The following is a 286,350-nucleotide window of genomic DNA, read 5'->3' on the forward strand; positions in this document are numbered from 1 at the left end:
TTGAATGTTGTAATAATGTCAAGTCACAAGGCAGACCCAGAAGAATCAACACGACCCCCAAGGATCTAGAAAAGAGCTCCTTCTCTAGAAAGTCAAGTTTGGCTTAGGGGAGTGGTGGTGGAAAAAAAAATTTTTTTTTTTTTTTTGGCCAGTCCTGGGCCTTGGACTCAGGGCCTGAGCACTGTCCCTGGCTTCTTCCCGCTCAAGGCTAGCACTCTACCACCTGAGCCACAGCGCCCCTTCTGGCCGTTTTTCATATATGTGGTGCTGGGGAATCGAACCGAGAGCTTCATGTGTAGGAGGCAAGCGCTCTTGCCACTAGGCCATATTCCCAGCCCCTGGAAAAATATTTTAAAGAATTTGTTTTGCATTCAACTTTAACAGATGGAGTGATAAGAAGGGCTGTGGGTGAGAAAAATAAAAGGGCCAAGGACAAATACCAGATGTCTCAACCTGATAAACTGAAGGGTCAATGATCCTATTTGTCAAATTATGGGAAAATAGAAATTCTTTCACTGAAATTAGCTAAATAGTTCACTTTTTAAAATATATAATTTTATTGTTGTGGGCTGGGGATATGGCCTAGTGGGAAGAGCACTTGCCTCATATACATGAAGCCTTCGGTTCGATTCCCCAGCACCACATATACAAAAAATAGCCAGAAGTGGCACTGTGGCTCAAGTGGCAGAGTGCTAGCCTTGAGCAAAAAGAAGCCAGGGACAGTGCTCAGGCCCTGAGTCCAAGGCCCAGGACTGGCAAAAAAAAAATAAAAATAAAAATAATAATAATTTTATTGTTGTTATTTAGGTGTTGTACAGAGGGGTTAGAGACTGTGCACATTTTTATTATTTATTTATTTATTTATTTTTGTCAGTCATAGGGCTTGAACTCAGGGTCTGTGTGCTATCCTTGAGCTCTTTTGTTCAATGTGGCTAATTGGAGATAAGAGTCTCACTGACTTTCCTGCCTGGGCTGGCTTTGAACCAGGATCCTCAGATCTCAACCTCCTGAGTAGCTAGGGTTATAGGCGTGAGCCACCAGTGCCCTGCGACTGTACACATTTTAAAAAAGGGTCATGTACCATTCCCTTTGTTAGAAGTGAGCAGAAGGCAGAAAAACTGGTTCAATGCAGGGTAATTTCAATGTTTTCCCAGAAGGCAGGTGAAGGCCAAGATGGCTTGAAGGAGTCCTGTCCAACCCTAGGGGTTCAGGACCCCCTGGGCCATCCTCCCATTAAACTTGACTAGGGATAGGTGCCAGTGGCTCATGCCTGTAATCCTAGCTACTCAGGGGGCTGAGTTCTGAGGATCATGGTTCAAAGCCAGCCCGGGCAGCAAAGTCCATGAGAAAGAGCTCAGGGACAGAACCAGGCCCTTAGTTGAAGCCCCATGACCAAAACAAACAACAACAAAAACCCCAAACCAAAACCACACAGTGACGAGGGATCTCCACTCTAGCTTCATGTAAACTAAGCAAGGTTTGGTTAAATTCCCAAGACCCCTACTTGCATATCTTAGATAGCCACGCCAGGGAGAGAAAAGGAAATGAGAGAAGAAGGAGTGGAAGAGGGAGGGAGAGAAGAAGGAGGGGAAGGAAGAGGAGAAGGAGGGGAGGGAGAAGAGGAGAGACCATCATGGTGGGCAGGGGAGGAGGCTATGCACTGAGTGCCAAGTGTTCTAGACTGGGTAGGTAGCGCAGCGGCTGTGCAGGCAGCCGGCAGAGCAGAGCCATGAGCTCAGCCCTGGGCAGGAGACAGATCTGGCTCCTGTCATACCTGCACTAATGAGCTGGAAGCAGGCGGAAATGGCCCAGCATGTGAAGGTCCCCATGCCAGCTGGACAGGAGAACGCTGAGCAGGGTGGAAGCAGAGCCTGTCCCCTCCCCCCACCTTGTGTTCTCAAGCAAGAGACTGGAACTCCTAGGAGAGGGGCTTGCTTGCATGAAGCTGAAACAGACCTCCTACGGGGAAAGGGATTAGGAGGATGCCATGGGGTCCTGGCATGGGAGGGGAGAGCCCATGGGCTGCAGAGGCACCCTGCCAGCCCTGTGGCTGCAAGAGGCCCCAGGGGAGCTGTCAGCTACAGTCACAGGCAGGCCATGCTGAGAGAAGCTGAGCAGAGGCAAAGGCTGGACTCAATAAAACAGAAGGGATGGGTCCCCCAGTCCTGCCAGGGAGGCAGAAATGGCCACAAGTATTTGCAGACTGTAAACACAAAGGACAGGGCTTGTCTGGGTCTGCAAAGATCTGAGTGAAGCCTGGCAGAGGAGGGCTCTGGGTGGGAAGGAGGCCGGAGCCTGTCCTCCTTTATAGTGATTGTCTGAGTCCTGGAGGAAGAGTCAGGGACAACCCAGAAAGCCTCACAGAGCCGGGAATGGGGCCCAGACCCAGATGGAGATCTGAGACTGTCCTTAGAGTTTGCAGGGGGCAGTTACCCTAGCCGGTGTTTTCTTTTTCAAGCTTAGGATCCAGGCACTCAAGAGTTTGGTGCTAGACATGTAGGGATGTTCACTTGGCTTCCTAGCACCAGGGCAAGGCCATGGCAATTGGATAAATAATTATGGAGCATCCCTGTGAACCTTTCACATACAAGGTGCCTCTCCCAGTGGCTTCCATATGGACCTTCATCCCCATTCCATTCTTTGGAAAATTCCTACCAGAAACAGAGCCTGAGCCGTGCACGAATGGCTCACATCTGTCATCCTAGCTACTCAAGAGGCTGAGCTCTGAGAATCCCACTTCAAAGCCAGCCTGCGGGAGGCGGGGAAGCCCATGAGACTCTTTTGTTGTTGTTGTTTTTGTTGGTTGTGGGGCTTGAACTCTGGGCCTGGGCACTGTCCCTGAGCTCTTCAGCTCGAGGCTAGCACTCTACCACTTGAGCCACAGTGCCACTTCTGGTTTTCTGGTGGTTAACTGGAGATAAGAGTCTCACAGCACCACTTCCTCCATGAGACTCTTAATCTCCAAATAAACACCAAAAATCCAGAAGGGGAGCGGTGGCTCAAGTAGTAGAGCAGAGCACAGCCTTGAGCTAAAAAGCTGAGAGAGAGAGCCCCCTGTGCTGGGGGAAGGAGGAGAGAATCCTGTAGGTGGGATCTGACCTTGGGCTCAACAAGCAAGCTTCCAGTTGCAACCATACTGTGACCAGAGACACACACCCTAAGCTCACAACAATCCTCCTGCCTCAGTGCTGGGATTATAGGCATATTCCACCACACCTGGCTGATCTCCAGACCTCTTGATACCCACTTATTCAGTTCCGATTTCCACTTGTTCCTAAAATCCTCTAGATAGTCATATTCTTCTTTTTTAAGGTATAAATCACATTCTTTCTTGTTGCTTTAAATACAGAGCAAAAGAGACAGACCCTAATTTAAATACAAAGCTAGAAGACTGCGGCCTTCTTTCTTTTGTGGTGTAAGGGCAATTAATTTGTTCAGATATTCAACAGCACTCAGCTCATGCAAGAGGCATTGTAATCTGCTCAGTTGCACTGAATCAAGCTCTTATAGCTAGTGCCAGGTAACTCTCCTAGAGACAAAATGTAGTGAATATCAGAGTATAGCAGTTGGAGTTCAGACATAAAACATCTTCTAAGCAATTTCTACTGCATGAAAGTGGCTGATGAGCACAGGGAGAAGTGATGATTTGCTTAAGCATGTTTGAGGGAAGTCCTGCTCGGTGCCTCGGAATATCTCTTCCATTTCTTCATGAATATGATCCTCATGACATAAAGAGTTCTTTGGACACTGGTTGCTCAAGCCTAGCCCAGGCCCTAAATTCAAGTCCCAGGACTCACACCAAAAAAAAAAAAAAAAAGAAAAGAAAAAAAGTAGGCTAAGATCTGAGGGTCTTACCTTAAAGCCAGCCCAGGCAGGAAAATCATGAAGATTCTTATCTCCAATTAACCAGGCAAACGAAGTGTCAGTGGTAGAGCAAAATATCTAAGGGAGAGCTCCCTGGCCCTGAGTTTGAGTGTGCACGCGCACGTGTGCTTGCGCGACACACACACACACGAAAGGTAAAGACAACATTTTCATTTACTCTGAGAAAGGAAGGATGTAGAATATTTCCAGAGAACAGTACTTGAGAGGGAAAAAAAAGTGTAGGGAGCAGGAAGGTCTTCAGAGTATAAAAAATGAAATTTTGGATTTGCAGGTAGAGGAAGAAATAGAAAAGCTAAAAGAGGGGGCTGGGATACAAATGAACAAGAACTGCATCGGTGTTGGCTGTAAGTTGTCGAGCTGACTCTGGACAGCTAAGTGAAAAAAAAGATTTTTTTTTTTTTTTGGTGCCAGTAGTGTGACTTGAACTCAGGCCTGGGCTCTGTCTCTTAGACTTTTTGCTCAAGGCTGGTGCTCTATCACTTGAGCCACACTTCCACTTCTGGTTTTTGTTGGTTGATTGGAGATAAGAGTCTCATGGACTTTTATGCTTAGGCTGGCTTTGAATCATGACCTTCAGATCTCAGCCTCCTGAGTAGCTAACATTATAGGCATGAGCTGGTGCCTGACTTGAAGAGAGCAAATTGGTTGGAAAGACATAGGGGATTCAAGGTCTCTGGGAAAGCCAGAGAGCAGCATCTTGAAGGCTCTGGTGGCAGGAATTTATAGCCATTTGGCATTGGATGATTCTGATCCTCCATTGTAGGTAGTGACTGACTCCTAGGCAGATTCAAAGCCCCCAGGAGAGAGTCTGATGGGCCGTGAGACCAGTACCCACCCTTTGGGAGTGGAGGGACAGGAACGATCTATGGCTGGCAGCCACACTAGGAATGTGTGGAATTGGGGAGGTGCAGCTCCCCAAAGGAAAATTGAGTTTCTGTTCCCCAAAGAGGGGGAAGGAGTCCTGGGCATATGCACACAGCAGATGTTCGCTACACATGGGATGTCAATTGAGAAGAGGGAGATGAGAAGGGTGGGGTATGGGAATTTCCAGGACACTCCAGAATCTGCTACAGGGCCAAGGCTCTTGCTCCCACCCTGGATTGCTTCTTACTCTCTCCTTCTATAAAAGCAAGCTTAGGGGGAAAAAAAAGAACACTGTTTTTGTTCTTGACAGCTTGATAGAATTGTCTCCTTAGCTTCCAGTCACGCTCAGCTCCTGCTAGAATAATTACCACCCACCTGTTCTCCATGCAAGAATTCACAGCCAGTGGACACACATCTGGCCTGTAAAAGACATGCTTGGAAGTCTCCCAGGATGCTTGGAACACGCTGGGGACAACACAGGGTCAGCCATGATTGGAAAGCAAGGCAGCAGCTGGCTTGGGAACCAAGGTCACTGTGGCCTGAGCAGCTGCCCACCCCTTGCCTGCCAGGCAGCTCAATGGATGGGGAACAGGTGTGCCCTGAGACCAGCAAAACCCCTGGGACTCAGAGGAGAGCCAAAGAGTGGGTCCTGCCCCTCTCCCCAGCACTTGGCTGTCTGCCTGCCTCACCTACTTCTTCAACAGTGAAGGGGCTACTGGCCAGTCTTTCTAGGGATACCCTTGATTGTTTTCCTCATTATGACCACATAAGTATCTTGGGAGTTAAGAAAAGGCCACATAAAGCTATAATGGGGAAGGCAAGAACTTTGTTGGTGGTAGAAGACTCAAATCTTTGTTTTGTTTTGTTTTGTTGGTGTTAGGACTTGAACTCAAGGCACGCTATACCTTAGAAGGTTTTCACTCACTACTAGCACTCTATCACTTGAGCCATAGTTCCACTTCTGGGTTTTTGGTGGTTAATTGGAGATAAGAGTCTTATGAACTTCATTTCCTGGATTAGATTTGGACCTCAAAGTAGCTAGTATGATAGGTGTGAACCACTGGTATCCAGCTTGAAAGACACACACACACACACACACACACACACACACACACACGCATATATATATATATACACACACTTTTATTGTTATTATTAAGGTATTGTACTGATGGGTTTCCATTCATACGCTGAGTACTTTTCTTTTTTCCTTTGCTTTCTCCTAGTTTCCCCCTCCCATCCTGCCCACAAGTTGCATAGTTCACTTTCCATGAACTATGCATGGCTGTGTTTGTTCACCCTTTCTGCACCCGTTCTTTTAGAGGATCTAAGTTTTAAGGGTGTGAGAGCAGAGATAGCAGGAGCTCCAAAGCTTCTCAGTCAATGGTTTCCAACCTTCACACTTGAATAGCAAAAATCCTTTCTGTATTCAGCACACATATGTTGAATGCCAACTGCAGGCCAGGTATTAGTGCTAGAGGATATAGCAGCGTGGAATCTTGACCTGCTCCCTGCTCCCCCTGAGCTCAGTCTAATAAGGAGACAGATGAGGAAGATAACTCAGTAATGGGTTTCAGTGGAAATAGGGATGAAAAGAGATGTATGGGGCTAGGTGGCCCACTATAGACTTGAGTGGCATCTCCAAAAGATGGCACGTCTTACCTGAGATCTGAGAGTGACTAGAAAATTGTGGGGGCGGGGGGGGGAAGATATAAGGAGGAAGATGAGCCAGGCAGGAAGCAGTAGGAGGGAAGTCCAGAGATGGGATGGAAAAGGGCTTGTTCGGGAGGCTATCACATCAGGGGGTTGTGAGGCAAGCAGGTGGTGTGGGATCAAGACAAGAGGGACAGGGACCAGACCACCAGAGCCTCCCATCACAGATCAAAGGTATAAATGAGAAACTGGGGTGGGGGGGTGTGCTGAAATGGCTAAAAAAGGACCCATCCTTGATCTCTCTCTCTCACTACCTTCCTTTCTTTGTGGTACCTGGGGTATCTTGGTGGAAACACAGAATTATCTACTATTCAAAGCTGGGTGTACTGGTGCATGCCTATAATCCCAGAACTCTGGATACAGAAGCGGGCTTGTGAATTCTAGGCCACTGAGACTCTGTTTCAAAACACAAAGAAGGGCTGGCCTAGTGGCAAGAGTGTTTGCCTCGTAAACATGAAGCCCTGGGTTCGATTCCCCAGCACCACGTATACAGAAAACGGCCAGAAGTGGCGCTGTAGCTCAAGTGGCAGAGTGCTAGCCTTGAGCAAAAAGAAGCCAGGGACAGTGCTCAGGCCCTGAGTTCAAGCCCCAGCACTGGCCAAAAAAAAAAAAAAAAAAAAAAAAACACAAAGAAAACAAATGACATAGCAAAACAACAATGAAAACCATAATTCCAGCCTTCCTTGTCATTTTTAGGTGAGAAGCCTGGGATTTTGGCCTCCCTGGAGAAAGGGTGATGTGGGGATACTGCCCACCCTAACAGTTCACTTCACAGAAGGAGACATGTCTCAAGAGCTGCCCCAGGGCTGTGACACTGGGGACAGACACTAGGATGCAACGCTGTAACTTGCTTGTCTGACTTTCCCCTCGGGCTGAGTCACTGAGTCCCTTGGCCTATCCCATCATTCACTCTGAGGCACAGACAGGCTGCCCGCCAGTACAGCAGACCCCACTCAAGCTCCAGCCTCCACATTCCTCTCCACCCAGGGGTCAGGGTCAGGGTCAAGCACAGGGTATTTTCCCAAGCCCTGGGGAATGGCGGTGCCTCCTGATGTCTACAGCTACTATCCGGCTAAGAGGGCAGCAACCAGGACAGACAGGCTGGAGATCAGAGCCAATCAAAGCCAGAGGGGTAAGAGGTCTGGGGAAGAGGACCTGGAACATATCAACAACTTCAGCCCCAGGAAGAAGAAATAGAAAGCCGTGATGGGAAAGGGGCTGGCAAGGCGAGTGTGTGCCTGAGGCTCTGTCGGCTTCAATAAACGGCTAGAATCTTCCTGTTCCAGTGCAGCTGGTCCTCATCTAACTCACCCTCAGGTCTGGCCTCTTTGAACACCCCTACATACACGGATCTGTCTGTAGCTCCTGGGGCAGAAGCCAAAGGCAACGCCCAACTTGGCCACAGCAGGTGTAGGCATTGCAAACCCTTTTGCAGCCTGCGAGGGGTCAAAAGTCAGGCAGGACAGGCTGGTGGAAAAGTTCCAAAGATCTTGACGGATGCTGATGCAACGGCCAAATCAGGAGGAGCTGCAGCGTGAGGGGTCTCTTGGGTTCTAGAAGGTTGTTACATCAGCCAAGGTTGGCCTGAGGCATGGTTGTGTAACTATGGTACCAGGGTACATTTGTGCAATGTTTCATCATTCAATACACACCGTGTGTGTGAGTGTGTGTGTGTGTGTGTGTATGTGTGTGTGTACTAGGGCTTGAACTCAGGAAGGATCTAGGTGCTTTCTCTTAGTGTTTTTTGCTCAAGGCTGTTGCTCTACTACTTGAACCATTTCCAGCTTTTTGCTGGTTAATTGGAAATAAGAATCCCGTGGATTTTCCTGCCCAGGCTGGCTTTGAACTGTGATCCTCAGATTTCAGTTTCCTGAGTAGCATGGGCCACATTTGGGGCAACCCAAATTTATTGAATGCCAACTACAAGCCAAATACTGTGCTAGAAGATCATAGCAGTATGTGGTCCTGACCTGCCCTCCTGAGCTCACAGTCTAGAAAGGGAGGCAGGCGGGGAGCGAGTTGTCAGGTACATCACTCAGCAATCAGTTTCAGTAGAAGTAAAGACGGAAAGAGACATGTGCCTTCCCTCACTAAGCCACCTGCTCCAATTTCCTCCCACATACCAAATGTGTAAGCAATGCAAAAGTGCACCCCAGCTTTCTTCCCATTTTTCTCTTCTGCCTTCATCTGCCACACAGCTCTGTGAGCACAAGTTACCTCCATCCTCCCCAGGGAAAGGAAATAGAGAAACACAAAGGGGAAGGTGGCAGAAGGCTCGAATTAAGCCTAATCTGCTCCCTTATCCAGCTGTGACATCTTCAGCAAAGTGCTCAACCTCTGTAAGATGGCTTCCCCTTCTGTTAAGTGATACAGAGAAGAGCTACCATGGGCCCTTAGAACTCAAGGGCTTCATCCTATAATTCAACCAATCACGGATTGGAAATTGAATCGGTACTGAGCACGTATAAGACCTTTCCCCTGGTCATTATTTCTTAAGCAATACACTGGGACAATCTTGCACATGGCAGCTACATTGTATCGGGCATTGTAAGTAATCAGGAGATGATTTAAAGAACAAGGATGATTTCAGAGGTTGTAAGCCACATCATCAGATATAAGGGACATGAGTGTTTCTGGGTTTTGGTGTCTATGTGGGATCCTAGAAGTGATCCCTGGCAGAATCAGAGGGCAGCTACACTGCCTAGGAGTGCAAAAGCAATGGGGTAGGAAAAGGAAGATAGAGAACCTTGAACTCCTGCTCAGTTGCCATGGATACTCCTAATAGGATAAGAGGGAAACATGGGGACATATGAATGCTCAAAACTGGCATGTTTGGGCTGGGAATATGGCCTAGTGGCAAAGAGTGCTTGCCTCCTGTACATGAAACCCTCGGTTTGATTCCCCAGCACCAGATATATAGAAAATGGCCAGAAGGGGCGCTGTGGCTCAAGTGGCAGAGTGCTAGCCTTGAACAAAAATAAGCCAGGGACAGGGCTTAGGCCCTGAGTTCAAGGCCCAGGACTGGCAAAAACAAACAAACAAATAAACAAAACTGGGATGTTTGATGGGTGGGGGAAACTTCCAAAAGTTTCTATCCTATTTCTGAGTTGGAAGGTGGGCTAGATAATGGGTGATGAGGGTCCGTGGTGGAGAAACTCATCCTCTATCAGAGAAAAAGGGAGCCTGGTGTTGGTGGCTCAGGACTGTAATCCTAGCTACTCAGGAGGCTGAGATCTGAGGATCACAGTTCAGAAAGTCTGTGAAACTCTTATGTCCAAGTAACCATCAATCAGGGCTAGGGATATGGCCTAGTGGCAAGAGAGCTTGCCTTGTATACATGAGGCCCTGGGTTCGATTCCCCAGCACCACATATACAGAAAACGGCCAGAAGTGGCGCTGTGGCTCAAGTGGCAGAGTGCTAGCCTTGAGCAAAAGGAAGCCAGGGACAGTGCTCAGGCCCTGAGTCCAAGGCCCAGGACTGGCAAAAAAAAAAAAAAACCACAAAACACAAAACAAAACCAAGTAACCATCAAAAAGCTGAAAGTTAAAAAAAAAAAAAAAAAAACCAAAAAAACAAAGTGGAACTGTGGCTCAAGTGGTAGAATGCCAGCCTTGAGAAAAATGGCTAAGAGAAAGTTCTTAAGCCCTGAGTTCAAGCTTCAGTTCCAGCACAATAAATGTAAGTAAATAAATAAATAGAAGAAATAATAATACAGAAGGAGTGATCAAAGTACATGATATGCATGTATGTATCACAGTGGATCCCCTTTGTACAATTAATTTATTTAATAAGAAAAACGGAGAGAGGACATTGGGTTTCACAAGGTATTTCAGCCAAGGACCAGGCAGACAGCTTCTCCTTCAGAGGGTGGCTGGTGTTCTCAGGCTCTTTAGCCCTCTGGCAGCTGTTTAGCTGCTGTTTTCCTCATCAGGCAGGGCTCTATCTTGTTCCTCCGTGCTGTTGGTAAGGGCCAGGAATAATTCAGAGTCCCCAGTCAACAGCATTGAGATACTATGAGAGAAACTGCTGCACCAAAGCCTGGCTTGAGAGGCGATGCCACAGGCACACTGAGTGGGACTCAGGATATATCACTTTTGTGGCATGTGGCTTATGTTACTAGGGAAGTGTTATCTTAGACCAGCATTTTTGTAAAGTGCCTTTCTGGATTGCCTGGCTGTATGTCCATTCAGATCTTTGTCGATCCCAGAAAGCAATGGTGGATCTCTAAGGAGTGACTGTCACCATATCACTGCTGGGCTGGGAGCTGCTCCCAGAGGGAAAGCAGGGCTGGAACTGGCTGGCTGAGGTCTGAAAGGGAACATGTGTACTTCCAGGCCCAGACGTCCTGCTTTGCTCTCAGCTCTCTGTCCACAGTGCACTGACTTTCACTGTGGCATGATTTGCAATCCTACCAGACACCAGGCCGTCGTTATTCACAGTGTGGCTTGTGGGCCACAAGAGCAGTCCCTGGGTACTTGCTAGAATGCAGAATCTCAGGTCCTGGGATGTGAACTGAGAATGAAGCCAGATCACTAAGAGTGAAGGGAAGAGTCTTGACAACTTTGTTCAAGCCCCTGAACCAGGAAGAAGCTTGAAGTCCATCCTAGGCTGGGATTCCTAGTTATGCAGACAATAAATTCCCTTTTACTAAAAGAGTTCTGAGCTTACTTCAACTTCTCAGAAAAATGACATCTGATCAGGACTCCTAAGCCCTGTCACGATTCTTAGCACATCTTGGTGTCATGCTGTGTCTGCAAGTGTACACTAGGAACACACACAAACACCTTGGGCTTCCCTCCATCCTGTTCACCTTGCTCCTCCTCTTCTGCCCACCCACTCCTCCCACTAGTCTTGCAGATTGCTAGCCTTCAGCTTGGCCTTTCATGGCTCTATCTCCTCCTCTCCAGATGATTGGGGAGAGTGGATACCTGGTCTTATCCATTAGGATAAATACTGCCCCTAAATTCAGGAGTCACATCAATACTCTCACCCTGTAAGAGTCTCGCTTATTACAAATCTCCTATCTCTGGTGTTTCCTATAACCCTAGGCCTAGAGCCTAGATGTCTCCTACAATATCTGGACTCAAGGATTTTGCTACCATCCAAACTCCATGTCTAGTTAGACAAACCATACCCTAAAGGCAGGGCCAGACAAGCCAAACTCCCATTTGCTTTGGGGAGATCCATAGCAGCTTTCTCTAGGGAAGTCCATGTCTAAACCACTCAGGCACATTGACTTACATTCCTTGTGCTGTTCTTAACTCCTCTCATGATAAAACTGGTCCCTTCAGACCAGAAGCCCAGCACAATGTCCAATAAACATGGAATGAAGAAACGAGTGGCTGAATAAATGACTTGGTGAATGTATGGTGAAATGAGTGAGTGAATACATGAACAGATTAAAGAGGAAAGGTAATAGGAGGACTGAAAAGGGGCAGAAGGGTCAAAAAGCCCAAGAAGGGGCGGAGTTAGAAGACAAGCAACAGAATGAGGCAGCTACTATGGCAGACAATAGAAGGGAGACAGATGTCCCAGATCTCCCTCTCTCTCCCTCTCTCTCTCTCTCTCTCTCTCTCTCTCTCTCTCTCTCTCTCTCTCTCTCTCTCTCTCTCTTTGCCAGTCCTGGAACTTGAACTCAGGGCCTGAGCACTGCCCCTGGCTTCTTTCTGCTCAAGGCTAGCACTCTATCACTTGAGCCACAGCGCCACAGCTCCACTTCCAGCTTTTCTGTATATGTAGTGCGGAGGAATAGAACCTAGGGCTTCATGTATATGAGGCAAGCACTTTACCACTAGGCCACATTCCCAGCCCCGAGATCTCTTAACATTGTATTTTTATTTTAAAAAATTAACTTGACCTTGGGCTCATTTATAGATCTTTTTAACTCCCCTTCTTAACTCAAATGCTATCTGTCAAAAACATTCTGCATATTGCTTTGACATGGCAGGTCTTGGCAGCTGAAGGCAACCAGCAGGCGTGGCCTCTAGGGCAGGACCTGAGAGATGTAGTGAACTTAGAGTGCCTACCAAAGCCCTCATCAAGGACTCTAAGTTTTCTACAGGTCAAGGCCACAGGACCTCTGTCTTCGCCCCTCCCCCACAAAACTCCCCTTCTCTCTGTCACTGACTCCCTTGGTTCCACATTGGCACTGCTGGGAGCCCTGTGGGGGCCTCAAGCAAGCAAGAGAGCTGTGGATGACTGCATGGATTTGCAGCTACAAATGAAAAGCCACGTTTTTGTTTTTGAATGGATTGTGCTCTGGCAGGAAGGCCTGGGGATGCAAATCCACCAAGAGGAGATGCAGATGGAAAGCAGATGTGGGGATGTTGCAAGGCCCTGCTCCACTGCCCAAGGCCCACCTTGGAGAACACAGGCCTTGTGCTGCTAAGAGCTGATGGGAGGCTGTGCCGGACACCATGGGACCTGCAGCCAAGAGCTTGGGCCCAGCTGTTGCTCTCCCCTTCTTGTCTTTCTTCTCATTCCTTCTTGCCTTTCTTCTCATTCCTTCTTGCATTCTTAGAGGACATGTCTGTACTCTCTCTCTCTCTCTCTCTCTCTCTCTCTCTCTCTCTCTCTCTCATTGTCCTCATGTCACTTGACTGTCTTATTCTGCTTCTTACTCTCAGACATCCTCTTATTCCATGTCTTTCCTCAGTCTCTACCTCTCCTTCCCTTCCTTCCTCTCTCTGGCAACTTCCCCATGCCAATGCCCCTACCTTCCATGCTTGGATAGGTCTGCCAATCAGCTTGAACCCCTGGAGTGGAGAACAGGAAGAATAGGCCAAGGGCAGACAGCAGCCCTGATTCCATGAAGAAAGGCATTTCAAGCCAGAGAGGCCAAGGCGGGGTGGAGGCCAAGAATTTCTCACTTACCCACAGGGCTGGATATTTAGTCTGAGCTGGGGAGGGCAGGTGGCAACGAGCCTGCTGCTCCCAAGCCGGCTGGGCCTGTCTCCTCAGCTTCAGACCCATTCAGTGTGACATTGTTCTGTCTTCCTGGCTTGGGCCCAGTCCTCATCAATACCGGGGAAAGGCACATGGGGCACCATGGTCCCTATTTCCCTCAAGGACACAGACTCCAGGTGAAAGCAGACAGGACAGGAAAGAACACATTTTGTATCCTCCATTGCTCTCCAAAGAGCTGAGCACTCCTTCCCTTTCCACCCCAGCAGTGTCTCAGCCAGCCTCCAGAGGCAATCGTTTTGTCTTTGGCTTGTATTCAGTCTAAATATTTTATCCAATTGGTGTGGGCTCCATACCCAGTTGTCTTCTTTATCTTTATGGTCTGTCAGCCCTCTGTGCTCTCAGGCAAGACCTCAGGACAGCTTCGGGGGAGGGGAGCACATTCCAGAGGCCACTAGCCATCCTACAAATTGATTGTGAATGCTATGCAACTTGGGAGAACTTGAGAGACACACTGAGAACCATCCCAAAATAGGATGCTGCCATTCCCAAGAGACTGGAGTCCTGCAGAGGGCCATTTCCCAAAGGCCTCTGGGGATGCGAATGAGGATGCTGTCAGGAGACAGCTGTGGCTAGTCTCCTGGCACTCTCCAAAGTACTCAGGGACAGTGCCCTTCCAGCAGGCATTCATTTGAGGATCCACGAGCACCTTTTGGGCTGTCACTCTGCGCCACTATAAGGAACATCTCTGTGGAGTCCCATCATAACGTGTAGTACTAAGAGGCTTGGCATTTGGCATGGCATCTAAGCTCTCAGAATCCTTCCTACATTGAACACACCCATTGCACCTGTGCTAGGCTGTGGTTGTGAGTGGTGCAGAGACCTGGAATAACAAGGAGACTGCGGAGAGTTGCCCACAATCGAGGGCCATCTCAGGCATGTTCTCACGCGTGCAGTCTGAGTTTCAGTGGGATTGTGACTACAGGGCAGTTAGTAGTGATCATAAACCACCAACGGGCACAGAATGTGGTTTATTGGTCAAGTGCTTGCCTAGCACGTACGAGACCCTGGGTTTGATTCCTCTGTACCACATAAACAGAAAAAGCTTGAAGTGGCACTGTGGTTCAACTGGTAGTATTAGCCTTGAGTAAAAGAAGCTCAGGGATAGTGCCGAGGCCCTGAGTTCAAGCCCCAGGACTGGCAAAAAAAAAAAAAACAACCAAACCCCAAAGTGGTGAGCAATGGAGAGGGTACAGAAGTGGTAGATTGTCAAGCGCTCTGCCCAGGAGTCCTTGGATGCCCATGCCATTACAGTACATAAGATTGTCTTCCATCAGCCAGCACCTGCATCTCTTTGTCGGTGGGCTGTCATACGCTTTTGGAACCTGTGTGGCCACCTGCATAGAAGGCACGTAAGTGTCTAGAACTTCCCTGAGCCAACCACAGTTCCTGGCCAGGGATTCTGGGAGTAAGGAATAAATCCAGGTTCTGTCTCCACAGCCCCCTGCAGATAAAACTAGCTAGCTAGTTCTTTTCAGGAATTCTTTTCTCTTATCCTTCTATCCTCTTGCACAACCCGTTGCTCGAGGTAATGTCCTTGCTTGACCTCCTCCTCCCACTCTCTCCTTCCTTCCCCTTCTCCTGGGAAGATCCCTCAGAGCTCAGCACTTTAACACAAATGCTTATTGCTTGGTCTACTTCCGGGGAACACAAGTGAAGATACTTGGAAATGCCAAGTAAACAGTAGGAGGTGTCTCCTAAGCTGTGTGACCCCAGCCTTCCTGAAAAGCTGCCCTTCAGCCAAGCCAGGCAAGTCTTCCCATCTCTGATGGACTCTAACGAATTCCATCTGAGTCCAAGGACATCTCTGCTCCCTGTGCTTGAACAGGCAGTGATCAGCTCTCAATTCAGGAAATTGCCTTAGCCGCTGGCCTCAGGACTCTCATTTCCTCCCACTAGAGAACTGCACAAAGATGGCAGAAGAGAATTCGCATTAAATCACTACGATTCAATCATTAATGCTGAGAACCCCATGGTCACCCTGAAGTTTTTCTTTATGCTTCATCAAAGGGGAAGCAAGAAATGCCCAAGGCAGAGACACATAGCAGCTAACAGAGACAAATCCAGAGGCATGGGCCAGCTATGGTAGTACACACCTATAATGCCAGTGCTCTGAAGGCAGAGACAAGAGGCTAGCCTAGACGACATGGTGAGACTGTCTCCAAATAACAATAACAAACACACTCACACACATATGTATTTCCTTTGAAGGTGCTTGTGTAAATGAGGGTTCCTAAGTGTAAGGCTCAGAAAATGGGGCTTCTGGGCTTGCCTATAAGCCTTGGACATGTAATATTTGAAAGACTGTGTTTTAGGCATATCCTGAGTACACATAATGGAAGAATGTGGCTTAGTTATGCTTAGGGCTCTCACTCTCCTTAGTGCTCCTCCACTATGGTAGTAAGATCCTGAAGAAGCACCAGACAGCACTGAGGAGTGACAAGAAATAAGGACAATGATCACCGCTGACAATGGATTTGGCCTCTGAAGTTGGCCATAATAAGTGAAGGCATCTGCATTCCACAATCCTCCTAAAACATACACACACACACACACACACACACACACACACACACACCATGAGACCATGTTCTTTTTTTTTTTTCTTGCCAGTCCTCGGCTTGAACTCAGGGCCTGAGTACTGTCCCTGGCTTCTTTTTGCTCAAGGCTAGCACTCTGCCACTTGAGCCACAGCGCCACTTCTGGCCATTTTCTATATATGTGGTGCTGGGGAATCGAACCCAAAGCTTCATGTATATGAGGCAAGCACTCTTGCCACTAGGCCATATTCCCAGCCCGAGACCATGTTTTTGTTTTAGGTGAGCCCTTCATTTATATCAAAGTTTCTTCTGAAATAATTCCAGTTTGTCTTTGCTGACTGAAAAGGCAAAAGGATTTAGCTATGCCTAGAGCAGCCCAAGACGATGCAGTAAAAGCTAGAGAGGCAATTCCTGCATTTCCAGAATGTGTTGCAATCTGCAGAACATTTTTCACAACTCTTACCTCATTTGAGCTTCCCACTCCTTTGTGAGGTACACACTTATATATGTTAGGGTCCATATTTTCTAGCTATCTGTGCTAGAGTATACAGCTAATAAGGGACAAGGTTCAGGTTAAATTCAGAACTTCCACATTTGAACCCATGACATAGTCTAAGACAGCTGTGGATATTGGTTTACCATGGCTAATTATAATAAAAATGAGGGCTGGGAGGTGTATGTAGCTCAGTGGGTGAACACTTACATAGTATATGCAAGGCCCTGTGTTTGATACCCAGCACCAGTTTTTTTTTTAAGTTATAATAAAAATAATAATGCCTTTTATTTTAAAGTTTAGTATGCTAGGCACAGGGCTAGCTAGCTCTTTTCAGGAATTCTTTACTCTGATCTTTCTCTCCTCTGACACGAGCTGGGTTTGGAGGCTGATCAGGTTAGACAAGCCAGGAAAGGCAGCATTCCTCATGGATAGCACAATGTAAACAAGGGAACCAGGCAGACATGAACTGAGCTCGTGCAGACCGCATTTGCTGACCATGCTGGCAGAGTCACACCACGGTCCTTGGGACTCTGGCCCTGTCAGGTGGACTTCTGCCCCCACCCAATGGGGCTCCTAGGATACCTGCTCTCCTAGTGGAAAGCATGTGCTCCCATATAAAGACATCTCTGGCATAGCCCTGAGGCAACAGCTGGAAGAGGCCTGTGGCCTGTCACTACCTATATAGTTGCTTCTCTTCAAGACAAAGGTCTGCCAGGGTGAGCTGGTATGTCACAGTGGCTCCCAATTTTCCAACAAAGTGATGGCCTTGGCAGTCACCCCTCCGCTTTGAAGTAGGGCTTCTGGCAACCCACACTTTGGCCAGCTTTAGCCTTTAGCGCCTCTTCCACTTCCCATCATGGGCCTGGAGCTGAGCAAAGGCCTAAGGCTCCTCCTTTAGTTCATTAGAGTTGGGAGATAGAAAGGGGTCCTGCAGTGGGAGCTGGAAAGTGCAAGTTGTGCCCTGAATGGACAGCAGAAACCTCAGAAAGCACCAAGGAGCAGGACTGGCTGGAAAAATGTCTACCAAACTGGTTCCCCAGGGTCGCAGGAGTCAGAGGCCACACCATCCATTTGTCTCTCTGTCTAGCTTGCAGGGTGAGAACACCAGCCATTGTCTAACTAGTGTTCTCTGGACTTGACTGTGCCGATCCTAGGCCATCTCCTTTGAACTCCTGTGAGATAAGGTGTCAGGGCCAACTAGGCATCTATACTCATCCTTTGGATATGTAACCTTGAGCAAATTACTTCTCTGTGTTTTAGACTTCTGTAAAAGGGGACCCTTGATTAAATTTGGCTTGTAAGTGGATGTGAAAATAAAATGAGTCAACATAGGGCCTTGTAGTACAGAATAAGCCACATATTAGCTATCAGCTATAGTGATCACTGTTACATGGGCTCTGAAATTAATTATTCCCTTATCTTATTTTTTGCTAAGAATCATGGGAAGTTGTGGGAAAACTGAGTTTCTCTTGCTGAGACCATTGTGAGTACTCCTCTTGCTGCTGCCTTCCCAGCCATTTCTTAAGCAAGCCCTCACTCACTGTGTCTGCTTCAGCTTATGTGCAGCTGCTAGCTTGGGAAGAGGTGTTTAATAACTCATTAGCACTTCAAATGCTCATTGTGGGCACTAATCACTTCAGCTAGCTCCATGTGGACTGGCTCTGAGCTGCCTCAGACAGGCACTTCATGCAAAAGCTCAGAGACTTGGCCAGCTGGTCCCAATTCCTTCCTTTGCATTGTTCCCTTTACCCAAGAAGTGCAACAACTCACTGGCTAGATTTTGACCAACATTTAAAAAGTTGGTCAGCTACCTTCCTGTAGCATCCAAAATTAAACTTGTAAAAGCAGTTCCTCGAAGGGAAAGGGGGAGGGGGGAGGGGGGAATGAGGGACGAGGTAACAAACAGTACAAGAAATGTATCCAATGCCTAATGTATGAAACTGTAACCTCTCGATAATTCAGTTTGATAATAAAAATATATATAAATAAAAAAGAAAAAGCAGTTCCTCCCGGAGCCTTTCTCCTCATTACTTCCCAAGCCCACACCTGCAGCCCTGCCCTCGCCCTTGCCATTCGCGGTTTGGTACACAATCAGGCAGGAAGGCAAGAACCCAAATTTGAAGCAGATGTTTGGGATGGTGAGTGAGATTGGGGTGGAGACAATAGGAAGGATGTGGACCCTGCAAGAACTGCTTGTTGCTCTGACCTACTGCCAAGGTTGGGGAAAATAGAGCGAGTGTTCCTGGTTAAATACCCATCTGCTCTTCATGCCAGACTTGCCTGGGCCCGAGTCTTCAGGGACTCTGGCTCTGTTTCCAGAGTTCTCCATATTCTTGTGCCAACCACCATCTTGGCCCCGTCTTCTCACTGCACTGATTCCCTAAGCTCAACCTTACCCCCCAAAGTCAAGCCTGGATTTGTGCTTCCTTTTTCTCTTCATAGCTAATGCACAGTGACATTTTTGAAGCCCAAAGTTAAGATATGGTCTGACAATGGAGATTTGTGCTGATTTGGGTGTGAGAGGCCGTCTGGCAGACACAATGTGGAAGCCAACATAATAGAATTTTCAAGGGTTTTTTTGATTGAGAGATACTAGGTTAGGATCGTTGAAAACAGAAAGAACCTTTGTAGATCTGCAGATGGATTCCCTTATCTGAATGTCTCTAGACTACTGCAGACAAACCTGCCAGGACCCAACATGTTTGTCTACCCTGGGTGAGATATCAAGTATGAGGTCTGAAGAAGAACAGTCATTTCATTGCTTTGAGTTTCTGAGAAGTCCCCAAGTTGGCATGATGGACAAGCTTTCCGAGAACTCCCTTTGGGAATGGGAGCAGGAAGAGCTGGCTATCTTGAGGCAGTGCCTGAGAGCACATCCAGATGTGATCCAGTTCAGAAACTTGGAGAATCAACTGTCCAATCTGCCCAAACCCTAGAGGAACAGGCATCAGTCAGCTGCAGTACACAGCAGAAAGATAACCAGGCACTTGTTTCCTGGGTTTGATTAACATGAAGGGAGACTAGAATGCAGTTCAATGTTTCCAAGGTGGTCACAAACCAACTTCATGGCTCTGTATAGCCCTCATTTGTTTCTTCATGTCTTTGGTTCACTGGAAATGGCATTAGTCTGTGCTCCGCCATCGCCTGATTTCCCTAAGACAGTACAAACCCTTCTGACTGCTATTCGTGTTGAAGATAACTCCCTTTCCCCATCTGTCCCAGATGTTAATTTCATCCACTGAGCTGTAGGCTACTGGCCAGTCCCCCTCTGCCAAAATCAACACCTGGTTTTGTCTGGAGAGCAGGTTAAAGGAAGATTGGCTCTAAGATCACCGAGTTCCTTTCCCCAGCCTGCCCCAGGACCTGCTTGGTTGATTTCCTACTTCTGGTAACACAAGGGACTTGCACCTTGGGTCTCCTTTGTCTGGAAATCATCCTTACAAGAGTTCTTCATTCTGTGAAAGGCAACAGGAGAGCAGTTTCCCTTCTTTTGTGGAAAAAAGCTAGACATATTTCACTTATAGCTGTTACTCTACAGTACAAGAAGTCTCCAGATACATAAATAGAAATTCCACCCCTAAAAGTAAACAAGAATGAGAGAAACTAGGTCAGGTAGTGATGGGTTTGGGTTCAGAGGCCTTGAGAAAGGAAATAGATTTTTGTTGGTTTTTTTGTCGGTCATGGAGTGTGAACTCGGGCCTGGGTACTGTCCCTGAGCTCTTTCACTCTACCACTTTAAGGCACAGCTCTACTTCTGGTTTTCTGGTGGTTTATTGGAGATAAGAGTCTCATGGACTTTCCTGCCTAGGCTGTCCGTGAACCTCGATTCTCAGGTCTCAACCTCCCGAGTAGCTAGGATTACAGGCATGAACCACTGGCACCTGGCTGGAAATAGATTTTTTGTTATGTCTATTTCCTTACATGAGACTGTGAGGTGCTGGGGCAGGGGTCACATTTATCTTGTGCCTCTTTAGCTCCCCACCCAGTGCTTCCTACATAGGAAATGTTGTTGCAATGCAGTGACTTGAAGGAAGTCCTAGAATCTAGGACTTGGGAGACCTTAGCACAAGATGAGGACATGCACATACTCTTCCTCTTACACAGTAAAGCATAACATTTTGTTTACAACATAGCATAAAAGATATCAAAGGCTCTCCAGCTGGCTTGCAAATTCTGATATCCCTGACTCTGGTAATGGGAAAGCAGAGGAATGCCTTGGCAACTCCTGTGAGTGGGAGTTCAGAGAAGGAACAGTTCCTTCGCAGAAGATGGGAAGGCTCAGATTTCTTTTCTTGTGAAAATCCCTACTACAGGTGAGGTGGGGGCTGGAGAAACTGGTGGTATAGATCCTGGGGAGGCACAAGAATCTTTCACAACAGGGAAGATACCATACTTGCTGTTTCAATAGAATCAGCCTTGTTTATGGTAGGGGATAATGTCTCCCTTTCATTCTGGCATTCTTCAGTGTTGGCTTCCACAGTGAGATGCCCAGCAGGGTTTTGGCCTGTACCAAATAATAGTGTTTCGCATAAAGTAGAGGGAAATGTTAACTTAGTTACCAGACCTCAGAGTACTGTGTCTAACCTTGTCTGAATTAATTCTATTTGCATGAAACATATGGATTTTCCACCAAAGGGAGGATATTAAGACTTCAGCATATCCTCTCCATCAGTTATACCCACAAGGATATCTTATAGTCTTTTGCAGGACTCATTTAAAAGTTGGAAATGTCTTCACTCAAGTTATTGGCTGGTAGTCTACAAAACTGTTGGTGCAGAAAATGGTAAAGTCACTGCTAAACGCTGCACCTCTTTAAAGCTCTCTACTCTCCATCAATCCCAAATCCCCAAGTGACTGGTAGGTAAACCAAAGTGTAAAGTGTTCATCTGTCACATACAGCACCACCAAGTGAATGTGCAGTCAGCAAGTCCTGGTAGCCCAGTGCCTGGGTTTACTTAGTCTAAACTAATCTGCAAGAGACAAACCAGAAATGTGGTGCTTGGGATTTGACAAGAAACAGAGCCCAATTCAAAAACAGCTCTACCACTTACTAAGGAACCTTAACAGTTCCTTATCCTCTGTGGGCCTCAACTGTGTCCTTTGTAGAATAAACAAGATTTACCTTGCAAGGTCACTCCAAATTTGAGACAATACACATTAAAACTTCTGGTGCACAGAACGAGCTAGAAATTTGACAGCCAGCATTACAATTCAGTAACTAGGCAAGTGAGGTTGCCTACCACACTGCAGGTTTGAGATAATCTCTTTTGGCTACTAGAGAATCATATGAAGCTGGGAAAGGTCTCTTCAGACTGGATCTTCTCTGTATTTGGAGTACATGTCTTGAATATTTTCCGTGGTTTGCCTCAACATGGCAAGGTGGGAAAAAAGCCACCATGCACTGGTAATTTCCATACCATTCACACTAAGCACTTCAAACAGCCCCAAAGGTGCATAGTTTCCTGCATAACTAAAGCTGTAAGCCACACTCAACATAGTATCATATACAATATATAGGAAGATTTTTGTTTTTTCAAAGAGTTCCACGTGATTTTCTTGTTTAATACCTTTGCTTTGAAGGTCAGGAAACTGAGAAGGAAAACAAAAAGGTTGTGTTGGCCAAGATAGAATCTTAAGATTTAGAAATATGAGCATTCAAGCAAGTCATTTCATGGCTTTCTATCTTCAAGGGCAGGAGATCCAGGAGCACTAGCTAGTCAGAAATAAGACACAAGTAGATCTTGTCATCAGGACAGGTCCCCTGGCATAAAGTCAAGGGTATAAATAAGGTTTGTAGAAGAGATTTCTCTCCTGTCTTATGTCTTGTTCAGTCAAGACTGACTTCTTCCTAGAGTCATCTCTGAAAGACCTTACTCACTCAGAAATTTGCCTGGCTTGCCAGTTGAAGCTAATCTGAGATATTCGTGACTCTTGAAGGCTACTTCACAGGAGTGGCAACCACATCAATTTCCTAGGGAAATGGTCTTCTCTCTAAAGGAAGGCTGCAAGGAAAATTGGGTGATTGGATGCTGTAACTCTGTATCCCCATAAAGGTACCAGAACAATCTTTAGCCCATATTGAAGATTCTCCTGCTGGCTTTTATTGACAAATGAAGGCTATATTGACAGCCTGGACAGCTTTGCTAAAGCCACTTCCAAATAAGTATTTAAAAACAAACAAACCAAAATAAGCTCCCCAATAACTTTAGGTTGTCTGTTATGGCAGCATAATGTTTTATGGCAACATAATGTTATTACTTTGTTAGAAATACTAGCCTATTCAACATTTTGTGTGTGGAGGGGGTACAATTTAGGGCTAGGTTATTTTCAGCTTAGTAATCTACTTATCTGATACTTAGGAATGTCCTGCTAACCACCAGCAAAACTCAACCATGTTAGACCAGGCCACAAGACCTGCTAGAGGAATAAATGCAAATGAGTTATTTGGGGCAAATCTCTCACAGACAGGCCTTGTAGTATTAAAATATGCTTAATCAAATTCAAAATCAGGAATCTGCATTAGATTTTCATGGGCGGTCTCTGAAGACTTTTAAAATCAACTGTGAGATCTAATCATCACTATGGAGAAATTGATCTTATCAACAAACTGCAAGTGCTCTTTGGCCCCTCCCCTTGACTTTGGGGACAGGCTATTTTAAAAAGCACATTGGTGAAATTGTCAGAATAAGCATTACCTTTCCAGAGATGGTATTTTGTTCTTCAGCACTGCAGTGTTTCATTTCTTGACTTAGTCAATCTCTCTTTCTGTGTGTGTGTGCAATGAGGTTTAAGCTGAGGGCCTTGAGCTCAGCCAACTTGTAGTTCTAACTTTTTACTGGTTAATTTCAGATAAGTCTCTGGACTTGTCTGCCTGGCTTGGCTTTGCACCACAAACTTCCCATCTCGGCCTCCTGGGTAGTAGCTAGGATTATAGGCACGAGCATACTGCCCAGTTTGTATGTGCCTTCTTCCCCACCCCCTGGAGTACGGCAGTTTGAACCAGGGCCTTGTATTTGCTGGGCTTGCTTGCCCAACTGTACTTTTTACCATCTGAGCATGTCTCCAGCCCTGCTTTTTTTGCTAGTTATATTGTAGATAGTCTAACAAACTTTTTTTTTCTTTTCCCAAGCTGAACTCAAATCACAATACTCTGGACTCCTTCATAGTAGCTACAACTGACATGTGTAAGCTCTTCGCTTTTATCTATTTCTTTAAAAATTATGTACAAGTTGTATATCCATGTATACACTTTGTACATTTCAAATAAATTTTAAAGGAATTATCCATTTTTAATAATTATATTACTGGATGTTTCAAACGGATCTATTGTGCTTCAGGGTCTAAGTGATACTGAAGTAAATGTAAGGAGCCTTTCAGGTATAAGCACTTGAGAGCCTCTACTGTGGTCCCAAGGGAAGAACAGCTGGACCAAAATGTGAGCTCCATCCCCAATAGCTCAGAGGTAATAGTGTACAAGCTGAAGCTAGTATCTATTATGTTAATTTAAGAAAAAACCAACAAATCTTCAATCTTAAGAATAACTGCATGATGAGATAAAATCACTCAATAATTATTGTTCAAAGTGACCTATTCAAAGCCACAAAACAGTAAGTGTAAAAGATAAAGTCTGTAAATAACCTTGAACTGTAATGTCAGGATAAAATGGTTGTTTTAAAAGGCAGTTGGCACCAACAGCTCACACTTGTAATCCTTGCTACTCAAGAGGCTGAGATCCGAGGACTGCAGTTCAAAACCAGTCCAGACAGCAAAGTCCATGAGACCTACCTTCATTAAACTACTCAAAAAAAAAGCTGAAAGTGAAGCTGTGGCTCAAGTGGTAGAGCACTAGCCATGAGCAAAAGCAGCTCAGGCCTTAAGTCCAAACCCTGAAAAAGATAAAGTTGATGAGGTGGGAGTGAAAGGATATGCTTAAAAGGACTGTTCTCAAGCTAAGACTCCACCAGATCTAGGAGTTGAAACAATAGTCAATACCTATAAGATAAAAACAAAATATCCAAAGGGACTAGAGGGAAAAAGGGTGAAGAAGTACAGCAGTGGAGCTCACTGGACACGGATGAAAGTGAGCTATACAACTCATGGGTAGAGATGGGAGGGAGGGACTGGGAGAGACTGAGGGAACAGAAGACACTGTGCAAAAGGAAATGTACTTACTACCTGACTGGTGTAATTGTAATCCCTCTGTACATTACATCTATAATAATAAATAAAATCAAAAAATGAAAAAAAAATCCGAAGGGGACTGATGCCACAAAAAAGTCAGGGTCCCTAATTTTTCCTTCTAGGCCAGATTTGAGGATCTGCAAAGCTTTTCTTTCTTTTTTTTTTTTTTTTTTTTGTGCCAGTCCTGGGCCTTGGACTCAGGGCCTGAGCACTGTCCCTGGCTTCTTTTTGCTCAAGGCTAGCACTCTGCCACTTGAGCCACAGCGCCACTTCTGGCCATTTTCTGTATATGTGGTGCTGGGGAATTGAACCCAGGGCCTCATGTATATGAGGCAGGCTCTCTTGCCACTAGGCCATATCCCCAGCCCAAAGCTTATCTTTCTTATTTTTATTTTATTTTCTCTCTGCCAGGGTTATGTTTGATTGAATATTCCTTTCACAGGTTTTTTAGGAATATTTTGTTTGCTGTACCCAAAGTTCATGTGGGAGAATAAAAGAGATGGTGAGAAATAAATATATGAAAATCAGAAGGTGGCTATCTCTGAAGAGTAGGTGATTTAACATGTATTTTTTCTATTGTTTTAGGGCTTTTTTGTGTGCCTGTCCTGGAACTTGAACGTAGGACCTGGGTGAAGTCCCTGAGCTCCTTTCACTCACGTGCTCTACCACTTGAGCCACACTCTAGCTTTTTGGGTAGTTAATTGGAGATAAGACTCACAGACTTCCTTGTCTAAGTTGGCTATGAACCACCATCTTCAGTTGTCAGCCTCCTGAATAGCTAGGATTACAGGTGTGAGCCACTGGCATCGGCTTTTTTTGTTTTGTTGCTATTTTGAGGAAAGGTCTCATTATGTTGCCCAGTTTGGTCCCAAACTTGTGGGCTCAACTTATTTTTTTTGCCCAGTCTCTCCAGCAGCCGGAACTCTACGCATATATCACTACATCTACTTTTCTTGTACTTTTCCTTTCTAATTAACAAATTAATGTATAAACACCAACAACAGATTTCCACTGCTCTTTCAAACCAGTTTCTTCTTCAGGATTTGATCACTGGTCCCAGTGGATAGCTGTCTGGGAGAATGAAGAGGGTAGCCCTGTGGACAGGATACTAGGGACAGGCAAGTGTACATTCTACACAGAGACAACCCCTTCCTATTTCCAGGGAAATTGTTAGGGAAATGCAGTCATGTCTATACATTTTCCTTTCCCAACTTCAATTTAAGCCACGAATATCCATGGAAAGCAGTCATTAGCACCTTGTTTCTTTGTTTAGACTTTATTTACTATACAAAATATTTACATCACCAGCTTCAAATGTCTGGCCCTTTCACCTGCCCTAACAAAATGTCAGCAGGGCCTGGTCTTCACCAAATTTCTGGAACCATGTTGATTCTGTCCTTGGTGTTCACTTAAATGTCTAGCAAACACTAAGAGGCCAGGAGCATAGCTGGACTCCTAAGTACATGTGGTGTAAGGGCATAAGTAAAAGAACTGGCCAAAATAAGAAACATGAATAGAAAATTGCTAAAGAAACAACACACTCATCATTCTTTCCATCATACTGTACTTTGTCTCCACACTGGCTAGTTCTAGAGCAGGATTAGAACAAAAAAGGGAAAGTTAAAAAAAAAAAGCAGCAAAGATAATTTTGAATCGTGTGTGTGTGTGTGTGTGTGTGTGTGTGTGTGTGTGTGGAGAACTGGAATAGAAAACCACAGCAGTACCAAGAAGTTTTGTTAAACTAAGACACTGATGCCAAAAGACCACCCTGGGGATGCAGCTGCCCCAGCTGGGCTGCAGCAGTGCCTAGGATACTCTGAAAAAGTGCCATGAATATAGCTTAAAATGACTGATCTAGCCAAGAAAATCAACTCAACTCCAGCATCAGTCTCTGGAGGGCTGCTGGAGGGGAGAATGCAGAATCACGAAGAGGAACAACTGCCCCAAAACAGCCCAACCAGCCCACACGCCCTAGCTGGAAGCCCCATCTGGGCCTGAGGGGTGGGTGGCAGGGTGATGACTGTACATATCCCATGGGGAAAATGTGGGAAAGCAGCAGCACCTAGTCCTGGTCCCTGAGAGCAGTGACCATGTGGCATGGAGAATCCTGGGGTGCAGAGGCCCTGATGCTGGATCCCAGACCCCAAGGATGAGTGAGGGCAGCACCCATGCCAAAGAAAGGACAAATGCTGCCTGCAGGAGTGAGGTCAGACAGGAACTGTAGCAGCTCAGAGGTCTTGTTCCTTATGATCCCTGGGAACAGGAGGGCTCAGACATGCTTCCAGGAGGCCAAGGCATTGCCACAAGTCCTGCTTTGTCTCAGGACTCTGTGTACTTGCTGGTTTGGGCAATAAAGATGGCTTGTAATATTCTCAGAGTGGAGTGCCCTATTGGGAATGGTGGCTTGCAGCAAAGCCTTCTTAAAAACAGAACTTAGGGAAGTCCATGTGATTTTGAGCCTTAAAGTTGTTTTCATTCAAATAGAAATGAAAAAGGACGTTGTCATCTTCCAAGAGACAATGGCAGGTTCTCTTCAATCATGACTCAATAGTGGACCTCCCTCTTTGCTTCCTTCCCTTTTGCCTAACATATTTCTCTCCATAGCTGTCCCCAGTGGCCTCACCCAAGGAATCTGTGATCACTGTTTCCTTACCTTAGCACTGCCCACGAAAACCAAGTCAAGAGAATGAAGAATTGCTGACACACTACTTTTATTGTCCCAGTCCTCTGCTACTGAAATTTCTTCAGCAGAATTCTCAAGACCATCCAGCTTTTAATAGACTATATAACTTGGAAGTCAGTGGTCAGGCGCAGTTGTACCTCAGTGCAAAGAACAAGCTCAGGGAAAAGTATCAGTAGTCTTTGAGCCAGCTATGTGCCTGGACATGCTCCTCACCCAAGGGAGACTCACACCAAGATCTGGAGGCTAAAGCCTAGCTATCCTTCACATTTGTCAGTCTGACTGCTTTTCTCACTGGCTTGAGTTCAAGAAATAGCTTAAGAGAGTTTTTCTTTATGGACTAATGATCCTTTCCAGAAATGCCTGTGGGGAAAGTTCCGACACCACAAAGAGATCTTTTTGTGCTATCAGTCTTTGTTAGAGGTAATCCAGTGCCATGGCCCATGCCTGCCATTGCTCATGAGAATAAAAAAAAACAACAAAGATTTCTTGTGGAGGCCATTTTCCATCTGTGCTTCTCCTGCTGCTGCTGAGCAATGCTGAAGTCACCCAGAGAAGGGTTCACGTGCCAATATAGTCAAGTATTGAGGGCAAAAAAGGCACACCAGAGTGGTATCAGCAGAGGGCGCTGGAGCAAAGCATGACTTAAGGCTCTAAGCATGCCAGCTTCCCAAAAGAGCTGAGCCCTGGTGTCATACCCCTCAGCCACTGAGGCAATGGAATTATTGAGATCTTCAAAGGACCAAATGAAATGACAGCAGCATGGTCCTCGTTCTTATTGACTGGAGAGTTCAGATTAGGTCCCAAGTCAAAACAGCCTGTGGGAAATAAGGGTGGGGAAGGGTTTAGGTAAGGGCAAGGCTTATAGGTGATAAAATACTCCAGACACAGAGGAGGAGCATGCGGTATCTTCTGGCTGATGGTTATGTGTGTTATGGTCAGTGGTATGTCTATAACATGTGCCCAGATGCTCTAAATGGGAGCAAAAGAATCAAGCAGATGACAGGAGAATAGTCAGAGCATGCCAAAGCCCTCGCAACCCTCGCTGATAGCCAGCTGCAGCATCCTGTGCACCTCTTCATATGAGTCATACGTAGGGAGGCACAGCTGGTTAAAACTGCAAAGGCAAGAGAAGAAGTGATTACTTGGTAATACTAGAAATACGATAAGGCTAGAAAGTTAATCCATAACAAAGACATGCATCCGGCAGTCAATACGTACCATGTGTGTGCAGTAGGTAGTGTGCTATGGGTAGGAGCAGCAATGATCTGAAATGAAGGACAGAGAGCAGCAAAGCCTCCAGGTGGTAGCTGAGAAGAACCTGTTGTGAACTGAAGTAGTCGAGCCAACTCTTCCTGGGTCAGACTGGAAATCACAGTCCAAAACCACCTCATGACCTGGCAGGAGAGTTCAAGACTAGCATCACACATCGTGTAGCCTAGGAAACTGATTTTTGTGGGAAAGGAAGAGAAGACTCTAAAGTGGGGGCATGTCTGTTTTCAATTCTGTTGAGGACAGAGGTAGAAATGGTTGAGTTGACAATCTCATAGGAATTTACATTTCACATGGTCAAGAGGGTAATTAATGATGACTTGGCTCTATGTGCATTTCTAATTTACTACTCCTGTGGCAGTCGTCATAACAACCCAAATGAATCAGAACTCACTTCTGCTTAGATCACCATCAGTCTTAGCCATATATATCGTCCCCTCCCCCCCACCCTAAGTCACAGTCTAGTAGTACTTCTTTGACTCCTCTACTTTTTTTTTTGCCGGTCCTGGGGTTTGAACTCAGGGCCTGGGCTCTGTCTTTGAGCCTCTTTGTGCTCTACCACTTGAGCCACAGCCCCACTTCCAGCTTTTTCTGTTTCTGTGGTACTGAGAAATCGAACTCAGGGCTTCACGCATGCTAGGCAAGCACTCTACCACTAAGCCACATCCTCAGCCCTCCTCTACATTTTTCTTTTTTTTTTGGCCAGTACTGGGCCTTGGACTCAGGGCCTGAGCACTGTCCCTGGCTTCTTTTTGCTCAAGGCTAGCACTCTGCCACATGAGCCACAGCGCCACTTCTGGATGTTTTCTATATATGTGGTGCTGGGGAATCGAACCCAGGGCTTCATGTATATGAGGCAAGCACTCTTGCCACTAGGCCATAGTCCCAGCCCCCTCCTCTACATTTTTCTTCTGAAATTTTTTCCTTAAAACATAGCACAAATCCAACAGAAGCAAGTTTGGCCTGTTACCTTTTCTCTGAAATGCCATGAGCCACCAACAACCACAGCATGGGCTTTAAAGTCAGACACACTGATGTCACCAGTCCCACACATCAGCAGCTGAATGGAGAAAGACAGACAGAGGTTACTAGGGCAGAGGAACATAGACATAAAGGCAAATACTATATGACCCAAATTACCTGAGATGGCATGAAGATACAGAATAAAGACAGAAATTCAGGTTGCAATGCTAGCATACTGCTTAGGAAAATCAACTATAACAGACTCCTTTTAATTAAAACAAAGGGCACAGCCAAACAGCAGTGGCTCACACCTGTAATTCTAGCTACTCAGGAGGCTGAGATCTGAGGAATGAAGTTCCAAGCTAGGCTGAGCAAACAAATCTCTTGAAACTCTTTTTTTTTTTTTTTTGGCCAGACCTGGGCCTTGGACTCAGGGCCTGAGCACTGTCCCTGGCTTCCTTTTGCTCAAGGCTAGCACTCTGCCACTTGAGCCACAGCGCCACTTCTGGCCGTTTTCTGTATATGTGGTGCTGGGGAATCGAACCCAGGGCCTCATGTATGTGAGGCAAGCTCTCTTGCCACTAGGCCATATCCCCAGCCCCTCTTGAAACTCTTATCTCCAATTAAACAGCAAAATGATGAAGTGGAGCTGTGGCTCAAGTGATAGCCTTGAGCAAAAAACTCAACAATGGCACTTAGGCTCTGAGTTCAAGCCCCAGTACCAGCACAAAAGACAGAGACAGGGAGACACAAAGAGAAACACACAGAGAATGAGAGATGGTAAAGGGGGAGGGACAGAGAGAAGGGTAACATTGGTCAAGATTCATTGTGTTAATAATTGAATTGAAACCCCTTTGTACTACTATTTAAAATAATATGGAAAAAATAAAGGAAATAATTCAGACTTAGAGGACTATGGAGAAAACAGAATGACAAGAATAAAGAAGAATCAACAGCAAAACCCAAACTAAACCTAAAGAGGCTTAGCTCTCTTCAAAAAGAACTTTCTGAGCTAATGAGTAAATATGAGCAGGATTTGAAACAACTGTAAGAGACTTTATTGTTCCTGCTAGTCGCTATTAAACAATGTTACAAATCTTTGTTTCATGATAAAATATCCCATGACTATTTCTCAGCAATCAAAATAATAGCATTAGGTAAGAGGTCTATTAGAACTTTTGGCTGTGATATAAAGAATTCATTTTGCTTGGATCGCATATCTGAAGTTAACATATAAAAGGTGATTAGAATTTTATCAGATTTTGAAGAAAAGTTCAGCTTAATAAAAAAAAAATTCTGCCTTACAGGAAAGCTTGCAGAAATACACTCCTCATAAAAGCTATGGGAAGTTAAATCTAGTAATGGCACAATATGTATCACCTGTGAGAGGTTTAAAGACAAATTATATTTTGTCCATTCTTGATATAGATTTTATTTCAACTAATTATAATAAAAATTTATCAAGGGCTGGGGATATGGCCTAGTGGCAAGAGTGCTTGCCTCGTATACATGAGGCCCTGGGTTCGATTCCCCAGCACCACATATACAGAAAATGGCCAGAAGTGGCGCTGTGCTCAAGTGGCAGAGTGCTAGCCTTGAGCAAGAAGAAGCCAGGGACAGTGCTCAGGCCCTGAGTCCAAGGCCCAGGACTGGCTTAAAAAAAAAAAAATTAAGTTATAGAAGTTAGAGTCATTTTTGGTAGTTATAGTATCAGGATCTATGATATGCAAGTATTTATTATACATATATAAATATATACAGTATTATGTTCAAAACTGAATATATTATTATTTTTTCCTTCTTTTCCTCTATAACCCCATGAGGAACTGGAACTTTATCCATATTTCCCCAATACCTCAAAATACATGCCATACAAGATGAACTCAATATATACCTGGACACTCTATTATCTATCCCCTTAAATGGCACCAACTATAAAAGTCTGCACATAATACTCTAGAATCAATAATACTTGATAAATATTAACTCTGACTCTTGTTTTAAACTATTACTCTTCATAATTATTTGCTGCTTTCTGACTTTTACATTCTAATTTTATAAAGCTGAAGAAAGTTAATAAACGCAAGAGTAACAAAAGCAAACCCAGTCCTTTGCATAAAAGGCTTACCTCAAGTTCATTCTCATCAAAAATAGCCAAAAGGTTCTCAGGGACCAACTCATTCAAGCCTAAAACCAAGTTAAAGCCAAGTTAGAGCCATATCAACACCAAGGATATAAAGGCACTCTAACCTCAAGGTCATGAGGAGATGGGATCCCACCTTTTAGGAAATGTTCCACCTCCTCTTTTACTTGACTGGCTAGCCGATATTGGGCTAGCAAGTTCAAATAGAAGATTTTATTTGCATTAGTAACTGGAGTTTGAGCTCCACCTGTCATGAGTTCCACAATCTAAAAGGAGAGGCAAAACAGAGAGGTTTTAGATAGAACAATATAAGATGTTATCTACCCAGTTTGTTCAACAAACAGCATAACCAAATTCCATTAGTGTTAGCTAGAAATTTCTATTGTACATTCAGCTTAACTCGCTTTTTTTTTTTTAAACTAATTTTCAAGGCTCTTACTACTACTGTCACATTCTATTAACTAGTATTTCTGAAGTGAATGTCTGGATCAGGTCTTCTCTGACCTGGCCATTCTTTATAGACACTGGATGTATTCACAGTGCTCAACACCATCAAGTAGTGGTGATGCAACAGAATGGTGCTATGGTTTGGGGCTACAGGTGTGGCTCAGACCATTTGCCCAGCATTGTATATGGCCCTGAGTATAATTTGTAGTACCACACATACAAAAGAAGTATTATGGTTCCTTATTAGCAATGGTTTAGCTGATCATCCAAAACTAAACCACTAATGATCTATTTCCAAACAAGTTCTTTTATGTTTCAGAAAGTCTAAGAGGATAAAAAGTGTTCCCACAAGTTCTTCTATTACCAAAGTGAAAAGTGTAAAGTGCCACACCTTGAAACTTGGAGATCTTTTCTTTTTTTTTGTCATGGGACTTAAACTCAGGGCCTGGGCACTATCCTGGAGCTACTTTGGGTCACAGCTCCACTTCCAGTTTTTAGGTGGTTAATGGGAGATAAAAGTCTCATGGACTTTCCGGCCTGAGCTGGCTTTCAACAGTGATCTCACATCTCAGCCTCCTGAGAAGCTAAGATTACAGGTGTGAGCTATCAGCACCTGGCTGTAGATCCTATATTCAATCATATCCCACAAAATATCAGTCATTTAGCTATTGGAGCCCTCAATTTTCCTATCTGCAAAGAAAAAGATTAAAAAATATGGTTTTCAAGTAGACTTAGTATTTCCTAATAAACAACTAAAGCATATTTAAGAAAGCTCTGCAACACAGTTGAAAACCACTACCCTGAAATATGTGTACAGTAACCAGAGCTGACTCAATAGAAAGCTTCCATTAGCTGTGAGATCAAATTTTAAGGTCCTTTTATAACTCATTTAATTGGATGAATGTGACTATTAAATCTTAATTTGTTTATTAGGTTACTAGATAGAAATGTTTACTCACATAAAATAAATATCTAGAATTACACATAATACTAGAAAAAATGCTCTACAGTCTGAATCTATTGAGAATTCCTTCTGTAGAATACTATACACTATTCTTACATTCTATGATCCTTGGGCCTAAGGCTATAATTCTGTATTCTATTGACTAGCTGCTTTTTTATGCTGGCTCAATAAGACAAGCTCTGATCCCATGAGTACAGACAAATACCTGGCAATCCTCTAATGTTTAGAAAGGATATAGTATTAGCAGTAGAGTGGTACCAGAGGTCACAATTGTAAAATATTGCTACTTTGTTTTAATTATGCTTTCCTACTACATTGGCTCCATCATTATCACTTGATGTTACTTGATAAGTACATAATGTAAAAAGAGGCATATATAAATCCAAAGAATTTTTGGCCAATAATTTCCAAATAAAGATGTTTAAACTGTATAGGTACTTGTGTTATAGGAATCATTTACAACTACAAATTGTTGATGTTAACACTGTCATTCTTCCCAAACCAGCCTGTGCAGTGATATTTTATTACTCAGCTTTTTTTGTTTCTGCTTTTTTTGTTCTTAGTTTTTTATTTTTGCTTGTTTTTAGTAGTGCTGTGATTTGAACTCAGGGCTTCATACTTTCTAGGCAGGTGCTCTACCGTTTGAACAACTCCAAGCCCAGTCAACTCAGTTCTTTTCAACAGGAAATAGGGTAGGATAGAACGGGTAGGATAGATGAATCTTTTACTCCATTCAAATGGACTGAGACTGAGATTGAGAGAGAAGCTCACTGATTCAGTATGTGCCTAACATGTGAGTGAGTTCCCCACGTTCAATCCCTAGCAGCTAAAACAGCAGGGAAGGCAAACTATAGGATGAAGTCTGAAGCTCTACTGTTCAATATGTAAGCCACTAACCCCGGCTATTTACATTTAAATTAACTAAAATAAGGCAAAATAAGAAATTCAGTTATTTGGTCATATTAGATATGTTTTGAATCTTTAATAGACACAACTTTAGAGCCTTTTATCACTTCAGAATATACTGGTACTTTAGAGAGAGCTGGGAAAAGGGGAACCACAAATTTTGTTTGTCTTTTTTACCTTATCCAATTGACCTGCTTTGTTATATTTCTCTTCTGCAAAGACCAGCTCCATCTCACTCATGTCATTGTTGAGGATAAAACAAACTTTGGATTTGTAGAATTCTGGGTCATCTGTTTCAAAGTACTAAGAAGACAGAAAGACACAGAGCAGAGCATAAATATTCTTTCCCAGAAAAAAAAAAAACAACATTATAACTGCTTGGAACCATATATCTCTTCAACCTTAAAGATAAACAATCAGCTCAGGTGGAGTGATCCCAGAGTTAAAGGCCAGGCAGCTTTGTAGAAATGCACACCTAAGATGTTACCTTGTAATGCATACGCAGTCCTATGATTTGGGCTAGGAAAGAACGGGTGAAACGAGCACGAACCAATTGCTTGTAGGCTCCTCCTAGAGAGGACTCATAGAGACACTTGCCCACCAGTCGCCCTGCAAACTCGTACATCTTTAGGCGCAGATGAGTTGGGCGATTCGGGTTAGGATGCACCTGTCAAACAGAAATGGAAAAGTCCTGAGCCATTTTTCATCAAGCCAAGTTCTGAAAAGACCCTCCATCCCAACCCCATTTAATACAATCTAGGAGATACCCAGAATAGCTCCCAAACAGCCAAATGATAAAGGCTTAGTCCCTACCTCATGGCACTGTAGCATTTTTAAGAAATGTGCCTAGGGGCTGGGAATATGGCCTAGTGGCAAGGGTGCTTGCCTCGTACACATGAAGCCCTTGGTTCGATACCCCAGCACCACATATATAGAAAATGGCCAGAAGTGGCGCTGTGGCTCAAGTGGCAGAGTGCTAGCCTTGAGCAAAAAGAAGCCAGGGACAGTGCTCAGGCCCTGAGTCCAAGCCCCAGGACTGGCCAAAAAAAAAAAAAAAAAAGAAATGTGCCTAGTAGGAAGTTTCAGATCAAGAGGCGCATGACCCCAAAGGAGAGCAGGAGGCCCTAGTCTCTTCCTGTCTTGCACATCCCAGCCATGATGTGAACAGTTTTGCCATGTGCTGCCGCCCTTGATGTGCTGTCTCACTACAGGTTCAAAAGCAATAAGGCCAAGAATCCTTGGGCAGAAAATTCTAAAACAATGAGTAAAAACAAACTTCTTTCCTTTATAAGCTGATTATCTCAGGTATTTGTTACAGTTACAGAAAACAAACACATCATGCCAACAAGGCAAAAACCTTTAGTATGAGGATAAAAAATACTAGTCTTTTAAAAGCAGCCTCAGGTAATTTAAAGTGACTGGAGGAGAAAGGGCTGAATGAGCTTTCACTAAGCTGAAGAATCTTGGTTGAGTATAGAAATTTGTTATGATGCCTTTTCCCTAAACTAGAACTTCTTTCAGAAATTCTGTTTTTCTCTTGAAACCTCTATCTAGTCAAAGATCTAGTTTAGGAATCAACTGCCTCAGGTTATGTTTTGAGAAAGTGGCTAATAATTATTAGAGTAGCCACAAAGTTTTTAGTCAACTATCTGCATTTTCTTTTATTTTACAAATGAAATAATGAACAGATAATGAACAAATAATAACGGATTAGTTAAATTATAATAGCAATAGGAGTTATCAGAATCTCTCAGGTCAATTTCAGAACTTCAAACCCTTTTGTATCCATTATAACATAATCCACATTTTCCAGCCATCCATGAAAAATTCACAAACTTACTAATGCTTGATTGTTGTCACTAAATCGGGTGAAGAGCTGACTGGTGGTATCAAACAGTGCTTTGCAGATTAGCTCAAACCATTCCCGGCGCGGCCCTCCCCAGTCCAGAGCTGTAAAATATCAGGTAAGTAAACAGTGACTGGCTACTATCTACATTTTATTCTATTACCTTAATGTTTCTTCAGTGCTAATGGAGGCACAGATCAGGGATCCTGTGAAATGGATTCTTACAATTGGACTTTGTTCTACTGGCTTAAATTCCTTTTTTTTTTTTTTTTGCACTGATATTGGAGATTGAACTCAGTCTTCCATGCATTCTTGCTTGCCTTTTTCACTCAAGGGTGGCACTGTACCAGGAGCTACATCTTTACATCTAACTTTTTTGTGGTTAACTAAACATGAGAGTCTTAGGGATTTATCTGCCCCAGTTGGCTTTGAACTATGATTCTCAGAGCTCAGCTTTTTGAGTAGCTATAATTATAGGCATGAGCTACTAGCATCCAGCTTTGGCTTAAACTCTTTAAAGAGTTTGCCCACTAGTCCCTATGTCTCTGCTCCAGAAGCTCCACCACACCATCTATCTGGTCAGTCAGTAAATACTACCATTGTGGGTTTTTTTTTTACATTCTTAGAAGAGCTGTTTTAGGGAGTGAGAGGGATTTTTGTTTGTTTTTGGGGAGAGGGAGTAAGAGAGAAAGTGGCAAAGAGATGAACTAAAAAGATAAAATGAAATTACAAAACTGACCTTCTTCATCTTGGAAAACCACTTCAAAGTTCTTGCTCCAATCTGAAATGGAGAAATTCCGAGTGGCCTTCAGAGACTGCAAAGCAGTGAAAGGAAGGAAATGGTCAGAACACCGACTGGCATCCCCTGGATGCTAAACACAAAAATACCCAAGAGCACCGCCATTGTTTGTTGAGCTAACCACTACTACATGGAAGAGATATATTGCTTACAAATACATTCTAATAACACCATCTTATATTCAAAGGCATATGCCACTAGGAGAAATTTAAAGTTTGAAGAATAATCCAAACTAGGAATGTTAGTGCACACCTGTAATCCCAGCATTTAAAGGATGAAGCTGCAAAATGTCAAGTTTGAGGATAGCCTGGACTATACAGTGAGACTATAACTTAAAAAGTCAGATTTGCCTTTATGACAAACTATGTTATATTTTGTTTTCAATCTCCATTTTATTAGTGAAAAAGTCTTACAGGAAGAAATAAAAAAATGACTGATAGTCATTAAGCTGTAGCTAAGAAAATCAAGAAGTCCTGGTTTTCAGTAAAGTACAGACTATCCACTAGACATTTATCCACAAGTTGATGCTCAGACAGGGAGCCTACCACATGGAGAGTGTGGCTGAGCAAGGGTTTTCCAATTGCTCCTACCAGAGCCAAACACCACAAACACTTTCTGGACATGCACTAAGCCTTCTCATTCTTGGGGAATGCCAGACCATGCCAATGTCTGTGTGGTAGAGGCAGACAGACATCAGATATTCCTTTTCCATCAGACCACAGTAACAACAAAAGTCACTTCCTTTAAGTCAACAAGAGTTCTTCTATTGCAGGGATTTGATGCCAAGAAATTTTCTTCTATAACCACCACTCCTATTTTCCTGCACAGCAGACTGGTAAAGGTACCAGTTCACCACAGATGCGAAAACCACTGTGTCAACTAGTCTCCCATCCATTACATGCCTCCAACACACACCTCAGTCACAGCTGCCCAAACTCAATATAATCAAACCAAGAGAAGAGCAAATAGTGTCTACCAGATACAATCCAAGACAGAAATGAACATGCTATTAAAAAAAATAAAAAAGATAACCCACAGGGTATAACTTAAAGAGATCCAAAGTTGGAGAACTTTGGCTTTCGTTGACCAAAATGGAAGTTTACGCACCGATTCTAATAAGGCGTGTCTGCTGACCTTCAGGGTAACTTTGGAATGAGGCCTTTTCATGTGTACCTGCCGAAGCTCTCGCTGGAAAAAGTTGACCTTGTCCTGAAAGGTCTCAGAGCCTCCTGAACAGAAAGATCCATCTTGATTAAAACCTTGATTAAAGCCTTTCATAAAACGTGTAGAGTACCACTTCTATATTCTCATGAAGCCAGGAAAGCTGAGCTCATTACTTTCTCCATTAGAAGCCCTGTCCAACCTTACCGATGTTCTTGTGCAAGGAACGGATGAAAGTGGCTGCTAGAATGTTCCTCTCCTTACAGCTCAGCTCCACAGGAGGCTGAATGCCATCATCCACAACCAAAGTGAGAAGCTTATGAACTGGGTCAGGACCAAGGTATGAAAACTAGCAAAGGAAATCAAAGAAGAAGTTGGTCCATAAAACCCTCAAATCCAGTAAAAACCTTCCCATCCCTACCAGTTGGCAAAACCAAAATACACCTGTTTTCTGTTTTTGACCTCACTATTTTATAATTCAAGTTTTATGTGAAATTATTTGAGTCATAGAGACTACCTTTACATAAGGATCTCAGACAACGCTATAGACTTTTCCAACATAAAATATAAGAAGGATGAAAATAGTATGGACACATGCCTGGAGGAAAGTGAATTTTTAATTTTTAAAAAAATTTTGGTGCTGATACTGGGGCTTTAACTCTGAGCCTGTGCATTGTTCCTGGGATTTTGTGCTCAAGGCTACTGCTCTATCACTTGAGCCACAGCTTCACGTCTAGCTTCTTTTTGGTAGTTAATTGGAGATAACAGCATAATGGACTTTCTTGCCCAGGCTGGCTTCAAACCACAATACTCAGATCTTAGCCTCATGAATAGCTAGGATTACAGGCAGGAGCCACCAGCATAAGAGTGGATTGTATAAAATGTCATATCTAAGCTTCTTGGGAAAAGTTTAGATTCTAAAAGGCCCCCCTAAAATTTTAAAAACTAATTTTTTAATTTGTGAGAATGTTTCTTCTAAAAGAATGAAATTCAATACATTGGGAAACCAAAGTTGGGCCAGAAATACCAACACCTTCTCTATGAACTTTGTCCTAGAGACAAGGCATATGTCCTTCTAAGATTCAAATATTCTGTGTGCCATTTAGTGAGGAAATAATTTTCTTTATTTAGAAACAAATCTTTGCACACACAGGGAGAACTTCCAGAAACACTAAAAACTCTCTGGGGGAAAAAAATGGTTAAAATATATACCAGACCTGAAACTTGTTCATCATGAAACAGATGTGAGATTCAACTTACTTTTGTTCCTGGGCAGACTCGGAAGGTGTAAAGGCGCCAGGGAATGATTTTCAGGTAGAACTCCTTTACTGAGAATTGCTGGAAGACCAACATATACAAAATGGGTCAAGTGATCAATACAAAGGTCTTATTTGAGTATTATAAGCCAAATATCAGTCTCTACCCACATTTTTCATGTAAGATAATTCATTCAGTACTATGATAAAAACATCAATTCTTTCTGTTTTGTTTTGTTTTTGTCAGTCCTGGGGCTTGGACTCAAAGCCTGAGCACTGTCCCTGGCTTCTTTTTGCTCAAGGCTAGTACTCTACCATTTGAGCCACAGCGCCACTTCTGGCTGTTTTCTGTATACGTGGTGCTGAGGAATTGAACCCAGGGATTCAGGTATATGAGGCAAGCACTCTTGCCACTAGGCCATCTTCCCAGCCCCAATTCTTTCTTTTTAAAAGACAAAACTTTATTTCCCAAAGGGGTATGCCATAATCTTAATACCAAGCCTTATTGTAATGCTGGAATACTTGAACTCAGGTTTTTCATGTTAGGAGTAGAGAACATTTCACCTAGAAAATAACCAACATCTTCTTGTGTTCCATCTCAGGTTGCCCAAAGTGACTTGCTACAAGTCCACAGATAGGAAACACCAGTAGTTTATACCTATTGTTTTCTCCCTGCTTGAACGGTACTAAAGATTTGCTGGGGAAAGGGAAGCAAGAAGATAAGGGAAGATGGCTGGTAGGGGCTGGATTAGAAAGCAGTTGTTGAGGGGGGTATACCTCACACAAAAGAGGAAATGGTGAATACAATTATTTTCATTTAGTTTACTTCTGTCTGTCTGTGTGTGTGTGTGTGCGCGCGCGCGCACCCACACCCACACCAGTCCTGGGGCTTGAACTCAGGGCTTGGATGCTGTCCTTGATTTTTTTTTGCTCAGGGTTAGTGCTCTACCACTTGAGCCACAGCTGCACTTCCAGCTTTTTTGTGATTAATTGGAGGTAAGAGTCCCATATACTTTCCTGCCCTGCCTGCTTCAAACCACAATATTCAGATCTCAGTTTCCTGAGTTGCTAGATTAAAGGTGTAAGCCACTGGCACCCAGACTTTTGTTGATGGTGGTGGTAGTTTTAAAGGAATCTGTTGGGCTTTGAGGCATGGATCAGTTGGTAGAGTGTTAGCCACTGAGCAAAAGCATCAGGTACCAAGTTTGAATTCCTGGTGCTGATCAAAAAAACAAAAAAGGAATCTGTTACTGAACATATGGAAAGTAAGAATTTTTTTTATCCCCTTTTTTAGTGCTGGAGATCAAATCCAGCACCTCACACATTTTAGGTAAGTACTGAGCTACATCCCCAGCTCCCAGATTTTATGTTTTAAACTTAGAGACACTTTTCATTAAAGAAAATTTCCAACACACAATAATCTCATCTACTCAGGAGACCAAGAGCAAGAGGGTAAAAGTTCAAGGGCAGGATGGGCAAAAAGTTAGTGATACTCCATCTCAACAAATAGCTGAGCATAGTGGTACAGGTCTGATATCCCTATTCTAGAGGAGATTTAAACAGGAGGATCCCAGTACAGGTTGGCCTAGGCCAAAATTAAAGACCCTATCCCCCCAAAAAAACAAAGCAAAAGGGGCTGACAGGATGAAGCTATAGAGTCCTTGCCTGAAAAGCATGAGGTCCTGAGTTCAATGCCCAGTACTACACATGCATTCATACGTGTGTGCGCACACACACGTACACAAATTCCAGCATATATGAACGAAATGGCATAATAATGCTAATCTTGTTTCATTTATTCACCTCGCCTACTTCCCTCATGACTATCCTTCCTAATCCAAATAAAGGCTGTATTTTTAAATGAAGAATGATACACAGCAAAGTACCATAAAATGGAACAGAATTTGAATTCAGTTTTGCTTATGAGATAAACAGGATTGAAAACAGATGTTTCAACAGTCACATTTTTATGAGGACTGAATGAATAAGAAGATAGAAATATTCAAAAGAAATTCTTAACACAAGAAGCCTCTGAGCTCAAGGGCTTGGGAAGTTCACCTTCTTGTTTCTGCCAAAATCTCTTTATTTCAAATACGGAGCCTTGATAGTGACATCCATGGATTGTGGCTTCGCAAGTCAAAGAATGAAAGATCAAATTGTTATGGCACAGTACAAAGAGACAAGAGTGATTTTATCCTACTAAGTACTTTTAAATGAGTTAAAGTAGCTTTCTTCCAGTTCTGAGAGCAGTGCCTTGAAAAATCTTCCCCAAAGCAATCAAAGGGCAGAATGTACAAGAGCTCTACAGAGACAAAGCACACAGAATCTCTATGTAGTCAAGAGTATCAATCTAATCCAAACCAAACATCCGCAGCAGCACAGAGGTAGCACAACCTTCAGCTCCACTTTTAAGTGACTTCTCTTGGTACCTAACAACTCTACAAGTCAAAGATCCTACTCTACTGGCATTCAGACTGTTACTTCATGGTTCCTATTAGCAAATGCCAACTACTTGCAGTCTCAGCAGGGGGATTTTAAGGCAAGAATGGGGTTCTAACCTTTGGTGATACATAGCAGTATACCTTCTTCGGTTTCTTCACCTTCTCAGGGGTGTGGCACTCTGAGGGTGAGTCTTCATCTTCTTCCTCAACAGCAGTAGAGGGCCGGCGTTGGGAAGAGCTCATGTGCATGGGTGGAAGGTGCCATGGTGTACTGGCACAGTTAGTAGCATTATAAAGGTAAGCCTCAAAGTAAATGCTTACTCCTGAGGTGGACACATTGCGTTCGACAATATTCTTCTCATTTTCTGAAGTATAATAAGGAATAAGATTTAAAACAGGAGTCTAGGGAGAAAAAAAATTACCTCACTACTCACTTAGGACTAAGTGACTACTAAGGCAAATGTGGCTCAAATATCAAATGTTTGCAGGATTGATCATGAATGAAGAAGTAATGGGGAATCACAGCTCTCAACTCACCACTAAGGACAATAATGTCAAATTCGCCATTATTGATTGGCTGATTTTGGTATGAAATGCAGGCATGGAAGCAGCCACGAGAATGCAGGGTGAGTCGCAGGAACACCTGGCAAGTTTGCCTGTTGGATGTCACTGACTTCTCAAATAAGACTCCAGTACTCTCTTCTTCTTGGGGACCAAGCTATAGGAAAACAAAGCATCACTTAACATATACCATTTCTCTATTTGCAAGGCAATTCATTTTTCATAAAGAAGTTTCTATTGATCTTCTAGTCTACGTCTCATCATTACTGAGACAGACATGATCAGTTTAAGATGTAATAAGCACAGAAATCAGGGAGAAGTCAAGAGATGAAAATGAATCAGAAGGTGCAAGAATGACTTAGAAAAAGGAGCCTGTACATACGAAGAAGGGAATCACTTACCTCATGAATGGACAAACTGTAATTGTGCTCATCTCTCAACGATGTGGAATTGTTGGTAGGGTTGTCATACTCATCTCGGGGCACTATTTGAAGAGTGTGTGGCTGCCCACAGGTTAACACAAGAGTAGAAAAATGACACACAATCTTGGTCTTGGAAGGAACCACCATTCCTGGAACAGACAAGGGAATGTAACATTTAGAGAAGTGGGGAAGGTACTCTTGGGGCAAAGACTTGCTTATCAGTCAGAAGTGGGATCCCCTCCTAATTTTTAGAAAAAATTAAAACACTATTGAAGAAAAAAAAGAAAGAAAGAGTGACTAACGCAAATGAACTTTAGGGACTTGTTTTTATAAATTCTTAATGGCCAGCACTAAACAAAAATTTTTTTTTAATTTAAAGAATATAGAACACAGTTGCTGATAGGGTGCTGATAGGGTGATGGAATCTATGAGTGAGGTAGACCTTAAAAATAAGTGCTAAAGGGCTGGGAATGTGGCTTAGTGGTAATGCTTGCCTAGCATGCACAAAGACTTGGGTTCAATTCCTCAGTACCACATACGCAGAAAAAGCCAGAAGTGGTGCTGTGGCTCAAGTGGTAGAGTGCTAGCCTTGAGCAAAAGAGCAGCTCAAGGACAGCGCTCAGGAAGAGTTCAAGCCCCAGGACTGCCAAAAAAAAAAAAAAAGTGCTGAACAATAGTAAAGACAAAAATAAAAAACTCTACTCTGGAGACTGAGATCTGAGAATCATGGTTCGAAGCCAGCTCAGGCAAGAAAGTCCAAGAGACTCATCTCCAGTTAGCTCCTAAAACTGGAAGTGAAGCTGTGGCTCAAGTGGTAGAGCACTACAGATTAAGCATAATTTGTATTAAAAATTCAGGTTTTTTGTTTGTTTGTTTGTTTTGCCAGTCCTGGGCCTAGGACTCAGGGCCTGAGCACTGTCCCTGGCTTCTTTCTGCTCAAGGCTAGCACTCTACCACTTGAGCCACAGTGCCACTCTGACCCTTTTCTATATATGTGGTGCTGGGGAATCAAACCTAGGGCTTCATGTATATGAGGCAAGCACTCTTGCCACTAGGCCATATTCCCATCCCCAGTAGTATTTTATTTATCAATTTAGACATTATTCCAAAACTTATATGGAAAGGTAAAGGAATCAGAATAGGTTAAAATAATTTTGAATAAAAGAATGAAGTGGGAGAGCTAGTTCACCAATTTGAAGACTTACTATTAATATCTATAGTAATCAAGACTCCATGGTACTGGTAGGGAAAGTCACTTAGACCAGAGAAATAGAACAGAGAACCCAGAAACAGATCACTCCATTTCAGCCAACTGATTTTCAACAAAGTTGCAAATGCACTATAAGGAAGAAAGGACAACCTTTTCAACAAATGGTGTTGAGGCTACAGGATATCTACATGAGAAAAAAAGAAGAAAAAAATTTGACCTACATCTCACATATACTAATTAACTGAAAATAAACTGCACCCTTAAATATAAAATGAAATACTATAAAACTTGTAGAAAAAAAGTTTTAAAGCCTTTAGGATCTGGGGTTAGTCTTAGATACCCACAGCATAAAAACAAAAATGGATAAAAGAAGACTGTTAAGGCAGGTGCTGATGGCTAATACCTGTAATGCTAGCTACTCAGGAGACTGAGATCTGAGGATTGGGTTTTGAAGCTAGCCCAGGCAAAAAAGTCATCATCCCCCACCCCCCACACCCCTTATCTCCAATTAATCACCAAAAAACCAGAAGTGGCACTATGGCTCAAAGGTGTAAAGCATTAGCCTTGAGCAAAAAGAGTTCAGGGGCAGTGCCCAGGCCTGGAGTTCAAGCCCCATGACCAACATCAAAAAAAGACTTTGTTAAAGTTTAAAAGTTTTGCTCTGTGAAAGACTCTGTTAAGAGGATAAAAAGAAAAGTGCAGGGGCTGGGGATATGGCCTAGTGGCAAGAGTGCCTGCCTCGGATACACGAGGCCCTAGGTTCGATTCCCCAGCACCACATATACAGAAAACGGCCAGAAGCGGTGCTGTGGCTCAAGCGGCAGAGTGCTAGCCTTGAGCGGGAAGAAGCCAGGGACAGTGCTCAGGCCCTGAGTCCAAGGCCCAGGACTGGCAAAAAAAAAAAAAAAAAAAGAAAAAGAAAAGTGCAAAGAAAATGTTTACAAATCAAATATTTGACAACGGATTAGTAAGAATACATAAAGAACTCTCGCCAGGTACTGGTGGCTCATGCCTGTAATCCTAGCTACTCAGGAGGCTGAGATCTGAGAATTGAGATTCAAAGGCAGCCTGGGCAGGAAAGTCTGTGAGACTCTTATTTCCAATTAACCACCAGAAAACCAGAAGCGGTGCTGAGGCTCAAAGTGGTAGAACACTAGCCTTGAGCAAAAGAGCTCAGAGACAGTGCCCAAGCCCTGAATTCAAGCACCACCAAACAAAAAACAAAAAACACAAAACCCACCTCTCAAAATAACAATGGGAAACAAAAATAAGTCCAATTAGAAAAATTGGCAAATGACATAGAGACATTCTACCAAAAAGAATACAAATGGCAAATAAGTACATTAAAAGATACTGTAACACCATTAACCACTTGAGAAATACAAATTAAAGTCATAAGAGATAGCATACACTTGTTGAAATGGCTAAAGTAAAAACCAATGACAATATTCAATGTTGTCAGGATGAGAAGAAATGGGATCATTGCTGGTGAGAAGTAGAATGCTCTAGCTACTCTGGAAAAGTCTGGCCATTTCTTTTCTTTTTCTAAACAACTAAGTTGCAACTAAGCAGCAACTGTACTCCAAAGCATAAATTTATATCAGCCAGATATCCTTCAATGGGTGAATTGTTAAAATAAACATTTAAACCATGAAATATCACTTACCAATAAAAAAAGGAATCAACTACTGATACTCAACAACCTAATAGTATATTATGCTGAGTAAAAAAATGCAATTTTCGTACTTCCCCAAGAGGTTCTATAATATGATTCTGCTTATATAACATTCATCAAATGAAAAAAGTACAGAAATGGAAGACAGATGATCAGTTTCCAGGGGTTAACAAATAAGCTAAAGATGGGAGGAAAATCTTGACTGAATCAGTGTAAAAAACTTGGTTTGGGGACTGGGAATGTAGTTTAGCAGTAGAGTGCTTGCCTAGCATACATAAAGCCCTGGGTTTGATTCCTCAGCACCACATAAACAGAAAAGGCCAGAATGGCACTGTGGGTCAAGTGGTAGAGTGCTAGCATTGAGCAAAAAGAAGCCAGGGAGAGTGCTAGAGTGCTAGCCTTGAACAAAAAGAAGCCAGGGACAGTGCCCAGGCCCTGAGTCCAAGCCCCTGGACTGGCAAAAAAAACAAAACAAAACAGAAAGATACAAAGGCTCCCAGTGACATTACTTTTTTTAATAAAAAAGTAGAAAACAGCCAGGTGCTAGTGGCTCATGCCTATAATCCTAGCTACTCAGGAAGCTAAGATTTAAGAATTGAGTTCAAAGCCAGCCTAGGCCGGAAACTGTGAGACTCTTATCTCTAATTAACCAGCAGGAAATAAAAAAAGCCAGAAGGGCTGGGAATGTTGTTTAGCAGTAGAGTGCTTGACTAGCATGCATGAAGCCCTAGGTTCAATTCCTTAGTATAACACACACAGAAAAGGCTGGAAGTGGCACTGTGGCTCAAGTGGTAGACTCCTAGCCTTGAGCAAAAGAAGCTCAGGAACAGTGCCTATGCCCTGAGTTCAAGCCCCCAAACTGGTACAAAAACAACAACAACAATTAGAAACAACCAAATGCCCATCAACTTATGAATGGATAAATAAGATATGAAGAATCCATACTTAAAATATTACTTGGCAATAAAAAAGAAGGATTAATTCGTGGTATAGCATGGATAAACCTTTAAAGTATATTAAAAGTATCAAGAAGTGTCACATATAGTTGGGTACCAGTGGCTCATGCTTCTAATCCTAGCTACTTAGGAGGCTGACATCTGAGGATCCTGGTTTGAAGCCAACCAGGCAGGAAATTCTTTTTATCTCCAATAAGCCACTCAGAAAAATCTGGAAGTAGTGCTGTAGCTCAAGTGGTAGAGCAGTAACCTTAAACACAAAGAAGCTCAGGGACAGTTCCCAGGCCCTGAGTTCAAGCCCAGGGATCAGCAAAAAAATCAAACAATATAGTCACAAAAGACCATGAATTTTCTGATTACACTGATATGAAATGTCCAGAGAAGGCAACTCTGCAGAGGCAGATTAGTGGCTGGCTAGGGCTTGGGATTGGGTAACAAAGTAACTACCGGTGGGTGGAAGGTTTCTTTACTGGATGATGAAAATGTTCTGAAACTGATTATGGTGACAGCTTCAAAGCAGTGAATTTTAATACATTTTAAATGGATCAATGTTATGGTATATGAATTAAAATCAACAAAAGTGTTATTTCTTTTTAAAAGGGGAAATGGGAGAGGAATTCAGTGGTAGAGTGCATGCATAGTACACACACAATGCCCTGGGCTCAATTCTGCCAGATGCTCCAAAATAAGAAACAACAGAGGGGGGAAAAAGAGAGATGAGAAGAGTAAGGGGATGTGGGTAGAGACAAAGAAAGAATAAAGAACCTACCAGGCTGAAAAATTTTGTAGTAGGGACTATAGGCCACATTTAATCCACCAAGCTTCACTGTAATCTCATAACGCCCAGCCTTACGCACAGTGAAGGCCACCTTTACCACATTAGAATTGGGTTCCTGAAGGACTTCCTGGGTCACTGGAATTTCCACGGCTAGCTCCACATGAGAGATGTGCACTCTCAGTCCCACGGGTCGATGTGCAGGGAAAGGCTGCCCGTTCTTATAAAATAACTGCAGTGGAAGAAGAGGGGCACCCATCAGTAAGTGGAAGGAGAACAGTGCTTCCTGTGTAACAAGAATGTGGGGAGAAAGGAAGCAGCTAGGTGAAGTCACACTGGTAAGCCCCAGGGACTACCTTCACCTGACAGTCAACAGAGATAGGCAAATTTCCTCAGCACTCCAAAGAAGATCATATTAAGTCATAAACAAGTTCTTAATTTGTTCAGAGGACACTACTAAATCAAGAAATACCTATTTCAACTTGACATTTCTGAATTACAAATGTAGTCTCTTTAGAGTCCTTAGCCTTACTGTCAACAGTACCCCAACTGTGAAAGCAGTGAGCTGGCAGCACTGCCAGGAGGCACCCGGCAAGGCAGGGAGGGGTCCAGACTCACACACCAAGCTTGTGGATACAAAGAGGTGAAGTCATTATAGGGATTGCAAACTTCTGTCAAGTATCAGATGGCAAATATTTTTGGTTTTGTGGACCATACACGAGCACTCAATTGTCCCATTGCTCAAGTAAAAAGGAAGCCTTAGTCAATAAGAGATAATGGATGTGGCTAGGTTCCAATAAAGATGCATTCTCATAGTGAAAGTGAGCCTGCTTAAGCCCACAGGCTGCAGTTTGCCAACACCTCTTTTCAAGAGCATTTTTCTTATTTTGAAAAGACAACTTTAACCTTACATTTCTTCAAACCTAAGCACCTAGTAAGCCAAAAGGATAGAGAAAATCATGACTCTTCAGATACTAATAATTCCCAAATCCTTGGGAGGGGCTGAAAAACAAGGGAAAATGTTAATATTCCCGCCAGCTCCAACAACAGACTGAACTAGGTTCTGGAAAGCAAGTGACTCAGAATCCCCAGTGGAGAGGGAGACAGAAACATTCCCTTACATGCACTCGGAAGGCCATGCTGTGGCCCACCTCATAGGGGTCCTTCCAATCCCAGGACACTTTGCAGGACCGGGGATCCAGGTAATTTCCCCGCACGTAGTCATAAATAGTCCGGTCCCCTCGGCGCTCACGGTCCTCATGCTGAAGGAAGCTGACTACACGTGCGGCAAGCTCAAAGAGGAACTTAATTGTGAAGAAGAATGCAACCACAGATACTGTGATTCCACCTATATAAAAGCAAGGACACACAGACCACTTGCCAGTTACATAACACAGTTTTTCATCACAGAGCAGACTACCCAGTCACAAAAAAAGAGTCAGGATGACTTTATAAGACTGTCAAAGAAACACTTTACTGGGTCATTACTTCTAAGGATAAAGAGAAGAACTTCTAAATGAGGTATCAGCAACTACAGCCCTCAAGTCAAATCACCTTCTGCTTGTGGCTGTAAATTAAAGTTCCCTGGCTTATACAGCTTGGCTCATACCAACTGTCTATACTACTTCTGCATCACACTGGCAGAACTATGTAGCTTTAAGGAGACTACATGGCTTTCAAATCTGAAAGTATATATACCCTTGCCTTTCACCGAGTCTCTGACTCTGTTCTATATCATGAACAATATTTAGCAGTTCCTGCAGGGCTGGGCCCTCACAGCAGCAGTAAAAGCAATATACATTCAGTCCCCCCATTTGGAAGTCTTTCCCTCCCTTACAAATTTGGCGAAAGCCTATTAGAATTTGGGGGTCTCCTAGGCTCCTTCAAACTCCTGTATCTATTTTAACTTTTCTCAGAGACCACCTTCCCTTCATGTAAGGTACTTCTTAAATGCAGATTTTTGCCCTATTCAACTCTGACTCTACAATTAAGTATGTGGCCTGACCTGCAATTACTCAATAAATGGTTTCCAAATCAATGAATTCCTCTGTTAACTCTGGGAGGTACATTCTAGTGGGAGTGGAAATATTTCTAGCTCTTTGGTTTCAAGGGGAAAGAAGATGGACAGAGATGCAAAACAGGAACTAGGCAACTATAATACAAAATTAATAATGAGAACTCTTTATATAACATACCAATAACGTAAAACATCAGGTCCTTTCAATGCCAACAGACAGCCGAAGATCACAGCTGCAGCTGCAAAAGAAAATTTTAGGTTTTTTCTTCTCTTTTCAAACTCCTCTGTATAGCCATTACAGAGTGAAATAAAGTACAGCAATATGTTCTCTCTCTAGTCTGGCATGCTGCTTCCCTATCCTCTCAGTCTAGCTTGATAAGTGCCCTACTGAATACTTCATACAAATACAGACTGCATCAATCCCCCTAAATCCTTCCAATGTACTAACCACCCCAACCACTGCAAGAATATCACAGGCAGCTACTTGCTTTTGTGCTAATTATGAAATGCATTAACAGGGATGTCATTTTCTTAGATCCTGGGCTCCCAAGACTGTTTCCCTCCTCCATGCAAAGTGGTGCTAACAAACATGGTGCTAATTAACACAAAGAGGATGATGGAATCTATTACAATATTTGCCTCCTGGAAATAATTCAGCTAAGAAAAAAAAGCTATATGAATTTTAAAAATAAGATTATCATCATGTTATTATGTAATTAAAATAAATTCCAAGTCATCCCATTAATAAGCAGTAGAAATCACACCATTATCAGATTAGACCAATGAATGGGTCCTCTGGAAGGTGAAGCTCAGCAGAATGGCCAAAGAGTGAACAAAAGAGGGGACAGTACTTTTCATCATAAGTGGCAGCTACAGAAAGTCAGAGGTTGAGGGGATACTTCCGCTGTTTTTAAGCTTGTTGAATCTTGAACAAAATTTAATCTTCATTTCTCATTTGACCAACCAAAGGTACTATATCAAGGAAAAATGCTATGTACACTGACCTTTATATCTCATCACTATGCATGACCTTAATATCAGCTGTCTATAACCTACAATGCACTGAATTCACTCTCTTCAAGTCAATATACATTGTCACATATATATATTGTCACATATCACTTATTTCTACTCAACACTACTGCCAGTACTAAAATAGACAAGAGGACTAAAAATTTTCTAGGCTCAGATCTGGAGGCAACCAAAGTAATTTCTTTATGTGACAGTGTGGTTTTTTTGGGGGGCGGGGGTGGGCTAGGAGGGAATGTTGGAGATCAAACAGTATTCTTGAACCTTCTAGGCAAATGTACTTACTACCACTCAGCTACATCTCTACCCTTAAAAAAATACTTTTTGTGCTGGGGCTTCAACTCAGGACCATGTGGCTCTTATTTATTATTAGCTTTTTCACTCAACGCTGGTGTTCTACCACACCTCTACTTTATAGATATTTGCTGGTTAATTGGAGATGAAAGTCTCTCAGAGATGTCTGCCCAGCTGGCTTTAAGCCTCAATCCTCAGATCTCAGCCTTCTGGTGTTTGTTTTTAAGGGAAGATGTCACTATGAAGCCTAGGCTGGTCTAGAACCTGCTATACAGTCCAGATTAGCCTCAAATTCCTGTTTCAGTGTCCCAAGTACTGGGAACCATCCAGTTTGCTTAAAATGGTATGATATTTATGCCTAAAAAAAGAAAAAAAATCTAGTAAAAGGAAACAGTCCTTTGGCTCCTTTGATAAGAATAAATTGAATGGAAGCCAGAGAGAGGAGGTAATTTTAGGAATGACCATCTCAAGTTTTACAGAAATTTCTATTCATACTGGTGTCTAACATTCCATTAGAAAAGAAATCCACACAAGGAATTGTCACCACACAGAGAGTAAGGTACTCATAAAAAGATCTACTCTAAAGAGACAATACACAGACCCATAGTTTGGGATCACAACTTCTGTGTATATTAGTCCTGAGGCTTGAATTCAGGGCTAGTGCACTATCTCTGAGCTTTTATGCTCAAAATTAGCACTCTACCACTTAAGCCACATCACCACTTCTGGCTTTTTGGTGGTTAACTAGAGATAAGAGTCTCACAGACTTTCCTGCCTAGGCTGGCTCTGAACAGTGACTCTCAGATCTCTGCCCAGCTCAGATCACAACTTCTAAGTTTTTTTTTTTCCCAAACAAGTATTCTCTTCTCCTGTGACTATTTGCTGAAAAGCCGATGTCAGCTGGGCACTGGATGGCTCAAACGTGTAAACTTTGAACAAGGCCTGGAAGTTCATAAGACCACTTTTCACCTGGGAACTACAGTGCCCCTGTTATCCTAGCCTAAAAATAGGAGGATCACAACCTAGATAGGAAGCAAGACCCTATCTTAAAATAAATAGCACAAAAAAGGGTCTAGATGTTTGACTCAGCAGTAGAGCACCTGCCTTGCAAGTGTGAATTCCTAAGTTTAAACCCTAGTATTACCAATAACAAAAAAGAAAACAGCCTGTACTGCTCACACTTGTAATCCTAGCTACTCAAGAAGATGAGATCTCAGGATCAGGGTTTGAAGCCAACCCAGCCAATGAAACTCTTACCTCCAATTAGCCACCAAAAACTCAGAAGTAGGGGCTGGGGATATGGCCTAGTGGCAAGAGTGCCTGCCTCGGATACACGAGGCCCTGGGTTCGATTCCCCAGCACCACATATACAGAATACGGCCAGAAGCGGCGCTGTGGCTCAAGTGGCAGAGTGCTAGCCTTGAGCGGGAGGAAGCCAGGGACAGTGCTCAGGCCCTGAGTCCAAGGCCCAGGACTGGCCAAAAAAAAAGTCAGAAGTAGAACTATGGCTCCAGTAGTAAAGCACTAGCCTTGAGCAAAGAAGCTCTGGGACAGTGCTCAGGCCCTTAGTTCAAGCTCCAGGACTGACACACACACACACACACAAAAAGGAAAAAATATGAAAGCTGCTATCTCTCGAAAAGCCTGTACCTATACCTTACAGAATGTACTAGATGACTTAGTGGAATCAATTAATCCAATGTGATCCCTGAAGTGAAACATCTGGTCCTCAGAGAAGTTAAACTTTCAGCAGAAAATGAAGTACATGTGGATGATGGCACAGAGTTGTGGTCTCAAGCTTCATGTTCCTTGGAGGAACTAAAAGACCATGCCAAATTTATGGCCCGAATCATAAAGGCTGATAAAACTCATTAACTACAATCTTTCACAACTAAAACAACCTTTCCTATGTTAGGAAGCTAACAAAAAGTAAGCCAGAAGTCTAGAGATCCATTCCAGAATGACTGTATGACCTATGTAGGTTTCAGAATTCTTACTGCTGTGAAGGACTTGATCATTGCTGTGGTGAAATTTCTTTTAGTATGGTATGACTTCAACATAACTCCCAATTAACAACCCTAAGTCTAAAATCACAGAATAAGAGGATTAGGGAAAAGACTATAGATTAAAACTACTATTCTGTCACACACCCCCATTGACCCTGAACAAGTCATTTAATCTCTCTATAGAGTACTAGTCTCCTTACCAATTAAATGGGGATAATACCTCTATTTGTGTATCTCATATACACATATAGGTGCTGTGAAGGCTAAATGGAGCTAATACATGTTAACAGGCCAGAACTGTGCTAGCACAAGGTTGTAGTGATTATTGTAAATATATCTACAGTAGTATCAGCATCACTACTCCTTTGGTCAGTCAATAGGAAACTATGGGAAATACTCTCTGGACTACACTTTTTCAGTGAGAAGTACACCAGAATTACAAAATTCATGTTCTCTCTTACTATACCAAAAACCTCAACCTTCATGGAAGTTCTTTATAGCATTCTAATTTCAAGTTGTTTACTTTGGGGGTGGGGCAGTATTGAGGGATTGAACTCAAGGCCTCTACCACTTGAGACAGACCTCTAGCCCTTTTTGCACTGGATGTTTTTGAAGTAAGGCCTCGCTTTATGCCCAGGCCAGCCTGGACTGCAATTCTTTAACTTGTGTTTCCCCATGTCACTGGGGATGACAGGCATGTACCACTGCATCCAGCCATTGTGCTTCCTGTCTAGCTAGGATAACAGGTGTGAGTCACTGTGCCCAGCCTTTAATTGAGATGGGACCCTAAAAACTTATTTTTGATAAGGCTGGCCTCAAACAACAATATCCTATCTCTGTCTTTCAAGTAGCTATGATTACAGGCTTGTGCCACAGTGCTCAGCTGAAAATTTTTGTAGGAAGCTAAAAGCTCATATTAAAATGATTTCCTTTATAAACTTAAAAGTCAGCATTTTATTTATTTATTTATTTATTTATTTATTTATTTATTTATTTATTTATATATAGAAAGGGTCTCACTATGTAGCTCAGGTTGGCCTCAAATTCTCAGTCCTCCTGCCTCAGTCTGCTAGTCTGCTACCACACCCAGCTTCTCTAATACTTTTTTCCAAATGACACTCTTGTCTCCTTAAAAGCCTCCTTATAACTAAGGAGATAGCTCTGTTAATTCCTTACTCCTGGATTTGATCTTTATAAAACATCCCATTTTTATACTGAGTGAAGTTATACTGAGTGAAGGCCCAGAAAAACCAAAGGTGCCTATTTATTTTTTTCTCATAGGTGGATCTAAGACCCAAAACACAATCTCCTATGTAAACACAGGGGCATATGCATATATACACAATTAACTTGACTAGAAATATGCAGGCGTAAAAGTCCGTGGAGTAAATCTTTGAATAATTAACAGACAGACAACAAAATGAGTATCAAGAAATTGAAACAAGTTTGGAAGATGATTTGGAGCTAGTAGGAAGGGGTGGATGAGTGAAAAAGGGAACAGAGGATAAATATAGTTAGAATACTTAAATGTATGTGATAAAGGAAATGAGAAATGTGAAATAAGTCTGGGGAGAAGGGGCAGATGAAATAACAAAATGATGGAAGGGGTAAGTCTCTGATCAAGAAGCTCTGGAAACAAATGGACATATTAAATTATATTAAATTATAACATTTGTACTGTACAACCATAGAAAACAAAAACAAAATCTCACTGCACTATAACAGCTCAAAAAACCTCCCAACAATGTTTACCCATTTCCCAGGGTCACATTCTGAACTAATTCCTTCCACTTTTATTTTATTTTATTTTATTTTGCCAGTCCTGGGCATTGAACTCAGGCCTCAGCACTGTCCCTGGCTTCTTTTTGCTCAAGTCTAGCACTCTGCCACTTGAGCCACAGCGCCACTTCTGGCCATTTTCTATATATGTGGTGCTGGGGAATCAAAACCCAGGGCTTCATGTATATGAGGCAAGCATTCTTGCCACTAGGCCATATTTCCAACCCTCCTTCCACATTTTTTCCCTTTCAGCTTCTTCCTGAATACTGTGTATACATAGCCTCCCTACTTTTTGTCACTCACATCACTTTTACTTTAGATTTCATCTGTGTTTCAGAAGTATTCACACCCTGTCTTATTGCACTATCTCCTCTGCTGCCAATCGTATACTATTCTTGATGACACCTCCCAGTTATTCATCATTTTTCTTTACCCACTATTACCTAAATCAGTTTCTTTACACTTTTACATACATGCCCTGAAATGTCCAATCTCAATGCCTTTTCAAAAGCCATCTCCTAGCCAGGCACCAGGTAATCAAGCTCAAGAGGCTGAGACCTGAGGATCATGGTTCAAAGCCAGTTGGGCAGGAAAGTCCATGATACTCTTATCTCCAATTAATTACCAGAAAACTGGAAGTGGATTTGTAGCTCAAGTGGGAGAGCACTAGCCTTGTGAGAAAAAGCTTAGGGACAGCACCCAGACCCCGAGTTCAAGCCCCAGGATGGGGGTGGGGGAGGTGCTTGCATCATCTCCTCTGCCTAAAATAATCCTCCACCTACCTTAGTCTTTCCTGGTACCAAGCTCTGGGGAAAGTGCTAAACTCTTTTCCCTAAATCTTCCTTGATCCTCACTTTAAAAAGCACTTCAAGCTGAGTTCCAGTGGCTTAGGGACAGTACCCAGGCCCTGATTTCAAGCCCCAGAACTGGCACAAAAAAAATAATCCTTAAAAAACAAAGTCCTGGGCTGGGAATATGGCTTAACAGTATTGTGCTTGACTAGCACACATGAAGCCCTGGTTTTGATTCCTCAGTACCACATACACAGAAAAGGCTGGAAGTAGCTCTATGGCTCAAGTGGTAGAGTGCTAGCCTTGAGTAAAAGAAGCTCAAGGACAGTGCCCAGGCCAAGTTCAAGCCACAGGACTGGCAAAAAAAAAAGTCCTTCCCACCTTGGAATTTATATCCAACTTTTAAAAAACTTATCTTATGGCACTTATATTCTGCCTCTTGTCTCTTGCTTTGCTTTTTATTTCAGAGATAAATAATGAGCTAAGATAGTCTTAAAATTTTTCCAAAGCTGGGGATATGGCCTAGTGGCAAGAGAGCTTCCTCCCATACATGAAGCCCTAGGTTCGATTCCCCAGCACCATGTATACAGAAAACGGCCAGAAGGGGCACTGTGACTCAAGTGGCAGAGTGCTAGCCTTGAGCAAAAAGAAAGCCAGGGACAGTGCTCAGGCCCTGAGTCCAAGGCCCAGGACTGGCAACAACAACAACAAAAAATTTCCAAAGCATCCAATATATGTATATACAGAAACCACAATAAATATGAATTAAGTATCAGCTGAATGGAATATCTATCCTTCCCTAGGAATCAAAAATTTCAGAGATGGAGCCAGGTGTCAATGGCTCATGCCTATAATCCTAACTACTCAGGAAGCTAGATCTTCAGACTGATATTCAGATCCACCCTGGGTAGAGAAATCCATGGGACATCTCCAGTTAATCCAAGGCCTCACACATTAAGCAACCACTCTACTACTGAGTTAAATACCTCCAGTCATAGGTACAATTTTAAACAGTATATAGTGAATCTCTAACCTGTGATCAGCTGCTCGATCATTACATCAAGTAGCTTCTAGTTTTTATATAATCTTTACTTTCCCCATCATAAACTACTATATTCACTTAAGTTCTTTTAGGCCAAAATTTGTCAGTTTAATTTAGTTCAACAAGCATGTACACAATGCCCACCAGTAGAGTTGTGGTTCTTGTGTGGTTCAAGGGAAGAGATTCCACACCCCTCCAAAAGTCCACCACTCAGAGACAGTCTCAAGCAAAAAGATGGATTTATTGGGGAAGCAAAAAATGAACTGACCGGGGCTGGGGATATGGCCTAGTGCCAAGAGAGCTTGCCTCATATACATGAGGCCCTGGGTTCAATTCCCCAGCACCACATATACAGAAAACGGCCAGAAGTGGCGCTGTGGTTCAAGTGGCAGAGTGCTAGCCTTGAGCAAAAGGAAGCCAGGGACAGTGCTCAGGCCATGAGTCCAAGGCTCAGGACTGGCCAAAAAAAAAAAAAAAAAAAATGAACTGACCAGCCAGGGACGCAGCACAGACTCGGGAGCTGAAACTGCAACCATAAAAAAAGAGCGGGCTGACCAGCCAGGGACACAATGCAGACTCGGGAGCTAACACTGTCACCCATAACAGTTCTCGAGCTGGGGTTTATAAGGGTAAAAGCATAGCACAGATGTAGGGGGTTAGCAAGCCATTTACAGAAGCAGAATTTTGGGGTCAGGTTGACTAATAATCAAGATGGAGTCAGCTCTACTCCCAACATTTCCTACCATGTTTCCCTAGTCAAGATGGAGTCAGCTCTACTTCCTACAACAGCCCCCTTTTCCTGCAGCCTAGTCAAATCCTTGACCCATTTCATTAACAGTTCTCATACACAATATTGTTTTTTTACAAGTTTGTTTCTATAGTACCCTCTACTTTCTGCTGTTCACATTTCTCCTGGATCAAACTCACTACAGCTCTTCCAAAGACTAATTCAAGCATCCAGAAAATGTTAAGTCTCTACTATACTATGTCATACAATTTGTTCACTAGTATTTTGTTTTCAAGTTCATCTCTATAGTGTCCTCGCCCTCACACAATTTAGTAAATTGTGATACTCCAAGCTAGTAGAACATTAGTTCTACTCTGAAGCACACAGCTCTTGGTCTCATATAATAGTGAATCATGGAAAAGAATGAAGTCATATAGATTTTGTGTCCAGTGAGAAAAGATTTAAGAAAACCAATAAAAGAAAATTAATAAATTATACAATCTGCTAAGCAATGGTAGCTCATTCCTGTAATCCTAGCAACTAAGGAGGCTGAGACCTAAAGGATCATGGATGGGATGGGCAGAAAAGTTTGCAAGATTCCATCTCCGATTAAGCTATGTCTCAAGAAGTAGAGCCCTAGCTATGAGCCAAAAAGCAAGCCAGCCAAGAGAAAGCAAGCACAAAATCCTAAGTTCAAGCACCAGAACCAGCATATACACATACACACACACACATATTACACAATCTCCTAGAAGGAATCTGCAAGATTCCTTCCAGTGAGGCTAAAATTAGAAGGATAAACTCTCATGGCTCTTTTTGTTATCTTTTGAAACAAAAATAGCTCATGATAATGGAAGGTAGAATGTAGTACTGATTATCAAATATAGAAACATGAGCATGTCAGGATTCTGGGCAAATTGCTCAATATCATAGCACTTTGACTCACACTACACACAAAAAAGGGGAAATACTGGAAAGTACCTGTCTCAAGGGAATGAGAAAAGTCATTTGATGGGCATATTATAAAGCTCTTTTCTTTTTTTAGGTATAAACAATTATGATCAGGGATAGGAATATGGCTTAGCATAAGAGGGCTCGCCTTGCATGCATGAAGCTCTGGGTTCGATTCTTCAGCCGGAAGTAGAGTTGTGGCTCAAGTGGTAGAGTGCTAGCCTTGAACAAAAGTAGTCCCGGGGACAGTGCTCAGGCCCTGAGTCTAAGGCCCAGGACTGGCAAAAAAATTTAAAAACAAATTATAATCACAATATCAAATAAAATTTATTCCAATTACTTTTAGCTTTAAAAGCCATTTCCCAGAGTAGAGTGCTTGCCTAGCATGAAACCCTGGGTTCAATTCCTCAGTACCACATGAACAGTTAAAGCCCGAAGTGGCACTGTGGTTCAAGTGGTAGAGTACTAGCCTTGAGAAAAAGGAAGCCAGGGACAGTGATCAGGCCCTGAGTTGAAGCCCCAGGACTGGCAAAAAAGAAAAAAAAAATCCATTTCCCAAAAATGGGGAAATGATTTCTTCAATTCTCACTGCGACCTGTGCTTCAACAGCTATCTATGGGGCTGGGGATATGGCCTAGTGGCAAGAGTGCCTGCCTCATATACATGAGGCCCTGGGTTCGATTCCCCAGCACCACATATACAGAAAATGGCCAGAAGTGGCACTGTGGCTCAAGTGGCAGAGTGCTAGCCTTGAGCAAAAAGAAGCCAGGAACAGTGCTCAGGCCCTGAGTCCAAGGCCCAGGACTGGCCAAAAAACAAAACAACAACAACAACAAAAAAAAAACAGCTATCTATGAATGAAGAAGCTTAGCAACTTTCACTGGATCCATGCTCTGTAACCTAATAATTGAATCTTAACATGGCATGTTACCTTACCTTTAAACGAGGGCCCATGTTCTGAGAGCCAAGTTTTTCACCGAGGCAGACACTGGCCCCTTTCACTTTGTCTTCCAACTTCCACATGAAGAAAGTCAGTCACCAGAAAGGGTCTGTCCATCAGACCTTCACTTATGGTGTGTCATAGTAAGCAATGGTTGATGTTTCTGAATGAACAAAGTTAAATCCAGGGTGGAGAAATACAGTCCAAGAATGTATCATTCCTGGACTTCTCTAGAGCAGTATGCAATCAACTGCTAAAAGGTGCATTGGTTCTGGTGTCCAGGATCCTACCTAAAAAAGAAAAAGGGTTCAGTTCAATAGGTTTTTATTTCTGAAAGAGACTGACCCAAAAAAGAAAGAATAGAACAGGCAGTTCTGGTACACTACAAGTAACCAAAGTTTGATAGATTCTAGCCAAGCATTTCAAACTGAAACTATACAGTTCCGGAAGAGATATGTCACGCCCCAAAATGAAATCTCAGCACTTCAGTTGACTCCAGTCTTTCAGCAGAGGCAAACAAGAATACACTTTAAAGATTGAGACTCATTACAACTGCATAGCTAGTCTCAGTTTAATGGTGCTGGAATGAAAGCCTTGTGAACTAACCATGAGAAGAGAAAAGAAAGAAGTACAGGAACAGCCAGATTATGGAAGACCATATGAAAAGGATTCAAGATAGTATTCACCTAGAAAGAAATACACAAGAGCTTTAAAACCTATCCTATCTGCTTGTGCAGTCTGTTCCCTTTGTGACCATGTATACATTTCTAAAACATGGCTAAACAAGGATAAGATCTTGGAAGCTATAAAATCTGCTACTATAAGTAGGAGAGGAAATTTTACAATCTGTGAACTTTTACAAGTAAAATCTAGTAAACTCCATCTGTAAGTTTCAAAGATAGTCATAAACCAAAGTAGCAGAAAGGGGTTTATAGCAATGCATTCAGAATCACTATGAAACAAGTGAAAAAAGACTACCAACCAGTTAATGGAAAGAGATTTTATTACCACAGTCACTGCTTCATGACTCACTCAACTCTAAGACACAAGTACAATTATCCCTAATTTTACAGACTTAAATACAAAATGTAATATGGTTCTTCCTATATTACAGACAAGGCAGGAATGTTGAGTCAACCCCAGATAGCCTAAACCCAGAATACATGCTTTTAACAAATCTCTCTTTGCTTTAGGAAACTAAGGAAGAAAAATACAAAATGCTAACAAGAACAGAACTGAATGAATGAGGCCAATGCAGCAGATCAAATAAGTTGGCAAACTTTAATAATTAAAAATAAACAAGCAAATGCATATGTTTTAATACATAGTCATAGTTTTGCCAAGTACACAAGCCAAAACCTGGGTCAACTAGCATTTGGAATCAGTTTAAAGGATTCATAAACAAGAGAAGACTTGTGTAAACTGTAAGAGATCTCTATGATAGAACACTATATGAGGATTTTAAAATGACTCTTGCTGGAGGTGTAGTTCAAGTGATAGGGCAGAATGCCTGTCTAGCAAGCTCAAAGCCCTGAAATCAATCTCCAGTACTGCCAAAAAGAATTTGTTGTAAGCTTCTACTTCTGGAGTACATCCTTTTTTTTTTTTTTTTTTTTTTTTTTTTTGTCGTCATGGGGCTTGAACTCTGGGCCTGGGTGCTGTACCTGAGCTCTTCAGCTCAAAGCTAGGGTTCTTACCACTTGAGCCACAGTGCCACTTATGGTTTTCTGGTGTTTAATTGGAGACAGGAATCTCACAGACTCTCCTGCCCAGGCTAGCTTTGAACCGCAATCCTCAGATCTCAGCCTCCTGAGTAGCTAGGATTACAGGCATGAGCCACCAGCACCCGGCTGAAGTACATACTTCTTAGGAGCCTACTTTCCTTAAAAAGGGAGCTAAGAGGGGGCTGGGAATATGGCCGAGTTCAAGCCCCAGGACTGGCGCGCGCGCGTACACACACACACACACACACACACACACACACAGACACACACACACACACACTCACAAAGGGAGCTAACAGGCAAATGATGTTTTATGTTTTTCTCAAATAAAGAAATGGTATATAGCTGGGCACTGGTGGCTCACACCTGTAATTCTAGCTAGTCAGGAGGCTGAGATCTGAGGACCACGGTTTGAAGATAGCCTGGGCAAGAGCCATGAGACTCTTTATCTACAACAAACTACTCAGAAAAAGTGGTGGCTCAAGTGGTAAATCAGTAGCCTTGAGCAAAAGAAGCTTGGAGACAGCACCCAGGCCCTAAGTTCAAGCCCCAGGACCAGCAGAGAGAGAGAGAGAGAGAGAGAGAGAGAAGAAAGAACAAAGAAAATGAAAAAAGAAATGGTATCTAGAAATCAAAGTGTAGTGAGCCTTTATTTCTACTATGCTCTTAATGGGTCTCCAAACCCCCCTAGTTCTATCCTAATATTTACTGCCCCCACATGATCACCAGTGCCTTTTAGTGCTCAACTAAAGCACTAACCTCCCCATTTCTGGTTGGACTCCCATGCCTGAGGACTATACCCAAGCCAGATAGCATCAATCACTGCCTCCTTTGTGATACTCCCATACAGATGATACCTCTATTATGGCCATTTCTTAGTCTGCATTATTATAATGTTTGCATGGCATTTTCTTCTTATAGACTGTACTTTCCCGAGGACAGAGTAGTTCTTAACTATCTTTGGCTCCCAAAGGCTAATATGTTCAGGCCTAACATCCTAGGTTCTTTATTCTCACAATACTCTCAGGTGATTACCATGCATTGAAGTTCCAAAAGCCTTTACTCCAGAACAGTCAGTCTAAGAAGGGGTCTAATATCTCCTATCTGTTAGGCTCACAGATAGTGCTGATGCTGCTAGTTTTAAAGACTGGGCTTTTAGGAGCAAGAAACCAAAGCAGGAGTTAGCAAACTACAGCCTGCAGGCCTACTCCACCACTCTATTTTTATAAATACAGGATGAAAATGGCCAACTTTATTCACTTACATATTGTCTGTAGCTAGTTTTGCACTTTAATAAACAGCTGAGTAGTTGCGGCACAAGTTATATTGTCTACAAAACTTTCCTATATGATCCTTTACAGGAAAAGTCTACCAACACCTGGTATAGAAATCTTAAAGCTAGCTTTGGCAAATGTAAACTAATTTCTGTAGGCCAAAAGAAGCATGAAATCATTGTTCCTAATCTATTATCCCCTCTTCTCTCTTAGAAAAAGGAGCTACAACCCTATAAAATTTATGCTGTTTCTAATTTCAACTTTTTGGGTTTTAGTTTGGATGGTTGGTTGGTTTCTTTTTTCTCTCTCTCTCTGTGTTTTCTGTTTTTGAGGCAAAGTCTCATTATATAGCTCACGCTGGCCTGGACCTTCTCGCCTCAGCTTTCAGAATGCTGGGATTATAGATGAGTGCCAGCATGTCCAACTCTAATTTCAATCCTTATTTTTAAAGATTCATGTTTACACTGACAGCCCAATTATAAATTCTAAACATTTTACAAAGTATGTATTTTCTACGTTATACCTAAGGGATTAAATGTTACATCATTAAATGCTACATATCAACACACACACACACACATACACACACACGTATATTAGTGCCTCAGTCTGTTTTCAAAATTGTATTCTAAAAAGTTGAGGAAAAACGGATGTGAAAGTCCACTTCGGAATTCACCTGGTACATATAGAGCTGGTGGCAGCATAAAAGAGTTATCACCTACTGATTTCCATGTAATAAAGCAGGATTAAGAAAGGTGTTTGGTTTCTAAGATGTAGTTCCCAGAATTCTCTATGTACAGCACCAGCAATGAGTTCAGGAATGACAAACTAAAAAGACAAAAATCAATTATGGTAAGGCCCACAGGTTAGAGAGATCACACTAAGGAGGTTCCAAGAAATAAAGTGCTTTATTCAATACTTGGAATTGTTTGTTTACAATTACATTGGCTTAATTTTACTCTTGGTTTAGTCTCCCCATCCCAAAACCCCACCACAAAAGACTGCCCTCCCCTACCAAGTTTATATTCTTGAGATATTTTTACAGTTGTATACTTCTGTCTTGGTTCAGCCAAGTTATAAGGTTTTCATTTATATCTTTCCTCATCAGTCAACCCCTCCAGTCTCTAAGCATTGCTGAGGGTCTTCTGTGAACTCCCTCCAAATGGTCCCCAGTGTTCTGGTAATGAGGTGCCTCCAACTGACTGCAGCCGTCCAGGAACAGCCTGGTTAGTCAGACAAGATGAGCTCACCCTCCTCTGTTCCATGACTCAATACTCCTGAGTAGGCAATTCCCCAAAACAACAGAAAGCTGGTATGCTGGCATTAGACTATACTTCCCCCACAGCATCCCTCCCAGATTTGGGCACCAGAGAATATATGATACATGTTCTTGAAGCATCTATTTTACTAGAGGATGAAATGAGCAGAGAAAAAAAAAAAAAGTACTTTCATATTAAACACCTAAGAAAACAGAATGCAACAGTTCCATCGATTTCTAGAGATACAATCAAAATATTCAGATATTTTGTACTTCGGGCCAAAAGGTTCCTGGGGGCTCCGGTCCCCATCTCCAGTGGGTTATATCCCCGTATCCTTTACCTCTAGAAGTACCTGAGTCGATAAATTTGAAAAGCACAATATCTTGTCCTTAACATCTGGTGAACTGACTGCTACTAACCATTCTATGTACTCATCTTTTATTTCATTTTGCCAGTATTGGGACTTGAACTCGGAGCATAGGCTCTGTCCCTGTGCTTCTCTGTGCTCCAGGCTAGCGCTCTGCCACTCTGAGCCACAGTGCCACTTCTGGCCTTTTCTGTTTATGTGGTACTGAGGAATCAAACCCAGGGCTTCATGCATGCTAGGCAAGCGCTCTACCACTAAGCCACATTCCCAGCCCTGTACTCATCTTTTAAAGGGCATTTTATTGCTATTTCACCATCCTTAAATATGTGTATATATTATTGCTTGTTTGGCTAACTGTATGTGCCAAAACTATGTGCAGCATTTCACTCTGTAATTCACTAACAATCAACCTCTTTAGGTACTTCATCACTTACTTGACATTGACTTCACATTTCTTGAGTATCTGCTATTTGATAGGCTATGTGCTAAAGTTGCTAGAATAAGAGGGTTTTTGTCGTTTTCTGTGGTAGGGATCAAATCCATGGCCTCGTATAGGCTAGGCAAACACTCTACTGCTAAAATATAGCCCCAACCCTTGGTTTTTGAGTCAGGGTCTTAATATGTAGGCCCAGGTTGGCCTTGAACTTAATATGTAGTCCAAGCAGGACAGGATAGTTTCTTACCACTGATGCATTTCATTCTACATGAGATGGACAAAATGGAAGTAATAAGTGCTATAACAGAAGAATAAACAATGTGGAAGGAAATGAAAAAAGATAAGAGTGGTAACTTTGCCTTGGGAGAGAGGAAACGTCTTTACAGTAGAGACAATGGAGCTGATTACTTAAGAATGAGTACAGATTTACAAAGCCAAAGAAAAACAGGACTAATATCCTGGGTATAAGCAAAAATACCAAGTAAAAAAAAAACAAAAGTAAAAATAATGTAAAGGTCAGCATAATATAACCAAAGTGTTTAGAAAGACAACCAGGTCCAAAGCAAAGTGACTGTGAGTACAATCCCACATAATGATTAAAAGCGTTAAGTTTTGTCAGGCACTAGTGGCCCAGCCCATGTCTGCAATCCTAGCTATTCAAGAGGCTGAGATCCAAGGATCACAGCTCAAGGTTTAGCCTGGGCAGAAAAATCTAAGCGCCTTATCTCCAAGAAACTACAAAAAAGTTGGAAGTGGAGCTGTGGCAGTGTGTAGGCCCTGACTTCAAGTCCGAGTAACAACATTAAAAAGAAGTGTTAACTGCCACTAGAAAGGATAAAATAATGGCATTCGCTGGAAAATGGATAGAACTAGAACAAATCATGTTGAGTGAGAGAAGCCAAGAACAGAGACAGCGTATGCTCTCCCTGATATCCAGGTAAAATGCAAAGAGGTAAAACAAGTAAACATGTCTCAGGATACTAAAATACAGTAAAAAGACAACACCGAAGGAGTGGAATGTGTGTGAAAATAATAACAATAATAATAATATAGCAGAGGGGATCATCAGCTACATCAGACACTGATGAAAGTGAACTAAGCAACTCATGAGTGGGAATGGGAAGGAAGAAATGAATGAAAGAGGGAAAAGATGTTACTAAACAAAAGGAAAGTAATGTACATAACACCCAAAATGAACGAAATGATTTTATTGTTAAAGTTCATAGACTTCATAGGCTATGTAAAGTATAATGATAATTTTCATCATTGTGAAAGTTAAAATGTATACTGTTAAATATATGTAATAACTTAAACCCAATTTAAAACAAGTGTTAAGTCTCACTAGAGTGATCTTGGAAAAGTTATTTACTTTCTCTTCCGTTGCATCATATGGAAGGCTGGGGTAGTGGTATATGCTTGTAATCTCAGTTACTTGGGAGGTAGAGAATGGCAGTTCAAGACCAGTCTGAGCAAGAAGTTAGTGGGACCTCAAACTCAACAGGCTGAGCATGGTGATTCCCACCTGTAATCCCAGTTATACAAAAGACATAGGTAGAAAGATTATAGCCACAGGCAAAAATCACAAGACTCTTGCTAAAAATAAAACACAGCTAAGCAAAAAAAAAAAAAAAAAAGAAAAGAAAAGCTGGGAGTGTGGGTCAAATGGTGGAACAACTATCTAGCAAGCATGAGACCAAGTTCAAACTGCAATACCACACACCAAAAAAGTCAAACCACAGGACCATTGAAAATTCAAAAAATAAAATAGAGATGTACTGAGAAAATGAAGGAAGTATGTTCTTGAGAAGTATAATGAAGAGTGGCTGAGAATGGAAATTCTAAACTTAGATGATCTGATTTTATAGGAGTACCTTGAAGGATATTGTTCTATACACAAACCAGGTTGCAAGGCTTCCAGGTTGCAAAGTTTGTGGTGATTTATATCATAGCAGTTCTTGGTAAGTGAGAAAGACAACTAAAGTCTACCCAGGAGGCTAATTTTCCAGAGAGCTCCCAGGTGGAAACAAAGCAACACTCCTAGGTAATTATTTTGATGATAATGACATGAATCTACTTTTATAGTGAATTTAACTATGACCTTGGCACAGTATGAAGTACCTTGTTTGTATTAGTTCACTTAACTCTCACAACAACACACCAAGCATGCACACATTATTATCCATTAGGAATAACAGACTAGATTAGGAAACAGAGGCATGGTAACTAGTTAACTTGCCAATAAAGTCACCCAGTTCATAACTGAAGAGGCCAGGTAATCTGACTCCAGAGCTTACACTCTCAAACCAGGAACACTGATATAGCCAAAAGAACCACAAGAAAGGACATAGGGCAATTGTTGGGACAGTAAGAATGAGAGTTTAGAAATGCTTAATTTGAAATTTTAAAGGAATAATAACTGTAGACATAAAATAACAAAGAATGCTTTTTTTTGCTCAACTATTTGAGTCACAACTCCACTCTCAGCTTTTTGGTGATTAATTGGACAAGCGTCTTACAGTATATTACTGCTTGGGCTGGTCTGAATCATGATTCTCAGCTCTCAGCCTCCTGAGTAGCTAGGATTACAGGTGTGAGCCACTGGCACCCAGACACAGATATTTTTAATCAAGGAAGAACGAGGGTAATACACTTTAAAAGAAGTAATTGTTGGGCAAGGTGAAAGATACTCTGAAGAAGAAAGATCCTTGGTCCAGAGACAAGGGAAGAAGAGGCTAGCCCAGCACAGTGAGGCAAGTATGTACTCTCAGTACTTGGGAGATTGAGGCAGGAAGATCATAATGCCCAGTCTGGGCTACATGACTAGACCCTATTTCAAAAATTAAAGTGCATAGAAAACTAAAGTAGCAAAATAAAATAAAACGTGGTCTTTTATGTAAGGGATTTTTTCATTTAATTCAATAATTTTTAGGTTCACACATACTGTTATATTATCAGTAGATTATTCCTTTGGTTTGTTTTAAACTTCTTTACTGTCCACAAATTGAACTTTTTTCATCTTTATTAGTACATATTAATGGTACAAAATAATGGGTTTCATTGATGTTTTCATACACATGTATAATGTACTTTGATCATTTTTTCATCCCTGTTACTGTCGCTTGTCCATCTCTTCCCAAGTACTCCTGCTTCTATTTTGTCTTTTTTTGTTTTTGTTGGTCATGGGGCTTGACTCTGGGCCTGGATGCTGTCCCTGAGCTCTTCAGCTCAAGGCTAGTGCTCTACCACTTGAGCCACAGCGCCACTTTGTTTTTTTGGTGGATCACTGGAAATAAGACTCTCACAGGCTTTCCTGCCCAGGCTGACTTTGAACTGTGATCCTCAGATCTCAGCCTCCAGAGTAATTAGGATTACATGTGTGAGCCACAGCTCCCGCCTTGTCTTTTTTTGAGCACTGTTCCTGACTTCTTTTTGCTCAAGGCTAGCACTCTGCCAACTTGAGCCACAGCGCCACTTCTGGCCTTTTCTATATATGTGGTGCTGAGGAATCGAACCTAGGGCTTCATGTATACAAGGCAAGCATTCTTGTCACTAGGCCATATTCCCAGCCCCTGTCTTTTTTTTTTTTTTGGCCAGTCCTGGGACCTGGGCTCAGGGCCTGAGCACTGTCCCTGGCTTCTTTTTGCTCAAGGCTAACACTCTGCCACTTGAGCCACAGCGCCACTTCTGGCCATTTTCTGTATATGTGGTGCTGGGGAATTGAACCCAGGGCCTCATGTATATGAGGCAAAAGCACTCTTGCCACTAGGCCATATCCCCAGCCCGTCTTTTTTTTTTTTTTTAAGCAAGATTTTCATATGAGAGAAAATATGCCGTGGGTATTTTTTTGTGTCTGGTTCATTTTGCTTAACATGACAATCTATTTTATTTCCATCCATTTTCCAAGTTCATTTCTCTTTATTGCTGCATAGTAGTCTATTCAACTGATGTACTGCAAGTTGTTTATCCATCCACCAGATGGACACTGAGTTACATCCAGTTTGGAGCCATCATGGATAAAGCTGTTATGAATATCCAAGTACAACTCTTTTTGTGGACATGTTTTCATTTCTCTTGGGTAAATGCCTAGGAACAGAATTACTGGTTCGTAGGATAAGCATAGTTTTCACTCTTAAGAAACTGACAAATTGTTTTCAAAGCAGCTGTAAAATTTTGCATTTCTATAGAGCTCCAGTTGCTCCACATTCACCAACACTTTGTATAATTGGTTTTAATTTTAGCAATAGCTGTGAAGTGATACCTTATTGTAACTTTAATTTGCATTTTCCTGGGGGAATATTGAACATCTTTTCAGGTGTTATTGGCTATTTGTATGGCTTCTTTGGTGAAGTGTCTGTTCAATGCTTTTTTGTCACTTAAAAAATAATGGAGGGGCTAGGAATGTGGCTTAGTGGTAGAGTGCTTGCCTAGCTAGCTAGCATGCATGAAGCCCTGGGTTTGATTCCTCAGTAACACATAAACAGAAAAGACCAGAAGTGGCGCTGTCCTGAATAAAGCCTTGCCTTGCTTTCGGGGGGGGAAAAAAAAAAAAAAAAAAGAAGTGGCGCTGTAACTCAAGAGATAAGAGTGCTAGCCTTGAGCAAAAGAAGTTCAGGGACAGTGCTCAGGCCCTGAGTTCAATCCCCAGGGACTGGCAAACAAACAAACAAAAAATGGAATGGCTTGGGCAGGGAATGTATGTGGCTTTACGGTAGAGAGCTTGCCTAGCATGCATGAAGCCCTGGGTTCAATTCTCCAGCACCACATATATAGAAAACGGCCAGAAGTGGTGCTGTGGCTCAAGTGGTAGAGTGCTAGCCTTGAGCAAAAAGAAGCCAGGGACAGTGATCAGGCCCTGAGTCCCAAGCCCCACGACCAGGGGAAAAAAATGGAATGGCTTATCTTCTTACCACTAAGAGATCTTTATTTTATCCTAAATATAAGCCATTTTCTGGTCATATTGGCGTATTTTCCATAGCTTGCCTTTAATTTTAACAGAAAATAGATTTTTAAAGAGTAAACATATCCAACTTTGATGAAATCCCATTTACCAACTTTCGTCTTTCTTTAATTTGTATTTCTTCCTTTTTTTTAAATATTTGCCTAATTTAAGGTCACAAAGACTTTCAAAGACTCTTTTTTAAAGTTTAGCTAGAAGTTTGACAAGAGAAAAAAGTCTCTCATTAAATTTTTGAGCAAGATTTTTAAGCTCCTACATTCCACTTATCTCATAATTATCCAGTTTTATTATCTCTTTGCTTCTTTCAAATTCAACTTCCCACATTACCAAGAACTATTTAAATTATAGTCTATTTCTGATCTTAGAATGATGTTTTATCTAACAGATTCTTTTCTCTTCTACCTAATAAATGGTATATCTAAATTTAGCCAAGGTTTCAGTTCCTCTGTTCTCTTCAAATAACCCCAAACCTCTGCATCTCTGAAGCTGATTTTGAAAGGGGAAAAAACCCTAAATTCCATAATACACCTAAATTCCATAATGTACCTTGGGGTTCAGCCAGGAACAACCAACTACTTACCTTCCAATATAAAACGAAGGTTTTATATTCTCATTCTCACCATTTTACACCACTGTCACCTATGAGGAGGCTGGTGAAAGCCGCTTTATTATCACTCACTGGTTAAAAAGGTCAAGCTGACCAACAAAAGTAATCCTACATTCCTAAAGTTGATTTAGATTCATTCTTTTGTGCACCATTCTATTTAAAAAGAGCTAGAATTATTCAGACTCAGATGAAATAAGTAGCAAATACAAAAGCATGGCTTAGATCTATTCAACTTCTCATAGCTCAGAAGAGAAAAAAAAGGACTGAAAGCTAATGTGCCCAAAATAGGAAGAAAAATAAATGACTGTTTACCATGGTTCATTCTGTAACCTCATGGGATTTCTAGAGAAAAAAATATTTTTTTTTTATGTGGTACTGAGGAATTGAACCCAGGGCTTCATGCATGCTAGGCAAGCACTCTACCACTAAGCCACATTCCCAGCCCCAAAACAGACTTTTTAAAAATCTATGTCCCTGTCAAATTCATTAACCTGAATCCAGAAAATACTAGTTTCTAAAATTATTGACTCAGAAAGAGTCCTAGTTATGACACTATATGCTGGGGATTTTGTTGTTTTTCTTAATATGCAATATTATATCCAAATTAATAAACCAGAAAATGTTTCAGTGGAGAGTAGTGTTTTTGTTCTGTTTGAAATAGGGTTTTAGTACATAGTCGTGGCTAGCTCTGAATTCTCAATCCTTTTGTCTCAGCCTTCCAAGTACTGGGATTACAGGTGTGCACCAACACATGAGGCCTAAAAATGTTAGTTTTTTAATTACAGCAAATGTTATGGTAAGAGGTTAAACACTTGTAGCAATCAGAATAAACAAAATGATCTTCTAAACTAAGAATTTCTTAGGTTTTTTTGTTTTGTTTTGTTTTTGCCAGTCCTGGGGCTTGAACTCAGGGCCTGAGCACTGTCCCTGGCTTCTTTCTGCTCAAAACTAGCACTCTACCACTTGAGCCACAGTGCCTCTTCTGGCTTTTTCTATATACGTGGTGCTGAGGAATCGAACCCAGTTCTTCATGTATATGAGGCAAGCACTCTACCACTAGGCCATATTCCCAGCCCGGAGCCACCAGTCCTAATGGAAAAAATAAGAATGCAATTAAAACAACTTTTTAACTGTCTATTTATTGGTGATTGCTACTTGTGTTGCTTTTTGAAATGGTTCAGTTCTGGTCCCCAGAGACAGTGCTCAGGCCCTGAGTTCAAGCCCCAGGACTAGCAAAAAAAAAAAGACTGGGGGCTCTTACCTATAATCCTAGCTGTGGGAACCTGTGCCCAGCCATGAGGTCTGCCAAAGAGAATTGGAATGCCTTTCTCTGACTCTCAGAAGGCTGAGAGTGGCCTGAGAATGGTCTATTGCAATTAGCATTACAAAGGCCACAAATTCTCCCCTAGGTGTAAACTTCAGCTTCTGAACTTCCCCAGGCCTTGGAGCCAGGCAGGAGCCTAGCCAAACTGTGTTTGTTTGCTGTTCACCTTCATCTCCTGTTTTCAGGAAGTCACCAATCCTAGGATTGTTTCCCCCCTTCTGTCAAAGAGGCCTTTCTGCAGGCACTCCCTTATTTGATGACTAATAAAAGCCCTCTGGATCTGTTACTGGCGGCAGTCAGCAGGTCCCCTTCCATGGTCCAGTCTCCATCAGGTGGTTTCCATCATTGCTTTGCTCTCCCCCCCTGGCGGGACAAGGTGTGCAACACTAGCAACTCATCAGGCTAAGATCTGAAGATTGCAGTTCAAAGCCAGCCCAGGCAGAAAAGTCCAGGAGACTCTTACCTCCAATTAACCACCAGAAAACTGGAAGTGGTGCTGTGACTCAAAGTGGTACAGCACTAGCCTTGAGCAAAAGAACTCAGGGACAGCACCCAAGTCTTAAGTTCAAAAAAAGTTTTTGTTTTTTGTACTTTGTGTGTGTATGTGTGCACACATATGCCAGTATTGAGACTTAACTAAAGGTTTCACACTCTTGCTTAGCCTTTTTTGCTCAATGGCTGGCATTCAATCATTTGAGCTATAACTCTACTTCTGCCTGCTCTGCTAGCTTCAAATGGTGATACTAAGATCTCAGTCTCCTGAATAGCTAGGGTTATAGGTCATCTACTGGTGCCCAGCATGTTGTGTTTTGTTTCTTGGTTTGGGTTTTCTTTCATTAGGAAGGATCTTAGCCCCCACTGGTTTTGAAACTTGCCACCCTCTTGCCTCAGCTTTGTAGTACTGAGATTACAGGCCTGAACCACCAGACTGGTATACATTTTACTTTTCTTCTCTTAAGGTTCCATTCAATGCGCATGTGCTGGGCCAGTCCTTTTGTTGTTGTTGTTGTTGTTGTTGTTGTTGTTTTGGCCAGTCCTAGGGCTTGAACTCAGGGCCTGGGCACTGTCCCAGAGCTTCTTTCGCTCAAGGCTAGCACTCTCTACCACTTGGGCCACAACACCACTTCTGCTTATGTGGTACTGAGGAATCAAACCCAGGGCTTCATGCATGCTAGGCAAGCAGTCTACCACTAAGCCACTTTCCCAACCGTGGGTGTCTTTCTAAAGTCACATCCAGCTGAGAAGCATCATGAACTTCCAACACTTTTGGAGATGACAGTGTGGTATCTAAATCAGCAAATCAGAGATTTTATGTATTTTTAAAAGAAAAGTATTTTGTTTGCTACTTTCTCTTATTCTGATGTGGTTTTTTGTTGGTGGTGTTGTGTTCCGTATACAAAATGGACTCTGATCTGCAGAATTAGGACAGACCTCCATGTTCCCATCCCATGGCAGTTTTCATGCTCAGATGACCCTGGGCCAGTAAATCTTGGCTGTAATAGGAAAATTTTTAAACCTAATTCTCGGAACCTGACAAGCCGTCTCCCTCAATAAGTCTAGGAAGTTGATATTTCATTAACTGTGCATGAAGTGGCAGGCAAGCAGCCAGATACACAGCCCAGTGAGGTAAACTGGAAGAACACAACATACACACACTTAACAGCTAACACAATTTCTAGCTCTTATGATTCATTATTTTCAATTCTACTCTAATTTTTTTTTTGGGGGGGGGGCAGTCCTAGGCCTTGGACTCAAGGCCTGAGCACTGTCCCTGGCTTTTTTTTTGCTCAAGGCTAGCACTCTGCCACTTGAGCCACAGCGCCACTTCTGGCCATTTTCTATATATGTGGTGCTGGGGTACTGAACCCAGGGCTTCATGTATACGAGGCGAGCACTCTTGCCACTAGGCCACATTCCCAGCCCCAAATTCTACTCTTATTTTTAAGGAAAGTAAATTATATAGTTGATAAGAAGATCTGAAATGAGCATTTTAAGGGTTTTTGTTTAAGTCTAAGAGGTAAACTTAACCACAGAAATGGTAACTGAAGATGGTTCAATTTGAAGAAAAAAGCTCAACTTAGGTATTCAAAATAAAAATTCTGTTAAACCAATAATCAGGGTTACCAAATAAATATTGATTGATTTCTTCAAATGTGTAATAATTGATATCAACCATCACAAAACTGAGAAGTTCTAGAAAAACTATACTCATCCTGTCACAGTTCCTCAGTATAAAATTTGGGTAAAGGCTGGGAATATGGTCTAGTGGCAACCCTGGGTTCCACTCCTTAGCACCACGTATATAGAAAACGGCCAGAAGTGGCACTGTGGCTCAAGTGGCAGAGTGCTAGCCTTGAGCAAAAAGAAGCCAGGGACAGTGCTCAGGCCCTGAGTTCAAGCCCCAAGACTGGCCAAAATTAAAAAAGTTCGGGCAAGCTATGAAAATAATTTATAACTAAAACAAAAAAAGTTGTAATTTTACATTTACTACAAAAATTACTTTACAATAAATTTATTTTTACTCACACATTTTCTTCACTTCAGATTCTCACTATCCCTTAGGTTATGATCTTGTCTTCCTAATAACTGCCCCAAGGCATGCCATACTAAGCTAAAAAATTCTTTAAAATCTTTTCCAACTCCTTTCTATAAACCATTTGCACAGCCCAGTTAGCTTTCTCTATTTACCAAGACCTGCACAATTAGATCACCCAAGAGAAGCACCTTTCTACTAATAGCTTGACCACATTCATGAAGGTGTAACCTCAGATTTGATCTTCCCAAAGTGAATAAGAAAAAGGCTAAAATAACATGGGCTGAGTCTCTGGATAAAATCAAAGAATCTGTATTGACTGTTAGATCATTACTACTACAAGGCAGAAAATGTATGTTATCTGATCTCTAGCTAAGAAGTACAAAATATAGGAAATACAACTAACAGATGTTGATTCAATACTAACAGGTAACAGCACTCAAATGAATGCCATAGCTAATTTGCATACACATATTTATATGTATGTACGCACTCTCACACTGCAATAAACCTAAATCACTTCAAAGTTTGAAACTACACAAAAATAAACTAGCTAAGTATTCATGAGTCTTTAAAGAAACCACCTAAGAAAAATAAAATTCAAACCTAATTAGATAGCTATTTAAAGGTAAAATGATATGCTAGAATTCCTTGGCGTCAGAAAATTTAATATGATTATATAGTTTGTGCTGATTTATGCCACAATACACTGAGCTGAACTACTCCAGAAAGATGAATAGGTAAGAGTAATTGCTCTAAATATTTCAATTCATTTACCTCTATTCAACCACCTGCCATAATTTAACTGCTTGCAAATCTTTCTAATATGAACTGAGTTCTAGAAAAGCAATTAGAGTACATTGCCTAAGACAAAATGAGCCCTCGATAAATAAGTTGTCCTTATAAAATTATTCAATGTCAACATTTCAGAGACCATGCTGTCCACCATGCTACCACAGTCAGAAGGCTGCAGTTAATTGAAAAATCATAGCAATAAATGTTAGTTGGAGGAAAAGTCCTATCATATGAGTCATAAACATGTCAAAATGAAAATTGAAAGTGGAGAAAATCTCTAATTTTGTTTCCTTTGATGAAAACAAAAGTAAATTCACCAATAACACTTTCTTAGGGGTACTAGGGTTTGAACTCGGGGTCTCATACTAGACAAGTGCTACCAGTTGGGTCATGCCTCCTGCCTTTCCTGCTTTGGTTATTTTTTGTTTTTTTGCCAGTCCTAGGCCTTGGACTCAGGGCCTGAGCACTGTCCCTGGCTTCTTTTTGCTCAAGGCTAGCACTCTGCCACTTGAGCCACAGCACTTCTGGCCATTTTCTGTATATGTGGTGCTGGGGAATCAAACCCAGGGCCTCATGTACATGAGGCAGGCACTCTTGCCACTAGGCCATATCCCTAGCCCCTGCTTTGGTTATTTTTAAGATAGTCTTGAAGACTTCGAGATAGAGTCGCCCAGTGGCTCACACCTGTAATCCTAGCTACTCAGGAGGCAGGTCTCAGGAGGCTGAGATCTGAGGATCATAGCTCAAAGCCAGCCCAAGCAGGAAAGTCCAGGACACTCTAGTCAGTCACCAAAAAGGAGGAAGAGGTGGTGTGGCTCAGACAGTAGAGTGCCAGCCTTAAGCCAAAAAGCAAAGGGAGGCAACTAGGCCCTGAGTTCAAGCAAGCAAAAAAAAAAAAGAGATTGGGGTGGGGGGGGGGTTGGGAATGTGGCTTACTGGTAGAGTGCTTGCCTTGCATGCCTGAAGCATGGGTTCAATTCCTCACAGTACCACATAAACAGAAAAAGATAGAAGTGGCAGTATGGCTCAAGTGGTAGAATGCTAGCCTTGAGGAAAAAGAAGCTCAGGAACAGTGCCCAGGCCCTGAGTTCAAGCCCCAGGACTGGCAAAGAGAGAGAGAAACAGAAAGAACCTCATTATGATAAAACTACAATGCAGCAAAAACATTTTTCTAAGTTATGTTCTCATCTCCTACAGTGTTCCTATACTACTTTACCTCCCAGCAATTATTAATAATCAAGGAAATCAGAACATTCTTAAAATAGAAACTGCAAACTGCTTTTGAAAATTAATGTTTTATTCATGGATTCCAAAATTCAGGGTACATATAACCACAAAGTGGTTTTCCTGGCAGTGCCTGAATTTAAATGTAAATTACAATTTTATAATTTAATCATTTGTAATTTTCTTGGGGAGGAGAGAGGTAGAAATCTGGGTGTGTATTAATTAGCCTCTGAATGCTTAAAAAATTAGTAATTGGTCACGTTCATTTAAAAAGCTTACCTAATCACCAAGTGATACTTTTTTTTAAATGCAACTGATGTTAGCTTTATCCATGAATGACAGCTTAGCAGAGACAAGAGACAAGCTGTTCTGAAAAGATTAGGAACTTCTAGTGATCTCAAATAGGGTAAAGTAGGAGGAGCACACAGTATTTGTAGATACTTCAATAATAAAATTATTACAATGTCAAAATTGCAGAGTCTGTGTAAGCTATCTAAATGTACTCATGCTTAAATAAGAAAGGGAAAGAAAGCAGTAAGAACATTAGATCTGCATTCAAACCATCACAAGAAATTTCTCTACTGAGCTTTTCAAAAATCTAAAAACTTATAAAACTTTGAAAGTTTATCAAAACATTCAAGTTTCAAAATAGCCCCATTATATTAAAATCAATTGGCATGAAATTTCAACTCCACCATAAAAGAAAGAACACTTAAAATAGTTGAATTTTTGCTAAGTTCTGTTTTAGGGGCTTGCACGTTTTAATTATTACTACCATAAACTACTCTAAGTGCTGCTGGTGGCTCATACTCAGGAGGCTGAGACCTGAAGATACTAATTCAAAGGCAGCTCAGGCAGACAAATCCAAGACTCTTATCTCTTGGAGGTGGAGCTCTATCCTTATTTGAAAAAGCCAAGGGACAGTGTGGGGCCCTGAATCCAAGCACCAGTACTAGCTAGCACCTGTCTCTACCCTCCCTACCCCCCCCCAAAAAAAAAAACAAAGTCTGAGTGTGGAAACATCCTTGCAAGGCTGGGGCACAGAAAGACAAAGAACTCATCTAATAAGAGATAGAGCTGAGGTTTTTTAAGTTCAGTTAAACCCCAAAATTCATTAACCAACGCATTACAAGAAAGGTCAGACAATGATCACCTTTTTTTTTTTTAACCTGATAAGTTCTTTGACTTTCAAACACTAGGACCATAGCACACAACAATACCAACAAACTACAGGCTTTGGGATCAACTAGACTCTTCAACGAAGTAATATAAAGTGCTAAGTGCAGTGTACAAGACAGATAAATATAAAGTTTACAGGCATATGGTGGTCTACTAATGGGCTCTCATAGTCCAGGAGTCTTCTAAATTGAATGAAAATTTTTGTGTGTGCATGCATACACACACATACATATATACACACACACACCACAACACACCTTTCCACAAATCTTCAACGTGTACAAGTAATCCCTCCAAAAGGTTAAGAACCACGAAGAGTCCCTAGCATGTACCGGGGATGGGGGAGAACAACGGAAACTATTTTTTGTTTTCCCCAAACCTCCTTTCTCCTTTCAAAATGACATAAGTCTTCACAGTACAAGTCAGTGGTTGCCCACAATATTCCAGGCTTGGTAAGTAGTAACAAATGCAAGCCTGTGCCTCAGTTTTCTAACGACAGACACGTGAGGCGAGGCCCTCAAGCGCCGCTTTACTCCTCACACTGAGAGGAATTCGCGGCTGGCTAAGAATCGCACGCCTGCCTCTCTGCATGAAGCAAATATGCTCCCGAGAAAAACCAAGAAGGAACCAAAGCCCCGGGGCATGATGACAGAGACTTGATACCCCTGGCGCTGGAAGATGCAGGGAACGAGTTACCACCAAACTAAGGGGCACCCCGGGACTCGCACACTCCCACCCCGTCCTCCCTGGAACTGTGGTGCAGCACAGCGGGTCCGCTGGGCTCAGCAAGGGGCTGGAAGAAAGAAGAGAAACGTTACCCAAGCTAGGTGAGGCAGCACGGCGGCGGCGACGGCCCGCGTCTGGGGTCGCCGGAGACAGCGACAGCACCGAGCGGAAAACCCGCCTTCCACCTGCCCCACAAAACACCCGGAGATCTGCCTCCGCCCGGGTGGAGAGCCGGCTTGCGGTTGTTCCGTTTTCCGAGACGACTTCCGGTTCCGGGTGATCCTTTGCCGGAAATAACGTGGGGGTAACGTAAAAGTGTCGCGCGGACGGTGATTCCGGAAGAGGCCGGAGTGCGACGAGAACATGGTGAGAATAGTTGGACCGGTTTCGGGGACGGGGTTGTGGGGATGCAACGCTACAACGAAATTCAGTGCTTATTTTCGCTCTGAGCTTAGCTCTTAACCTCCTTCTAACGGAACCTGTGGGTTGGGGGACGAAGGCGTGGCGCTTGAGCGAAGGAAACGGAATGTATAAGGGGGGCGGGGAAAGGGACTTTCCACAGACGAGATGTATTTCCAACTCCTTTAATTCTAAAATTTCTGTTTCAAGGGGAAGCAAAAGAAAACGAGGAAGTATGCGACCATGAAAAGAATGCTTAGTCTCAGAGATGAGAGACTGTAAGTGTCCGGAATCAACTAAGGTTCTTAGACTGCCCAGAAATATAGGAGTCACGAGGAGATAAGTAGTAAAAGTTCTTGTTACTTTGGGTTTCCTTACATTGTTATTGTGTCTTGGATTTATATATGGTGCATGGGATCCTAGTCAAATATTTAACATTCATTTCGCTGTTGAGAAATTACACCGTGGAAAACGATGAGAATGTCCCCCTGTCATTTGTTTTACCGATCGTTTCATATTTAAGCTTCATACTAGTTACTTGAAGTAGAAGTGAATACCTTATGTTCTTACTGTGACACTATCACATTCCTTAGGAAAAAAATTGACATTGTCAGAAGATGGTGTTAGAATATATTAGACTTTGCCAGAAACCACGCAGACATCCAGGTACAAAAGAACAAAGGAAAGGTTTATTGCCAGGAAAGGGACAGGCAAGATCCCTTCTCACAAGGGAGAAGTGAGAAGAAGTGCCCCCTATTGTGTTAGGTGACCTTTTATAATGAGGTTTGGGAGATCTTGCTGCCTTATATGATTATAGCTGCTCCAAAGGAGTGCCATCTCAGGTGACCTATATGGCCTGTAAGGTTTAGAAGTTCCTGCTGCCTTATGTGCCTCTAGTTGCTCCAAAGGAGTGCTATGTCAAAGTAAAGGGAGGTAGGGGCTATTACTACCCTAGCTAAATGAGCCTGATGTTATTAAGTAGTTTGTGTGTGTGTGCCAGGCCTAAAGTTGAACTCATGGCCTGGTTGCAGTCTCTGAACTTTTTTTGCTCAAGGGTAGCACCCTACCACTTGAACCACAGATCCACCTCCATCTTTTTGGTGATTAATTGGAGATAAGAGATTCATGAACTTTTTGCCCAGCTGACTTCTCAGATCTCAGCCTCCTGAGTAGCTAGAACTACAGGTGTGAGCCACTGGCCGTGGTTTCTGGCAAACTGATATTTTGGAAAGAGAGATGGAAAAAAACTCAGATGTCTCCATTTTCTAAATCTTATCCAGGTCACTGTAGAGAAGTAGACTGACGGGGCTGGGGATATGGCCTAGTGGCAAGAGCGCTTGTCTCTTATACATGAAGCCCTGGGTTCGATTCCCCAGCCCCACATATACAGAAAATGGCCAGAAGTGGCGCTGTGACTCAAGTGGCAGAGTGCTAGCCTTGAGCAAAAAGAAGCCAGGGACAGTGCTCAGGCCCTGAGTCTTAAGGCCCAGGACTGGCAAAAGAAAAAAAAAAAAAAAGTAGACGGACAGTCCCTATTAAAGATCTGAGTCTTCAGAAGATAATTGTCAGTTTCTTGGAAGTGGATTTTGGTCCTTGATATAAGAATTCTGATTTAGGGCTGGGAATATGGCCTAGTGGCAAGAGTGCTTGCCTCATATATATGAAACCCTGGGTTCGATTCCCAAGCACCATAGAAAACGGCCAGAAGTGGCACTGTGGCTCAAGTGGCAGAGTGCTAGCCTTGAGCAAAAAGAAGCCAGGGACAGTGCTCAGGCCCTGAGTCCAAGGCCCAGGACTAGCAAAAAAAAAAAAAAAAAAAGAATTCTGATTTAGGCAAAAGTTATAATCAACATTATTACCAAAAATATTTTGAGTTATTGGCTTTAGTGATTATTTTTGATATTTCCAATTACAGTAATTTGCTGTGAAAATGTGTGCTGATATTAACATAAAGAAATCACATAGTGGGGGGGATAGGGGTGGGAGAAAAATGAGGGAGGAAGTAACAAGTTTGACAAGAAATGTACTCACTGCCTTACATATGTACCTGTAACCCCTCTAGACATCATCTTGACCATAAAAATAAATAAAAAAAGAAATCACAAAGAAACTTATGGAATTATAACCTTTTTATACAACTACTTAATATAAAAAAGGAAGTCAAAAAGAATTTCTTCCTATTGACAAAAAAAATTGGGGCTGGGGATATAGCCTAGTGGCAAGAGTGCCTGCCTCGGATACACGAGGCCCTAGGTTCGATTCCCCAGCACCACATATACAGAAAACGGCCAGAAGCAGCGCTGTGGCTCAAGTGGCAGAGTGCTAGCCTTGAGCGGGAAGAAGCCAGGGACAGTGCTCAGGCCCTGAGTCCAAGGCCCAGGACTGGCCAAAAAAAAAAAAATTAAAAGGAACTTTTAGCTGGGCACCAGTGGTTCACGCCTGTAATCCTAGTTACTCAGGAAGCTGAGATCTGAGGCTCCCAGTTTGAAGCCAGCCAGTTTAGGGATGTCCGTGAGATTTATCTCCAATAAACTACTCGGAAAAATCCAGAAGTGACACTGTAGTGCTAGAGTGCTACCCTTGAGCACAAAGAGGCTCGGGGACAGCACTGAGGCCCTAAGTTCAAGCCTCAGCACTGGCCAAAAAACAACAACAGGGGACTTTTGAATATAACTACTGGAAGAAGGGAGAAGGATGAAATAGATTGTAACTACAAAAGAAGACATGAAGATTTTCAATGAAACCTGTTACCAGTAGAGGATTGAGGAGGAGGAAAAAGAGAAAATGGTTTGATGGGGGAAGAGGCCTAGTGGAAAAAGGTTAGGCTAATAAGGACAATGAAAGGATGAATATATTCCAAGAACATTTTTTGCATTTATGAAACACTGACACTTGAAAATATTTCAAAAGGGAAGAAGGAGGGAAGGGAGTAATTTAAGAGATTGGAATATATTGTAAGCATGTAGAAATATAACCATAAAATTCCCCCCATACACCAATAAATAATGTAAGCTAATAAAAAATATATATAACTACTGTGATTTCTTCCCTGAATTTAATTTACTTTTTTTTCCAGTAAAGAAAAGGATAGATTAAAGCCTAAAAAGAAAGAAAAGAAGGATCCCAGTGTACTGAAGGAAAGAGAAGTGTGAGTAAACAAAACTTTAAGTTTTCCATTAAAACTACAAGAGACTTGCTAAAGCTATGGCCTTTTAGAAATCCAGGCTTTCTCTGAGCTGACATGTTCAGGTATTTGTTAGTAATTATGCCAGTGAAAGTGTTAATTAATCAACACATGCTAATTCTAATACTTTTAAAGTTTTTAGATTTCATGGGTTTCTCTCAAAACTGATTTCTCTTAAACCTCTGGTGATATGCCAGTTGCCAGCGGCTCCCACCTAAATCCTAGCTACTCTAGAGGCTTAGATCTAAGGATTGTGGTTTGAAGCCAGCCTGGGCGGAAAAGTCCATTAGACTCTTATCTCCAGTTAACCACCACTTAAGCTGTGACTCAAGTGGTAGAGTGCTAGCCCTAAGCACAAAAGCTCAGGGACAGTGCCCAGGCCCTGAGTTCAAGCCCCGGACTGGCACAGACAACAAAAACAAAAATCTTCTGCAGATATAATATAAGATTATTTTATTATTTGCCAAGAATCTTTTAACTGAAATGAATACTATGAAGCTGAAACGTGCTTTTTTTGTGGGGGAGATCAAGGTGGGGATAGACAAAAGGAGAAAGGAGTGATGAGAGAATACAATTAAGTATTCAATATGCATATGTGAAAATGGAACCAGGTAACTTGAGAAGATGAGTGGGGTTGGGGAGAATGATGGAAGGGATGATATTGGTCAGATACATTGTACTCATAAACTGACATGTTGAATTGAAACCCCTTTGTACAATTACTTAAACTTAACTTCAGAGCTAAGAAAAACAGCTGGGTGCTGGTAGCTCATGCTTGTAATCCTATATACTCAGGAGGCTGAGGTTTGAGGATTGCTGTTCCAAGCCAGCTTGGGCAGGAAAGTCCCATGAGACTTGTCTCTAATAAACTCAGAAAAAGCTGAACGTTTTGGTGTGGCTCAAGTAGAGCACTAGCCTTGAACAAAAGAAACTCAAAAGACAGTGCTTAGGCCCTGAGTTCAAGTCCCAGGACTAATACACATATGTACACATTTGGGGTGCAAAAAAATTAATTTTTTAAGTAGCAGAAATAATTGCTGTTGTTTACCATTCCAACATTTTGTAAAAGACATATTGTATCACACCCCCCCAAGAAAAGAGTAAAAATTATTTTTCAGAATGGAGGTCATTTTAAAATAGCTATTTTTTTTTGTTGTTGATTTATTTTAGGAGCAATGTTTAAGTTTAAAAATTCAAGGCCTCCTGCTTGGTGAACCCTCACTTGAACCTCACCTCCAAATCAATTTTTTTTTTTTTTTTGGCTAGTCCTGGGCCTTGAACTCAGGGCCTGAGCACTGTCCCTAGCTTCTTTTTGCTTAACGCTAGCACTCCACCACTTGAGCCACAGCGCCACTTCTGGCTGTTTTCTATATATGTACTGAGGAATCAAACCCAGGGCTTCATGTAGTGTAAACGCGGCAAGCACTCTTGCCACTAGGCCGTATTCCCAACCCCCCAAATCAATTTTTATTTTTAACTATTTTTTATTTAATGACTTTGTTGTTGCTTATCTAGTACCGAGGAACCAAACCCGGGGCCTCATGCATGCTAGGCAAGCACATTTCCAGCCCCTCAGTTTTTATTTTAGAAATGAAATCTCCCAGACTTTCTGTCCAGACTGGCTCCAAACCAGGATCTTCTAGATCCCAACCTCCTGAGTAGATAAGATTACAAGTGTGAGCCACGAGGAATCAACAAGGTTATTCTTTTAAAATAAATAAATTAAGCAACTATGGCTCCAGCATAAACTCTTTGTACCACCAAAAAAAAAAAAAATCACACTTGAACTTCAACACATTTTCCTTGTTCTTATTGTGGAATGCATTGCTGGTGACTATATTATCACAGGTGGATGCTGGCCGATGGACTAGGATTTACAGATCATTAACTTTTAGATGAGAAACAGGGAAGCTGGGAATATGGCCTAGTGGTAGAGTGCTTCCCTTGCATACATGAAGCCCTGGGTTCAATTCCTGAGCACCACATAAACAAAAAAAGCCAGAAGTAGCACTGTGGCTCAAGTGGCAGAGTGCTAACCTTGAGCAAAAAGAAGCCAGGGACAGTGCTCAGGCCCTGAGTCTAAGTCCCAGGACTGGCAAAAAAAGAGAGAGAGAGACAGACACAGAGAGAGAGAAAAAAAAAACAAACAAACAGGTTTTGTTGTAGGATTATGTAACATATAATCCTATCCTTGGGTAAACTCTTCTCCAAATCACATTCTTACAGGATTTTAGGATCCTATGAGAATGGCAAACTTGCTGTAGTATTAGTCTATTCAATTAATTATATTCTTAGCTAGGCCCTTGTGGCTCATGCCTGTGATCCTAGCTACTCAGTAGGCTGAGATCTACAGATCTCAGTTCAAAGCCAGCCTGGGCGAAAAAATCTATGAGACTCTTATGGCCTATTAGCCACCAGAAAACAGGAAGTGGCACTGTGTATCAAAGTGGTAGAGCACTACCCTTGAGCCCAAGAACTTAGGGACAGTGCCCAGGCCCTGAGTTCAAAACCCCAAGACCGGCAAAAAAGAACTATATTTTTCCTTTTTGTACCCATGGCTATCCTCCTAATAGAGGAAAACTGTTGGGTCATGGCTTTTTAAAAGTTATAGCAAGCATGCTAGTGATAAGAGATTAGATGTACTGTTCTTTATCTTCTTTTCTTTTTTTTTTTTTTTTTTTTTTTGACCAGTCCTGGGGCTTGGACTCAGGGCCTGAGCACTGTCCCTGGCTTCTTTTTTTTTTTTTTTGCTCAAGGCTAGCACTCTGCCACTTGAGCCACAGCGCCACTTCTAGCCATTTTCTGTATATGTGGTGCTGGGGAATCGAACCCAGGGCCTCATGTATATGAGGCAGGCACTCTTGCCACTAGGCCATACCCCCAGCTCTCTTTATCTTCTTTTTCAAGATTTATTATCAATGAGCATGGGGAAAGGTGTATCTGGGTTTTTTGTTTTGGAGTTTTGTTCTGTTCTGTTTTTGCCAATCCTGGGGCTTGAACTCAGGGCTTGAGCACTGTCCCTGGCTTCTTTTTGCTCAAGGCTAGCACTCCACTTGAGCCACAGAGCCACTTCTGGCTTTCTCTGTATATGTGTTGCTAAGGAATTGAACCCAGGGCTTCATGCATGCTAGGCAAGCACTCTACCACTAGGCTACATTCCCAGCCTTGGGGCGTTTGTTTGTTTGTTTGTTTGTTTGTTTGTTTGTTTGTTTTTAATTGAACTCTGGGCCTGAGTTTTTTTCTCATGGCTAGTGCTCTACTGCTTGAGCCACAACTCCACTTCCAGCTTCTTGGTTAACTGCAGATAAGAGTCTTATTAGACTTTACTTCCCTGACTAGCTTTGAACTGGGGTCTTCAGACCTCAGCCTTGTGAGGAATTAGGATTATAGACATAAGTCACCTGCACCCTGCTGGAAATGTATTTTAGGTATAGTAATTATCCCAGACTCCTTTTTTTGGTTTGTTTTTTAAATTGATACCAAAGTGTCGATTTAATCTTAACATTGTGTTCTTGTTTTCTTTTTTCTTTAGCCCCCAACATCCTTCCTGTTTATTTTTCCAATATAATACACAGCTTGGCCCACCTTACCACATCCTGGTTGATACCAACTTTATCAACTTTTCTATTAAAGCCAAACTGGACCTAGTACAGTCAATGATGGACTGTCTTTATGCCAAGTGTGAGTATCATCCTTTCATGATTCTGTGACATTTGTAAGGAATAGTCCTATTTATCCAATGTCCATGTGAGGTTCTCATTAAATGAAGTGCTAGCCATTTAATTGCAACTGTCATTTTCAGTGAATTGATATTATATAATGCAGACTTGACTAGGAATAATTAAATTCTCACATTTCAGAAAACAGTGCTTTGACTACCATTAATAGATATCAATTTTTGACATAAAAGGGAAATTTCCTTTTTAGAATTCAGGATTTAAATTTTCTGATGCTGGATGCCAGTGGCTCATGCCTATAAACCCAGCTACTCGGGAGTCTGAGCACCGAGGATCATCATCACAGCATGGGCAGAAAAGTTCATGAGATTAATTATTTCCAATTAATCAGCAAATAACCTGAAGTGGAGCTGTGGCTCAAGTAGTAGCATGCTTGCCTTGAATGAAAAAGGCAAAGGACAACATCCAGGCCCTGAGTTCAAGCCCCAATATCAGCACACAAAAACATATGTGTGGGGCTGGGGATATGGCCTAGTGGCAAGAGTGCTTTGCCTCATATACATGAAGCCCTGGGTTCAATTCCCCAGCACCACATATACAGAAAACGGCCAGAAGTGGCGCTGTGACTCAAGTGGCAGAGTGCTAGCCTTGAGCAAAAGGAAGCCAGGGACAGTTCTCAGGCCCTGAGTCCAAGCCTTAGGACTGGCCAAAAAAAAAAAAAAAAAAAAACAACGTATGTGTGTGTGTATGAAAATCTTTTTCTTTTTTAGCATATCTGTATGTTGTATCAAGGAAAATACATTATCCATTTCACTCCACTATACAAAAGCTAACTAAGACATTTTGCCATTTTTTAATGAGATCTAGAAGTTTGAAAATGGTCATTTTCTAAGTTTATTCAGATGGCATTTATTTGTGTCAATGAATAAATAAAGGGTCTAAAGTAGTTTGCATATCAATGTGTAAACTGTTAGCAGTAACAGTTTTCAATTTATAACAAATTTTGTGGTAAGTTTATATTTATTTTTTAGTAACCCATGTAAAGTTACAAGTGAGGGTTAGACTTACATAATATGAATGACAATACTTAATTGTGGACTTTGTTGCTTCTGTTAGCCTTGAACTTCAGTCCCCAGTCTCTGCTTCCCAAGTCGCTAAGATTATAGGGTTACCCCACTGTACATACCCAGTGTTCTCTTTATTTTCTATCTAATAAACCAAAATGGAGTCTACTTGGCTTCTCCTTCTGTTGTCTTGGGGCTGGGAATATGGCCTAGTGGTAAAGTGCTCGCCTTGGATACATGAAGCCCTGGGTTCGATTCCTCAGCACCACATATATAGAAAAAAGCTGGAAGTGGTTCTGTGGCTCAAGCGGTAGAGTGCTAGCCTTGAGCAAAAAGAAGCCAGGGAGGGGCTGGGAATATGGCCTAGTGGTAAGAGTGCTTGCCTCGTATACATGAAGCCCTGGCTTCGATTCCTCAGCACCACATATATAGAAAACAGCCAGAAGTGGCGCTGTGGCTCAAGTGACAGAATGCTAGCCTTGAGCAAAAAGAAGCCAGGGACAGTGCTCAGGCCCTGAGTGCAAGCCCCAGGACTGGCCAAATAAATAAGCCAGGGACAGTGCTCAGGCCCTGAGGCCACACCCCAGGTCTGGCAACAAAACAAAACAAGAGTCCTGTTGTCTTAGTTTCCTTGTCAATAGAAAGACTGTTTCTCCAATTAACCAGCAAAAAAGCTGGACTAGAGGTATGGTTCAAGTGGTAGAGCACCATCTGCAAAAAAAGCTGAGCAAGAGCTCAAGGCCCTCAGTTCAAGTCCTGATAACAGTGCGTGTGCGTGCATGCGCACACACACACGTGCAGTGTTACTAATTTTTATAATCTAGTATAAATATAGAAAGGTTCCTATAGTGCTTTTCCTTAAAAAGGGCCTTCTTTTTAAATTTGGTCAGGGGGGCTTGAACTCTGGACCTGAGCGCTGTCTCTGAGCTCTTCAGCTCAAGGCTAGCACTCCATCACTTGAGCCACAGTCTCACTAGGGGCATTTTAAAAAATTCATATATAATCTGTGTGAATTAGAGGCTATTTTTATTTATTAATAAAATGAGCTGGGCACTGCTGGTTCACACCTGTAATCCTAGCTACTCAGAAGGCAGAGATCTGAGGATCACAGTTCAATGCCAGACCAGGCAGAAAAATCCCCAAGAGACTCTTATCTCCACTTAAGCACTAGAAAGTTGGAAGTAGAGCTGTGGCTTAAAATGGTAGAACATTACCCTTGAACAAAATGAGTTCAGGAACAGTGACCAGGCCCTGAGTTCAAGCCCCACAACCAACAACAAAAAAAAAACCATTTTTAATAACTTTATTAAACTATTATTTATCTACTTAAAGTGTACAATTTAATGGCTTTTAGCATATTCACAGAGTTTATGAGTCAATTCATCACTACAATATTAGAACATTTTTATTACTACAAGACCCCATATCCTTTAGCCTATACCTTTCCTAACCTCTACTTACCCTCCCAACTTCTCTCCTAAATGACACAGATGTACTTCTGCTCCTGTAGTCTAGATCTTCTAATTCTGGACATTTTATAAAAATCATGTTTTATCTTCATTTATTTATTATGATGTTTCCCCTGCTAGCATGTATGAGTATTTTAGTGTGATAGTGTCAGTACTAGGACTTAAACTCCAGGCCTCACACTTTCATTTAGCTTTTTTACTTAACACTGGTATTCTATCACTTGAGGTATACCTCCTCTTCCAGCTTTTTGATGGTTAATTGGAGATAAGAGTTTTATAGACCTATGTATAGGCTAACTTTGAACAGAGATTCTCAAATCTTAGCCTTAAATAGCTAGGATTACAGGTGAGCACTACTATCGCCCCAGCCCCAGGTATCAGTATTTTATTTTTATTGTTTTATTTTATTTTATTCATTTTTGCTGGTACTGGGCGTTGAACTGAAGACCTTACACTTACACTTGGCTATTTTGCTCAAGACTGGTATTCTGCCACTTGAGCCACTCCACTAGTTTTTTTCTTTAATTTTTTTTTTTTTTTTTTTTTTGGTGCTTGTACTAAAGTTTGAACTTGGAGTGGGTGCTGTGCCTGAATGTTTCTGCTCAAGGATTGTATCATTTGAGACAGCTCCAACTACAGCTTTTTTTTTTTTAACCTGGTGTTTAATTGGTGATCAAAGTCTCACAGACTTTCCTGGCTTAGAACTGTGATCCTCAGATCTTAGCCTCCTGAGTAGCTTGGATTATAGGCCTGAGCGACCAGCGCCTGGCTCCAACTTCACCATATTTTATGGAGTTATGTAACTGTTCCTCAGGTTTCTCATTATAAAATGGGGATGATGATAATTAAGGCAACAATGCTACCTGATGGAGATTATTGTAAAAGTGAGTTAGAGGGCTGAGAATATGGCCTAGTTGCAAAAAGTGCTTGCCCTGTTTACATGAATCCCTGGGTTCAATTCCCCAGCACCACATATATAGAAAACGGCCAGAAGTGGCGCTGTGGCTCAAGTGGTAGAGTGCTAACCTTGAGCAAAAAGAAGCCAGGGACAGTGCTCAGGCCCTGAGTCCCAAGCCCCAGGATTGGCACAAAAAAAAAAAAAAAGTGAGTTAGAGCTTTGAGTGTGGCTTACTTAGTGCTTGCCTAACATGCATGAAGCCCTGGGTTTGATTCTTCAGTACCACATAAACAGAAAAATCCAGAAGTGGTGCTGTGTGACTCAAGTGGTAGAGTGCTAGCCTTGAGTAAAAGAAGCTCAGGGACAGTGCTCAGGCCCTGAGTTCAAGCCCCAGGACTGGCAAAAAAAAAAAAGTGAAATTATTCTTATAAAATGTTTGGAATATAGCAATATTATCATAAGCTATGGTAAGCTTTGTACATTAGGAAAATTAGCCCTTTGACAAATACATAAAGAATTTTTTTTTTTTTTTTTTTTTTGGCCAGTACTGGGCCTTGGACTCAGGGCCTGAGCACTGTCCCTGGCTTCCTTTTGCTCAAGGCTAGCACTCTGCCACTTGAACCACAGCGCCACTTCTGGCCGTTTTCTGTATATGTGGTGCTGGGGAATCGAACCCAGGGCCTCATGTATACGAGGCAAGCTCTCTTGCCACTAGGCCATATCCCCAGCCCCAAGAATTTTAACTGCTTTATTTTTATTCTATTGTAGCTTTCTGTTTGACAACTATCAAACAGAAACTTTTTCTGTATCTTCTAAAATTTACATTTTTTAAATGCCATGCTTGCTTTTAGCTCTCATTTAAATTTTTCCATCTAGAACGTTACAAAAATGGTGACTGGATATGGCTTAATTATTTTTCTCAGACCTGTTTATGACAGTTGTTTAAGTCTGGGTATGGGGTTGGGACAGTTTCTTAGCTTCTTTGTAGATATGTTTCTTCTCTTCTAGTCCTTTCTGTTTATTACAGTGTTACTCTGCTGTCATTCCAGAAGTCTGTTGGGTCTCTTAAAGACCAACAGGAGATCCAGAGGATTTCTTCAAAAGTGCTGTTACTAATTTTTTGTGCTTTTTTTCTTTTTTCCGTCAGGTATCCCTTGCATAACTGACTGTGTAATGGCTGAAATTGAGAAATTGGGACAGAAGTATCGAGTGGCTCTAAGGCAAGAATAGCTAGTCTAGGTTAATTCTAGGTTGTTCTACTGACGATTGTTTGGTTCTCCTTCATATTTGTGTCCAAAGATCTTAAACCTACTAGTTTAAAATAAAAATCAAATGAATTTTTTTATTCAAATAGCTGATACCGGGCTGGGAATGAGGCTTAGTGGTAGAGTGCTTGCCTAGCATGCATGAAGCCCTGGGTTCAATTCCGCAGTACCACATACACAGAAAAAGCCAGAAGTGGCACTGTGAGTCAAATGGTAGAGAGCACTAGAGAGCCTTGAGCAAAAGAAGCTCAGGGACAGAGCCGAGGCCCTGAGTTCAAGCCCCAGGACTGGCAAAAAAAAAAAAAAAGGTGCTATTTGAAGTTCAGAAAATTTACCTGAGAGGCTGAGATTGAGAGAATCACAGTTGCAGACCAGCCCAAGTAGGAAATTTTCAAAGGTCCCTCCCAGCAACAATCAGAAGCCTAAAATAGGTGTACTACTGTCAAGGTATGCATACAAGCACAAAGTGAGACCCTAAATCAAAAATCACCAAGAAAAGACAGACCTGGGACTGGGAATATGGCCTAGTGGTAGAGTGCTTGTCTCGTATACATGAAGCCCAGGGTTTGTTTCCCCAGCACCACATATATAGAAAAGGCCAAAAGTGGCGCTGTGGCTCAAGTGGTAGAGTGCTAACCTTGAGCAAAAAGAAGCCAGGGACAGTACTCATGCCTTGAGTGCTCAAGCCCCAGGACTGGAAAAAACAAAACAGACCTGGAAGTGTGCCTCAATGGGATACTAACTGCCTTGTAAGCATGATGCCCTTCGTCCAAACCCCTGGCCAATCCAGTCTCCTCCCACCCTTTGAAAAGAAGCAAAAAGAAGCCAGGGACAGTGCTCAGGCCCTAAGTCCCAAGCCCCAGGACTGGCAAAAAAAAAAAAAAGAAAGAAAAGAATCTCACAAACTTCCCTTCTCTGAGCTGGGTTCACATCTTATTCCTCTAATCTCAGCCTCCTGAGTAGCTAGGATTACAGGTATACGCCACTGGAGCCGAAACTGTGTTTCTTTTTTTTTGTTTCTTTTAAGGGTCCTGGGGCTTAAAACTAATGGCCTAGGTGCTATGTTGTCCTGATCTCTTTGTACACAAGGTTAGCACTCTACCACTTGAGCCATAGTGCCATTTGGGGCTTTTTCTGAGTAGTTTGTTGGCAATAAGAGTCTTGCAGACTTTCTTGCATGGGCTGGCTTTGAACCACAATCCTCAGATCTCAGCCTCATGAGTAGCTAGGATTACAGGTGTGAGCAACTGCCACCCAGCTATGTTTCTTTTCTTTCTTTCTTTCTTTCTTTGCTAGTCCTGGGGCTTGAACTCAGGGCCTAGGCACTTCTTTCTTCCTCAAGGCTAACACTACCACTTGAGTCATCACACCACTACTGGCTATTTCTGTTTATGTGGTACTGAGGAATCAAAGCCAGGGCTTCATGCATGTTAGGCAAGCACTCTATAGACCACATTATCTGAGGGTGGATACAAGGTGTTCATCATTCTTTACCCTTTTTTATATATCTGAAATACTTTGAATTAAAAAGAGGAAAGGCAGGTATTTTGTAATTAAAAGCAAAAAATGAGTAGGGAAAAATAGAGTCCCCAGGTTTGGCTATGAAGAGGAAGAGAAATAGAGAAATACAATGTTAGCTGGACAGACAAAGAAATAAAAAGATATTTGTGTTTGTTTTGTGGGGTACAGTTTTTGTCCTCATCTTCACTTCATCTCCATGTTCTTTTTCTAAATTCACAAAACACACACACACACACACACACACACACCCCCGCAATAGGGAATATTCTGTTGCACTCAGTGTCTGGGTGCTACTCCGTGTTTTTATTTGTTTCTGTCCTGCATCATCATTGTCCAGTAGAAAACATGGATGTGAGAATAACGTGGGCTTTTCTTTTCAATTTTATATGAAAATAACACAATTGAATTTGATAAAGAAATATAAACAATAAGTCAAAGTCCTCCATATTCATACTTTGCCTGCTTTCTCCTATCCAAGAATGACACATAAAAAGTGTTAGAGTATGTTTTTACTGTTTTTCTATACAGAATAGCAAATCTAGAGGAAGAGTATCAGAGAAAATCATGTATAGTTTATTATCCTGCTCTGTTTACTCAGTTGATCAGTATGTCTTTCCATGGTTCTACTTTGTTTTTGTTTTTTTTAATAGAATGTGACACCAAAACACATTTAGCTTTTACCTTGTTGATGGGTGTTTTTTGATTACCTTCAGTTTTTCACTACCATAAAGAGTGTGGTACAGACCAACCTAGCCTGTCTTTCTACTACATTTTTGTAAGACAATTTCCCAAAACTGACATGGTTGGGTCAAGACTAATTTGGTTTTTAATCCTGGTTTGAGCAAATCAACTTCTGAACCTGCTTTCCTTTATGGAAAATAGAATTTCTGAGTTTTATGCTAAATCACTGACCCCAAACATAGCAGCTATCAGTCAGCAAGTTGAAAAATCTCCACATAATCAGGTTATATTTGCTGTACAGATTTGTTTCAGGAAGTTATCCATTGTTTGAACATTTTCTTTAATACACTGTTGTAATCCCACAGAATCGCCAAGGATCCACGATTTGAACGATTACCATGCACACATAAAGGAACCTATGCAGATGACTGCTTAGTTCAAAGAGTAACTCAGGTACCATCTTTATTTTATATTTTTGTGTTATTCCTGGGGCTTAAACTCAAGGCCTGGGTACTGTCACTGAGCTTTTGTACTCAAGGCTAGCAATTTGTAGCTCCTTTTCCGGCTTTTTGGTGGTTAATTGGAGGTAAGTTTCATGGACGTTCCTGTGTAAATTGGCTTCCAACCACAATCCTCAGGTGTCAGCCTTCTGAATAGCTAGGATTACACACATGAGCCACTGGCACCTGGCAGTATCATCATTTTTTTTAATTTAAATTTTGCTTTTTTAAAAAAAAATGCAAGCTTATTATCACTTGAAAGGTCATGGTCTATAAAGGTCATGATCTGTAAAGTATCTAGGAATATAAATGGTAAAATGAAAAGGACTTTATAGCAACCTTTCATAACAAGCATAAACATTTTCATTTACTTGAGAGAATGGATAGAAAACATATATTCCAACAATAATGAAAAGAGGACATGCTTAGGAAAGAAACATGGTTTCAGATCTCAATATTTACACTGACTTGGTATGTGACTTGGGACAGTTACTGATTCTTTTTTTTTTGGGCCAGTCCTAGGGTTTGGACTCAGGGCCTGAGCACTGTCCCTGGCTTCTTTTTGCTCAAGGCTAGCACTCTGCCACTTGAGCCACAGCACCACTTCTGGCCATTTTCTGTATATGTGATGCTGGGAATTGAACCCAGGGCTTCATGTATACGAGGCAAGCACTCTTGCCACTAGGCTATTTCCCCAGCCCCAGTTACTGATTCTTTAATCCCCCAAATCTCTGTAAAATGACTTGTGTAGACTACTTAGGTATAATAATATGTCAAATTCTACCTCTCTGCATCTAAAATAAGGTGCATTTCCACCTCACAGGAATTTTGTCCCCTCTATAATTCTCTCTGCATCTGAGAATCTCTCAGGGTTCTGTCTCACATATACCACAGGATAAGTATGTTTTGAATTCTTGCATTGTGACCACCTTGTCAAACACAAGATCTGCTGTTGATGGCTTTAATAAGGACCTCTCCCAGGTTGGAAATGTAACTAAATGTTGAGCACTTACCTAGCATGTACCAAGCCTGGAGTTTGATCACTAGTATACCTCCCCCCCCCAAAAAAAAAAAGGAAAGAGAGAAGGGGAGGCAAGTGTAAAAGAAGAAAGTTCGCTTCTCCTGAAGATGGTAATTGCAGTGATCTTCATCTGATTACCACTTCAGCCTTTAGCCACATACTCCATGGATGGGACCAGCATTCCCCTTAATTTCCCATAGCACAGCTGCCACCACATAGCTTTTTATAAAACTCAGTGATGCTGAGAACCAGTGGCTCACACTTGTAATCCTAGCTGTTCAGTAAACTAAGATCTGAGGATTGAGGTTTGAACCCACCAGGAAAGGCTATGAGACTCTTACGTACAATTAACCACCCAAAACAAAGCTTAAGTGGGGATGGGGATATGGCCTAGTGGCAAGAGTGCTTGCCTTGTATACTTGAAGCCCTGGGTTCGATTCCCCAATACCACATATATAGAAAACGGCCAGAAGTGGCGCTGTGGCTCAAGTGGCAGAGTGCTAGCCTTGAGCAAATAGAAGCCAGGGACAGTGCTCGGGCCCTGAGTCCAAGCCCCAGGACTGGCAAAAAATAAAAAGAAGCACAGGCCCTGAGCTCAAGCTCCAGGACCAGCAAAAACAAAACAAAGCCCTCAATGCTGACTTAGATATAAGTGAATTAAAGTACAACACAAAGTATTTTCTATTTGACAGATACGTATTACAGCTTTCAGAGATGCTAAGCTCAAATTCTTGGTCATAGAGATGTTTTTCAATGTTCTCCAGGGCAGAGGGAGCCTTCCTTCAACACACAAAGGCCTCAGAGCATACACAAAAGATTGAGAGCATATGCCCTCCAGTCTGTGTCACTTGCTCTGCATTTGCAGAGTCAATTAGGGTGTTTTCCTGAACTGAACAATTTGTCTTCCTGAAAAGTGAAAAGAAAGTCCCTTCCACTTATGAAGGTTTTTGTTGTGTTTTGTTTTTTTAATTTTTGGTTCCCTTTGTGGAGCTTGAACTCAGGGCCTGTGTGCTGTGTCTGAACTTTTTTGCTCAAGACTTCTCTAAAACTTGAGCCACAGCTCCACCTCTAGCTTTTTTGTCTCTGGCTTTTTTTAAGTGTCTCACAGACTCCTGCCAGAGTTGGCTTTGAACTGCAATCTTCAGTTCTCAGCCTTCTGAGTAGCTAGGGTTACAGGCATGAGCTACTGGTGCCTAGCTCACTTAAGAAGTTTTTACCTTGTCCTCTTCAAGATTCAGTCCAAACAACTTGTTCTTTATTTCATAAATAGGAATTCATTGACCATGGGAACTACTCCACAAGTTGTTGCAGTCTTTCCTGTGCTAGTTATTATGAAATGAATGAATGTTCATTTATTAGTACACATTCCTCTGTAGTAGAAGTGTCATTTTCTAGTTGTCACTAAAATATACTCTGAGAGCTGGGTATATTCACTGAATCTGTCTTTCAGCACAAGTGTTACATTGTGGCTACAGTTGACCGTGACCTTAAACGAAGAATCCGAAAGATCCCTGGAGTTCCTATCATGTATATTTCTAATCATAGGTAAGAAATTATTATTGGGAAACTAATTAGAACTATATAGTTTATCAATAAAAGTGAGATCTGTTAAAAATAAAAATGACATCAGATTATAAAGCTATAAAAGGATTTCAAAGCCGGGTACTGGTGACTCATACCTGTAATCCTAGCTACTTGGGAAGCTAAAATCTGAGGTTCACAGTTCGAAGCCAGCCCAGGCAGAAAAGTCTGTTGAGACTCTTCACTAAGCTACCAAAAAGGGCCAGAAGTAGAGCTGTGGCTCAAGTGGTAGAGTGTTAGCCCTGAGCATAAGAAGCTCAGGAACAGGGCTAGACCCAGAGTTCCAGCCCCAGGCCAGGCACAAAGAAATAAAAATAAATTTAAAAAATTTCAAACAAATTACTGTTTCAAATATTTGTTGAAGGAAAGAGACAAAGTAGTGAGAACAAAGGTAGAAGATGAAGATAGGCTTTAGGAATAATGGATCATCAAATTGTTAAAAATAAGATTACTAGAAGAAATAGATGTACTGCTTTAAAAACAAAGCATTAGGGCTGGGGATATGGCCTAATGGCAAGAGTGCCTGCCTCGTATGCATGAGGCCCTGGGTTCGATTCCCCAGCACCACATATACAGAAAATGGCCAGAAGTGGCGCTGTGGCTTAAGTGGCAGAGTGCTAGCTTTGAGCAAAAAGCCAGGGACAGTGCTCAGGCCCTGAGTCCAAGCCCCAGGACTGGCAAAAAAAAAAAAAAAAAAAAAGCATTATTTTAAGTCTAGGTAACCTTTTTGGCCAAAGATATCTGGACTCACTTCCTGGCTCCTCCACTTGGCTTACTTTGTGACTGATGAATAAAGATAATAAGTTACAGATAGCATTTTGCTATAATTCATTCTTTATGAGATTCCTCTAAAATGTTCCCACTGGCCGAAAGAATTTCTACTTGGGAGATGATGAGAGTGGTACAGTCAGTAGAGGATCTTAAATAGTTTTTGAACCCACCTCTCTTAACAGTGCCAATTTTGTTCTCTTCTGATCAGATACAATATCGAGCGGATGCCAGATGATTATGGAGCCCCTCGGTTCTAATTTTTACAAGACACAGTTCCACTACCGTCCTTGGACCAGCTTTCTCTATTGCCAGTTCATATCAGTTCAATAATCAGCATGATTATTATACTCTTCACTCATTGGCTCTGTTATGAGCTGAATATGTTTAAATACACTCACTTTTTTAATGTTTCTGAAATTGACATGTTGTCTTATTTAAAAGTTTGCTTTGTGGGACTGGGAATATGCCCTAGTGGTTGAGTGCTTGCCTCACATACATGAAGCTCTGGGTTTGATTCCTCAGCACCACATATATAGAAAAAGCCAGAAGGGACGCTGTGGCTCACGTGGTAGAGTGCTAACCTTGAGCAAAAAGAAGCCAGAGACAGTGCTCATGCCCTGAGTTCAAGCCCCAGGACTGGGGGGGGGGGGGAGTTTGCTTTGTGTGGTGGCAAACATCTAATCTTAGCTACACAAGAAGCAAAGATCATAGGATTGGCAATTTAAGGCTAGTTCTAGGCACCAGCACCACCACCATCCCAAAAAAGGAAAACTCAAGCCTATTCTTTAAAAATAACTTTTTTTTTTTGCCAGTCCTGGGACTTGGACTCAGGGCCTGAGCACTGTCCCTGGCTTCTTTTTGCTCAAGGCTAGCACTCTGCCACTTGAGCCACAGCGACACTTCTGGCCATTTTCTGTATATGTGGTGCTGGGGAATTGAACCCAGGGCCTCATGTATACAAGGCAGTCACTCTTGCCAGTAGGCCATATCCCCAGCCCTAAAAATAACTTTAAAAAGTAAAGAAATCAAAGGGTACAACTCAAGTGGTAGAGTGGTTGCCTAACAAATACAAAACCCTGAGTTGAAACCCCACCGCCACCACAAAAATACCTATGTATATACACACATACCAAAATACCTACATGTCAAAACAATGAACCAAGAATGAAAGGTAACCTTTGCAGTAGGAGGAAATCCTTAATCATATATCTAATTAATTGGATTAATTATCAGGATGTACAAGGAACTTTAACTTAACTACAAAAAAAAAAAAAAAAACCCTCAGATACCTATAATCCCAGCTAGTTCAAAGACAGAGATTGAGAGATTCACAGTTCAAGACCAGTTCAGGAAAAACATTAGTGAGACCTCCCTCCACCCACCCCCCTATCTGAACCACCAATCCATCCCATGATGGTATTTCTAATGCCAGCTACATGGAAAGCAAATGTAGGAGGATTGCAGCCCAGTGCTGGACCCAGGCAAAATTGCAAGACTCTGAAAACTAAAGCAAAAAAGGAATGGGGTGGTAGAGTGCCTGTGAGGATCATAAAGCTGAAAGGAGCCCCAGAGGGTCCTTCTAGAGACTTCCTCTGATTATGCAATATAACCAAGCAGTGGTGCTGTCTTCCATATGGGTGCTGGTGACCCTCTTTTTTTTGTTTGTTTTGTTTTGCCAGTCATGGAGCTTGAACTCAGGGCCTGAGCACTGTCCCTGGCTTCTTTTTGCTCAAGGCTCTACTACTTGAGCCACAGCGCCACTTCCAGCTTTTTCTATATATGTGGTGTTATGCCCAGATTTGGGGTCCCCAAAAGCCACCAAGGAGCCGAATCCGATGCAAGTGCATGAGAGTCTTTATTTCAAGCTTGACCTTGGGCTCACAACCGTCACTGATGCAGCAGATCTGGATTGAGTGCCCTGACTCTTCATTTGACAAGGTTTTTATAGGTAAAAGCTTACACAAATGTAGGGACTTAATGGAGGGGATAGAGTAAACGAGCAAGTGTGGCACAGATGTAGTAGGTTGACAAAGGGTGGAGCAAATAAACCATTTACAGAAGAATTTTGGGGATCAGGTTGACCTAATATAGTCAGATCTACATCCCCCCTTTTAGCCTAGTCAAACCCTTGACTTACTTTGTTTACATTGAGGGGTGTATACTGGGTGCATGAGACCATCAGTTTTATGGCTCCACAAGAATGTCACACCTTCTGCTAGGTTGCCTGCAGCTTTCTGTATAGATAGAACCACCTTTCACAAGTGCAAGTCTCCACTTTGGTACATTTGTTACCACTGTTTCCATGCCTGTAAATTATCCTGCCTCATTTTCCCAAAAATGATTCTGGTATTTGAGCTTAAAGGGGAGCTGATGAGCGAAGATCATTCATCTTCTATAACTTCTTCAGGCTGACTTAGGGGCATTGACCTTGTTTGACCCTATTCTGCTTCCCGAGGTTGAATGAGGCCTTGTGAGGAGGCAGACAGCAAACAAGGCACCTGGGTCCTGTTCTATCATATACAAGCACACGCCCCAGGTGAAACCTCCGCAGCGAACATTTTTTTGTTTTGCTTCAATAAACTGAATTACAATATAGGCAGTTTGTTCCTGTAAGGATTCATCATTGCATCCTAGTCTAAACAGATAGGCCAGGTCAAAGGTCAGATCAGAGAACCAGGTACCTGGAGGGGCTATTGTAGAAGTGGAGTTCAGAATTTTCTTTATTTGCTAAATTAACAACTTGCCAAGTGAGATTAAGGGGCTGATGGGGTCTGCATGGCTTAAAGGCAAAAACAATAAAAACCAACAACACCTCCATTATGCCGTTTGGGGGAAGCAGTGCAACTTAAGCTTGAGGGGATTGTCCTTGTTGCAAGAAACTTGCCACTTCTGAGCAGGGATGAAGTCTGTCCTCACTGCAAATGGGCCTGCTAGCCTGGCATGGGTGTAGTGGATACAGGAGGCGACTCCGTCCACTTTGAGAGTGGTGGGTGTAGTCAGGATTACCACAAATGGTCCTTTCCAGCGAGGTTCCAGGTTTCTCTGATGATGCTGCTTCACGCAGACTCAGTCTCCAGGGCAAAAGCAGTGGGGTTCAGGCGGCAGGGGGAGGGGGGGGTCTGTGTCATATAGGACTCTTTAGTCACAACCAAACATCCTGGTGGGCCCGCTGTAGGGCCCTAAGGGAAGCCAAAAGCTCATAGTCAAACTCAGTCAGCAAATGTGATCACAAATTAGGACTTATAGGGGGAGGCACACCAAACATAATCTCAAAAGGGGTTAGGCCTATTTCGTATGGAGAGTTCCGTACTCTGTAAAGAGCATAGGGGAGGAGAGCTACTCAGTCTCCGCCAGTCTCCATGGTCAATTTAGTAAGGGTCTCTTTTAGGGGTCTATTCATCCTCTCTACTTGCCCTGAACTTTGGGGTCTATATGCACAATTTTTCCAATCTGCCCCAAGAACCATTACTAGATTCTGTATTACCTTGGACACAAAAGCAGGTCCATTATCTGATCCTATCATTACTGGAAGGCCATACCTGGGTAGGATGTCTTCTAGCAGCTTCTTAGCTACCATTTGTACTGTCTGATGCTTAGTAGGGAACGTCTCTATCCATCCTGAAAAAGTATCTATGAAAACTAACAAATATCTGTATCCATACTTTCCAGGCTTTACCTCAGTGAATTCCACTTCCCAGTATGCCCCTGGCTTATCTCCTCTTTGTCTGGACCTAGGGTTTGGTGCATTCCGGGTTGCATTTGTCAACTGGCAGGCTTTGCATTTGGCCACAATCTGTTCAATCTTGGAATTGGCACCCCTGATTTTTATTTTTGCATGTCTCACAAGGTCCTGCATCTTCTTGGTGCCCATATGAGTGGAATGGTGCATCTTGAGTAATACTTGCTCCCCATTTCTCGGGGTGAATAACCCTACAGTCAGCTGTTCGCCACCACTCGTGCAAGCACTGTGTCATAGGCAGCTTTTTGATCCAACCCAAATCTTCTTTGGTGTAACTGGGGATTTCAGGTAACTGTCTCTGCCCGGGGTCGGGCAGGGTGGTGACCACGGCTGCGTCTACTTTGAGGACCACTCCTCGGGCAGTTTTGTCTGCTAAACTGTTCCCTTGTGCCACAGGATCTTTAGATTTTTGGTGCCCTGGGCAGTGAACAATAGCCAATTTCTTTGGTAGCCATAGGGCTGCTATTAATGCTAGAATTTCTTCTTTATTTTTAATAGTCTTCCCTTCAGCTGTTAGCAACCCTCTTTCATTATATATGGCCCCATGGATGTGAGCTGTGGCAAAGGCATAACGACTGTCAGTGTAGACAGTCAGTCTCTTGCCTTCTCCCAAAGTTAGTGCCTTAGTCAGTGCCACCAGTTCTGCCTGCTGGGCAGATGTCCCTGCGGGAAGAGGTTCAGCCCATATGACTTCGTCTCTGTCACAACTGCTGCCCCTGCATACCTCTGGACATTTTGGACAAAGCTGCTGCCATCTGTGTACCAAGTGAGTTCAGTGTCTGGTAGGGGCTGATCTCTCAAGTCTGCCCTAATACTATGTACTTGTGCCAGGATGTTGGTGCAGTTGTGTAGAGGTGCTCCCAGTCTGGGTCAGGTAGCAACAAAGCAGGATTCAACACAACTGGTGCCTGGAAGGAGATTCTGGATGGGTTCAACAACAAGCTCTGGTAATGGGTGAGCCTGGCATTGCTGAGCCAGCATTCAGGTGGTTGTTTCAGGATCCCTTCAACAGCATGGGGCGGGGGGGGGGGGGTAGTTATATGTAGTTCTTGTCCCAAAGTGAATTTATCAGTGTCCTTGACTAGCAAGGCAATAGCAGCTATCATCCACAAACAAGGTGGCCACCCAGCTGCAACTGGGTCCAGTTTCTTATAAAGATAAACTACTGGCCTTCACCAAGGGCCCAAATACTGAGCGAGTACTCCCTTGGTAATGCCTTTGCACTCATCTATGTACATGTAAAAGGTCTTGGTCACGTCTAGCAGCCCTAGGGCCAGGGCCGACAGCAGAGCAGTCTTAATCTGTGAAAAAGACTGATTCATATTCTCAGTCCACTGAAACAGCTGTCTCACTTTGGTGGCTTCATAGAGGGGTTTAGCTAGTTCAGCAAACCCAGGAATCCACAGTCTGCAGAAGCCAGCCGACCCCCAAAACTCCCTCACTTGGTGAGGGTTCTGTGGCTGAGGTATTTTTAACACAGTCTGTTTTCTTGCCTGTGTTAGCCATCTCTGTTCCTCATTTAACAGGTATCCCAAATAAATTACCTCAGGCCTACAGATCTGGGCTTTCTTGGCAGATGCCCAATATCCCAAGTTTCCCAGAGTTTGGAGCAAGTCCTTAGTCCCTTGCAGGCACACCTCATAGTTTTTGGTGGCAGTCAAGAAATCATCTACATACTGTAAAAGTGTCATATCAGGGTGATTAGAATGGAACTCTCCCAGATCCTCATGGAGTGCCTTGTTGAAGATGGTAGGTGAGTTCTTGAACCCTCGAGGCAGCCTGGTCCAAGTCAGTTGTCCATTAATGCCTTTCTCCATATCAGTCCACTCAAAAGCAAACAGATTCTGGCTTCTGGGAGCCAAGGGCAGACTAAAAAAAGCATCCTTTAAATCTAAGGCCGTATACCACTGCTGTTCTGGGGACAAGGAGCTTAAGAGGGTATAGGGGTTAGGAACAGTTGGATGTATGTCCATTACCCTCTTATTGACTTCCCTCAGGTCTTGGACTGGCTGATAGTCATTGCAGTGTGGCTTGCAAACTGTCAGTAAGGGAGTATTCCAGGCTGACTGGCAGGGCCTTAAGATCCCCAGTTCTAATAGGTGCCCGATGTGGGAAGTTATTCCCATTTGAGCCTCAAGTGGCATGGAGTATTGCCGGCCCCTGACTGGGTCTGCTCCAGATTTTAACTCTATGTATATAGCCGGCCTGTGTTTCGCCAATCCCATTCCCCCAGTCTCTGCCCACACTTCTGGAAAAACCTGAAGCCAATGGTCTATGTCAATCTCTGGTAGCGATGGTTGTTTGTACAGCAGGCATTCATCATTTAAATCAATAGTCAGGACATGAATAGGGCGCCCTTTCAAGTCCAATAAGGCCGTCCAGCCTGGATGAAAATGAATTTGGGCCCCGATTTTGGTAAGGAGATCTTGTCCCAGCAAGGGATATGGGCACTCCGGGATAACCATGAATGAGTGGGATACTCAGCCCACACTGAGGTCCACTGTTTCTTGTGACTAACACGCAGCAGGAACCACACCTTGAGCCTGAGTCAGAGTCTCTTCTTGGATTCTTAGGGCAATTCTTGGCCCAGTGCCCCTTTCTTTACAATAGGCACATTGACCTTTCTGTAATCTGGAACGTTCTCATTCCCTCAGGTTCCCGCCCTTACCTAGGCCCTGCATCAAGCCCCGCAGTTGGTGTCTTCTTTCATCTGGGGTGACGGTTGTAGCTGCCAAGAGAATCCTCCTTGCCATGTCCCGGGTCTGTCTCGCACACTCTGCTGCTCTAGCTCTTCCTTCAGTCCTCACTCTCACCTCCCTCTCTTCCTGAGTTTCTCTATTATTGTACACTCTTTCTGCTACTTCCATCAAACCCTGTGAACTCTTTTCCCTCAGTCTCTCTACTTCCTGTAACTTTCTTCTAACATCCGGAGCTGCTTGATTTACGAATGCCATGACTTACAGCCACTTTAGTTTCAGGTGCCTTGGGGTCCATTGGTGTATATTGGTGAAAGGCCTGCATCACCCTTTCAAGAAATGCAGCTGGACTCTCATCCTTACCCTGCTGTACATCTCCTACCTTGGCCAAATTAGTGGGCTTTCTAGCAGCTGCTTTGAGACCTGCCATTAGAATCTGGCGATAGACCCATAGCCTCTCCTTACCTTCAGCTGTGTTAAAATCCCAATTGGGGCAAGTGAGCAGGAAGATGGTGTTTATGATATCAGGATTCATAGTGGACTGTCCATTGTCTCCCGGAACCAATTTCCGAGCTTCCACCCCGATCCTCTCGCGCTTCTCGGTAGTGAAAAGCACCTGTAAGAGCTGCCAGCAATCATCCCAGGTGGGCTGATGGGTAAAGAGAACAGTGTCTAAAAGGCTAATTAAATCTTTAGGGTTATCAGAAAACCGGGCATTTTGAGTTCTCCAATTATACAGGTAGCAAAGGGCCAGTAGTGATGGGGTTGGTTACCAGCTTCATCAGGGGGTCCTGCAGCACGCCAGGGGCAGAACAACAGTCGAGTCTGCTGGCCCTTGGGAAATCGCAGGAGCTGCCCTGTTCGTTCTCCCTCGGGTTCCCGCGGCCAGTCCCCTCACATGAGGCCGCCATTCCGCCAGAGGCTGAGCGGCCTCTGCACCCCTTGCTGGCAGAGGTGTCTGGTAGGGTAGAGGGAAAGTTAGTTCCTGGTCAACATCATCCTGCAAGACAGGGGGCGCTGACGGAGCAGGAGTTTTAGTTTTGTTTCATCCCAACTTATTGGGGCTGTCCCGGGCTACCAAGATCTTCTCTGGCGACTGCCCCCTGGGGAGGCATATATAGGGTTTTAACCAAAAAGAGGGAGTTTTTAACTAGATCCTGCCAAACCAGAATGTACGGAATTTGGCCTAGGTGGACGTTTTTTCCTGGGAAGAAAATCACATTCTTTGTCGCATTAATGATGGCAAGATTGAAAGTTCCCTCTGCTGGCCACCCAACCTCAAAGGCAGGCCGTTCTCTCCTACAAAGTCTAATTGGTTTACCTCTTTTAATTTCCACACTCATGTCTTGTGCCCTTTTTCTCATGTCATTGGTCAGTCAGAAGTGAAAGAGGAGTAGTCTGAGTCTGTCCCAGCTCCCAATATAACAGTCCACACACAACACAGATAACAAACAGAGATAAGAACACGAAAAACAGTACATGAAAAGAACGGCGCCAGCGCAGATTGGACAGAGTTCCTTAAAAAACAAAAACAAAAAACAGATGGAACTTCTCCAGAGGCAAGAAAAAGTGGGATGTTGGCCTCTCACACCAACTCCACAAAAAAGTCAAAACTAAGTGTCTAGACAAAACTGAGTGTGGAACGCGGGCCTCTCACACCTCTGCATCCCTTCAAAAAATACAAAGGGGGACTTGAACCCCAAAATGAGGGCCTGGAACGTCTTCCAAGACCTCCAGTTGATGACCCACCAACACATCCACTTAGGCCAATTCCAACTCTTACAAATTCTGGTACCCAAATTACAAATAAAGACAGACAAACAAAAACACACTGATCAGTGTAAGACTCTCCGGTTCGGGGGTCCTGGGGCCTGGGGAATCCCGGACGAGCCCCCAATGTTTTGCCCAGATTTGGGGTCCCCAAAAACCACCAAGGAGTCGAATCCAATGCAAATGCATGAGAGTCTTTATTTCAAGCTCGAGCTTGGGCTCACAACCGTGACCGGCACAGCGGATCTGGATTGAGAGCCCTGAGTCTTCATTTGGGAAGGTTTTTATAGGTAAAAGCTTAACACAAATGTAGGGACTTAACGCAGGGGATAGAGTAAACGAGCAAGTGCAGCACAGATGTAGCAGGTTGACAAAGGGTGGAGCAAATAACAAGCCATTTACAGAAGAATTTTTGGGATCAGGTTGACCTAATAGAGTTGGCTCTATTACAGTGGTGCTGAGGAATCGAACCCAGGGCTTTATGTATAGCACTTTACCACTAGGCCATATTCCCAGGCCCAATAACCATCTTGTTTAGGGAGAGCTTTGGAGAGACCCAGTGCCTGCTGGGCAAGGATGAGAAGAAAAGACAGAGAAAGTTTCCTACCTTTCTCTACCTAATTTTTCTACTACCACTTTTCTTTTTCTTTTTTTCTTTTTTTGGCCAGTCCTGGGCCTTTGACTCAGGGCCTGATCACCATCCCTGGCTTCTTCCCACTCAAGGCTAGCATTCTGCCACCTGAGCCACAGCGCCCCTTCTGGCCATTTTCCATATATGTGGTGCTGGGGAATCGAACCAAGAGCTTCATGTGTAGGAGGCAAGCACTCTTGCCACTAGGCCATACTCCCAGCCCTACTACCACTTTTCTAAAACAAAATTAAATTGTGAGTCTTACACCAATGGCTCACATCCTAATCTACACCAGCCAGAAACGTCATTAAGACTCTTAATCTCCAATTAACCATCAAAGCTCACCTGGTAGAACAACCCTTCAGTGAAAAAGCTAAGGGACAGCACCTAGAGTTCAAGTGCCAATACCAGCACCAAAAGAAAAATAATGGAAGTGGCATTGTGGCTCAAAGTGGTAGAGTGCTAGCTTTGATTACAAACTCTCAGAGACAGCACCAAGGCCCTGAGTTCAAGCACCAAGATGGACAAAAACAAAAAAAGTGACATTAACAAGCACACAAACAAGAAACCACAAAGCATAAAAATATTGTTACAGGGCTGGGAATGTGGCGTAGTGGTAGAGTACTTGCCTCGCATATGTGAAGTCCTGGGTTCGATTCCCCAGCACCACATATATAGAAAATGGCCAGAAGTGGCGCTGTGGCTCAAGTGGCAGAGTGCTAGCCTTGAGCGAAGAGAAGCCAGGAACAGTGCTCAGGCAGAGTCCAAGGCCCAGGACTGGCCAAAAAAAAAAAAATATATATATATATATATACATATATATGTGTGTGTATATATATATATAGTTACATAAGATTCACCAAAGCAGTATTTGTGAAAACATCCCTTTGTTCAAGAAATACAACATTGTCAGTCTTTCAGGAAGTCCAATTGTATACTTCCTAATAATTTCTCTTTGACTCAGGCCTTTTTTTTTTTTTTTGCCAGTCCTGGGACTTGGACTCAGGGCCTGAGCACTGTCCCTGGCTTCTTTTTGCTTAAGGCTAGCACTCTGCCACCTCTGCCACTTGAGCCACAGCGCCACTTCTGGCCATTTTCTATATATGTGGTGCTGAGGAATTGAACCCAGGACTTCATGTATGGGAGGCAAGCACTGTTGCCACCAGGCCATATTCCCAGCCCTCAGGCCTATTTTTTTAAACTATGTAAATGTAACTATACAACTGACATTCATTTGAATTGCCATCATTCAACCCTTCTGTGAAAGTACATTTTTTTTGCATGTTAACATGAACAAAAATTTCATCAGGTATGAGTAGTATAACTTGAAAAATTTTTTTTTAAATTGAACATACCTAGGTAATCAGCACTCATATTTTATTTTATTATTATTATTATTTTTTTTTTTTGGCCAGTCCTGGGGCTTGGACTCAGGGCCTGAGCACTGTCCCTGGCTTCCTTTTTGCTCAAGGCTAGCACTCTGCCACTTGAGCCACAGCGCCACTTCTGGCCGTTTTCTAGATATTTGGTGCTGGAGAATCGAACCCAGGGCTTCATGTATATGAGGGAGCTCTCTTGCCACTAGGCCATATTCCCAGCCCCATGCACTCATATTTTAAAATAAGCAAAAGCTCATGCCTATTATCCTACCTACTCAGGAGGCTGAGATCTGAGGATTGAGGTTCCAAGCCAGCCTGAGAAGAAAAGTCTGTGAGACTCATCTCCAGTTAACCACTCAAAAACTGCAAGTGGCACTGTGGCTCAAGTGCTCAAGCACTAGCTTTTAGCACAAAGAGGTTCAGGGACAACACCCAGGCCCTGAGTTCAAACCCCACAACCAAAATCTAAAAAAAAAAAAAAGTGCAAAATATGATCTGTATGCCAGTGGCTTCCTCTTATAATTGAAGCTACTCTGGAAACTCAGGTCTGGAGGATGATAACTGTTGAAGCCAGCCAAAAAAGTTAGCAGAGGAGCTGGGAATGCAGCTTAGTGGAAGAGTGCTTGCCTAGCATGCATGAAGCCCTGGGTTCAATTCCACAGCACCACATAAATAGAAAGAGCCAGAAGTGGCGCTGTGGCTCAAGTGGTAGAGTGCTATCCTTGAGCAAAAGGAAACCAGGGACAGTGCTCAGGCTCTGAGTTCAAGGCCCAGGACTGGCAAAAAAAAAAAAAAAGCAGAAAAGTCAGAGAGACTCTATATCCAATTAATTAGAGAAAATACTGACTGAAAATGTAGCTTTAGTAGTAGTGTGCTAGCCACAAGAAAAAAAAAATAAGCTGGCTGAAAGCCCACAACTGCTACTGGAAATACACAGACACACACAGACACACACACACACACACTATTAGTGTCTCTGGAGAACCCTAATTCTCAAAATAGTAACAAAGGAGTTATAAAGAGGACTTCTGGTAGTGTGTGTGTGTGTGTGTGTGTGTGTATGCACATGTACACACATTCAAAAGAAAGGGATTGTTGGCTTGCAGTAGTATACCATCTTTTTTTTTTTTTGCCTGTCCTGGGCCTTGAACTCAGGGCCTGAGCCCTGTCCCTGGCTTCCTTTTGCTCAAGGCTAGCAGACATTCTCTGAGGGCCTTGGGTGAACCTTTAACATTAAACTAATGGGCACAGCAGATAGAGAGAGAGACTTGACAAATGGAATTACACCAAAATAAAAAGGTTTTGTACAGCAAAGGACATAGTTACTAACCTAAAAAGACAGATAACAGACAGAGAAAATCTTTACCAGTAATACATCAACAAAGGCCTAGTACCCCCCAAAATACAAGGAGCTCAAGAAATTAACCACTTTCAAGGCTAATAAACCAATCACTAAATAGGCAAAGGATCTAAGGAGAAATGTTGTTTTTTTGGCCAGTCTTGGCTTGAACTCAGGGCCTGGCTACTGTCCCTGAGCTTCTTTTGCTCAAAGCTAGCACTCTACCACTTGAGCTGCAGCGCCACTTCTGGCTTTTTCTGTGTATGTGGTACTGAGGAATCGAATCCAGGCCTTCATGCATGCTAGCCAAGCATTCTACCACTAAGCCACATTCCCAGCCTTTATAATATTTTAAAAAATCTAATCTCTTTAAAAATCATGAAGTTTTACTTTATCTATTAAATTCTTTTCTTCATTAATATGATCATATGATTTTCATCTTTACTACTATAGTGAATTACATTTATTTTCATATATTAAATTTTTATTAGCATAAATTGTACAAGTTCATTATGATGTCTACATACATGCATATAATGTACTTTGATCAAATTCACCATATCTATATTATTCTTTCTTAACCACTCTTCTGTTATTCCTAATCTTTATACTTTCCAAAAAGGAATTTTAATTAAAAATAAACTGGGTGCCAGTGCCTCACACTTGTAATCCTTACTACTTAGGAAGATGAGATTTGAGGACTGTGATTTGAGTCAGTCTCTACAGACAAGTTAAAGAGATTGTTATATCCAATTGATCAGCAAAAGCTAGAGTGGAGTCATACCTCAATTGGTAGAGCACCAGCCTTGAGCTAGAAAGCTAAGTGGGGGCTGGGAATATGGCCTAGTGGTAAAGTACTCATCTCGTGTTCATGAAGCCCTGAGTTCGATTCCTCAGCACCATATATATAGAAAAAGCCGGAAGTGGCGCTGTGGCTCAAGTGGTAGAGTGCTAGCCTTGAGCAAAAAGAAGCCAGGGACAGTGCTCAGGCCCTTGAGTTCAAGCCCCAGGACTGGCAAAGAAAACAAACCAAACAAAAGCTAAGTGGGAGCACAAAGCCCTAAATTCAAGCCTTAGTACTGCTCCCTTCACCCAAATTAAAAATAGAAATGGGATGTTTAGGTTGTGTAATGTTCTGTTTCTTGCAAAAACACTTGTAAAAACTATACTGTGTACTTATGGCATGTAATTTATGCACATATGTTCTACTTCAATAAAATTACAAGGAGCACAACTAAATTCCTGCTTGAGAATAGAAGCTTTTCTTTTTGAGGATGTCTAACTGCTCTGCTTGCCCTCACATTCACCTCCTGAGCAGGGTGAAGATCTCGATTGCTGAGATGAAATCCTCAAGTGATTATGTTCTAGACTTCATCCCCCACCCCCCATGGTGTGTGTAAGTAAGGTTCCCATCCCCCAGGGCTCCAAGCAGATGCCCCCACCTGGGTAAGTCTCCACCCAGTTACCTCCCCCTTCCCTGAGGTCACATCTTAATCCACCTGGCCACATCTCCCTGCCCCTGCCCTAGATAAAGCTAGAGAAGGGGATCAACCCTTCTCTCCCGCCATGCATCATCTTGGCCAGAGGCAAGCAGTTCGGTAATAAACTTTCTCACCTGCCTGAATACCCAGTGGCATTCTTCTTTATCAGCTACCTGCTTTATTAACTCTTACAGTGTGCCACTCCCGGGGCTGGAACTCAGACCCTGAGCACTGTCCCTGGCCTCTTTTTGCTCAAGGCTAGCACCTGAGCCACAGCGCCCCTTCTGGCTTTTTCTATATACATGGTGCTGAGGAATCAAACCCAGGGCTTCATGTTTAAGAGGTGAGCACTTTACCACTAGGCCATACTCTCAGCCCCAGCCACCTTTGTTTTTTTTAAATAATTCATTCAAGCCAAAGGAATTCTGAAGTACCTTTTTTTTTTTGGTGGGGAGGTTGTGGGGCTTGAACTCAAGGTCTGGGCACTGTCCCTGAGTTTTTGTGCTTAAGGCTAGCATTCTACTAGTTTGAGCACAGTTCCACCTCCAGTTTCCTGGTGCTTAACTGGAGATAAGAGTCCCAAGGACTTTACTGCCTGGGATGGCTTTGAACCATGATCCTCAGATCTCAGCCTAGCAAGTAGGTAGTATTATAGGCATGAGCCACCAGTGCCCGACTTCTATACAATATTTGTGCTTTTCCATGTTTGCTTTAGTTCCGAGGAGACGCTCACAACGTGTGCTTTTTTTTAATGTGCTTAGAAATTATGAACAATACTATTTCTCTTCTTTCATAGTACCTGCCAATGGTTCACCTATTACATGCCTGCAGGAATTTGAATTTGTCTTATGTCTAAACTCAAAATACATTTCCACTCCTCACAGCTTTGTTCCCAGTTAGACTTTTGGGTAGCATGAATTAAGACTATCGACTTAATCTGGGGAGAATTGAAATCTTTACAGTCTGTCTTCTCTTCCTGCAGGACCATGGTAAACCTCTCCACTATTTCAAATCTAATTTTCTCCACATGCATGGCCTAAGGGCCATGAGTTTTCTTCATGTAACTATTACGTGTTTCTTAGGTTATTCCTTGGGTTTTGTTGTTGATACCGTGAATGGAATTACCCACCCCCCTCCCCCTTTCAAAAATGAACCCGAGGAGTAATAGGATGTCTACCACCCCTTTGGACTGTGAGACTCTATGGTTTCTGGGTTCTATGAGACCGTTCCACCCTTGCCTACAATCCTCGAACCTGAAGGCAGAGGGCAGTCGCGGGTCGCCAAGCCGGCGGCCTCTCTATCTCGCCTTTGTTCTCGTCTCGGTGCCACTGCGCAGGCGTAGTCGTCTCAGTGCGGTCCCCGCCTTCCCGGTCGCGGGCCCAGTTCGGTAGCGCCGGCGCACTGGCGCGCTCCGCTTACACGTTCCGTGGCCTGTAGGCGCCGCGAGTTCCGGCTGTCGCCGTCGCCGCCGGGACTCCTTGGAGGTCGGTTGCGACGAGTAACGGCGCCAGGACGAGCTCAGCGCCTTGTTTTCGGAGATGTACCCGAATTGGGGGCGCTATGGCGGGAACAACCACTATCCACCGCCGTCGATCCCGCCGCCGCCGCCGCCGGTGGCGCTTCCTGAGGCCTCTCCGGGGCCGGGGTATCCGAATTCGACGGCTGCCGCAGCCCCCTCCTCATCGGGCTTCTTGAGCTTCCGAGAGCAGCACCTGGCGCAGCTCCAGCAGCTGCAGCAGATGCACCAGAAGCAGATGCAGTGCGTGCTCCAGCCCCACCACCTCCCTCCGCCCCCGATGCCGCCCCCGCCGGTGATGCCGGGGGGCGGCTACGGAGACTGGCAGCCCCCGCCGCCACCGATGCCCCCGCCGCCCGGGCCGGTACTCAGCTACCAGAAGCAGCAGCAGTACAAACACCAGATGCTCCACCACCAACGAGATGGGCCTCCTGGTTTGGTTCCAATGGAGCTGGATTCCCCTCCCGAATCTCCCCCCGTACCGCCCGGGTCGTATATGCCCCCCTCTCAGTCGTTCATGCCCCCACCTCAGCCGCCACCCTCCTTTTACCCACCGTCCTCGTCTCAGCCCTACCTGCCCCCCGCTCAGCCATCCCCTTCCCAGTCCCCACCTTCCCAGTCCTACCTCGCGCCCACCCCTACTTATTCTTCCTCCTCGTCCTCCTCACAATCTTTTTTGAGCCATTCCCAGACCTATTTACCCCCGTCTCAGGCATCGCCTTCCCGCCCCTCCCAGGGCCACTCTAAATCCCAGCTACTACCACCACCCTCCGTCCCTTCTGGGAATAAGACAACTGTCCAGCAAGAGCCTTTGGAGAGTGGGGCCAAGAACAAGAGTGCTGAACAGCAAGCTGCTCCTGAGCCAGATCCCTCTACCATGACTCCACAGGTAAGAAAGCATCTTCCAGAGCTGCTTTCACTTAGAAGCCCTAAGTGAGCAGGGCTTAGGGCTTTAACTAGAGAGTGTCTAGCCGAATGCCAACATGGAATGACTGGCTCATGTCTACTTCAGTGGATTCCTTAGGAGGCTGGACCTGACAGTCTTTTTAGCTGGCTAAAATCAAAACAGTACTGAAGATGTTTGTAGACACCATGGAGTAGTGGGGTGACTCAAGGGTTGCTTCTCAGATAGGTGCCCCGGTTTCCTTTGACCAGCCTCCTGTGTTTTATTGCAAAGAGCCTGTTTTAAAATGTTAACCTAACCGTTCCTTTTGAGAGGCAGCATAAAAACGCTTCTTAAAGAACTGACACAAATAGATGTAAACCTTATGATCAGTTAACTTTATTTACAGGGTTGGAGGCATGGCTCAAGCAGAGAATGCCTACCTACCTGCCTAGCAGTCAAGAAACCAAAGTCCAGACTCCAGTACCACCAAAATAAAATAATGTCTGTGTGTGTGTACACACACACACACACACACACATGTTGGGCCAGGGATAGGTGTTAGCTTTCTGGATTAAACTTTCTCAGCAAATGAAGGATGGGATTCTTGTCTTACCAGGAACTTCTTAATTATACTTTGTTCTCTATAGATATTTGATCCATTCTGGGTATATTTGTCTTTTAGAAATTGACTCCTTTGCCCTCTTCTTACATTACCTAAAGCTAATTTTAAGACATGGTCAGTTTGTTACATTTCATTGTTACCATTTACTAAAAATAATAATATTGGAATTTGGCTGTGGTTAAAAAAAAGTTTTGTGATAGCTCTTCCTGAGAGCAGTCCCTCCAAACATCTGCTTGAAGAGCTCCTTCCCACAGAATAAACATTGAGGTAGAACTAAATAGAATAGAAGCTGGGCATGGTGGTGCATGCCTGCAATCCTAGTACTCAAGAGTCCAAGGCAGGAGGATTGTGAGTTTGAGGTCAGTCTGAGCTACAGAATGAGAACTTTTCTCACACTAGTCCATCAATCAAGTGAATCAATCTATATCAATCATTTGTTACGATACCTCAGCATAGACACTTTTAGATTCACTAAGGAAAAGACAGTCTTCTTGGTATACATTTCAGATTTATGTATAGGAGATTTCCAAAAGATAGAGATATTATATTTTTATTCTAATTTTAAAGTGGTTTAGTGTTAGAATTCAAGAACGGTAACAAGGGGCTGGGAATATGGCCTAGTGTTGAGTGCTTGCCTCCTATACATGAAGCTCTGGGTTCAATTCCTCAGCACCACATATACAGATAAAAGCCAGAAGTGACGCTGTGGCTCAAGTGGTAGAGTGCTAGCCTTGAGCAAAAAGAAGCCAGGGTCTATGGCCCAGGACTGGCAACAAAACCAAAACAAATAATAAAGAACGGTAACAAGTTGTATTATGAAATGAAGCTTGGCATGTCATAAAGAGGAAACATTAGAGGTACTAAGATAAAACAGGATAAATAATCATATTTGGCTCTGTGTGTGTGTGTGTGTATGTCTGTGTGTGTCTATGCCTGTGTATCAATACTGTTGAGTTCATATCTAGCTCCCCCCACCCGAGGCTGGTGCTCTACCACTTCAGCCACACTTCCATTTCTTGGATTGCTCTATTATAGAGATAGAATTTCTGTTCTTCTTTTCCATTCACCTTGAAGTTTCCAGTAGGTTTTGAGTTTCCAGTATTTACAGAGTTAGTGCAAGCCAAACTATGATATTTATGTCTCTACCTCTCCTAGACTTTTTTTTTTTTTTTTGCCTTGTAGAGAAACAAAAGAATTGTACTTTTGGCTTTTTTTTTTATCTGTGTTTGTGTCAGATTGGACATAATAGAAAACTAACTTTTTATTGCTTTTACATCCACGTAATGGATGTTTTTCAGGGTTTTGAATATTCAGTGCCTCCACTTCTTTGCTCTTAAACAGAAAGTAATGGGAGGTCAGGCTTGAAGACTGCATGAAGACTGATTTGAAAGGGCCTTGTAGGGCTTTCTTACCTTTGTCTAGAGTTCAACCCAACTTCCTCAGCCTTCTCTTTACTCTTAGAGTTGTATGGCTTTCAGTGCACATCTCTAATATCAAGGTCTTTGTGAAGCTATGCCTGTGTGGTTCTATTCTTCAGATTTTAAGTGTCTTGCCGACAAAGACTACTTAACTTTTTTTTATCCTCAACAGCACTAAGAACAGTGCCTTGCAACTTGTGCCTTGTGTTACTTGAGTACTTGTTGAGTAAGATTCAAGAGGTTAACAACTCTAGACTTAGAATACTTTTATTTACTAGCTGATAAATATTTCTTTATGCCAGTACCAATCTCTGACAACCCTTCTGCATACTGTTTTCAGTCATTTTATTTTTTGAGTATATCATTAAGGTGTTTTTATGGTAAAAGATTTCAAACATGCAAAATAGAGAAAAAGTTAGTGAGATTCCATCTCAGGCCATGGTAGTATGCACCTGCTACCTCAGCTACAGGGAAGCACAAGTATAAGAATCTCAGCCCAGGCTGACCAGCGGAATAAAAACGAGACCCTTCTTTAAAAATAAAAGATTTTTGCCATTTTATTAAAAACTTTCTCTAGGCAATTTTTATTGTTGCTACGGAAAATGTTCCTCTCTCTCTCCCTCTCTTTTGCCAGTCCTGGGGCTTGAACTCAGGGCCTGAGCACTGTCCTTGGCTTCCTTTTGCCCAAGGCTAGCACTCTATCACTTGAGCCACAGTGCCACTTCTTTTTTCTATATATGTGGTGCTGAGGAATTGAACCCAGGGCTTCATGCATACTAGGCAAGCACTCTACCACTAGGCCACATTCCTAGCCCCGTCTTTCTTTTCCTTTCTGTCTGTCTGTCTGTCCCCTTCCTTCCTTCCTTCCTTCCTTCCTTCCTTCCTTCCTTCCTTCCTTCCTTCCTTCCTTCCTTCCTTCCTTCCTTCCTTCCTTCCTTTGTCTATGCTGGATGTCAAGCCTAGGACCTTGTGCATATCCATCTTCCCTATACCTCTTCCCTTCCGTCTCTCTTTCCTTGATATTGTGGTTTGAACTTAGAGCCTTGAGCTTACTAGCAGGCACTCTTGCTTGAGTCATAACACCCAGTCCTTTTTGTTTTTATTATTTTCAAACTGATTCTGGCCTGGACTATGATCCACCTGTTTATGCTTCACTTGTGGCTGGAGTAACAAGAGTATGGCACAGCATCCAGCTCATCCTTACGTTCCTTCATTCATTCTTGCGTTTCTTTTTCATTTTTGTCCTATTCAGCTGGAACTCAGAGGCCTCTCTTTTGCTTTGGCTTACTTGCTCACTTGACCCATGCCTCCAGCCTATTTTTTTGCTGGTTAATTAGACATAGAGTTTCCCAGACTTTTCTGTCTGCTATATCTGGCTTCAAATCTCAATCCTCCAGGTTTTAGCCTCTTGAATAGGATTGCAGGTGTGAGCCATCAGTGCCTGGTTTATCCTTACATTCTTACTTAGGTACATCATAAAAGATCTTTTCAGGGCTGCCACATAGCTCAAGTGGTAGAATACTTGCCTAGACAGTGTGTAGCCCTGAGTTCAAATCCCATTATTACAAAAAATGTTTTATTAGCAAAATACATTATTATACCCAAGAAGTTAGGATCAGCTTCTAGGTATCATCTGATAACTAACCCATTTAGATTTTTTGTATTGTTTGGTCATATTAACAGAACTTAAAATAATTTCTGGTGCCTGATAACGGAAGAGATGCTGAGATAAGATCAGAAATCCAAGGTCAGCCTGGGCTACAGAGCAAGGCTCTGTCTCAAAACAAGCAAACAAACAAAAACTTCCTTTTTGATTGCTAGTGGTTCATACCTGTAAACCTTAGCTACTCAGGAGGCTGAGATCCAAGAATCAAGGTTCAAAGCCAGCTCTGGTAGGAAAGTCTGTGTGACACGCTTATCTCCAATTAACTAGCAAATGGCCAGAAGTGGAAGTGTTGCTCAAGTGGTAGAACATTATCCTTGAGCATAAAAGAAAAGAGACAGTGCCCAGGCCTGAGTTCAATCCCCACTCACACCTGCACACATACACACACACACACATGTGCACACACACACACACACTAATTTCTTGATGCCAGTCATGATCAGACTTTCCTAAAATAACTCAGTAATGTTCTGTTGATTAAAATCAAATTTCAAAGGGCACACAGAAGACTTAATCTAAAAAAAGGGTTCCTCAGCCGTAGCACTAATAAATATTTGTGAAAAATTTCTTGTATGGGAGATTTATCAGTTATCTCCTGCCCACTAGATGCCAGTTCTACATGCCCAGTTGAGACAGTAAAATATTTTCAGACACTGGGAGGTAATGCCCTGAAGACACAAGTTGTCCTCATTTGGGAACCCCACACTGAAGTCTCTTATTCTCTTCCTACCATATGATATTGAATGTGATGAAAAATTGGTAACAATGTCCTAAAGAGTATCCCACATACTTTTGGCTTGTCTTCTATCTCATGGTATCATTTAACTTGCTTCTTTGTCTTGTTCTTTTTTTATTGGAGAGTTAAAATAAACCCCATTTTCAGGCAGCCCCCGTTTTGTTGTCTGTTTAAAACTTTGAGTAACCCAGGCCACCAATTATCCCGGCTAGCAGGACAAGCTTATTAGGGCCCAGCCAGTCAGGAAACTCCCTGCTTAACTCTAACCGCCTGGGAATGCTTAACTCCAACGCTCCGGAATGCCTTGAGCCCTGAGCCAATCAGATTTGTACCTGTATCCTAATCTTGCTTGAACACCTGATTACTGTAACTTTGATTTTTTGCCTTTATAAGCTCTGTGAAATCTCAGCTCAGGGCCTTCATGCTAACCGCTGTGTCGGTGGGTAGGACAAGGCCCGATCTGCAGCTCGCCTGAATAAAGCCTTGCTTTTGCATTTCGGAACGTCTGGCTCTCGGTGGTCTTCTTGGTGGTCTTCTCCCAACTTGGGCATAACATTATTTTGTGAGTTAGATGTTAATTCCAATACTTTCATAGATTAGATTGAAGATCTGCTTTTCCTTGGCAAGTGTAGTGCATATGTGGTGCACTATATTCCTATCACAAACACACATGCCTGATTATTCCACTGTTCCTGGTTCAGGTGGTAACAGTCTGGACCCTCCTCTTTTGTAAAACTTCCTATCAGTCTTGCATCTAATGATTCTGTTAGATGTGATTCCATTAGTAGTGATTCCATTTATGGTCTGTGTCAGTAAATTATTTCTCTAGTTGGTCATAAGGTGATTTCCTTCCTTGCCATTTCTTCTCCACTTAATATGGAATGCTGTAAAGAAAAACTTTCATTTATTAACTAGAGCTGTCTGATTGGAAATACAGGTAGGAGAGCCAGGATAAACACTTGCTGTTCTCATTTGTTTGTTTGACAGTCCTGGGGCTTGAACCCAGGGCCTGAGCACTGACCCTGGCTTCTTTTTGCTCAAGGCTAGCACTCTACGATTGAGCCACAGAGCCACTTCTGGCTTTTTCTATATATGTGGTGCTAAGGAATTGAACCTAGGGCTTCATGTATAAGAGGTAGGCATTCTACCACTAGGCCATATTCTCAGTCCCCATGTTTGTTGGTTTTTTTAGTTTTCTGAGTAGGCTTTGAAAATTTTATAGAATACTTTTTTTGTGCTGGTCCTGGGGCTTGAACTCAGGGCCTGGGCACTGCCCCTGAGCTTCTTTAGCTCAACAGTAGTGCTCTATCACTTGCTACTTCTGGCTTTTCCTGACTACTTTATTGGAGATAAGAATCTCATAGACTTTCCTGCTCGGTCTGGCTTAGAACTGCAGTACTCAGATCTCAGCTCGCTAAGTAGGTAGGATTACAGGCATGAACCACCAGCACCTGGCAAGTTTTATTTTTTAGAGCTTACTGTTGTATTTATAGCACCTTGCATAGGCGTTAGCACATAATAGGTGGAGACCTTTTTTTTTTTTTTCTTTTGTCAGTCATGGGGCTTGAACTCAGGGCCTAGGTGCTGTCCCTGAGTTTTTTCACTCAAGGCTAGCGCTTTGCCATTCCACTTCCTGCCTTCAAACTGCAATCCTTAGGTCTCAGTCTCCTGAGTAGTTAGGATTACAGGTGTGAGTCACCTGCGCCTAGCAAGTCTTCTTTTGTTTTGATATTCAAAATATTTATTAATTTATTAATTTATATTAGAAAGGTGATAGACAAAGGGATTACAGTTTCATAAGTCAGGTAATGAATTCTTTTTTTTTTTGGATCGGTTGTGGGGCTTGAACCAGGGGCCTGGATGCTGTTTCTAAGCTCTTGGCTCAAGGCTGGCGCTCTACCACTTTGAGCTACAGAGCCACTTCAGGTTTTCTGGTGGTTAATTGGAGATAAGAGTCTCTCTCACAGATTTTTCCTGTCCAGGCTGGCTTTGAATTGCAATCCTCAGATCTCAGCCTCCTGAGTAGGTAGGATTACAGGCTTGAGGCCCCAGCCTGGAGCTTTAAGTACATTTATTTCTGGACCATGTCAGCCACCTTCTCTCTCTCCCAGTTTTCCCTCCTGTCTCAACCACCACAAGTTGTTCAGTTCATTTGCAACATAGTATCTAGTGATTACCACTTTTACATTTGTTCACCCTTTGTCCCTTCTCCTTCCCTTGCCCTCCTCTTGCCCTCCTAAAGACAGATAAATGAACAAACAAGACAAAAAGAAAACAAAAGCATGTAACAAAGGAAAAAATCCTCTTATTTCCATTTGAAGAGGCTTCTTTTATTCTAAAGTCAGGAAGTCATTGAAGGATTTCCCATAGGCAAATGAGATAGATTGGCTTTATTTTTGTGGTTCTAGAGATTGAATGCAGGGCCACCCCTATCCTATGCCAAGCAAGCACTCAACATCTGCACCCCTGGATTGGTGTTTTTGAAAGTTCACTCTGCATGTAGTGTGGAGAGTAGGATTGAAAGTTTAAAAAAAAAAAAAGTTGAAGTACTTCAGGTAAGAAACAATAGTGGTTTGTACTTGGGCTGTGTCCATGGAGATTGAGAAAAATAGACTGGAGAAATATTTAGCTGTTAGGTGCCAGACGAAAAGAAGTTAGAGATAGATTAAGTAGTTGAGGTAAGGGAGATATTAAAGAAAGATCCTAGGTTTAGGATAGACCACTGAATGAATAGATTAGTAAGTCCCTTTAGTAAATAGGAAAATTTAGAGAAGAAAGAGGAAGAACAGGTCTGAAGATAAGGAGAAAATGATGGACGAGTTAAGTAGTTTTAGACAGATTGAGCTTGAGGACATAGCTTTCCAAGTCGAAATGTCCCTTTGGAAGTTAGATGAAAAGTCTGAAGTGTGGAATCAACATCTGGTAACTCATCAGTATAAAAATACTATCAAAGACACTGAAATACGTGAGGTCTCCTGAGGAATATGGTAGGTTAAGAATGAAGGACATGGCTGTTAACCTCACAGACTAGCAGCATCTAAGGAAGCCAATGGAAGAAAGGCCACATTAAGTTGGTGAAGAATCAAGATAATGCAGGGACACAGAGGGTGAGAGAGTAACTAGGAGCAGAGAGTGGTCAGCTGTGTCAGGTACTGCTGAAAGGTCAAGCAAGATAAGAGAATTGAGTTATCTTTTGTACTTACTGACATGTAGATTATTGTTGACCTTGGCAGGAGCAGTTTCATAGTGACTGAAGCCATATTGCATTGATTTGAGGAGTGATGGAAGGTGAGGATGGGGATGGTGAGTATAGTCAACTCTTTCAAGAAGTTTGTGCTTGAAGAGGATTGAGGGAGCAGTGAGGGCCAGAGCTGGAGGAAGAGGAAGTAAAGCAGCATTTTTCTTCTTTTTGGAAATGGAAACTAAATTTACCTGGTAGCCCTAGACTAGAATGTGAGCCTCAAAAATATTTTAAATAAATTTCTAAAATGGAAATATGACTTAATTATTTTACTGGATTTTTCTCCATTTGCTTTAAGATATAGCCATAGAACATTCAGTATTACAGGCATTTGTAATAATCAACGTGGATTGGGAAGGTAACCTTCCAAATTAATCTTTTAAATGTTTTACATATTCACCCTTCTTTACATTTCCCTACTTGGAAGATCATTTTACTAACCTAGTTCATTACTGTGCTACTAGCAAGTGGTCTCTAAGTGTTTCCTGAAAAGTCTTTGTATATGTAGCAAATAGTTCTTAAATTCATTATGTGTTAAATCTGTGTCTTAAATTTATGTCTGGTATGTCTTGGCTCAATGTTTTAAAAAATGTGATATTCTATGATTTTCCTTCACCAGCTTCCTATATGAGATGGAATGTCTGATGTGATGAGACTTTCAGAAGTGGCTTACCTCTTTAATCCTAGCTACTCAGGAGGCTGAGATCTGAGGATTGCGGTTTGAAGCCAGCCTGAGCAGAAAAGTCTCCATAAGACTCTTTAACTCCAAATAACCATCAGAAAACCAGAAGTAGCACTGTGGCCCAAGTGGTAGAGCACTTAGCCTTGAGCAAAAATGTTCAGGGACATCGCCCAGGCCATGAGTTAAGCCCCACAACCAACAACAACAAAAAAGAACTGGCTCCTGGTCTGTCATTACTAGCAAGTTCAGGCACAACTTATTTTTTCTCAAATAATTACCTTTCTCTTGGAGCCATTGAGGATATTTCTGAAGTCACTTTTATTCATTTGTAGCGCTGCGAAAGTGTTGCAGGGAAGGAGGGAAGTGGCTGGGAGAAGAGAAGGTGATGGGGGTGAATGTGATTGAGGTGCAGTGTCACAATGAAGTGCATTATTAGTTTTTCATGTTTTAGTTTTTCCAGTTTAATCTACAAGTTCATTGAGTCTTCTTTTGGTTTTGCTGAGTCAGTATTTAGCATGTTGAAATAGTTGTCTTTGATACTGTTTTTGTATTTCCATTTCACTTGTTTCCATTTTTTTCTAAAATTCCACAACTGTTACTTTTTCTGTACTAGATTCCTTACTATATTGACTAAAAGCTCTTCTGAAAGTTTTAATATTTGTCTTACCTATAGGTTTGGTTCTTTGGTTGGTTTGTGGGGTGGGGTTTATTTTTGCCAGTTCTGGGACTTGAACTCAGCGCCTGGGCACTGTCCCTGAGCTTCTTTTCGTTTAAGGCTAGCACTCTACCACTTGAGCTATGTCCAGTCCATAATTGTGTGTGTGTGTGAGTGTCTGTGTGTGTGTGTTACCTAAGTTTGAACTTTTGGCTTGACACCTTGCTAAAGCAAGCAGGCACTCTACTGCTTGAGTCATACCTCCAACAGAGTGAACTTCTTTTTATATTGGGTTGTTAGAATAGGATAGAGGTCAAGCCAAAACAGTCAAGAGTTGAGTTGGGCCTGCACTGAAGGCTCATGCCTATAATCCTAGCTACTCAAGAAACTGATATCTGTAAATCATAGTTTGAAGCCAGCCTCAGCAGGAAAGTCCATGAGACTCTTATCTTCAATAAACTACTTTAAAAAAGAAAATGGAGCTGGGGCTCAAGTGGTAGAGTACTAGATGAACAAAAGAAGCTCAAGGACAGTTCAAGCTCCAAGGTTGGCACCAAAAAATAAAGTTAAGTTGGATTTACATCTTTATTGTTACTTTGATTCCTTTAATAATGGACTGCTCTTGTACTTAGAATGGAAGTACTGGAGGATTTTCCTTGTTGTCCCAGTTTTCCCTTCAGACTTAGCCATCCATGTAGACCTGTACTGCAAGACTTTCTCTCTGTGCTCTTATTTCTTTCCCAGAGATAGAATGCCTTTTAGTCATATGACTGATTGGGGCATGACACACTGCTTTTGTTGCCCAGCATTTCAAGAGTACAATATCATACTGCTTATCACTGGAAGTTCTGGAGACCAGGGAGTCCAAGAATAACACACAGATGCAGTGTCTGGTGAGGGTTTGTTCCTTGTAATGCCTTCCATGCATCCTCCCTTGATAGAAACTTTTTTTTCTGTTAGTCCTGGGGCTTGAACTCTGGGACTGTGCACTGTCCCTAAACTCCATTTGCTCAAGGCTAGCACTGTACCACTTGAGCCACAGTGCCACTTCTGGCTTTTTCTGTGCTTACAGTCTCACTGACTTTTCTTGCCTAGGCTGGCTTCTGATCTTGATCCTCTGATCTCAGCCCCCCAAGTAGCAAGGATTATAGGCGTGAACCACCGTTGCCCAATGGAAACTTTTTTTCTTGAGACAGGCTGTCACTCTGTAGCCCAATCTATCCTCAAATTCATGATCCTCCTGCCTCAGCCTCCTGAGAAGTGGGGTTATAAGTGTGTATCACCATACCTCTCTCCATATGCTGTTACTTGTAGAAGTATCTAGGGCAATTCTTTAGTGAATATTTTAGTGTTATGAAACCTTTGTATTCCTGGGTAGTGGTATTTTTTTAGTTATTATTTAATTAGTTATTGCGTATTTGTACATTTGATTTTTTTTTTAGGTATTTATGTTCTTTAAAGTTGTCACAAATACTGAATTAGTGAATATGGAACCTTTGTTCCTGGGGGAGTTACAAAGTAAATCTGAAATTCAGATCTTATTTTCATCAATTGATGAATATATAACTTCATTTTTATGTATTTTTGGTTTGAAGACACGTGATTTTATTGATGTTGCTGATTCATTAACACGACTTCACGGCCAACAGCACTGTGACCACTTCTCTGAAGTTTACAGATATGCATTTTTCTCTGTAAGGTGCCCTTTGCTCTACCATGCCAGACCACTTCAGCTGTGCTTTAGGGGGATATTTGAAACAGCAAAAAAGACAACAAAAAGCAAAAATGTGGCACTAGATAGACTTTGAAAATGATACTTTTCAAGAGGTCAAGAGATGAAACTAGAAGATACGGCATCATATTATTAACTGTCGCTGGAAATGAACCCAATAGGCCACTCAGCTTTTTCACTGCCTTCCACATGTTTGTGAGTGACTAGGGAAGCTCAGCAGGTATTTATATTGGAGTTAGAAATGAACATTATCAATTATCCCAAGTTGCACTTTTATAGAACTTATGAATAATGACCACTGAGTATACTTTATTCATATTTTTCCATATTGAACTTACTGTTTTTGTGTTTTATTTTATTTATTTATTTATTTATTTTTTTTTTTGGCCAGTCCTGGGGCTTGGGCTCAGGGCCTGAGCACTGTCCCTGGCTTCTTTTTGCTCAAGGCTAGCACTCTGCCACTTGAGCCACAGCGCCACTTCTGGCCATTTTCTATATATGTGGTGCTGGGGAATCGAACCCAGGGCCTCATGTATATGAGGCAGGCACTCTTGTCACTAGGCCATATTCCCAGCCCTGTTTTTGTATTTTAAAGAGAATCATAGAATAATACTTCAGTTAAGCTACAGTATAATTTTGAAGATAAAACTGACATTTTTTTTTTTTTTTTTTTGCCTGTCCTGGGCCTTGGATTCAGGGCCTGACCACTGTCCTTGGCTTCTTTTTGCTCAAGGCTAGCACTCTGCCACTTGAGCCACAGCGCCACTTCTGGCCGTTTTCTATATATGTGGTGCTGGGGAATCGAACCCAGGGCTTCATGTATATGAGGCAAGCACTCTTGCCACTAGGCCATATTCCCAGCCCCAAAGATGACACTTTTAAAATAAATAGGAAACTATTTTGTTTGTTTGTTTATGGTACTAGGGATTGAACTCAGGGCCCCTCACTTGCTAGGCAAGTACTTAACATTTGAGCCATGCCCCTAGTCCAAGTGAAAGTATTTTAAAACCTCACCTCTCTCAGGTAGGGGTATGTGTGTATTTATGTATACACTAATTATACATTGAGCATTTTAAAGAAGGAGGTGGGGCTGGAGATGTGGTTCAGCTTAACAAGCAGAAGGCCCTGAATTCAAACCCATGTACTGCCCCCTCCCCCCAAAAAACAACAACAGTGCAAGTAGCTCATAATCTTAGCAGTTAGGGAAGCTGAGTCTAGAAGGACTGTGGTTCAAAGCCAACCTGGACTGAAATATTCTCAAGACTTCCATCTCTAAAAGAGGCAACACACAGCCCAATTGGTAGAGCCCTACCAAGCTAGCATACCAATTGAGAAGGCCTGAATTCAGTCATCATCAATACTTTTGTGTGTATGCATATATGCACTTGATCATACAGTAAAATAAGACATATTGTAGGAATGTGAAGTCATAGAGTAAAGGTAAGACTCTTTGTATTCATTAATTATAAGATTTCTTTGGATAAATCAAGAGTAAATGCTTTCACTTACAAAGGCATCTTTTTTCCCCCCTAGTCCTGGGGCTTGAACTCAGGACTTGGGCTCTCTATCCCTGAGCCTCTCTGAGCTCGAGGCTACTTCTCAAGCCTCAGTGATAATTCTGGCTTTTTCTGAGTAGTTTATCGGAGATAAGAGTCTCATAGACTTTCCTGCCTGGGCTGGCTTTGAACTGCGATCCTTAGGTCTCAGCCTCTTGAGTAACTAGGATTATATACAAGCATCTTCTTAAACAGTAGTTAGCAAGGATTTTAGTGTAACAGGATAAAGTAGGAAGAAGTGGAAAAAATGAGGGAAACATTTCTTGCTCCCCATGCAGGAAATGGAAGAAGACTCCAAAGCCTGTGTTTTGAGAGTACTTTGCTGACTTACTGTGTATGTTTTAATTTGTCATATAAATTTGCCTTTCTCAGTCCAGCTTCCTTTGTGTGTATGTGTGTGCATCTGTATGTGTGCATGCATATGTGTACTTGCACGCATGCACGTGTGCTGATCCTGGGGTTGAACTCAGGGCCTGAGTCAAAAAACTCAGGCTGTCCCTGAGTTTTTCTTAAGGCAAGTGCTCTACCACTTGAACAACAGCTCTACTTCTGGCTTTTTGGTGGTTAATTGGGAATAAGCTGGCTTTGGACTGGGATTTTCAGATCTCAACCACCTGAGTAGCTAGGGTTACAGATATGTCGCCCATCTGTTTTCCTTTTCACTCACTATGAACACATGAACACACACAGTTGTAACTATGCCAGTGCCAACTTGCAGAGATAGACTACTGTCCACTAAAACTCTAAAGAATGGTTTCTGTTGTAGGAACAACAACAGTACTGGTATCGACAGCATCTGCTTAGTTTACAGCAGAGGACTAAAGTACATTTGCCGGGACACAAAAAGGGGCCTGCCATAGCAAAGGATGCATCTGAACCAGTAAAAGAGGAAGCTACAGTACCCACCACTAGTCAAGTCTCAGAACCTCTTTCATCTGATGAGCCGCCATTACCGCCTCCAAAGGAGGAGGCACCACCTCCTCTCCCCCCTGAGGAACCCCAGGTAATTGGTGTTTATTAAGTGATTCCGTTGTTTTTTTTTTTCTGATTCTTCTATGCACAGTTATAAATAGATATAAAAGCTGGGCACTGGTGGCTCACGCCTATAATCCTAGCTACTCAGGAGGCTGAGATCTAAGGATTATGGTTTGAAGCCAGCCCAAGCAGAAAAGTCCCTGTGAGACTCTTATCTTCAATAAACTACTCAAAAAAAGCCAGAAGTGGCGCTGTGGCTCAAGTGGTAGAGCACTAGCCTTGAGCACAAAGAGGCTCAGAGACAGTGCTCAGACCCCAAGTTCAAGCCCTAAGACTGACCAAAAAAATAATAAAAATAAATAAATGGATATATATATCATTTTATTTATGATTGCTTGTCTTTATCATGTTTTCAAAATAAATTTTAAATGAGAATGAAGAGTTAAGTACTCTTCTAAGTGGAGTATATCTCTATATAAAAGGGACAGGCCATAATGTATTCATAAAGACAGCACAGGGCAGTAGTTAAGACTTTCAACTTTTAGGGTCAGCCATCTAAGCAGTGATCAGGCACTGACCTTGCTAATTGTGATTCTGGATAAGTTTGTTAATTTTTCGGTGCTTCAGTTTCCTCATAAGCCAAATGGGCCTCTATCTAAATAGCAAATGTCTATAGAGCTACTAAAGCATTAAATATGATCATCTTCATCACCAGTAGCATAGTAACTGGAGCATGCAATAGTCCAACATTGTTCTTTCAGCTTTGTTGAATCATACTGATTACATGTAGGCCTTGGTAAAAAGTGACAAGGAAAAGAAGGGTTTCCCTTAGAGTGGAAAGGACTATAATTGTAGATTCACTTTTGGAGGATGTTGTTGACCGATTTAGGAAGAGTAAGACTTATTCTAGTGAAAGAGTATGAAATTTATAAACTCCATTGTATTAGTATCATGATATCAAAATATAGAGTTAGGTGTTTTCACTAAATTTAGAATAGCTTTTCTCACTTGGGCACATGCCTGTAGTCTCGCTACTCAGAAATCTGAGATCTGAGAATCAAGGTTTGAAGCTGGCTTGGGCTTGTTACCCAGCAAAACACCAGAAATAGAGGTGTAGCTCAAGTAGTAGAGCACTAACCTTGAGTGAAAAAGCCAAGTGAGAATGGGCCCAGCTCCAGTACTGGCACACACACACACAAAAAGAAAGGGTGTGGGTGTGTGTGCGTGCGTGTGTATACACATAGATACATATATTAGTTTTCCTCAGGGTGACTGAGGTGTAGGGATTTGGGAACTTTATGATACATTTGCAAATATGAATTTGGTTGTACCTTATGACTTAGATAAAATGTATCCTCTCTTAACTTTAGTCGGAGGACCCAGAAGAAGATGCCAGGTTAAAACAGTTGCAGGCTGCAGCAGCACATTGGCAACAGCACCAGCAGCATCGGGTTGGCTTCCAATACCAGGGGATAATGCAGAAACACACTCAGCTTCAGCAGATCCTACAGCAATACCAGCAAGTTATACAGCAGCCACCACATATACAGGCAAGTACTTTCGTCACTGGCCATTGTGCACTTGCCTCAAGAATATGTAAAAGATACATTATTCCTGAAAGAGCATTGACTGTGAGGAGCTAGAGATAACAAGTACAATTAGTGTTTCCCAAGAGATGCTCAAGTAGGTATCTATCACATTACCTGGGGTTTGGAGAAGATTGCGTGTAGTAGTCTTTTGGGAAAGGATAGGTAGAGTAGAGTCTCCTGATCATGTCAATCTGGGCCAGATATTAGATAGTATATTATTAAGGGATTTAGGAAGCAGGGATTTTTTTTTTTTTTTTTTTTTTTGTAAGTCCTGGGGCTTAGACTCAGGGCCTGTGCACTGTCCCTGGCTTCCTTTTGCTCAGGGCTAAGCACTCCACTTGAACCACTTGAGCCACAGCGCCACTTCCAGCTTTTTCTGTTTATGTGGTGCTGAGAAGTCGAACCCAGGGTTTCATGTATGCTAGGTAAGAACTCTACCACTAAGCCACATTCCCAGACCAGAAGCAGGGATTTTTGCCACATAAATACAAATTAATGCTGTGACTGGTGGCTCACGCTTGTAATCCTAGCTACTCGGGGGGCTGAGATCTGAGGATTGCAGTTCAAAGGCAGCCCAAGCAAGAAAGTCTGTGAGACTCTTTATTTCTAATTAGCCACCAGAAAAACTGGAAGTGGTACTGTGGTTCAGTGTGGTTGAGCACTAGCCTTGAGCAAAAGAGCTCAAAGACAGTGCCCAGGCCCTGAGTTCAAGCCCCACTCCTAGCAAAAAGACACAAGTTGCTTTGTGTTTTTCCCACAAACCACCTAACAGGTGAATGAATAATCTACCAGAAAAAGGCCAAGAGCAGTAATCACAAAAAACCTAAGCAAATATACCATAATGATAAAGCAACTTGGATTTTGTTTGTCCTGTACCTTTGGAGTATAATCTTGTGTCTTTTGATCTATAACAATATATTATTTTTCAGGTTTTAAAAATAATCCTTAATAATATAAAGAAACCTTGGAAAATACTTGTTGAGGTAGCTATTTGTTTTTGTGTTTTGGTTGGTGTTTCCAACATTATGATAACTTTATATAAGGAAGAAGAGTGCTCGTCACTGAGAAGACAACAAGCTTATTTTCTGGTCTCAAAGTCTTTATTGTTCTAATTTCCTAAGGTGTCAGGTACCATCAACTCATTTATATTTTAACTTATCGATCAGTTCTTACACGAATGTCTTGAAATAATTTTTATTCCTCTGTTTGTAGACCATGTCTGTAGATGTGCAGCTGCGGCATTATGAGATGCAGCAGCAACAGTTTCAGCATCTCTACCAAGAATGGGAGCGAGAGTTTCAGCTGTGGGAGGAACAGCTCCATTCCTATCCTCATAAAGATCAGCTTCAGGAGTATGAGAAGCAGTGGAAAACGTGGCAGGGACATATGAAAGCCACTCATACCTATCTCCAAGAGAAAGTCAATTCATTTCAGAACATGAAGAACCAGTATATGGGGAACATGTCAATGCCACCTCCTTTTGTTCCATATTCTCAGATGCCTCCCCCTTTACCAACAATGCCCCCTCCAGTATTGCCTCCATCATTACCACCACCAGTAATGCCCCCTGCCCTACCTGCTACTGTGCCACCACCTGGCATGCCTCCACCTGTAATGCCTCCTTCTCTACCAACCTCTGTTCCCCCACCAGTGATGCCTCCATCTCTCTCCTCAGCAGGGCCACCCCCAGTCCTTCCCCTACCTTCTCTTTCTTCTACAGGTCCACCACCAGTCCTTCCACCATCTCTCTCTTCAGGGGCACCTCCACCTGTCCTGCCCCTCCCACCGTTATCTTCAGCCACACCTCCTCCAGGAATACCTCCCCCTGGTGTTCCACCAGGGATGCCTCCTCAATTACCAACAGCCCCAGTTCCACCAGCTTCTGGTTCTCAGAACTCACAAGTTCCGGAGAAACCTAGACCAGCACTGCTTCCCACACCTGTGTCTTTTGGTTCAGTCCCACCATCAACTTACCACCCTCCACTGCAATCAGAACAAGTGAATTCTAAACCTCCTCTGAGCAAGTCTGCTTTGCCATACAGTCCATTCTCATCTGAGCAAGGACTTGGGGACTCTTCTCATTCAATTACTGCAGCCAAGGATATGCCAGTGAGGTCAGGTGGACTGCTTCCAGATCCTCCTAGAAGTAGTTACTTGGAAGGTCCAAGAGGCCCAAGGTAAGTCTGCTGTTTTTTGTTTGTTTGGCTATTATGACTTAAGCTGCATAGGTTTTGAAGGAATCATAATATTTATACAATTTTTGTAATTTCTTTGTATATTCCTGGTTTATAGTTAATAGCATTATTTGTATTTGCTTATTTGATATCACATAATCTAGAAAAGATAACATGCCCCGATTTCTTGAATGTGATATAGCTATTACAGTGTTTTAGGGTATTGATTTTTCAGCTTCAGAAATATTTTTAGCCTTATTTATCTAAGACAGGGTGTGAATTGCCTACCTATAATCCCAGCTGCTCAGAAGCATTAGTAGGAGGAGCAGGTCTGAAGCTGGACCCAGACAAAAAGCATAAGACCTTACCCAAAAAGCAACAAAGGACTGAGAATAGGATTCAAGTGGTAGAGTGCTTACCCTGAGTTCAAATACCAGTATTTCCCAAAGAAACTCCACAACCCCAAACTTAGTTATCTTCTTTGCTTTTCGTTTATTTGACAAATAGTTGGATTGGCAAATACTGTTTGTTAGAATAGTATAAGGATAATATGGCAGGGGTGGCCTGGGACTCATCATATAGCTCAGGCTGGCCTCACACATAATACTCCTGCCTCAGCCTCTTGAGTGCTGGGATTGCAGGTATGTGTCATCGTGTTTGTCTAGTAAGTACAACCTTAAAAAAATTACTCAGCAAATATTTACGAAGTTCTTGGTCTGTGCTTACAGCCATGAGTACAACAAAAGTGGCAAAATCCTTTTCCCCATGGAACCTTCTGTATTCTTTAATGTGATATTTTTCTTTCCTCCAAATAATTCATGTATATATATATGAAAATGATGTGACTAGTCTCTGTTTTTGTTTGTTTTTTGTGCAGGGCCTAGGCACTGTCCATGAGCTTCCCCCACCCCCACCCCCACCCCCACCTTCAAGGCTAGCTCTCTGCCACTTGAGCCACAGCTCCACTTCCAGTTTTTTTTTGTTGCTTAATTGGAGATAAGAGTCTCCAGTACTTTCCTTCCTGGGCTGGTTTCTATCTGCAATCCTCAGATCTCAGCCTTCTCAGTAGATAGGATTATAGGCATGAGCCATCAGCACCCAGCTGTTTTTGTTTTAACTTTTTAAAAAGTATCAAATTCAGCTGGGCATGGTAGTGTATTCCTTTAATCCCAACACTTAAAGAGGCTGAGAAAAGAGGAATGTAAGTTTGCAGCCTGCCTAGAGCTACATAGCAAGATCCTCTCTTAAAAAAACAAAACAAAACATTAAAAAGGTAAACAAAAATGTGTTGAATTCATCTTTCCAAGTTTGTAAGAGTATTTTTTTCTCCCAGAGTGATCTAAATGGTAAGTGTCCTATAGAAAAATATTTTCAATCAAGCTTTTTTTAAAATTGAAAATTGTAATAGAAATACATACTATTTACAGAAAATATAAACATTATAGAAAGTATAGAAAAAAGTGAGTCATTTAACTTTATCATTGGGAGATTAAAAGCATGTCATATACATAGGATCATTTTGACTTTATTGTCTTACTACTTGCTTTTTCTCGTATGTGTAAATTGCTTAGCTTTCCATCACAATATCAGTAGATCTATATAATCATTTTGAACTTATTTATTTATTATTATTACTTTTGGTGCCAGTCCTGGGGTTTGAACTCTGCCTGGGCACTGCCCCTGAGCCTTTTTGTTCAAGGCTAGTGCTCTAGAGTTTGGGGATTTAGCTCTAGGGTTTGGGGAAGAGCACTTGATTCTGGCAAGTGCCAGACCCTGAGTTCGGTCCTCAGCTCTGAGAAAAAACAAAGCAGAGCTCTACCACTTGATGCACAGCTTTACTTTTGGCCTTTTTGGTGGTTAATTGGAGATAAGAGTCCATAGACTTTCCTGGCCAGGCTAACCAGGAAACTTGTTCCCCAAGTTTAAAATTCCTAATTCAGTGTGCCACAAACTCCATCCTAAGTCAAAGCTAATAGAACGTGTAGTTAATTCTTTTGTGTATTAAGAAGCCTTTTATGAATCAGTATATACATCATTATCTCTGGAGAGTCTTCTGAACAACCTGTGAAACCCAGAAGTTATTTCACATTTACCCTTTACAGACTGAAGCTAAGAGGACACAGAAGTTGCTCAGTCAGGATTATAATGTGGCTGGGAGAGTGCAACCAAATCTATACCCATGAGGAACTCAGTCTACTAGGTCCCAGAGCAAAAGTACTAGTTAAGCATTGTTTAATGCCATATTGCAGGTTCATGCTGTAGGCAATTACAGTTATATTTGTAGTGTGTCTCATCTTCTTGATTTGAATTGTATCTAGTGATTGAACACTGACATTTAGATCTGGAGACTAATTTGCTAGAAGGCATTCTTCCCCTCACCCCTTTTCTGGCAGCACTAGGCTTTGAAATCCTAGTCTCACACTGGCTGGGCCAGTGTTCTTAACACTTGGGCCATTTTGCTAGCCCTTTCTGTGTTGTCTTACTTCTGGACTGGTCAGCCTATCTGTGATCCTGTATATTTATACTTGCACCACATAGCTGAGATGACAGTACTGAGCCACCTCACCCATTGGTTAAAGTGGAGCTGTACAGACATTTTGCGCAAGCTGGCCTCAAGCCATGATCTTCGTCTTCACCTCCCATTTAGATAGTATTACAGGTTTGGACCACATTATTTGGCAGAGGACAATTTGAATACCTCATGAAAAATACTTTCTATTCCAACTTCTGGCATCTTGATGTTTTCTGTCTTTGCATACCAAATCTTGGCTTTGTAAATTTAGGGCTATTTTAAGCCTTTCTGAAAGGTACTGTTAATAATCTTAGTGCTGAAAGGATCTTAGCAATGAACTTCCTCTCTATGGCAACTCATGTGTGTTGCATTTTTGTTTGCCATGCTAGGCCTTATGTGTATTAACATAGTTATTTCTTGCAATGATTTGGGGAAGTTATAAATTCTCCCAGACAGTGGCATTAGAATTTACAACCATCTGATCTGCTTTTAAGTCCATTGTACTTCCTGTAGGAAATAGTTGGCAGACTCTGCTTGAACTTGGTACTTTGATAATTAGGACCACTGGCTTAAAAGATGTTGAGTCTCCTAAAATGTTTATTCTGTTCATTGACCCTAATGTGCTTTTTTTTTTAACTCTTCTATTCATTTCTAGACTGGCTTCTGTGATGAATAATTATCCTCCACAGAATTACCCTTTCTTCTATAGTATGCCACTACAGTTATTTTAAAATTACTCTCATAGTTTTCTACCCTGCCTTATCCTTTCTGCTCTGCCAGTTACATGTATTTTTTTTTTTCTTTTCACATTATCATTGGTTCTAGTCTCCTTGTGCCACACTACTCTCTGTTCTTTAAGGGGCCAGTGGTTTGTTATACTTCTCCAGAATGAACATGTATTCATGTTCAGAGGATTGTGAGCTCATTATTTATACTGTGTTTACCTAGTTTAACAAATTTCTTTTTATTTTTATTTATTTATTTGTTTGTGTATTTATTTTTTTGCTCGTTCTAGGGCTTGAAATCAAGGCCTAGGCACTGTGTCTGAGCTTTTTTCCTCAAGGCTAGCACTCTACCACTCGAGCCACAGTTCCTCTTCCAACTTTTTGGTGATTAATGAAGAGTCTTACGGACTTTCTTTATCTGGGCTGGCTTCGAACTGTGATCAAATCTCAGTCTCCTAAGTAGCTAAGTTTACAGGCATGGCCACCAGTGCCTGACTGCTTTTTGTTGTTGCTAAAACAGCACTCAATGTTGACTCTTGTGCTAAGCATCAATTTGGGTTTCAGGTCTTTTTTACATTAGCTAGGTCTCATTCTCAACTTGTTTAGCTGGGTGCTAATGACTCATACCTGTAATCCTAGCTAATCAGGAGACTGAGATCCTGAGGATCACAATTGGAAGCCAGCTGGGGCAAAGTCCTGCATTTGTTCCCCAGCACTACTAATATTATAGTTTGAGATAGTAATAAATAGAAGAGTTGGGTGCCAGTGGATCGTGCCTGTAATCCTAGCTACTCAACTTAGGAGGCTGAGATCTGAGAATCACTATTTGGAGCCAGCCAGGGCAGAGAAATTTGAGACTCTTATCTCCAGTTAACCAGCAACAAGCCAGAAGTGAGGCTATGGCTCAAGTGGTAGAGTACTAGTTTTGAGCAGAAGAAGTTAAAAGGATCACTCCTAGACTCAGTTCAAGATCTAGTTGGGGGGTGAGAGAGGGCAAGTAACAAATATGAATGGACAATTCACATTAGAAATATCACTTAAAAATAAACATATCAAGCTGGGTGTTGGTGGCTCGGGCCTGTAATCCTAGCTACTCCAGAGGCTGAGATCTGAGGATCTTAATTCACAGCTAGCTGGCAAATCTGTGGACTCTGTTTCCAATTAACCAGAAAAGGCTGGAAGTGGAGTGTATCTCTACTGGTAGATTGATACCCTTGAGGGTAAAAACTAAGGACAGCACCCAGGCCTTCAGTTAAAGCCCCACTACCAGCACTAAAACAAAACAAAACACCCCAAAACTTGTATAGTTATTATTTTTGTTTATCTTCTTTTTATAAGACTTTACACTTACCTTTGTATTTTATCTAGTTAGGTTTGAGCCTTCATTTTAGTCTGTTGAATCCTGGTGAATATTTCTTACTGTTGTAGATTTATGTGTTTTTTTTAATACAACTGCAACTTTTTTTTTTCTTTTCCTATTTTTCTTCTTTTCCTGTGACAGGCACATTTGCCTAGAACTCTCTCAGTCCTCCTGCCTCAGCCTCCCAGGTTCAGGCATTTGCCATCATTCCTGGCTTCAGTTGCAACTTCGATAAGGGTGGCATTTTTGCTTTTGAATAGAATCCTGTTTCATGTTTCTACTTTGTTTTAAGAACTTTTCCCCAAGCTACTTTATTTCATTGCCATTTCTATCACCTATTTCTTTTGCTTACTGTGAGACCTTAAGGAAATAGTGATCATAAGGCAGGCATAGATTGTTCTTTTTTCTTTGGTGTAAATAGGTTAAAAAAAAATCACTGGGAAAAGTTAGTGAAAGTCTGAGTCAAGCATGATTTATAGTATGAAGGAAACATGACTTTCTTTTATTAGTTCAAGTCAGATTTTGTTATAAATGCATAACTGGTATGGTAAGCCACCCATTAAAAAGAAAACCGGGGGCTGGGGATATGGCCTAGTGGCAAGAGCACTTGCCTCGTATACATGAAGCCCTGGGTTCGATTCCCCAGTACCACATATACAGAAAATGGCCAGAAGTGGCGCTGTGACTCAAGTGGCAGAGTGCTAGCCTTGAGCAAAAAGAAGCCAGGGACAGTGCTCAGGCCCTGAGTCCAAGGCCCAGGACTGGCCAAAAAAAAAAAAAAAAGAAAGAAAGAAAACCGGAAGAAAAACAAGAATTGAGGGATTGGAGACATGGCTCAGTTGGTAGAGCATCAACCAGCCGACAAGCAAAAGCATCAAGTACTAAGTACTAAGTCTGCATCTTGTACTGAAAAAAAAGAAAACCATAGAGAACACAAATTGACATCAGTAATATGCTGTTAAAATGAAGAACATTTAATTGCTTTGAAGCTTTGCAAAATATAAATATAAGTTACTTTCTGAAAAACGAAACATTTCCCAAAAAAGTCAAGCCAGATAAACCTTCATCAAATGTAAATAGCCTATTGTGTCATTGAGCTCTGGGGCAGCTGTTTTTTGTTGTTGTTGTTGTTTTTGTTTTTCTGCGACCTTTTTTTTTCTTATTTATTGTTAAAGTAATGTACAGAGAGGTTACAGTTTCATACATTAGGCCTTGGGTACATTTCTTGTACTGTTTGTTACCTCCTCCCTCATTCATCCCTTCCCTCTCTCCCCATGAGTTGTTCAGTTGGTTTACACCAAATGGTTTTGCAAGTATTGCTTTTGTAGTTGTTTTATCTTTTTATCCTTTGTCTCTGGGTTTTAATATTCCCTTTCACTTTCTAATACCAGTATATACAGTTTCCAATGTACTCAGATAAGATACAGTGATAGTGCGGGGACAACCACAGGAAGGGGATACAAGAGGATTATCAATAATAGAAGCTATGGTTTCACATGGCATATTGAAAGTAATTACAACAGTGGTATAACAGTCGTTTCCATAACATAGAGTTCATTTCACTTAGCATTATCTTATGCACTCATAAGGGCATAGCTATTAGGCTCTTGTGATCCTCTACTGTGACTAGCCTAAACCTGTGCTAATTATTCCCTTATGAGGGAGACCATAGAGTCCATGTTTCATTGGGTCTGGCTCACTTCACTTAGTATAATTTTTTCCAAGACCTTCCATTTCCTTACGAATGGGGCTGTTTTGATACTGTGTGTGTATGTGTCTGTGAATCATTTTCACTGAGTCTTCCAGAAGACTATCGTTGCTTCAATGATAGGTCATATCAGTGGGAGTTGGTTTCCTAGAATCCTTTATTTTTCAATAACTACTAAGTAACCTACAGAGAAGTGCAGGCTCATCAGTGTACAATCCATTAATTTTCTCAAAGCATGTACAGTCCGAAATTAAGCTGGTTGCCAGTGGCTCATGCTGCTCTAGAGGCTGACATCTGAGGATCGTGATTCATAGACAGCCCAGGCAAGAAAGTTCACGAAACTCTTTATCTCCATTTAACCAGCAAAAAGCCAGAAGTGGAGCTGTGGTTCAAGTGAAAAACTTAAAGAATAGTGCCCAGGCCCTGAGTTGCATAGGTGGGCGGACACACACACACACACACACACACACACACACACACACACACGGAAGGGAGAGAAAGCTGTGGTTCAAGTGAAAAACTTAAAGAATAGTGCCCAGGCCCTGAGTTGCATAGGTGGGCAGACACACACACACACACACACACACACACACACACACACACACGGAAGGGAGAGAAATCGCTAGTATCTGAGAAGTCCTTTTTATTGCTGGTCCTGGGGCTTGAACTCAGGGACTGGGCATTTTCCCTGAGTTTCTTTTGTTCAAGGTTAGTGTTCTACCCCTTGAGCCACAGAACCACTTCCAGCTTTTTCTGAATAGCTTATTTATGTATAGCAGTCTTGTTCCTGTACAATATTTCATTGTACAAATATCTGTTAATTTATTCTAATAGTGACGGTGTTAATCTTACTTGATTATGAAAAATGCTTCTGTATGTTTTTGGTTGCTTTATATATCTGAGATGTGCATATGAATGAATGTGTGTGCTAAATTTTTTTCAGATATATGTATTGAGTGGAATCATACTGTATGTACTTTTTTTTCTTTATTGTCAAAGTGAAGTACAGAGGGGTTACAGTTTCATATGTAAGGCAGTGAGTACATTTCTTATTAAACTTGTTACCTCCTCCCTCATTTTTACCCCCACCTCTGTAGTATGTACTTTTTGAGTGTGGCATTTTTCACTTGACTTTGTATTATTCTGAGATTCACCCATGATGTTTATTGCAGTCGTGTTTTTTTTTTTTTTGCATTTCTTATTCCTGTGTAATATTCTATTGTATGAGTATACTGCTCTGTTTAAAATATTGAAATTGTTTGAACATAGAGTTATAGGTGGTCTGGGTTGATGACCTCATTAAGTGGTTTTCCAAAGTAGTTGTTCCAATTTATACCTTTACCAGGAGCATTTCAGTATCACGGTTTTGTTGTTGTTGTTGTTCTTTTTAATACTTAATATTGTTATGCTTCTTTTTGTTGTTCTTTTGTGCCAGTCTTGGGAGATGAATTCAGGGCTTGGGCACTGTGAATTTTTGTTTTCAAGGCTCACATTCTACCACTTGAGTCACAGCTTCACTTCTGGCTTTTTGCTGGGTAATTGAAGATAAGAGTCTCATAGACTTTCCTGCCGGGGCCAGCTTTGAACCAAGATCCTCAAATCTTGGCCTCCTGAGTAGCTAGCATTACAAGTGTAAGCCACTGGTACCAGGCTTGGTATTAACTCTTTAAATTTTAGTAGTTTTAACATGTTTTTTTTTCCCTAATGACTGATGAGTTTATACTTCTTTTCATAGTTATTTAGTTGGATTCCTTCTTCTATGAATACTGATTTCTTGTTCTCATTGGATTATCTGTTTTATTCTTTACTGATTTGTATACGTTCTTGATATATCCTAGGGTATTACTTGTCTCGCAGATTTCTCATTCAGCGATACCTTTTACTTTTCATTATCTTTTTGTGTCAGTCAGGTGCTTGAACTTGGGATCTAGGTGCTGCTCTTGAGCTTTGTAGCTCAAGGATAGCACTCTACTGCTTTGAGCCACAGCAAATACTTCCAGTTTTCTGGTGGTTAATTGGAGAAAGTCTTGCAGACTTTCCTACCTAGGCTGACTTCAAAGAGGGATCCTCAGATCTCAGCCTCCTGAGCAGCTAGATTACAGGCCTGAGCTATCCTGCCCGGCTTACCTTCTACTTTCTTAAGCCCCCCTGGATATCAGAAGAGTAGTTGTTACTGCTTACCCACCTGGATTCAATGGGCTTTCTGTATTTTAACATTTAAAGTACGTAATAAGCCAGGCACAAGTGGCTCATGCCATAATTCAGCTGCCCAGGAGGCTAAGATCTGAGGATCACTGTTTGAAGCCAGCCCAGGCAGAAAAATTTGTGAGACTCTTATCTGCATTTAATCATAGAAAAAGCCAGAAATGGGACTGTGGCTCAAGTGGTAGAAGCCTTGAGCAAAAGAAGCTAAGGGATGATGCCTAACCCCTGAGTTCAAGCCCCAGGACCAGCACATACACACAAAGTACTTTATACTAGAACTTAAAAATTAAAAGGTTAGTGAAAATCGGATTGGGGATTTTTTTTTTTTGGCCAGTCCTGGGGCTTAGACTCAAGGTCTGAGCCCTGTCCCTGGCTTCTTTTTGCTCAAGGCTAGCACTCTGCCACTTGAGCCACAGCACCACTTCTGGCTGTTTTCTGTATATGTGGTGCTGGGGAATCGAACCCAGGGCTTCATGTATAGGAGGCAAGCACTCTAGCCACTAGGCCATATCCCCAGCCCGGGATTGGGGATTTTAATAAATGTTTTAATAAAGTAAATTTACCTTGTACCACATAAGATTTGTCGCAACAATCACAAAGGATGAAATAATTGTCATATATCCTTTTAGAAAATCTAGATGGCACAGGGTCTTGTCATAAAATGTGTGATGAAGTCCTTCCTGTTTAGTAACTAAGTAGTAGCAATACTACATTACTTTTATTCTTTTTTTTTTTTTGGTCGGTCATGGGGCATGAACTCTGAGCCTGGGCGCTGTCCCTGAGCTCTTCAGCTTAAGGCTAGGGCTCCTACCACTTGAGCCATAGTGCCACTTCCAGTTTTCAGTTTTTTGTTTTTATAGTGGTTAATTAGAGTCTCACTTTCCTGCCTGGACTGGCTTTGAACCACAATCCTCAGATCTCAGCCTCCTGAGTAGATAGGATAACAGACATGAGCCACTGGTGCTGGTGCTTGGCTACTTTTTTTTTTGGCCAGTCCTGGGGCTTGAACTCAGGGTCTGAGCACTGTCCCTGGTTTCTTTTTGCTCAAGGCTAGCACTCTGCCACTTGAGCCACAGCCACACTTCTGGCCTTTACTGTTTATGTGGTACTGAGGAATCAAACCCAGGGCTTCATGTATCCAAGGCAAGCACTCTACCCACTAGGCCATATTCTCAGCCCCCCCATCCCCCCTCCTACTTTTATTCTTTTTTTTTTGGCCAGTCCTGGGGCTTGGACTCAGGGCCTGAGCACTGTCCCTGGCTTCTTTTTGCTCAAGGCTAGCACTCTGCCACTTGAGCCGTTTTCTGTATATGTGGTGCTGAGGAATTGAACCCAGGGCCTCATGTATAGGAGGCAAGCACTCTTGCCACTAGGCCATATCCCCAGCCCGCTACTTTTATTCTTAAAAATATGTTTGCTCATGGAATATATATATATATATATATATATTTATTTATTTATTTATTTATTTTGCCAGTTGTGGGGCTCGAACTTGGCCTGAGCATTGTCCCTAGCTTCTTTTTGCTTAAGGCTAGCACTCTACCACTTGAGCACTCAACAGTGCCACTTCTGGCTTTTTCTGTTTATGTGGTGGTGAGGAATTGAACTCAGGGCTTCATGTAGATGATGCAAACACTACCACTCGACCATATTCCCAGCCCCAGAATCTTGATTTTTGAGAATAGAATGTTATCATCTGAAGGCTCATACTCATAATTGGCAATTTCATTTATAGGATAAATTTGACATTTTTAGAGCCTAATATACTTCAGATTTCTCTCTCTCTTTCTTTGTTTTTGTTTTTTAGAGGGGCAAACCAAACCTTGGACTTGCTAGATAAGCACTCTACCATTTGAATCAAGCCCTTTTGCTTCAGTTATTTTTCATATAATAGTTGGGCATTTTGCTTGGTAGGCCTCAGACTATGATCTCGGCCTCTGGAGGACCTAGGATTAGTCATGAGCCAACTCATCTTGCTTGTATTTTTTGTTGTTGTTTTTGGAAGATTTAAAAAAAAAATTTATTGTCAAGGTGATGTACAGAGGGGTTACAGTTACGTGTGTAAGGTAGTGAGTACATTTCTTGTCAAACTTGTTTCCTCCCCTTCATTTCTCCAACCTGCCCTCTTCCCCAGTAAACACCCCCCCCCCCCCAGGGTTGCACAGTTAATTTTCAACATATTAAAATCGCTGTTGCATTGGTTCACCCTTTATCCTTTGTTTTTTTTGTAGTTTTTGTCCTTTTGTATTTTGATGTTCCTCTTTCCTTCCCTAATTCAAATAAAAGTATATACAATATCCAGGGTACCATAATCAAATACAGTGACAACAGGGACTAAACCATATGAAACAAACAAAAAAAAAAAAGAAGAAAAGAAACTATTTCACATAGTACATTAAAAATAACAACAGTAAAATATTTCAATTAATATTTTTGTAGCAATACTAGAGTTTGAATGGACATTATGTTTACTAGGCAGACTACTTCTTATTAAATCCCTGGAATTTAATTTACTTTAATAATTTCTTGTAGAAGTTTCTATTTTTACTCAGGGACACCTCAGACCAGGATTTTCTTGACTTTGTTCTCCTGAATAGCTATAACCACAGGCATGTACAGCATAGGCTGGTTTGTTTTGCGTGTCTCATCAGCTTTCTTTTCAGGTGAACTCCAACCATATATCCTTTCAATCACCTCAGGATTTCCAGGGATTTCAAGCATGGATCATCAATTCCAGCCACTAAAAAATATTCCCAGCTTAAGAAAAAAACTATTAAAAATAGAAAACCAAGCTCATATTCCAATAAATTACATAAAAGTGTATGTTAGGAAATGGTGCTGTGGCTCAAAATGGTAGAGGACTGGACAAGCTAAAGAGCTCAGGGACAGTGTCCAGAACCAGAGTTCAAGTCCCATGACCAACAATAAGAAAAATAAAAGTGAATGTTAGATTCCAATATTGCTTGTATTCATCTTTTTAATTCTAATGATTTTGAAACCATTTTCTCTGAAAGAATTGATGACAGTGGGTTCTAGGATAAGGAAATGATAGAATGTTTCAAAATACAGGAAAATCATTATGATGTCATTATTTATCTTAGGTTTATGAAAGGATCTAATGATCTCAAATGATAATTCAAGATAATATACATTTGTTCTAGTTTTTTTAAATTAAATTTTATCTTTGTGGGTCAGCCTGTAAAGAAAAAAACTCTTGAAATATCACTTTCTGTAAATAGTTAGAACTATTTAATTTAAAAAACTATAACTGAATCCAGTAAATCTCAGTGAACAAACAGGTTAGTGGTAAAATTTGTTGATTTTAATAATCGAGTGCATAAATCTTTTTCTTTATGCTTCTTTGGATCTTGTTTAAAAGGCCATAAATATATTAGGCTATTCTTTTATTTCTTTAGCCATTTCTTTTAAAATATATTAGGCTATTCTTTTATTTCTTTAGCCATTTCTTTTAAAATCAACGTTCATATAGAAATGATCCAAGTTCATTATTTTCTCCAGTTTGACTCTAATTATTGAAAAAAATCATCCTTTCCCTACTACTTTTCCAGTGTATCCAGCATAAATTATCTAATATATTCGTTTCTGAAATACTTGTTCTTGCTGAAGTGTCAAATGGTTTTAATTTATATTCTTTCATAATAAATCTTGATATATGTTAATGTAAATTCTCTGTGTTTCTAGATGAGGTACTGGCATTTCTGTTCCCTTCTCTTCTCACCTCTCTTCCCCCATCATTTAAAAACATTTAAAAATCAGCCAGCTCTATGGGGCTCATTGGCAGTAGTTTCCTGATACTTGTTTTAGAGTGTTTTGAGTATTCTCATTAAAATGAGCTGTCTGGTTTTAAAACCTAAAGTTTTTTTTTGTTGTTGTTTTTGTTTTTTTTGCCAGTCCTAGGCCTTGGACTCAGGGCCTGAGCACTGTCCCTGGCTTCTTTTTGCTCAAGGCTAGCACTCTGCCGCTTGAGCCACAGTGCCACTTCTGGCCATTTTTTTCTACATTTGTGGTGCTGGGGAATCGAACCTAGGGTTTCATCTATATGAGGCAAGCATTCTTTTTAATATCATCTTCTGATCACTTACAACTACTGTTGATTGGTTTTAGAATTGGAATTGTGTATCTTTTCCTTTCTATAGCTGTCTTAGCTAGAATTAGTGAGCCCTCAGTGGTAGAGGGCTTGCCAAGAATTAAGAGATTATAAATATTGTAGTTGTTTCCTCATGTATCCATTTGTCATGATTTTTCTTGTTTATAGTGGTTGATTTTGGGGAATTTTTTATTCTAGTACCTTTCTGTATATGTATTGCAAAATAGGCATTAATTTTACATAAAAACTAAAGGAATATTTTTACAGAATCTGATGTCTTGTAGTCCCCATAGTCTGTTGATTTTAGTATGTTTATACAGTAGTTTGTTACAGACATCATCTTGTTTAAAAGTTATTTACTGGGGGCTGGGGATATGGCCTAGTGGCAAGAGTGCTTCCTCGTATACATGAGGCCCTGGGTTCAATTCCCCAGCACCACATATACAGAAAACGGCCAGAAGTGGCGCTGTGGCTCAAGTGGCACAGTGCTAGCCTTGAGCAAAAAGAAGCCAGGGACAGTGGCTCAGGCCCTGAGTCCAAACCCCAGTACTGGCCAAAAAAAAAAGGTTATTTACGTATTAATTTCTTTTTACAGTTTTCTTTATTTTATAAGGCAGTTTTATTGTGACAGTTCTAAACATGCATACATTATATCCCAATCAAACTCCCCTCTCTGTTTTTCTCCTTTACCCCATTCACAGTTCTTGGGCCATGCTCTACCCTCTTCTTTTCTGATTTCCTCCCCTAGCAGAACCTATTTTACTTTCCTATCATTCATTCTTTTAGTGTGTATTAATTGAACTGAGGGAATCTTAGTCACACACACCGTGTGTGTGTGTGTGTGTGTGTGTGTGTCAGTGTGTGTCGGTCAGTGTGCCAGTACTAGGGCTTGAATTCAGAGCCTTGTACCTTTGCTTGGCTTTTTTCACTCAAGGCTTGTCACTTCGTCTGTACCTTCCAGTCTCACATTTTACTGGTTAATTGGAGATCCCAGTCTCATGGACTTTTCTTCCCAGGCTGGTTTGGAACTGAAGTTCTCAGATCTCAGCCCTGAGTAGCTAGGATTAACAGGTGTGAGTCACCAGTACCCTGCTTCATCGTGGTATATCAGACATACATATATTATGTTTTACTCTCCAGGCTAATGCTCTACTGCTTGAGCTATAGCTCCATTTCTAACTTTTTGCTGGTTAATTGTAAATAAGAGTCTGAGAGGGCTGGGAATGTGGCTTAGTGGTGGAGTGCCTGCCTAGCATGCACAAAGCCCTGGGTTCAATTCCTCAGCACCACATACACAGAAAAAGCCAGATGTGGCGCTGTAGCTCAAGTGGTAGAGTGCCTTGAGCAGGGCTGGGGATATAGCCTAGTGGCAAGAGTGCCTGCCTCGGACACACGAGGCCCTAGGTTCGATTCCCCAGCACCACATATACAGAAAACGGCCAGAAGTGGCGCTGTGGCTCAAGTGGCAGAGTGCTAGCCTTGAGCAAAAAGAAGCCAGGGACAGTGCTCAGGCCCTGAGTCCAAGGCCCAGGACTGGCCAAAAAAAAAAAAAAAAAAAAGTCAGAGACTTTTCTGCCCCAGACTGGCTTTGAACCTCAGTCCTCAGCTCTCAAGCACTCTGAATAGTTAGGATTGTAGGCATGAGCCACTGGTTCCTTGCCAATTATATGATTTTGAGTGCGTGCGTGCGTGCGTGCGTGCGTGCGTGCGTGCGTGCGTGTGTGTGTGTGTGTGTCCAGTACTGAGCCTTGATCTCAGGGGCTCACAATGTTTGTTGCTTGGCTTTTTTGCTCTACCACTTGATGTACACCTCCACATTCTGTATTTTGAAATCTGGTATTGTGATACCTCCGATGTGGTTTATTTTCTCACAAATGCTTTTGTTATATAGGTTTTTTTTAATGCTTCCATATGCATTTTTCCAATTCTATGAAGGGTGATAGTTGGGCTTCAGTGGTATATATGGCTTTAAATCTGTAGATTACTCTTATCAGTATGGCTAGTTTTATGGTACTGATTTTGCCAATCCATGAGCAAGGAAGGTCTTTCAGTCTGCTGATGTTATCTTCAATTTCTTTCTAAAAGGTAGTAGCTTCTTTTATTTTGTTTTTCTAGTAAGCAGGCTTGACCTTAGGGGCCTCAAACTTAGCTTGTTTAATCATGGCTGGCACTCTTCCACTTGAACCACAGCTCCATCTTGGCATTTTGCTAATTAATTGGAGATGGAGTTTTAGTAGACTTTTAAGCCTGGGCTGGCTTTCAACCTCAATCACTGGGTTTTAGCCTCCTGAGTAGCTTAGCATTACAGATGTGAACCACTGGTGTCTGCTCTTGCATAGATTTCTTTGTTGAGATCTTTTACTTTCTTTTTTTTTTTGGCCAGTCCTGGGCCTTGGACTCAGGGCCTGAGCACTGTCCCTGGCTTCTTCCCGCTCAAGGCTAGCACTCTGCCACTTGAGCCACAGCGCCGCTTCTGGCCGTTTTCTGTATATGTGGTGCTGGGGAATCGAACCTAGGGCCTCGTGTATCCGAGGCAGGCACTCTTGCCACTAGGCTATATCCCCAGCCCCTTTTTACTTTCTTAATTAAATTAAGACATAGATATCTTAAAATTTTTGAAGCTGTTGTAAATGGAATTGTTATCCACATTTCTTAAGGTATTCATCATTGATATATAAAAAATTACTGACTTTTGAGTGTTGTTTTTAATATACTGCTTGTTATGTTTCCAAAGATACTGGATAGATCAAGTATTTTGGTGGGATCTGTAAAGATAGTATCCTCTGCTAATAGGGACAATTTGACTTCGTCCTTTCTGTTTGAATACCTTTTTATTTCTTTCACTTACCTTATTGGTCTGGCTAGGAATTCCATTAGCATAATGAATAAGAATGGCATGGATGTACGTGTCTCATTCTTGACTTTGGGGGAAATGATTTCTGTTTCCTCTATTTAATATGATATTAGCTCTTAATTATTATGTTATTTATTACCTTAATTATTATGTTATTTATTTATTTTTGGCCAGTCCTGGGCCTTGGACTCAGGGCCTGAGCACTGTCCCTGGCTTCTTCCTGCTCAAGGCTAGCACTCTGCCACCTGAGCCACAGTGCCCCTTCTGGTCGTTTTCCATATATGTGGTGCTGGGGAATCGAACCGAGAGCTTCATGTGTAGGAGGCAAGCACTCTTGCCACTAGGCCATATTCCCAGCCCCATGTTATTTTTATTTTAAAGAAAACTTTTAAAGGTTGAATCATAATTTAGGGGCCCTAATTGCTTACATAGTAATTTCAGACTCCTCAACTGGCTGAGTTAATGTAACAGTGCTCTCTCAGATTTATATGATGGATCAGCAACCCAAGCTGATTGGTTATCTCTCCATCTCTTAGTATGTTGCTTTTGTGTAATTGGCCCAGGGAGCTTCACCCTGTGTCAGAGCCAGCATGAAAAAGAAAAAGGTAAAGAGATTATGCCCTTCCCTTTACAAGGGCAAACCAGAGGGATGTGAGAAACATGTTCACTTGTAGCCCATTGGCCAGAACTTGGCTTACAAGTTTTAGCCATAAAAGAAGGTGAGGAAAAATCTGCAGTATGGAAATTATTCTGTCTAGCTAAAAATAGAGAGGATCTACTATGTAGAAAGGTAGTATATGCCTTGTGTAGCAAATCACCAGTTGTTCTGGCTACAAAAGGCAGCTCTTTGGAATACTGATGGTTGGCTGCCTCTTGGCTTCTCTCCCACTCTCCCTCCCTTCTTCCTTTCCTTCTTTCAGAGGGCCTTGGCTAGGCAGGTTTCCTACTTCTGAGCCACACCTCCCATCCTTTCCCTTCTTTCGTACTGGTACTGGGACTTGGGCACTTCAAGAGCCTCATTTGGTTTTTTCCTCACAGCTGACTCTCTACCACTTGAGCCATGCCTCCACTCTCAGAATTTTGCTGGTTAATTGGAAACGAGAGTCTTTTATTTTATCTGCCCTGGCTTGCTCTGACCTCTGTCCTCAGATCTCAGCCTCGTGAATAGTTAGGATTATAGGAGTGAGACACTAGTGCCTGCATTAGTTATTTTTGAAAGAGGGTTGTGCTTCTTAACCAGGCATGAACCTAAACTGTAATCATCCTGTTTCACTTCCTGCTACAACTGGGATGACTGGCACACCCAGCTATTGGTTGAAAAGAAGTTTTATGACCTTTTTAGCATAGGCTGGGCTTGAATCACAATCATCTCAATCTCATTCTCCTCAGAAGATAGAGTTATAGGCATAAGGTAACAATGCCCAGCTTTCTTTGCCTTATTTCTTAACTTGCAGCTTTTCTACTCCTCCCTCTTCCTCAGCTCTCCTGGCTTTCTCCCACTTTGGCTTAATTAAACAGTGCTAAACTATTTGTGATTCTAGACATGTTCTACTGGAATGTACTTCTCTACGCTTTCCTCATATTATTTCCTTAGCCTGAGATCTGCCATTTTCCCCCTCATCTGTAACATATTCCAACAGCCCAATCTCAGAAAATTTGTCTTTCAAGACTCAATTGAGGCATCACTTATTGATTGTATAGAGCCTTTATTGGACAATGCTCTTCTCACCTGGATAAAATTTGACCACTGTTTCCTCTTCTGCTCTTTTTGTACTGTTGTTGTTATACCTTATTTGCCCTTGTATTCTCTCCAGCTGATCATAAATAAACCCTTTGAGGGCATAGATTACACTATATGTGTGTCTCTTGTAGCTAACAATATATATATATATACATATACATATATATTACTATATATGTAGTGTCTAATAATTAGTGACAGATGTAATAAATACAGTGTGATGGGAGTGGGAGGGGGATGTGCGCTAAATATTTCTTCAGTGAATAAGTTGGGTCCATAGCAAAAACATCTCTGTCCAGACTTTTTTAAATGTCAGAGCACTCTCCTAGGATTGGCTGCATTTTTAAGAACTTGTGTCACTAATGAAGATGTCAGTGCTGGCCCTTCAATACTAACAATTATCTTGTACTCTCTTGCTAATTGTTTCATGCTTAGCTTTTAGTTATACTTTAATTCTAAAACTACTCATAGTTATAGATTTTATTTTTTCATCTAAAATGAGTGAGTTTTCTCTATACCAAGGCATGATATTTGTAATTACTTTTTAATAATTCTGTAGATGAGTGACTTGCTGCATGAGATGTGTTTAAGTGGATTAGATATTGCTGACGTGACTTCCAAAGCTAGTCCTAAGACCTCCGAGCACTGCTGCCTTAACATGCTGGTCTAAGATAGACATGACACGGGATTTGTTTAATGACTGCAAGAGTCATTGTTATAAACAAATTCTAAGGCAAGAGTGCCTTAAATATTCTTACATGGAGAATTTTTTTCTGCTTTACTGTCTTGAGTAATATCTTTTGTTTTACTTGTAGATTTGATGGTCCTCGAAGATTTGAGGATTTAGGGTCAAGGTGTGAAGGACCGAGACCCAAAGGGCCTCGTTTTGAAGGAAATCGCCCCGATGGGCCAAGACCCAGATATGAAGGTCACCCAGCAGAGGGCACTAAAAGCAAATGGGGAATGATTCCCCGGGGGCCGGCATCTCAATTTTATATTACCCCCAATACATCCCTAAGTCCTCGACAGAGTGGACCACAGTGGAAAGGCCCCAAACCAACTTTTGGACAGCAGCATCAGCAGCAACCTAAGTCACAAGCAGAGCCTCTTTCACGAAACAAAGAACCATTAGCAGACACCAGTAGTAACCAGCAGAAGAATTTTAAAATGCAATCAGCTGCATTTTCCATTGCTGCAGATGTAAAGGATGCCAAGGCGGCTCAGTCAAATGAGAATCTAAGCGACTCTCAACAAGAGCCACCTAAAAGCGAAGTCTCGGAAGGGTCCATAGAGCCCTCTAATTGGGACCAGAATTCTCAAAGTTTGGAGACTCAAATGGACAAAGCCCAAGCTGTTACTCAGCCTATATCCCTTGCAAATAAGCCTGTACCTACTCAATCTACTTTTCCCTCAAAAGCAGGGGGCATGGAGGGAGGAGCAGCAGTAGCAACATCATCATCATTAACTGCAGATAATGATTTTAAACCTTTGGGTATTGACCTGTCCCATTCAGAAAACAACCAAGATAAAGGGCTGCTGCAGCCAGATAACAGAGATAGTAGATTAGAAGGCAATAGAAGCAGCAGAGGTCCTGGTCAAAGCAGAATGGAGGACACCCGGGATAAAGGACTAGTAAACAGAGGTCGTGGCCAGGCAATCAGTCGAGGCCCAGGGTTGGTCAAGCAAGAAGACTTTCGTGATAAAATGATGGGTAGAAGAGAGGACAGCCGAGAGAAGATGAGCAGAGGAGAAGGAAGCCGAGAGAGAGGGTTAGTGAGACCGGGAAGCAGTCGGGAGAAAGTGCCAGGTGGTCTCCAAGGCAGCCAGGAGAGAGGTAGGGCTGGTAGTCGGGAAAGAGGACCACCTCGGAGGGCCAGTAGTCAGGAGAGAGGACCTCCTCGAAGGGCTGGGAGTAGGGAAAGAGTACCACCCAGAAGAGCTGGGAGCAGAGAGAGAGGACTACCCCGAGGGCCTGGCAGTCGAGAAAAGGGACAGGGAAGAACAGATTTCAGTCGTGACAGAGGTCCATTCAGACAAGAACCAGGAGATGGAGGGGAGAAAGTATATCCATATCACCGAGATGAGCCTCCTCGGGCTCCATGGAATCATGGAGAGGAGAGAGGGCATGAAGAGTTCCCATTAGATGGTAGAAATCCTCCAATGGAACGAGAAAGACTTGATGACTGGGATAGAGAGAGATACTGGAGAGAGTGTGAACGTGACTATCAAGATGATGCGGTAGATCAGTATAGCAGAGGTGACAGATTCTCAGCTCCACCATCTAGGTCTCATGATGGAGATAGGCGAGGTCCCTGGTGGGATGATTGGGAGAGAGATCAGGATATGGATGAGGACTATGGTAGCCAAATGGATAGGGACTTGGACAGGGATGTGGATCGAATTGGAAGACCCGTGGATATGTATGATAGAAATTTGGATAATGAGTGGGACAGAGATTATGGGAGACCACTGGATGAACAAGAATCACAGTTTCGTGAACGGGATATTCCATCTCTTCCGCCTTTACCACCCCTCCCACCTCTTCCACCTTTGGATAGATATCGGGATGATAGATGGAGAGAAGAAAGAAATCGAGACCATGGGTATGACCGAGATTTCCGTGATAGGGGTGAGTTGAGGATTCGAGAGTATCCAGAAAGAGGAGATACATGGCGGGAAAAGCGAGATTATGTTCCTGAAAGAATGGACTGGGAAAGAGAACGGTTGTCAGACAGATGGTACCCATCTGATGTGGATAGACATTCCCCCATGGCGGAACATATGCCCTCCTCACATCATTCCTCTGAAATGATGGGGTCCGATGCAAACTTAGACTCTGACCAAGGCCTTGGAGGGGTAATGGTTCTCAGTCAGAGGCAGCACGAAATCATATTGAAAGCTGCACAAGAACTGAAAATGCTTCGGTAAGTTCACTCCTTAAGATCATTTCTTTTAGTCCAAACCAGACTGCTTTTTAAAGAATGATGTGATATATCTTGAATGGAATAATTTTACTTCATTTTTAAAAATCACATACTTTCAATTTATATTTCTGGTCATTCTGTGCTGTTTCAGAGTTAGGATGGGTATTTAGGAACTGTGTTAATAATCTGAGATGTGCAAATTGATTGCAATTCTTGGCCTCTGTAGATGTGTTGTTGGCATGCTTTGTCTGTGCATGGTTCAAGTGTTAAACTTCAGTTTTTTGGGGACTGGATTCACAGGGCTCATGTATAACTTCATTTTTATAGTTGGACAGTTTGTTGTAGAGCTGGTAGACTTCATATTCACTAACCTTTGCTATGACTAGAAAGTGCTTTGTTTTTCTCTGGAACAATGATTTACCTGGAAATGTCTTCAGATTTGTCTGTCAATACTTTCTTTTTGAGATGTTTTATCTTTCACTAACTAGAATGTTTTCTTTGTGAGTCTGAGAATAGAATTTGGATCTCCCAAATGAACTATATATGGGTATCTATGTAATGTTTACCATGTAGTAGCAATGATAACACAGCTAATGTTTATTGCATGCATAACTGTTCGAGGAATTGTACTAAGTGCTCTGTACAGTATACAATAACTCATCTAATCCTTAAACCAACTGTATCATAAAGGAGGAACTTAGGAGTCTATAATTAGTAAGCTTGAGAAAATAATAGTATTTGATAGATTCTAATACATTGTGTTTGATTCATTTTTAGAATTCTGACCATTTGTGTATTATAACTATTAAAATTATATCTGAAATGTTAGTATTACTGGAAAAGAAAATATTATATGGCAAGATTACTGTAGGAAAAATTTTTAAAAAAACAGGCAACAGAATCATTTTCTCTGGCTAATTAGGTCATAAGGTGTCTGAGGTTTCTAATTTTCCCAGATTACTCATGAAGATTATGTGAAAGTATGTTATGAAACATTTGCCTATTCATTTTTAAATTATAGGTAACTTTAATTCACATCTGTTCTGTGCTGGGCACTTTGCTAATGACCATTCTAGTGTTTATAATCTTAATCATCCTATCTCAAGTCCTTATGTCAAAGGCCTATACAAATAAGTAGTATAGTTCCCACTTCACAAATGATACTTACTTGGCTATTAAGTAGCAGACCCAGAATTTTAATTCAGTCTGTCTGGCTCTAAAGTTTGTTTTTATGGTGAAGACCAAACTAATTGGCACTGCTAAACTACCAAAGTTTCTTTCTTTTGCATTTTAGAAATTTATTTTTTCATCTACTATTGTTTTGTGTAGTAATGCTGAACAAAAGCTGCTTCTTCTTCATTTTCTTCTTTTTGTTAAGCTCTTTCCAGGCAACCTAAAAATAATTAAACTATATGGAGTGATGTATAATAGCATGGTTGAATGCTAGCAGGTTATTTTGTATCTGTATAGAGTCTAGGAATAGCTGAAGGAATATTTAATGAGGCAGAAAATATCTTTTTGTATTCTGTGTCCATTTGGGTTACTACACTGTTAAACAAACAAAAATCTTAGGATAAAATTGTAAAAGAGCAATTAATTGTCCAGAGCAAATGTGGTGGGTATTGGATTTGTTTAAGGCAAACATTGTCAGGGAAAGTAAAAAGAATTAACTAGGGACTTACAAAACCAAAAAAGGTTATTATGTAATTAATATTCATGGTTATAAAATGTTTTTAAAAGCGTAGACTGATAATTATTCCCACTATCTACGGTAGAGACCATGAAGTAAATCCACAACAACCAGACAGGTGACAAATGAGTGAAAATATGCCAGGTAGAAGTCAGTGGAATGTGGGTTATGACAGACCAAAATCATTACTCTGCTCAATGTGTGGGCATGTAGGCCAAGCTCTTTAAATTTTGAACTTATATGTGAAATATTTACTTTGTAAATAATGTAGATCATTCAAGTTTTAAAAACTTATATGAAAGCCAAATGAAAAAGCCTTCTTAAGCTATGTTTTACTCACAGGCCACCATTTTGTAATGGGACTCAAGCTTGTTTTTTTTTTTAATGGCATTAGAACTTTTGGTTGGATGAAAGAAAAACGGGACAAGTAGATAATATATTTGAATAAACTACTGAGGCAGGTTTGTGTCCTTGAACACCACCAGTAATTTAATTATTTATAGTCTTAGATGACTGATGTTAGCTCCTCAAAAGCAAGAGATTGTTACCTTAGAGATGCTCTGTAGTTACTGCAGGTTTTAGAACAAAGTTTTTAAGTCTCTTTTTAAATTTGATATTTGTTGAAGTCATTTAGGGATGGAATAAACAGGATTTAAGTACAATGGCAGTTTCATTTGTTTACAGGGAACAGAAAGAACAACTTCAAAAGATGAAAGACTTTGGGTCTGAGCTACATTTGGCAGACCACCTACCACCTCAGGACTCAAGATTGCCAAATCCGTCAAGACCAGGGATGTATCCGGTATGGGAAGATGTGTGTTCAAAAAATGAAATGTTTTCTGCTACAATGTTGGATTTTTAAAATTACAGTAACTATAAATTGTCACTGTAAAAATATAAATTTTTTAAAAAGTAAAAGCTTATAGCAATTTTCCTTTGAGCTTCTTTAACTCTAAGTTTGGCAGAAATGTTCCTTTTCCTCTGGTTTTGATAAGTAGGCTAAGTATACCTGAACTCTACATGGCTTCATGTTTGCAGATTTATAGAATTTTTCTTTTAATTTTTTGTTCAAATATTCTTTATTTTTTATTGCTTCAGGGCTAGATGTAAGTCTTACTACAATGCTTCCTGCCTTATTAGATTGGGTAAGGAATGAAACATCATGTGTCAAAACATTCTCCCATACTGTTCAAATAATAGCAAAAGGGGTATTTATGTTAGAGTTGAGTGATTAAGTTCTCCCTTTGTTTTGCTTTGAGGTATTTGCTTTATCTAGTTTTTCTCTAGTTTACTTTTAAGCCAGTAATGGGCTTTTAAAAAAATGTTATAATGCAACTAAATTTATAACACAATGAAGGAGAAAAATCCATCTTTGAAACGTTTCATCAAATTAACTCTTCATTTCTCAGTGTTCTTTCCCATGCTTGTCTAAAGCATAACACTCATACAAGTTATAGACATCAGTGCTTAAGTATGGAGATGATGTTGACTCTCCAGGTCATGTTTCCTGACCTGTGTGTACATCCATCTGTCAACAAAGTTTCTATCTATAGACATGTCTCCTGTCAAATTCAGTGTGTTCAGAATGTGCCTCATGATAGTTCCTCACACTGAGTTCTTTCTCACCATGGCCCAGTCACATTAACATTAAAATTTGAAAGTCAGCCCTATGTCTTTGCTCTGTCCTACCTTCCATATGCAGTCATCTTACTATTTGCTAGATTTACAGGCCTAAGCCATGGCTCCACAGAAACAGTGATTTTTTTAAATCAAATTTTGAGGTATAATTTATATGCAAAACATGTACCGCCACTTAATCTTACAAGTTTGAGTTTTGACAAATACATATAAGAGATAAAGAAATTGGCATCACTTCAAAAAGTTCTTTCCTGCCCTTGTATTTTAGACGATGCCTATACTCCACTTTAGGCAGCATGGATGTGATTTTTTTGGTCAAAATAGACATTTTAGAGCATAAATATCACCATGTTGCTCCCTGGCTTTGAAATTATTCAGTGTTTCCTCATTGCTTTCATGATAAAATATAGGCTTTTGCATGGCTTTTTATGTTCTGTCCTGTGACCACAGCTCTTTTTTCCTTCCTTCCTTCCTTCCTTCCTTCCTTCCTTCCTTCCTTTCCTCCCTCCCTCCCTCCCTCCCTCCCTCCCTCCCTCCCTCCCTCCCTCCCTCCCTCCCTCCCTTCCTTTCTTTTTTTCCATTCCCGGGGTTTAAATTCAGGGCCTGAACATTATGCTTAAGACTAGCACGCTACCACTTGAGCCACACCACCACTTCTGGCCTTTTCTGAGTAGTTTATTGGAGATAAGAGTCTCCTGGACTTTCCTGCCTAGGGTGGCTTTGAACCTTAATCCTTAGATCTTAGCCTTCTGAGTAGCTATGATTACAGACTTGAGCCACTGACACCAGGCTTAGCCTTAGCTCTTATTAACATTGCTTATACTCCACTCTCTTCCTCTACAGGAAGGTACTTAATTCTGTGAATGTGCCAGACTCTTATACTTCTCCATGCCTTTGTATGTGCATGTGGTTATCTAGGCCTAGAGCTTCTTTAGTCCCACATTGCTCCTCCAAGTGGATAATTCTTGTTTGTCTTTTAGAACTCATTTCTACTATTTTCTCTTTCACTGAATTGTGTGATTGCCTTCATATCTACTACCTCTATAGCAATGTATACTGGTCCCTGTCATAGGCTTTAGCATAATGTATTTTGGTTGTCTGTTTTGTTTGTCATATTACCTGGTAAACAAAACCCACAGGATAAAAACTGCATCTTTTCATTTTTGTGTCTCTTGGCAAATGGCAGAAGTTGTAGCTTATAAATCTACATTTCTGCATTATTCACTTAGCAAGTTAGGAACATTTTCCATTATTGCTACATGCTATATTATTTTTGCTTCACAATAACTTACTGAACTATTTTGTTAGGTATTCATTTCTAATCTTCCACTTTTTAATGTATTTCATTGTATCAGATTCCTATTTTAGATAACAAGAGATTTTAAATTCTGAGTGTGAAACTTCAGTTAAAGACTAGGACATTGTCATTCTCTGGGAATAAAGTTTTTCTTAACTATGTCTATTACTTAACTATCCTTATGCTCTATGGTAGCCAGAGACACTTGGTTGACCTGACCAAAAATAAAGAATAAATGGTATTTTAAAAATGATTCCTCAGCAAAGTGCTGGCACACACCTATAAACCTAGTGAAGAAGGAGGTTGAGATCTGAGTGTCGAGATTCAGGACCAGCCAGAGGAGGCAAATAAATCTGAAAGATTATATCCAATTAAACAGCAAAAAGTGAGAAGTGATGGTATGCCTTATCTATAAGCAGAAAAATCTGAGTAAGAACACAGTGTCCTAAGTTTAAGCCATAATACTGGCATTTAAAAAAAAAATCCTGTAGGGCTAGGAATGTGGCTTAGTGTTAGAGTGCTTGCCTAGCATGCACGAAGCCCTGGGTTCGATTCCTCAGCACTACATAAACAGAAAATGCCAGAAGTGGTGCTGTAGCTCAAAAGCTAGAGTGCTAGCCATGAACACGGAGAGACTCAGGGACAGTGCCTAGGCCCTGAGTTCAAGACCCAGGACTGACAAAAAAAAATCCTGTAATCTTTTAAGTAGTTTATAACATCTTATAACCATCATCTATTAATGTAATAGTTTCATTGCATTGGTTTTTGAGAGAGTTTGGTTGTTTAAACTCATGCTGGCCTCAAACTCTTGATACTTCTGCCTTAGCCTCTCTGAATGCTGGGATTATAGACTTATACCACCATGCGGCTCATAGAGACTTTGTGTTTTTAACATTTTATTATTTTTAATTGATATATAGTTGTTATATATTTATGGGGTGTCATGACATTTAACTCATATATACATCAGATCAGAGTAATTAACATAGTTGTCACCTCAGACATTTGTAATTTCCTTTTTTTTTTTGCCGGTCCTGGGCCTTGGACTCAGGGCCTGAGCACTGTCCCTGGCTTCTTTTTGCTCAAGGCTAGCACTCTGCCACTTAAGCCACAGCACCACTTCTGGCTATTTTCTATATATGTGGTGCTGGGGTATCGAACCTAGGGGTTCATGTATATGAGGCAAGCACTCTTGCCACAAGGCCATATTCTCAGCCCCATTTATAATTTCTTTGTATTAAAAATAAATATACAATCACACGTGTAATCCTAGCTACTCAGGAGGCTGAAATCTGAGGATTATGGTTCCAGGCCAGCCAGGGTAGGAAAGTTCCTGAGACACTTACCTCCAGTAAGCTACTCAGAAAAGGCCAGAAGTGATGCTGTGGCTCAAGTAGTAGAGTGCTAGTCTTGAGCCAAAGTTCAGGGAACAATACCCAGGCATTGAGTTCAAGCTCTATGACCAGCACCCAAAAGAAAAGAAAAGAAAAGAAAAAAAAATGTACAAGTTGGCTCCTGGTGGCTCATGCCTGTAATCCTAGCTACTCAGGAGGCTGAGATCTGGGATCATTGCTCAAAGCCAACCTGGGCAGGAAAGTCCATGAGATTCTTTTCTCTAATTAGCCACCAGAAAACCAGAAGGAGAGCTGTGGCTCAAAGTGGTAGAACGCTAGCCTTGAGCAAAAAAGCTTAGGGACAGCACCTAAGCCCTGAGTTCAAGCCCTACAACCAACAAAAAAAAAGTAATTCTAGATACTCAGGAGGTTGAAAACTGAACATGAAGGTTCAAAGCCACCCAGACAGGAAAGTCCAAGAGATTCTTACTTTGAAAACCAATCAGCAAAAACCTAGAAATGGAGCTGTGCCTCAAGTGGCAGAGCATCACCCACCTTGAGTGAAAAGGTTAAGGGATAGCGGATAGCACCCCTGAGTTCAAGCCCTATTACTGACACCAAAAAAAAAAGAATATTCAAGTCCTTCCTTACTAGCTGTTTTGAAAATATTCCATTAATAGTTGTCATCTAGGCCTGGAGACATTGCACCTATCAAAGTACATACAAAAAAATTATTACCATAGTTATCCTGCTGCGTCAGAAGATTAGAAATTCCCACTATCCAGCTACATGTCCCCTGTACCTGTCAACCATCTTCTTTTTTTTAACCATTTTCTTACTACTACTCTTCACCCCCCTCATTTTCTTCCCACACCCTTCCCAGGCTGTAGTTTTTTTAAATCTGAAATGTGTAGCAGAATGGCATCCACAGAAATTGAGTGAGTTTGGAATGGGCCTATGATATTTGACTCTAAAGTCAGAGAAGAGAGTACATGCCATACCTTCTTGGAAGGGATGATAGTGTTAAATTCATCCCCCCCCCCCCCCGTTTTTTATTTTGTTTTGTTTTGATGTTACTATGGGGGCTTGAACTCAAGGCTCAAGTGCTTTCCTTTTGATGCTCAGAGATAGTGCTCTACCAATTCAGCCAAAGCACCAATTCTTGCTTTTTAGTGGCTAATTGGAGATAAGAGTCTCAAAGAACTACCTGCCTGGGCCAGCTTTAGACTATGATTATCAAATCTCAGCTTCCTGAGTAGCTAGAATTATACACATGAGCCACTGGTGTCCAGCTCTACCTCCCACCCCCTTTTTAAATTTGTTACCATAGACTTTCCATTTTATATGTACTATCCAATGATTTTAAAACTAAATTCACTAAACCACATGTTACTATAATCCAGTTTTATATTTTATTCCAATAAGATCTTTGTGCAAGTTTATTTTTGTGTCAGTTTATTTTTATTCCCCATCCCTGGCAACTTTCTTTTCTTTTCTTTCTTTCTTTCTTTTTTTTTTTTTTGCCAGTCCTGGGCCCTGAACTTAGGACCTGAGCACTGTCTCTGGCTTCTTTTTGCTCAAGGCTAGCACTCTGCCACTTGAGCCACAGTGCCACCTCTGGCCTTTTCTGTTTGTTTTGTACTGAGGAATCGAACACAGGGCTTCATGCATGCTGGGCAAGCCCTATACCAACTAAGTCACTTTCCCAGCCCTCTTTCAGTGTTTTTATTGAACTTGCTTTCAAGTTCCTCCATGTCATACCATCAATCAGTATATTTTCTTTTTATTGCTGAATAATATCCATTGTATGGACATACCATATTCTGTTTATGCATTCACCAGTAGATTGACACAGTGCTGCTGTATTTGTGTGCCAGTCTTTGAATGAACATATATTTTTTGTTTTTCTGGGATAGATATCAAGGAATATCATATTTAACTACTTCTTAAGAAACTGGAGAACTATCTTCCAAAGAAGTGGCACCATTTTTCATATTTCCTTTCACAGTCTGAGATAATCTTTTTGAAAAAAATTTTAAGGGGCTGGGACTATGACCTAGTGGTAGAGTTGCTTGCATCACACTGGTGAAGCCCTGGGTTCGATTCCTCAGCATCACATGTATAGAAGAATCCAGAAGTGGTGCTGTGGCTCAAGTGGTAGAGTGCTAGCCTTGAACAAAAAGAAGCCAGGGACAGTGCTCAGGCCCTGAGTTCAAGCCCCAGGACTGGCAAAAAAAAAATTTAATTATTACAAAGGTGATATAAAGAGTACATTTCTTTTTGGACAGTGTCACCCCTTCCCTTGCTCTCTCCCAGCTTTTCCCTCCCATACCCACCCACAAGTTGTATATTTCATTTTCAACATAGTGTCTAGTTAAAAGTACTACTGCTACATTCTTTTGAGATATCGTCATCACCATTGGTTTTGTCTCTTTTGTTAATTATTGCCATTCTGATTAGTATGAAATGGAATCTCATTGTGGTTTTCGGTTTTTTGTTTTTTGGGTTTTTTTTGGCCAGTCTTGGGGCTTGGACTCAGGGCCTGAGCACTGTCCCTGGCTTCTTTTTGCTCAAGGATAACACTCTGCCACTTGAGCCACAGCGACACTTCTGGCCATTTTCTGTATATGTGGTGCTGGGGAATTGAACCCAGGGCCTCATGTATACGAGGCAAGCACTCTTGCCACTAGGCCATATCCCCAGCCCCTCGTTTGTTTGTTTTTAATGATTAATGATGTTGACAGCATCTTTTCATGTGCATCTTGGTCACTTATATGCTTTCTTTGAAGAAATGTCAATCTTTTGCCCTTACATATTTTTATATGTCTTATTATTGAGTTATGCATTGTATATGTTCTGAACTCAACTTAGTTAGAATATTTTAGTGTATTTTCTCCTGTATCATTTGTCTTTACGTTTTTCCATTGATGTCTTTTTTGCCAGTACTGAACCTAAAACTCGAGGCCTGCACACTGTGGTTCCTTAGTTTTTTTGCTCAAGGCTGTGATTACTCAGCCTCGTGAGCAGGTAGGATTACAACTCTAAGCTACTGGTTACCTGGCCTATTGGTGTCTTTTAAATCACAAAAATTTAAAGTTTGAATGAGTCTAATTTATTAATTTTTTAATGAATTGATAATCAGATTTCAATTTCCATTGACCTGTGACAATGTGATAGTATGCTTGCTAAGCAATATACTCTCTTCTCTAGCCTCCAGGGTCTTATAGACCACCCCTTCCTATGGGTAAGCCACCAGGTTCAATTGTAAGACCATCTGTTCCACCAGCAAGATCATCTATTCCTATGACTAGGCCACCTGTGCCTATACCTCCACCTCTGCCTCCTCCTCCTCCCCCGCCGCCTCCTCCTCCAATCATGAAGCCACCACCATCAGCTGTGGAACAGGAGCGCTGGGATGAAGATTCTTTCTATGGGCTCTGGGATACAAATGACGAACAAGGACTAAATTCAGAATTTAAGTCAGACACTGCACCAATTCCATCTGCTCCAGTATTACCACCTCCACCTGTTCACTCTTCCATTCCCCCTCCAGGCCCAATGCCTATGGGTATGCCACCAATGTCCAAACCGCCACCAGTACAGCAGACAGTTGATTACGGTCATGGTCGGGGTGAGTAATAACAATGAACTTGTATTTGGAGTTGTACAGGAATTGGTTCTTTATAGAGGTTTTTGTTGTTTGCTTGCTTTTAAAAGATAAGGTCTCACTATTGTAGCCTAAGCTGGGCTGCAGGTTTACAACTCACATTATGTAGCCCAGATTGACCTTGAACTCCTGATCCTCCTACCTCAGCATCTTGAGTGCTAGGATTATAGTCATGTGCTACCATGTCTAGCTTCTACAATATAACTAACTTGAGCTTTGGTTTTCTTAAGGTTCTCTATTACAACTATATTTTATTTCTGGTTTTATTTATCAGATATGTCCACTAATAAAGTTGAACAAATACCATATGGAGAAAGAATAACTCTACGCCCAGATCCACTACCTGAAAGATCAAACTTTGAGACAGGTAGGATTCCCAGAGAGATGAGTATTTTTAAACTTTAATTTTATGGCCTATTAATGATTTTTCCTTCTAGTGAGATTATCTATGCCTTCCTTTGAAATAGCTAAAAGACCCCTAAATTGAATTTTAGGATCTTAATGTTATTAGATTTGTACTTTTTTTGCTTATATTTCTGAGCATGGACATAAATTTTACTTTTGTATTGTTTTCATAGAGCATATAGGCCAACGTGATCGCTATGATAGAGACAGAGATCGTGAACCCTACTTTGATCGTCAGAGTAATATCATAGCAGATCATCGAGATTTTAAAAGAGATCGAGAGCCACATAGAGATCGAGACCGAGATCGTATTATTGACTATGAACGAGATCGATTTGATAGAGAACGCCGCCCCCGAGATGATAGGTAGGCTATGGAAAAGTACCTTTGCTGGGTATGTGCATATAGTTTCAGCAAAAGTCAGTTTATCAACAGGAAATTTAGTAAATGATATATTCTCATGTACATATGTAATTAAAGAAAAAAGATAAATTCTGTAAGATTCTAGGAAAGGACACGTTTGTGTCATTTTTACTTTGTATTCCAAAAAATTAAGTGGGAAATGGAACATATTCATAAAGGGAAGACATTATAGAGAAAATATTTATTTTTGCAGTTGATGAGTTTTTTAGATACGTTCATGAAAGGGAGAGCTAAAGTACAAAACGGAATCAAAATATAAATATTGACTGTGGAGTGGATTGGGCAGATCATGGTGTTGTCGGTAAAGCATTTCCTTTTATATCTTCTAGGACTCAATCATATCGAGATAAAAAAGACCATTCTTCATCTAGAAGAGGGGGATTTGACAGGCCATCTTATGACCGGAAGTCTGAACGACCACCCTACGAAGGCCCATCTATGTTTGGAGGTAGAATAGTGCCTTATTAACTATGAATGTTGAGAATATCAACAATGGGAAATGCTTTCTGTATAACTATGGATTTAAGCAATCAGTAAAATAGGCTTGATTTTTCTCAGCATTATAAAAAATGGTGTAATTAGGACTGTTTTTGCTCACTCTCCCTTGTTATTCTTGCTACTTGGGAAGTTGATGTCATTGGGATCAAGGTTTAAGGCCAGTGTGGGCAGAAAAGGTCTTGAGATGCCTTTTCCATGAAGATCTGTCACAATGGCAAGTACCTGTTATCTTAGCTACCAGGATAGGTTACCTAACATAGATGAGTTTTGCCTAGGCACATACTTGGGCAGGAAGTGAGACCTTTATCTCAGAAACTATCAGTAGGGCCGGCTGGCTACTGGTAGCTGAAGCCTGTTATCCTAGCTACTCAGGAGGCTGAGATCTGAGAAAAGCAGTTTGAAGCCAGCCCAGGCAGGAAAGTTTGAGACTCATGCTCAGAACACTCAGGCCCTGAGTTCAAATCCCAGTAGTGGCAGAAACATACAAAACTACCAGAAGGAAAATAGGGCTGGCTCAATAATCAGAGCACCTGCCTAGCAAGCTTGAGGACCAAAGTTCAAACTCCAGTACTACCAAAAAAAAAAAGTGTGTGTGTGTGTATGTGTGGTGATTTCATAAAAGATACTTTAATTGTTAAAGAAAAATTGTAACAAAATAATTTCTAATCTCACCACAGTACTACTATTGCAATTTTGTGTATTTTTTTTTTATGGCATTTGAACTCAGGGCCTCACATTTGAGGCAAGTGCTCTACCTCTTAAGGCCATGAACATAGTTTGACTTTTTCATATTTCCTCTTTTTCTCTCCTCATACCTATTTATAAAGTTATAATCAAGGTATAAATACAGGAAAGTTTTTATTTTTGTTTTTGTTTTTGCCTTTCTAGGTAGGATTAAACCCAGGGCCTTGTATATAATAGGCAACAGCTGAGTTACATAACCAACCCTAAAGATAGTTTCTGTTGTGCTTGCTCTGTTTGAATTACACCAGACATGTCTTTCCATTTGTATTAGTGATCCTGTGACATTTCATTGAATAAATAAAATATAAGACCTTTATTGTTGGACATGTGATCTGCTTTTAGCTTTCCACTACCATAAATTACACTTGAACTAGAAACTTCTACCTATTCGTTCCTAAACTTTCCAAATTTATTCCTGTAAATTCCTGATGATCTGGTTCTTAAACTGAAAAACAGAATTATAGAACTCAATACCAGTCATGCTTGAGATTGTCCAGCAAAGAATTTTCTTCTTCTTCTGTATCCTGCCAGTTATTTTGTTGATGAACTTTTCCTACATCAAATATACATAAGGATGAATTCAGTATTTTGCACAAGCACAATGTCCTTTCTTCCTGATAAATACCTAAATCCTTCTGCTTTCTTGATTTCAGTAAATTTATATTATTACTGTAAACTTTCTTTAAACTTAAAAGCCAGTTGTGATCAGGGTAAGATAATGGCCATGTAAATAGTGAGTTTATTCAACTGCTGGGATTCTAGGAGAACGGAGAACTTACCCAGAGGAACGAATGCCCCTGCCAGCCCCATCGCTAAGCCACCAGCCACCTCCAGCACCACGGGTGGAGAAGAAGCCTGAATCAAAGAATGTGGATGATATTTTGAAACCACCAGGCCGAGAGAGCAGACCTGAAAGAGTAAGTCCTATAGAATTGATTCGTTTTCTTGCACATCCAAAGATAGATCTTTTTAATATGCTGAATAGATTTTCTTTACTTGTCTGCAACATAGGAATCAAATCAGATTCAAGGCATCTTATCATCTCTAAATTACCATACAGTCTCACGAGCTACATAAAACCATCTTTAAGTTAAGTTAGAGCTTAGTTTCTTGGCAAAAGAGACATTGGAAACTTTAAAAACAGCTCAGGAAGGCTTAATTAATTGCATTTTGAAAGGAGGAAAAGCATATTTCATTTTTTGGTGTGTTGAACAAAAAGGGACAGTAAAGAGACATTACATTTATTTACTAGTGAGTTCCAAATGTATATATTACCTTATATTGCAGAAGTTAAGACTTACATTTGAATAAACTAACACTGGAGACTTAAGCCAGATATTTGATTGTGTATATGTAGAATTAATAGTTTATTTTAGTCCTTTTTAATTTTTTTGCTTACTATTAATGTGTAACTGCAACTACTCCATCTTCCCTGTAGTGATTGTTAGTAGTAACCCGCCCCCTTATCTGTGGTCTCACTTTCTTCAGTTCTCCTTAACCAAAATCAAAAGTGACCCTGAAATGGAAAATTCCAGAAATAAACAATTTATAACTTTAAATTGTGCTTTTCTGAGTAGCAAGAGGAAATCTTACTATTCAGGAGATAGATGATTCAGGAAGGAAATCTTCCCTTTGTTCAGCATATCCACAGTCTACATACTCCCCACCTATTGGTCACTTAGTAGCTTTCTTGGTTATCAGATTGACTGTCATGGTGTTGAAGTACTTATATGAAGAGTTTGTTACATAAGGTTTCAGGCATCTGCTAGGGCTCCCTGAAATGAATCCGCAGTAGGTAATGCAGTACTACTTTATAGTCTTTAAGCACCTCTTTACAGTCCAGTCAGTATCTTTGAATAGAATGTCACCTGTAGACAACTTATAGCTGAATCATTCATATGTAATGTTACTTGGTTGTTGTTTTTGTTGTTGATGATGTTTTTATGTGCCTGTTGTGGCTGCATGGACTCTGGGACTGGGCACCGTCCCTGAACTTTTGTGCTCAAGCCTAGCACTCTACCACATGAGCCACAGCTTCACTCTTGGCTTTATATGGTTAATTGGAAATAAGCATTTAATGGACTTTCCTTCCCAGGCTGATTTCGAACTCTGATCCTCAGATATCAGCCTCCTGAGTAGCTAGGATTACAGGAGTGAGCCATCAGCATGTACAGCTTAATGTTACTTATTAATGATAGAAATACAATTCATTTTCACTTATTTGTCTTATATTATGTAATATTACTGAGCTTTAACTTACAAGCTTTTCAGTGCCTTCTTAGGATTTTCTGTTTATAAAATTATACCATACCATCTGCAAATACAGTTTTAGTTATTCCTGTCTAAGCTAGATGGCTAATGTTTGTTTTTCTTAAACCTGTAGTACAATATGGAGTACATGTGGCAAGGTTGGACAGCCTCACCTTGGTCCTTCCTTTCCCTTCCCTTCCTTTCCCTTCCTTCCCTCTTCCTTCCCCTCTTCCTTCCCCTCTTCCTTCCCCTCTTCCTTCCTCTCTTCCTTCCTCCCTTCTTTCCTTCCTTCCTTTCTTCTTGTTGAATAGGAGAAGTTTATTTGAAGGTGAAAGAAAGTGGCAAAACTCTCCATCTGGAGACTGGACAGGACTAAAGAGGAGTCCCCTCACCTTGTTTCTGATCTCAGAAAACACCCATTCTTTTACCACTAAGGTTGATGTTAGCTGTGGATCTTTCCTTCTTTGGGGTGGGGGGCAGTCCTGGGCCCTGAACTCAGGGCCTGAGCACTGTCCCTGGCTTCCTTTTTTTTTTTGCCAGTCCTGGGCCTTGGACTCAGGGCCTGAGCACTGTCCCTGGCTTGGCTTCTTCCCGCTCAAGGCTAGCACTCTGCCACCTGAGCCACAGCGCCCCTTCTGGCCGTTTTCCATATATGTGGTGCTGGGGAATCGAACCGAGAGCTTCAGGTGTAGGAGGCAAGCACTCTTGCCACTAGGCCATATTCCCAGCCCTCTGGCTTCCTTTTGCTCAAGGCAGCACTCTGCCACTTGAGCCACAGTGCCACTTCTGGCCGTTTTCTGTATATGTGGTGCTGGGGAATTGAACCCAGGGCCTCATGTATACAAGGCAAGCTCTCTTGCCACTAGGCCATATCCCCAGCCCACAAGCTGTGGATCTTTCAATGATGTATTTTACCAGGTTAAGGAAGGCTTCTTCTGTTCCTCGCTCAGTGTTTTTGTATATGAAGGATGTTGGATTTTGGTAGAGTGCATGCCTTGAGCAAAAAAGCTCAGAAACAGTACCCAGACCCTGAATTCAAACCCCAGGATTGGAATTAATTCTTTAAATATTTGATAGAATTCAGTGATAAAGCTGTCTGGGCCTGATTCTTTTTCTGAGGGTACCTTTTTAAAAAATTACTACTTTAGTTTCTGCTTGTCTAAATCTGTTGGCATTGTCCATTTCTTTTCTTTGTCTTTTTTTGGTACTGGGGATTGAACCTAGAGATGTTGCCCTTGCTAGGCAAGTGCTTTGCCACTAATCTATATCCCAGCCCTGTCTATTTCTTTTTGAGTCAGTTTTAGTTGTCTCTGACTTCTAGAAATTGTCCATTTCATCCAAGTTATCTTATTTGTTGGTATATAATTGCCCACAGTATTCATTTCTAGTGAAATGATAATTCTGTAAAATCTGTAGTAATGCCCATCTTTCATTTCTGAATGTAATAATTTGATCTGTCTTTAATCTCAGTCTCCCAAATAGCTAAAATTACAGGCATGGGCCACCAGTGCTAGAATCCAATTTCTGTTTTGATTTCTTCTTTAACCTATTGATTAATTTCCACTAATTTCTATTATTGTAGTCAGATAACATTTTGCATTATGTCTATTCATTCAAATGTATTAAGGTTTGTTTCATGCACTATCATGAATGATAAGTCCTTGTTAATAAGATCTCATTGAAAAAAGATCTCTGAGTGATTTTTCTCCCATTGTATTTCAGATTGTTGTTATTATGAGAGGATTGCCTGGCAGTGGAAAAACACATGTTGCAAAACTTATTCGGGTGAGTAAGGGAAAGCCAATAAATCAGTTACTTGTATTAGTGAGCAGTGTGTTATTGATGTAGATGTCTCGCACTTGACCTATTTAATGGCCCATGGATCCACAGTAGATGTTGTCCCATATAAACTTTCGATCAGTTTAAACAAATATTGTTACTTCTACTTGTCTTGAAATCACCGTCATGTTATTTAGCCACAAGAAGGAACTTTGTGAATATTCATTAATTTGTTTTGACCATTCTTAGGATAAGGAGGTAGAGTTTGGAGGACCTGCACCCAGAGTTTTAAGCCTAGATGATTACTTTATCACTGAAGTAGAAAAAGAAGAAAAAGATCCAGATTCTGGAAAGAAAGTAAAAAAGAAGGTATGGGATATTTCTGAATGTGATTCACTAATAGTATTCAAAGGATAACATATTCAGAAAAAGGTGAAGCTTTTGGGAAGACTTCTCTGCTTTCTGAACATAAGCTTTGGTACTTAGGTCTGAAGGAAAGACTGCAAGATCATACCAATGCAGATACTAACCAGGCGAAAGATTAAGAATGATTCTTTACATTTGCTAATCCTAGATCTCTTTATGGGGCTCATCTTAGGTAATGGAATATGAATATGAAGCAGAAATGGAAGAGACTTACCGCACCAGCATGTTCAAAACTTTCAAAAAGACTCTGGATGATGGCTTTTTCCCCTTCATCATTCTGGATGCTATCAATGACAGAGTTAGACATTTTGACCAGTTTTGGAGTGCAGCAAAAACCAAGGGATTTGAGGTACAGCCTTAAAAGAACATTTAAAAGCCTTGTGTTAGCATATAAGTTTTCTATTTCTTTGTCTAATCATTACTAATTGTTGCTTAGGTATATTTGGCTGAAATGAGTGCTGATAACCAGACTTGTGGCAAAAGGAATATTCATGGAAGAAAGCTTAAAGAAATTAATAAGGTGATTTTCAGAAATAGAATGATAGAGTACCCTAAACTTAAAATGTTTTCAGTCTCAGCACTGTTACCTGCAAATTCTTTTTTAGGAGTGGAGGGATGGATGCATATAGGTTTAAACTGGGGCCTCTTACTTTCTAGGCAAGTGCTTCAAGCCTCCTCCTTTTTTCCCCTTTTATTATATATATTGTTGTATTTCCATCTATTATATATACATTGTTGTATTTCCATAGAGAAAGCTCTTGTTTATCCCCTTTGGTTTCAGAATGTTTTTTCTACCTACTGTAGTAAATATTAAATATTTCTTTTCCTTTGTATGTAAGAACTGACCTATTATACATATCTCGGATGCCTACTTGATCTTTATTTGAGTACTTTCCAGGGATAACTTGACTTCTTAAATTTCACAACAGATGGCTGATCACTGGGAAACTGCACCTCGTCACATGATGCGTTTAGATATTCGTTCTTTGCTACAAGATGCTGCTATTGAAGAGGTGAGTGGGTGTGCACCTTTGGCTCAAAAGCAGTTTAAATAACACTTTGCTCCTGCTTTTACTTTTAAAAAGTTTAAATCTACAGAAATCATATGAACATGGGCTGGGATGTAGCTCAGTGGCAAAGCGCTTGCCTAGCAAGTGCAATGTCCTGGGTTCGATCCCCAGTACAAAAAAAAGAAAAGACAAAAAAAAAATCATATGAACAGTAAAGAAAACCTCTATATATGTTTAGAACTATCTCCTAAGAATAAACACATTCTCTTAGAAAAGCAGGAAATTTAACATTGAAAAAATATTAAGTAAAATAATGCCCCGAATTATAAAGTTCTTGAATTATCTTATATATAGTTTTCTCCCATTTTCCCCTCCCATCCCTGCCCTCAAGTTGTTACATAGTTCGATTTTTACATAATGTCTATTGAATATAGTGATTGCATTTGCTTATCCTTCCTCCCACCAATTGTGTGCCCCTCCATTATCCTTCCCCTAAACTATATTTTCACGTCCTGGTGTTCATTTGTTGTTCAGAGGAGTTGCACTATTGGGCTCCTCCCCTAAGTATACCATCCTTTAGTCAATTGGTTGTATGTATATGCATAAAACCCTGTATATGTTACCATGTATGTTTGTATTTTAGATCTAGCTTCCACATACAAGAGAAAACATATGCCGTTTATCTCTCTGAGCCTGAATTTCTTAAAGTAATTTCTCTAGGTCTGTCCATTTCCCTGCAAATGACATATTCTTTCTGATTGATGGGTAAAATTCCGTTGTTTATATGTTGCACATTTTTCTTAATCCGTTCATCTATTATAGGCCATCTTTGGTATTTCTGTTACTTGGCTATTGTGAATAATGCAGCAGTGAACACAGATGTGCAAATATCTTTACTGTATCCTGACTTGTAATATTCTGGATGGATACCCAAGAATGGTATTGCTGGATAATAGGGTAGTTCTATGTTTAGTTTTTGGAGGAATCGCCAAACCGCCTTCCAAAGCAGTTGTACTAGTTCACATTCCCACCAACAGAGTAATAAGGCTCCTTGTCCTCTGCATCTTTGTCAGCATTTGTTATTACTTATGTTCTCAATGATGGTCAATCTTACTGGGGTGAGATGGCATCTCAGTTTTGTTCTGTTTTGCATTTTCTTGTGGCCAGGAATGTTGAACATCTCCTTCTGTCTTCTGAGAAGTCTCTATTTAGCTCCTTTACCCACTTATTAGTTGGGTTATTGACATTTGTTTTAGCAGGTGGGATTAGTTTCTTGAGCTTCTTGTATATTCTGGATATTAGGCCCAGATGTGTAGCTGGTAAAGGTCTTCTCCCAGTCTTTTTGGCTTAGTATATATCTGTAATAACTATATCTTTTTTTTTTTTTGGCTTAGTAACTATATCCTTTGCTTTGCAGAAACTTTGGTTTGATGTAATCTCATTTGTCAAGTCTCTGTTCAATTTGCTGAATCCCTGGAACTCTACTCAGAAAGTTTCTGCCTAACAGAGGTTCTGTTAGGATATGCTGTAATTTTCATTGGTTTGCAGGAACTTTTTGATTTTCCTTTTTTTCTTTAGTGACCCAGCTGTCATTTAGCAGTGTGTTATTCGGTTTTTTATGTGTTTGAATATTTTCTGTAGTTTCTGTTGAGTGCTAGTTTGATTTTATTGTTATCAGATAGAATACTGAGGGTTAGTCTCCTTTTGCTGGCTTCTTCTGCTTCCTAAACCATCAGCTCTGTTTATATTTTGCAAATAAATACAAGTGAATTATAATCACTGTATTAACAGTAGCAATATTTTTTATTTTTTATTATCTTACTCAAATTATACAGAATTTCATATGTTTACAGTGTATTCCAAACAATCGCATCCCCCCTTATTACTCTTCATTCCCCTTTTCCACACTTTCTAAAACAGTTTCAATAGATTTCTTTGCCCTATTTTTTTTTTTTTTTTTTGGCCAGTCCTGGGCCTTGGACTCAGGGCCTGAGCACTGTCCCTGGCTTCTTTTTGCTCAAGGCTAGCGCTCTGCCACTTGAGTCACAGCGCCACTTCTGGCCATTTTCTGTATATGTGGTGCTGGGGAATCGAACCCGGGGCTTCAAGTATATGAGGCAAGCGCTCTTGCCACTAGGCCATATCCCCAGCCCCTCATTGCCCTATTTTTGTGGTTGCAAAGCACATCACTTTCTTCGCTCCTCATTTTTCAACAGCTTTCATTGAGGTTCTTTATGCTGTTTTCATATATACTTACAAACAGTTTTGAGTGGAGGGACTGTGTGACTTTATAATTCTTTCCCTCTAGGTTTTCTAAATTCTCTAGAATACAAAATTTAGTATTTTAGTACATCCCAAAGTCAAACTACCCAAAATATATTTCATCTAAACCTGTTCCTCTTGTAGTACTCTAATTTTTCAATTGGAACTACCAGTCAATAGTTGATTTCAACAGTTGGTGGAACCATTGGTCAAATAAGTTGTCTCTAACTCTTGACTGTCCTTCCTATCATGATTCAATCCTGTCCCTCTACCACTCATCAGTTAAAAATCTTGTCATTTTTAACTTATAGCTACTTCTCAGATCCATGTATTCTAATCTCACTTCTTTGAGTCAGAGTCTTAAAAATACAGTCTTCCTGCCTCCGCCTCCTGAGTGCTGGATTGCAGGTATATGTCGGTTTTATCCTACTTCTAAAAATTATGCTTTTTCTTATATTTTGAAATTTGAGCTACTTGTGTGTTTTATTTGATTGTCAAAATTCTTGTTAAGGGGTTTTAAAATGAAATCGTAGTGTAATCCATGTACATTTAAAACTGTTTTAGCCAATTAAAGCATTGCACTTACCATTTTAGGAATTATAAAGATGAATATCCCAGGAAAATGAAAATCAGGAATATCTTACCAGTTTTACTTCAAAATTTGGATTCTTAAGTACTATATAATGACTGGGTCATTATATGACTGGCTCAGGCCTGTAATCCTAGCAACTCCGGAGGCTGAGGTCTGAGGATTGTGGTTTAAAGTCAGCCAGGGCAATAAAGTTCATGAATCTCTTACCTCCAATAAACTTCTCAGAAAAGCCAGAAGTGGCACTGTGGCTCAAATGGTAGAGTGCTAACCTTGAGCATAAAGAAGCTCAGGGACAGCACCCAGGCCCTGAATTCAAGTCCCAGACCAGAAAAAAAAGTGTGTGTGTGTGTGTGTGTGTGTGTGTGTGTGTGTGTGTGTGTGTTGCATGTATGTTGCTTTGTTCCTAAAAAGTTAACTCCGTTATTTTTCAATGATTCTTGCCCGGTTGTAGGTAGAGATGGAAGATTTTGATGCAAATATTGAAGAACAGAAGGAAGAAAAGAAAGATGCAGAAGAAGAGGAAAACGAACTGGTAGGAGACAGACCAACCACTTTGAGCAAAGTGTCTCTTTATTAGAATTCTTTAGGAGGCTTTATATTTAGACCCGTGGTGGTTTTACTACTGCTGATACACACTTTTTAATAGTAAAAATTCCCACAATCATCTTAAACTTTTAGCTACTTTTGTTTTTCCTGGACCAAAGGAAGCCTGTGTTGTTAAAAAAAATTTTTTTTAACAGAGTACTAAGAAACTTACCTTTGTATTCACTCATCTATCTGTGGTAGTTTTAGAAGAATATACTTTTCAAGAAAATTAATTACATTTGAAAAGGCATTCTTACATTCCAGCAGATAGTGGTACAGCCTACCCAGCACATGCACAGTTGTCTCTCTACTACATGATCTCAGAATTGAGTTTCTGTCAATGAGCAAATGGATGGGTTACCATTGGCTGCTGGATTTGTTCTGTTTTTTTATCCTGTTAAGTGATGGGAAAAAACGATTTGACTGTGTAGGCAATGCATTTTATTTAGGCTGATTAGAAACTTACATGATGTGAGTTGTGTACCTCTTGTAAATGCTTTTAACATCCCTGTAGAGTTGTTTGCCTTACCGTCATTCAAGAAAAATGCGACCTATAGAGTTAACCTGACTTTGCAGTGTTTGCTAACGAGGTACAGAGATGAGCAATGCCTTGGAACAGTGTTGCTTTTTTAAAATCCGGAATATTACTTGGTTTATTTACTACTTCAATTCTTGCTAAATTTGCTTTTCATATTCCTTTGAAAATGTAAAAATTCAGAACCCTGATTTTCCTACCCGCGCTAGAATATACTGAGTCTTCAAGAAGTGGTCCCATTAAACTTATGTGTACTATAGAGGACTCTTGATAGAAACTGTGTTTATTTAGAGATGGTGTCGACCTCTACATTCCTACATTTTAAATGTGGATTAAAAAATAAGCTTTCAAGTTAATGGCATTTGAGTCTCATATGTTTGGTTTTTTTTAAACACGAAGCCTTTTTCTTTATTAAGTTGTTTTGATATACATAATCTCAAATCTCAAATTTACTTGAAGGCCCACACTGTCCTGGAATATAGCTCATGACCTTTATAGCTACTTGCAGCATGTATGATAGAAACTGACCATATGAAAATCTGTAGTGTTGTTTACTTTCTGAAGCTGTCTTTTGTGGAGATTTCAGTTCAGGATGTGGTTTATAATGTTTTATTTGTTTAGGTGTAGGTTGAACTTGGAGCTTTTAATTGAATGTACACTAATTTTTTAAAGTGAAAGGCATTGTTATACTATATTTTCACATTACAGACCTGGCAAGTAAACCTTAGAATTCTACCCTGCTGGACTATCTTTCATTTCTAAGTAGCCTACCATTTTTCACAGTGGAAAGATGGCTTAGTTTTAAGGAAGAACAAAATGTTTTCAGCAAGGGGAAACTAATATACTTGTTTGACTTTATATTCTAAAACTTCTCTTAACCCAGGCAAAGAGCAGAATCCAAATCTTCTACTATTGGAGTCTATCCCAAGAGTAAAAGATTCTTGGAGAATATTAACCAAAGGGTTAAGAGCAAGTCTCATATCATTCAGACTGTTTTAACAGAATTGTCAGTAAACTTTGCATTTTCTAATGTGTAACCATGAATACAACTGGATAAAATCTAAACTTTTCTTAAGAGAATCTTTTTGGGGGGAATCACTGGTGTGAGAGTTTGTCTTTTTTATTTATTGCTTCATTGAATCTAGTAGTGAACTTAGTATATTTCAGACTTTATATTATTCCAGTGATGCTTAAGGTTTTCAGATGAGTGTTGAGCTATCACTTACATAAAAGTTTCCTCAGTCCTTAACTTTCACCACTACCATAGCTTTGTCTTGGTTCCTTCTAAAAGTATGTCTCAAAAGGATGATATAATTTACAACCTGAAATACTATGTTGAAATGGAATTACTAGTTCTGGCTTTAAAGACTAGAAATGTATAAAATGAGGTTTCCTGGAATAATGATAAAACTTTTTCGTAGAAGCTATTGTCATGCTATCTTCAACGTGTTTTCTAATCTAGCTGCATGTCAGCCTGTTCTATAAACTTACACATTTTCGACAGTAGAAATGAAACATAAAAGAAAATGGTGACACTTTGGATGAATTTATCCTGTTTACTAAGTCCTAATATTAAAGTTTCTGTATACTAGGGACCAAAAGAAAAAACAAAGTCCTAGTGAAGGAAAAGAGGACTCATGATAAATCATGTGGAAAAAGTATATACTTGCTAGGTGAATAAAGAGAAAGGATATAGTTCATTGTGCACACTGGGTAATTGGAAAATGTTGAAATAAACCACTTAGTTATCTTATGAAATCTGAAGATGTAAGTTGCCTGTGGTGATTTCTGGGTTTTCACATAACAAAAAACAGTTCTAAAAGCTATTAGAAATAAAAATCTAGTTCACAACTGACCAAAGAGAAAAGCTCTGAAATTGATTCAATAAAATTAGTCTTTGTAAGATCTAACTGGTACATGGATTGAGTCATTTGAAAGTTTGACTTCATAATTGGGTAGTTGGCTTCAATAATACTAGTCCTTTTCCCTTCTTTCAAGAACTTACAATGACACTGGTATATCAAGTAACTGTCTTGAAGAACATTTTTTACTTCATGGCTGTAATCACTTAAATAGCAGTTGTATTTAGGAAATAACATAGCTAGTATTATAAATTATCTGATCTCCAAAGGATATTAATATTGGCACAGTAACTGTCTATACATGCTTTATCCTAATAACTATACAGCTGCTGTCCAGACCACAGTTGTGAGTCCTGAACTGTAGCTGCTTCAAAGCACCTTCATGACACTCTCTTGAAGTCACTGTTCTGAAATCTGCAGTGAAGTCTGGCGAATTTGATCATTTAATTTCTCCAAAGATAATGAGATTGTGTTTTCCCTAAGGATATATATTTATAATTAGTCAGTGGAAACTGAATCCATTCCCAGTTTTAATGCTTTTCCAATTCAAAAGTGTATGCATGTATGTGTCTCTTTCTAACCCTTCGAGCTTCTCTCTGTGTACAATTTAGGGTTACATTCCGAAAAGCAAATGGGAGATGGACACATCTGAGGCAAAGCTAGGTGGGTATTTCCTTTTTCCTGTTTTTATATGTGATACCTGATGGTAATGGTCATAGAGCTTTCCACTATAAGAAGAATTTTCCAAAACTTCTGCTTAAAGCAAGATTTTTGGCCTTCCTTGCATCCTCCAATCTACTTCACTAGCTTTTGGTTTAATTAGTAATATCTTACAACAGCAAAAAGAAAAGTATTATAAAAGTATTCCTTTCAATACTATTTAATGTTTTTAGAGTAAACAAAATACTTAATAAATTTAGTAACAAAATACTGTCACTTTCAACATTGATTTTGTAATATTAATCAGAAATTAATGTTGAAGCAAACATTTCTGTAAAAACTTAACTGCAGTCCAAAGTTGAACCTGTCTTATAAGTATTTGAAGATGATAGTCATAATAAATATTAAGTCTTAAAAATTTAAAGGCATATTTTTCTTGAATAATAAATTTAAGTTTTTGTGTAGAGGGAAGTAGATATGTAATTCAGAATTTTGAAGACCCTTTTTTATGAGATTCTACTTAAATTTTCCTCAAGTTTTTCTGAGTGCCACAATATAAACCACTTAAAAGGGTTGTCTAAATCACATTTTGGAGCTGCTTAATGTGAGTTTTCCATAAAATCGTACATATTGAGTAGATTCCTCCTGTATTTCATAGTGATGCTATAAAATGCTTACCCATTTTTTACTTCATTTTACCATGTTAATTAAAAGAAATCAATAAAAACCACAAGACAACTTTTTGATGTACAAAAGGCCTTACTAATTATAAAGCATGATAGTCTCTACATTTCTCTTCTTAGTGTCATTCCAGAAGTGATCATCTAAATATCTTCATTTAATAACATGAGCCTAGCATTTAGGTGCTTCACTAACCCCAGAAAATACATTTTACACACAGTTGTATGATTCTCTTGTGCCCAACTGCTTGGGTTGCCACTTAATGTTGACCTATCTCAAAAAATAGATCCACACACTATAGTATTAATATACTATTGATATAAGTGCTTTGCTATAAAGTCTAAAAAATTTTTAGTATATGTCAAGTAAAAATTATATCTAGTTTTCTAGTCTTTTACTCTCTATGTGAAATCTTATTACCAGCCATTTCCTTCCTTAGACCATAAGTACTTACATATAAAGTATATAGGAAAGTGATAACCATAAATTAGTTTTTGCTCTTGTTCTGCTTATTCTGACATTAAATTAGCTCCGTTTAAAGTTCTGTACTTTTTAAATAACCTGTAAGACTTTTAAGATAATTTCTTTGGTTCTCTAAACAGTGATTATCTTTGGAGCAAAGAGTAATCATAAAAGTGATTATAAATGTGATAAATAACTAAGCAGATATTCTTCAAAGGCATTATATATAGTACATAATTTGTGATAGTGTTCTGCTAAGTTTGAGCTAGTTCATTTTCTACTTTCCTTTCTAGTTTTTGGTATTATTTTGTTTTGTTTTTGCCAGTCCTGGGACTTAGGATTTAGGGCCTGAGCACTGTCCCTGGCTTCTTTTTGCTTAAGGCTAGCACTACCTCTTGAGTCACAGCACCACTTCTGGCTTTTTCTGTTTATGTGGTGCTGAGGAATCAAACCCAAGGCTTCATGCATGCTAGGCAAGCACTCTACCACTAAGCTACATTCCCAGCCCCTCCTTTCTAGGAGAAAAGAAAATGACATTCAGTTATTATGACTGCTCAAGAAAACATGGTATTCATACTGGTATTAACTTCTGGGGAGGAAAAATTTGGCTTATCTACCATTTACTTCTCAGAAAATACATCTGAAACAATTCCATCAATTTTAAAGACAGCATTACACAATAAATTGCATACGTGGATTCTTACATAAATCATTCCAGCTATTGACATTGAAGATCTGGTAATGAATCTAGAAAAATTATAGAGGTTTTGCAGTTGAGTCTTTGCTTATTTTTAATAGGAATAACAATGATGTTTTCTATAAGGGCTTGCATCTTGCACTACTATGTTATCTTGAGAGCGAATCCAGCTATGGAGGAAGGCAACTTGAATGTGAGCTTCCTTCACAGTGCTTGCTTCTTTGAGATTGGTCCATTGAGCCAATTGAGAAGAAGTTTCTCCTCTTGTGAGGATCTTCAGCTGAGAGTTATAGCCTATATATACGTTGCCTCTTTATCCTAACAAAGTTAGTGTTTGTTTACAGGTGTAACTTATTTTTCTAAGTACCAACGTTCTTCCAATACTCTTGGTGACAGGATTATGGTGGGTGGACACATACTGACCTTTAGGAGTGTTATTTGTGAGCTGAAAGAGCTGAAACTGGGGAACTTTGATGTACAAATGAATCTGCCAAAAAGAAAGTATTCACCTATAATATTTCAAACAGCTGCTTAGATTTCACTGCAGGTTCTTGATCTCTGCTCAGTGTACAGTTCTGCCTATGTCTCTTAAATAAAAGAGCATAGTTTAAGACAGTTTGGGACAGGACTGAGTTATATCTGGCATCAAGGTCATGGAGTTGTTAAAAGCTGCCTCTCCACCTCAGTCACACCTGACTGCTCCTTCCCAACTGGGACACAGGCACTCTAATGCATAGGTTGGGACTCAGGATTGAAACTATTTTAACTCAGTAATGTGATTTTAGTTTCTCACACTGTAAGAAATAGAATGTTTGAGACTGTTACCATCCTAATTTAAGTTTCTCTATGTGAAGTATTTTGGTTTTCCTCATCCCAATGTCATTTGTCTGTACTTCAGAGTCGTATATTGGCATTCTGCACATTAAAACAGACTCATCTCTTCAGAATTAGAATGTAATTATTTGCTTAGGCACAAAACCTTGTGTGTTCACCTTGAACAAATTTCCAGATACCATCTATATTTAGGAAATGCTAGATGTATCTAGGGAATTCTTGCGTTATATGAAAATAATATACACTGTTTTAAAGCTTTGGTAAAATTCTGTGACCTACCAAGTTGGATTTAAAGTTTCATCTTCATCTAAAATTTTATCTTTTGAAACTCAGACCTCTAACCATCACTAGCATGAGTGTTTTGGATACCAGACTTGTAATTAACACCCCAGACTCCTCTTCCCTCACCCTATACCATCCATCTGTGTGTTTGGGTTTCCAGTGTGCCATATGGGAGAGCTGCAAGCCTTTCTTCAGCCCCCAAAAGGAAACTATAATATGCTTGCACAGTAAAATTTCAAATTAAATGAATGGTTACTCTGACTAGAAATGCATGCTGTATTGGATTTCATGTTGCAAATATAGATCTGATCTGTATCTAGTGTATGAGAAGTTCTTGCAGTTTTTCACACTGCCCTTCTGCACTGTTGCCTGCCAGGCTCTATTCTTGGAATTGAAATGTGAAATTTTTCCTTTGAAAAATATGTTAATGTCAAAATGGATGGTGTTAAGTTTGGAAATCCATCGAGGTTTGTTTAATATGTGTGTTGGGGCTTCCTACTCCTCTGTTAATGCTGTTACACTGTAGAAATGAGACGTGTTTTATTGCTTATGGGACCTCATTGATGTTCTGATGCCATATCCCGAGTCCTGTGCAGTCAGGGGGCCACTTGTGTTATCGTGTATAGTATGGTCTCTAGATAGAGCCATTTGGTTAGCATGTGGTTCGTAGAGGAGATAGAAGGTTAGTTTCATGGAACCCATTTAACAAGATGATAACATTTCCTTGAGTTTTGTAAAGTGTTGTCATTTGCCTTATTGATGGTGTTGAGTTTTTTTTTTCTCAATGAAATTGCTTTTGTTGGGGGGAGGGATTTGAAAACTAAAAGCTTTGACACTTATTCAAATTCTTTCTGGTTTTTAGAGCTTACACAGTCATGTGAGTAACTTGTACATTTGAAGCATAAACTCACCCTCCTTACCACTGCTTCCATTGTGCTTTCCTTTTCATATCAAATTCTCTCCAACTTGGTGCCTTGAAGACTTCTGTTACATGTACTTTGTACCCTTAATGGAGTTCAATGAAGTGTGGTTATTGTGTTTTTCTGAAGTTTTCAGGCTTTCCTTTGGAAGCCTGCTTTAATAATAGTGTGTTTTGTACAGCTTCAAGTGATTCAAAAGCTTAGTGCTTCATTGTAGCCAAAAATGCCTATAACTCATATTTTACATCTGTGTTCAAAATTATATTAACCAATAAAAACGATACAACACGTTTTCTTATATTCCATGACTTCTAAAGTACAATTCCTTTTCTTTAATTGATTATAGTCGTCAGTCCTTGAGAAGCCTTATCCTCCCAGGGTTCAAAAAGAAGTATCAAATCTTGTCACTTCACTAAGGAACCCTTAACCACAGTATCGTCAAGAGTACTTCATGGTGTATTCAAAGTAGCAACCTCATACAGTCATCTTGTTGATAAACATTAACTTACAGTGATTTTACTGAGAGCCGCCAAAATTCTAGAAACTGTTCATCTAAAATCATCTTAAACATAGCTGTTAAGTTCTTCTTATTACTTGCTTTTCGTATGACCCAGTATCAAAGATGATTGCACATCAAATGAGTTATATTGTGTTAAAGAAAAAAACAGGATTGAAAGTCACTGTCATTAGGAAAACCCAACTTTTCGTTTTCCTTCAGACTGCAAGAGCTAGCTTTTTGTGAGAGTAGCAGGACAGGGAGGCTAGGAGACAATGGTAGCCTAAGACTGCTAATAGAAACACCAAACAGACTATGGAAATGGCAGAGAACTTGATGTTATCTCAGCCGAGAAGATAATTTGGATCTGCAAGTGATGCTGCACTCAAAAATATGGATATGCCCTCTGAAAGTATTCCAGCTTTCCTTTTCCTTTGTTTGTGTGTTGTATGAAAATTCACAATCTTTCTTAATGCTGTGGCTCTGTGTTTGTCCCTCAGACAAGTTGGATGGCTTGAGGACTGGCACTAAAAGGAAACGTGACTGGGAGGCGATTGCTAGCAGAATGGAAGATTATCTTCAGCTCCCTGATGATTATGAAACTCGTGCTTCTGAGCCTGGGAAGAAGAGGGTAAGAAACATTATCAATAACTGCCAACAGACAAAAGGTTAGAAAGGTTTAGACAGATAATCATATGAATGCTATTTTTAAGAACAATTTAAAAAATACTTGGGGGAGTGGGCGGTCATGGGGCTTAAACTCAGGGCCTGGGCGCTGTCCCTAAGCTCTTTTGCTTAAGGCTAGTGCTCTACCACTTTAAACCACAGCACCACTTCTGGTTTTGGGGTGGTTAATTAGAGATAAGAGCCATTGACTTTCCTGCCCTGGCTGGCTTTGAACCGCCACCCTCAGATCTCAGCCTCATTAGTAGCTAGGATTACAGGTGTGAGTCACCTTTAAATTTTTATATTATGGGGCTGGGGATATGGCCTAGTGCCAAGAGCGCTTGCCTCGTATACTTGAAGCCCTGGGTTCGATTCCCCGCACCACATATACAGAAAATGGCCAGAAGTGGTGACTCAAGTGGCAGAGTGCTAGCCTTGAGCAAAAAGAAGCCAGGGTGCTCAGGCCCTGAGTCCACGGCCCAGGACTGGCAAATAAATAAATAAATAAATAAATAAAATTATATTACATGTTCAGAAAACGTGTTCAAAAAATTTCAGATCAAAATATACAAGTAACTAAAAAGTGAAGAACAGAACTGCAACCTGTAAGAATTGGGAGTATCCAATGTTGTCATTTTGTCATTGGACAAAAGAGCCAGGTACAGAGTAGGATGCTAAAGAGAATCTGTGGGACTACTTAATGGATTGAATGTATGAAAGTTCCCAGGGTAGCTGGGATCAAGAGTATTTCACAGGCGTGTCATGTACTGAGAAAGAGAAATCTGGAAGAGATACTTCAGTGAAGAACCAATTAAATTAGAAGACTAAGTTGACTGTTGGATATACAAGTATGAAATTCACTGGAAATAATCGGATTATAACAATAAATTTGAGAAAATGTTATTTAAGGGGCTAGGAATATGGCCTAGTGGTAGAGTGCTTGCCTTGTATACATGAAGCCCTGGGTTCAATTCCTCAGCACCACATACATAGAAAAGGCCAGAAGTGGCGCTGTGGCTCAAGTGGTAGAGTGCTAGCCTTGAGCAAAAAGAAGCCAGGGACAGTGCTCAGGCCCTGAGTCCAAGCCCCGGGACTGGCCAAAAAAAAAAAAAGAAGAAGAAAAGAAAATGTTATTTAAAACCATGAGACCAACTGAGTACTAGTGGCTCATGCCTGTAATCTTAACTATTCAGGAGGCTGATATCTGAGAGGATCACAGTTCAAAGCCAGTGTTGGCAGAAAAGTTCTTGATATTTTATACCAATTTTCAAGGGTGAGAGGGAGAAGAGAAAGGATGTGAAAGGAAAGGAGGGAGGGAGAGGCTGGAAATAGCTCAAGTGATAAAGTGTTAGCCATGGCAGGAAAAAAAGTGAGAAACTTTGAAGTTCAAGCCCCAGTACTAGCACAAACAGCAAACCATGAGGCCAAATTATCTTGCCCAAAGAGAAAGTATAAATAGAAAAGAATAATATTGAGTATGCCGAAATAGAAATGTTCCCCCTCTCCCTGTCCTGGGGTTCGAACCAGTACTGTCCCATTTTGTTGAGAGCACAAATACTATAATGAAAATCTTAGTGCATGTGTCTTGGCATTCCCCCCTCCAACCCTTCTCAGATCTCACTTCATGGGCCAGGCTGGTCTCAAAATACTGCCTCAGTCTCCCCATGCTGGGTTAAATGAGTGCTACCACACCAGCCTGTGCCTTGTCTTTCTTTTCCATTTATGCCAGTCCTGTGGCTTGAGCCCATGGGCTATGTGCTGTCCTTGAGCTTTTGTGCTCAAGGCTCTCCCATTTGAGCCACTGCTCTTCTTCCAGCTTTTTAGTATTTAGTTGGAGATAAGAGTCTCATGGGACAGTACTGGTATCAGTAAGGGACAGGGTGATAAATAACTACTGTGCAAACAATGGCAACTTTAAAAGGAATGATATTTTAATAGGTCAAGGGGGATTAGCTGGGTGCTGGTGCTCATGCCTGTAATCTCAGCTACTCAGGAGGCTGAGATCTAAGGATCATGGTCAGTCAGCTCAGGCAGGAAAGGCCATGAGACATCTCCAATTAACCACAAAAAAAAATCAGAAGTGGATCTGTGGCTCAAAGTGGTAGAGTGCTAGCCTTGAGCAAAAGCAGCTCAGGGACAGTGCCCAAGTCCTGAGTTCGAACCCCTTCCTTTACTTATTGTGATACTGGGGTTTGAACTTGGGCTCATACTTGCTTGGTGTGCACTCTACTGAACCATACCTCCAGCCAACCTTGAACCTTGATCTCCCATTATTTCACATGTCTTTTCTTAAATGTATATAATATTTTCTCCTTCCTTCCTTCCTTCCTTCCTTCCTTCCTTCCTTCCTTCCTTCCTTCCTTCCTTCCTTCCTTCCTTTTTATTGTGATACTGGAGTTTGAACTTGGGCTTACACTTGCTCAGTGTACACTCTACTGAACCATACCCTCAGCTTGAATTTCTTTAAGAGTGAAGTTGTAGCCGGGCACAGGTGGTTCATTCCTGTAATCCTAGCTACTCAGGAGACTGAGATGTGAGAATCGCAGTGCAAAGCCAGCCCAGGCAGGAAAATCCATGACTCTGATCTCCCAATTTAGTCACCAGAAAAGCCTATAGTGGAGATGAAGTTGTGGAGCTGAAGTGGTAGAGCACTAATCCAGGACAAAAGACCTCGGGGACCGAGCCTAGACCCTGAATTCATGCCCTAGGCACACATACACAAAAAGGTTGTAGCCGGGGCTGGGGATATAGTCTAGTGGCAAGAGAGCTTGCCTCGTATACATGAGGCCCTGGGTTCGATTCCCCAGCACCACATATACAGAAAACGGCCAGAAGTGGCGCTGTGGCTCAAGTGGCACAGTGCTAGCCTTGAGCAAAAAGGAAGCCAGGGACAGTGCTCAGGCCCTGAGTCCAAGGCCCAGGACTGGCCAAAAACAACAACAACAACAACAAAAAAAAAAAAACGTTGTAGCCGGGCCCCAATGCACCAGTGGCCCACACTTGTAATCATAGCTACTCAAGAGCTGAGATCTGAGGATTGCAGTTTGAAGCCAGTCCAGACAGGATGGTCCTTGAGACTCTTGTCTCCCATTAATCACCTAAAAGCCAGAGTTAGAGCTCTGGCTCAAGCATAGCGCACTGGCCTTGAGCTTTTTTGACTCAGGGACAGTGCCCAGGCCCTGAGTTTAATTAAGCCTCAGGAGCGGCATGTACGTGTGCACACACATACACAGATATGCACAGGTTATATATCATTTATCTTTTATGTGTTGTTTGCTTTTAATTTTTAACGAATTTCATTGGTGCTTAAATATTAGAACACTATTTTAAGAGAATAAAAATGCCAGTAAACCTCCCTGACAATGACTGTCACTTTAAAGAATCCGAGTTTCTAAGCTCTTTCAAATACTACAGACAGTCCTTGCGCCTACCTTGTCTATATAGTTTGAAGGGATCCCATTAATTGCCTTCCATTTGTGTCTAGCCCTACCCACTCTGAAATGAGAACTCTTTCCCTTGTTTTACTCAGATAACAATCACTCTTCAGTTGAAATAAACTATAATAAAAACATGGTTCTGTTGAATTGATCATAACATAAATTTACCCAAATGACTAGGCATTAAAAATACAATTTATTTTAAAGATGTTTTATTTGCTTTTGGGGATGTAATATAGCAACTTATGTGAACTTTGATTTATATTTTTTATGACTGTGGGAAGTAAACATTTCCCTTATTCATTTGTCTATTTTAGAAATATTTTAGTGACAGTGGATGAAATATATGTACCTTAAACCTTTAAATGTTAGTCAAGATTTTATTTTGTAGTTAAGAAAACTGGCAAATGTGTTATAAATCTCAAAAATACCCCCGTAAATATAGAATTGACACACTGACATTCAAGAAGCCATTTCTAACTGAAAGTCATTTTTGTGCTTCTTATATTTTAGTGTTTTAAATTACACAAGAGTCCTTTGTAAGAAATTTATCCAGTGAAGGAGTCAAACACATAAATAAGTAATTTTAATGTAGCATAAGTGCATATTAGAGATGTGAACAGAGCACAGTCATTTTCGAAACACTTTAATTCCATCTTTTAAATTCTTTGTAGAGTTTGGTGCTGTGTACTGCAAACAACAGTGTCACTTTTAATTATTTGAGCTCTTATAGACAGATATGTTTTTAAAGCTTGTTAACATCTAAGAGTACTTATTTTTAAAAAATAATCAGTATCAGCCAGCTCACACCTGTAATCCTAGCTACTCAGGAGGCTAAGGTCTGTGACTCTTAATCTCCAGTTAATCACCAAAAAAAGCCAGCAGTGAAGCTGTGGCTCAAGTGGTAGAGTACTAGCCCAACTAAAAAAGTTCAGAGACAGCATCTAGGCCCTGAGTTCAAGCTTTAGTACTAGCATCAAAACTAAAACAGCACGAGTAGGAAATATCTCTGGATTATATATCAGCAGTAATCTTAATAATGATACTAATTGAGAGTCAGTGGCTCTCAACTGGTATTGTTAAGATTACTGCTGAATGAAAGTAATAAAATTACTTCCCTATTTTCTCCCGAAGGTTAAATTTCAAGAAATATTTGCTGTGTGGAGATTAATAAAACACAGTACTTGATCAAAGATATATGTAGTCCATATTTAATGTGTATGGAGAATATATAGGAAAGATAGTTACACATGGGTAATTATACTATACAGTGCAGAAATTCAAAAGTGTACATTAAGATCTAAAAATTCTGGTAGAGCAGTGATTAATTAGCAAATGAAAGGCTGGAAAAGGCAGGGGAGTTTGTCTAGACTGATGTGAGGTAGACAAGGGTTGGAAAAATGTTTCTGGACTTGAGACTAGTGCATGCAAACTTACAGAGCTGTGACATAGCTTCGGGTGCTGAGACTTAGCAGTGAGTGGGTTGCTTGTATAAAATGCTAGAGACACTGGCCTGAGTTGCAATAGAATCAGTGGACAGATCAAATGGGACTTCCATGCTTGGACTTTATATTTACACATTAGGGAAGAGTTTGAATTGGGGGAAGATCGCATTATGCATGTTTTAGGAGGGTCACTATGGCAGAATGGGATGGGGCGATGAAAAGGAAGACTAGACAAGATTAGTGCTTCAGGTTAAAAAAAGAAAAGAGAGGTCCATGAGTTAAAAGGGAATGGTAGAAGAATGGTAGAGAGGACAGAACTGAGCAGAAAGCTGAACTGCTCAGAAGCTTGAGTGGTTAGAACTTGGTGATTGACTAGGGTTTTCTCTCTATAACTTAGGACAGACAGACATATGGTTTATTTTCTCAGCTCTTTTGGGTTAATTTTCTTTTTTTTTAACTTCTAGATTCAAACTGTGCAAAGAGGGAAAGAGACTTTTACGTGTGTGTGTGTGTGTGTGTGTATGTGTGTGTTTGTATTTTAGTTTGTTTTCTGTACAGCCTAATGCTGTGTTCTCTTTAGGTGAGATGGGCAGACCTGGAAGAAAAGAAGGATGCAGATAGGAAAAGGGCCATAGGTTTTGTGGTCGGACAGACTGATTGGGAGAAAATTACAGATGAAAGTGGTCACCTGGCTGAAAAAGCCCTCAATCGAACCAAATATATATGACACTTAGTTTTTGAATGGAGTCATTATTCCTCTAAGGTAAGTATACCCAGTCAGGTAAATAGCCTACTGTGTGGTTGCTTCGAAGGGTTTAAGATAAAGAAGATAGCATGCTTTGCTAAAAAGGCTGTTTCCTAGTTCTAAATGAGTAAGTAGTTAATAGTTGCTAATATTTAATGTTTATAATATGGGGTATTAGAAATGAGCAGTTTTCGGTAATCTGACTCACTTACAAAACATAGGACTTGGGAGAAGCTTGATTTCTATGGATTTGGGAAGGGTAGAATCATGTTAGGATACTGAGCTTTCTGCCTGCGCTTTCCTATTGTGACAACTTTTTCTTCTCTTTGCAGGTGACCCATTTTGAGGTGATCCGAAGCCAAGGCCTCATGGAGCTTCCTTGTGTGTCACCATGCTTCCACATATCAGTTTTTATTTGTTTTTACTACTTTTGTTTTCTAAAGTTCTCTGGTATCCCCAAGAGATTTTAGAATCTTGCTGTACCCAAGCAAGACATTAATGTTTGTTTTTAACTGTTTTGGGGAGGGCAAGAGAGCATATCTGCTGAAGCCAGGGGCTCTACTGGGGGATTCCAACAGACTGTTTCCTCCACTGTACAATATCACAGACTATCTATATCATCATTGCTTTGTGGCTGTTTTGTTTTTTTTTTACTGTATGTAACTGGTAGCTGATTGTACTACAATTAAAAACAATAAACTTTCACAATAAAGCCAATAAGATTCATGGGCTATACAGCATGGGCCCTTTTCTCTTATTTTTAAAATTTTTATTCTTGATTTTGAAAAATATGGTATGTCCTAGCTGAACTTTGCCAAACCTCTTTCCCACTGAATATTGTATAGCTCAGTGGTTCCATAAAACCTGTACAATTTATAAGATTCAGTGATACTCAAAATGCTCATTTTTGCTTAAAAGTTGATTTCTTTGTTGATCTTCAGGCTTTAAAGTGGAGACAAAGTTCCTATGTTTATCAGTTCAGAGAATGTCTGGTTTATATTTTTAACTCCGTGTGTGTGTGTGTGTGTGTGTGTGTGTGTGTGTGTGTGTGTGTGCGTGTGCGTGTGTGTGCGCGCATGCGCGCGCACGCATGTTGGTAATGGTGGTTCTCCCTCCATTCTTCTCTTAGTTCTCCTTTTTTTTTCTTATGCTATGATTTGATTTTTTTTTTCTTTATCTGGCTTAGAATCCTGGTGAGCAGAGCTTATACGCTCCATAGAACTTGAGTTGATTTTTAAATCAAAATCACAGGGAAGGAATGTGGAGATGCAGAGCCCTCTGGAATGTGACCTTTATGCCTGTCAAGCTTTCAGGTTCATGCCAGATTGCTTACTGTTGGAGAGCATGGCCTTCTGTGCGGAATTTCCTTTCTTGTGGATAATACCAGGTTGAGCCCAGGAACAAAACTAAAACCCAAGTATATTCATCTTTAAACACAGAAAGGGAGCTCCTCCCCTTTTCATTCTGCAAAGAAAAATGTCATCTAGCATGAAAAAGACAGTTGAAGAACTTTCCTCAAATGCCATTTTCAGTTGGTGAGCTAGCTCAGCAATTTGTAAATGCGTTCGCTGAAGACCAATATTTTCAAGCGTTCTCTTTTGGGCCACCAGTGAAAGTCCCTTAGTTGTATGATCTACATTAAAAACTGTGACTATAGGTAATATTTACTAGCAGTCCAATAGTAACACTTTGAGTTCAACAACTGTTGTTATAGTGCTGAAGACTCTTAACATGGTAAAAATCCTGGTTACTTTCTATATGCTTTTATCTTTCCTGAAGTTTTGAATGTTTTAAGCCTGAGACTTTTATACTCATTAACAAGTCAATATTGAATGTATACTTTGCATCATTAAATAATTACACTATTTGTAGTATTTAATAAACTTTTTACTGCTTATTGCCCTATAACACATTTCTATATGCAGGTCTTTCTTGGTTGCTTTTATTAATCCAGCTTTGTATTGAGTTTTATCCTGCTAACTTCAGTTGTTATGAACCTGCATTGTAAGATGGCCAAGTAGAAGTGTTACTTATAAAAAGACAAACTCATTTTACTATATAATTAAAGCTACCCTCTGTCTTGTCATGGCAAAAGCAAAACTTTAGAATACCTGCTGTAGTTTAGGAGATTTAAAGCCTGTGTTTTACTAGTAGATGGTGTTTTACTTTTAACTATTATTAATCTTTTTTAGCACTTAATTCCAATCAAATAAGTAGTGATAGTCACCCATGATCATGGGTTTTACAGCCAAGGCTTTGTGCTCTCATGCCAGGGAAGGGAAAATCAACAAGAGTCACAGATCACCTCTGCCAATTTGTAGAAAATACAGGTTAACATAACTGAGGATAATTGTGGGACTACTGCTTTAGAAAATTCATGTGACAAATGACTTCAGTGTAAAGAAATTGGCAAAAAACGAAAAAGGAGGGCTGGGAATATGGCCTAGTGGTAAAGTGCTTGCCTCATATACATGAAGCCTTGGGTTCGATTCCTCAGCACCACATATATAGAAAAAGCCAGAAGTGGTAGAGTGCTAGCCTTGAGCAAAAAGAAGCCAGGGACAGTGCTCAGGCCCTGACCTGAGTTCAAGCCCCAGGACTTCCCCCCCCCCACACACACACACAAAAAAAAAAAGATTTTAAAAATTACAGAAAAAAAGTTATGCACATGAAATATATAACTTGTGATTGATACTGTAGCTTTTTTTTCACTTGGCATGGTTCCCTTGAAATTCATTCAAGTTCTGTACATCAATAGTTTGTTCCTTTTTTATTACTAACTAGCATTCCATCCGATTCTCTTTTACAGCTGTAGAAAACTTTATATGTCTTTGCGAACCTAATTTACCAGATCTCTAAATAGGTTTTTATTTTGCTTTGTGCTGTTATAAATTGTGAATTTCATGTATACTCAATCAGTGCCACTCCCTCTACCTGCCTAATTGGTAGCCATGAAGGAAGTACTGGCAATATCCTCTGCATAGACATCCTCAGAGAGCACTCGAAGGCAGCAAAACAAAAATACTTGGAGGAGGAAAGAAAACATCGATGTGTCAATATTTGACCGCCTTTGGTTCTGACATTTTGAAAACAACAGTTGTTTTCATTGAGCCAGATAGCAATACTGATGCTAAATTAATGCTAAATTTTTGTCCATTTGCTTGCTTTCACTGGGAGCATGGCTCACATCCTTCCAGTGTCCCTTTCTTAAGATTACAGGTAAGCACCTTGAGTGTACTCACATAGTGGGTGCAGGCTTGTGCCAGAGAACTAGGATGAAAATGCCTTCCGTTGAGGGGAGCAGCTGAGTGGCTGTATCTGGGTGTGGATTTGGTCAGAGTATCTGGTTCTGAACTCTGCCGCTTTCTGTTTCCACTGCGGAAAGACCGCTGGCACCTAGCACCATCAAAGGTGGGTTGACTTTTTTTTTTTAATTGAATTTATTTATTAATTGAACACAAATTTTTTTGACAAGGTGTTGTGCAAAAAGGGTACAGTTACATAGTAGGGCAGTGTGTACATTTCTTGTGATATCTTACGCCCTGGGTTGACTTTTGATATGTTTTACTTCTTAAAAGTTGATAGTCATTATCTTTTTCAAAATTGTTCATCCTAATATCAGTTCATTATTTTAGAAAGTTAATTTTCAAACAAAACAATATTGTTTCCACTCCTCCTGAGCACAATTAACCTTGTTTTAGAGGTAACTGCTGTTATTATTTGTAGTGTGGGTTTCCAAATCTTTCTCTGTGTGTTTGTCATTTACATTATTTTCTACATGATTTAAGGGGTTTTGTTTTTGTCTTTGCAGTACTGGAGTTTAAATTCAAGGCCTCATGCACTATACCACTTGAGCCACACTTCCAACCCAATATGATTTTTTTTCTTCTTTTTTTTTTTTTTTTCTGGTATTGGGTTTCAGCTGGCACTCTACCTCTTGAGCTATGCTTCCAGCCCAGCTTTTTGGCTGGTTATTTTGGAGATGGAGTCTTGAACCTCCTGCCAAGGTTGGCTTTAAACTGTGGTCCTCCAGAGCTCAGTCTTCTGGAAGCTAGGATTACTGGCGTGAAGGAACTGACCCCAGCATGAATAAATAAATGTGCCGCATACCCACTGTCTTATATACACACATGCACATATACTTGTGCGTATGTTCTTACCAATGACTGTACGTGTGCATACCATTATACGCACACACACAACATACACACATAAAAGTTTTTCCTTTTGGTGAATTTTTTCATTTTCATAGCAATGTTACACTAAACATCCTAGTAAACACACCTAACACAGGGCTGCTAGAGTGCTTGCCTAGCATGCATGAAACTCTGGGTTCTGTTCCTCAGTACCACATAAACAGGAAAGCCGCAAATGGTGCTGCGGCTCAAGTAGCGCTAGCCTTGAGCAAAAGAAGCTCAAACACCCCTTACAGGCATATTTTCAAAATTTCCTAGGTGAAATAGAGAATCTAAGCCCTGATCTGCAGGTAAACAGTTTCCCTTGGTATATCCTAAACTTAACCTGCCTGTATGTGTGTTTTAACTCCAGGTAGTATTTAAGATTTTAAAAAAATTACCTTTTTTCTTAGTATTTTAGAATTCTAGTTTTATGTGCTGCCCTTATTTGAATTCCACCTTTTGAATTGGGTTGGCACTAATATGTATGAGAAGGGGAAAAAAAGGTTCAAAGTAGTAGCCATAGTTCAAAACTAAAAAGCTTTTGGGAAGAGGCACAGCATTTCAATTGTAGATAAAAAAAAAAAAATGTCATTTGAGAAGGTAGTCTTCCATTAGTCATGAAGTTCTTTTTTCCAACTTGTTCTCTGTTCCCCTTGCAATTATAACAACTAGACCCACAGGTGCAAATATTTTCTTACATTTTCTGAAATGGTTTGAATAGTCCTAAAAAATGTATTTGGGTTCTGGATCCCTTAGGAAAAATAGTATTGGGACTGAGGGTGTAGCTCAATGGTAGAATGTGAGTTTAAAAAAAAAAAAAAAGAAAATGCTGAAACACCCACTTTTCTGGATAGGAAAGTTTTGTTTATTTAGATATGAAGTTAGGTATTAAGGTTTTCATTAAAGGAACATGCTTTGAGGATCTTGTTTCTCATATGAGCATTCTTGCTTTCACTCAGTGTCAATGTGGTGCACACTCCACAACACCTGCAAGGCAGCAAGGCATTGGATCCTAGCTACTCAGGAGAGAGATCTGGAGGATCACATTGGAAGCCAGCCTGGGCAGAAAAGTGCAAGACTGTCTCCGGTTAACTAGCAAAATACTGAACTAGAGGCATGGCTCTAATGGTAGAGGTCCAGCCATGGGCAAGAAAGCTGATAGAGAGTATGAGGCCCTGAGCTCAGTCCCTGGCACTAGCACACACACAAAAAGACCTTAAAGGAATTTCCAGAGTGAATTGTTGGGGTAGAAGAGAAGGCCATTTTCAAGTGGAGGCCCTAACTCATGGCTCCTTTAGGTACTAGTGGGGTGATTCCCGAGACTTTGTAAGTGGTGCTAACATATACAGTTACTCCAATTGCAAACCAGAATCTAGGGGTGGGCCTAAGCACTTATTTTGTTTTGAGACAGGGTCTTAATTACATTGCCCTGGCTGATGTCTAACTCAGTTCTCCTGCCTCAGCCTCCTGGTTTTATAGTGTTGGAGTTATAGGCATATGGCCTCACACCAGGCCTCTATGTTACTAATTTTTAAAGGCTATCGGGTTGTTCTAAGGTTCAGTCAAGTTTGAGAACTGGCAAAGCAATGAAGATTATCATCTTTATCCCCAGTTTGAGATCTAAGTTTGTTAATCATGGTTTTTCAAGGCCTGGTTCTGTTAATTAATTTGGCATGTGTGGATGGTAGAGTTGTTGGAAGGATATTGCTAATAAACGCTTTCAACTAAAACCCACCTAGCCTAAATGAGTTATTGCAGCCTCCAAAGGGACTCAACAGCCATGGAACGGCTTAGGCACAGGAAAGCCAAGATTGAAAATGCCTCTAATGTAGAACATGTGTGTACCCCTGTGCCTGAAAAGAAGGGTATGCCTCTGTGCTTGTAAAGTCTCCTCTCAAGAGAAATGAGTTATGGCACAATGCTAGACTTAGAAAAGAGAGGAGAAATGTGATTTGTGAGAGTTGTTGATGAGGGAAGTAGAGAGCAAACAGGGATTTTTCTATGACTTCTCCTATCTGATCTTATGAAGAGCAGAAGTAGCTCATGGCTCCCATTACTGTGTACTTAAAACCTCAACAAACCAAAGTTGGTATTGAATCAAGAACTGAGAATATACTTGCTTTGATAGCTCAGATAATTCAGGCTTTTTTTTTTTTTTTTTTTTTTTTGCCAGTCCTGGGCCTTGGACTCAGGGCCTGAGCACTGTCCCTGGCTTCTCTTTGCTCAAGGCTAGCACTCTGCCACTTGAGCCACAGCGCCACTTCTGGCCATTTTCTATATATGTGGTGCTGGGGAATCGAACCCAGGGTTCATGTATACGAGTCAGGCACTCTTGCCACTAGGCCATATTCCCAGCCCCAATCTCAGATAATTCAGTATTGGCAACATAAGTCAGACATTCTGTAATCCACAGAGTAGATGTGCGAGCTATCTTTTTTTCCTGTTGTGGCTGTAGGGGAAACCATAGATTCATATGACATTATATTACCTCTGTACCCCCAAAAGTGTCTAGGGTAGTCCCAGTGTTCTTTATCTCCTCTGCCTGAAGATAGCATCTTATATAAAGAAATTTGTATCAAAACCTATTAAAGCAAAAAAACTGACATCGGTCAACTCCACAGAGCATATTCTGATTTCATTGGATTTTATGTATGTGTGTGTGTTTGTGTGCATTTGTTCATTTATCTTTGTGTAACTACAACAGTCAAGGTATGGGACTGAGACTTTGAGGAACTGTTAAGGATATAGAGAATGGATTTGCTTTCACTGTATATCCCTCACCAACTTCAATTCAGGACTTTGTAATGCTGACAGCTGCCATGAGGGAGAAGATAGTAGAGATTTTACAGCATACACTATGGCTTTCTTTTCCCCTTGGGATCGTAACTTTTGGTGTTTCAGTAAGTTTCCAGTAAAGTATGTTAACTTGGTTGGGAGGACATAAAGTGGTGAGCATATACCCCCAATACATACAAATCTGTTACGGATCTTAGTTTGGAGACAAATCCACTAGTTCTGGCACAAGGGCAATGGACTGAATGCCAGGAAGTTTTTTCTGCCAGGGTCTTTCCAAACATTTGAGACCTGCTCCATAACTAGTCAGTACATCTTCTTTTCTAATTCCTAAAACAGTAAAAGACTATTGACCTCCCAGAGAAATGCTTTGATGTGATTGAGCTGAGTAAACATGGCTCTGTAATAAAGAGAATTGGTCACTTAGCAGCATAGTCTTAGCATTGAGTCAACATTATGAACTCCGCCTCACATTTTTTAGGTTATTACTGTATCCACAGCTTAAGGACTCAAATTGTGTCTGCCATTCACATGACCTGAGGATTTATCTTTGCACCTAGTATATCAAGATGAAGGCATTTAGGAATCTAAGTGCACTGTACTAAACTTTCTGTTCCTGGGATTAGCTGGTGAAAAGGCTTTGTTCTGTTTTAAGATTCCAATGCCTGTCCCTAAGTATCTTCTTTAGAAACATACTTTTTCTATTATCCTTAGCAAAAATTACAGGAGAGAAGTCTTAGAAGTTTGTCCTGGTTGGTCCTGTTGGTAATCTTAGCTTAGATGAAGTAATGGAGATGTGATGAGAAAAGAAGCTTCTGGACATGGAGATAGCATTCTCAAGAGGTAGCCTGGGGTCTTCAGAGAAAATACATTCTAGGATTGTGGGGCTTTGTTAGAAATCCAGTACATCAAGAACTCAGCAAAACACCAAATTGGTAAACTTGTCTCATAAAGCTTGATTTGAAAGTCTAGCCCCTTGCCAAAAAAAAAAAAAAAGATAAAATATCCTGGAAAAGGTACGATAGCCAACCCTCATTTGTGATAGAGAAGATGAAAAAGTAATTAACATTTTTACTTTTTTGTCAGTTTTTTCCCAACCCTTAAACTAGTGCCCACATTGATATAATACATATATAGATATAGTATATAATATATGTTGATATAATACGTGTGTATGTGTGTGTGTGTGTGTGTGTGTGTGTGTGTGCCCTAGCTGGCATTGAACCATGATCCTCAGATCTCAGCCTCTTGAGTAGCTAGGATTACAAGCATGAGCCACCAATGCCTGACTTAATAATTTTTCTTATACCTAAAAGAATGTCTACAATGTACTTTACTGAATCATTTAAAAAAGCAGGTCATAGTAACAAGCAAACAAGATGTACTGAAGAACAAGTAAGGGGGGGATATATGTTAAGTTCACAGCATGGGGCCAGTTAGCTACAGTTCCTTTGCTCTCAAAATGTATTCATGGGATTAGGTTGTGGTCCAGGTGCTAGAAGACTGTTCTCACAGGTATGAGCCCCTGAATTCAGCCACAGCAGGGGATGGGGGCTGCCAGGGGTATTGGGAGGAGTAGTAATGTATCAGTTTGAACCTAACAAACATTCCTGTATGTTATTGTATGGTTATAGTAAAACAAGATTCAAAATACATTTTGTGAGCTGGGAATGTAGCTTAGTGGTAGAGTGCTTACTTAGCATGCATGAAGCCCTGGGTTCAATTCCTCAGTCCACATAAACAGAAAAATTGAGAAGTGACGCTGTGGCTCAAGTGGTACAGTGCTAACCTTAAGCAAAAGAAGCTCAGGGATGGTGCCTAGGCCCTGGGTTCAAGCCCCAGGACTGTGACACACACACACACACACACACACACACACACACACACACATTTTGTATCAGTACCACACATATGTGTTATGCTTAAGATAATTTATGCACTGTAAAGCAGTGCAGATTTCCAATTGATGTGGCAGTTAGCATTTAGTGAGAACATTCTGTGTGTTAGAGATGGGTTAAGCATTTCATATGTGTTATTTTATTTGAGTCTCGGAATCATACTGTGAGCCCAGGTACCGTTTTACAGATGGGAACGCTGAAGCCCGTAGCTTATGGAGCCTGAGCACAGGCGTCTCTCACAGCAAAGGCTGAGGAAGAAAGCAAAAGAGATGGGGAAGCAGCACCAGGCCAGCTCTCAGAGGGTAAGTGGGGGAAAAGAAAAGGGAGCCACAGCACTGTTGCCTAAGGCTGAATTTCCAGGCCAGACACCTTATCAAGGAAATGGGAGTTGGTGCCGCAGAAATCAGTAAATAGAAGAAGAAACAAATTAAGAGCATTTGTTTAAGGTTGGGAATGGCAGAACAAGTATGAACAGAAAGAGATGATATAAGAGAGTAAATAACCCGCAAAATACCTGATGTAAGAGAAGGTAAACTGGCTACAACCTCCCTCTCTCCCCCCCACCCCCCCAACTACGGTGACTGCTTCTTTCTCCATAAGCTAGCATCTGGTTGCATTTTGTTTTTTTCATATGACTCCTGAGCAGTCAGTTATACTATTTAGGTTTACATAGTCTACAAGAGCTTTTTCTTCATCTGTAGGAATTGTTTCACCCTGTAAAATACTTTTCCTGAATCTTCTTTTATGGGTGAGCACTCACTAAATATTTACAAGTGCAGGAATCATGCTGCACCTCTGGGATGTAGAGTGTATTGTTTTTTCTTTTCTTTTTTGGCCAGTCCTGGGGCTTGAACTCAGGGCCTGAGCACTGTCCCTGGCTTCTTTTTGCTCAAGGCTAGCACTCTACCACTTGAGCCACAGCACCACTACTGGCCATTTTCTATATATGTGGTGCTGAGGAAGCGAACCCAGGGCTTCATGTATATGAGGCAAGCACTCTTGCCACCAGGCCATATTCCCAGTCCTAAAGTGTACTGTTCATGCTCCGGGTAGGCTGTAGGAGCTCATTCTTTACAGATGTGCTGCTGTGACTTACAGTAAATCTGACAAGAACATTTTTAGACTTTCATGAGAATCGCTGTATTTGTCATATGGTTGCAAGCCTATCTTTCCTGCAGAGTAACAAGCCTGGACTTGATTAAGGACTGTAGAGCGCTGCCCGGGGTGGGGACCAGTGGTAGAGTTTGCGCCTTGCATGTGTGATGCCCTGGGTTCAGTTCCCAGAACCAAAAATGAAAGGAAATACAGAGCTCTTATCAAACTCAAATACACATCATTTAATCAACAGCCTGATAGAGCTATAACTTACTTTAAGTGGTCCTTATCTCCCACTCATCACTATAGTTCCTTCTCTTCTCTGATTTTCTCAGTACTGAGAAAACAACAGCTATGCCATATATTTTACAATGTTTATGAAGACAGAATTTTTAAGACTTGTTCTGAATGTATACATCATCAAACTACATTTGATCTACTTTACAGAACAAACAGTTAAACTAAAAGGCTTAGAATCCATGCTCATGACAATTTAGACATATAGGTCTTCAGCTAGGAAACTTGATACCAAAATCTAGTTAATTTTCTAAGGAATTTTAAAAGAAATATTTGGTAAAGACACATAAGATTACATTACAGACATGTACTATTTAAAATTACTTTTCCCTTAGAGTTCTATGTTTTGTCATTGAAGACAAAGATAATAAAAGAGTGTTGCCTTCTGTGGCCTGTACTCTGCTTGAGTGGAAAAAGAAAGCATTCAAAAGCCAGGCGCCAGTGGCTCACACCTATAATCCTAGCTACTCAGGAGGCTGAGATCTGAGGATAGTAGTTCAAAGCCAGCTTGAGCAGGAAAATTTGTGACTCTTACCTCCAATTAACCACAAAAAAAATCAGAAGTGGAGTCTTGGCTCAAGTGGTAGAGCATTAGCCTTGAGCACAGAAACTCAAGGACAGTGCCCAGACCCTGAGTTCAAGCTCCAGGACTAGCATAAAAAAAATAAATAAATAAAAAGCCTAACAGATTTAGGCATCCTGTATAGGCTCAGTAGATGCCTTTCGTGTTCTACTATTTGAGTCTGGCTTGGAATTATGAATACTGTGTGAAACCAGATTTGAAATAGAGGTTCCTAATAAACTTTTTCCTGCATGGAATGCTAATCAATTGCCTACTTTTAATCAGTAATTGAGCATTCACTTGTTCTGTCATCACATATCACCGTACTTGACCAGAGACTATGAACATGTTGACTTGCAGAGAGAACAGCACCTACATATACCTTACATATACCTTCATATACCTTGGGAAGAATGACCAGACCTTGGGCGGTGTGAAGGCTGCTGTCGGCACATAATACCTAGCTCAGCTTACACTCACAATACATCCCCAGCACTGAAGGAGATACACTTGATAGAAACAGAAAACTGTAATAAACCAGAATTATTCTGTTGGCAGAAAGTACGTATTTGTACATTCTTCTTTGTTTAGCTCAGTGGTTAGAGAACATGTCCTGGAAAGCCTACAATACACAAATGTTTTCAATTTGAGCTTGCGCATTTCATCTAATTGGTCCTTGGGATGAGGTTCACTGCCCTGGAGGTGGCTTGGCTCCATCTTTAAAACATAGGCTAATGAACTTCAGGGTTGGGACAAAGAAGAGAGCTGCTCCATATTGGACAACTATGTGAACTTGGAGTTGTTTCCTGTGAATGTCTTCAGTAGCTATGCCGTGTCACAGTGGGGCGTGGTTTTTCCATCTCCACACAGAACTGATTTCCTTTTCCCAGGGTACATGGTCCTTATCGATTTTGGAATCTTGTGTTCCTCCATTTTGATGGAGAACTTTGCCTGGTTGGAATTGGATGTATTGAAGGACACTTAAAAATAACCCTTAGCTGCAGGTGTAGCTCAGTGATGGAGCACATGCTTAGCATTGGAGGAAGGGGTGTCCTTATATTCAATCCCCAATGCCAAAAACAGTAGATCTATTTAAGATTGGTTTGGCCCAATCATGTTTTGTTTCTCCCAGCTGAAGAGAAAATTAAAGGTCCTTTTTTTCCCATACCTTTTTATGCTGACATAGCATGATAGTTTAGGGACTTTTATTCTCATCTGTCTCAGCTAGCACCCCACCCATAAAGTCACAAAAATAGAGTCACTGGATGTGGAACTTGTTTCCTGTCAATGGGAAGGAAAGAGGCTAACACAGTCATAGGCACCCCTTATTCCACCCTTATTAGCCCTACCCCACCCACCTTTGGCAGTGCTTTTGGGCTTGGTTCTGAATAGTTTAGAAGACAGATACAGTTGCTCAGTTTTGCAAATTACTTGCTTTTTGCTCAGTCCACCATTTGTATTGGGCCAGTAGTGGGGGAAATGTGTAGATTTCATGACATTTGTCATCTGTGGACGTTCAGTTATAGATTGTAATTCCTTTTTGGAGCTGGAGAATCTCCACTTCTGTGTGTGGTACTGTGTGTGTGTCCCAGTTGTGCCACTCGCACCTGTGAGTCTGTGCACATCCCGTGTTAGCCCCCTGCTGGGGCCCCAGTTGCCGCTCCAGATTGAGCAGATTGAGCCAGATGATCATTGAAGGCTCTGCCCAGCCACCATCCTTTGAAGTTCCATTTCTGTGGCACAGAGAAAGCATCGATTTCCTTGGTCAACAAGATGCGATGTCAGGTGTCCAGCAGAAGAATGCAAACAGGACGCAATGCTCTGGGCCTTCAGGAAGTCTGTGCTAGGTTTAATGAAACCATCAGTGAGGCTTGTGGGTGATGAAGGGCTCCCGAGTGCCAGGCAGGGATGTCAGAGGGCAGTGCCCCCTTGCTGGATGCTTGCTTAGGTTCATTTGCCACTGTCTGAGAGACAGCGTGAAGTGGTCCCAGGTGCAGTCTGGTTCGCGAGTCATGAGCTACCATGCACTCCTGGTCTGGCCTCAGCCTTTTTTTTTTGCCAGTCCTGGCCTTGGGCTCAGGGCCTGAGCACTCACTGTCCCTGGCATCTCTACTCAAGGCCTAGCACTCTGCCACTTGAGCCACAGCGCCACTTCTGGCTGTTTTATATATATATATATATACACACATATATATATATGTATATATATATATATTTATTTATATATGTGGTGCTGGGGAATTGAACCCATGTCTTTATGTATATGAGTCAAGCACTCTTGCCACTAGGCCATATTCCCAGCCCCTGGCCTCAGCCTTTGAGGGGTTGTTTCAGAGTTAAAACAAAAAACCTTCTCTTTGGCCATTTTAAAAATGAGGATAATAGCTGCTTTTCAGGGTGAAAGCATAAAGGCAATTTATGTAAAAAAAATCTACAAATAGCTCTCAATAAATAGGTAACTGAAATGAAAATAGACATTTGTAAAAAACTAAGTATCTGAAGGCTGGAGAAAGGAGAGAGGCTGACATTTTTGTGTCCCATGTCACAGAAGATTTTAGGACATTTTATTTTTGCAATCTCTACAACCTCACTTGACAGTTGGAGAGACACCAGGAAGGTCCCACCTTGGCCCCACCCAGCAACTGTGGAGTTGAGAGTCAAGCCTTCTGATTCCAAACTCGATGTCCTAGCAACATGCCGGTGATTTAGTTGCTATACTGTAGTTAGTGGTAAATACCTGAAGATTCTGGCAAAGGAACTCTGTGATCACACTGGCAATGGTGCCTACTGGGGGGGGGGGGGAGGGGGGAGGTCCTTGTGCTCCTTCTACAGCTAAACTGCCATTTAAGACCACGCGTTTTCTTTGATCTTAATTTTGAAACCGTTCCTGGGGATAGCTGGGAGATTTAAATATCTCTGGGATGTCACTGTCTAGTTTGGAAATAATTTTGTAAATGGGTTTCTTCCAGGAAGGATCTGAGTCTTTCCCTGCAGTGACAGCCCTGAAGAACTCCTGTAACGTCAAGCTGGTGACTTCCAAGAAGCAGTCCGGGACCTGCATCCCCAAAGAGACCCCCAAGGAAGAGAAGACATGAGGCTGGGAGCACGGGCACCCGAGGGAGCCCACGGGTGGAAGCTGCCTGCTCCCTGGAAAGTGGGCTAAGAGCACCCCTACAGCTCCTGATTCTCCAGTCCCCTTTCCCCCTTGCCAGACAGAAACCTTCAAGTGATGGTGCTAGTGAGATGGCCCCAGGAAAAAGTCTGTTGCCAACATTCTCTTTGTAGTAGCTAATGGGTTTTAGTAAGTAGGAAACAGGAAAACAAATCAGAGGTTTTCGACGTCTTTTGCTTAGACCTGCTGAGGGAAGGAGTATCCACAAGCTTCCACTGTCCTACCTCATCTTGCCACCCTTTAGGGCAGGATCTCAAGGGCTTGCATTTCTATTTCCAATGCCAGTGGAGGGGGGGCTGTCCCTGGACACCCAGTTCCAGGCACCATAGTAAGTGATCATGTCCCCATAGCCCTCCCGATGCAGCTTGGCCAGGAGCTTGCCACCATTGCCTGCCAAGTGGCCATCCCACGTGGAAAGATGTGTCAAGGCTATCATTCCACACTAGACTCCACTCTCCTCCCCACAGGAGGTTTAGGTTTCCAAAACTAGCTGGGAATTCTACCAATAGAGCCAGTAGTTCTTACATTCCTGGAGGTGTCTGTAAACTACTCATGATCACAGTCAAGAGGAAAGGCAAGGAGGATTAGACTACTGGACCAGACATGACTGGCTCCTGCAGAATAAGAAGCCAGCCTAACAGCTGCCAGCCACTCAAGAGGCTGTACATGTCTCTTGATAGGAATTCACACCTTTGTCACCTACGTTTACCCTTTACTGACACTTCACTTTTAAGGTGTTACCAGGGTGTCTTCATAGAAATCCTAAGGGGCTTGAGAAGCTTTGAGCATTGCTGTTTTTATAATTTAAGGTGAGTAGCCATGGATGGCTTATAAATAAAATTGTTTGAGAATAAAGATTAAAAGCCAAGTGAAAATAAGAAAACCTAGGTCAAGACTAGGTACTGTACTTGAGTCCAGCATTGAAGTCCACAGCCTTCTGGCCTTGAAGCAAAGCAAGGCATTGAAGCCTCCAAGTTCTGTAGCCTGATGACAGTAAAGAGTCTAGAATAGTAAAACACCTGGCAGGTGTCAGGAAGGATGACTGTATTTGTTTTTATCTACCTATTGGCTGAGAGAAAATGCTGAAATTGTCATCTTTGTGGGTAGTACAGAGAACAACATCAGGCTACTGATTCTCACCAAGAACAAAAACATTTTTTTGTTTTGTTTTGTTTTTGCCAGTCATAGGGCTTGAATTCAGGGCCTGGGCCCTATCCCTGAGCTTCTTTTGCTCAAGGCTAGCACTCTACCTCTTGAGCCACAGCACCACTTCTGGCTTTTTCTGTTTATGTGGTACTAAGGAATCGAACCCAAGGCTTCATCATGCAAGGCAAGCACTTTACCACTAAGCCACCAGCCTAGGGGGGTATTTTTACTACAGGGAGGAGATATATCTCAGACCATATGTGTTGGGATCCATCTTTCCCCTTGATGGAAGGGGCTTGATGCACCTCCCCCAGCCCTGGGGAATGCGGCCCTGCTACCCCCTCTGGATTGGAATCCAGAGAAACCGGTTGGGCAAACAGCCCCCAACCTCCTAGCCAGCCCGGTGCCTACCAACTCCGCCCTGGTTCGGTGCACTCGAGTGACGTTAGCCCTTGGGGGTCAGGTGATATCTTTCAGCCTATCGACATCCTGGCCAAACCCCTCCCTCGGAATCATCTCCCCTTGTCCTTCTCTTAATAAAGTCAGCTCGCTCTAAGAAGCTGGCCCCGTTGCATGTGTACGTTGGAGGCGGGCACACATCTGCGGCTGATCCCGTGCACGTCAGGTCGGAGCTGACCTCCCCGTTCCACTCTAACTTACCTGCAGGTCGGGTGATTAGGGGAGAGGGCGAGAAAGGAGGGTGGAAAGAAAGAAGAAAGAGTCCGAGCCGGGAGGGGCAAAAAGCCCCAACACTGGGCTGGGAATATGGCCTAGTGGCAAGAGTGCTTGCCTCGTATACATGAGGCCCTGGGTTCGATTCCTCAGCACCACATATACAGAAAATGGCCAGAAGTGGCGCTGTGGCTCAAGTGGCAGAGTGCTAGCCTTGAGCAAAAAGAAGCCAGGGACAGTGCTCAGGCCCTGAGTTCACAGCCTAGGACTGGCAAAAAAAAAAAGCCCCAACACACATGGAACCCAGTGCCTTGTCATACCTCTAAGTCATTTCCCTTGTTATAGTGCATATTGAGAGCTCGGAAAAGTTCTGAATCACGGAGAACCACCAGCATTTTGGTATTTGTGACACCATCTGAAATTGCTTGCCGAGCAAATTTTTCCGTTTGGATGTAATAAAACTCACGAAAGTTGCTGAACCACTTGATCATCTGAGAAGTAATACAGCGGTTGAACTGTGAAAACAAAGAGTCCACCCGTCAGACATTTACCATGAGGAGCTCAGAATCAGAACTACCAGTGCCCTGTTCCTTGTGGGGTGCCTATGGATGGCTTCAACCAACACTAATGGGCCATAGCAACAACCCATAACATAACAACCCATAGCTGTTTTCCAAGTATATATACATATACATATGTATCTATGAGCTAAAAAATTAGAGTGAGCTCTTAACACCCATTAGAAAATAATTTTTGTGTGTGAGATTTATGAAGGTTCTCCCCCATGAGAATCTTTTCATGATGTCTAAGTACAACTTTGAGAGGACCTAGGGTCAAGGTCACCTCCATGGTGGGCCCAGAGCCTTCCACCGGACTAAAGACCAAGGGAAGGGATAAGAGTATGGTGAGTGAGAAGTTTATTGGCAAATTGAAGTTACAGAATAAATGGGAACTCTTAGGAGTTTGATGCAGGGATCAAACAAACAACTGAATGTGAAGAAAAGACCTGAAAAACTGAAATGATAGATCCAAAATATTAACAGTCCTTAACCCAAAACTCAGGCTAGAGACTTCACGTGGGAACAGGCAAGCAAGGTTTGGTTCTAATGATCAGTTTGATTTTCCCGATTGTCACACTTGATCTGTATGTAGTTTTGGTTGTGGAACACAGCCAAAATATGTATTACTTAGATTTTTTGAGGGGGGGGGGCAGCCCTGGGCCTTGGACTCAGGGCCTGAGCACTGTCCCTAGCTTCTTTTTGCTCAAGGATAGCACTCTGCCACTTGAGCCACAGTGCCACTTCTGGGCCATTTTCTGTATATGTGGTGCTGGGGAATTGAACCCAGGTCTTCATGTATACGAGGCAAGCACTCTTGCCACTAGGCCATATCCCCAGCCCTATTACTTAGATTTTATATATTTACTATATATTTTATATATTTACCAACTCTTTTCCATAAAGTTCCTAGGGGATAGAAAACTAGGCCAACAATTCCACTTAGTAGTGATTTTCCTCTTACTTCACCTTTCATGTTTTCCTGATGCCAAGCGATTCATGATTATTCATGATTCAGCACTGGCGATTGCACAGGTTCCATCAGCTCTATGAGGGGAGCTAGAAGAACTGAGGACCAGCCTCACACTGGACCCTTTGGAGTTTTACTAGTAAGAGGCAGAAACTCAAGGAGTCTTTACCTGAACATCAGGGAAATAAACTTTCAGGAGGTTGGAACTGGGGTACCGCGTGTAGAAAAACATTAGTTTGGCCTTCTTCAAGTGACCAGGGTTTAGGCCTTCCTGGATCTGTCACATTGTTAAGGAAAAGTAACACTGTAGAACACAAGTTTAGACTATTTCCAACTATGAAAACTGAACAAGGAAATCTGTTTAGGACACTGTTTCCTAGAGGGAAGAATGCAGAGTGTGATAAATAAAGAGGGTAAATTGATGGGAGCACATTGTTAATATGTATGGAGATATAAAGTGAAATCCCCTCCCAGACAAGCCAATGAAAAGAACAACAACACTATTAGGGCTGGGAATATGGCTTAGTGGTAAATTGCTCGCCTCAGATACATGAAGCCCTGGGTTCGATTCCTCAGCGCCACATATATAGAAAAAAGCCGGAAGTAGTGGTATGGCTCAAGAGTTAGAGTGCTAGCCTTGAGCAAAAAGAAGCCAGGGACAGTGCTCAGGCCCTGAGTCCACACCCCAGGACTGGCAATAAAAACAAACAAACAAAAAACACTATTGAATAATATTTACCAGATGATCCAAATGGTGATTGTCCTGTCCTTATAGTTTCTGTTTTATTTATTTTTTATTTTTATTTATTTATTGCCTGGCGCTTGGACTCAGGACCTGAGCACTGTCCCTGGCTTCTTTTTGCTCACTGCTAACACTCTGCCACTTGAGCCACAGCGCCTCTTCTGGCCTTTTCTATATATGTGGTGCTGAGGAATTGAACCCAGGGCTCCATGCATGCTAGGCAAGCACTCTTGCCACTAGGCCATATTCCCAGCCCTCTGTTTTATTTATTTATTTTTTTCTGGGTGAATGGAGAGCTTGCTCCATTTTTCTAACTAGAAGCCATGCTGCAGTTTGAGTAGCAGAATTTTAAAACTCCCTTGATATGAGAGGTTACATATTACATGGCATGTATGATGCACTTTCTACCCTTTTAGGATGGGATGGGGAAGATGGTGCCTGTATCCTAGACGAACCATTTTGAAACCCCAAGAAAGTTTTACCTCCCCTGTGCCTCACTCTCTCATCTGTAAAACATGGTCTCCATGCTGGCTGTCATTCAAATTGCCTTTGCAAGCATCTAGCCAGCCCAAGTACTGACACACACGGTGCCCCTGCATGATGGGGAAGCTCAAACTCTGGGCTGTGTCCACCACTCACCCAGAGCCCCACGACCCCCATCTACCTGGGAGAACTTTGATCTGTCAGACTCCATCTGTCAGAAGTTCCATCCCCTGTGGAACCTTTCTTGGCCTAGTTAGGCCTTTTTCCCCTGTAGGGCTCCCAAGACTCCTTTTCAAGCCTTTTATCTTTGTGTACCAAGTGCCTATCCCAGTGCTGGGCACATAACAGGTGATCAATAAATGTGTGCTGGTTGAAGAAATGAGTAGATGGTCAGCTTTAATCCATATATATATGGACTGAGGACCTGGAACTGTCCCTTAGCTTTCTCATTCAAGGCTGGCACACTACCACTTGAGCCCACAGCTCCACTTCTAGATTTGTGCCCAGAGTTAGGGATAAGAGTCTCACAGACGTTCCTGCCCCAGCTGGCTTTGAACTATGGTTCTCAGATGTCAGCCTCCAGATTAGCAAACATTGTAGGTGTGAGCCACTCGGCACTGGTTCAGGTACTAAACTTTGTTTTGTTTTTGTCAGTCATGGGGCTTGAACTCAGGGCCTGGACACTGCCCCTAAGCTCTTTTTGCTCAAGGCTAGCACTCTACCACTTTGAGCCACAGTACCACTTCTGGTTTTCTGGTAGTTAAGTGGAGCTAAGAGTCTCATAGACTTTTCTGCCTGGGTTGGCTTTGAACTGCAATCCTTAGCTCTCAGCCTCCTCATTAGCTAGGATTATAGGCACAAGCCACCTCATTTGGCAAGACTGAGTTCTTGAGGTTCCTGTTGTTTGACTTCAACAAAGTCTAACCAGCAATCTCTTATTAAAAACTTAGGATGGGGCTGGGGATATAGCCTAGTGGCAAGAGTGCCTGCCTCGGATACACGAGGCCCTAGGTTCGATTCCCCAGCACCACATATACAGAAAACGGCCAGAAGCGGCGCTGTGGCTCAAGTGGCAGAGTGCTAGCCTTGAGCGGGAAGAAGCCAGGGACAGTGCTCAGGCCCTGAGTCCAAGGCCCAGGACTGGCAAAAAAAAAAAAAAAAAACTTAGGAAGATAACTGAAAATCAATCTGTGCTGGTATCTCTCTACCGCCTAGAATATTCCTGCTGCATGAAGAGGCTGCAATGGCCAATGAATTCTTCTTCTTCCTCCTCCTCCTCCTCCTCCTCCTCCTCCTCCTCCTCCTCCCTCCCTCCCTCCTCCCTCCTCCCTCCTCCCTCTTCCCTCCTCCCTCCTCCCACCTCCTCGCCAGTCCTGGGGCTTGAACTTAGGTCCTAGGCATTGTCCCTGAGCTGCTGCTTCTCAAGGCTAGTGATCTACCACTTGAACCACAGTGCCACTTCTGGCTTTTTCCTAGTGGTTTACTGGAGATAAGAGTCTCATGGTCTTTACTTCCCAGACTGGGTTTGAATTGCAATCCTCGGATCTCAGCCTCCAGAGTAGCTAGGATTACAGTGAGCCACAGTGAGCCACCAGCACCTCTGCTTCAATGAATTATTTTTACTGTTCTTAGCTCCTTGCCTTCCAGGGAAGCCAGAGCTTTAGAGTGTTGCTAACACTGGACACCAGCAGGGGGCGCCCAAAGCACTTAGGACTGCACGGCCAGGTCTGGCTGCAGTAAGTGGACTCCACCCCATTCCTCCCCGCCGAGGCCCTGCAGAGGACAGAATTGTTCCCATATGCAAACAGACTCCAGACAACTGAAAGCTGCGCTCATGAGAAACAGCAGCATGAGCAAAGCTCAATAAAACAAAAGCAAGCTCCAAATATGTTCTCAGGACCTTCAGTCCTGTTAGATACTGGTTGGAAGAGGGTTGTTTTTTTTTTTTTTTTGGCCAGTCCTGGGCCTTGGACTCAGGGCATGAGCACTGTCCCTGGCTTCCTTTTTGCTCAAGGCTAGCACTCTGCCACTTGAGCCACAGCACCACTTCTGGCCGTTTTCTGTATATGTGGTGCTGGGGAATCGAACCCAGGGCCTCATGTATACGAGGCAAGCTCTCTTGCCACTAGGCCATATCCCCAGCCCCAGAAAGAGGGGGTTTTTGGTCACACAAATTTAAATCGCCTCCATTCTCCTCTTAGAGCTTACCATCATACTTCAGCATAAGGGCTCCAAGAAGTTTCACAGTAAAAAAGAAAAACCAAACACCTGTATTTACCTATGCTACATTTTCTTCTAACTCATCAACTAGTAAATAATATTTCAAGGGTTATTCTGAGAAACACTGTTCCCCAGGGTGGTGGTTTCCACATCCCCGTTTCTAGCCCCCATTGTCCAGCCTCTGCAGCTGAAGCTTGGAAATTAATCCTTAAATGGAAGACTTCTAAATCCTTCCAACTGCTTTTTCTGGGTCTAGTCCCTAAGGAAAAACTATTCTTTTCACCCAGAAGTTCCCAGTCCATCATGTATTCCCCCATGAATTATCTAGGCCATGCAAGCCTTTTATCTATAGAGCCATGAGGTTGGGACAGCCACACCTCAGAGGAAGTCATTCACCCTCTCTAAGCTAGCAGTCAAATTACAGGGCTCTTCCACCCATGGGGTCTGGAAGCTCATTTGAGTTTAAAAGCAAACCAAAGTCAGGTGCTAGTAAAATATGGGTGCTGGGCCTAAGCAATGCTATCTTGTCCCCACTACCATCTCCATGCCTTAATAGGTCATGGGGACATTTCACTCAGTTCTGAGAACTATGGATGGATAGGTCATTCGGAGAACTGCAGCTATGCATGGATTGCAGGAAATCCTTATACTTTATCCCTGATTGTTAAGCTCGTTGGATTCTGGTCTCTATTCCTGCTGGTTGTCCCCACTAGTTAACTTCTCTTTTTTTTTTTCTTTTCCTTTTGGTCTGTCTAGGGGCTTGAACACTGTCCCCAAGCCTCTATGTGCTCAAGGCTAGCACTCTACCACTTGATCCACAGCACCACTTCCAGCATTTTCTGTGTATGTGGTACTGAGGAATCAAACCCAGGGCTTCATGCATGCTAGGCAAGCACTCCACCACTAAGCCACATTCCCAGCCCTCCCACTAGTTAACTTCTAATGAACCCTAACTTCCCCCCTTAGTTAACCCATAACTAGCTTGTTTTACTTCCATAAACATGCTGTGCTAATCACCATACCATGTGACATCTGCCTTGATGTGGCTTTTGCCTTTATAAGCCTTATGCTAACAACATTCAGCACTACAGGTTCTTTGAGATGACAGTCTGCTTGCAGTCGTCTGCTTTCTAATAAAGACCACCAATTTGACCTCTGAAAATGTGGCTTCTCTGTATCTCACTGATTGAATTCCTACATAACACTGGTGGCTTATAGCTGTAATGCTAGCTACTCAGGTGGCTGAGATCTAAGGATCATGGTTCTAAGTCTATGAGACTCTTATCTACAATTAAATACCAAAAGCTGGAAATGGAACTGTGGTGGCTCAAGTAGAGTGCTATCCTTGAGCACAAAAAATCAGGAACAGTGCCTAGGCCCTGCGTTCAAGCCCCAGGACCAGTACCAAAAAAAATGTACATAAAGAAAAATAAAAGCAAACAAAACCCTTTCTGACCCAAATGAACCAATCAGCCATGGAAGAATCCATGATTTAGAGAAATATACTTTCCCTAGATCATGAAATCTTGTCATGTGGTTTCCATTTTGTCATGTAACCAACAGGTTGTGAAAAACAAGAAAGGAAAGGTGCAAAAGTAACATTAAGAAGCCCATGGAAAGACTGGATGTGGTGGTGCATGCCTGTGCTATCAGCTACTCGGGAGGTACAGGTAGAAGGAGCATAGTTTAAGTCTGGCCCTGGTAAAAACACAAGACTTAAAAGTAAAATAACTGGAGGTGTGACTCAAGTGTTGGAGTGCTTACTAGTGAGAGGCTCTGAGTTGGATCAAACTATAAATAGATAATAGATAATCAGCCACCCATTAGAAGGTAAATTGTTCCCTGTGCAGTATAGATATTTGTCCCCACCTCCTCCTCCACTTCTAGTGTCCCTGTTTCTCTAGGCAGTGACCACAAGAATTTCAATGACCAAAAAAGGATATGTGAATGGAAGAGAAAGGAAGTGTGTCGGTCACAGCTTGCAGGCCACTCTGCTCCATCTTCACGGAGGGAGGAAAGGGTCGGCTCTCCAGATGGGCCATGAAAGGCAGGGGGAGGTGGTGCTGGTTCAAAACCCAAGGATGCAGGGAAGACTCTGGGGAAGGGAGACTTTGGGAAGATGAGTCCTGGGGACGACCATGGCTCCAATGGCCATTGCGCCCATAACCTAGTAGCTGGTTATACGCCTTATTTTCCTGGATGCAGGAAGGCACAGTGAAGGGACAGTTGGGTGGGGAACCCTGATAGGGTTTGGGGGCCCTTCCTGGAGAAATAGGGTATTTAGGGGAATCTACAGACTTAGTCAGCGAGGAGTTTTCTAAAGGGATCCCAGCTTGTGGCTGGGCCCTTCTGGGCAAAGATGCTGGAGCAAGTGGATCTTTATAGTTGCCTCCTCCAGAAGGGATTTGCTCACTTCTCTCTGCTGCCGGCCCCTGGATGCTGGTGCTCTGCTGGGTCCGGCTTTCTGGAAGATCCATGAGCACCTTTTGGAACACTGTGTCCACAGCCTGGGCTACCACCCTGATCACTTCCTTCCTCAGGATCTCCAGCAAAGCCTGAGCTGCGGAAGGAAGATACCTGGGCTCCTCAGACTGCTGGCCATCTTCAGCTACCTTGTGTGTCTCTGCTCCACAGAAGTACCTGTTGGAACCCTGGTGCTGGTCACTGCCAGCTGCCCAAGGGCAAGAGCTGCAGCCATTCTCCTGCTGTGCACCCAAGGTGCCTCCTAAGCCCTGAGCTGGGGCCCTGGGCTTGGCAGCCTGCAGGATGTGCTCTTGCAGATATCGGAGCTGTTGCTTCAGCAAGTGAAGCTGTTCTCTCACTCGAGGATTCCCCATCCTTGTACCCTGGTGCTGGGCAGAGCCTGGCCTCACGGGGCCTTGCTGGATAGGGAGGCTCTGCTTCCTCTTCCTCTCTCGAGCTTTCTCTGGACAACAAGGACTGTTCCTGGTTTGGTCATTGCCCGGCACCAGGGGGTTGGGGGACACACACATGCCTTGGATGATGGTCTCCACCCTGGCCCTCTTGGCCTGGATGTGCTCATCCCCAAACCACTCAGGGTCAGCAAGGCTAGAGCTCGGGTGCTGAGCCCAGGAAAACGGGGAGTCTCTGGCCAGCTCTTCGGAAGATGGGCTTCTTTCACCTTCCATGCAGGGTTCTGCCAGATGACAAGCAGGTCCAGGCCTGAGGAGAAAGCAAGATAGGGTTAGATCTACTCTCTGGCTTCCCCCGTGCTTGCTCAGAACTATGTGAAGGAGCCCAGGAGCTTCGGGAGCCCTTCTTTGTCTGAACTCAGAAGGGAGAAAAAAGATGCAGATGCTGGGGGTTCAGATGCGAGACCTTACAGACCCTCTGGGCTCCTGAAAGTAGAGACAGGAAAAAATAGTGCCTTCCTACCTTCCTCCCTCCCTTCCTTCCTCCCTCCCTCCCTCCCTCCCTCCCTCCCTCCCTTTCTTTGTTTTCAGTCAAATGTGCAAAGGAATTGCCTTGGGCTCTTGATAAAATTCAGATATGGAGCAAAGATTCTGCATTTCTTTTTTGGTTGTGGAGCTTCAACTCAGAGCCTGGGCACTGTCCCCGAGCCTCTGTGCTCAAGGCTAGCACTCTACCGCTTGAACCACAGTGCCACTTCTGGATTTTGAATGGTTAATTGGAGATAAGAGTCTCACAGGGACTTTTCTGCCTGAGTCGGCTTCAAACCATGATCCTCAGATCTCAGCTTCCTGAGTAGCTAGGATTACAGGAGTGAGCCACTGGAGCCCTACTAAGATTCTATATTTCTTTTTTTGGCCAGTCCTGGGCCTTGGACTCCGGGCCTGAGCACTGTCCCTGGCTTCTTCCCGCTCAAGGCTAGCACTCCGCCACTTGAGCCACAGCGCCGCTTCTGGCTGTTTTCTGTATATGTGGTGCTGGGGAATCGAACCTAGGGCCTCGTGTATCCGAGGCAGGCACTCTTGCCACTAGGCTATATCCCCAGCCCAAGATTCTATATTTCTAACCAGCTTCTAGGCAAGCTGATTAGGACCCAAAAGGATGCCTGTACCTCACTACAGATGAAACACAGAAAAGCAAAGAGCCTTGTACATGGAACTAAATCAATATAGACAGGCACACAGGTAGATTAGAAAAGCATAAAACCACCACCTTTGTAAAATCTCCTCATTGGTGAAGTTACTGAGTGTCTATATAGTCTGTGGGTCCAGAAGGAAGAAGTACTAGGGAAAGAGACAAGGCCAAGTGTGTTTAATGAAGCAATAATGAATACAAGTGTCATAGGCCACAAACTGGAAATCCAGCCAAACTCCTCTGTGATCCAGTGCCCAGAGATGTTTACGCCCATGTCCGCAGCACAATCATGGAAACTGTGTGTCTGGGCTCCTGAGAAACAGGAAGCCTCTGTGCAGAGGCCAGCCCTCTGCCCAGAGCCTTATCTGCAAGAGATTGCATGAAGTGGCAGCTAGGCTTTCTGTCTGAAATTAAATAGTCAGCAGTCACGTGCTCAGCCAGCAGCAGCAATGATTATGATCCTTGAAACATAGCTTGATTGCTTCTCTGAGATTCTAAAAGGAATGCAGGATCATTTTACTCCCCAAATATATAGAATGGAATAAGATGGGAAGAGACACCTATAATGGTGGTTTTCAGAAAACTCTTGCTTAACATTTTTTATTAGGCTACATTAATTGTACAAGGATAGTTAATGTTGGGTGTACATCTTTTTTTCCAAACTTTTTTTCCGATGGACAGAAAAAACTATCTAACATCGGGGCTGGGGATATGGCCTAGTGGCAAGAGTGCCTGCCTCATATACATGAGGCCCTGGGTTCGATTCCCCAGCACCACATATACAGAAAATGGCCAGAAGTGGCACTGTGGCTCAAGTGGCAGAGTGCTAGCCTTGAGCAAAAAGAAGCCAGGGACAGTGCTCAGGCCCTGAGTCCAAGCCCCAGGACTGGCCAAAAAAAAAAAAAAAATATATATATATATATATATATATATGTATATATATATATCTAACATCTCACAATTGTGTAATTTGTTTTTTTGTGTCAGTCTTGGGAATTGAGCTCGGGGCCTGGACACTGTCCTGAAGTTTTTTGTTTTTTGCTTGAGGCTAGCATTCCACCAATTCTTCTTCCAGCTTTTTGGGAGGTTAATTGGAGATAAGAGTCTCATACATTTTCCTGCCTGAAATGGTTTTGAACCACAATCCTTAGATCTCAGCTTCCTGAGTTGCTAGGTTTACCTTTGTGAGCCATCAGTGCATGGCTTATAACTGTGTAACTTTTTTTTTTTTTTTTTTTTTGGCCAGTCCTGGGCCTTGGACTCAGGGCCTGAGCACTGTCCCTGGCTTTTTTTTTGCTCAAGGCTAGCACTCTGCCACTTGAGCCACAGCGCCGCTTCTGGCCGTTTTCTGTATATGTGGTGCTGGGGAATCGAACCTAGGGCCTCATGTATCCGAGGCAGGCACTCTTGCCACTAGGCTATATCCCCAGCCCCATATAACTGTGAAACTTTTAAAATGGCATTACAGATACGTAATTCTATAGTGCTCTTTTTTTCTCTTTTGTGACAGTGAATGTAGATCCTCAACAGCTTTGTGAAAGCTGACAGTTGTCCATTGTACTGACAGACCGGATTTATTTGTAAATTCTTGCTCTTCTTTGTTTACATGAGCTTTTATTTATTTAATAAAATTAAAGTCTCCTTTGACAATGTTATCCTCTGTTCACTATCATCATAGTGTAAACAATATGGTATGGAGGCTGAATGTGTGGATTCCTGAACCGTCAATTGGTTCTGTGATCTCTTTCTATCTTAGTTTTCTCAGCCATAAAATGAAAATTCCCATAATGCCTACTGTTACTGAGGTTTATTTTAAGGATTCATTGAGTTAACACCCCATGGTTTTAGAACAATTACTGGCATGAAATAAATGCTGGCGCAAGCTATTATTATTACAAATGACATCAGGGTTAACATTACTTCATATATCTTTGGGAACTTGTATTTCCTTCCTCCCTCCCTCCTTTTCTTCATTCTTTCCTTCGTTTCTTCTTTCCTTCTCAGGGTCACTCTGTGTAGCCCAGGTAGCCTTGATTCTTTGATTCCTGCCTCTACCTACAGAGTAGTACTTGGATTACAGGTATGTACTATGCCTAGCTAGCCTATGTATTTCTTTCATTTTTCTTCCAGTACCAGGGTTTGGGTTTGAGCTCAGGACCTTACACATGCTCAGTTTACTTAGCTGGCATTCTACCATTGGAGCCACACCTCCAACCCTGCTTTTTTTTAAATATTTTTTTTTTGCCAGTGTTAGACCTTGGACACAGGGCCTGAGCACTGTCCCTGGCTTCTTTTTGCTCAAGGCTAGCACTCTGCCACTTGAGCCATAGCGCCACTTCTGGCTTTTTCTATATATGTGGGGCTGAGGAATCGAACCCAGGGCTTCATGTATATGAGACGAGCACTTTACCACTAGGCCATATTCCCAGCCCCCAACCCTGCTTTTTAATTTACCTTTATTTATATATCTTTTTTTGTGTGCTGGTACTTAGGGCTTGTCCTCAGGGCCTAGGCACTGTCTGTTACCTTTGCGTGTATGCGGACTAGTCATAAGGCTTTAACTTAGGGCCTGAGAACTGTCCCTAAGCTTTCTTGCTCAAGGGTAGATTTCTAGCCTTGAACTCTACCCTTGAGCCACAAATCTGCTTCCGGCTTTTTATTGGGTCATTGGAGATGACTCTCATGGTCTTTCCTGTACTGGCTGGCTTCAAACCATGATCCTCGGATCTCAGCTTCCTGAGGAGCTAGGATTACGGGTGTGATCCAGGAGTACTCAGTCAACATTTACTTTTGCTGGTTATTTTTGAGATGGACTCTAGAAAACTCTTCTGCCTATGCTGCCCTTTCTTCTTTTCACTTTTCTGTATTTCCCACATTACCATTGGATATGTTTTGTCATTGAAAGTACAACTGCTGCATTTGCTTATTAAAAATTTGCATTTCTGTGGGAAGCTATGTGTTGGGGCCAGAGAACAGATGAGAACTCTCAGTACGTTACATCGAGTTTTACTGTGAACATAAAACTGCTCTAAAAAATTAAAATAAAAGCACTGTCAGGTACTGGTGGCTCATGCTTATAATCCCAAGTACTCAGGAGGCTGAGATCTGAGGATCACAATCTGAAGCCAGTCTGGGCAGGAAAATCCATGAGACTCTTATATCCAATTAGCCAGCAAAAGCCAGGAGTAGATCTGTAGCTCAGAGTATGAGCCTTGAGAGGAAAAACTAAGGGACAGCACCCAGCCCCTAAGTTCAAACCACTGGCAAACACAAAGAGCAACAACCTGCTCTCTCGTTGATTCTTCCCTTCCATCTATACATTCCTTGATACCAGCATTAAAATCCCTAAACTTACAGCAAATTTTGCTACAAACATAAATGTAGAGTACTGAGCTTGTGAGAAAGCAGCAAAATAGTGTGTAGGATTTTATAGCTAGTGTAATGAGGCTGACATTGAATGTCAAATAAAAGAGAGAAGCTGTGATTTCCCCTTGTAGTTGAAGCATTAGAATTGTGGGCAGATGAAAAGGGACAGCCAACATCTGCTGCCTCCTTGAAACATGACAGCCTTTTTCCCTATGAGTGTGTGTCCTTTCCTGAGATACCCTCAGAATTTCCTGAAGCTCTGCCCAAGTAAGGCAAAGGGGAAGGGCTACCCATGGGGCATGGGGCCACTGGGGGAGAGAGCAGCATCTCACAGGCTGTGCCTCTGCTTCTGTGACATGTACACTCTTAGGCAACAGCCTGGGCACCAGGGAACCAATCCATAAAGTATAGTGGCCTATGGAAGTTCTTAATTGACTGGTACCCTGTAAAACCCAAAAGACACTCTCAGTGCTGTCACTGATGCTCGTGTAAGAAAGCTTATTGCTATTTGCTAAAGTTCCTTCAGGTTCTTTTTTTGTTTCCAGTCCCTAGGCTTGAACTCAGGGCCTGGGCACTGTCCCTGAGCTTTTGCTCAAGGCTAGCTCTACCACTTGAGCACAGCACCGTGTGTGTGTATGTGTGTGTGTGTGTGTGTGTGTGTGTGTGTGTGTGTGTGACTTATTGAAGATAAGAATCTCACCGACTTTCCTTCCTGGGCTGGCTTTGAACCTCAATCCTCAGATCTCAGCCTCCTGAGTAGCTAGGATTATAGGTGTGAGCCACCAGCACCCAGCTCCTTCAGGTTCTTATTTTCTTTTTCTTTTTTTGCCAGTCCCGGGGCTTGAACTCAGGGCTTGAATTCTGTCCCCGAGCCTTTCTGTGCTCAAGGCTAGTTAGTGCTTTACCATCCTTCAGGTTCTTGTTGGGAAAACATGGGGTTTGTCTTTGTAGAGCTTTATTTCCGAGATTCTGTTATATTCTAGTTTGTGGCTTGGGAGATGCCACTCCCAAATCTGTTTGGAGAAATATCAAGGATCACATCTCAGCCTGTGCAGATGTCTTTGGACTTCAGGGCTCTTCATTGGTGACTCAGAACCATGGCTCCTCAATAACATTTATAAATGAATCCATCTTTGTTTTACCCACAGTATTAACTGGCCTGCCATCCAAATACCAGCTGCCAACATGGCACTGGTTCAGAATAGCATGTCTCCAAGTCCTGCAATATTTTTGTGCTATACTAAGGTGTTTTCCTCTATGATCACATCTCTCTGTTTCCTTCTCTAAGAGGAGAAGCCCCTCTGCATTGTTCCCAGTCTGTCAAAGGCTACCTCATCTGTCTCTGCTGCAACCCTGAGCAGCTCTCTCCACTGCACTAGCTGATAGTAGAAGTGAGGAGAGGGGCTCAGGCCACACGCCTGTCTGTAGACACAGACAAGAGCGTCAGAAGCTCTAGTAGTATGTGACACCATTGACGGTAAAGCAACAATGAACCTTGAGTAGAATGTGAATGTGAATTAGAGTAGAATATGAGTTCGAGTAGAAGGCTCCATCACAGCATGTCTAGCTAGCTCTTTCTGGACTTTAAGCAAGTTACTGTCTCTTTCCATACTTGATTCTCCATCTACAAAGAGAAGCTATTGAGTTTGTCTCTCAAGTATGGTGAGGGTCTCACTGGTAACCCACACCAAGGGGCCTGCACGTTCTAGCACTGGGCATAGAGACTCCCTCTATTGTGGTTTTCTTCCTTGTATGTTGGATCTGGAGGCTTCATAGCTACAGCACGAACTGTAGCATTGGTAGGGGATCAAGGAGTGTTTAATACAGTGGATGGCTCTCAGTCTTTTAGACTTCAGCCATCATTAAATGAAAAGAGAAAAGGCTAGGTCTGGGGATGTAAGTAGCTTAGTGGTAGAATGGCAGTAGGCTCCATCTCCAGCATCACAGAGGGAAGGAAAGGGAAGAAAACTGAAAGAAAGGGAGAGAAGAGGAGTGGAAAGAAGAGGAGGGAAAAAAGGGGAAGAGAGGAGATGGGAGAGAAGGGAAGGCCATAGACCAAGTGGAGAGTCATTGATATTTTATTTTGCAGGTAAGGGTACAAAAATAAGTCTGCAGAAGACTACAGTATTCTATTATTTATGTTTCATGAAATGAGAGAATTTTAATCCTGCTTTTAGAAAAGGAAGGGCATAACATGCAAATAAATGTAGCTGTGTGAAAACCTCTTGAAGTGTCTTTGTCATTTTCCTAAAAACATCACAGCCCCATGTTAGGGATCTTCAGAACATGCTTACTTTCTGAATGAGGAAACAGGATCCTAAAGAGGTGAAGTGACATACCCAAGGTCACACAATGGCTACAAAGCCTCACTATTATTTAGGACCACCAGAGATGATTTGGTGTGCCTGTCCAGGTGCCTAGACTGGGAATGGAGGGACCTAACCATTTTATGCTGCAGCCACACTTTCTGTTGGTTCCATTCTCAAACAATGATAGCCATCCTCCATAACAAAGACTGGTGTGAGAGGTGATGAAAGAATAGCTTCACCAAGACTCTAGAGATGGGGCTGGGGATATAGCCTAGTGGCAAGAGTGCCTGCCTCGGATACACGAGGCCCTAGGTTCGATTCCCCAGCACCACATATACAGAAAACGGCCAGAAGCGGCGCTGTGGCTCAAGTGGCAGAGTGCTAGCCTTGAGCGGGAAGAAGCCAGGGACAGTGCTCAGGCCCTGAGTCCAAGGCCCAGGACTGGCCAAAAAAACAAAACAAAACAAAAAAAAAAAGACTCTAGAGATGCACCTCAGGTCTATGGGAGGAAGAATTAGGCAGTGAAACATTTCAGCGGTAGAGCCCTTGCTTGTACAGAGTTTACTTGAAAGTATTTCCACCAGCAAAAATAGGTGGGGCAAATATGGAAACCTATTAACAATGTGTTAGTATCAAAACTTGCATAGCAAATATTCTATAATAATAACAATAAAGGGCTCTGGCAAGGCAAATGAAAGGGATGGCCTTACTCACCAAGAAGAATCCTCAGGGAGAGCTTTAGGAGTGCAGAGGTCTAGTCCTCACTAGCCTTGGGCAGAGAAAGCCGGGCCCGGGCAGTGATTTTGGTTTCCTTGCTTCCTCCCCAGGTGGACCTGCTGTGGCTGGGTGATGAAGGCCTCCTGCCCCTTCTCCAGGCAATCAGTGTACCATCTGACAGACCTAATCCTGCTGGGGATGATGGGAGCTGTTTAAAAGCAGCCAACCAGCATGGAGGGCTTATGAATATGCTAATAGGGCCTTGATCTGGTTGGCTGACCTGTGCCATATTTGACCCCAACCCCAACTCCAGGTGTCCTGAAAACTAGATCAGAGGGTCTTTTTGAAATGTCATCTCCTGTATTCTTTCCCAAGACCTACAGAGCCCTTTGAACATTTGGAGACTAGATTGCCTAGCATCTCCCACTGCTCCTGCCCACTCCGCCCCCACAAACGCTTCTGACTGCTGCATCCCAGTTCCTCGCTGTGGCAGCTCCAAAGTGATCGTCTTTCTCCCGGAACATCTCAGGAGACCGACTTCTGCTCAATACCAACACCTGGTGTCTCAGCTGCAGGAAGGACAGGCTAAGTGGGCTCCCCTCTACACAGGTTGGCACATGTTGGGAAGGCTGGCTGCTGATCTAAAGGGTCCATCCCTGACAGAGATGAGGACATTGCCTCATCTCTCTTACCACTAAATACCAGAATTTTGCCATTTTCTCCTTTATTTAGCTTGGGAAGTAAAATGAATATTGTAAAAATACAACAGTGAAAACCAATGCTCAACCCATTAGCCTGGATAAATCTTCAAACATAATGTTAAAAAGTCACAGAGTGATACAGGAACTGTGATTCCATTTCTATTAAGTTAAAAAAAAAAAAGGCAGCCCTCTTCCAAACTGCACAGACTTTCATGGTTTATTTGCCTGTCCATTTGTCTTCATTATAACCGAATGATGAGATAGATAGATAGATGAAATATAGGTATCATAAGCAATATTCAGTGACTATAGGGCATAGTTTCTATTTCATAGTCCTGAGGTAGGAGGACAGGCTATAGTTTCATCTGCCATCAGGTCAGTAATATTCATTAATAGGTAAACAGGATATGAGTGTAGAGTTCAGAGCATATATATCAGACATACAAAAAAAGAATGCTGTCAGGTGCCAGTGACTAACACTATAATCCTAGCTTCTTGAGAGGCCAAGATTTGGGAGAGTAGAGGTTCTAGGCCAGAAAGAAAAAGGAAGGAAGGAGAAAGAACGAAAGAAAGAGAAGAAAAGGAAGAAATAGAAGGAAGGATGGGAGGGAGGGAGGGAGGGAGGGAGGAAGGAAGGAAGGAAGAAGGAAGGAAGGAAGGAAGGAAGGAAGGAAGGAAGGAAGGAAGGAAGGGTGTGTTTTATTCAAGGTGAGCTGACTACTGTGTGGTGTTTTCTCTAAATGAAGCCATTTCACATTTCTAAATTTTTTCTCATGTAATTTGAAAGTGAATGCATATTTCCCTCAAATTAAAAAATGTCAAATTGGCTGCATCTTGAGATCCCGACCTCGGGTGCAGTCCTGGTGCATCAATACTTTCTCTCTCAATAAAATTATTTTCATCCCCCCAAGTCAAATCATGTGTATACACATGCATATTGAGGCTGTAATAAAAACAAGAGTATGACTGATATGTAACTTGGTACAGTTATGGTTAACTGGGGCTGATGACCCAGGAGGACTGCATAGGTTTTTCCATACCACAAGTTGGGTAGTGGGTATGATTACTTCTTTATAGTTCTTCTTTAAACCATACACAGATTTGTACTGTTGAATATATATTTTACAATGGAAATGTTTCTTGAAAAATTCTCTTTTAAGCTGAGCATTGTGGTTCAAGCCTATAACCTTAGCTACTTAAAAGGAAGGTAGACCTCAGTTTGAGACCAGCTCAAGCAAAAAGACTTTTTTATTTTGCCAGTCCTGAGGCTTGAACTCAGGGCCTGAGCACTGTCCCTGGTTTCTTTTTGCTCAAGGCTAGCACTCTACCGCTTGAGCCACAGTGCCACTTCCGGCTTTTTTCTATATATGTGGTGCTGAGGAAATGAACCCAGGGCTTCATGTATATGAAGTGAGCACTTTACCACTAGGCCATATTCCCAGCCCATCAAGCAAAAAGACTTTTATGAGACTTCATCTCAACCAACTGGCCCGGCCACTGGCATGCACACTTATCCTTGCTACAAGGGAAGCACAATATCGGGGCGAGTTGGCATGTGCCTGTCATCCTCAGCAACATGGGGAGGCACAAGTAGGAGGGTCATGCCAGCCTGGGCCTGCCTTGAGACTCCATCTTGAAAATAACTAACGCAAAAAGCAGCTAGAAGTATGAAGCAAGTGCACCTGCCTAGCAATAGTGAGCCTCAGACTTCAACTCCCTCCCAAAATCCCCTGACAAAACAAATACACAAATAAATATTTTCTTTTGAATCTTGTTGCAACTTATATTCACGAAATCTTGTTCTAGTAGATAATGCTGTGCTCTGGGAAGGTTGAAATACAGAAGAGTGTGCTAGCTCAGTAACTTGCATCTTGGACCTTGTAACAGCTCATAGGTAAATTTCAAGGAAATTCATTTTAGCCTTCATTTTCTGCGAGGGATTTTGTCCTATACTATGTGTGTATGTTCTGAGACTATAAAATATTTGTTTTTTGAGACAGAATCTTGCTATGTAGCCCAGGTTGTCCTTGAATTTCTGGTCCTTCTGCCATACCTTCCTGAGCAATGGGATTATGTTGGGGTCAGCTGTACCTTTAAGGGGCCACAGCTGACCTCGACCTGTTCCTCCCCTTCTTGTCTTTAACAGGAAGAGAAGCCCCTGTTCCTGGGGCTAGCACGGGTGCTATGGCGGAGGGGTACCCCAGGGGCCCATCCATAGGGGGCTGGACCTCTGCCAACAAAGGAAGTCTCCTGACATCATTTGAGGGACAGCTCCTTGGGACCAATCAGAGGCCCCTCTCTTGTGCCCGCCTTTGGGGTATATCTGGGAGGCTCTTCATTTGAATAAACAGAAGCCCTAGAGGTTTTTCTCCAGGGGCCCACGCATCCCTGTTGTTCTTGGCGGTTTGGGGGCACCCTGCGACCACATGCCACCGAGGCTACCTGTGGCCATCGCTCCCGCGTGAGCGATAATGGACCACCCAGGAAGGAGCAGACAAGCCCCTTCCCCCCCGCCAAGCGAGGGGAAGTAGAGAGAGAGAGCCCACAGGATTATAGGCCTAAAATTGCAAAACTTTAAGATTAAGTTGGGTGATTATTAACTCTCTGGGAGATAAACTTTCCTTGAGCTTCTACAACCCAGAGAAGGGTCTCTTAAATTATTTAAAATCATGAAAGAAATGAAAGAGCTTGCCATTGTAGTACATGTTTGTAATCCCAGCACTAGAAAGGCTGAAGCAAGAGAATTATGAGTTTGAGGACAGCCTGGGCATATAAAGACCCTCTATGTAAAAGCCTAAATCAATCAATCAATAACCATGAGAGAATCAAACAGCTATGGGAAGAGAAGCTGGGTTTGCTCAGTGGTAGAATGCCTGCTTGCCATTTTTGAAGCTCTGGGTTCAATCCCCAGCATACACACAAGAGCATGTGTGCATGTGCATGAGCACACAGAGAGAGAGAGAGAGAGAGAGAGAAATTAAGGTGCTATCTAAGGAATATCAACAGCAAAGATTGCCATAGCTCTTTCTTTCCTCAGCTACATCCAATAGTGTAATAAGCATGGAAGTATGTAGTCAATTCACACCTACTCACTGGGTACCTACAGAGTACCAGGCACTATGTTGTGTGCAGAGGATTTGGGAAAACAGCAAGTGGTCTCTTTCCTTTCTGCTGTTTGGCCAACAGAGGGACTAGACAGGTAAACAGGATAGAAACAGGCTACTTTGAAAGCACAGAGAAAGTATCCACTAACTCTGTCAAGGAGGATTAGGAAGGGAATTAGAAAGAGACTTACAGGATGATTAGACGTCCCTAGGCAAATAAAAGGGAACAACCCATGCAAAGATGTGAAGGCGTATAATAGTACATTGGGGCATCAGCCAGTGGTGTGACATAAGCTCAAAGATCTGTGAGAATGGAGAGAGGAAGGAACACAGAAGCCAGGTTAGCAGGTATGTGGTCAAGTTGAGGAATTTGGACTTTATTCTATACATAGAAAAAGCACATAGGAAGACTTTATGCAGGGGAGTGGCAGGGTTAGGTTTGTATCTCAGAAGGATCTTTGACAGAGATATGCCGCTGAGCTAGAGAAGGTGAATGGAGGCTCAGACTTGCTTAGGAAGGTTTGAAAATAATCCAGATGAAGGACACTGAGGACTTAAATATGGACAGCTACTGGGCATGGATTCTTTATTCTTAGTCCAGCCTTCTGCCCACCACTCTGGAATTCCCATGGCAGTTCTTTCAGGATTTGGGGGGCATGAAGGCTCTATGAAGGTTTTAAAGATCAGGTTAATAGCCAGGCACTGGTGGCTCACACCTGTAATCCTAGGTACTCAGAAGGCTGAGATCTGAGGATCATGGTTTGAAGCCAGCATGGGCAGGGAAGTCCATGAGACTCTTATCTTCAATAAACTACTAAAAAAAAAAAAGTTGGAAGTGGCTCTCTGGCTCAAGTGGTAGAGCACTTGCCTTGAGCAGAAGAAGCTGAGAGACAGCGCCCAGGCTCAGAGTTCAATCTCCAAGAGGGGGGAAAAGAAATCAGGTAAAATGACTTAGGTATAAGAAACCAATTCAAACAGGCACCCAGGCAACCATTCATCCATTCATTTATTATTATTATTTATTTATTTTTGCCAGTCCTGGGCCTTGAACTCAGGGCATGAACCCTGTCCCTGGCTTCTTTTTGCTCAAGGCTAGCATGCTGCCACTTGAGCCACAGTGCCACTTCTGGTCTTTTCTATATATATGGTGCTGAGGAATTGAACCCAGGGCTTCATGTATACAAGGCAAGCACTCTACCACTAGGCCATATTTATTATACTTTGAACCAGAGGTTTATAGAGCACCTTTTCTATTGGAAGGTGAGCTGTAGAGGCCAGCAGACCCACTTAAGAGGGAAAACCAGGAGAAAGAGGGTATGTATGTCGTGGGCTTTGTGTGTGTGTCCGTCCAGCAGGGCCCAGACGCTGTCCTTTAGCTTTTTACTTTTCTGCTCAAGGCTGGAACTCTATCATTTGAGTCACACTTTCAACTCAAGCCTTTGGATGGTTATTTGGAGCAAGAGTCTCATGGACTTTCCTACCCAGACTGGCTGGGAACCACAATTTCAGACCTCAGCCTCCGGAGTAGTATTACAGACGTGAGCCACTGGTGCCCAGCTGCCATGTGCTTTCATTTCGAGGTAGAATGGCATACAGGTCTAAACTCAGCCTATAAATGTTTATTAAACCTATGTCAACCTCTGTCCCTGGTGCCGCGGAATCCAGCAGTGAACAAAAGAGAACATAAGCCCCATGAGATTTGTGTATATTTTGGACTATGGTGAGGAATCGCCCACTGCCAAGACACACAGCAAGGGGCGGGGAGCAATTAGTTTTGTGGGAGCATTTCCGTGGGGATGGAGCAAGGTCAGGAGACAAGACACAAGTAGGGCTAGTTGGGGAGGTCTCTGGACTCCTAAAAGGTCACTGAGACCTCTTGGGGCTGTTTCAGATCGGGGTGCTGGGATGAGTGTTAAGTATAGTCGAGGAGCCCGAGAGAGGCAATGCCACCTGCTCAAGGCCACACGATTGCAAGATCAGGCAGGCACGTCTGCTAGGGCCCGAGTTCGCGGCCCGTGCTCGCCTTTCCTGGGCTTCGAGTGGTGCAGTCCTCAGAGCTGCCTTTAGGGAAAGGCCGACAGAAGCCAGCTTCGGGGCGATCCGGTGGTCGGACGGCCATAGACACTTTCAGGAGGCCCAGTCTCGGCATGCAGCGCATTCAGTCCCGGGAGAGCCCCATCTTTACACCCGCTCCCCAGCGCCGATCCCCTAGACTGTGACTGAGCCAGCTCGTGCTGCACCCCCCAACTTCCCGGCCAGTGGTTGGCTCCGAGCACCCCTCGCCGCCCGGCGGGTGCTGCGGCCCACCCCACTTCCGGTTGTTGCCGGGCCCTATATCCGGTGTCCGCCCGCCCTCGGCCCCGCTGCCGCCGCGATGCTGTCCCGGTCCCGCTGCGTGTCCCGGGCGATCAGCCGTTCGCTCGCCGCCTTCCAGAAGGTACTGTCTGGCTGGACCGACGCTCCGGTGGGTGAGGAGACTGGCAGCAGGCGGAAGGGCAGCCTGAAGGGCAGGGGCGCGGCGCGCCGGCCAGGCCGGGCACCAAGGACACTGGGACGCGGAGGCCTCCGGGGCTCCCGGGGGTGTGGAGCCCTGCAGCCCGCGCCGTCCCGCGGCCGGCCGGGCCGGCCAACTTCCTGCTGCACCCCACCCTCTCCGCCAGGGCTGCGGCGCCGCGCCCTCAGCCCGACTCCGAGGGGGCGAGGCGGGCTTCGCGCAGCCCCCAACCGGACCCCGGGGGCCGGTCTCCTCTGCCGGCCTGAACCGCGCGGGGTGGCCCCGTGGGGGAAGTCGAGGTAGCTTGACACACCCCGGTGTGTTACATTTGCCTTCTTTGAAGTTAGGAGATTCACCTGTCACCGGCACTTAGCGGGCAGTTGTAGAGGAGAAAAAAAAAGCAAATTTTCTTCCCTCTCTTCATCTCGGGTGACGTCGATAATGTCTTCTTTCCCAACAGGGGAGCTGCCCTCTAGGGAGACGTTCCCTGCCTGGTAAGTTCTGCCCTTGCCCTCACCTAAAATGCCCTCCTCGGGTTGCAGAGGAGAGCCGAGGAAATCTGGGTGTTTCTTCCTCCCCTTCACAATGCTCCAAGACAGTTCAGCGCAGATTGAAGCGAAGCAAAAATGTCATGTAATTTTAAACAAGCGCTATCATTCACTCGCTCAGCACGTGGTTAATAAGTTTTGGTTTGGGGGTTTGTTTTGTGGTGCTGGGATGAAACCCTCAGGGCCTTGCTGCATGCCAGGCACTATTCATTCATGCTTCAGTTACACCCCAGTCCTTGGTGATTGAGCTCTTAACGATGTTTTAGGCACTACTCTTGGTACTCTTCGTTGGTGATCCAGCAATGAGCAATTCTTCTTGCCCTGGTGGCTAGTGGGAAAGACAATGTAAATTGCTAAACAAGTGATCAGTTGTGGTAAGAGTTTAGAGCGTGAGAGTGACAGAAGAGAGTTCTTTAAGTGGGTGACAGTAGGGGAGTGACCTGGAGAATATGACAGAGCTAGCTAGCACAGTGAAGAGCAGCAGGAGAAGAATAGCATCTACCAGGTCTCTGAAGAAGGAAAGGGCTGGCAGGACTTCTTAAAAAACTGGATAAAAGGTGATTGGAGGGGGATGCTGGTGGTATGGCCCAAGAGAAACAGCAGTTGCTAGCAGTGGGAGTCCCAGGATTCAAACCCATGTGACACCCCCCCACCCCCCAGTGATTTGACAAGAACATTTTAGTTATGGGAGAGAGTGTCATGCAATAGAAGATGGTGTGAACTATTGAAAGACATTTAGATTTTATTCCAAAAGTTGATTGGGGGTGGGGGGGGGAGGGTGTGCTATTAACGGTGCATCTTGGCTAACATAAATATTTGTTGAATGAGTGAATCTTATTTTAGGCTTAAATTACAATTTTGCAAAGATTGTTCTGAATGCTTTCTGTGCAATTTTTTTTTTTTTTTTTTGCCAGTCCTGGGCCTTGGACTCAGGGCCAGAGCATTGTCCTGGCTTCTTTTTGCTTAAGGCTAGCACTCTACCACTTGAGCCACAGTGCCACTTCTGGCCATTTTCTATATATGTGGTGCTGGGGAATTGAACCCAGGGCCTCACGTATGTGAGGCAAGCACTCTTGCCACTAGACCATATTCCCAGCCCTTCTGTGCAATTTTTAATGACCACCAAGCAATAAGAAATGTTTTGTCTCTATTTTACAAATGCATGATATGAGGGGTTAAGTGCCTTGCCAAGGTCACACAGCCAACTATTGGTTAAACCAGGTTCACTTGGCTGCTTCTCAACCTGAGCTCTTAGTGGCCACCTTGTGCTCATTTAGTATACAACGTTTATTGAGTGCTTACTACCATGCCAGCTGCTGTGCTAAGTGACAACAGTACAGATGGTCCCTACTCATACATATCTTACGGGCTAGCTGGAGAGAGCGAGCAAAAACACCATTGTGCACACGTAAGTACATAATGACATTGTGGTTACTGGGAAGGAGAAGTACAGAGTATGGTATGATAAAGACCAGCTTCCCCTTTACCAACAAAGAACTGATGTTTAAGATGAGACTTGAAGAATATGTGACCTAGCTAGGCAAATGGTATTCCAGGCAAGGGGAATTGCTTGTACAAAGGTTTCCAAACAGGAAGGGACCTGACAAGTTACAGGAATGGAAAGGAAGCCTCTGTGTGACTGGAAAGATAGAGAAGGCTAAATGGCTGAGGACTATAAAGTGCTTGGACTTTATTCTAAGTTAGGAGAGCAAGGCGCATCCAGCCTACTTCGTAGTGGACTCTCGGTAATAAACTTTTTCGAATTGGAAATAGTTAAAGATGTATTTTCCTCACTTTATAGATTGGTCGGTCAAGAAAAAGAGCCTGCCTTTGAGAGATTTGGGTCTTGGCTCAGGAATTCACCTTGAGTTAGTTAACCTCCAGAAGCCACTTCTATATGAAATAGGAATAATGGCAGAAAGTTTTCTATTTCAGAGAGTCAGTGTGAGAATAGATTGTGCCAGAACTAGCTTTAACTGAGGGAGGACCTTGAGTTCTCACTGGGTCTGCTGGCTCACATCTGGCATTCTACCACTTGAAAGCCATGCTTCCAGCCCTGCTTTGTGTAGGCTAGATGGAGTTGAAATCTGGTCTTTTTTGCATGGGCTAGCTTCAAAACAATGTCTTTCAAGTCTTAGCCTACTGTGTAGCTAGAATTATAGCATGAGTCTATAGTGTTTGGCTTGTGTGAAAACATTTTATAGCACTAAAGCACTGAATAAGATTTTCCATAGGGTAAACTGTACATGAGACTTGGGGGTCCAAAAATCAGTATGGGCTGTTGTGCTTTAGTCCAAAGACATGCTATACACTGCATATGCATTGGCCGCTGAATATAGAGTGACTTACTTGGTTGTGGGTAGGTTTGTGAAGAGGTGTAAGAAAATAGTTTCAGGAAACAGCTCTAGTCATTAGACATCAGTTGGGAAAATACAGTTGATTATGATGACTCTTGGTAGGCAAAAAGGGTTTTCCCATTGTTGATAGGAACCAAAGTAGAAGATTTTAGAAAGATAAACTGTTAGGGAAATGATTTGCTCAATTCTAGGACAAGCTTGAGAGCGTGGGCCTAAAAGTTTCAGTGAAAGGCTTCCATCTCATTATCCAGTCATACCCAGACCAACACTTACTCCTACCCCAACACAAACTTCCCAAGGTAGATTATATGAAGTTGAAAGATGAAGTTGAAAGATAAGTATTCTCATGTGACCTCACCCCTTTAACTCTCTCTCTCCCCTCTCTCTTCCTTTGCCCCTCTCCCCTCCCCCTTTTCTTTTTTTGTCCATCATGGGCTTGAACCTTGGTACCTCGGCGTTGTCCTGAGCTCTTTTGCTCAATATAACACTCGACCACTTTAAGCCCAAGCTCTACTTCCTTCTTCCTTTCTTGTCTCCCTGTTAGGCTGGCTTCTAATTCAGGCTGATCTCAATCTCTCAAGCCTCTGTCTTCAGCCTCCTAAATGCAGGGATTACAGGTGTGCATTATCGTGTCTAGCATCATCATGTATTTTTTTTTCAAGCTTCAATTGTGTTTGAAGACTTGAGTAGTAGAGACATTTTACTATACAAACATACAAGGTCAATGAAAATGTCTGAACCCTTGAGGTATATTATAAAACCCCTGTAGGCTCTGCCCTCAAATATCTCCTGCATTACATGCCCACTCTCACCTACCCCCTCCCCCAAGACCAATTGTTCACTGCCATTAGGCTATTTTAGGGTGGTAGTAAAATTTGAAAAGCAGAATTCTGTGTGGTAAAGATTATATTGCTGTCTGCTTGGTCTCCCTCTAGGGGTTAGGGAGTGAGCAGATCTTATTTTATTTCCATCTCATATACTGTGTAAGATAAGATATTTGTGGTTAAGAGTTGCTTTGTTTTTTGCAGGAGTCTCCTTTTGTCAGGTACCAGGTTACCCTGACAGCAGAAAGACTGTGTAAGTATCATTGGGGAGGGGATATGCTATAGATAATGGAGTCACAGGACGTTTACATAGACATCAATTTTAAGTTTGACCATCTGATTTTTTTTTTATTCAAATTTTTACTATCAAACTGATTGACCATCTGATTTTTTTCATTGGCCTCCAGACCTAGAATTAGAGGTGGCTATGTTGAGTTTTTAGACCTAACCTTGATGATCATGATGTTTGTTTATGCTATACTTTAGATTTTAGCCTCAGCTCAAATGTTGGGCCAAGAGTATATCTGCTCTCCTCAAATGGTTAAATTATAATGAAAGTTAAACTGAAACTTTCATTAGAAGTATGAAAGTACATCCAGAAGAGTACTGCTAAATATTTTCAGTTGGATGTAAGTACAGCTGAGGGGCTGGAAATCACATGTATGTGATGATTGAGACCATCCTCTTGGTAGCAGAGTTATTCATTTTAGAAACTGTAAACGCAAACCATTTGGGACTTGGACTAGCGCTGGGAGAATGCTATTATTGCACAATGTAGAGTTTGGACAAAGAGTACCCGTGTATATTTCAAAAGTCTGCTTTTGAATGTTGCTTGAAGCTACTCTGCATTCTCAGTATTTTAGGGTGGTGGTAAAAGGATGCTCTCTGATAACCTGTTGAAGATCTGTGAAGCTACCTTTTCTACAGGGAGCATCTTCAGAGTGATTGGTCCTCAGCAGAGTGGCTTCTTTACTATGCCTCACAATAAGTTTAGGGTTTCATTCAGAAAATGTTGTGCTTAGTACTAGAAGTATGAATTCCTGTGTTACTTTTAGAGGGCAACTTGGCAATCATAAATCTTTGAATTGTGTGTTGATCTACAAATTTTATTTCTAGGAGTTTAGAGAATTCATGGTATACCCAAATTGTTCTCAAAATGGCAAACTATAGGGAATTGATTAAGCTATCTCATGTTAATGTAGAAAAAGGCAGATTACAAAGTGATTTTTTTTCTGGATAGTACGATTCCATGAAAATAAATTTTCTATTTCTAATATTCTGCAGTAAATATCTAATTTTTGTAATTAAACATATATTATTCATATAGTACAATGTATTACCCATGCAGTTTAAATGAAAATGGGCAATTATGACTAAATAATTACTTGTAAATTATGGGGAAGAAAAACCTTAAACTTTGGGGTTGGATCACCCCTCATTTTGTCACCTAATCTAATGCTGCTTTTGGTTTATTCTGAGCGAATTACCCACTTTGTTTTTAAAAATCTGTACAACTATTTTTTTATTTATTCATTCTGGTACTGGTCTTGGGGCTTAAACTCATTCAGTGCTGGGCACTCACTGTCCCTGAGCTTCTGTGTTCAAGGCTAGCACTCGACCACTTGAACCATAGCTGCACGTCTAGCTTCTTGCTGGTTAGTTGGAGATAAGAGTTTTTTGGACTTTTTGGTGGTTAACTAGAAATATGTCTCGTACTTTTCTTGCCCAGGCTGGCTTTGATCTGTAGTCCTCAGATCTCTGAGCCACCAGTGTCAAGCTGTAAGAATATTTTTGAGCCAGGCACTGGTGGCTCACACCTGTAATCCTAGCTACTTTGGAGGCTGAGATCTGACAATCACAATTCAAAGCCAGCCTGGGTAGGAAAGTCCTTGAGATTCTTATCTCCCTCCAATAACCACCCAGGAAACCGGAAGTGGCACTGTGGCTCAATTTACCAATTGCACTAGCTTGAGCTGAAAAGCTCAGGGATAGCGCCCAGGCCCAGAGTTCAAGCCCCACAACTGGCAAAAAAAAAAAAAAAAAAAGAATATTTTTGATATTATGTTTTTATTCAACTGGTAATTTCACAGTTCAGGCAAAAGTATGCCAAAGACTTTTGTATCCTTCCTATTCACCACTGAATGCTTCTTCCCAGAAGCACTCTGGGCTCCAGATTCCTAGGTGTCTAACCTATAACATAGTATTTACATGTTACAAGTTAGTGTTTGCCTATTGGCTTGTCCTTTTACATGGTTGCAAACTTAAGACACATTATGTGTGGAAGGTTTTTGTTGTTGTTTTGTTTTTGTTTTGCTGTATTGAAGTTTGAGTTTAGGGTCTTGTGCTTTTAGGCAAGTGATTCATGTCCCCAGCCCTTTTGTGTTTTTCAGATTAGGTCTCCTGTTTTTGCCTTGGTAGCATTGGACTACCTTTTTCTTGAGTCCTACCTTCTGCATAACTGGGATTTGTGGTTTGTGTGAATACACCTGGTTTATTTATGAGATAGGGCTCTCTGACTTTTTGGCTGTCAAATTCTTGTTCTCCCAATTTCTGCCTGCCAAGTAGCTGGAATTTCAGGCATGAGCTACTGCATCCAGCCTTGTATTCTGTTGTTGTTGTTGTTGTTTTTAAAATTATTTTGTTTCTCTTGATTTTCCAGAGACCTTATAAAGTTATTTTGACATTATAAAAGTAGAAATATCAAAAAGCAATTTAAAGCTATTTACTTTTCTTTTTTTGTAAAGGTGTTTATTGTAGAAATCCTATTAGTGTAAACAAGTTCCTGTCAGTGTAAACTATAAACTATTCTCTGTAACTGTTAAGTAGCAGACAACCTTTCACATATATACTGTTGTTGCTATTATTGCTGTCTTGTTGTTGTTGTTGTTATTATTTGTTGGTCCTGGTGCTTGAACTCAGGGACTGCGAACTCTCCCTGAACTGCTTTTGCTCAAGGCTAGCACTCTACCACTTGAGCTATACAGCTCTACTTTTCGGGTAATTTATTGGAGATATGAGTCCTGCCGGGGGGGCGGGTGGGGGGTGGGAATATGGCCTAGTAGTAAAGTGCTCGCCTTGTATATGTGAAGCCCTGGGTTTGATTCCTCAGCACCACATATATAGAAAAGGCCAGAAGTGGTGCTGTGGCTCAAGTGGTAGAGTGCTAGCCTTGAGCAAAAAGAAGCCAGGGACAGTGCTCAGGCCCCGAGCACAGGCCCCAGGACTGGCAAAACACAACAAAAGAGTCCTGCCTGGGCTGATGTAGAGCCATGGTCCTCAGATCTCAGCCTCTTGAGTAACTAGGATTACAGGTATGAATCACCGGTGCCTAGCTATATGGTTAATGGTTTTATACACACATGATAATATCTTTCTCTCATTTACACTATTTTATGTAAATGTGGCATCAGGAAATGCCTTAGTGTTTGAGGTTATTTTGGAATGAGTGTAGAATGGACTGCTATGTTGTTTTCTGGCTAGAGAATTGAATTGGAGGTTCCATGTGGACATGTTTGTTTTGTTGCCAAAATACTTCTTTTTTAACTTCTAAGTTAACTCACTGCCTCATCTTAACTGCCTTATCTAACCTAAGTGTTTAATTCTGTGGTCTGAGTTTTCTTAGGCTTGGCACTCTAGCATGTCTACCTGAAGGCATGCCATTTATCTTACATGGATTTGGTTAAGAAAGAAATCTAATCAGGAAGCTCAATCATTTTGATGGGTCTCCAGGGGACAAAGTTGCTTATTTTTCAGAAAATCACATATAAGTCTCTCTTTTGAGAAGTGGCATCTCATTGCAGCACAGGACACTATTTAAGGCACCCAGGTCATCAGGCTCCAGGACTTTACCTGCTGAGTCAGAATCTCTTCAGGTCTGGCCTGGACATAGATACTTCAACAAGTTCTCCTTAATGTCACTGTGAACAAGAATCACTCACTTAAAGGGAAGGTGCCTGAACTAAATGTAAGTAATTTACCTGCTAAAGGAGTTAACTTTCGTTTCTTTTGTAGCATTAACAACAGTAGTGTCTTCAGTGTTCGCTTCTTCAGAACTACAGCTGTGTGCAGTAAGTATTTGCTTTCTTATAAGTTGAGTTTTCATGGAAAGAGCAGCAACTGGCTAAGCTGAAATAAAGAAAAACATTAAAAAGGAAAAACCTTGGCTACTTGTAATGTTCTGTTTTGCCTTTTTCCTAGAGGATGATGTGATTACAGTCCCAACCCCAGCCTTTGCCGAATCAGTCACAGAGGGCGATGTCAGGTGGGAGAAAGGTGAGATTTAGTGTTCTCGTGCTTTTTTCTTAAGGTACTGGGGTTTTGAATTTAGGGCCTTGCTTGACTTGAACCACATCCTGACCCTCTCTCAACTTTTTTTTTTTTTTAAACTTTGGGTGCCTGTCCTGTGGCTTGAACTTGAGGCCTAGGTGCTATTCTTGAACTTTTGTGCTCAGGGCTAGCATTCTGCCACTTGAATCATAGCTCTACTTCCATTTTGGTGTTCCATTGGAGACAGAGTCTCAGATTTCCTGCCCAAGCTGACTTTGAACCACAATCCTTAGGTCTTCTACCAGTACCCAGCTTCCTCGCAACTTCTTTTTTTTTTTTTTTTTTTTTTTTGCCAGTCCTGGGTCTTGAACTCAGGGCCTGAGCACTGTCCCTGACTTCCTTTTGCTCAAGGCTAGCACGCTGCCACTTGAGCCACAGCGCCACTTCTGGTTGTTTTCTATATATGTGGTGCTGGGAAATCGAACCCAGGGCTTCATGTATATGAGGCTAGCTCTCTTGCCACTAGGCCATATTCCCAGCCCCCTCTCAACTTCTTAAGTTAAATACTTCTTAAAAGTCTCTCTTCCTCCTACTGATAATCAGTGGATATTATGGCTCTACCTTTTCTTTTTTTTTTTTTTTTTTTGTCAGTCCTGGGCCTTGGACTCAGGGCCTGAGCACCGTCCCTGGCTTCTTCCTGCTCAAGGCTAGCACTCTGCCACCTGAGCCACAGCGCCCCTTCTGGTCGTTTTCCATATATGTGGTGCTGGGGAATCGAACCGAGAGCTTCATGTGTAGGAGGCAAGCACTCTTGCCACTACGCCATATTCCCAGCCCAACTCTACCTTTTCTTTGTAAAATTTTTTTGTTGGTCATGAGGCCTGAATGCTGATCCTGAGCTTTTTTTTTTTTTCCTCAAGGCACTTTACCACTTGAGCCACAGCTCCACTTGCAGTTTTCAGGTGCATAATTGGAGATAAGAGTCTCATGGACTTTCCTGCCTAGGCTGGCTTTAAACTGCAATCCTCAGATCTCAGCCTCCTGAGTAGCTAGGATTACAGGCATGAGCCACCATATACGCGTTCATACCTACTTCCTCCCCTGGCCCCGTAGGAAGGAGTTTTCTAACACATCTGACAAAGGGAATGTGGGACTGCTGGGGACTTCCCCTAACAGATAGCCTCTGGTTGTCTTTCCAGCTGTTGGAGATACAGTTGCAGAAGATGAAGTGGTTTGTGAGATTGAAACTGACAAGGTGGGCTTATACTAAATTAGTGACAACTTCTTAACTCTAAGGAAAGAAATGGGGACTCATCTCTTTAAAGATAAATTTTAACTAGCTCTAGCATCAGTGGTAAGAGTTGGAACAGATCATTAAAAGAAAGGAAGGAATTAAAGTTTACTTTTTAGTTCTGCAGGTATACACTATATGTCTTAGTAACTAATCTGATAACTTATTTTCCTTTGTGTTTTATGAATTGTTTCGAATTGTTTTTCCCTGTGTCACTTGGAAACACATTAATTGAATTTTGCTTTAACATTTCCAAGAAGGGACAGAAGTGAATCTTCATAATAGTAATTCCTTGTCATTTTTCTGGCTCCAAAAATGTGGCCTTAGGTATTTTCTGTTCCAAGGCTTTGTGTAACCATGTTGCGACTCTTGTGACTCATATTAGTGATTCCATAATGCTGGATAAAAACGTAGATTCTCTCTCCCTCCCTTTTCCAGACATCTGTGCAGGTTCCCTCACCAGCACATGGAGTAATTGAAGCTCTTTTGGTACCTGATGGAGGAAAAGTTGAAGGAGGCACTCCTCTTTTCACACTCAGGAAAACAGGTGGTAAAGAAGTTCTTCTGGTGATCAAGGTCTTCCGTGTTTCCCTTTGGGACTGGAGCTGAGCATACTGTACTAATTCCCTGGTAGTCAAAGACTTTGGCTTTCCAGGTGCCCTTTATTGAAAGGATAGGAGGAATAATTAGTGCGAACTTTTTCAAGTTCTAAAAGAAAAGGGGGTAGTTTTAAAAGATAGTAAGTCTTAATACTGTTTCTGTGGATAGTTCTCATGCTGAACCTTTTCTTAGACGTAATTGAAATGAATTTTCTAAAGATAATGATTTCCTCCCCGCCTCCCCCCCCCAAAAAAAAAACACATCAAAATCACATTGAGTTTCAAAAATACTACAAATGACTAGACTCTGTTCCAGGGACTTGGATTTATCTGGTCCTGATGATCTGTCATAATTTTTTAGTGCTCCCACAAGATTCTGATGCATAGCCACTGAGAGCCATTGTTCCAAAGTTAGAAGGTAGATTATCTCATCCTGTCTGTTGTGGAGGATTCATTGTAATTTGTCTTTTCACATCTGTTCTTTTACAATATCTCTAGGAAAGATTGATAATTTTCTTGGGAAGAAATGCAAATGAGAGGAATTTGTATTGGATCTCACAGTCTACTATTAGAGATTAGAAAATAGTCTGTTTTTATGATGCAGTTAGATGGCACTACTAAACTTTATTTATTTTTTTTGTGCCGGTCCTGGGGCTTGAACTCAGAGCCTGAGCTCTGTCTCTGAGTCTCTCTGTAGTCAAAGCTAGCACTCTACCATTTGAGCTACAGTGCCACTTGCGGCTTTTTCTGTTTATGTGGTACTGAGAAATTGAACCCAGGGCTTCATGCATGCTAGGCAATCACTCTACTGCTAAGCCACATTCCTAGCCCTAAGCTGTATTTATTTCATTGTTAAAATAGTCAAGCAGGAAGAAGAGATTGCATCATTAAATTTGATCAGGCCAAAAACAACTTCAAAGGGAAAAAATTTAGTAACAGAAAATATGAGTCTCCCAGTTGAAGCCCATCTTCTGATCATTTTTTTTCTGGGAAAATAAACTTCCTATTTAAGTATAAAACTGGAGATGTTACCCAGATGGGTTAATGTTGAAGCAAGTATCTAATTTTTTTTTTTGTCAGTCCTGGGGTTTGAACTCAGGGCCTGAGCACTGTCCCTGGCTTCTTTTTGCTCAAGGCTAGCACTCTGCCACTTGAGCCACAGCGCCACTTCTGGCTTTTTACATATATGTGGTGCCGAGGAATCAAACCCCCAGGGCTTCATGTGTATGAGGCAAGCACTCTACTACTAGGTCATATTCTCAGCCCACAAGTATCTAAAGCTAAGAATTTATTACTTGACCATCTGATTAGGTCCTAACTATTGAGTCATCCTGGATAAGATGTCTTTAACTCCTCAGTTTTTAGTGCTGGTCTTGGGGCTTGAACTCAGTTCCTGGGCATTGTTCCTGAGTTCTTGTGCTCAAGGCTAGTACTCTGATACTTGAGCCACAGCTCCCGTGTGGCTGTGTGTGTGTGTGTGTGTGTGTGTGTGTGTGTATGTATGTATGTGTATGTATGTATGTATGTATATGTGTATGGGGAGGTGGACGACTTTCCTGCCTGGTTTCTAGCGTCAGTCCTCAGAGCTCAGACTCCTGAGTAACTAGGTGCGAGCTTTGAACTCTTAAAAGAACACTTGATTAAATCTCCACTTCTTCATGGTTTAAAAGTATTTGGTATGTAATGCTGAAATGAACATACATTACTATAATTAAAACATTTATGTGTTTAAACCATTTTAAATTGCCCTCAGGTTTTTTTTTTTTTTCTGTTTGAAACTGGGGTTTCAATATATAGATAAGCTGGGCTTGAATCTCGCTGTGTAACTCAGGCTGGCCCCAAACTTACAGTCTTTTTTTGCCTCTGCTTTTCAAGTGCTAGGGTTGCAGTCACATAACTACAGGCATGTGCCACTACATGTCTGAGCTTTTTTTTTTTTGCCAGTCCTGGGCCTTGAACTCAGGGCCTGAGCACTGTCCCTGGCTTCTTTTTGCTCAAGGCTAGCACTCTGCCAACTTGAGCTACAGCGCCACTTCTGGCTTTTTCTACATATGTGGTGCTGAGGAATCGAACCCAGGGCCTCACGTATACGAGGCAAGCACTCTTGCCACTAGGCCATATTCCCAACCCCCTGAGCTTTTTTGTTGTTGTTGTCAGTCCTGGAGTTCGTAGTCAAGGCCTGGGCACTGACCCTGAGCTTTTTTTGTTCAAGGCTAATGTTCTACCACTTGAGCCACAGCTTCACTTTTGGCTTTTTGGTGGTTTTATGGAGATAAGAATCTTACAGATTTTTCTGCCCAGGCTGGCTTTGAATTGCAATTCTCAGATCTCAGCCTCCTGGGTAGCTAGGATTAAGGTTTGAGCCACTGGCACTGGCTTGCCTAAGCCTTTTTTACATGGAAGTTTTTGTTTCATTGGACTTAGTAGGTGTTTTGAAAGTATGTAGTGAACTTGATGGTCAGTAGTTACTTATAAAATGAGAAAGGCATCCAAATTGAGCCAGTTATCTGATGTAGAACATTTAAGGGTCCTGGGACTAGAGAATAGAGCCTGTGTTGTTGTATCTCCTGTCGCCTCGTATATAGCACTACCCAGTAGAAATTTGCTAATGGATTGGAAATAGATGTTTTGTTGCTTAGTTCTGCTTAGCAGTTTGGTTGAAGTCATTCCAGACAGTGCTAGTGGCATCTATTCTGTTGTTGTTGTTTTGTAGCTGCTCCTGCTAAGGCCAAGGCTGCTGCACCAGCTGAAGCTCCTGCTGCAGCCCCAAAAGCAGAGCCTGCAGCACCAGCAGCTTCTCCACCCCCTGCAGCACCCATATCCACGCAGATGCCACCTGCACCTTCACCCTCACAGCAACCTCTTTCTAGCAAACCAGGTAAGCCCCCCCCCCCAAAAAAAAATGTCTTTCTGTGGGGAAGAACTTTGTCTAATACCATGTTCCCTCACTGGGTACACTTTGAAACCAGTCCTGGAACGGGTGCCAATGGCTCATGCCTATGATCCTGGCTACTCAGGAGGCTGAGATCTGAGGATCATGGTTCAAAGCCAGCCAGGGGCTGGGAATCTGGCCTAGTGGCAAGAGTGCTTGCCTCATATACATGAAGCCCTGGGTTCGATTCCCCAGCACCACATATATTAAAAAGGCCAGAAGTGGAGCTGTGGCTCAAGTGGCAGAGTGCTAACCTTGAGCAAAAAGAAGCCAGGACAGTACCTCAGGCCCTGAGTTCAAGGCCCAGGACTGGCAAAAAAAAAAAAGCCAGTCAGGGCAGAAAAATCTATGAGACTCTTATCTCCAATAAACCACTCAAAAACCAGAGGTGAGGCTGGGAATATGGCCTAGTGGCAAGAGCGCTTGCCTCCTACACATGAAGCTCTCAGTTGTTCAGGCCCTGAGTCCAAGGCCCAGGACTGGCCAAAAAAACAAAAACAAAAACAAAAAAAAACCAGAGGTGACACTGTGGCTCAACTGGTAAAGTGCTAGCCTGGAGCTGAAGAGCTCAGGGACAGCACCCAGACCCAGAGTTAAAGCCCTACAACTGACCCCCCAAAACAACAACAACAACAAAAAACAGAAAACACCAGTCCTGATTCAACAGGCTGATTGGCTGCTTTACAGAAAAATCTAGACTTTGTATCTGAGGACCTGGTCTCAACAATCCAGCTTTCTGTATGCCATGCCACCTTAGGCTTCTTATTTAAACAGATTGTTAATCTATAGGGTAGATATGCTAATATAAGCTTAGGATACCTTGAGAATTAATTGACACTATGGTATGAAAGCAGGGCAAATGCTCAGTGATTACTCTGTCTGTGATGCAACTGTACCTTCTATTCATTTTCAGTGTCTGTGGTAAAACCTACCACTGCCCCTCCACTAGCTGAGCCGGGAGCTGGCAGAGGTTTGCGTACAGAACATCGGGTAAGCCTTGGAGGACTATTTCTGGGAAAGGGGCAGAGGCAGAGTGGACAGGGCAGTTTTGAAAGTGGGTGTCCACCTTTGCGGGGCTGGCATTTCATTCCTTTGGCCTTGACAAATAGAGTCTAGGAAGTGGTTTGCTTGTGGCCACATAACCCTCAAATGATATGAATAGGCCCTGAGTACTTCTGCAGCATGCTTGTTCAGTGGCTTTCCCACCATTAAACTACCAATGAAATGTCTCCAATGAGTGAAATATTTCCAGGGAATGGTAGCTTAATAACATACTTTCTTCTTCCCATGGTGATACATACTTCAGAGAGGTGGTTTGGTGAGAGCTCTTATTTTTGGACTTCCAGGAAGTCCTACTTAGCTTAGCTGTTAGTTAAGGGGTATACTACTCAGTAGCAAACATAAGACCTCAAGGAAATAATGGTCAAGAGTATGGGTTCTTCTGCCAGAGAATACTTGCTGTAGCCTCAAAAAAATGTGTTCTTGAATTTGCATTCCATCAGTAGCTATTTTCTTGCGAACTTATATCAACAGAAATTGTTGTTTCTGTAATGATTCTTAGGGTGGCTAGACCTACACCACATTCTTCCTCTTTATAAATTGGCTTTGGTTTTTAAATCACATTTCCTGGGCCTTCATTCTTGGTTAGACTGTAGATACATATGAGTGAGTGCTTTTGCCCTGTTTTCTTGTTCAAGTTCAGGAAGCAAGGCCACTACAGGAAGAAGGAAGCCTGGAGCTCTGGTTGTATTGAAATACGGTAGTGCTTGCTGTCCACTCCTGGCAAGATGAATTTCGCCTCTGACTATCTGGGGAATGCTTCATCTAGGGAGACCAGATTGTCAATATCTGTTCCTCTTTTCTTTCAGGAAAAAATGAACAGGATGCGGCAGCGCATAGCTCAGCGTCTAAAGGAAGCCCAGAATACATGCGCAATGCTGACCACTTTCAATGAGATTGACATGAGGTGGGATCTCTAGTCCCTCTCACTTTCTGTGTCTTACATTTCTCTTTGGGATGGTGCTGGTGGTAGTGGGGTTTAAGCTCAGGACTGTGAGCTTGCTAGGCAGTCACATGAACCACACCTCCAGCCCTTTTTGATTGCATTGTTTTTCAGGGAGGCTCTTACTTTTCTTTGCCTACCAGCCTGAACCATAATCTTTGTACTTTTGCCTCCTATGTAGCTGGAATTAGAGACATGAAACCCATACTGGCTTAAGATAATGTCTTGTTAGCCTCAAAGCTGAGATTACAGACATGGCCACCATGCCTGGACTTTTCTTGAACAATTGAACTTACCCTTTTCCTTAGCTAGTACTGATTCTAAAACTGCGTTGAGTGGGGGAAAGAACTACTTTGCTTTACTTGTTAACACAGTACGGCCCATTGTTTCATCCTCTTAACTGACTTTCTTTATGTCTTTATGTATGGCTGCCTCCTCAGTGACTTAAAAACCTGAGCCTTTTAGGCTTTTATACATGAATCTATGACCTCTGATGAATGAGACTAGTCTTAAACTCTTGACTAGTATCTGATTGTCAAGGCCCTAACCCAGCAGAGCCATTCCTTGGCCTACCCTTGTGATGGAGAACCCTTGACAGCATGCCCAGGACTGGGGCACCACACATTGCTTCTCACAGTGCTTGCTTGCTCCTTGGAATGTTCTGAAACAATTTAGAATGAAGCAAGCAAAAGACAGAAGTTTGGCTCTCTCACTTTTCCTGACTTGGATAGTGAAATGGAAAGCAAGTTGTATTTTAAAATAAAAGCCTCAAATGTTAGCCAAAGGAACTAATCTACTGTTCCTTTTCCTATAGTGAATTAGTTGACTGTTTTCTTCAACATTTTGATGTGCTCATGTATCAGTATATCAGCACTACAGTAAAAGTAGTTAAACAGTATTAATGAGTGCTTCCTATACACAAGGAACTAAAGTATGGAATTGAAGAGGATATAAAGTTAAGAGAGCCCTTGGCTCCCTAGAGCTTACCTACCATCTGATTTGGTTGAACACAAAATAAAAGCTAGAAAAAAGTGTCAGAAAGATCAAGATGAATATGAAGTAGATGATGGAGTGAATTCATTTGATTTTGAGATTAGGACTGAAGTATATTCAGGGAGGGGTCCTGGAGGAAGAGTTTTAATAGGTCTTAAGGAATAGTATTTTGTATGCATGTGTGTGCATATACACGCACAGGCTGGTTCTGGAGCTTCAACTTGGCCTGGGTGCTGTCCCTGAGCTTTAGTGCTCGAGGATAGTGCTCTACCACTTGAGTCCCAGCTCCTCTTCTGACTTTTTGGTGGTTCATTAGAGAATGGAATTTCCTGCCTGGGCTTGCTTCAAACATTGATCCTCAGATCTTAGCCTCATGAGTAGCTAGGATAATGAGCATGAGCCACACCAGTGCCCGGCTCTAGCTAGCATTTTGACAAGTAGTATTATGGAGAAAAGTCAACCCAGACTGTTTACGGTTTGGGCCATGAAACAGATGGGAAATCACAAAAATCAGAGATCACTTCTATTGCAATGAGTCTGTCTGAGGAGGAATGGTGAAGGTTGAATCCAGTTTCAGATTTTACATACTAAAATAGGAATTTGTATTAAATCAGGAGGTAAACCATCAACTGCTTCCTTTTATCCGAATGTTAAGTCTGCCCATCTGCTTTTCATTAGGAAAATTTGTTTTCCTTCCTTGGAAGGGACCTGTAAAATTGAAAGTAGTTTATTGGTAGTGTGCTGGGGCATCATTGATAGGGAGAGACTCGAGCAAATTTCACTTGATGTTTCCATTCTGTCGGGAAGCTTTCTGTAGACTTGGTGTGGTTTTCTGTACTGTTTTACTTAGTAGGGAAGACCTGTCTAGTGAGCTACAAAGCCTGAAGCTTATGTTTCAGTGCATTAAGGGCAAATTGTACACAAATTGAATTGGGCTTTGAAATTCTACCCAGTTTTCTTGAGATGAAACATGTAAATATTTGTGGTCCTGAAAGATGTAGTTGGCCCAACATTCTTGATTGGAAGGTAAGTTTAGTAGCTAGATCTCCTTTCAGCAGCTAATCAAAGTATCATTTAACATGGGCCTGGGGTCTCACTATAGCCTGTAATCTGGTTTAGGTCGGTGCCCTTTGGGTCATAGGCTGATGAGCCAATCCATAAGGGGCCTTTCTGAGACTTCTTCCTTTCCCCTGTTGTCCCAGCTCTGCCTCCAAGGGCAGAGATCTGAAATAGAAACTCCTTAATGATCAGACAATGGCATTCAGGCAGTTTCTGGCAGCAGAAATGCTTATCACTTTTCTTTCCCTCTTTTGTAGCCCTTGTGTCTTGGGAACCAGTAACGTCTTTAGGGAGGTAATCCTAGCACTAAATAAGGTTAGACTCAGGAAAACAAACATTTTAAACCTAATTATTCTTCCTAGAAAGTTTTCTTTTTTCAGAAACAAAAGGTCTGAAGAAGGCAGTTAACGTATTCTTCGTATCTTTCTGCTAATGTGCTAATGTCAAATTAAGCTATGATGGGGGATAGGAGAACTGAGCATTTGAGCCTGATATAAAGTTAAATTTAATTACATCATGAAAATGCTATTCCGATAAATACAGAGCTTTCTACAGCAAATTGATGGGAAAGCAATTTTCCACTCACTTTGTAATGTCTGTGAGAAAAAAAAAAAAACACAACAAAGAAAAATCTCAGTCCTGACAGACGGAAGATATTCAAGTTCTGAAGGTTTCTCACAAGCAAGGCTCTGCTGCTGAATCTGAAGAAGATGGGCCCCAGCCCACACAGGGTCACTTTTCTGAGTACCAAGGAAACCAGTCATTAAAGTGATCTTATGGATACACACTGTCTTGATTGCCCAGCCCTGACCCTCACATGTGGTGGGTGTTATTAACTGTTCAAAGGACAAGTGGATAGAACTGCTAACTTAGAAGAAATAAAGAGTTCATCTGTTGACTTTCCCATGAGCCTCAAAGAACTTGGGTTTGTCGTCCTGTGCAGTCATAACGCTTTGCTCAGTTTTTGTAGACTTTGTTTATACTTTAAAAACTTAAAATGCTATTTTTCAAGGAGGATAGTTGGTGATTTTATTCCTTCCTTCCCTCCCTGCCTCCCTTATTTTTTCCTTTCTTTCTTTTTTGGTTGCTCATGTGGCTGGTCCCTGTCCATGAACTCTTTTGCTTAATGTTAGCACTCTACCACTTTGAGTTCCACTTTTGGTTTTCTGGTGATTAATTGTAGATAAGAGTCTCATGGACTTTCTGGCCTGGGCTGGCTTTGAAACACAAGCACCCAGCTTACTACATTCATTCTTTGTGAAAGAACATTATTGTGTTGACCTTTTTCAAAACTTCAGATACAACTTGTTTTGTACTATTTCAAATTTTACTTATGTAGATGGTTTAGAACAAGGAAAAACCTCAACCAGATGTGTTCATGTGTAGAACCTGTGTCAGTGTCAAGCTGGTGCTCCATTTGTGGTCATTTGTCTTTTAACATTTTTACAGTAATATCCAAGAAATGAGAGCTCGGCACAGGGATGCTTTCCTGAAGAAACATAACATGAAACTAGGCTTCATGTCAGCATTTGTGAAGGCCTCCGCCTTTGCCTTGCAGGAGCAGCCTGTTGTAAATGCAGGTAAGTTTCTGGTGACCACAGTTGTAGAGGTCTTGGGAAATAGGTATAAAAACAAAGGTCTACCCTCACATTTAAGGATGAGCAGAGCCAGGCACTTCCTAGTTACTCAGGAGGCTGAGATATGAGGATCTAAGTTTGAAGCCAACCCGGGTAGGAAAGTCTGTGGACGCTTATGTCCAGTTAACCATGAGAAAACTGGAAGTGGCACTGTGGCTTAAAGTGGTAGAGCACTAGCATTAGCAAAAGAGCTCATGGATAGCACCCATACCCTGAGTTCAAGCCACATAAAAGGAAGGATCAGCAGATTAAGGATGCCCTAGTCCTGGGGCTTGAAATCAGGGCCTGGACACTGTCCCTGGGCCTCTTTGTGCTCAAGGCTAGCACTCTACCACCTGAGCCACAACACCACTTCAGGCTTTCTCTGAGTAATTTATTGAGGATAAAAGTCCCAGACTTTTCTGCCTGGGCTGGTTTCAAACCGTAATCCTCAGATCTTAGCCTCCTCAGTAGCTTAAAATTTAGGCTTGAGCTACCAGCACCAGGTTACGGCCTTTTAGTTAGTAACTCTGTAAATATGTCCATACTTTCCAGAGACTTCTCTCTGGACCTTTGTGAACCACCATCATGATTACTTTGCCCCCACCAGATGGACAGAAAGTTTTCCTACTAATTTGTAGCTTGGCAACTGTTCTGTCAGCAGGCAGTTCTGAGGCGGCTTAATACTTCACACTAACTCGTCACAGGGGAGGCTCCAATTCTGGCTGTCTGGCTGTCCCCCCCCCCCCCCTTTTATTGTATGGACTCTCGCTTTGGGATTTGACTTCCATTCACACTTGGCATAGGTTCTAGGTTGACCTTTGCTCTCAGGCGAGTGGACCTTAGCCCTAGGAAGCCTTGGCATGGCCTCTCTTTCATGGACTTGGTACTTGTTTTCCTTCCTTTCTACATCATTGAAGTGTTGTCCTAATAAACAGTTCTCTTCTTGAGACTTCTTTGTTGCTTGGAAGAAGGGAGAGAGGGGAATGACACTTTTGCAGTCTTCAGCAAAAGAGCTAGAGAAGTCTTAGTTCTTCCTGTGCTCTGGATAGGTAGGAAGGTGTTTTGCCCAAGTGTTTTGTGTTTTTTTTTTGTTTGGTTGTTTCTCCTGTTTTTCTCATACCTTCCTGACTGGCTTTCTCCATATTATTATTATTATCTTTGTGCAGGTCCTAGGGCCTAAACTTGGGGCCTGGATACTTTGTCTGTCCCTCAGCTTTATTGCTTAAGGTTAATACTCTACCACTTGAGCCAGAGTTTCACTTCTGACTTTTGTGGTAGTTAATGAGCGATAAGAGGTCTCATGGGCTTTCTTGCCTGGGCTGGCTTTGAACTGTGATCCTCAGATCCCAGCCTTCTGAGTAGCTAGGATTACAGGCATGATCCACTGGATTAGCTCAGCTCCATACTTTCTAACAAACAGTGCAATATAGACTTGATTTCTGTGGGAAAAGATTGCCAAGCCTTTATTTTCTCAGAGTACTAGATATAAATTTTCAGTTGGATTTGCTATCTTAAGCTGGCATATTTAAAAGCCAGACTATCCTACTTCTTCCTATGTCTCTTCACAGGGGTGGGGAATGTGTACCCCCTTGGGTTATATAAGGTTTGAAAAATCATTTGGTACATGACACACACTGTGCTTCTTGTAAGCTACCATGGCCCATCTGCCTGAATTGATAATTTTGTGTGACTCACAAATATTATAAATACCCACATGACCTTGGCACAAAAAAGGTTCCCTCTTCCTGGCGAGAAGCCCAGTGGGCAGCATCTCTACCTTCTCTCTTTTGTTTGCCATTTTGGAACACTTGTTAACCCTAGCTGTTTTCTGCTCAGGGAAGGCTTGATCTCAGGTAGACTTACTTAGTAAGAATCTAATGCACTCTTATCCTAATGCATTATTATCCCTAGGAAAATAATATCTTGTTATCCTTAACTAGTGGATTAAGCTTCTGAGAGCTGCCAAAGATTGAATGCTACTATATGTGGATCTGTTCAGGAACTTGAGGTATTTTCATTGGTTAGGGTAGGAATAAGTAGAATGCCTTCTGCTGTTTGTAATCCAATCACTTTCATCTTGATACAGTCCATACTGATAGAAGCACTGCAGATTTTTTTTTACTCTTATTAAACAAATAATTAGCTCATTAGCCTTTTCCTGGAGAGTTGTATGTAACATGTGTTTTCTTTCTCATAGTGATTGATGATGCAACCAAAGAGGTGGTGTATAGGGATTATGTTGACATCAGTGTTGCTGTGGCCACCCCACGGGTATGTTGGGGCAGGAGAGGGGGAGTACTAATCTTGGATTCTCACCTTATCTGTGTGAAGAAGCAGATCACATAGGAGAGATTATTTCTTTTTGATTTTTTTTTTTTTTTGCCAGTCCTGGTGCTCAAACTCTGGGCCTGGCTGCTGTCCCTGAGCTCCTTTTTAATAGAAGAGATTATTTCTAGAACTGATTTTTAGGAGGTACTTAGTAAAAGTAACCTTTTTTCCCCAATATCACATTCCTCTATCTTGACATCAAGCCTAATCACAGTGAATAGTAAAGGTGTTCTGGGTAGAGGAGACCTTTGCCCTGAATCAAGGGAGTTGTAATTGTAAAAGAATACTGTTGTTTTGTAACTGATAAAAGCTTTTACTCCTTTCAGGGTCTCGTAGTTCCTGTCATCAGGAATGTGGAAACTATGAATTATGCAGATATTGAACGAACCATCAGTGAACTGGGAGAGAAGGTAAGGTATACAGAAATATGTGTATGAGCTGTTGGGTAGGTGAGAGGAAAGGTCTTTCCAGCTAGCATTGCTCAAGAGGCAGGAGCCTCACTTGGTTCTCTAAGGAGTGCATAGTGTCTGAGTAAGGTAGGTGTGTGGGTGAGCCTAGCAGGCTCAGAAACCTGAAGTCTCTTCAGACAAGACCTACCAGGTGAAGTAAAGGAATTGTTAGGAATTGTGTCTCCTCTATAGCACTGTTGACAGTTACCTTAGCTGAACAACTCTCATGTGGAAGCTAGATCCTGGTCTCAGGAGTAAGGGACCTAGGTTGGTTTAATGTTTGAATTATGCAATTTGTTTTTAGGCCCGAAAGAATGAACTTGCCATTGAAGATATGGATGGTGGGACTTTCACCATTAGCAATGGAGGTGTTTTTGGCTCACTCTTTGGAACGCCCATTATCAACCCCCCTCAATCTGCCATCCTGGGCATGCATGGCATCTTTGATAGGCCAGTGGCTGTGGGAGGCAAGGTAAGAAGCATCACTTCTGTGGTCCTAATAGCTCCATGGTGATTCATTTCAGGCTTAACTTCCATCTCGGAATAGCTAAGGCAAATTTTAGTTTGCAGTGAACATCATCTGGGAATTTGTTAGAAATGCAAATTCTTAAGAGCCTATCCCAGACCCACAGAAGCAGAATTCTGATGCTTGTTGAAGTTTGAGAACCAGCGACCCTAAGGGGGCTTGCCCCTTTATCTGGAACTTGTTGGCACTTTATTGTTTAGGTTCTTAAGGGAGTTGGGGCCACGTCCTCATCCCCTAGAAACAGGGCAGGCAAACATGGCAACTACAACCTATGGGGCATAGAAAATTTCAGAGAGTTCAGTCAGGCACCTGTGGCTCATGCTTGTAATTGTCACTACTACCTTAGTAGTAGTATCCTCCGATCTGAGGATAGCAGTTCAAAGCCAGCCTGGCCAGAAAAGTCTCTGAAACCTCATTTTCTACTAACCAGCAAAATGCCAAATTGGAAGCATGGCTCAAATGGTAGTGCATCAGCCACTAGGGAAAATGGGGAGTGGGAAATAGAGGCCCTGAGCTTAAGTCGACACTGTGGCATAACACAAAAGTTTCTTGAGGGTTCAGGGAATGAAGTCAAAGGAAATGGAGCTCATCCTTAGAAGCTTCATTAGTAGCAGAAAGCCCTCAGATTCCAGGGTTTAAAACCCATTTGTGTCACAAACACTTTTGTGTCCAAAAACCATAGATGTTCCTGGAGCATGGTCATGCATCCAAATCTACATACAGTATCAGGACTTTTAGACCCAGGCTAAACATTTTTTTTCTTTAAATTCTAGCTCTAAGACTGGGATGTGGCTCATTGTAAAGTGCTTTCTTAACACATGCAAGGTACTATTTTGAAACCCTAGCACTGCAAAATAATAATAAATTGTAATTCCAAAGTAGCTACTGTTGGCAGCCAGAGCTGAAGAGAAAGCCTTTTCTGTAACTAAAAGACAAGTTAGAGGGCAGAGTGTAGTTTTATTTCGGGCAGTTGTGAGGAAACATTTCCTTAAGCCTTGTTTTCCTGTGTGAGGGAACTTTGCACTAAGGGTAAAACCTGGTCTTTGAAAATACCACAAGTTATCCAGTGGTAGCATCAACAGGACAGGCTTTGGAACTAGGACTTTTCTTGCTCTGAGAACTGACTCGCTCAGCAGAACTGAACTGCTAAGACAAACCTGTTGACCTCTTCTCTGTGCAGGTGGAGGTGCGGCCTATGATGTACGTAGCACTGACCTATGATCACCGGCTGATTGATGGCAGAGAGGCTGTGACTTTCCTCCGTAAAATCAAGGCAGCAGTAGAAGATCCCAGAGTTCTCCTCCTGGACCTTTAGGAGGACGCCACATGCCCTACCTTATGATCATGCAGGAACTGAAAAATCAGTCTTTTCCCTACCCCTTCGTGAGTCCCAGGTTAGCCTGGAGACAGGCGGGCACATGCTGTTGGCCTCAAGCAAGGAACCCAGGGCACTATGTAACCAGCAGTCACAGGTCTTGTCTTGGTGTTCCTGCCAGCCTCTCTCCCTCTCCATGTTCTTTGCCTTCACATCATTAGGCTTAAGGGAGAAAGAGAGAGAGCACCTTAATGGATGTTTGTTCATTAATATTCCTGCCTTTCCAGCCCTCAGCAAAGACAATTTTTATTCTCCCCAGTGCCAGTGTACTATAGGGAAACCACCGGGGACCATGTGATTAAGTTTTTAATCTCTGGAAAGTCTGTTCTTCAGGGATGCCTAAGGGGATGCTGTGTCTCCCAAGCTTAAAGCAGCTTCTGTCCTGGCTGTGCATTGTCACTTGATGCCACCTATGTGGAGGTATTGGACACAGGCAAAGAGGTGCTGCTTTGCTTCATTATTCTTAGCTGTCAGTGACAAGATGCCTCTTCTACCTCTTCCAGGAAGCACAGGCCAGGGGATCTAGAGGTGAGGGGAGAGGGCCCAGAGGTCCAGTGTAGTTGTAGATGGGAGCAGAACCCAGGCCTGCCCTTATACTCTGTCATAGGCTCACACCAAGAAGACTCCGTTGGGCATACACACAGCCCTTTCCAGGCTGCTAGGACCCATTCTAGCACATTGTTCTCATGTAGAGCACATTGTAGCACACCGGGGCAGTGGGGCAGAGCCTGACAAAAGAAGAGGCACCCACTGGGTTAGATTGGCATGGCTTTAAAATTCAGGTTGGTATAGGCATGTGTATTGAGGAGGCTGTTCTCTTCTTCCTGTGCTGCGACTTGTAGGGACTGCAGCCTTGGCACTTCCTCTTCAGGTCACAGATCTTGGGGATAGACTATGGTGGAAATCAGCCTTAAAATGTTAGTACATAGTGATGAAATGGATGGTGTCTTCTCTGAGACCTTTTGGGCTTGGCACAATCATTGGAATTCCTTAGAGTAACTTGTCATGAAAGCTCCTGGGGCTTCATTGTTCCTAACCAATCTCACCAAGGCCTGAGACTGCTGACACTTGACATGGGGCCACTAGTTAGTACAGGGTGCCCTTTTTTATCTTGAGCCAAGAAGCAAGGCTTGGAGGGGGTGGGGGGAGGGGAATGGGTCAGTATTGAGTGCCTGCAGCATCTGCTATTCTTCACCATTCAGAACTTGTAACTAAAATATTTAAACTGATTTTGAATGAAAATTAAAGGGCAGATCTTCTCAAACGGGGTTCCTGCATCCATGCTTCTTTTGGCTACTGAAGGTTGTACAACAGAATGGGCGTACCAAGGATGTCATTAGCATTGAAAGTCACTTAATACCTACTGGGTTATCTGTGATGTTTCATATCTTTTTAAAATTTTGGGGGGTTTGGGTGATTGAACCCAGAGTCTCCTTTCTACCTCTGAGCTATATCCTCCATCCCTATCTTGTATCTTTTTTTTTTTTTAATACATTGGAGTTTGAGCTCATGGCTTCACACTACACTTGAGCTATATCCCCAATCATATCCCATATTTACGATGTATTTAGCTGTCCTAATTTGACAAGAGGTAGAACCTTGACTGCCAGCCCAGGAGGCACATTGATGTGTTAGTACACCACCTTCCTTCCAGGGAACCCTGTGACCCTCTGCGAGACAAATGTTAGAAATTGTAGGTCAGCCCCTTCCTAATACCAGAGATCATTTGCCCTTTGTAAGGGCTTGTACAATATCTGGGATGGACTAGAGAAAGGCAAGGACATCTTAATTTTTACTTGGATTGATTGGCAAGATGCTTTAAGGTCAGTGGTCTATGAGCACCAGTGGACAGAATTTATTCCTCATCTAGACTACAAGTGACAGGCAAAATGAACTCCAGGCTTACCCAAACGGTGCCTTTTCTTTCCACACTTGAGTCCACTACTGATCTCGTTTACAGCAAGGCCTCCTTTAGGTTGGAGGCCTATGTCAAGAAAAAATAAGGGGCTGGGGATATGGCCTAGTGGCAAGAGTGCCTGCCTCATATACATGAGGCCCTCGGTTCGATTCCCCAGCACCACATATACAGAAAATGGCCAGACATGGCGCTGTGGCTCAAGTGGCAGAGTGCTAGCCTTGCCAGGGACAGTGCTCAGGCCCTGAGTCCAAGGCCCAGGACTGGCAAAAAAAAAAAGAAAGAAAAAATAAGTTCTAGAGAGAGTAGGAACCAGAGCTGCTAAGTGGATTTAATAAGAACTTTAATCTGTCATGTCTAGGGCTGGGTGACAAGCTTCATTTATTCTAGTAAACCTATGAAGCAGTCATTACCTCCATTTTATTGGATGGTCAATCTTAATCAGGGCTGGGACCACAGGATTCTAAACTGAGGGCCCAGTAGAGAGTCAGCTGTGCAGTGTGTTGATTGGATGGGGGCCAGAAGTCTCATGTTTGATGAAGCTGTGTTTGGAAGTGGTCTGGTCTGATAGGTGAATGCAGAAGGAATGTATGTGTGGCAGGTTCTAGGTCCTGTGGTTTAAGCCCACAGACCCCTAGTTCCATGGTGTTCCCTCAAGCCCTGTGAGATTTAGAGGCTGCTGGACCCATTTATTTCCCTGAAAAGTTCCATCATTGCTTCCCACACCACCATTTCCCCCCAGGCTGCTTCCTAGCAAGGTCCCACCCTTTCTTGATCCTCTAGTGGGGCCTTGCCATCTGCCCCTTCCTCCAGGCCACTTTGGTTACATTAATGATGCAGGGACACCAAAGGAAAAGCAGGCTTTATTAGAAGGTGGGCAGGCCTCTGGTCATTCAGGATGTGAGCTATGGGGCACAAGACAGACCAGCTGTGCTTTCCTGGACCTGAGAAGTAGAGGAACCAGAGGAGCTACAGTCTCAGGACACAAGCAAGCATCTGGTCAGGTTCCCCAACTGGAGAGCAGGGTCAGAGGTGCCACCTAGTGGTGGAGACACTGGCTGGTGGAGACACTGGCTGGAGGGAGCGAGGGACCGAGATCTAGTGGGACTCTAGCTCTGGGGACAAGGAGTCTAGTGGAGCTTTAGCTCCAGTGCCATACCCAAATAATGGGGGGATCCTGAGGGGAGCCCTCAAACCTGCGGAGGGGCTGAACAGTTCTTCAGAGACCAGAAACATCTTAGGTTTGGCTTAGTGTGGGCCCTCTGTTCATGTTTTGTGGTTTCTCCAAATGGGAGTGAGTAGATAGTAAATTGAGCAGAACCTCATGACTAAAATTCAGAGTGGTAAACAGCCAAGGCCTGAGAAAGGAATCGTAATGGGCACAACCTGGCTGAGTTGCTTCAGCCCCTGTGGGGCAGGGCCAGCTTGGGTGGAGCACAGGCCTCCCTCCCCTTTGACCATGGCTCTGTGACACGTAACTTCTTAAAACTTCCCCCTTTTTTTTTGTTCTCAAGTCTGAGTCAAGATAGAAATGTGATCAGAAATGGGGAGTGGATCATCCTGTACCCTATTTTTCCCATGCCACGGAATTCTTCCCTGCCTCCCCCACCCTCTTCCTGCCCCTTGGGGACCAGCTTCTGGTGGAAGCAGCCCGTGGGTTACATGGCTTAGATGATCTGCCAGCATAGTCCAGGTTTGGGTCCACAGAACTAAACATCACTTGGTGTTCCAAGGGTGGGAGCACACCTGATTTGGTTGAACTAGTGCAGCAGACGCACCCTTTAAGGTGACGGGTCAGCATTAAAGTACAAGGAATGCACCCAACAGGCATTTGTGGATGGTGCAAAAGGCTCAAGCTGCTTCAAGGTGCCGGCCTCACCATGCAGTCTCCTCTCCGCAGTGTTGGGAACTTCTCCAGGGACAGTGCAGAGCATTGCTTCCCAAGGCCAAGCCCATCAGGAAAGAAAACTTCCCCATGTTCTGAAGCCCATGGCTGAGAGGGACGACAGGCAGAGGCAGGAGATGGAGCACAGGACAGCTGCTTCCACACCCCCACCACTGCCCCTGTTACCCCACCAGTCTGCTCCACTGGATCGAACTGAAAAAGGGGTGGGACTTGAGCTGTCTGGCACCATCCCCTCTGGCACCTAGGCGTTGCTTGGGTTCAAACTGCAGCAGCTGTGGGGGGAGAGGCCAGTCAGCACTCTGGCAATTTCCCAAACCACCGCAGAGACGGGGCCCAGGCTCAGGGACTCCAGTTACCATAACCTTAGGGAACTTACACTCTGCAAGCCTAGCCCCTAACATCTTTTCCCCCAGAGGGATATTGGTGGTGGTTGATCACTGATGGTCTATTGCGTTCTAGCCCCCACATCAACATATACAGCGCACACACACAATCGTGGAGCTTCTGTTCCTCCTGCCCTTACCCACAGGCCAAGAAGCCAGCTCCTCTAGGCCAGGCTGTACCTTACCTCAGTCAGCAGGGAGGCTGCTGGGCGGCTGAGCCAGGCAGGCAGCTGGAGCTGTGTGTGTGCCTGGAATCCTGAGGGGTGGATCTGGGACAGTGCCTAGGGAAGCGGGGCGGGGGGGGGGGGGGAGGGAGGAGAACACAAAGAGGGTCTCTGATGAGGGAATTCTGGGGAAGTTATTCTGTGCCCCCTCCGTCACATTCCATGGGGTTGGTGATGGGTAATGTTGATCGCTACCTTTTCTTATGATCTACTGTGTGCCAGACACTGAGCTATGTCCCTGACATAGCTTTATCCGTGAAAGACAAAAAAGCAAGTTCAGAGGAAAGGGGCCTGTGCTGATGCCAGGGTTTAACCCCGGGTCCCTCAAGGTCCTGGAATTGATGCTAGAAACAACAAGCTTGGGTTGTAAGCTAGGTGGGCACTCTATCTGGAAGAGCACTGGAACTTGTCTGCTTGGGGGATGGGGGGAGCCTCCACAGGCCACTCATTTGACAGCAGGCCATGGCATGCTGCCATCAAGGTCAAGGTAGGGATGTGACAGAAGAAAGCAGGCCCTCTCCATAGCCGAAGGTATAGGCAACCTGGGAGAGAACACAATCTGCAGGTAAGGAGGAGCCATACGAAGCATCCAGGAGAAAGGTCAGGAGAGCTGTGGTTGGAGGAAGGAGGGTAAGTATTTGCAGCTAGGGTTTTCAGAGGCCTGGGCTTGGGACAAAAGTAGGAGAAAGTCAGGAGGGATGAGCCAGCTGTGGACTTGAGGTCATAATGCGTCCATTCCAGCTGTTTTCTGCTCAAATGTAGTTTGGCCTCTCCCTTACTTCCCAATCCAACTGGCCCCAGATGTAGTGCTGAGCTCATCTAGGCAGAGGCCAAAGGCCAGAGCATCGTTTGAGCAACATAGTTTATAGGGAGGACCTTGAGTTCTTGGCTGACCCAGACTGGACAGGGACAGGGCAGCTGCTGACCTGGATGAAAGAGTCCTCTATCCGGTCCTCTGGCTAAAAGGGCCAGAAGAGTGGGCAGAGGAGGGAGACTCGGGGGATGATGACCCAGGGAAGGAGGGCTGTGTCAAATGCTACCTTCTCTTTAAACCTAACCCTAGACACGCTCTTCTAGCAACTTTCCCTGACCTTCCCAACTCAACTCTCTATCATAGAAGTTAGCAATACCTCCTAGTGTGTTTGGAGCACTCAGTGTGCTTTTGTTAGAGCGACTTCCTGTGTCACCAGTGGCCTGTAGGGCAGCAGGACATCCAGGCCAGTGCCAGGCCTTGGGGAACCACAGGGCTCTCCAGATTCTGGCTAATAAGACTGAGCCCCGCTTACCCAGCATTCAGTGGCACCCAGTAGAGGTTTCTGCCCTGCCCAGCTACTCACGGTTCCTGTCAGTAGCTCATAGAGTAGCGACCCAAAGCTCCACCAGTCACAGGCTTCACTCAGCTCAGCAATCCCCCCAACTTCTGCAGGAGTAGGAAAACAGACCTCCATGTTGCCCTCAGTTCCCAGACTCAACCTGCATAAAGGTATCCAATATCAAGAGCCACCCCCCCATTCTTAATATCAAGAGCCCCCCTGCCCCCCATTCTTGCCTGGGGCGCTGTAGAGGTGGTCCACGGCCTCCCTGCTGCACTGGGGCTCCACTTCTGACCACTGGCCAAAATACGTGAGCCGGAGGTGACCTTCTCATCCAGCGTGTGTAAGGAGAAAGGAGGAGGACAAAGGCTGAGGGTGGCACCACAGAATGGCTGGCGTGAAGAAGGCAGTCCCAGAGTTTCCCCTGTCACACAACCTCACAGCAGGAGCCAAAGGCCATGCTGGGCAGGTCATGGCCCTGGGGTCTCCCAAGGTGTTCTGGAAGCTACTCTAGCCTCCTGGGGAAGGGCCACCCAGGTTCACGTAGAGTCCTGTGTGAACTGGCTGGGTGGAGGTGAGGAAAGTGGTACCTAACCTCTAAGGTCCCCTTGACTCTTGGGGGGGCTCCCTCCTGCGGGGTGAGGGCAGAGGGGCCTGGGCTCCTACCTGCCTGGTCCAGGAGCAGGTTCTGAGGGTTGAGGTCCCGGCACAGCACCCCTTGTTCATGAAGCGCCTCCAATGCCACCAGCATCTCGGCTGCCCACTGCCTCACCCGCTCCTCCTTCACGCTCCACACAGCCTCACCACCCCCCCAGCAGGCTCTGTCCACTGAAGGGGGGCTGTGACCTCTGCCTCGGCCACAGCCCCCCAGTACCCGACTGGCCCCTTCACGAACCCAAAGGAGTCCCCGAGGGGGTCCAGGGTCTGAGCTCTGCCCAGTTCTCCTGGTTTGAAGGTACCAGTAGCCACCAGGCGCCTCCGTGGGATTGGAGGAGCAGGAAGGGCTGGTCCTGACTGTGGGCTTGCCGTCAGGGGCTCTGGAGGGTCTGAGGGGTGGGAGTTCCCTGGCTGGAGGGATGCTCCGAGAAGTCTGAGAAGGCTCCAGAAGGCTCCTGTCCCGCCTCACAGTGTGGCCTGGGGGCAGCCGTGCTGAAGTCAGGAGGCTGAGGTGGTTGTTGAGCTTTGACTTCTCCTGAGTAGAGCTGGATCTGAGGTCAGAATGTTGGGGGCGTGCCTGGGAGAGTAGGTGGGCCCACAGAGTGCCCCCTGGGCCGGGCAGAGGGAAGGTAGGAAAAAGAACATGGACATTAGGACTAGGCCCATTCCCCCCTTCCGCCATTTTGGGCACGACCCCTCTGTGTGGCCTCCTCACCCTCATCTCCTCCCTCTTTTCTTACGTGACCGGCATGCTCTCAGAGAGCCATTTTAGACTGCACACCCTAAGTGTGTCTATTGGGTTTTGTTTTTATTTTTGTGGTGCTGGAGTTTAAACTCAGGACCTTGCTCTTGCTAGCCAAGCACTGCACGGCTGAGCCATGCCCTGCACCCTGCGCTCATTACTAGTGGCTTTAGTTGGAGTGGTGGATTCACTACTGCTTTGCATATCAGAATTTCGCTTTTGTTTTAGGGGAAATGATTTAATGAAACACAAAGGCCAGATCTCCAATGACTACACATCGTAACCCAGGGATATTTTGGAAATGACTGTGATCATTAGTGAATATCTACCACATGGCCCCATTCCAGTCCTTACAGCTTCAGGTGCCAACCAGAAAAGTGAAAAGGGCTGAGACCAGAGGACACTGTGGCAAAGGAGACAGCTGCACAAACACCCTTTCCCCTGCCTGGTGCGGGCCTCCTCTCCAGACGATCTCCCGCTCCTTTGGTAGGATTGTGGGAGGCCCACAGTAGCTTGCCTCTGCCTCCAGCAAGACTAGTTTCCTGGGCTGTGCCCCACATCAGGAGAAAGCCACTCTCCTCCCCAGGGCTCACTATTTGAAGAAGGTAGGTGACTACAAAGCCCCCAATGCCTGAGCTGTCATGTGGGGGGGGGAGGGGGCGGGGGCCCTCACCTTGTACATGCTCCAGGTGCAGGAAGATGGAGTCTTCACTCACAAAGTACCGCAGCAGCTTCGTCATGAAGGGGACTCCATGCGGGATGACGGTCAGCCGCTCCCGGCTCACCACGTGGCACCTGGGCAAGCTCTGGGGGGGGGGGGGCAGGCAGGGCAGGAAGATCAGCCGAAGACCAGGCCAGAAGCTGCTACTAGCAGGGGGTAGTCCAGCAGCCCTGGCTTTGGGGAGCACTCAGGTAAGAGCTGGGAGCCATCCTGAGGAGCAACTGCCTCCCTCAGTTCCTGACCTGGTCCTCCCCACGCCCTTTTTCTTTGAGCTCCTCCACCCTTCTGGCCAAAGATGATATTTGTGTTTGCACAAGTATGAGTGTGTGTGATGTGTGTGTAGGGGGGGGGGTCTATCTAGGAGGCAGAGCCCATGCTCAGGAACAGAACAAGCAGCCTTTGGAGTGGGAGGGGACATGGATTCCACATGCACATTCCACAAGAGTATTCCAGAGCTGTGAGGGGGTCCCCAGGGGGAGCACTGTACACAGGGGCTGGGCAGCACCTGCCTTCACTACGAAGGTCCCTCCAGTGGCTGGGTCCTGGACCAGCTGCACCTGCCAAAGTCCAGAGGCACACACTAGTTCCTGGGGATCCATGCCCCCACCCTCCACCAAGTCACCTCACCCAGGACCAGGACAAGGACTATGCCCCTGGCCCCTTAGGGTTAACACCCATCCTGTCCTGCTCACCCACCACTCTGCCGCTCTTCCATGCAGTATCTAGGGCCCGCTGCCATCTCTTGGTGCTCTCACTCACCTTTGGGCATTGCCTAATCTGCTCCCCCCCCCCCCGACCCTGTTGTCAGCACTATGAGGGCAAGGCTCACCCTGTCCAGCTTTGTATTCCCACAGTCCTGTGTGAGTATTTCACCAACTCAGGGTGAGTAGGGCTGGGAGGACCCCCATGTAAGAATGCCTCTCCTCTCCCTATCCATGCTGTGCTGTGCTAGCCCCTGGGTGGAAGGGACAGTTGAGGAAATCAACCCCTCCCTCAGAGCCCACTGTCCTGCAGGGACTCAAGATGGCCCCTCCTCTGATCCCTATTCTACAAGGAAGAAAGCCAAGGCTCTGAGAGTATAGTCCCAGGGTGTGTGGGCTGAGCCTCACTGGGCTTGGCACCTTTCTTCAGGTTTCTCTCCAGGCCTTACTGTACCTCATTCTTTGGAATAAAGTCTTCTCTTAAGCCAAGTATGGCTGTGCATAACCGGCTACTCAGGGGCAAAGGTTCTGCTTGAGCCCAGGAATTCAAGGCTAGCCTGTGCAAGAATTTATCTCAATAAAATAATCCAGTCCTATCTGGAGGCGGTCCTCAGCAGAGCCGCCTTCTGTGGTCTGCCCACTACTCATCCCCCCGTAGGCAGGGGCAGCCCCAGCTACAGGAGGGGCAGGAGTGTGTCAGAGCAGGAAGGCAGAGATTTAGCCCGGATGAGGACGTGAAGAAGCCAGACAGCATCCCAGTGTGCCGATTCCTTGGCCACTGGCCTTCCTGGCAGGACATTCCCCAGGGAGGGCCTTGGCTGGCTACAGAGGGGGGTGGGAGCCAGGCCCTGAGGCCAGGGCACTGGACAGAGGCGAGAGCCGTGGCCTCAGATGGTGTAGGGGAAAGGACCCTGGGTTTAGAACTTAAGACAAGTGAATTGATTTTACTTTTCTTTCCCAACAACCGGACAGGAATCACAAACGGCCAACTTCTGTTTGTCACTGTTTGTTGTGGCCATAAACAGCCTCTCTATGAAGTCACATGACTTATCAAAAACGTTATTCTTCTAACCTGCAAAGTGGAGTCATAGCAGTTTTCCCTTCAGAGGTTCTTTGGCGGGGGAGGGGGAGGGGGCTAAAGGAGACAACTGAAGCATAAACCCTCATGGTCCTTAGCAATGAGCAACATACTATAGAAAAAAAAACCAACATTGGATACAAAGTGCTTACTCTGTGCTAAGTACTTGCATAAGTTATTTAGTTTTATTCCCACAACTCTGCTGGGTAAGAATTACTTGTGGTCCATTTTATGGATGAAGAGATTGAGATTCAGGGCTGGGAATATGGCCTAGTGGCAAGAGTGCTTGCCTTGTATACATGAGGCCCTGGGTTCGATTCCTCAGCACCACATATACAGAAAATGGCCAGAAGTGGCGCTGTGGCTCAAGTGGCAGAGTGCTAGCCTTGAGCAAAAAGAAGCCAGGGACAGTGCTCAGGCCCTGAGTTCACAGCCTAGGACTAGCCAAAAAAAAAAAGAGAGAGAGATTGAGATTCAGAGAGGCAATAGTGCCTTTCCATGGTCCCACTGCTACAAAGTGGTAGAGTCTAGATTTCAATCCAGACTGGTCAACCCCAGAGCCTGCAGATTTAACTGGGCACCTTCTAGGCCTCAGTTTCCCCATCATCAGTACAATTGAAGATTAGGGAAGCCCCAGGCCCTGGCTGCAGCAGTAAGGAGCTGTCTCTTTTGACCACTAGAGGTCTCCAGGCCAACAGCCAGAGACAGAATCCAGCCTGGCCTTGGCTTCTTGACCAAACTTAGGCAATGTTTGAAAAAGAAAGGCAGAAAACTCTAAAGCCATTTAGGAGAACAGTTTCCCACAAGCACTAACACCTCCGATAATTCCCCCCCGGGCTTCGCCAAGTGGGATTCCCCACCACCCTGTGCTGGGCAAGGCCTTCTGACTTACAATCCAAAATATGAGAGACCCAGAAATACAACTTGTCCCATACACCAGAAGAATTGTGTTCAAAAAAAACCCATTAAGGGCTGGGGATATAGCCTAGTGGCAAGAGTGCCTGCCTCGGATACACGAGGCCCTAGGTTCGATTCCCCAGCACCACATATACAGAAAAAAACGGCCAGAAGCGGCGCTGTGGCTCAAGTGGCAGAGTGCTAGCCTTGAGCGGGAAGAAGCCAGGGACAGTGCTCAGGCCCTGAGTCCAAGGCCCAGGACTGGCAAAAAAAAAAAAAAAAAAAAAAAAAAAAACCATTAAAACATAGTTGTATAGAAGAAACTAGATCTAAACATAGATGGATTATCTTGGAGTTGAGTAGGGTGCTGAGTGTTGGTTCATTTTTTCCAGATTCAAACTCTTTCATTATATCTTAAAAGAGTAACAGAGGGGGCATTTTCCCATTAATGAAGCCAAGCAATTAAAAAAAAAAATCTCTTTCTGTTGCTTAATGGCTTGGGGAACAGAGACCTCCTAGTGCTTGCCCTCCATAAATCTCAGTTTCATTTTCTGAAAGACAATTAGCATCCAAATGCAACATTGTCCAACTGAACTTTCTGCCATGATGGAAATCCTGTATTTCCACGCTGTCTAGTGGGGAGACCATTAGCTTCATGTAGTTAGTAATGGAGCCCTTGAAATGGAGCTAGTGCAATGGAGACTCAGAGTCCTTGATTTTAATTCATGCAAATAGTCTTACGTGGCTGGTGACTACTGTCCTGACCAGCCTGATGGGTTATTTTTGTTTTTGTTTGTTGTTGTTGTCATCGTCATTTTGTTTTTGTGGGTACTGGGGCCTGAATTCAGAGCTTTCATGCTTTTCCAGAAGCTTCTACCTCCTGGTTAGCTGGGATTAGAGGTGTATAATTCCATGCTCAGAGATTGTTCTCAGGGCCTCCTGATTAGTTAGCTAGCTTGCTTGCTTAGTTAGCACTCTACTACTTGAGACAACTCTAGCCTGGGTTTCTGCTGGTTATTTGGGAGATGGGCTCTTCACGATTTTTCTGCCCAGCTAGCTGAGAACCATGATCTTCCAGATCTCAGCCTCCTGAGCAGCTAGGATTACCAGTGTCAACTGCCAGTGCCTGGCCCACTTGTTTATTGAGATAGTCTTGGTAACTTCTGTGTGTCATTGTTGTGTTCCCTGTTCTAGTTTCTTGAAGAAGATGATCTTCCTATATCTGCTTCTGAGTAGCTGAGATTTAGGCATGTACCATCATACCTGGACCTACCTCATCATACTTTTCATTCCGGATTGCTGCAAGGATTTAATGCCACAGGCCTTTGGGAATGTGCCTCACAAATGTGAGGCGGGCCTTAGAGTTGAAAAGATGGGTGGCAGTTGTGGGTACTGCTTCCACCTTTTAAAAAGGTGTCTTGTTTTATTTTTAACCCCGCTGAGTCCTTGGGACACTGAGATAAAGCTTTGGTGGGGGGGAAAGCCTTTCTTGAAGGATACACAAAGAATCTAAGTCCTAGGAAGACTTTTTTATGGAGCAACAAGTCCAAAATCGTTCAACTCAAAGGCCCACAGGGGCCAGACATATGAGCTCAGGGAGTGGGGGGAGGGAAAGCCTGGTGCCCCAGCTCAGGTGAGCAGCCTCCCCCCCGCCCCCGGGGCTCCCCACTGCCATGTGAGAATGTGAATTCCACATGTGCAGATCTCCTGGTTGCTCAGGAGGCATGGAAATCTGTACTTTTTATATGAAATCTTCACATTTGAAAATGTTGGTAACAATTAAAAACAAACAAACAAACAAAAACCCCACCTTGTGTTTGAGCCAAGGGAAACAAGGGACTTGGATGTCCTTTTCTTCCCCATGCCCAGCTCAGGGCTTGGCTGTCAGAGGTCCAGCACAAACAGGGGTACATTGCCCTGCCCCCCAGCTCCCTGAAGACAGACCCTCAGTTATCTTGCTTGTCTACCTATTCTCTGGCTTAGGGACTCACCCTGCCAGCATCTCTACAGCTTCTGGAGACCCTCCTGCCCACCCCAGTTACTCCCAACAGCTGCTTACTTCCTAGGCAAGCCAGGACAGCGCCAAGCAAGCCCTGCGTGCCCAGCTCCTGGGCTGAGGGCTGGCCAGCACTGCCTCGCTGCCTGGATCTGCCTGGGCAGAGCTATGGTGGAATGGGCCCAGTAGCCCTAACACCTTTCCTAATTTGGGGAAAATGTGGTTCCTGGCTTGGGCCTGACCCAGAGAAAGAGATCTCAGGAGGGAGCTAGAGTCAATCAATCGGGTAGCCCCCCCAAAAAGGTGGAAAGAAAAAGAGGGCAGTACAGTTAGGTTTAGCTTTAATTTGTGCTTTCCCAGTATGTAGCCTTCAGAGTAGAGCATGTCTAAAAAGCTTTGTACAGGGAGGAAGCATGGCTTAGCAGTAGACTGTTGGCCTAGCAAGCACAACTCCCCAGGATGAGTTCAAACCCCACAACCACCAAAACAAAGATACAAGTTAAAAAAAAAAAAAAGCAATCTAAAGGATTTTGCAAATGTACACAAGTTCTGGCATCAAACAAATCAGGAAGTTCTATGTCACAGACCTCCCTCTTGGAGAATCTCAGTGTAGATTTGCCTAAAACTCTGAGATCTCTTATGACAGAAATATAAAGTAATAGAACTTTTATTCACTGCTTCCCAAATGTGCTCACCGTTAACACCTATGATTCTGCAGGGTCTCGCTCAGAAGGATGGTGTCAGTCACTCCTGACAGCTGTCCTTGGGAGTGGCTATGCTTGGCCAAGGTCAGGATGTGGCCACTGAGTGGGGGGTGGGGGATGAGGGGGGGAAACTGCTGCAGATGGAGGCTGGCTAGGCCTTTGCTCAGTATGGGGCCTGTTCCAGAGTCCCAGGAGAAGCAGCTGGAGCAAGGCCTGGGGATGGGGCTTGCGCCTGCTCACTCACTCCTGTGGCTCTCACTGAGAGCCATCAAACACGCATGAAATGTCTCAGCATGTGCCAGGCCTTTCCCAAATCATTTCCTTTCTCTTCCCAGATCACCCCTTTGGGGGAGAATTCCCACTCCACTTTACCAATAAGGAAATCTAAGCTCAGAGCAGTGAGGGGACTTGCCTATGGCTACCGAATGAATTCATCAGCCACCGGGCCTGCTCCCCCAGACAGGTCACCACCCACTTGCCTGTATGTGTGCTTTGGGGGGAGGGGTGTATTCTAGTGTCTCTTCATGATCCTCCTAGATCCATCAAAAATCATCCAAGTATTTTAAATTGTAAATTCCTGAGTTCAGCCCTAAAAATTCTGATTCCACAGGTCTGGGGTACAGCCCAAATAACTCTTTTGAGGAAGCTCCCCAGATGATTTTCACAAATGGCCAGTTTGAGAAAGAACTTTTAGCAACTACTCCAGGAGGCTTAGGCTGGGGGCAGAGGAGACTCCGATACTGGCTCAACAGTCATTTGACCTGTTTGTCCCTCTGACCCTCTATCACCTCCTGTTTTCCTATGTGCTCTGAAATATGGGAAAAGGTCCAAGATGGTGTCAGGAGGAGGGTGTGTGGACACGGAGAGAAAGGGCACAGGCTCTGAGATTCAGGCCAACCAGGGCCTCTGCCAGGCAGGTTTCTGGAGCTGATCACCTTCTAGCCCCAGCAAGAAGCGCTCAAGAGCAATTCTGGGCGGCAGCCCCAGTGCAGAGTGAATGCGGGGTGGAGGATTGTGGGAAGTGGGAGTGGGCAGGGCAGCGAGGCCTGGCAGGCGGCCCTGGGTTCAGCTTCTCCGTGGTTTCTGTGGGTTTTCTGTGTCTAAGCCTGAGGCTATGGAGAGGGAGCTGCCTGCCTCTTCTCACTCCCATGTTTGCCTTTCCACAACCTTCTTGGTATGTGCTGGGGTGAGGGAAAGAAGAGGCTGCTGGACTCCATGGCTGTCCTGGCCCACGACCCACTGGAGGCATGTGCTACAAATCCCCTTCCTCATCCCACACACCTGTCCTAGCCCCCACTGCTGACCACACACCATCTGCCTGCCTCCTCTTGCCTCCCCTCCCATACCTCGGATACCCATTCACTCACCTTCTCAATGACCCCGACCACCCTACAGCCCCTCAGCTGCTCCAGCGCAGAGCTCAGTGTGCGTATGGGCCGAAGCCTCAGGCTGCTGAAGCCCTGCAGAAGAGAAAGCCGGGCCACCTGTAGCCTCCACCACAGTGGCCCCCCTGCGCAGGGGCTCCTGGTCTTGACTTCTGGGGCCCACGTTGCTCAGGGTGACCAGGCTGACCTCCACCCACCCTCCAAGACCCAAAAGTCCCTTCCCCAAAGCCTAGTCTATAGAAAGCAAAAAATCCCCAGAGTGGGGGCGTGCAGATCTCAGAGCATAGGCTAGCAACCTGCTTTGAGGAAAAAGCCCACGCACCCACTGAGCCAAGGAGGGTACGTGTGTATGCCTGGGCACACCTTTGGGCATGGCATATGTGCATGCATTTTCAGCCCCCATCAGTGCCCGCTGGGGCAGGAAAAACCACATAGGGAGAGCTTCCTTGTTGTTGTTTCAAATAGGTCATGGGCATGTAACAATGCTTCGTCCTGAGAAGCAGGTCACTCGCTGGAACCGGCCTCTGCCACACAGCACCACCATCAAATGACCTCAACCTAAAGTCTGCTGGCTCAAAATATTTTCTGTTTTTGCCTTCTGTAGAGAGGGGCTCGTGCTATGTAACCCAGATTGGCCTGGAACTTGTGATCTTCCTTCTTCCACTTCCTGAGTGCTGGGAATACAGATGTGTGCCACCACACCAGGCTTTAGAATCTTTTCTCTTCCTTTCCTTTCCTTTCCTTTCCTTCCTTCCTTCCTTCTTTCCTTCCTTCCTTCCTTCCTTCCTTCCTTCTTTTCTTCTTTTTTTGTACTGGTACTGGGGCTTGAACTCAGGGTTGAGATCTAAGGATCACAGTTCAAAGTCAGCCTGGGAACACAAATCCAAGAGACTCATACCCAATTCATCAGGAAAACGCAGGAAGTGAAAGTGTGGCTCAAGTTAAAGAGCATCAGATATGAGCAAAAAAGAGTGAGAGTCCTTGAGTTCAAGCCCTAGAGCCAACACAACAAAATAAAAGGGGTGGAGGGAAGGCTAGAAGGATAGGGAGTTGCTTTCAGATTCCAAGATCCAATCCATCCCTTAGCACCTTGGAGAGGAGAAATTGGATAGCTATCATAACCCTGGGGGGCAATCACTAAATGAATCAGCAGACTGGATAGCAAGTGTGTTATTTCTATAGCTGAGATTAGGAGGCCTTTTAGAAGTAAGTGTACTACCTCCTATCTCTGGCTGCAGTAGCTGTCAGCAGCCTATCAAGATAGAAGTCCACAAGATAGTGAAGGTCACGGTGGCTACTCTTACAGAACAGGTGAATGGAAATGGAAAGGTGCCCTGAGGGTCTGGGCAGGATCTCTCAACACTTCAAATGTAACTGATCTGGTGCCAACAGTTTAAAGCTACGGATCTGCTTCTTGCTCTATTGCCTACCCAGGCAGAGTAAGTTCATATGTAAGACACTTATGAAGATATTCTGTATTTGAATAAAATAAAATATGATTATAGGTGGGGGGGGGGGGAAGATCATGGGGCTTAAATTCAGGGCCTGGGCTCAATCTCTGAGCTCTTTTGCTCAAAGCCAGTGCTCTACCATTCTGAGCCACTGCGCCACTTCCAGTTTTCCAGTGGTTCATTGGAGCTAAGAGTCTCACAAACTTTGCTACCTGGGCTGGCCTTGAACTGCAATCCTCAGATCTTCACCTGCTGGGTAGCTATGATTAGCAGCATGAGCCAGCAGAGCCTGGCTTCACAGGGAGAGTTCCGGGCACACATGTGCATTCATTCATGGGGACATGTATCTTTCAAATACACACAGTGTGTCTACTCACAACAAAAACACAATCTGGAGGCTTTGTGTGGACACACATGTGCAAACCGTACAGAGCTGTGGGCTCTGCATGTGCACGTGTACCAAGTGCTCTGGGAGGGCGCGACGCAGGCCTGGGCATGATGCACTGAGGACCCGAGAATGGATGAAGCAGGAGGGTATGGGGGAGTGGGGGTACAGAGGGCAGGAGGGCAGCCCTGGCACATACTTCAGACTTACATCCTCCACTACCTGTCCTGTCCTGTAGCTAGATGGGCATGGGGCGAAGGGGCATCCTCACCGAGTCTGGGCTGGCTCCGCTGCCCAGCGTCCGCTGCAGGTGGCAGTTGAAAATCTCCTCAGCCCGTCGCAGGTACTTGGTGATTTTCAGCTTGACTGCCTCGCATCGCTCCTTGTTGGGGTCCACTGTGGGGGGGGGGGGAGATGAGGGCCACCAGGGTCTATTTCTGCTCCCCCACCTGGCTGGAGGGCTGGAGTGCCAGCTCCTACTCACCACCCTCTGCCCTCCAGAGCAGATGGCTCAGATTTCTAAAGCTGCTTCAGCAGATTCTTCCCCCAGTCCTGCTCTGGGGTGGAAGGCAAGCAGGGGAGGACAAAGAAGGAAGATGGCAGGAGGATCCTGGGAACCACAGCCACCCCTCAGCCTGCTGCACTGTACAGCTGGCACCTGCCACCTTGCTGGCTGCCCTCAACCCCAGAAAGACAGGGTATAGCTTTCCACAGCCATTAGTTTGGAAGAGGATAGAGATGGAACTTTCTGGAGAGCACTGCTTCCACTATCTCTGAAGGGTAGATCACAGGACAAAGGAATGCACCGGATAGGCCCAAAGCCCAGGGTTTGTGGAGTCTCTCCTGCAAGAGCATAGGAAGGGGAAGTCGGGGGGAGTGACTTCTACCCACAGCCTGGCCATGAGGCCCTCAGGGGGTTAAGTTTGCCTCCTGACAACCTGGAGCTGCTTTCTCTGGAGCACTACCAGATCTTCCACATGACAACACACTGCTGCTGCTGTTCCTTGTCATATTCTAGAAAATGTCCCAGGCCGGCCCAGTTTGGCCTCAGTTTCCCTCTTCACTCTCTTTAGGTCCACTTCATCATTCTTCCATCTGGGACTATCATCCACATGACTGGCTGGTCAGTCAGCCATCTCCCTGGAGCTGAGCGCAAGCCCCCAGAGAAGGGCCGTCCAGCCCTGTCCTGGCCTCCAGGACAGCCAAGCCCACCCCAAGAGCACAGAGGCAAAACTCCACCCCTGGTGCCCCCTGCTAGCTGCAGAGCTGTGGCAGGCTCTTCAACTTCCCCATGCCCCATTTTCTCACAGAAAATGAATATAAAAAATAGTTGCTGGCCAGCCCAGTATGCTCCTGCAGTGACACAGGGCTGAGGCAGGAGGATCACTTGAACCTAGGAGTCTGAGACCAATCTGAGCAAGAGAAGCCCCATCTAAAAAAAAAAAAAAGTTTTTATATACATGTAATTATTGTGACACTTTTTTTTTTTTTTTTAGTAATTTAGGACCCTATATGGTAGTGTATGCCTGTAATCCCAGCTACTCAAGAGCTGGAGATTGGAGGATCACGATTTGAGGCCATCCTGGGTAAAAAGCTGACAAGACCCCATTTCAATGAACAAACTGGCTGCGGTGGTAGATTTCTGTCACTCCAGCCACATAGGAGGCGGCCTAGGTTGATCGTAGTCTGACAAAAACTTGAGATCCTATCTGAAAAATAACGAAAAGCAAAACGGACTGGGAGTATAGCTCAAGTGGTAGAGCCCTTGACTAGCATGCTGAAGGCCCTGAGTTGAAACCCAATTACCCCTTAAATAAATAAATACTAAACCTCATCATTTCTATTGCTGTGAGGCTCCAGTGAATCAATACAGGTAAGGCCCTAATAATAGACAAGAGCTGCTAGGTTTCATGATTGTCCTATACGGAGACCCAGTCATTCTGACCCTGACTCTTCCACAGCCACCCACGTCCCTGCCAGGCCCAGGCCTCACCATGCACTCCCTGGAGCAGCACGTCCACACCATTCTGGTAGTGGTTGAAGGCAGCCTCGTAGTCCTCACTAACATCACGCTCCAGGGCCAGGCGGATCTGTGTGGCTGCATCCACCAGGTAGTCATGCTTGGTCACATCCGGTGTCCCCGTGGCCACCTGCTTGCAGATCTGTTCCAGGTACACGGAAGTCTGGGCTCTTGCTCGTGAACAGGGCTCAGCCTCCAGGCTAGGGCCAGGCAGGCATTCGCAGGCCACTAGGCTCATGGCTGCCCTGAGATGGGAATCTGTAATGGACAAATGCATTAGGGTGCCATGCTTCTATCTACACCCTGTTTTCCTCCACTGAATACCGGGAAGACTAATATTCACTTCCAAGGAATGGAGGGATCAGAGCTAAGCCAGCTCCTTCCTAAATCATGGAAACAACATGATCACAGCTGGGGTTCTGTATTCCTTTCCATTCAAATTCAGTTCAAGTATTTGTGCTGAGTGTTGGAAAGAGTTGAGGAGATCTGTGACCCAGCATTGCCTTCCAGCGGCCTCCACAGAGCAAGCCTGCTGCCTGGTGCACCTTCAACACATCTGCTCCGAAGCTGCGCCTCAGAGTGCTCCCTGACCCTACGCATTCTCCCCTCCTTGCTGGTCCTAGAGGGTTCTCTCATAGTACAGTGGCCCTCTCCCAAGGCAGAGTGGCTTGTTCCTGCTTTGCTTGGGTTCCGTAGGTCCTGTGGTCCACATGATCAGTGAGTGCAGACCTCTCACGGAGCCAGTGGGCAGCTGGGCACATTGCTTGGCAGGTGAGATGCATAAGTGGCAGATTTGGTGATATTTTGGCCTTTTGTTTTTATTAATAGTACTGGAGCTTGAGCTCAGGGCCTTTACTTTGCTTGGCACTGGTTTTTAATTGTTGTTGGTGGTGTGTATGTTAGTACTAGAGCTTGAACTTGAACTTGAACTCAGGGCCTAGGCACCGTCCCTTAGCTTTTTCACTCAAGGCTGGCCCTCAACCACTTACAGCTTTTTGGTGGTTAATTGGAGATAAGAGATTTGCCTGCCGGAGCTGGCTTGAAAGCGTGATCCACAGATCTCTGCCTCCTGAGTAGCTAGGATTACAGGTATGAGCCATTGGCACCTGGCTTTACTGGTTATATTGGATGTGGGGGTCTCTTGGACTATTCTACTTGGGCTAACCCAGGTGTGAGTTGACATTAGATGTGAGAGGAGGAGCAAGCCCAGCCCTAGGGAGACTCTGTCCTCGGGTTCTGGAAGCCATGTAGCCTTCAGCCTGTCAGGAGCCATTCCCTCATGAAAGTGTAGCAGATATAAATGGCCAAGGGGCCAGGGGCAGTGGATGAGGGAGAGGAAGGGGCTGAGGAGAGGCCAGGGCCCTGCTCCCTCCCTCTCTGCAGCCTGGAAGCCACCTTTCCTCTCCCAATGTGTGCCATTGGGAAAGGGCTGGGAACGCCCAGCCCCAGGCAGGGAGGAAGCCAATAACAGGATGAAGGGAAGGGTAGGAAGGAAACGCACATCCCCAAAGCCGCGGGTGGCTGAGCGCTGGCCAGCACGCAGCCAGGAGGAGAAGGAAGCCCGGCCCTCCCCGATAGGCCCAGCCCTGGGGGTCATGCTGGCTCCTGAGGCCCGTGCTCGGGACACCCGACTAGGGTGCTCGCGTCAAGCCGGGGTTCGGGGGGTGGGGGGTGGCTCCCGGCTCGGGACCGGCCATCAGAGCGGCCTGGCCACGCCAGGCCATGGACAGCGGCACGTGCAGCCCGCGAGGCCCGGGCGGGAGCACCGGGTGCACGGTCCTGCGGGGCGGGGCGCGGCCGAGGAAGGCACGGCGGGAGCCGGGGGTGGGGTGGGGGTGGGAAGAGGCCTGCTCGCGGGAGAAAATGAAGGAGGAGCTGGGCAAACACCGTACCTGCCCGAGCCAGGAGCTCCGCAGGGCCAGACCCCTTCACCTCCGGGGATAAGCGCTCCGCACCCGCGCGGGCCGGCCAGGTGCAGGGCGGGTGCCGGGGGAAGGGGGGGGGGGAGCGGCGAGGAGGTCTTGTCCGGTGCTGCCCGCTCATTGGCTGTGGATGAGCTCATTCTCCGCCGTTAGAATAAACCACCAATCACCGCCCGGCTTGGTTTCCGCCGGCCTTAAAGTCACAGGTCTGAGCAGTGTGGAGCAGGAGCAAGCCGCCGTGGGGGGTGGGAGGGATGGGAAGGGCGGGGCTTGGTGAGCACCCGTCGGGAGACGGGCGAGGGCGGGGAGAGCAGGTGTATTGTCGTCAGGTGCGCAAGGAGGGGCTGCTTCTGGAATCCAGGCCGACCAGGAGAAGCACTCAGACGCATCTAGGGTTCTCAAAGTTTCACTCACTTTAACAATTCACCAGTGTGTATTGAGAGTCCACTCTACGCAAGGGGCTAGATGTTGAGGCGCTCCGACGGCCTAGACACGTTTGCCCACCCCTCCCCCCTGGGGTTCATGGTCTAGTGAGGGGGTCCAAGAGCTAAATGACAGATGACATGGGCTCTCCTTGTGATGGGGTTTGTGAGAGAGACGCAGCATGGGGTTATGATCTAGCCTGGGGATTAGAAGGCATTGGTGAGAAAATGAGATCCGAAGTGAACCGTGCAGGCCCACACTGCCCTTCCTGACTGCGCTGCCCTCACCTGACCCCCACCCCTCCCCTCCACCCCTCCTCTCAGCCAGAGCTGTGGCTTCCTCCATCCCTGAGTCCCTGTGGCACAGTGCCCTGCCCGTACACCTGCCGGGTCTCCCACCTCTTTCCATAGATGGCCTGGTCTGCACCCCGGGGAAGCCAACCTCCCCCCTTGGGCATGAATCCTCTCCTGCACCTATTCAAGGACACCACATTGGCACCCCTTTGCTGCATGATGTCTTTCTTCCATCTTTAAAGCAAACACATACCAGGCGAGGTGGGAAACACTGAGTCTGTGGTGAGCACTGACGGCTCTTCCTCTCTTCTGGGGAGGCTGAGGCATGGAACCTAGCAGTTCAAGCCAGCCTAGACAACGCAGTGAGACTTTGTCTCCTAAAAAGTGATGGAAACAAGAAAACAAAATAAAAGATACTCTTGCCTTCACTTTTTCCTCTACCTACTAAGTTTGCAGAGAAACTCCTTGAAACTTGTCTGTTTCTCAGGTACTTTTTTTTGATTTTTTTTTTTTTTTTTTTTTTGGCCAGTCCTGGGCCTTGGACTCAGGGCCCGAGCACCGTCCCTGGCTTCTTCCCGCTCAAGGCTAGCACTCCGCCACTTGAGCCACAGCGCCGCTTCTGGCCGTTTTCTGTATATGTGGTGCTGGGGAATCGAACCTAGGGCCTCGTGTATCCGAGGCAGGCACTCTTGCCACTAGGCTATAGCCCCAGCCCCTCAGGTACTTTTTCTTAAACCTTCTTCAACGGAGTTTCTCCCAGACTTCCTCCGAAAATGCTCTTGGTCAAGTTAGGGATCATCTTTGGGGGACTAACCCCCATGTTGGGTCCTCACTTCTTGTGTAGCGTGAGCAGGAGATCCAGATAGGCGATTATAGGCTCCTCTCAATACACTTCCTCCCCAGGCCTCCAGACCACTCTTATTTTCCTCCTGTCTCCTTCACCACTTATTCTCCTTTTCTTAAATTTATTTATTTATTTATTTATTTATTTATTTATTTATTTATTGCCCATCATGAGGCGTAAACTCAGGGCCTGGGCACTGTTCCTGAGCTCTTTCACTCAAGGCTAGCCTTCTACCACTTTGAGCCATAGCTCTACTTTGGGTTTTCTGGTGGTTAATTGGAGATAAGAGTCCCATCGACTTTCCTTCCCAGACTGTCTATGAACCATGATCCTCAGATCTCAGCCTCCTGAGTAGCTAGGATTACAGGTATGAGCCACCAGCACCTGGCTCTTGTTCTATTTTCCCCACCTTGCCTCTCTTGCATTTTCCCCCAGTACTGGGGAAAGCTTTCCACAGACAAAGCTTCAGGGGAGTAGCAAGAACTAAGTTTTGTTTTGTGTTGTTTTCCATTACACTCAATTTGGGAAGTGGCAGTACTGGAGTTTGAGGTCCTGGCCTTGTACTTGCTAGGCAGGCACTGTATCATTATAGTCACACCTCCAGCCTTTATTTGTTCAATTTTTATTGATATACTTTTCATATAAAATTTCTCCTGTTAAAATATACCTTTTAAAAATGTACAATGGTCCAAGGTAGTGCAATTCACAATCTAATGTAGAACATCTGGTAAACTCACCTCACAGAAACCCAATGTACCTCTCCCTCTACTTTCTGCCTCTATGGATTTGCCTCTTCTGAAAACTTCAAACAAAATGGCTTAATCATATAAATGACATCATCATATAAATGGCATCATACAATATGTGGCCTTTGTGACTGGCTTCTTTTACTTTATCTAATGTTTTCAGAATTTATGTTATAGCAAGTAACAGTATTTCATTCTTTTTATGGCTGAGTAATATTTCAGTGTGTGTGTGTATGTGTGGTATGTGTGTGTATAGTTTTGTTTATCTACTCATCAATTGATAGATTCCTGGGTTGTTTCCACTTTTTTACTATTATAAATAATGCTAATGTCAACATTTATGTACACATTTTCATTTCAACATGTGTTCAAGTCTATTGAGTGTATATGTAGGCGTGGATGGTTGGGTCATATGGTAACTCTATATGTAACTAGTTGAGGAATTTCCAGACCTGCTTTCCAACACAGCTGCCCTATTTTACATGCTCTGTAGGTTGGTTCCAATTTCTCCAGGTCCTTGCCAATTTTTGTTGTTGTTATCTTTATGATTGTAGTCATCCAGAGGGTGTGAAGCAATGTTGACTTGTGGTTTTAATTTGCATTCCCCTAATGGCTAATGATATTGAGGCCTCTCATGTATTCATTGGCTATTTGCATATCTCCTTTGGAGAAATGTCTGTTTAAATTCTTTGGCCCTACCTGCAATTGGGAAGGGACTGCCAAAGCAAATTCCATCCCTCCTCTGCTCAAAATCCTGAACAGGCTCCCAGGTTTCTCCTTTGGCCTTCAAAGTCTTCAGTTCCTCAGCCCCCCGCCCCTGCAATTCCTTCTCATCTCCTACCAACCTTACTCAGCCGTGGAACGTGCCAGGCACCTCTCACTCCCAACCTTGTGTTCCATAGCTGCCCTGCCTGAAAAAAGATTACCTCCAGAAATCCACCCAGTTACCCCTGCTCTGTTTGGAGTTATTACTCTGCAGTGACTTTCTTGGGAGTCCTTTGATGGATGACCTCACCTTGTCCCCAATACCTCTACTCTGTCTCATCCTTCTCTGCCTCTAGCTTCCACAGGACTAAACACCATAGCCTGCTCTGGAGTTGAATAGTATATTATATATATATATATTATATATTATATATATACACACTATATATATATATAGTGTGTGTGTGTGTGTGTGTGTGTGTGTGTGTGTGTTTCCCTTCTTTCTGGTCCCAGTGTAAGGTCTACACAGGTGGGGAGTTTTGTCTGCTTCGCTCACTGCTATACCCAAGTGTCAAGAACAGAATCTGTCACAGAGTATTGCTTAAGAGATAACGCCTATAGCTGGGCACTGGTGGCTCACATCTCTACTCCTAGCTACTCAGGAGGCTGAAATCTGAAGGATTGTGGTTCTAAGCCAGCCTAGCCAAGAAAGCCTGCTGGACTTTTATCTCTAATTAATCAGCAAAAATCTGAACATGGAGCTGTGGCTCAAGAGGAAGAGAACTAGCCTTGAGCAAAAAGCTCAGTGACAGCCAGGTGCTGGTGTCTCATGCCTATAATCCTAAAATACTCAGGAGGTTGATATCTGATTGTGGTTTGAAGCCAGCCCAAGCAGGAAAGTCCATGAGACTCTTACCTCCAATTAACCACCAGAAAACTAGAAGTGGCACTGTGGATCAAAGTGGCTGAGTGCTAGCTTTGGGTGAAAAAGCTCAAGGACAGCACCCAGACCCTGAGTTCAAGCTCCAGATCCAACACACACACACACACACACACACACACACACACACACACACACACACACACACACACACACCAAAAAAGGAATTAACTAGGAAAAGTAGTTGGAGAGAGCAGAGACAAGATATGTATAAATGCCTTGACAAATAAAGGGAGCAAGATATCTACTGATCAAACAGATCCGTAAAGTTTGATAAAGGTTAACAGCCATTCAAGATAAAGATGAACTCTTAACTCTTGCATAACAAACTTTAAACAAGTTTATGCATTTTCTTCTTAAGCTGATAATGGGTTATCTAGCAGAAACTTAGAGCAAAACCCACACGTAGTAGTGATGGAGCTTTTGAACTGTTCTGCAGCACAGCTGTCCTGGCCTGCAGGATCACTTCCCCACTCCTTTGGAAGTTAGGATGAGTCATAGGACTTGCTTTGAAGTGTGCATGGACAAGGCCAATATGCTTTAGAGTGAGAGCTTCAAAAGCCAGTGTATCATTCACCCCGACCTTTCATCTAGCCCTGGGGATCTGGAAACACAGTTTGCATGAGCTTGGATTTCTTGGAAACAAGGGAACCCCCTCCTCTAGCCCATGGCCTGAACTGGACTCAAGTATGAGTAAGAAATCATTTTTTGTTGCATTCTGCAATTTGAGAGAGAATGTGTGGAGGAAGGGATGGCTTTCAATTTTGCCACTGTTAATATTTTTATGAAGGGAGAGACTTCTACACACAAAGATGTGTTCACTGGCTGGGCACTGGTGGCTCATGCCTGTAATCCAAGCTACTCAGGAAGCTGAGATCTGAGGATCATGGTTTGAAGTCATCCCAGGCAGAAAAATCCATGAGATTCTTATCATCTCCAATTAGCCACCCAAAAAAAACCAGAAGTGGAGCTGTGGCTCAAGTGGTAGAGTGCTAGCCATCAGCAAAAAATGTCAGGGACAGTGCCCAGGCCTAGAGTTCAAGGCACAGGACTGGGAGGAAGGGGGGAAGGAAAGAAAAGCATATCTACAACAATCATGAATTACAACAATAAAATGGAGAATACAGCTGCCAAACAATATCTCAGTTTGTCTAACTATATGATATCCAAATGATGCAATCTTAATTCAATACTTAAAAATCATACTATGAGGGGGCTGGGAATATGCCCTACTGGCAAGAGTGCTCGCCTCATATACATGAAACCCTGGGTTCGATTCCCCAGCACCACATATATAGAAAAGGCCAGAAGTGAACACCTCAGGGGGGGAAAGGGAAAGGGGGAGGAGGGAGGGGGGTATGAGGGACAAGGTAACAAACAGTACAAGAAATGTATCCAATGCCTAACGTATAACTGTAACCTCTCTGTACATCAGTTTGATGATAAAAATTTGAAAAAAAAAAAAGAAAAGAAAAGGCCAGAAGTGGCGCTGTGGCTCAAGTGGCAGAGTGCTAGCCTTGAGCAAAAAGAAGCCAGGGACAGTGCTCAGGCCCTGAGTCCAAGGCCCAGGCCTGGCAAAAAAAAAAAAAATCATACTATGAAATGCAGCAGTGTTACTTAGTAGACACCATATTGAAAATGAAGTATACAGCTGTGGGTGGCGATGGGAAGGAAAAAACTGGGAGAGAGTGAATGGGTGGTAACATTGTCCAAAAAGAAATGTACTCATTACTTATGAAACAGTGACTCCTCTGTGCATCACCTTCATCGTAACAATTTTTAAAAGTATACCATAAAAAAAAATCACACTGTAAGTTGCATAAGTGACTCAGACCTGTAATCCTAGCTACTCAGGAGACTGAAATCGGAGGAATGAGGTCAAAGCCAGCCTGGGCAAAAAGTCTGTAAGACTCTTATCTCCAATTAAACACCAAAAAGCTGGAAATGGAGCTGTGGCTCCTATGATAGAGTGCTAACCTTGAGCACAGTTCAAGGCCAAGGACCAGCATCAAAAACAAACAAACAGACAAAACCCAACAAGGTCGGTAATCCTAGCTACTCAGTAAGCTGAGATCTGAGGATCACAGTTCAAAGCCACCCTGGAAAGGAAAGTTGTGACACTTTTATCTCCATTTAGCCACCAGAATAACCAGAAGTAGAACTGTGGTTCAAAATCGTAGAGCACTAGCCTTGAGTGAAAAAGCTTAGGGATAGTGCCCAGGCCCTGAGTTCAAGCCCAGGGCACGTGCACACGCACATTCCACCCCCCCAACCCTATTGTAGAAGAATATCTAATGCCATTGTTGACATTGTATTGTTTGAAAATAAATTCATAACCAAAAAGTATACTTTTTGGTATAATAAATTAAGTATATGGCAGAATGTCTCCTTGGCATCTCTTTGCCCCTTGTCATCTGCAGGGAGGGGTATCTTTTGAATGATGAACTATAATAAAAAAAATGCCATGAAATATGATCCCTTTTATGAAAAGTCACCGTGGTTTGGTTTGTAGATAGTCTCTAGGAGAACACAGGGGCTCTCAGCAGTCACTCTCCCGGGGTGGATCCAGGACCTAGAGGAAGGAGAAGAAGGCCAAGAGACAAGAAAGCTCCCTTTTTCTGGCTCTCATTTATACCACTTTTGTAGTAAAGCTGAAAAAAGAAATAATGTATTGCATGTCTTCTAGATTTGGGAAGAACCTATGGCAGACTATAAGTAAAGTGTTTGGAGGGAAACATGGAAATTAGCCATAAGCACTAAAAGTCAGCACCTGCTGACCGAGACCTCTACCACATGACTCACAGGCGGACAGCGCATACAGGGTGGATACCCTGAACAAAGAGGTGATTCCTCTTTGTCTATGGTGGGAGAGGGTGGAGTGGCATATGACTATACAACATTGCTTAGCACAGCATGTGGCTCAAAACTTATACATTTTTATTTCTGGGATTTTTTTTCATTCCATATTTTCCAGTTGGATGTTGATGAGAAATCAAAACCTGCAAAGTGGAGGTACAGATGAGGAGAGACTACTATAGAGGTTTGAAGGGAGCATGGGATTTAGGGATGGGTCACCTTTTGTTGGTAGATCTTTGGCCCTAACAGCATGGTCACTGAAGTGAAGCCTTTGCCACCTTTACACTTAATAGCCCTACCTTTCCAGAAGTGTGTGGCTATTACTAAGTAAGTGTGGATTTCAGGAGCCTGGTTATTGAACCAGGTAGCCATATAAACCAGGTTTACAATCAGCCCTAAGAGTTTCTTGTTATCATAGCTACATAACAATCTTTCCTAAGAGTATGGGAATATTTTCTTCTCAAGGGAAAGAGCAGTGGGTGGTAGAAAAATGTACATACACAAAGATAAAGTCTGGGTGAAACAGCCATGTATCATTGCTGAAACTAATCTCTACTGGCCAGAGCTAGTCTTTCAAGAAGGATCCAAAGGCACCCAGAGCCTCCTGGATTTAGACATGAGAGAAGTTCTCATCCCTCATCAGCTCAGGCTCTGGTGAGAAGCTATATTTCCTGTTAGTCTGGGAGGACAGCCTCAGGATGCACCCCAGTTCTGGCTGGACTCTCTCAGTCCTGCGTCATGACCTGTGGGACTCCACAGGCTTGGCCCGGATACATGGGGAACTACATGTGAACCTCAGCCTGCCCAGCCGCCCTCCCTTAGACTCAGCTTCTGTGTCTGTGCAGCAGCCAGAGTGGCCAGCTGTCAGCCCCTGACCCTCGGCGATGCTGGAGTGGGAATTTCTGTGGTGGGAATTTCTGGGGCAGATTTCTCACTCTCAGGACATGTCCAGCAAGCAAGGAGACTCCAGGCTTTAGGAGCAGACTGATGATACTGAGGACTCAGAGGGACAAGGGACTAAGCCACCACTTTTCCAGGCTCAACCTCTGATCCCCTGCTGGGCCGCCAGGTGTCCCATGTCTGTAAGCACCAATACTGTCACTGTGGGCTGGGCAGTGTCAGCGAGGCTCCTGTTACCACTTGCCTGCTGGTGACTCCTGGGTGGCCCAGTCTGGAAGGTGGGGGTGGGGAACAGGGCCTTAGAGGCGAAGAAAAGGGAAGTCACAAGTAAAGCTGAACATAGCTTTCTGCATTGACTCCTGAGGACAAGTCGGAGTGACCTTGCAGAAGAGCCCATTGTCTGATTCCATAGTGGGGGGGGGGGAGGTCTGGGGGTAAGAGGTTGGGGAGCACAGTACCCATCCCACCATCCAGGTGACACCCCATAGTCCAACTTGGTGAGGGAACCTCACACTCCTCCCTACCTGCCTGGGCCTGGTGGTTTCCATGGTAACAAAAAATCTCAGGGATTAGAAACAATCCATCCTTTTGGCTAGAAGCCCCCTTTTCCCTCCCCCCCACCCCGCCCCAGGTGGGGCCTTCTCTGCCTCTGTCCCAGCCAGTGTCAGGGAGAGGGATGCTAAGGCTTTCCTCTGGAAAGGGAAGGGTCAGGATCCTCTAGGAAAACAGCTGCTGGGCGCTGGTGCTGACAGACAGCAATCTTTCCATAGCTCAGCTCCATCCTGTCACCGCCCTGTCTGGAGCCTTGATTTCCCACCAGATTTTGTGGAGGGGCCTTTTCTGCTGACCCACCCAGATCCTACCTCGCAGATGGTCTGGCCTGCTTCTCAGGCTGGGAGGACACACTTTGCTTCCACCCTCCATCCGCTCAAGGAGGACCTGGGGTGAGGGGTAGGGAGCTTTCAAATCCACCTCAGTCCTGAGGAGCAGACTTGAAAATGCTGGCTCATTTAGTTTACATGGCTTTGGGCAATGCGGGCTCACATCCTTCCTATGGAACATGAGAAGGTGGAAATGTGTACATTTTCTTCCATGTTAAGTTCCCATTTAACAAAACACAGTGAGTACCATTATGTAGAAGAGCCTGATTTCCCATCAGCAGATCTTTCTGTCTAACTCTGGGTTTGTGACCACTGCTTGCCTTTATCTGGAACTGGACTTTCCCAGTCATCTCCAAGATGGTATCTTCAAGGTGCAGCCCAAGACCATCTTTCCTTTCCTTCCAATTAGAACCAAAGACCTTTCATTCACTTTCACTTTTTTTGCCCTTTTCCTTCTTTTTTTTTTTTGGAGTGATGGGAATTGGACCATGCTAAGGAAGCACTCTACCAAACTTTCTTTCTTTCCCCCTTTTTTTTTTGGGGGGGGGGGGAGAGTCATTCCTGGGGCTTGAACTCTGGGCCTGTGTGCTGTCCCTGAGCTCTTCAGCTCAAGGCTAGCTCTCTACCACTTTGAACCACAACACCACTTCTGGCTTTCTGGTGGTTAACTGGAGATAAGAGTCTTTCCTGCCTGGGCTGGCTTTGACCAAAATCCTCAGATTTCAGCCTCTTGAGTAGCTAGGATTACAGGTGTTACCACCAGTGCCCAGCTAAACAAACTTTCTAAGACAATGTTTTACTTCTCTCTGTGGAGTAAAATGATTAATTTAGTTACTTATTAATTTAGTTACCTTATTAATTTAGTTACTCCACTGGCCTGGTCTCTGCACAGAGTTATATCAATTGCTAATCGAAGAACATTAGGGCTCTGCTGTTACAGAAGCATCATGATGTTTCCCCCCAAATCCCTTCTTTAACTCCCCACGTTGTCATTTTTGTTTGGTTGTAGGTTTTATGTGCACTCGTGTATGTGCCAGTACTGGGGCTTTGAACTCAGTCGTTCATGCTCTTGCTTAGTTTTTGTTTTTGTTTGTTTGTTTTAAAGCTAGTGTTTGAGTCACACCTCTGCTTCCAGCTTTTTTTTCTAGTTCACTGGAGATGAGAGTCTCACAAACTTTTCTGCCTGGGCTGGCTTTGAACTGATGATCTCAGATCTCGGCTGAGTAGCTAGGATGACAGATGTGAGCCACTGGTGCTCAGCCTAGAGAGCTCTTATATCTGATCTTCATGTGATCACAATGTTACATATACTGTAAATGTTACCTCTACTGGAAGGCTTTTGGTGACTTCCTGCCCTGGAGTACCTTCCCCTTCAACCTCAACACCCTTCCTCCTTCCCTCCTTTCTCTCCAGTTACCTATTGTTGTGAAACAAACCAACTCAAAACAGTTTGTTATGGTATCTTGTGTTGAGCATTTTATCATTCATTTGACCAAATACCTGGAAGAAACAGCTTAAGGGAGGAAAGATTTGTTTCGGCTCATGGTTTCAGAGGATTCTGTCCAAGGCTGCTTGGCTCTGTCACTCTCCCCCTGTGGTGAGGCAGAACATCTTGATGGTGAGTGTGAGGAGGAGGCTGTTCACCTCATGGAGGACAGGAAGCCAAGTGAAGCCAAGAAAGACAAGATAATGCCCTTCCAAGGCACACTGACCTACTCCCTCCCACGGGTGTACATGCCCTCCACCTACTGCAGGTTCATCACCTCCCAATCACCTATTCAAATTTTAATCCATCAATAGATTAAACCATTCATTAGATCAGATCACAAGATCTAATCATCACAGGAAAATTCCCTCCTTGGCACACCCAGAGGTGTGCTTTGCTAATCTCCTAGTTGTTTATCAATCCAATCAAGTTGACAATCAAGATTCACTATCACATTCATTCATGGTTCTGGGAGTTAGGAAATCAAACCAATTCTGCAGCCTTAGCTGAGATGACTGTGTAACGGCTGGGAGCTTGGGACAGCCGAGCCATGTTCGCTGTCTCCCCATCTCTATGGGGTCAGCTTGAGCCTCCTTCCAACATGGTAACCTCAGGCTGCTTGACTTCCTAGCAGTTCAGAATCCCCAGAGACCAAGGTGAGCGCATCCATGCTGTTGAAAGCAAGGCTTAAAATCATTGGAAGGTCCCTTCCGTCACATCTGTGATCAAAGCAGACCAGATTAGCTCAGATCCAAAGGAAGGGGTAAAGGAAGCTCCTTTAGAGCTGAAAAAATGTCAAGGCCATCTCTAGGCCATGCCTAACCAATTCAGGCAACAAAACATTTTCTTTCTTCTTTCCTTCTGAGAGAGAAGGAAACAGGGTCTCATTATGTGGTTTAAGCTATGCTCAAACTGCTGATCCTTCTGCTTCAGCCTTCAAGTGCCACACTTGGATTGAGCTATCCTTCAGTAAATCTTGTTGGTAAACAGGTTCAACCCCACATTGCTTCCTTGTTTTAGGATATGGAGTACTCTAGGGTGTTTTTTCTTGAGTCCAGTTACCAGCAGGTAACCATGTCCTCCAGATACACTTGGGGACCTGTCTCTCTGGGGAACATAAAACCTGAAGGGTAAGTCCTGCATGCCCCATTCTCCACTGGTTCCTGGGTGCCTGGTATGGCATCTGTGACCCATGTGATGGTACACAAATGGAAACAGTCAAATGACGTGAAGAAGTTTCTGGCTTGGTCAAATGGGCTTGTCGTGATGTTCCTGCCTTGGGTCCTTGGTCAGGGATGAAGGTTTCTGCTCCTTGTGTCCAGGTCCTGTCCTGGTTTCTGTCTAGGTCCCTCCAGGTCACTGGCCTGAAAAGGTGGGGACGCCACTCTCAATGGGTAGGAGCTGAAACCAGGGAGATGCCAAAGGATTAGGTTGGAGTCCTGGAGGCTGAACAGGGAGGGGTCTGGCCAAAGGGCAGGGCCAAGCTTTTCTCAGCTCAGTGGGGTTAAAGGCAATGGGTCAGAACAGCTGCAGCCGAAACACTGGGAAGCAGAAAAGCAAATCTCTGTTGTAAAGTGAAGTGAGTCCCCTGGGAGCAACCCACACCCTGCCTGTGATCACCGGCCAGAAGCACATTCTGACCAGCGCGTTCCCCCAGGGGCTCAGGCCTCAGTGAACAGACTGTAGAGGACAGAGAGCCACCCCACCCCGCTCACCATCCAAGGCCACCCTCCCAGGCCTGGCATGGGCCCCTGCCTGGTCTCTGTGGTTTTTAGCATTAAGTGCGGAAACAAGAGCCAAGGAGAGAATGGGGGACCCACTCCCACCCACATAAGGAACACAGAAAGAAACACACACATCTTGCTGATCAGAAGCAGAGGGGAGTCTGGGAGCAAGAAGTGTGGGATTAAAAAAAAAAAGAATTATTTTTTATGCCTCAGCATTTGAGAAGAAAGCAGAGAGCGGTGGGAGGTAAGAGGAAGAAGGAAAAGCAGATCCAGGCTTCCCGAGATGGGAGAGATTACAGTTCAGTGGCCTGGGGCCCAAGCCAGGATGATTCCCCGAGGGCCTGAGGAGACCGAAACCTCACTCTTTTGCGCTTCAGCGGCTGCACATGTGGCTGGGTATGGGAAATCCTTGGCCAGAAGGGGAAGGTGCTCTTGAATGTGATGGTGTTGAGTCAAGCCTCTCTCCAACTTTGGGGTAAGACTATATATACCTGGGAGGCCCGTGTTTTGGATGGGGGTGAACTCCAGAGTGTTGTAGGACCTGAGGTAACTCCCAAAGGCAACCCTGGAAGAAATCAGTAGGGGGCCATCCCCCCCTCCCCCATTAGAATGCTTACACGGAGGAGCCATGTAGCTAAGCCACTCAGGTTAGAGATGAAAACGAAGTGTTGGTCACTTGATAAGTGAGAGATAAGGACAGGCCTGATGCCCAGCTAGCTGTGCTGCTGCCTCTCCAGCAGCCATTTTGGTCTCTTGGCCTCCGCCGTTTCCTCAACCGTCTAAAAGAGGGAGAAAGGAGAAAGCCTGCATATTGTCAGGCATGGTGACATGCCCTTTCTCATGTCAGCCTTTCGTGTGTGTGTGTGTGTGTGTGTGTGTGTGCGCGTGCGTGCGTGTGTGTGTGTGTGTGTGTGTGTGTGTGTGCTAGTCCTGGGGCTTGAATTTAGGGCCTCAGCTCTGTCCCTGAGCTTCTTTTTTGCTCAAGTACTTGAGCCACAGCACCACTTCTGGCTTTTCCTGAGTAGTTTATTGGAGATCAGAGTCTCACGGACTTTCCTGCCCTGGCTGACCTCAAACTGTGATCCTCAGCTCCCAGTTTCTTGAGTAGCGAGGATTACAGGTGTGAGCCACTAGTGCTTGGCTCCATGGTACACTTTTTAAGGTGAAGAAAGGGAGGCTCAGAGACAGCACTGTGCTCTTTGCATCTCCCCTGTCCTCCCTTATCTCTTCTGTCCGATCAGACTCACTTCCAGGACACGCTGCTTCCAGACTAGAATACTTTATTCAAGAGAATCTAGCTTGGCAGTCGGATGGCCCGCAGGGGCAGCTGGTGGAGCACCAGTGCCTTGGGGGATCTGCTTCACTGTGCACAGCCATGGGGCTAGGGCCACACCATCCCTCTCCTGGTGACTTCAAGTCCATTTGGCCAGGCTGCTCCTTGTCCAGCCTGCAGTCTGTTCAATGCCAGGCCATGGTCTGTGTCCCTGAGAGGGGGCAGGGTGGTGGCACCTTGCTGGAACAATATTCTGAAATGAGCAGGTGGCAAAATGGGATCAAGGATAAGGAGCAGCAAAGCCCCACCACAGGCACTGCTCTGCAGAAGTGAAGGTCCGAGTCTCCAGTGTGAAGAGCGTCCACCAGGACGAGGAGAATGTTGAGGTCGTGGCTGGGTCCCCTCCACTGACTGCCTGTTGTCCGCTCCAGCAGGGCCGCAGCGGCTGCAGCAGACACCCAAAGCCCAGCCTCCGTCAGGAGCTCCCAGGATAAGAGCTGCTGTCCAGGGATAGCCTGGGGTCAGAGTCTGGTCACTCTCTTGTCTTCTGCCTTCTCCTGGAGACTCTTGGGGCCACTGTACCCTAGTTTGCCCCTTGCAAGGCCACGTGTCTTGCTTCTTCCCAAGCCGAAGCTCCCACAGGTCTATGGCTGGCTTCATTTTTTTTTTTCTCTCACGTTCTGTTTAAGGCACTGAATTCCTGAGGGTCCCGTCCCTCCCTGCCCATCGTCTTGGAGGGAGCAAGTCATTCAGCAGGGGTACAGTTGGCTAATAAATAGAGGGGAGGTACCAGCAGGAGGTCACTGAGGGTAACGGTAATAAATATACGAGCTGGGCATGGGGTCTCTCCTCCAAGGAGCTGGTTAGCTCCAGTCACCACCCCTGCCAGAGACCAAACAGACAGGACAGGTATCAGTACATGGTGGAAGGCAGGTCCTCTCCTATGGGGAGCGGGCAATAGATGCATAGGGAGTGAAGCTTGTGCTAACACCAACAAGCAGCTGTGGCCTACCTCTCACCCAGTATTACCCAGGAGCCCAGCCTTTGCACTAAATACTGTGTCATTTACCCTTAGCAACACCCCAGACAAAGACATTAGTACTGTTCTTTCACACATGTGGAGCTGAGGCCCAAAGAAATTACAAGCTTGCTTAAGATCACACAGCTAGCCAGCATCAGAGAATCATATAACAGTTAGATGTTCATGAAGACCAAGATGGATGTCTTTAAAGAAATCCATTTTCAGCCTTTTCATGTAACCAACTTCCACGTGGTTTGTAGACGAAAGTGTCTGTAGCCTGCTGTCCCATCCATAGATATACCCTTCTCCCTTAAGAAAGAAAGAGATGCATCTTGACCATGCCAAATTCTGCTCAAGTATGTTGCTCTAAGGAAAAATTCCTCTGGGGATATGAAACAGAAGGATAATTTGAGACACTGGTGTCCGTGTTGAGAAAGGAAATATGCCTAAGTACGGGGTAATCAAGCCTTTTGCAAGGCAGGCAGTTTCCAAGTCTTTCAACAAAACTGAACAGCAACCTAACCAAATTAACAGAAGTATTATTTGGCTGGGCACTAGGGGCTGAGATCTGTAATCCTAGCTACTCAGGAGGCTGAGAACTGAAAATCAAAGTTCAAAATCAATACAGGGGGCTGGGAATAAAGCCTAGTGGTAGAGTGCTTGCCTAGTATACATGAAGCCCTGGGTTCAATTCCTCAGCACCACACATATAGAAAAAGCCAGAAGGAGCGCTGTGGCTCAAGTAGTAGAGTCCTAGCTTTGAGCAAAAAGAAGCCAGGGACAGTGCTCAGGCTCTGAGTTCAAGCCCCAGGACTGGCAAAAAAATCAATACAGGTAGACAAATCTGAGAGATTCCTAATCTCCAAGTAACCAGCAAAAGCCAGAAGAGGAAATGTGGCTCACATGGTAGAACTCCAGCCTTGAGCAAAAAGTCCAAGCAAAAATACAAAGCCCTGAGTTCAAGCCCCTCTACTGTGAGGATTTTGGCAAATACTTCAAAGGAGTTCCAGTGATTAAATGGCTCCAGCCCCATCTACTCATTTACATGACCATGATTACTCAGTTCTCATCCATAAAAAGTGATAAACAGGACCAGTATTTGTGCTGATTCCTGTCTCCAACAGCAGAGGGGCAGAGGAAGTAATATCCATCAACTGATTCATTAACTAATTGAAAAGAGGTAGCCTATCTGTCTCACAGGGATGCTTTCCTGGTAAGATGGATTGCCCTTTCATGGTTTCCAGTTATTAAAATATGATGTATTTGTGCCCTTTTGATCAAGCGGGACTACTAATAACTATTCTGATAATTTATTCCAGGAGAAAATTGAATTTCGTTTTATGCTCATAGGAAACTTAAAATAATTCACTCATATACCATCTTTGTAGTCAGTGAACAACATTACAAGGTGATAAATAAAAGGCTTGTGAGCATTAAAAATGTTACCTAAGGCTGAAATTCTGTGAGGAAAATGAAATAGAAATAAAGTCTTAAAAAATAGAAGCTGGCCAGGCTGGTGGCTCCTGCCTTTAATCCTACATAGGAGGCTGAGTTCTGAGGATTAAGGTTTGAAGCCAGCTCAGGCAGAAAAGTCTATGAGACTCTCATCTCCAATTAAACAGCAGAATTTATAAGTGAAAGTGTGTTTCAAGTGGTAGAACAACCAGTCTTGAGTGAAAAAGCTAAGCAAGCTCAAGGCCATGAGTTCAAGTACTGGCACACATGCATACACACACATACACACACACAATTGTAAATAAGTAAAAGCAATTATTAAGGAAGGGTGTGCAAATACTTATTTTCACTTTTTTTTTTTAATTGGATGATGGGCCAGGCACGGCTGGTTCACGCACGTAGTCCTAGCTACTCAGGAGGCTGAGGTTTGAGGATTATGGTTTGAAGCCAGCCCAGGCAGGAAAGTCTATGAGACTCTTATCTCTCATTAACCACCCAAAAGCCAGAAGTAGAGCTGGAGCTCAGAGACAGCTCCTAGGCCCTGAGTTCAAGCCCCAGGACCAGCACCGAAAATAAAAAAATAAAAATTGGATGATGTCAAATATGAAATCAGGATGATAAAGGACATATCTGAAGAGTGAGTTTACATACTTCCTGACATACAGCTTTATAGCAATACAGTATGCCAGAAATCATGTCCTATGCAACTATTTATAATTATAATGAAAAAAAATTCAGTGTCAGGGGGCTGGGAATATGGCCTAGTGGCAAGAGTGCTTGCCTTGTATACATGAAGCCCTGGGTTCGATTCCCCTGCCCCACATATATAGACAACAGCCAGAAGTGGCACTGTGGCTCAAGTGGCAGAGTGCTAGCCTTGAGCAGAGAAGCCAGGGACAGAGCTCAGGCCCTGAGTCCAAGCCCAGGACTGGCAAAAAAAAAAAAAAAAGAAAATTCAGTGTCAGCCTAAAATTGAATAAGGGAGCAAGCACATGGGCTCTTGAAATTCTTTTAATGTTTGAAGACTGGTGTCTGGGAAACGAAGGGATGGGGCACTAGGCCTTTGACTGCCTGGCTGGGTTTGTGGCCGTGAAGCAATTTTACAACCAACACCTTTCCTAAATTGCTGTATGTGATCAGGGCAAAAACGAGGGCCCGTGTTAGAGGATTGGATTTCCCTGAATCCTGCCTTCACTGAAGGAGAGCAACTCTCCCCCCATGGACAAGCTGGTGGCTCATGGGATAGAACTGGGCAAGTTCTAGTCTTATAGCATGAAATGACTTCCTGTCTTGGAGCTGAAGAAGAGACACACTGTACATGATTTACCCAGCATGGGCAACACTCTATTTTCACTATTTGTGCTCACAGATCAGTATGTTCCCTTCCCTAATCCTTTTCTCCCAACAACACTCAAACCTCGGGCTCCAGCCTGCTGCCCCTCAGGTGTGAAACCAAGGTGGACAAAGAACAGGGAGAAGAGAAGAGGAAGGAAGGAGACCCCAGGACAGAAACACTAGCCTAGGAGCCAAGAGGGGCTGCACTTTCTCTAGGAAATTTCTCATCATCGGAAGTGCAGGAGCCATGGTTATTGGCTTATGTCCTGGCACACAGGACATGTTTGGTAAATGCTCAGAGAGTGCTCTACCTCATCATGTCACAGAAAGAAATGATTTGTTTTAGACCACACAGAGCACTGGGCCAGGCCAGACAAGAACCAGGATCCTCTCATGCTTCCTGAGTGCAGCCCCTCTTTGGGATCCCAAGATATCCTGCGTATTACCTCTGTCCTTCCCTGACCACTGACTACTGACCAATGGTAGCACAGTGGGGGGCCCCCCTCAGGCCCAGCCTTCTTGCCATCCCTGGGTTCCCCGTCCCCCAAGCCCAGCACACTCACAGGTGGGCTTTCTGACAGTCTGTGTGTTTCTGCTTCTCTTTCTTCCTCTTTCCCCTGCCCTTGGGTCTCCTCCTGCAATAAGCCAAAAGCGTCAGGACAAATAATTGAGGGCCCCTATGCTACGAAAGGGGTTGGCAGGCCTGAGAAGAGCCCAGAACCCCATCTAAGTCACTTACCTTTCTGGCTTTGTCAACTCCAGAGGTCTAGAGAAACAGACAGAAAGAGGGGAGATCAAGAGAGTAGTTTATTGGAGGCTTCCACGAATTCCCCCCACCCTCAAGCCCCATTGTCTAAATGCTGGTTGGGTAGATGACTCTGAGGACACTAGAGGGCAGCATGGAGCTGGTGAGGGAGCAATAGCCAAAAGACTGGCTGTGCTACCAGAGAGACATAAATCCCCCACCCCCCACCCTGAAACCCAGGGTTCCTCCTCACATGCTTCTGCATGCCTCAGCCTCCTGGCATCAAATCTAAAGTCTTTTGAGTCTTGTTCTCTGCTGCTTCACTTTCTCTATTCCTTTCTCCCCTTCCTTCCAGAGTGCATTCTGGGGGTTCTCTCAAGAACAGTAAATGATGGGCAAGGCCATGGAGAAAGCAATGGCTGCTTCCAGCTAAGGCTGCCTGTCAGGAAGCAAACCCACCCCACTGCTGGCAACTGTGAAGGGAGATGAGCCCAAGCTGCCTGGTCATCAGGTATGTCCCAGCTCTGCCTCCCAGGCTATAGCTACGGGCCCATAAGTGTCTCTGTTGCCTGGTCCGTGGGATGGAGGATCTGCCCCTCAGTCTTCCCAAGGAGCAGCATGTGGTGGCATGGTAGCAATCAGCTTCAGACTAAGGAGGGAAAGCTGCCCCAGGGTGACCCCTTCCCCGGGAATGCCTGGCTATGTCTCTGCAGACTGGGCAAGCCAGAGACATTGTTTCAATCAGACGCTTCTCATCCCCAAAGAGCGGCTGCGAGAGCAAGGGTGAGGTAGAAGGTAAAGCTCACCACCCAGCCTGTGTCCAAAAAAGTTCATGACCTAAGTTCTGATGGGGAGGAAACAGGTTGAGACAGGGTTCCCAATATTGGCATAGTGATGAGGCCACAGAGCTGGGGCTCCGGTTCAGTGGGGGCAGCCAGAGCTCTGGGCATTAGGCAGGACCAAGCCTAGGAGCTACAGGAAAATGTGGTAACAGCCAAAAGAAGCTATCTTTTGCCACACTCACTGGCTGTGGCAAAAAAAAAAAAATGGAATTGCATTAAACCTGGGTTTCTAGAAAATGAGATAGGGTGTCTCCAAAAGCAGGGACCGTGTCTGTCCTGTTTACACTATAACCCAAGTGTCTAGGCCAGTGTCTGGCACACAGTAGATACTCAATAAACATAGGTAGGGCTGGCTACAGTAGGTAAAAAATTGTTGCCACCCCCCCCCCCCCACCTTCTGCCCTATGTAGAGCTCTGGATTTCAAGCCGGGTAACTCTGCCATGGCCCAGAGGATGCATCTCAGCCCAGTTTGCTCTTCCTGAACCTAGCTGGCAGTGCCAGGACTTCTGCTCCTGGTAACCACATGTTTCAAGAACCTGGGGTAGCTGGGCACAAGTGGCTCACACCTGTAATCCTAGCTACTCAGGAGGCTGAGATCTGAGGATCATGGTTCAAAGCCAGCGGGGCAGGAAAGTCCATGAGACTTATCTCCAATTAACTACATAAACCCAGAAGTGGCGCTGTGGTTCAAAGTGGTAGAACACTAGCCTTGAGCTGAAGAACCCAGGGACAGTTCCCAGGCCCAGAGTTCAAGCCCCACAAACAACAAACAACAACAACAACAAAAGAACAAAAGAACAAAAGAAAGGGGATGGGGGTGGGGCTGCAACCAGTGCATCTTTTCTTTTTTTTTTTTTGGCCAGTCCCGGGCCTTGGACTCAGGGCCTGAGCACTGTCCCTGGCTTCTTCCCGCTCAAGGCTAGCACTCTGCCACTTGAGCCACAGCGCCGCTTCTGGCCGTTTTCTGTATATGTGGTGCTGGGGAATCGAACCTAGGGCCTCGTGTATACGAGGCAGGCACTCTTGCCACTAGGCTATATCCCCAGCCCGCAGTGCATCTTTTCTTCCACTTTTTTCTCCCAGTGGAATTTGTCTTTTCTTCCACTTCCCAGCCCAGTTTGCCCCTTCCCATGGGCACACAGTCTCATCCAGAACCAAGTCCAGACTTGCTATGCCTTTGAATCCAGGCACCTGCTCCAGGGGCCTGTAGCAGCTGCCTCTCATCTCAGAGGAGGGGGGTGGCATGCAGAAGCCCTTGCAAGTCTGGAAGGGACTCAGTCTTTCTCTTCCCCTGCAGCATCTCAGCAGCTGGACTCCAACTTCTGGAGCCAGATCCCCATGCCAACTGGCTGAGAGGGATGCAAAACAAAAAGCAGCAATTCAGGACCACTTACCAGTCCAGCCTGCAGTAGGGCTAGCGGCCTCAGCCTCTACCCTGCGGCCTAGTTTTGCAGAAGGTTGCTAAGTGTATGGGGCCTGCCCCTGCCTCGTGTTCTAGTGACCTACCTGCATTCACAGAGTACATGTTGAGAGAATGTCAGCTCCACCATGGTGGCCTGCAGCTCAAGCTGATGGGGAATTTTCAGGATCTGCGAGGAGAAAAAGGTTGAAATCTGCTCAGGATGCACATGAGCGGGCTCGGAGCCATGATGGGGAAGGAAGCAGTGGGCTCCAAGCCTGGGACCTTGGCTTGCCTCTGTCTCTCTCTCTCTGAGCATTTTCTGGAAGGCAGATTCTCTAGGCCTCTGGGTTCCAGGGCAGGAAGTGACATGAGGAGAGCTCCGTACCTGCATGGTGACATTGGCCATCTTCACTGGCACACAGTGCAGTTGCTCATCGCCACAGCAGCCGGTACAGCGCATGAGGGAGACGCAGGAAGGGTTGAATATGTGCTCCACCTCGCTGGGGTACTCAGTCAGAATATCCACCAGTGTTTCCATTGGCCTGCAGTAGCTGCGGCCCAGCACTACGTGGAAAGGCACCACTACGAGGAGGGAGGAAGGCTAGGTTAGGCCGGAAAGGGCTCACCCAGTGACACCCCAGGCCAGGCTTCCCAGGTCCCTCCTGCTCTCTGGGATCCCTGCTGGCCCCTCATCTCTTCTGCTGGGTGCAAGTTCTACCACAGCAGAATCGCTGAGTCCCAAACTCTGGGCGCTATTCTCTACTCAGATACCCTTGGTTCCCTGGAGCTTAGAGGCTCTTAAAGGCCCCCAAGAAGTCCCACAGGGAGAGTTGACTTTCCCTTTAATTCTCTGCACCCCAAACCAAGCATGGCTCCTTCATGTCCCCACTAGGTGCCAGCTACTCCGCCTGTAGCCCGATTCTCTTGTCTCAAGGCCATCTCCCCATTCCTCCCTGCTGCTTTTCCAGTGATTTCTACCAGGAGTGGTGTTTCTCCCAAGAGCACAGCTTGGCTCTGGCTCACTTCTTCATCACTGGTGGCTCTTATCTCCTTCATTATAGCCAAATTGAGGCTCTGTGAGGACAGGAGCCAGGCCTGGGTAAACACAGGCTAAGTGACTCCTGACTGATTAGATGATGCTCACTGAGGATTACCAGGAAAAGCCTTGGCTTGGGCAATGTCTGTCCTGCCTGGGCAGTGTCTGTTTTGTGGTAGTGATGGGGTCTTTTGGAAGATGATCTGGAATTCTTCAAAAGACACTGCTCCTTCGGGGGATCGCCTAAAGCCAGGACCCAAGCAGAAGGTTTCAGGAAGTGGTCAGAATCAGGACATCTGGTTCCAGTCCCCACACTGGCTGTGCGGCCTTGGGGAGGTCACTTAGCCTTTCTGGGTGTATCAGTTTCCTGAGCTGGGGAAAAGAGAAGCGGGCTAGGAATAGATGGTTGCTAAGGTCCCTTCTGTTCGGACAGGCTGTGCTTGAGCACACAATACAGCCCAGCCCAGCCTTGAGTCTGTGGGCTGAGAAACATCCCCTGCCTGGGTCATCTTGCTCCTGCCTGGTGGTCATCATCAGCTGATGGGAAGACAAAGGAACTGGGTCACCTGGGAACCATCGCTATGGCTTTAGCATTAGAGCAATGGCCTTTCCCAGGAGCCCCTCACTTCCGTGGCAGGCAAATGGGGCCAAAGTCCATCCCACTGAGCCTATGAGGACGCTTGTCTCCTGGTAATCTCAGAAGAAAAATAAACTTCAGTCATAACAGAGGCCCTCGGGAAAGGCTGCAAGCTGGTGGAAAATACCGGAGAGGGGGCATGGCCACATGGAACTGCGGGGTGGCCACTGAGCCAGTAAATGGAGCTTCTCTGGATGTCTACAGCTTCATTCTGCCCTGTTCTGTCTAGGGAGCACTCAGGCTGGACCAGGGGTTCAGGGGGATCCAGGAGCTCCTTAACTATACTTCTGCAAGCCATGGGATATTCTCCCTGGACCCTAGCGGGAACTAATGCCCCTCTTCCTGGCAGTCCGGAAGCCCAGGGGAAGCCTGACTTCGCAGTATGGGGTCAAAGAACACCTTTTGATCACCCATCAGCTCCACGGCCTGTGTGTATAGTCTAAAAACCTTCACGAATCCTAGGCCACTCTGACCGCTAAATCTCTTGCGTAGAAACAAATAGGAGCAGAGGAACAGGCAGCTGCCAAAGCACTGTGGAAGACTTAGACTCCTGCTTGGAACCCATTGTCAGGAAGAGAGACAATAGCAGAAAAAAGGGGGCACCCCAGCCCCCTCCAATCCAGCAAACAAACTCCCACCCAGCCGAGCTGTCAAAGCCATTAACTTAGGTTGAGCAGAGCCGGCTGGGCTTCAGTGGCAGACACTGGGATTTCCTTTCTCGCCCCCCCCCCCCATTCTATCATGCAAATGCTTCTTTCACAGGACCCTGAAATCCTGAAATCTGCTGCTTTCTGGCCTAGGTGGCCAGATCCTGTTGGGAAAGGGCTGAGGAGAAGGGCCAGTGCCTGCTTTACCTGGCAGCTGCTAAGAAAGAGGGGAATTCATCTGTGGAGGCCCCTGACTGGGTGTGGGGGCTGGGGGAGGGGCCTGGGAGGGGAGGCAGGGTAGTGACCGCTCCCAGATGTGGTTGAGCTCCCTGCTCAGCTGCTCCTCCGCACACTTCCGCTAGCCTCAGACCTGTTCTGGGTTGGGGTGGGGGTGGGGTGAAAGGAATCAGAGGCTGTTCCCAGCCAGGGCTGGGTGGTCGCTCTAAAGGCCCTTCTTGAGGCCATGAATGGTTCTCCGAGGCTCTCTTTCCAGCCCTGTGGGTGAGCCGCCATCGGATCCCCAGGACAGAAGTGGTTTAATCCTGAGAGCCAGCTTCTTGTGAGGCTGGCCACCAGCCGGCACCCAGCAGGTGATCTACTCACTGGCGGGGCATCCAGCCAGGCAGCCACAAAGGACACCCTGCTCGTGCTTGCTCAGCCACCAGGCAGTGGAGGCCTAGGGCTGAGCATGTCCGTCCTGCCAGATACTCTGGAGAGTGAGTGCCAGAGGCTTCAAGGGACCCCAAGGGCTCTGTGAACCTCAGGCTTTTCATCGGTAAAACACAGAGAAGGCAAATAAATACCTTCCTAGTTCCCAGCCCTGGTCGGATGGAATGACAGGAAGTACCCACACAAGGACAGGAAGGGCACTAGTGAAAAACTACATCCACAGCTGGACCAAGCTGTCACTTGTTTGGTGTGAGCTGAAGAGGATGGCACTTTCAGATTTAAAAAACCAGGTCTAAATTTAGC

The 286,350-nt window shown here is 43.2% G+C and overlaps 7 protein-coding genes and 2 long non-coding RNA genes across 17 annotated transcripts in view; 4 read left to right on the forward strand and 5 right to left on the reverse strand.

Moving 5' to 3' along the window:
- Positions 1–26,329: 26,329 nt before the first annotated feature.
- On the reverse strand, positions 26,330–77,299 carry Arel1 (apoptosis resistant E3 ubiquitin protein ligase 1). Its single transcript, XM_048362331.1, has 20 exons — positions 77,194–77,299; positions 58,693–58,986; positions 49,316–49,376; positions 48,242–48,468; positions 47,115–47,352; positions 42,484–42,653; positions 42,059–42,239; positions 41,639–41,886; positions 39,085–39,162; positions 38,032–38,173; positions 37,771–37,892; positions 36,604–36,679; positions 35,859–35,968; positions 34,506–34,685; positions 34,196–34,321; positions 31,838–31,967; positions 31,687–31,745; positions 29,566–29,655; positions 28,545–28,720; positions 26,330–28,440 (listed from the first exon to the last, which is right to left on the reverse strand). The coding sequence occupies exons 3-20, from the start codon at positions 49,329–49,331 to the stop codon at positions 28,338–28,340; spliced, it is 2,472 nt and encodes an 823-aa protein (XP_048218288.1). The 5' UTR covers positions 49,332–49,376; positions 58,693–58,986; positions 77,194–77,299; the 3' UTR covers positions 26,330–28,337.
- Positions 77,300–77,350: 51 nt separating this feature from the next.
- On the forward strand, positions 77,351–107,469 carry Fcf1 (FCF1 rRNA-processing protein). Of its 2 annotated transcripts, XM_048362332.1 has the most exons (8): positions 77,351–77,467; positions 77,711–77,778; positions 80,577–80,648; positions 84,217–84,365; positions 88,940–89,012; positions 91,625–91,712; positions 94,231–94,325; positions 95,341–95,553. In XM_048362332.1, the coding sequence occupies exons 1-8, from the start codon at positions 77,465–77,467 to the stop codon at positions 95,387–95,389; spliced, it is 597 nt and encodes a 198-aa protein (XP_048218289.1). In that variant the 5' UTR covers positions 77,351–77,464; the 3' UTR covers positions 95,390–95,553. The 2 variants fall into 2 exon arrangements, with proteins under 2 accessions (XP_048218289.1, XP_048218291.1); XM_048362334.1 differs by lacking the exons at positions 94,231–94,325; positions 95,341–95,553 and adding an exon at positions 107,458–107,469 and having other exon boundaries at positions 91,625–91,808.
- LOC125363247 lies at positions 92,348–112,936 on the reverse strand. Its single transcript, XR_007213198.1, has 3 exons — positions 112,926–112,936; positions 108,341–108,354; positions 92,348–92,466 (listed from the first exon to the last, which is right to left on the reverse strand). It is a non-coding gene; the product is annotated as an uncharacterized LOC125363247 (long non-coding RNA).
- Positions 109,548–182,811, forward strand: Ylpm1 (YLP motif containing 1). Of its 5 annotated transcripts, none has more exons than XM_048362327.1 (21): positions 109,548–110,572; positions 123,644–123,880; positions 125,223–125,402; positions 126,654–127,618; positions 145,644–147,752; positions 150,127–150,256; positions 156,922–157,342; positions 157,653–157,745; positions 157,957–158,149; positions 158,536–158,654; positions 160,211–160,365; positions 163,421–163,483; positions 163,727–163,846; positions 164,076–164,252; positions 164,340–164,423; positions 164,833–164,916; positions 168,219–168,299; positions 171,361–171,412; positions 176,282–176,412; positions 181,910–182,092; positions 182,407–182,811. In XM_048362327.1, the coding sequence occupies exons 1-20, from the start codon at positions 109,706–109,708 to the stop codon at positions 182,054–182,056; spliced, it is 6,408 nt and encodes a 2,135-aa protein (XP_048218284.1). In that variant the 5' UTR covers positions 109,548–109,705; the 3' UTR covers positions 182,057–182,092; positions 182,407–182,811. The 5 variants fall into 5 exon arrangements, 4 of the variants coding, with proteins under 4 accessions (XP_048218284.1, XP_048218285.1, XP_048218287.1 ...); XM_048362328.1 differs by having other exon boundaries at positions 150,127–150,244; XM_048362330.1 differs by lacking the exon at positions 145,644–147,752 and having other exon boundaries at positions 150,127–150,244.
- Positions 182,812–195,241: 12,430 nt separating this feature from the next.
- On the reverse strand, positions 195,242–207,198 carry Prox2 (prospero homeobox 2). The gene is given in 6 exon segments (XM_048362006.1): positions 195,242–195,952; positions 198,208–198,402; positions 199,584–199,691; positions 204,803–206,029; positions 206,031–206,144; positions 207,193–207,198. Coding segments are annotated over 6 exon segments (1,836 nt in total). The 3' UTR covers positions 195,242–195,766.
- On the forward strand, positions 202,176–202,877 carry LOC125362882. Its single transcript, XR_007213143.1, has 2 exons — positions 202,176–202,571; positions 202,794–202,877. It is a non-coding gene; the product is annotated as an uncharacterized LOC125362882 (long non-coding RNA).
- Positions 207,199–219,437: 12,239 nt separating the features above from the next.
- On the forward strand, positions 219,438–244,047 carry Dlst (dihydrolipoamide S-succinyltransferase). Its single transcript, XM_048361796.1, has 15 exons — positions 219,438–219,558; positions 220,076–220,109; positions 223,549–223,597; positions 227,356–227,411; positions 227,542–227,616; positions 228,810–228,865; positions 229,340–229,451; positions 232,214–232,378; positions 233,346–233,422; positions 234,301–234,398; positions 237,936–238,066; positions 240,303–240,376; positions 240,760–240,843; positions 241,187–241,354; positions 242,589–244,047. Exons 1-15 carry the CDS (start codon positions 219,496–219,498, stop codon positions 242,721–242,723), a joined length of 1,377 nt encoding a protein of 458 aa, XP_048217753.1. The 5' UTR covers positions 219,438–219,495; the 3' UTR covers positions 242,724–244,047.
- A 2,413-nt stretch (positions 244,048–246,460) lies between these two features.
- Rps6kl1 (ribosomal protein S6 kinase like 1) lies at positions 246,461–263,180 on the reverse strand. Of its 2 annotated transcripts, XM_048361794.1 has the most exons (11): positions 263,154–263,180; positions 261,235–261,519; positions 259,513–259,637; positions 257,388–257,480; positions 251,154–251,201; positions 250,597–250,729; positions 249,191–249,790; positions 248,761–248,850; positions 248,549–248,631; positions 247,173–247,268; positions 246,461–246,876 (listed from the first exon to the last, which is right to left on the reverse strand). In XM_048361794.1, the coding sequence occupies exons 2-11, from the start codon at positions 261,497–261,499 to the stop codon at positions 246,766–246,768; spliced, it is 1,644 nt and encodes a 547-aa protein (XP_048217751.1). In that variant the 5' UTR covers positions 261,500–261,519; positions 263,154–263,180; the 3' UTR covers positions 246,461–246,765. The 2 variants fall into 2 exon arrangements, with proteins under 2 accessions (XP_048217751.1, XP_048217752.1); XM_048361795.1 differs by lacking the exon at positions 251,154–251,201.
- Positions 263,181–276,255: 13,075 nt separating this feature from the next.
- Pgf (placental growth factor) overlaps positions 276,256–286,350 on the reverse strand; it is a 13,307-nt gene continuing 3,212 nt past the window's right edge. For 2 of the 3 annotated variants that reach the window (XM_048362465.1, XM_048362464.1), the window contains 5 exons: positions 283,444–283,640; positions 283,163–283,245; positions 280,808–280,834; positions 280,632–280,703; positions 276,256–277,139 (listed from right to left, as the gene is read on the reverse strand). In XM_048362465.1, the coding sequence (XP_048218422.1) occupies positions 277,121–277,139; positions 280,632–280,703; positions 280,808–280,834; positions 283,163–283,245; positions 283,444–283,640 (398 nt within the window). In that variant the 3' untranslated portion in view covers positions 276,256–277,120. The remainder of the gene's footprint in view (positions 277,140–280,631; positions 280,704–280,807; positions 280,835–283,162; positions 283,246–283,443; positions 283,641–286,350) is intronic. The other variant, XM_048362466.1, reaches the window with a different exon arrangement.

Source organism: Perognathus longimembris, chromosome 14 (genome assembly GCF_023159225.1).
Source record: "Perognathus longimembris pacificus isolate PPM17 chromosome 14, ASM2315922v1, whole genome shotgun sequence".
NCBI classification, from domain to species: domain Eukaryota; kingdom Metazoa; phylum Chordata; class Mammalia; order Rodentia; family Heteromyidae; genus Perognathus; species Perognathus longimembris.

What these genes read in the sequence shown, in the direction of transcription:
- Arel1 (XM_048362331.1), bottom strand. An exon ending in GAGTCTGCCCAGGAACAAAA is followed by an intron (nt 38,174 to 39,084) that starts GTAAGTTGAATC and finishes TTCCTTTGCTAG; the next exon opens with TTTTCATACCTTGGTCCTGA. An exon ending in GGTGGAACATTTCCTAAAAG is followed by an intron (nt 31,746 to 31,837) that starts GTGGGATCCCAT and finishes ACTTGGTTTTAG; the next exon opens with GCTTGAATGAGTTGGTCCCT.
- Fcf1 (XM_048362332.1), top strand. An exon ending in AGTCTCAGAGATGAGAGACT is followed by an intron (nt 77,779 to 80,576) that starts GTAAGTGTCCGG and finishes TTTTTTTTCCAG; the next exon opens with TAAAGAAAAGGATAGATTAA. An exon ending in TAGTTCAAAGAGTAACTCAG is followed by an intron (nt 91,713 to 94,230) that starts GTACCATCTTTA and finishes TCTGTCTTTCAG; the next exon opens with CACAAGTGTTACATTGTGGC.
- Ylpm1 (XM_048362327.1), top strand. Translation starts at nt 109,706, where the DNA reads ATGTACCCGAATTGGGGGCGCTATGGCGGGAACAACCACTATCCACCG. An exon ending in TGATTACGGTCATGGTCGGG is followed by an intron (nt 157,343 to 157,652) that starts GTGAGTAATAAC and finishes TTTATTTATCAG; the next exon opens with ATATGTCCACTAATAAAGTT. An exon ending in CAAAAACCAAGGGATTTGAG is followed by an intron (nt 164,253 to 164,339) that starts GTACAGCCTTAA and finishes ATTGTTGCTTAG; the next exon opens with GTATATTTGGCTGAAATGAG.
- Dlst (XM_048361796.1), top strand. Translation starts at nt 219,496, where the DNA reads ATGCTGTCCCGGTCCCGCTGCGTGTCCCGGGCGATCAGCCGTTCGCTC. An exon ending in CAGAACTACAGCTGTGTGCA is followed by an intron (nt 227,412 to 227,541) that starts GTAAGTATTTGC and finishes CCTTTTTCCTAG; the next exon opens with AGGATGATGTGATTACAGTC. An exon ending in TCAGTGAACTGGGAGAGAAG is followed by an intron (nt 240,844 to 241,186) that starts GTAAGGTATACA and finishes ATTTGTTTTTAG; the next exon opens with GCCCGAAAGAATGAACTTGC.
- Rps6kl1 (XM_048361794.1), bottom strand. Translation starts at nt 261,499, where the DNA reads ATGAGCCTAGTGGCCTGCGAATGCCTGCCTGGCCCTAGCCTGGAGGCT. An exon ending in CCACCTCTACAGCGCCCCAG is followed by an intron (nt 248,632 to 248,760) that starts GCAAGAATGGGG and finishes CTACTCCTGCAG; the next exon opens with AAGTTGGGGGGATTGCTGAG. An exon ending in ATGAGCTACTGACAGGAACC is followed by an intron (nt 247,269 to 248,548) that starts GTGAGTAGCTGG and finishes CCGCTTCCCTAG; the next exon opens with GCACTGTCCCAGATCCACCC.